Source organism: Anopheles gambiae, chromosome 2 (genome assembly GCF_943734735.2).
Source record: "Anopheles gambiae chromosome 2, idAnoGambNW_F1_1, whole genome shotgun sequence".
Taxonomy (NCBI): Eukaryota; Metazoa; Arthropoda; class Insecta; order Diptera; family Culicidae; genus Anopheles; species Anopheles gambiae.
Window position 1 is genome coordinate 114,812,985 of NC_064601.1, and position 271,754 is coordinate 115,084,738.

Here is a 271,754-nt window from a genome sequence, read left to right on the forward strand (position 1 = left end):
GTAATGCTTGCTTGTTTGGACTGTTTGGCGTCGAAAATTCCTTTTATCGCGTAACGACCCTCCTCGTGTATGCATAAGTAGGAACGTGCCTTTGTAATCACGGCGCGGATCTGCGAAATGGGTCAGGCCTTATCGGACGGGGCTCTCCTGTGTGCGATGGAGAGGACTGACGACATCTCTCTTAGGAGCATATGATGGCAGTATCGTCGGCGGTACCTTTCACATGCATTTCTCAATGAACCATATTGTTCAATACGTGTACACTTCCAGACGAGTGGAGTAATTAAATGTCAATTAGTTTCGAGAGGATCACCGCTTCACTCTCAAGTGCATAATTGTAGCACACGATCACCCCGGTGTAGCATAACAATGTCATTAAACTTGACTCCAGTGTGCGCTTGACGCATATGATCATCAACCCCCCGCGTAAGGTCGTCCTCGTTTCGGAGCCCTTTTGAGTAAGAGCAATTATTGTACGCCACTGATCAGCCCCAGCTCAGGAGGTCTCGCGCGAGCCCTACCGAGAGGTCCAGTAACCGCTCCACATGACCTTATGCTAAATCTGCTGTTTGCTGTACTACTGTGAAGATGCGCTACGAGTGAGGGCCATACTTGATCGAGTGGAGCCCTTCGACTGCTATCGGCCGCTATCTGTCGATACAGCTTTGGCACACACTCTTTGAAATGGCACACACTCGCACACGAGCGCCCGTTTTAGGAGAGTCGGTCCTGCTGTCAGCCCGTCAGCCGCCGCAACCGCAAAAGGCCAAGGCATGGGGACGCATTTTTCCAGCCAAACGCATCATTTGCGCGCATCATTGGCGACTCACGATTCGGGAAGTCCATACACACGTAACCGCGTTGGCGCGTTTCGTTCCGTTGCAGTTTGCGCCGCAGCAGCCGAACCCCGTAGCATAACTTTTTTTTGTGTTAGCATAAGATGAATAGTAATCATCCCACACACGGACAGTCGGTCGGACGGGCTGCGCTGTACGCCCAAAAACCGTTCCATATGGACAATGGGACACACGGCGGTGAGTATTGGAAGATGAGATTATATCATCGGATTTGGGGCCAGTGTCGCAAAAAAAACAGCAAGAGGAAGAAGAATTCACCTAAATGAGGTAGAAAATTGCGCACCCCGTGGACCCTGTCCCATCCGCACAAAGCGCCTATGCTAATGAGCTACATATATTTTTAAAATGTAACACATTAGTACGAGAGTGGGCTAGAAATGGTGAATAGAGAGGATGAAGGAAAGTGCCACAGGGTTCGGAAATAGCTCTGCACGCATTCTTGCCTTCTCAGGTGGGAACGGATCGCTCACCGGCACGACCTCTGGCGACTGCGTGCTACGACACTCCTCAAGAGGGCCCATTCCAGCACGCAACCTATCATTACTTAGCATAAAGTAAGACATAAAAGAAGCAACAACAAAAAAGAGCACACCTCCACTCCACCTCGGAACGTTTCAATTATTTTACGTAATTCAAGTTCATCGCGAAATTAATACCGCGTCCGAAATGTTTGTTTGCGGAGCGAAAACTGTTCGCGATCAGACGGTGGTGTGTGGCCAGAGCGCCACTTACGTGAGCTTTAGCAGTCAGAAGAACGAAGTCATTAAATTAGCATTGACCCTTTGCAGCGATGCTGTTCCCATCATGGCTGGCCGTAGTATTATGGGTATGTTTTATTGGCGAATATTAGCGATCGGTGTTGATCACAGCGCTAGCGAGACCGCACCTCTCATGTACGATCGAACTTTAGAACAGAGCTGCTATTGGTGCTCGTTGCATCGTGTTATTTCCGTTTGGTGCTTTTCTTACATTTGTACGTGTGCGAACGAACCGGTGGGTAAATAAAAAACATTGAGAAATCTTCAAGAAATATGTGTTGCATTCAGTGCAAAACTTCACGCGTTGTCTTCAACCGCTTCGAACACGTGGTGGCCTTGTATAAAAAGGTGGCTCGTATTTTTTATAGGTTACCTGCATTATAATCTATTCAAAGGCTGAACTGAAATATGTATTTCCTTATTTATTGCAATTGAGAAGTGTCGACATTGGATAGATTTTAAATTAAGTAAAAACCTTTCGTAAAAATTCTAACGGACAAATTATGTCAACGGTTTAACGGTCGATTTTTCATTTGGAATATTGTTAGTAATGCCATTTGTCATTGCATCATCTCTTTTTCTAATTTGAAATTATTACATAAAACTTAAATTAAAAAATAAAATCTTTACTTAAAAAGCCCTAATTTTGGAAATTTGAATTTCAAATTTTCTTTTTTCGTAAACAACAGAATGACAGCTCTGTTGTGAAGAAAATGCCAGATTCTGTCATGATGTACCATTTGACGTTTCATCCGTTTGGGGAAGGGAGAGTAAAGACAATATGCGCTCCATTTTCAATAAAGCAAGTAAATTATAAGACAAAATAATCCAATAATTAATCTTCTTCTTTTAACTTTCAAAAATCCAACAATTTCACTTCGAACCCGTGAAAAAATCAACGAATGAAATAGATCAAACAAGATGGCGTCAAGCCACATGCCGCTGTCGCACCTGCCGATGCACGAATGAAACAAAGCGTACACGTACGTGGTGTTGGTGGTTCTTGTGATTGTGGTGCAGTTTTCTTCTTTGGCGTGCGCACACATCCAAATAAGATCGCGGCCCCTACTCCCCGCTGTCCGTGCGTGCGTGTGGTTCGATGGAATATATCGCCCGGATCGTGAAGCAAGTGCACCTCCACCGTCCGACGACAACGACAACCACGAAAGCTCAGCATCCCCTGGTAAAACTACTGTGCAACTGAGAGTAGAAGGAATCCCCCCCGGATCAGGCGAATAGCAGCGAGTGGTCAGCAGACGGCCCAGCGATGGGCGGACAGAAGTTTCAGTACGACGAGAGTGGAGGAACTTTCTTCTACTTCATACTCTCGTTCCTGGCCCTGATCCTGGTGCCGACCACCTTCTACTTTTGGCCACGCAAGAAAAAGGAAGGTAAGCATCGAGGCGTCCTCCGAGAGGCGTTTTCTGTCCCCGGATCTTCTCGCAATCTGTTGATTGCTTACGGTACTAGTGCGTGCGTGCGTGCGTGCGTGTGCTGGCGCGGGCCCTACACGTCGTCGTCGTCGTCGCCGTCTCGGGGGTTTCGGTGAGCTGTCAAAAAACCGGGCCAACGCCAAATGTACAGTTACTTGACTTGTTTTCTTTTGCTTCGTTTCCGCTTGAACACACGTCCCTACCTGGCGGCGGGCCCCTGGCTGGCGGTCGCTTTCTCCTCCGGGCGAATGAGGGGGATAGGGGATAAGAAAGATGCACAAGAATGTTGTTGTGCTGGCAGCACTTTCTAATGGCGAAATCACGCGAAATGGGTTGGAATTTGCTTGTCTCGCCGCTGCTCGTCACGATGACGAGCCACGCCGAATCTTGGCTGAGTTGGCCATGAACAAAACATTTGTGTAAACAAGACCAAAATCCTTCGAGAAGAGAGCCTCGTGATGTGTGTAACGACATGGAAAAGATGAAAATATTGAATAGGAATATTTATTTTTTAGTCTTTAAATTCATTCTTGAATTTCAATGGAAACAAGTGAACATAATTGCTTTCGTCTAGAAAACCCCCAAAGGGTTACAATTTACCATACCGATTAAAGTATGCCACGCTTACGTGGTTCTCTGCCCGCGCTTCCATGTGCTTCCCCGTACCAATGGCAAACACAATTGAGCGTCACGCTGTGTTAGAGCTGCGACAAACTTAAAGTTGAAGTAATTTGCCTCCCAAGGTTCCGTTTCGCTAGTTCTACCACCGCGCACCGCGCCGCTCGATGTAACCTTATCGTTAAGCAAACGTAATTTTACATTACTTACCCATATTTTTTCTCGTATTTCTTCCCCATTCCCACCCACTTGCAGACCCCACCACAAAGCATGAACACTGTCAGTGTGCAGGATGCGTGCGGAAGCGCATCACGATGGAACATTCCGACCCGTACAAGGGCACCAAGGAGCTGCTGGTGAAGCTGTCGATCGTAGCCGGCTGGGCGCTGCTAGCCTTTCTCACCTACAAGGTGTCCCAGTTCGACTACGAAATGTCCAACTTTGATCCGTACGAGATACTGGGCGTCCCGCTAGGCTCGTCCCAGAAGGAGATCAAGAAAGCGTACCGCACCCTCTCGGTCATACTGCATCCGGACAAGGAGACGGGTGACGAGAAAGCGTTCATGAAGCTCACGAAAGCGTACCAAGCGCTGACGGACGATGAGGCGCGCAAAAACTGGGAAAAGTACGGCAATCCCGACGGCCCGGGTGCGACATCGTTCGGCATTGCGCTGCCGTCGTGGATCGTTGAGAAGGAAAACTCGGTTTGGGTGTTGGGATTGTACGGGTTGGTGTTTATGGTGGCGCTACCAATCGTAGTCGGCACGTGGTGGTACCGTTCGATTCGTTACAGCGGCGACAAGGTGCTGCTCGATACGACCAACATGTACTGGTACTTCTTCCACAAGACGCCGCACATGGCGGTGAAGCGCGTCATTATGATACTGGCGGCGAGCTTTGAGTTTGAGAAGCGGCACAACAATCAGGTGATCGAGCGACCGTCGGATAATGTGGAGGTTCCGGCACTGATACGGGAGCTGCCGTACCTGAACGAGAAGTGCAAGGAGCTGCCGTTCGCGAGGAGCTACTCGCTGAAGGCACGTGCGATACTACATGCGCATTTGTCGCGCATTCCGCTCAACCCGAACACGCTCGAGGTCGATCGTCAGCTGATCGTGCGCAAGTGCCCGTACCTGATACAGGAGATGGTGAGCTGCGTTAGCCACCTGATTATGTTGGCGTATGCGCGAAAGAGTAAGTGAAAACGATGGCACAATTCGATATTTAACTAACGTTCTGCTCCTTTAATTCCAGTCCAACGACTCCCATCGATTGAAACGATCGAAAACTGCATGAAACTGTCGCCGATGGTTATACAGGGGCTGCGCGAATCGGAACACCCGCTGATGCAGCTGCCGCACATGACGAAGGAGCTGCGCGCCCAGCTCGCCCGCAAGTACAACACGCGCAATCTGCAGCAGCTGGCGCAGCTGAAGCCGGACACGCGCCGAGCGGCGCTGCGCAGCCTGAACGACGAGCAGTACCACAACGCGGTGAAGGTGCTGGGCCAGATGCCGCTGATCGACTTCAGCATGAAGTGTGAGGTGGTGGACGATGAAAATTCGAACGTCGTAACGGCCGGTGCAATCGTGACGGTGACGGTGGAGCTGGTGCGCCGTAGCATGTCCGACCTGTTCGGTGACACCACCGCGAAGGAAAAGCAAGGAATCACGTACGTGCGCGGGGCTTGGGTCTAATTCGATCGTAGATGGCATTGATTGAACATTGTGTCTTTTTGTAGGGAAAGTAATGAAAACGGTGACGGTGATGGTGATGCGGACGGAGAGCTGGAAGCCGGAACCGACGATCAGAAGCCGGAAGGAAAGGTGAAAAAACAGTCCGGCTGGCATCCGAAACCCTCCAAGGGGCATAAGGGTAAGGCGAAGGCGGCCGTTAAACCCCACGCCCGGAAGCTGGCGGCGGCTGCAGCCGCTGCTGCCGCTGCTACGGCGGCTGCGGCTGCTGCTGCTGCGGCGGCGGCTACTGCAACGGCTAACCAGACCGCAGCTCAGTCGGCCACAGCTCCGGGTGAGAAAACAAAGGTGAGTTGTCATTGGAAGGCAAAGCGATAAGAGATAACAGCGAGCTGGGAGAATGAGTGCAAACCGTATTGACGTATTGTATTTTCCTTCATTTGCAGTCTGGCAAGAGCAGTGAAAGGAAAGCGCAAGAAGGAGATGATGAAGACTCCGCCGACGGGGACAGTGGTGCGGAAAGTGACAATGATGCCAGCGAGGCAGCGGCCGATGATGATGATGAGTGGGAAAAGTAAGCTTTATTGAGGTGTTTAGCTCCTTTTACAGACTATTTCAACATTTACCTTTTTGCTCAGGTTCCAGCAAAAGATTAACAAGCGGGAAAAGCTGGAAGGACGATCGAAGGTTTCCCATCCCGTTCACTGTCCACTGTTTCCTGAGGTAATTCACCAATGCTCTCCATCGTTTTCGAGCCAACAATTCTTAACGTTTGGGTTCGTTTTGCTCTCTACTTGCAGGAAAAGCATGAATACTGGTGGACGTACATCTGCGACCGGAAGTCGCACACGCTCCTAACCGTGCCGTACCACGTCACGAACCTGATCCACCGGGAGGAGGTGCAGCTGAAGTTTACCGCACCGAAGTGGGCCGGCATGTACGTGTTTACCGTCTGCCTGCGGTCCGACTCGTACATCGGCATGGACCAGCAGCTCGATCTGAAGCTGGACGTGAAGGATCCGGCCGCCATCCCGACCGAGCTGCCCCAGTGGGACATCAGCGAGTCGGAATCGGACCACAACGAGATGCAGGCGAATGATAGCGAATTCACCACCGACTCATCGGACGGCGAGGATGACGAGTCGCGAAGACGAACCGACTGAAGCAGCGGCAGCAGCAGCAGCTCTTGAGCAAATGGAATCGGGTAACGGGAGAGCTAAATGCAGTTCATATTCCTTCAGTTCTTGTTGCTGCATGGTGAGGGTGAGGGCGGAGAGTGTGCGACACCGGAAGACGCAAACACAGGGCATAATACTAGTAGGACACAGGCACAAGTGCACAGGGAAGAGTCGAGACAACAACATTCATCAATGGTTTTTTTGTGTTAGAAGAGACGTTAAATTAGTTAATTAAACCTGCTGATCCCGCTCCACCATCCTTTTTTCCTACTCCCAACCAGAAGAAACGTTTTATGATAGAAAAAAACATATAGACCACACACACACATCGACACAAAACACTCATACTTTCATCAAACACGCATTAACTCTGTGCTTCAGCAGCTAAAAGCCCGCGTAAAAGAACCTAGAAAGAGGGAACTGATTTAACAAAAACAATAGACACGACTAAACCACGCCGTGTATCTTACGGTGAAGGATAAAATAGAGGAATTGGGATGTGAGGTGTGTGAGGTTACAAGGTAGGAGTATTGGGAAGGATAAGACGGGCGAAGAAGATTGTTTATATTTGTGTTCCTGTGGAATAACGGTACGGTGAAATTATGAGCACCTTCATTGGGCAGTATAAAGAAAATGTCGAAATATAACAAACAAACAAAAACTGTGCAACAAATAGTAAAACGTATGTGTGTATTTTGTGATTTGTTTTTTAGAAAATTAAGTAAAATGATTTTAAAAAAACACGCCCAGTAGGTGGAATCGAACCACTTCGACGCTAATCGACTACAGATTTGAAGTCTGCACTCCGGACCACCGAAGTTCGACTGGGCAGGTGGCCGGCCGCTCAAGCATGTATATAAACCGCGCTGCAAATATTTCACTTCTAGCGATGGATAAGCAACACATAACTGTTGTAAGGCTTTGCGTTGATTTTCAAATTTTCCGTTAACACAAACCTTAGTGCTCTTGCTTGCAATTTTAATGTCATCATCCCAACGCACCACCACCACTCACCACAATCAAAATTCTTCTTTTATTTATTTTCACCATAATTTTCCTTAACAAATGATCACTTTGTAATTGACTGTGATAGAGAATGAGAAATGGAGCAAAACAATGCACACACTTACGTCGATTGTTCTTCTGCACGCATCGCACCGCTTCCATGCACCATGCAAACGAGGAAGGATGAAACGGCTGTAGTAAAACTAAATGCGATCTCGCAAACAGCACTCTCCATATACCTACACACTTGGCAGAGGCAGAGGTAGTGATCGATCGTTTTTGCTCTTCTCTTCTCATGTCCCTCCTCTCGTTGGTCTCCATCAAAGGTGTGTGCGTGTGTGTGTGTTAACTTCACTCCCGGGCAAAGAGGAACTTTAAGCAACGCGCAGCAACGGCCATTTTGATTTGAGACCATTTGTCAACTAAATAGTTTTTAAAAGTACAATAGTGTAAGATCGTTTGATTTCCATGGCTGCCGTAGCTCGAAGTATTGACGTTCTAAGGTTCCTGCAGAGGCGCCTGGTGGCCTGATGTCTTCTCGTACGAAATTTGATCACTTATCATATTGAAACAAACGATTATTACACGATGACGAACGATGATGATGATGAACGATGATGACTCGATTTGAACAGTGTGTGTCAGTAGATGGTTAGGGAGACTGGGGTTGTGACGCATCCGTTTGCACTTATTCCTCCTGTTCCTGTTCGGCCAGCATGGGATCGTCGGTGTCAACCAGTTTGCTGGAGATTTCGTCCTATACACGTGGATCGGAAACAGATAGATTAGATTGGGATGATTCTTTGAGTAAGTAGACTTCAAAATACACAGAGAGCTTGCAGTTAGGGACAACAATTTCATTCATTGGAGAAGCTTGGAAGTAAAACTCGGAATCTGTGATTGTAATCCATTAGTAGCTGAGAACGAGCATCATGCATTAAGAAGCCAGGTTGTGTTGTGTGTACTTTCTTTTTTCGTTACTCTAGTTCTAAAAAAAAACAACAGCTACACGAATTTCAATCGTAACTGAATGTCTGGACCTCTTTAGTAGCTTCCGGTTCGTTGTCGACTTCCTCCTCTTCGTCTTCCTCCTCCTCCTCTTCCGCCTCATCCATCTCGATCTGCTCCTGTGCATCTTCACTCTTGCCGGCCAGCGCTGCCGAGGCACGTCGAAGTTCCTGCTCCTCTGCGTCGGCCTCCATCTCTGCTGCGTCCTTTAGAAAGCACAACCGCACAACCGGACACACCGTAGAGAGGAGTACACCGTATTGGTTAGGTGGTTCGGAATGAACTTATCATTATCAGAAGAGCAACGATAAAGGCAATGGGGTAAGTAAAGCGTGAAAGGAAAAGTGGGTTAAAATTAAACACACACACCAAGAGATTATTAGGGAAGTAAGCTAAAGTGTGTAGAAATTCAGGGAAGATGTGTGATACACAGTGAAACAGATAAGCCTCGAGAGAGCGTAACCTCAGACAGGTGGTGGCGAGAAAGAACTGGAAGAGCTGTTTACACATAAAATTGGCTTAAGATATGTTGCGCACATTCCAAACGAACGGGGTCATATAAGTAAACAGCGACCATATTTAGAGTAGAATAAACAGTATGGCGAAGAAGAGATAGAGCGACGCAGTACAGAGCGAAGAGCGAAGAGGTTAAACATCGCGAAACATTCAACACGTTGTAACGTAGCATCATATTCCGTCAAACCTCATCTTCATCGGTGGACGGAGATTCATGTTCCAGGGACGCTTTCGATTCCCCAACGACCTGCTCCTGCTTCTTCTCTTCCTCATTTGCGCAGTCTACTCTCCTTGTCTTAGTGGGGTTTTCTATTTGACTGTCCATTTCTGACTCCGATGATTCATCCTCATCCGTTAGATCCTCCTGTTGCTCCTCTACTTCCATCTGTTCGACATTATTCTCGTCTTGCTCATTGTTCTTTGTTATCGATTGGTTCAATGCGATGTGCTGTTCATCAGCGGACACTGGTTCTTCGTTGACAACCTCTTCCTGAACATCATCTTCCTTGGGGTCTTTGAGCGGAGTCTCATCAACGACAGCAGAGTCTTCATCGGCTTTGTCTTCGAGATCTTCCTGGAGGTCAGCTGCTGGTTCTTGAGTGTCGCCTACGCTCGCTTCATGTTCCATGGAGGTCGTTTTTTCACCTTCAGTGGTTGCGTTTGAGTCGTTGGTGACTTGGGGAGCGTCATCGCTTTGTACCACGGACACTTCCTTTGTCTCGTTTTCCACAGTTTGCGGTTCATCTGGATCATCATTTGAGTCAATTACAGCTTCTGATTCATCATCCTGCTTCTCAGGAATGTCATCTTCTTTCAATTCCTCCGTCGTAACTGTTTCTGTCAGGTCCTTCAGGGCCTCTGTGACATCGTCAGCAGTACTTTCACTCACTTCCACGTCCTTCTTCTCTTCGTTCGTTTCAGTATCTTTCACCTCCTTTTCCGATTGCAACTCCTCCTCCCCAGCCTCTTCCGGTGGAGCCTTTGCCGCCTATTTTCAATTGAATGTAGGTGCACAGCAGGTATATATGGGTGTGTATGTGAGTTTTTGATGGATGAATTCAGCCAATTTTGGGGTGCAACATCAGTGGGTAAGGTGTGTGCAGGGATTTTGTAAAATGTTCGATGGAAGGGAAAAAAACGAAATGAAACGTGATTATTCATAATGGAAAGGGGTAAATGTAATAATGTGTTAAATGACATCAAATCTCTTACAAACGGCGTCACTGTATTAGTCATCATCAGCTGGCAATTTCACGCGCCATTTCGGATATTCATTAATTGCATGATTCAGCATCAATTGTTGCAATCAAGCGCCTACATTACATCGAGAAGCAAAGGATTGAATTAATCTCACTCTAGCAGAGAACCGAGCTCACACACAGATGGTCAACAAAAAGCTGATACGACTTATCTGAATGATAAGCTTCGCTATAATATAAGCTTGTGTGCAGTGTGTCGATAAATTAGTTAGACAATTCAACACAAAACACAAATGCATCATGCAGAGCACGGTAAATAGGAACAGTATTAGTCATCAGCCAAGATATCGATCGATTTTCCTTACTTTTATTTTAGACGCTAAAGCTAAAAAAGGTATAAATCTTTCGCTACGATGTATTTAGGGTGGTGGATGTATATGCCGCGCTGCTGGGGTGTTTTTTTTTGTATAATCGCTTGTAATCGCGGGGATAGGCTTTTGCTTTTATTTCCTGAACCTTGTTTTCACCTCTCTCGTAGTGCTATAATCGTGCTCTTGCTAATTTTAATATAGTATATGTATATAATGAGGCCGAGGCATAATATTCTACTCAACATCTAACGAAGCGCATTTGAATTAAATGGGGACAAAACTCGCAATAAAGTGCAACCCCTTTGCTTCTCGAAACAAAAAGGCGTTGGCTACACCTCTAAAAATGTGGATTCAATCCTAACTGTTCTCGCATCAAAGCGTTAATTACTTCCCCCCTTTGCTTTCTTTTGATTTCCGGCTTTAGTTCAGTTTTATATTGAGCTAACTAACTCTTCTTCTGGGGGTGGTGTGTGTTTGTATGTACCGCGTCTGGTGTACGTGTGATACGTTTCGTTTTCAGCTTTGTAATGTAGTTTTGTTTACCCTTTTTTTCGTTCGTTCCCCTACTATATCGTTTGTTTAACTCAGTATTCTACCATTTCCTTATCGCTGCTTAGCATACAGCATAATAACACGCATAAGATAAAGTTACGACTTTACGCGCAAAATAAGAGATAAATTAATTTTGTAGAGCGCACAGCTCATTTGAGAATGTTTTGTTTGAAAATTTTGACGAATGTAATATGTAAATCTATGTGCCAAACATTACTTTGTAATCGTGAGCTCTCACTGAATGAATTATTTCAAAAATAACGCCGCATCTTTTAGACCCCGCCCGCCCGCCCGCTTCACTCTTTCGACTGATTATCGATGTAAATCTATTTGCTAACAAGAAAAAGGCGGCACACAAATGAAAAGAGAGTAAAATTGCACACTAGTTTTGAGGTATAGGTCAGAGAGATTGATTAATGTTCGCGCTCCCCTCTGTTCTAACTAACCACTGCCACTAACTCTTGCCTATTTACGCACAAACGTTCTTCACAAGAGGCGCGCGCGCGCGCCTAACAGTTAGCATCGCCTACTACGTAGTGTTTCACCTTACTAATATACCGGGGGATACCGCGCGGGGTTATAGGGAATGGCTTCTATATTGGAGAGGGGGGAGGGGTCTTTTTTACTTGCGCTTCTCTGCCGCATACGATGCTGTCATCATTAGGCGGTTAAGCGCAATCGGAAGCACACGCACAGACTCCCGCCGTCCGTTTGCAAGAGCATGTGTGGAAACATGTCGAAATAATCCATCGTCACCATCGCACGCTGCTCTGCGGGTTTTTGCGGGTCGCGATAAGACTGGTAAAATAACTTTAATATATATACGGTGTGTATGTGTCTTTTCAACTACGGGTTAGCTTACCATCCCCATTTCATCGTGCGCATTGCATTGTGTGTGCTTATCGGTTACTTTGTTTGCGAAACAACCGCTAAACCCCACTTTCTGCTGGTATGCCCACAGACCAGAGAGAACGTGACGAAAGGTGTATAAGGCGGGCAACAGAGAGACTCTCTTGCATAAGGGACAGTTTTCTCGATGCCGTTGTCGCACAACAGCATTGCGAAACGGCTGATATCATTCAGGGCACAATTGTTTGTGACCCGGCAAGGCCACGCACGCAAAAAAAACAGGTGCGTCAATGCAAACAAACGCTAATGGAAGAACTTTTAACGCTTTTTTTGGCAAAAAAAGTTATTCAAATGATTTTAGTTCCCTCATGCAGGATCAAACAGGGATAAACAAAGAAAGTCCCACTACGAGAGTCACTCAATCGACAAACAAAACCCCCCTACCCTATTCTAATCCGATAACCTAAACGGAACCTTTTCCTCCTGACTTGACACAGGTTGGCCATTGCACGTGTTGCGCGCTGTGCCATTGCTACAGAACAATCTCTAATCCTTGTGCCCAGGAGGGACTGTTGCCGTTTCGCTCAGAAGCACTCGCGGGCTGACCTCTGCAGGAGCTTAGACGATTGCATCCGATGCGAAATCGATCAAACGTTAAATTACGGCGCGTTACTACTTCCCTCGGAATCTACCCGCGGAACCTTAAATCTACCAAACAATATATATGCGCGCACGCGACAGAGAACGGGAAAAGCTGGAAGAGTGTGGTGTTGTGTGTACTTTCATTGGATTAGAGTAGTGTGGCGTAGCAGCAGGATAGAGTTCGAGGTGTCACTCCATCAAGGTTATCAAGGTTACAACCGTGCAGAGTTGTGTGGAGGTTACCGTGTCGGCAGTGTTTGCTACGGCCATGGAGTTTACTACTCTCTCTCTTGTGAGGTGTATGTTGTTAGTCTCTTATCTTTACTGCATTGAGCCTTCCATTTGATGGCGGAAGGTATATATGTTATGGAAGTTGCTAAGCTTGGAAGTAATGTTAGTAATGCTGTATAGTACAACAAATCAAATGTAATGTTCATTATCAAATTGCCGTTCGATGACGCTTCATATTTTCATACCGCATATTCTTTTGGCGCCCTAACATTGGTAAAGCAACACACTAAAACGCAAATTGTTAGATAGGGCAACCAACACAAACACAGCACACAGCACACACGGGAGAGCACACAGGCAGCGCGAGCGCTCGCTCGGGGGTGTGGTTGGGCGTGTTAAATTTTTGCTGTTTTAATTTGATTTTCTGTGCAGAGCGACTCCTGCCACACGGCCCTGTCCTCATGGGCCAACGGCGGACCGCTGCGTTACTGTCCACGCCTCGTGCTAACTCAAACCTCGTTCGCGCCCTCGGCCTCCGCTCCATCACCGGCTCCAGCACCGTTGTTGTCTTCAGTCTTGTTTTCTTTGTTCTCGTCCTCGTCCTCGGCGGCCGCGGTGTTGGTGGCGTCGTCGTCGCCGGTGGCAGGTGGTGCTGTTGTCTCGTCGCCGTTTTTGTGCTCCGGCTCGGGTGCCGCCGGGGCCGCCAGCTTCAGGAACACCTCCAGATTGTCCACCTCGTTGGCCATGTCGAAGTCGTCGTAGTCACCGCAGTACTCGGTGTCGTTGAACAGCTGCGGGGGTAGGGCGTGCCGCGGGTTCGGATCACTGATCGTGCAGCCTTTGTGCTGGGCGTTCGTCTGCATAAAGTCCTTCTCGCCCTCCTGGCCCGGCTCTGTGATGTCGATCACCGTATACTCTATGTGCTTGCTGTCCATGATCATCGTGACCCGCTGTTGGCGCTTCTTCACCTGCAAAGGGGGTAGAAGAAGAGGAAGAAATGTTTCAGTAAACAGATAGGACGCATATTTCCAACATCAAGCTCAAATGCTGCGATGAATTTATTGCCTCTATTATATCCCGCTGAGAAATCTATCAGCATTCCACTCGCATTAGCCAAATCTTCATAAGGTAAACGCAAAAAAAAACACACAGGAACGGACATTAAAAATTGCCCTCCCGTTCAACATGTCTAGCCGCCGGTGTGTGCCTGAGGACGCAGGACAGGCGAGTGGCATGTTTGTTTGTATTTTGCATTGGCCAATCTACATAAGTACACTCATTAGTTCTGTCGTAAGCCAACGGTAGCAACGAAACTTGATACTTGCAGCCAACGATCTTCTCTAAACGCTATTTTCCCGGTTGTGATACCCCCGGTAGGAAAGAGAGTACACTGATCTCATGTACTAATATTTCACGCATGTAGTACGTGTCTCACGTGTCATCACAGAATGTCCATCGGACTTAAATCGTCTCGCCTCGTTCACGGACATTCAAGCAATTAATCAAGTGCGGAAGAAATAGCCACACCAACTGGTGGCAATGATGATGAACTCTTTGGCAAACGATTTTACGAAAAATGTCTTCAAATTCCGGTTTCAGAGTGATTTGAAGAGCCGAGAATAGATTTCCTAGAAGAGCTGTCTACACACAGGGAACAAAGATCTTTAAGATTTCCCATTAAATTAAGCACCACCTTTATGTCTGGAGTCGAACGTCTTTGTCCTTCTGTTTGGACGACATCTTGGGATATTCAAGATCTTCCTGGATTCCTTTGTTTTTGTCCCCTTTTAAACCCAACTAATGTTTTTGTTTACATGCCCACCAATTATCTTTGTGGACATTCCGACGACCTCATCTGATCGCCATGTGTGTGTTGTCACTACTACTCTAAGACACTACGACACTAAGTTGTAACATCACTGTGGTGCTAAAATTAGTACAAACAACAACCTCATGCTTGTGACTGTTTCTCTTCCAACGGACTTTCCAACTGTCACAAGCGCTTTTACGTTTCCGTTTGCACTTTCCACTAACCTATTTCCCTAAGTGCAGATGGCTGCAATACAGTCACCCAACCTGAAGACCTTGCCGGTTGACTTGTTGGTCATTTCGAATCACACGTTTGAGGTAAGTATTCCATAAAATAAATTGACAAGGTCCCAATGATGGTCCCCTACACAGCGCACATTACACTAACTAAGTGTTTCACCGCAAACCAATTTGACATGCAGCTCAAACATAAATAAACCAAGCGTGATGCTCCAGATAGATATCGACGTGATCTTCCACACGATCAACATCGTTCAATCGGCTCGCTCCAATCGACACGGGGGCGATCACCACATCATCCACCTTCTTCTCACTAGCTCAAGCTACAAAACCATCCTGCTGCACCATGCTGTAATGTGCAGATTTATGAGCATAATATTTTCATTCACCTATTAATCCTACACAGTTCCATCACTTCTGCTTTCCCTCCTTGCGAGTAGCATTTTCTTGCTACCATTACCTCCTCCATGCCAACAACACACACGTTAGGTTTTCAAGCGCAAGGAAATGCTATTTTTGCATATCATCTGACTCGGTTTTCCGCGGTTTTCTACCCATTCCTCCCACCTTCAGAGGGAAAAGGAGAGGGAACGGGCAAACATTTCATTCAATCATTTCCCATCACTCACAGCTGGTAATTGCTACACACGACGCGTATTCTTCCTCTTCCTGGCGGGTAAAACTCGGCAAAATACAGATACAGAGGAAGAGAGAGAGAGAGAGAGAGAGAGAGAAAGGAAGAGCACGATCGAGCATCATTGCACCAGGTTGGGGGAAAAGTTTAGGATTTCCCTCTGTGCTGTTTCATAATTTCTGCCCCGTTTGACGAACCTTTAGCGCGTGGCGCGGGAAGAAAATTCAACACGCTGGTGTCGGGTGTATGTGTGTGTATGTTTGCCAAATCACTAAAAATACAGGAGACAGTCCTCGCTAGCATGTCGTCGTGGTTTTCGTTCGACTGTAACATCAGAAGCGCGCACCCACAAGAAAGTATGGCTGATGCTGTATCGGTGCAAACAACAAACCCAACACACGAGCAGCCACAGTATGATCCTAGACGATCATAACACAAACAACATCGCTGTCCGGCATGAACTACATACATCTGTGTGTGTCTGTTTGGTGAGCGAAAGGGGAGGGCGATTATTTAATTCAACTCTGTGATGTGATGGCTTCGCTGTGACCGTCATCATCATCATCATATCGCCCCACGGGGCCATCGAGGATCGCGCGCGCAAAACACCACACGCAAAAGCAAGGGTGATAGATAAAATTAGATCTTCGATCTTCTTTTTTTGTTGAGGCGAGGACAGACACGATCCAAGAAGAAGCATCGTACTACAGAACGTCCACGGACTGAAACGGAAGTAGCGTGTCGTAAGAGGATAAACGAAAGAAGGAAGAGCGGATCTTCATCGGAGCGCAGATACCGATCGAGAACGAACTACACACACCACGACGGGTTCAAACTTGTTTGTTAATGTTATTTTGATCGCGATCGCGATCGTGATTCGGGACAGAGATAGATATCAACAACAACAACAGACATGCGTTGTGTACTTTTTCGTTAGAAGAACACCATTTGTGCAATGTTATTACCAGTGTCGCAAATATTTCCATTGTCACATCGTTCACTTTTAAATGGACCATAAACTCAACATCGGACACAGCCAAAACGGTTGATACAGCTGCACACACCACAATGCATTTCTTCATCCCCATTGTGGTGATTTATGGCCGTAAATATGGCCCCGTAACGGTCCGTTGAAGGTAAACCATTTAGTGGCCCAATTCTGCTAGAGAACACCCGCCAGTGGCATGACTAAATCCTTTGACGGACACATGCCACACTCGTTAAGCGTTTCTCACCCAGAACGCACTAACCGTCAATCGAGCAGCAAAATGGAGGTAAAATATGGACTCATTTTTTTCCTCATTCTACATCAAATTTGCAAACCAACTGACCTAACCAATTGTACCCTCTGTGCTTAGGTAGCGCATAAGACAGCTCTCATTTGGCGAGGCGAAACAACCCTGCCACAGCGCAAGTATTATCTCATCCGAGGCGTTGATATTTTTAAGAGCATGTTTCACGATCACACGACCACCACGATCTCTACCAGCCTTCCTATCCCCTTCCGGACGCACTTTTGCGGAAGTGAGGAAGACACAGTGTTGCTTTGAAGAATGAGGAAGCGAACTCGAACGCTTCACGCCGTCAGCCCTGACATTAAAGTGTGCGTCGAGAGCAATTATCTCGTCAGTTTTGTCGCACATTCGCACAATCTTCCCTCTCTCCCATCCATACAGAGTTACAAACACACATCAACGATCGTGTCACATTAACACGGCAAAAAAGCAGGGTGTGTGAGATTCGCACAACCATCTGGTGCGCCGTTGTGATGTGGTATTTAAAAGTCACTAATTGTAATCGAACTCGAAGCGTTGACAGTAACATCTCTTTTCTTGTTGATCCTGATGTTTGTGGAGGTGAGGGGAGTTTGATTGATCTTGGAATTAACCACATAGAACACAATTGAGAACTCCTAGAATCTCATTCTCAAAGGTTAAGTAACGCTTTCACCACAAGCATAACATGTGTAGTAGAACGAATTTCTCTTGTGTACTAACAACCAATGTCAAACCCGACAGACACTGCTACGAAGCATCCCCTTGGCTGTTCTTCTCACGGATCATAGACATCCGACACGGTCAGCGACCAAAGCCGCAATCAAGAAGATGATCATGGTGAAAGCAGCGACCACTATTTGTTAGGCTGCACAACTACCATACCATACGAACACCTGCCATTGTAATACATCATCCTGAGGTTGAGGAGCTCTTGTGGCCCATGCAACAACAGCATAGCACACTGCACAATGCATGCGATTCTGGTCGGGCGTTAAATAATGCTCATTTGTTTACATCATCTGAATGCGGCGATAGAAGAAGCAGCATAGAATATCAAAGCGTGTCTCTGCTGATCGTAATTCCTCCCGTCTCGATGGTGTAGCAGGTGTTTCGTGTCACGAAGATCACAGATCAAACCACAGGGGCGGGGATCGCACGTGTGCTGCCGATCAGGTGATGATCTTCAGCCGTACAAAACCACACAGGTGCGTCTGCTCTCACAAACTTTATGTAGACTTCGATATCCCCATCTCTCTCTCTCTTTCTCTCTCTCAATCTAATTCTCTCTACCTCTCTTACACACGTGAACTAGGGCATTGCACTTGAGATGCGAAATTCGATCGCGAAAGGGTCAATGGCCTTTCCGCGAAGAGGGGAGGGGGGTGGGGCTTTTCGATCATGGCCATCTTCATCTCGCGCACCCCCAAACGAACCCGACAGTGGCGTCAGTCTTCACGCCTCACGGTGTCACGTCACAGCATGCGCCAAAGATGTTGTGATGCCCCACGCCGCACTCAGTTTATTGAGGTTTTTAGGCATTGCGGAGACGCAGGAATGCGCGTTAGGGCGCCAGCTACAGTCGTCGCTCAGCTACGAATCAATCATTTTAACTGTACAATCAATTGTTGGACAATTGGTTTGTTGTGTTTAAACACACTTGCGATCGTGTTTCGCTTTCGCGGCGATCCGTGTCTTTCGGTGAGGATCTACGAGGATCGTTATTGACTGTAGCAGCAGGCCTGTTTATTACAAACAGCAGCATTTTCGTCTCGTTACATAAACCTACTCATTGTCAAAACAGTTCTTCTGTCGAAAATGTTTTCTCGTCTCTCGCAATAAATCTTAATCGTTATCATATCTTTCGCTAGGAAACAGTTTCTTCTCCTTTCAATCTATAAAGCCAACGAAGGAAGCGCGCAGCAAAAAAGCACAAAAGAATGCCGAAGAATTAACATGTCCCCAAACTAGCATTTCTATATCTGCGGTCTGCGGTTAATTGGGAAATGTACAAATTATTGTAGTCTTTGCTCGTGTTCGCGCTCGCCCGAAAAGCAAACACACCAACGACGACAATTAACGACAACGACTGATACCGATCGGAATGTGTCTCTAGCATGCTGCTTCAACGACGATTTTAAGACGTCCGACTCGGCAGAGAGCAAGGGAACCGCATAATGTTATTCGGGTTTTTTTCGCTACAATCACACGTTACAGTGCCAAGTGCGCAAACATGGGGTACAACACACCTTCTGGGTCTAGCTTAAACAAGATGTTTCCCCCTCCTTTCAAGAATAACTGCTCATTCTCGTGTGTGTGTTTGTGTGTGAGGTTCTGTTTTGGCTTCGCAAAAGGTCTGTGTGTTTAAATTTCGCCAACTTTCAAGGACACCTGTAGGTCTCATTCGCCTGCTTTTAATGGCTCACGATCACCGTTATCGACACATCCGTCAATGAGAACAGAGAGAATAGAGCTCTCCTTTCTTCTGTCTTGCCCTGATCACTGATCACCACTTTCCTTTTCAACAGAACCAACAGCAACAGCTCGAACGGTTGTGCTTCTCGCAAGGGGGATCGGGTGTCGAATGACTTTCTTTCCACCGTCGTCCGACTGATGCAATGCCGCCGTGTGTGTCTATTTATGTGCGAACTGTCCACCTCAAAGCAAGTGGCTCCGCCACCCGGTCACCTTACACCCGAACAGTGCTAGGTGAACACATTTCAATCTGCTCTTCGCAAGCATTTTAATGAATAACACACAAAACCGAAAATATTAACACCGGCCGCTTTCGTTCGGTTAACCCCCGGGACTGTGTTGAAGCCGGCTTCCCGGCGATCATCGGGCGTCTTTTGGCCGGTGGGCGAAGAAGCAGGGCAATTAAAATCAAATTATCTAATTTGCTCACAGTCTCTTTCGAAGTTTGCAAGACGCCACCCGGCGCACACACGTTGGCTCGAGACGAACATGCGTAAGATCGGTTCGGTTTGAGTGCATACAAATAGCACACACAGCCGTGCGCACACACATACGCGGTGAAGCCATAGGGTACAGAGTTTGTACGTGCGTCTCCTGAAAGCAAATAAAATTAGCTAACAAAATAAATCATAAAACACTACTTCTTTGTTGGTTTTAAATTAAATAGCACCCCGGTAACGGGCATACAAACGCACACACATCAAAAGCGACCAAAACGAAACAAGAGACTCTCCCTCTTTCGGCAACAATGTGTTACAATGTTTGCTGAGCGATTCGGTTTCCTAAGCATGTTAGATATGCAACGTTCATGCTGTCAACGAATTCGACGTGGGATGTGTATCGTAAAGCAGTCGTTTCGCACTGAACCATACTGAACACAGCTTAGCAGCATAGTCATTTGGCCAAATATAGAAGCGATCTGCTCGCACTGCCAAATCCGTTCCAATGCAACATAAAAGTGGTGGCACGTCGATTATAAAGGTTGAACGGATGCTCGAAAGACGTTCTCCTTGAACGATCAATCCACCCGTTTGGTTGATGGGGGTGGCCTTGACTGATTCTTTATTTGGAAACCACAAGGAGAGAGAGAGAGAGAAGAAACACTCGCATCTCTATTTCGTAACTCCGGGTCAGCGTGACAGCGTGATTTTTTGCCGCTTAGTGAATTCTCAAAGCTACAAAGATAAGCAAAAGTACAGTTTCGTCAGTTTGCAATGATTTCTTCCCACATAAAGAGTGTAACACAACACCTTTATAAAAACATCTAATCTACGGTTTCAAAATAAAACCATTTTTCAAACGTTTATCGTCTCAAAGTTACGAAGCATTTCCACCCTAAATGTTTTTGCAACACATTGCACGTAGTTGTCCATCTGGATCGTTCGCTTTCGCTGCAATATTTACTTTATTTCGTGCCTTTTAGTTGGCACATGTTACAGTCGCCATAAAACAATAAATACACTCAAGCTCAGCTCAGTGGATAGCGACAGCAGATGAACCATCGCCATTGAATGTGCTTTTGAAGATTGCATTAACGCTACTTCGTATGAGGCAGTGGACAAACGAAGTCTCTGAGTCAAACGGAGCTTAAATTCCGTACGAAATATAACGGTGTATTTTTCATAGCTACATCCCAAAAACGCATGAAAACAAATCCCCCTATTCCCTCTAATTGCCTTACAGTAAAGAATGCTTTTAACAAAAGCACTGCCACCGCACACATCAGACACATTATTCCTGCCGCAACCCTTCATTGCACACTGAATTCGATCAAGCTAAGTGAGCCGTAACGTACGGCTCGTGGACGGGAGATGCGTTCATGCTAGCTCTTCCCACCCAATCCCAGACCCAGTTCCGATCGTTCTATGCCGCACGGACCAGTCATTCCGCTTGAATAATGATAAGCCCGTCCACCTCACGATACGGTTCCATCCGTTCTCCGCCGTGCAAGCAATCAAGATCAGTCTACCAAAACCAAACTGGGCCCTCACCGGAAGAGGTGATCGCTTTTGGGGTGGTTTGGAGGGTTTTGCGCCACGACCCAACCGACACCACCGCGTGTACTGCACATTTATTGCACACTAATTAGATGCATTATGTACGCGCCACCGCTTGCCGCATCACCGCCACAATCGAATTGTGTTTTCCCCCGGAGTGCTGTCATTTATGCTCCCGGTGGGCACCATTCGGGCGCAACAATCGCTCGCTATTCGGCAGGCCATGACTGAATGACTAAAATATAAGAGAAGATAACATGGTAAAAAGTAGAACGAAACTGAGATCGGAAATTAATATGAATTTTGTTATTCCTTTTTCTGTTCCGTACGGTCCCGCCAGCCTGTAGATGGGAACATTCCAAACCCTAGTTCAGCTTATCTGAGATGTTGCCTGGGAAGAAACGAATCCAATACGCCTGTGAACTGCATAGTACGATCAGTAGAGCTGCGATTAACACGCAAACCGATCGCGCCATTAAAATTCAGCCAACGGGCAGCAGTGTGCTTGGCTTAAAAAAGCTTTACTATCACGGCCCATATATTCGATTGGCATTGCCTGCCGAGACATTTTCTACGTTCCAATCTTCGAGACAGAATGCAGCCAGTTAGAATACATATGGACCCATGCGGGCGTGTGTGTGTGTGTGTGTGTTGAAACTAACGGGAACACCATTTTTGCCAATTATTATTTTGTGCCAAACGAAGCGAACAGTGCGCGGCGCGGCATAACTCACACAGAGTGCAACGGCGGCAACCATGGGCAACCACAGGCCAACTTGAATCGGTTAGTTGAACTTTATTTAATGCGTCATCCTACACGCCTTTACCATACGACAGGAAGTGGCTGTAATGGAATAAGAGAAAATAAAGCGTAGCGTTGACTGTGTTTCATTTGGACATAAAACGCGCAGCTAAAATGAAATTATTTTCCTTTCCCTGTAGCACTAACCCTATTTGCTCTGCTGCCGTTTTGCACATCGGATAAATATTTCAATTGCAAATAAACATCCGCATGCTGGCGGTAGACACTCTCTTACACGGTTGAACTTCCGTCCTTCGAATGATCGTGTCTGCATCGATCGTGCCACTCTGCACCTGAAGTGGGTGAAAGAAGATCTTTCTAAATAAATATCGCACAGGGACAGGCAGCAAGTGAGCATACAGATGTTACATTTACAATGTAACGGAGCAGCAGCAGCTTCGTCTGCATAATTAATGCATGATAGCGTCACACTACTGCTCACCCATCTGCTTCCACGTTCAAGCTTATCGGCCACTTATTGAACACTTGAAATAAATGGATTCAAAAACAACCGCGCTAATGAGCTAATTGACTGGAGTGGTTCAAACCCCGTTTGATAAGAAAAATATCAATCCCATCCCTCACATTTCCTGTGCCATTCCAATGCACAGACAACAGAGATAGCTGCTACATTTGTAAGCCCTACCCTTGTCCTGCTGTGGTCTCGTTTTTACCCCTACCGCAAGCGCATTGGGGTGTGTCCGGGGAGTTCAACTTAAATGTGAATCACTGATTAAATTAAATCCAGCTCCGTGGATGCATCGGGCGTATCAAACCATGCGTGCGTTCTACCCATTCCTCCCTCTCTTATCGCTCTTGGAAGCATTTTTTAAGGTTTGTGTTTCAACTCACAACGACTTCTCTAGGGAATTAGTACAGAGCATTCTCGACGTCTTCGACTGCGCTATGAATCATAGGCTGTGGTCCCTTCCTAAACGATGGACGACAAATCGCCGATGCCAGTTGAAGCAAGCATTCCCTCGATACGTTACAGCGCTTTATGGAGCCGTTCCAGCAAATGTTTGTGTGCTTCAAACGCATGACGACAAAGACTCACACACCATACGATGACTGGGCCGGGCAGCTAATAGGGATGGGAACTGATGCATGACATCATCCATAGGCCACAACACACCATTTCTCCGGGCTGTATGTCGCCCGGAATGTGCTGTATGATTCCCCAATTTCTGATCTGAGTCTTTTTTCGATTCGAGGAACATCAAAGTTGGCTTCGAAATGCATTTTCATGTTGGAATGCCGTTGGAATCACGGACACCTCATGGGCTCTTTTGCACCTAGAGCAAAGAAGATACACCGCGCTGGGGAAGCAAGTTCAAGTACCGCTTCTTCTGACCATGTAGGGGTGGTTGGGCCGGTTTCTAATCGCGTACGAAGCAAACAAACGGAAGTTAATCAACTTGCGCCCTCCCGCTGCTGTTGCTTGTATCATTCTGTCTTTTCTTCTCTTTCCTTGTTAGTTGCTTTCTTTCTCTCTCTCTCTCTATTGGGACGGGAGATTTTTGCTCGCTTTTCGGCTTACCAAACACACAACACACGGCGTGTTGTATTTCTTTTTTCTATACGCGATTATTTATAACTGTTACACTACGGTCGCTAGAAACAGACAGAAACACATACATACACCGGGTGCCGATACACACTTGCTTGAACCATATAAAATTGAAGCATGCCCAGCTATCCCGGGCGCGGTCGGGTGGGATGCCGAGGGGTGGGTGTTGGTTCACTCCCCGTTCATGGCCATGGCCAAGAGAAAGAGTCGAGATCCCGTGTACTGCGCCTCCCCCTATTCGCGTATCCTTCTGCTCAGAGCACTTACCTCTTTGTTGCCGGACATTCCACTGATGTACACTTTGATAACCATTTTGATGTGATTTTCCTGTGGCTGCTGTGTGGAATTTGGATGTGTTGTGTCGTCGGCCGCACTGAGAAGGGGGATGCTGCTGCTGCTGTTGCTCGAGACGGTTCTTTCTTCGCTCACACACTCGGCACGTTCTTCTAATTTCTTCACCCACACTAAAGGACTCTGCTTTCTTTTCTTTTTCTGTCCGCTCGTCACAAGCGGAACGCGCACTTTGCCTTTTTTATTTCTACCTTCTCAAACTCGGATAACTCGCAACTCGCCAAAGTGCACGCACTGTAGTCGTGAACCGCTAGAGGGAAGGAAAAAAGAAGAATAAGCACACTGGCGACTGGGCACACAATCAAATCACTAACGACCACCTTCACCATCACCACCACCATCACCACCACCACCTGCTAAAATGGAATTTTGGAAAGATAAACTGCACCAGCCCGAGAAAGGGGTTGAACTGGCAGAGCTCCCTTTTTAGGGGATGATAAATATCGACAGAAAATATGAATGCTATCTTTCCAAGGACAACACACACACACACATACACACACTAGATCACGCACTCCACCGAAAGTGAGAGACGTTTGCGTCAAGGAACACTCCGGGAAGGTTGCTACGGAACACACGAAAGGATTTTTTTTGGGACAGAGAAACCAGTAGGCGTGAAGGGACGCACCCAAAAAGACAAGAAAAGTCCCTGAAATAATTGTTAAACACCCCTCGAAAGGTCGCTCCACACATACACACACGCACGCACTCTTCCGACCCGGTTCTACGAAACAGTGGGGGGGACGGGGACGAGACAAACGTTTTTGATAAAAATCTTCCGACGCCGAAGAAGAAACTGCAACAATAACGCCGCACCAAGGCTCTATCGGTTTCCTCTCGGACGGGATATCTATAGATTCTTCTCGATACACACACACCACGCCTCAATATGTGCGTTCCCTCACTGGGCGGTAGATCCCGCAAATCGGTATAGATACGCACCACAGAGTTGGATGCTTCGGGTGCTCTTGACTCGCTGCTACTTGCTTGGAAACTCGTCGCGGGCGGTTTTCTTGAATGCCGTCGTACCGGACCAAGTTCTGCAATCGAATGGAAAATCACCGAAGGGGCAAGCAAGGAACGGTAGAGGAAATGGCACGCAAAGGGATGACAGTCTTGACACGAGCCCCAACACGTCAACGCGCACGAAGCGCTTTCAAACTGACCGTTGGCTTTTTCCATCGCAAAACGCTTATAAAACATAATAAAAAGTGTAAATTTACTTGTTTTTATTTTGATTACTTCTCAAAATTGGATTTATTTTCTGCAGTTTCAAGAAATTATGTTTTGAAATTGCCTTTTTTCCTTCATTAAACGATGGTGCTACCAACAGCACAGCAGAAAAGGCCTTTTCACCGTGTAGACAGGCCTTCATTTGTTGACGTTTCGCAAAGTCGCATATAAACAAAGCAAATCTTGATCACATTCAGTGCAGTCGTTTCTCCGCTCTTTCCCGTGATGAAAATTGTACGCAGTATTTAAATTGTGTTCTGATATTCCTCATCCATCACACTCCTTGCCTCGTGATGCTTTCGTTTTTCCGCAAGAAAACCTCCGACGAGTTGCCCACCGGGGGATCCGCACCGTCGGCCGCGAAAGGCAATCCGTCAATCGGTGGAACAACAGCAAATGGTGAAGTGCCTCCACGACCGAGCCTGCAAGAGCTGGGCTACCGAAATGCGAACGATTTGCGTGAAACCATCTACGACTTTCTGCGCACAATACGCGACCCGGAAAAGCCCAGCACGCTGGAAGATCTGCACGTCGTGTACGAGGAGGGAATATTCGTGAACGAGCCGACGCCGGGCAACGTGAACGTGGTGCGGGTCGAGTTTAATCCGACCGTACCGCACTGTTCGCTGGCAACGCTGATAGGGCTGTGCATACGGGTGAAAATTGAGCGAAACATTACGCACAGCCTGAAGCTGGACATCTACATCAAGAAAGGTGCCCACGCGACGGAAGACGAAAGTAAGTAGCACGATTCCAGCAGTGAGTCCGGTGGAAGACACTCCCTTGTCTAATCTATCTATCCCCGCTTTCGGCTATTCTGCACGTATTTGTCGATATTTGCAGTTAACAAGCAGATCAATGATAAGGAACGAATAGCAGCGGCTATGGAGAATCCAAACCTCAGACAGTTGGTGGAGAACTGCATCAAAGATGAAGATTGAAAGACTGAACGCTATCGGTGCAATAAATCATTTTTTGTGGTCATGGAAGGTGTGTGCTCACGGGGTAAGCAGTTGAAGGTAATCGATTGTTGGTAAAATAAATAGTTTCCTATATAAGTACGAATTATCGGGCGCAGATCGTAATGTAATGGTTTCCTGTGATGTATCACGATCACGCAGATGTTTATACTCTTCTACTAATAATTCGATGGATTTTTTTAACCAGCTCCAGCAGCTGATAAGATAGAATGTCAACGACCTACGCTCTCTGAATTAGCATTTAAGCATGTGAGAGTTACACGATTCCCTTTCTATGAACAGCTGCATAAGGACATAGCAGCAAGAATCATAGCGTAAGTGACCGTTCACCGTTATTGTCCTCTAGGGCTACTGAGATGCTATATACTACATCCATATCCTACGGTCTCCTGGACAACAAATGATGACCATTTCTATATACGAACGTTATGTGTGTGAGTGTCAGAGGCCCCTAGCAGGCTATGGTTCGTAATGCTTAATTCGGCTCACGTTTGGCCATTTTCGATTCAACGTTCAAAGGTGAAACATCTTTCGGTGAAAGTGCTCTGGAAGCCACTTTTATTAAACGAATCTACTTCATAAGTAACTCTGGCGACTCATCTCTTGAGTGAATATTTTAACATCGTTTCGAAGCAGAATCATTCAAAGGTAAGCACAAAGTGGCAAAATATTCTTGCACAAAGATTGCACTCGATGAAACATTGTGTAACATCCTGCTTACCAACGTCGCACCGTTTTCAATGCAGCTAGTACAAAATGGTGGTTGGTATGGATGAATCAAAGGTCGGTGTCGACGAGGAGCAGCATTACGACGACATCAGCTCCGACGAATGCGACACGCCAGCGGGCGTGTTATCCTCCAAATTCGACAAAACGGACCTTTCGATTAACACCAATCCGCTGCCACATGGCAAGTACACTCTGATCGGGCTCGATATAGATACGACGGGTCGTAGACTTATCGATGAGATCGTACAGATCTCGGCATTCACACCGGAGAAAGAGTATGCGCAGTACATTATGCCGCTGATGAACCTGAACCCGGCTGCCCGTCAGCGCCACCAGGTTCGCGTGATTACGGTTGGATTTTTCCGCATGCTGAAAAGCATGCAGACCTACCGTGTCATGAAGACCAAGATGGAAGTTGCGGCTCTGAACGAGTTTCTCGACTGGCTGGAGGAGCGTCTTCGCGAGGACGAGGGATCCGAGGGCATTGTGCTGGTGTATCATGAGCAGCGCAAGTTTGTGCCGTACATGGTCATTGAGGCGCTGAAGAAGTACAAGCTGCTGGACCGCTTCTCTCAGTCGGTTAAGTCATTCGTGAATGGATTCAAATTGGCGGAGGAAAAGTGTACCAAGACCATCAAGTACTTGACGATTCGTCAGCTAGCGAAGTTAGTTTTGGACGAAAAGGCAGGATCCCGTGATGGATTTGAGGGAAATGCGGCGTACCGAGCAAGAATGGCGTTCGAAATTTCGAGATGCCTAGCAACCGGTAAGTGAAAAATGGCGGCGACGCCATTTTGTACAATCGTCATTAAAGATGGTTGCCATGGTTTCTAACTCTGGGCCTTCTCTGATTACAGCTGAACCGAAGTCCAATGCGGTAAATGTGCCTGCTTCATCGCCAACCGAGAGCGAGCCGAATGATTCAGCTACGTCTGAAGAGGTCACCAATTCCTCCTCCACCGCTGAGGATGCAGTGAAGGATGAAGGTGACAAGCCGTCGGAGGAGAATGCTGAACAATCGGATGACGATGCGCAGAAGCAGGACGAGAAGAAGGAAGAAGCTCCTGCTGCTTCTTTGAACAGCTCTGCATCTCGTCCCTTGACCGAAGAGGATCGTGAAAAGATGTGCGCAGTGTTGTGCGAATATGCTTCACCGATTTCCACTGAAATCTCCGAGCTTGACGAACAGGAGAAGATTCTTGTGCGCCAGAATTCACTGAGACCGGTATTTTTGCTCTATTTTAAGACGACAATCTACCATCGGTAAGAAATTCTTTAGCCTCGACGATCCTAGCTCAGACCTTCAACCATTGTTTTTACTTTTCCAGGGTTAAGGCTGTTACTTATAGACGAGTACTGGCGGAAACTGGCCACGATTACGAATCTTTGCGTCAAGTCTGGCAAGAGAAGAAGCGCGAAGGTCTGGAAGCGATCATCAACGAGATTGCAGAGTTGAAGGAAGACGAGCGCACGGAGCTGAACGAACTTCTTGATTGTCACTACGATCCGGACAAGCAGGCATTTAAGCCGATCGTCAAGCGTATGAAGCGTCGTCCTTCTCGAGGTGATCATAATTTCTCCATTCAACATTTGTTTAGATTTTATGGCACATACTAATATATTGTTTCCTTGTACAGCAGGACAACCATTCTTCTCCAACAAGAATGGCAACGTTCCACAGAACCAGAACGGAAATAACCAGATGGCCAAGGAAAACCGGAAACCATTCAATGGTTACCAGAATAACCAGAAGAATCATAACAACCACCACAATGGAAACAACAACAACAACAACAACAACATGGTCATTAAGCATCAGAACCAACAGAACCAGCAGCAACAACAGTACTACAACGGTCCGTCTTCCCCCGAATCTGGCATGCGTAACGGAGGATCTCCGGGAAAGCGTTTCTTCCAGCGCAACTCGCGTCGTCGTCGCGGAGGAAACGGCCAGAACCAGAATCAGAACGGTGGACAGAATCAGCAGCCGATGAAGAACCATAACGGTAATCATCATGCTTATTCGAATTCGAATCGCCACAATAACCAATTCCAGCAACCAATGCAGGGTCACGCTTAGGTGTGAGCCGGAGAAAGCTTGCGGGACATTTTAACGGTAGATATTTGATGATTGTTGCATAGATGCAGTAGATGCAGAAACATACCCGATTCAAAGAACATCGTTTTACGGATAATGGCAAGGAATACGAAACATTTTTAAACACGCTCAAATAGATTTAAGGATCATCACGATAGAAGTGGCCAACTCATTCGGTATAGTTGTCCTCGTATTTTAGAATCAGGTAGAAGCGCTGCTTCAGCAGCAAAATGTCTTAGCTCAGGATCATAGGGAAGGAGGACCGTTGGACCCGTTGAAAGTATGCGCGCACTTTCTAGGGATGTTTCCACGGTGTCATCCGGCCCACTTTTAGTCACCCAGAAGCTAGGACCGTTTGCTTGCATTTGTGTGGTGCAGAACCCCATTTTAATATTGTGTAAATTATTTTCACTACGTAGCAATCAATACCAATGTGAGGCTGCAAAACGTCTCTTTTAGCTGTGGTGGGTTTTAGCAGCTCAGAAATGAAATCAACGATTTATGTTATGATTGTAATTGATGGAAGGTGTACAACACCGGAGGGCCAGACCTCTGGAAGGTGATTGCGATTCCATGTTGATGCCAATATATGATGATTTTGTTGCATATTAATAGTTGTTGTTATGTTTTATTCAAATTTCAAAGATAATTTACTTTACATTACAGTTAGTGAGCATATTATCTACTACATAAACACATAGATCAAACTGGTTTACATAAATTCAAAAAGTTTGGATTAAAATCGCAGCAATTGGTTATGAAAAAATATGTGCATAACGTAAATATCAAGTAAATTGTTGCATTGCATATTTATAGACTCCTGTTACAATTTCGGAAAAATGAAAAATGTTAATTAATCAAAGAAGAAAAAACAAAGAAATTAAATCATTAGGTGGCACAACCACAAGTACATATTTTTATGGCATGAATATTCTACTACACTAACATATTTTATAGCAATTCTATTGATCGTCTTAGTATAGCGGAATTACCAGAACGGCACTATAGTTGTCTCTGTTTGGCACACGCAATCATTTTTCATCCCAGGGTTGCCATAGCAGTTTGGCGACGGTCACGTAGCATGCGAAGGATTTCGTTCGCACAGGATCACTTTTATTCTAACGTTTGAAGAAGACACATCTCAGTGCAAGCGCTCTGGTAGCTGCTTTTACCGAACGAACTAACTTTTCAAGTAACCTCAAAAACTTGTCTCTAACGACACCACGTGCTATCCGCGAGTTTCATTTCCCGTGCAAAGTTCCCCGATTTAGCTATCATTCGTGAACATTTCGTAGTGCCTCTACCCTCAGGTAAGACCATTCGAGGTTTACCAAGTTTTGTGCAAAGAACGTGCACAGTAATTTTCCTTCTGGTGAAACCTTCTCTTGTGTAGCTTGTACAAAATGGTGGTTGGTATGGATGAATCAAAGGTAGGACATGACGAGGAGCAGCATTACGAGGACAGCAGCTTCGACGAATGCGACACGCCAGCGGGCGTGTTATCCTCCAAGTTCGACAAAACGGACCTTTCGATTAACACCAATCCGCTGCCGCACGGCAAGTACACTCTGATCGGGCTCGATATAGATACGACGGGTCGTAGACTTATCGATGAGATCGTACAGATCTCGGCATTCACGCCGGAGAAAGAGTATGCGCAGTACATTATGCCGCTGATGAACCTGAACCCGGCTGCCCGTCAGCGCCACCAGGTTCGCGTGATTACGGTTGGATTTTTTCGCATGCTGAAAAGCATGCAGACCTACCGTGTCATGAAGACCAAGATGGAAGTTGCGGCTCTGAACGAGTTTCTTGACTGGCTGGAGGAGCGTCTTTGCGAGGACGAGGGATCTGAGGGCATTGTACTGGTGTATCATGAGCAGCGCAAGTTTGTGCCGTACATGGTCATTGAGGCGCTGAAGAAGTACAAGCTCCTGGACCGCTTCTCTCAGTCGGTTAAGTCATTTGTGAATGGGTTCAAATTGGCGGAGGAAAAGTGTACCAAGACCATCAAGTACTTGACGATTCGTCAGCTGGCAGAGATAGTTTTGGACGAAAAGGCAGGATCCCGTGATGGATTTGAGGGAAATGCAGCCTACCGAGCAAGAATGGCGTTCGAAATTTCGAGATGCCTAGCAACCGGTAAGTAACAAAATGGCGGCTGTGCCATTTTGTGCAATCCTCATTGAAGATGGTTGCCATGGTTTCTAACTCTGGATCTTCTCTGATTACAGCTGAACCGAAGTCCAATGCGGTAAATGTGCCTGCTTCATCGCCAACCGAGAGCGAGCCGAATGATTCAGCTACGTCTGAAGAGGTCACCAATTCCTCCTCCACCGCTGAGGATGCAGTGAAGGATGAAGGTGACAAGCCGTCGGAGGAGAATGCTGAACAATCGGATGACGATGCGCAGAAGCAGGACGAGAAGAAGGAAGAAGCTCCTGCTGCTTCTTTGAACAGCTCTGCATCTCGTCCCTTGACCGAAGAGGATCGTGAAAAGATGTGCGCAGTGTTGTGCGAATATGCTTCACCGATTTCCACTGAAATCTCCGAGCTTGACGAACAGGAGAAGATTCTTGTGCGCCAGAATTCACTGAGACCGGTATTTTTGCTCTATTTTAAGACGACAATCTACCATCGGTAAGAAACTATTGAGCCTCGACGAATTTAGCTGAGACCTTAAACCTATCATAAATGTGTTTACTTTTCCAGGGTTAAGGCTGTTACTTATAGACGAGTACTGGCAGAAACTGGCCACGATTACGAATCTTTGCGTCAAGTTTGGCAAGAGAAGAAGCGCGAAGGTCTGGAAGCGATCATCAACGAGATTGCAGAGTTGAAGGAAGACGAGCGCACGGAGCTGAACGAACTTCTTGATTGTCATTACGATCCGGACAAGCAGGCATTTAAGCCGATCGTCAAGCGTATGAAGCGTCGTCCTTCTCGAGGTGATCATAATTTCCTCATGCAACATTTCTTTACGTTTTATGGCACATAATAATACATTGTTTCCTTGTACAGCAGGACAACCATTCTTCTCCAACAAGAATGGCAACGTTCCACAGAACCAGAACGGAAATAACCAGATGGCCAAGGAAAACCGGAAACCATTCAATGGATACCAGAATAACCAGAAGAATCATAACAACCATCACAATGGAAACAACAACAACAACAACAACAACAATAACATGGTCAATAAGCATCAGAACCAACAGAACCAGCAGCAACAACAGTACTACAACGGTCCGTCTTCCCCCGAATCTGGCATGCGTAACGGAGGATCTCCGGGAAAGCGTTTCTTCCAGCGCAACTCGCGTCGTCGTCGCGGAGGAAACGGCCAGAACCAGAATCAGAACGGTGGACAGAATCAGCAGCCGATGAAGAACCATAACGGTAATCATCATGCTTATTCGAATTCGAATCGCCACAATAACCAATTCCAGCAACCAATGCAAGTTCACGCTTAGGCGTGAGCCGGAGAAAGCTTACGGGACATTTTAACGGTAGATATCTGATGATTGTTGCATAGATGCAGTAGATGCAGGAACATACCCGATTCAAAGAACATCATTTTACGGATAATGGCAAGGAATACGAAACATTTTTAAACACGCTCAAATAGATTTAAGGATCATCACGATAGAAGTAGCCAACTCATTTGGTATAGTTGTCCTCGTATTTTAGAATCAGGTAGAAGCGCTGCTTCAGCAGCAAAATGTCTTAGCTCAGGATCATAGGGAAGGATGGCCGTTGGACCCGTTGAAAGTATGCGCGCACTTTCTGGGGTAATTTCCAAGGCGTCATCCGGCCCACTTTTAGTCACCCAGAAGCTAGGACCGTTTGCTTGCATTTGTGTGGTGCAGAACCCCATTTTAATATTGTGTAAATTATTTTCACTACGTAGCAATCAATACCAATGTGAGGCTGCAAAGCGTCTCTTTTAGCTGTGGTGGGTTTTAGCAGCTCAGAAATGAAATCAACGATTTATGTTATGATTGTAATTGATGGAAGGTGTACAACACGGAAGGGCCAGACCTCTGGAAGGCGATGGCGGTTCCATGTTGATGCCAATATATGATGATTTTGTTGCATTGAATATTTGTTTGCTTGTTCTATTTCATTAGTGGGTTGAATTTGGAAAGAAATGTACGATATTCGGATGGAGTTATGGGTGTACAAAAGTAGTGTCTGTAGTTAGTGTACTAATTGTGATTAAGATTTTGAATTTTATTTCCCTTTTTGAGACAGAACATTTATCGCAGGCTGGACCTGGCTATCCAGCTACCCTCGCGTGTCTTTTGTACCAATTGGGCATTAACTATCCTGTCTAGTATGAGCTTGCTTGTGTGTCTGTGGCTCAATGTACGCGCTTTGGGGAGGAAGAAAACTGTTGGTACAATTATACTACTCATGCATCTAGTATCATGTAAATACACTCAAAACATCAATCAATCCATCAATAGTAGTTACTCCTTCATTAGTGCCTAGGAACGCACTGCACTACCGATGCAGCGCCGGAGAAAACATGTATCCTTGTGTTTGTGTCACTTGTCCTATATATATTCCCAAACTGCCCCCAACAATCGTGCTCAAAGCACGGTTAATACGGGGCAGCGGGGAGATGTGTTGCACAGTAGCAGTTTGAATTGTACAATTCATTTTATTGCAGCTTAATCAGGGATAAAACAAAAGTTAATGAAAAAAGAAAACAACAAAACAATATTTGCACGCACAATAACGGTTGACAATACAGGGCTATGACATATAAGACGACAAGTACAAAAAAAGTAATCACAATATGCATTATCTGCTCGCGCACAGCCTCTAGGAGACCGGGGCGAAGCGATGTGGGGTGTTGGGATGGGTTGGAGAGAAGGAATTTACTTTGAATTGCTTAACACAGCTTTTGGCCGGTGGTTGAACAAAGAAGTGGGAAGGTGCAACCAAAACGTTACATTTGAACTATATTAGTGATGTATTGGAAGAAAGAATACAGATTGGATCATTGAAACGCTTCCGGGAGGGGTGTGTGTGCGCACGGGTTGTCGTTTGTGTTTTTTGTGGTAAAAAAGGAACGTGCCCCCGAACGTGCGTTTTCCATGTGTTGTAAAATTGTCTAGAAGAGAAGCGGAGAGCGGGAAATGCGATGCGACATTCGTCCGGAACCGTACATACACCTCCAGCCACCACCGCGCAGTGTCGTTTGGGATGGGGGAGTGGAAACAGGCAGCAAATGCTCAGGTTCGGGGTTGTGCTTTTCATTGGCCGCTGAACGTGTGCTCCCTTCAGGATATCGACGGTGGTGCACCACCATCATTATTCGGACCCTGGGGTGGGGGGAAAGGGCACGAGTAATTAGAACGAGCACGAGAGGGGGAACCAGCGCCACCAGGAGCGCCAAATACTTACATCGTTCGATGGAGGCGGCAGCGACTTGTTCAGGTCGTTCGATCGTCGCATGGACGAGGGTCTCAGGACGTACATAACGGCCACAAAAATCAGTGCCATGACGATTAGGAAAAAGTTTGCGCCACCGGTTACATTCGGGAGACTGGGAACTGGTTGAAAGAGAGGGGTTTACATAGTTAATTATCAATTTAAGAAGTTATCATTTCCTCACTATACTTACGATCGGTGCATTCGTTATCGTTGCAGTACGACTGTCCTTGACGGAGCTGAAAATGATGCAACAACACAGGCTGTACTTTTAGATAATGCTTCACTAACGGCTAAACTCTACAATTGTATACATACCAGCGACATCAACCGTCTCATAGCGAGCTCATGGCTCCAGAAGCATTCGCACGCATCGAACTCGTCTGCCATTTTTGCTGCGCCTTTGCTTAGTTACTTTGAAATTCGTTCAACCGTTTGCAACTAACAAAACATCAACGTCAAAAACACTTCCAGGCCAACCGCGTGTCTATTCCTCCTCGTACACTGGACTGTTTAGAACTGGACAGATTATAAAACGGCTTCTTGTTCCTTGCTAGTAGTATCCCTAGAATGACACAAATGAAACAAAACATATTTTACATAAATCATTTTCATCTCTTTCGCTTGCAGGTCCGCGGCGCGATTACTTGGATTGGAGAAAACTGTTCTAACTAGCCACAAACTACCACTTTGCACAGTACCCGAAACAAAGCGCGTTAACGTGTGCCTCCCACAGCCACTCGTATTGGGCCGTTGGGAAAATGCAACACAGCAGCCGCGGGTTTTTTTCCACCCACTATTCCCCCCTCAGAGACCACCTGTGTATACGATTCCGTACCGAATTGTAAACACTTACGTGGTCTTCTCAGATTTGCGGCGGATGCGCTGTACGGGCGCTGGCGGCACACACAAGCTTCGCGCAAAACTTGTGTTGTGCTTGCTTTGCTGGTATTGGTTTTGTCACACCGATCGTACCGAGACAATAGAGACACCGCCAGTGGGTGCGAGAGAGTGTGCAGCACTGTGCAAATTTGATAAGCCTTTTTAGCGCGATCGGTGGCACGGGGCTGCTCGACCCACTCGACCCAAAAGGGCTACCAAAATAAAGGGAATCGTACCCGCACACACACACACACATACATAGATACACACCCTGGAAACACGGCCCACTTCGATGGGTGTGTGTTTTGGTGGTGGGTTTTGCTGCGCGATGCGATGCTGCAAGCAAGATTAGACTTCACTATAGCTTCACTTTAAAACCGCCGCCGTCACTTCTTTCTTGCGGGGTGATATCATCACTCGTCGACTGCGGAAACCGGATTGTACCGTATCCAGCGAGGCGGCCATACTGTGATCTCGAAGGGGGCTTTCTAAATGGGCACAATCACTACCAGTGCTAGATGCTCTCTTTCCTTTCCCTTCACAACATCCGTCCATCCAGCTGATACTTGGGGGGGATGAGGAGGGGCCCCCTCCCGCCACACTCATTGCGCCATTGGATTTTTCTTACACGCGACCTTCTCCTCACAAAACACCGTAAATATTTACGTTCTTAGATTTACCTCGGCTCGGTGGTGGTGGTGTTGGTGGTGGTGCATCGGAACTTGGCTGTGCGCAGGGAAAGAAATGAAGGTCCGCGGCCGTCGAGTCGAGTCGGTCGGGCGAAAGTTTTCACACCAACTGTTTTGCTAATGTGGCAATTTTGCAGCTGGTTGGCTGTGGCTGGTACGGAGAAGGAAAAAAACCCCACACACAACACACAAAAACACAGACAAGACACCCTTCGTTTGCTGCGTACCCCCCCTCTCTTCTATCCGCTAATGACAAAACATCAACAAACGCTGGCCTGCTGAGGCTGCGGTCATGCTCCTCTTGTCGCGGTGTTTGACAGTTTGATTTGACACCACTGTGAATGGATTTTCGAATTTCCGTGCTTTGGATGGTGTTAAATGGAACAGGAAAAGCAGTATTTTATGATATTTATTTTATTAAGTTTTCGAAAGCTGCAGCTGATCACAAAAAGATGCAAAAAGTTGTTGCATCCAAAGAGACACAAATAACCGGACACAATTGTAGAAGGACCGACCACTGTGCTTACGGTTCGCTTGCGTTGACAGCGGACGAAGTTCATTTGCTGCAGGGCTCGTCTACTGCTTTACTAACGCAAGGGACTTATTTCGAAATTGTTATACAGGCGGTCCCCGAGATACACGGTTAATGGGGACCGAAAACTGCCGCAAAATACCGCGTATCTCGAATTTCCGCGTAAGTCGAATCTCGTGATTTCCAGCTAAAATATTAGTAATGTTCGTGTAATTTTGCAAGTAGGGGGAGGTTATAGTTACTTTATGAATTAGTTGATATGATTCTTACTAAATATAACTGTTTTAAACCTTTTGAAATAGTTTTTAACATTTGATCAAAACGGAAATTATTTGGCAATTTAAAATTAATGTGTCAAATCAGTACAATTTGCTAAAAGAATTGTCAAATTTAGAAAACCGCGTATCTCCGAATCCGCGTATAAGAGGTACCGTGTATCTCGGGGACCGCCTGTACAAATTCATCTTCATTTAAAACACAACGGAATTCGCACACAGATTTTAAGTAACTTTCAAAGAATGCTATAAAAGCTTATCAAAAACATAAATAATATAAGAGGGATGTAACACATGTAATTCAAACTCCTCCCTTACACTTACACAGGGTTCACAAGTCGGCACGGCCGAACCGAACCAATGCTTTTCCGGCGATTCTCCGGCGCAGGATCGGTTTCGGCAGGGCGCAGGAACGCCACTATAAAAGGGCCACCGTGCCAGCCAGCCAGCCAGTCGCTAGTCGTCCTTGTGCATCCCGTTTCGGTGCAAGCAAAGCGAAGCGAGCTCGGTGTTGCAAGCAAACAGACCAGCTGCCAGGGAGCCGGAAGTTGGTGCTGGTTGGAAGGTGGCTGCAGCGGGGAAAGGGTGGGCCCAGTGGTAGTGAATGCCGTTGACGGTTACAAGTGTGTGCCCCCTGCTTACGTGCAAAGTACGCAGTGGTGTGGTTGTGAAAATAAAACAAAAGCACTAAGGCCAAGTTGGGTGGGTTTGGTAGTTCAAAATTACCTCCGGACACGTGGACGGTGTACAGTTTTTTTGTGCATAAATCAGTATGTAGCGGTGCAAAATGACTGCTGAACGATACGCTTGCAGCAGTGGATGAGTTGAGTGGTTTGGGGGCAAAAAGTGCAGCAAACTAGAACATGATCACATTTGAGGTGTGAAGCTACGTTTTCAAAGGGAAGGAAGCGTTTGGTAGAACGATCAACAGACAACAGGGCGGCACAAGTTGTTGCAGTGAAGTTTCAAAAGGAGCCGATATCTATATCCAACTGTTAGTAGACAGAGAGAGACAGTGAGACGGTGCACCCGTTGCGGTAAGCAAGCTGGATGTTCGAGCTAGATGATCCACGGGAGAAGCTGAGACTGCTGGAAACGCCAGTGAAGTGCACGGACAGCAGCAAGTCCGGATCAGGTGAGTAGTGTATATCTAAGTAAATTAAGCGTATTAAGTAAAACATCGCTACGCTTTCCAATCCCATCGCTGCTACTCCTTACGAGCTTTGCAAGCTCTGGTTCTAAGTGGTTCTTCTCCACGCCTCGTTGAACCCCGTACCGTTTTGAGTTCTATTGGTCCACCTCCTCGGCGCTGTGGTTGTTCCCGGAACTAATAAGTCGACTAATAGCCGGGAAATATTTCAATTACCGTTTCAACTCCCATTCCGGTGGGAAATTGGTGGGGAGTCCCAAAAAACACTTGAACTAATTTCCTCCCGCACGCTGTTTACTCGCGCACTTGCTTGCGCTTACCTGTTGCGTATTGGTCGACCGGGCTTCGCTTACCACACGACGGTGCAGCGAGTATCGAAAATGGTCAGCCAGGACGCAAGGATCGAATATCGCAGCAGGCCATCCAGCAGTTTGGTTGAGCAACCAACATAACGGATGCGGTTTTTGGATGATTTCTGGGATGGTGTGGAGAGGAGTGGCCTTTGTGCAATATTGTGAGCGTGCGGAATGCAACCAACGTCCCGGAAAAACGGGGCAAGCCCGAGTCCTGGGCCTGGCACCGAAGGAAATGAGCTATAAATCTGTGGTTATGATTGTTTTCCTTGCTAATCTAGCGGGTCGGGAGCGAATTTGCTGTTTGTAAGTGATTTGATGGAATGGATTCGTTCGGAGTGGGGGAGCGAAAGGGAACGTTAGTAGTTTAGTGTTACGAAAGTAAACTAGTGAGATGAATGGGGGGGTTGGTTGCTCGAATTGCTATCCACCCTCCTCCCCTTTACTGGTGGTGAAGGAAATTTGGAAAATTCAATAAGCTTTGTGGTTGGCGGAGTTATTTGATTTCTCTTTATTGGATTGGGTTTGCTGCTGTGATGGGAATTTAAGGAGCTGGTTTTTTGCACTGGCAGCATTTAAATTAAATGCGTCGGCTTTTTTTGCAGGGAATATTTCCAAGATGTTCTAAAAAAAGCTCAACACAAAGAGGGGAACTATTCTGCGGTTGAGGGTTTCTGTGGCTTTTCGTTCTTATGATGTTGTGAGCTGCAAAAATCCTTAAATCTTAAAAAAGGAGGATGAATGTTGCTACTATGGCCCTTCTTAACTTCTTTACCGACGGTCGGACTTATCCGATTAGTCTAGGATTTCTTCAAGTTCAACCGTTTCCTTCTTAGTATAATTCTTACAGTATTCTTCTCCTACAATGTATATAAAACACAATAAAGAAACAAGGTTTTTGTAACAAAAAAGCTCCCTCGAAAGCTGTCACGGCAAGATGGTGTCCTTAATAGGCCCGAAACTCCGTCACGCTTCCTTGCTAATGATGTTTGATTGGGAGAAATAACTATTCGAGCAAGATTCTCATGTTGCATTCACGTACCAATCAAACGTTTGGGTGATAATAAAAGAAATATATCATTTAAAAGATCTGAAACGAATGTACTTGTGAAAATTATTTCATTTAAGAAGCTACAATCTATTATAAGATGTGTACTGTACCTTACTAAGGCCTTCTTAAAAGCCTCTTCTAAGCCCTACCAGTACTGCAACACATACAACCACACATATATAACCGACCGGCATTCAGAAGAAGAAAAAACCCCGACTCGAAATCACATCTAACCACGATTCCTTTTCATCTTCAACGTAATCGCCCATTCACGAGCTTGCCCACAGCCGCCGTAGTAGTGGTGGTGGTGTTAGTAGTAGTAGAAGGGGAGGGGGTTAGAGAAACGGTCCGACCGACCGACCACCGACTTGCCAGCAAGCAGTCGGTGCGTTCGGAGTCGTTCTGCTTGCCGCAGTCTCGCGCAACTGTTCGTTCAAGCCGGTAGACGCAGAAACGGTGCTGCGAACCGAACGGGACTGAACAGGCAGTGTTTTTGGAGGTGTTTTTGGGTTTGATTTTGTTTGGCTATTATAATTTACTAAGATTGTGTAACATTGTAAGAAATAGTAGTGACATAATATACGGTGCTTAAGTTTAACAGTTGCAAACAGATCCAAACTTCTCTCACAGCGGCGTGTGATTTGAATGCGTGAACACGTGTGATCGACACTTTCAGCGCGGTTTCTAACGGTCATAAACGGGCCCCAAAAACGGTTCAAACCGCGTGGCATCAAAGCAGGCTGGATCCATTTAAAGCAAAGCTAGTTGCTTTCCCATCGGATGGCTGTGGCGCGAGTTGACGCGCGAAAAGACAATAAATCAGGGCGCAATGATTTAAATTTAAACCAACGTGTTACACGTGCGTGCTGTGCGCGTTAAACGCGTGTGCGCGCAATATCAGCGTAAAAGGCAAATCGAAGTGGCAAAGTGATTACAGCTAGAAGAAGCATCAACGAATATCTAATGAGCTCATTGATGGGGCTGGGGACAAGGGTTTGCAGTGATACCCGTAAATACTTGTCGAATTTCACACGATTCATTTGCAATGGCGCTATTTTTATAAAAAAAGCTTGTTTGTGTGCCATCATTTGTGCAAATAATTCAATGTTTTTTTAAGAACACAAATAACCCATTCCCCTCATTTTGGGTAAGAACTTTTGAAGGACAGCTTTCAATCGTTGGTTTGTTTGCGCTGCTCGCACGCTCTACAATTATTTAACTTTTTTATCCTCTTTTTGTGTGTGTGTGTGTGTGTTTGGAGCGACATCTCAGATCAGCTGTATGGACCAGTAAAGACGGCTAAAGAACCGGCTTGATTCGTAGTTTCTCTTTCCTGTCTTCTTTGCGTTCTTTGGTTTGCCCGGTGAAGGAATGTTATTGGGCTAACCTTAAACAGAAAGCGAAAACAGGCTTTTGGACCGGAATTGGACAGCATAACCTCCTACGCTGACAGCATGATGCTGTTCTGGTAGTTTGTTGTCCACAAACAAACAAACAGGTTTGTTTCTCAATTCCTGCTTCCCAACCGCCGACAGCACACTGTTGAGGCCTCGATTTGCATGTTGAGATTCATCCTCCCAATCCGCAAGGTGAAGGTTAATATTGTAATCATATCGAGGATCATTATTCTTCTGAGCTGAGGGATTTGTTTTGTGCGGAATGGAGAGGGGGAGCTGGCGTCATCCATTAAACCATTAAAGCGCGTGAGGGAGTTGTTTAGAAAGGCGCTAACCGTGGTGGACCGGGCCGGATTAAAAGCCAATCGTTAATCAATTTCGAAGCGGACAGATCAAAACACACACGAGGAGAGATTTGTTTCCGATTCGCAAAAATGTGCGCCATCCAAGGCCAACCGGAAGGGGGTGGGGGCGAGTAATGAAATGGCCACCCCGTCGGAACTTGGGCTCGGTGACCAGACGTGCAAAAGCGTGCGTAAAATTTATGTGTTCTACTTCGCTGCACATGCTCACAAGGCTAAGCATGTGTGGTGGTGGGGGGGATCAGTCAGTGAGATCAGAGTTTGGTTTGCTTTGGCGTCTAGACTGCACAAAGCTTCAATGGGTGTTAGAGGGGGAGTGGGGTGGCTTGGCTAGATCATTGGATTGCATTTAACCTGAATGGTAATGGAACGAACCAAGGCACAAGATTGGTACAGGTACAGCCCGCCGGAAACCTTGCGCATGAGATGGAACGGCCACAGGTGTAAAATAATTGCAATTTGTGGTGGTAAAACGAAAGGGAAAGGGTCATGCTAGATGGACAGTTCAAGGATCGGTGCTGCAGACTGTACAGTAATTGGAGGCGAATTGGAAGTATGTGTTCATTTTATTCCATTTAAAAGATGGATTTCAACATCACTTTCACTGTCATTGAACTTTAAAGAGAAGATATATTTTTTTAAATAATTTATTCCACCCCTCACAAACTGGTCACACACATACAATGTGTCCAACTCCAGCGACTGTGCAAATGTAATTAAAGTGTCAGTTTCAATCAGCAACTTTAGCATTAATTGACAAGAGCGCGTTGCAACATGCAACGTGTCTGTGTGTGTGTATATCCCCGCTTCGGTCGTTTGCATAGATCGCAGTAGGCCAAATCTGGGACAGAACTTCTAAATGACCAAATCCTCCTCCCCATGGGTTAGGATAAGCACAAGCAGAAGAAGAAGAAGAAAAAACACACATACATAACGCCACCGAAATGATCAACTCTAATTACATCCCCCACCGGTCAAGCGTGTCCATTAGTAGTGGTAGGAGGCTCGCTTCCCCGCTACTATTACCGTTTGCCAGGGCATAGGTAGACGACTTCTGCGTCTGGCCGTATGTGTCATACGCCAACCGTCTTACACACTATCGTTAAATAAACCATCGCCGCAAATCAAGTGTGTCGATTAAGTGCTACCACTCGCCCTCGAGATGGTTTCAGCGTGTCCCTTTTTTGTTGTTGTTATTCTTGTGATTTTAATTGAATTTCCGTTGGCACTGGTCAACGGCTACTAGACCGGCTTAACGAGAGAGAGAGCGAGCTTCAAGAGGTGTCAAGAGGAGCTTGTTCTGTCATCGACGGTTAGAAAAAGGGGAACCACTAATGGCTGTTTCGAACGTTTTGTTTTTAGTTTTGTGTTGTGTAATTTTTTTTAATATTTATGCAGTGAAACAAGAGTGAAAAAATCAGAAAGGAAGAAACAACAGTGATGAATAAGTGAGTGTAAGTGAATTTGGATTTAGTTAGGTTGTGGTTGTGTGTGACACAAACGATCGATAAAACACCACATCACATCACTGCAAGATGGGCATTAAAAAGGAAAGGAAAGGTAATTTTTTGCGTGAAAAACTTAGAAAATAAGTTGTGACCACTATGACCAGGTGCAGGGAATATGGCGTTTCCATAGTTCTAATAAGCCGTAGGCGAAACCTCTCGAAAAGTACATTGCGGTTTGGTTCAAGGGGTGTTGGATTATGAAGTAGTCACGCCACATTTTAACCACACGATTACATATAGCCCCCTTTTGACTTGTGCAATCATACGCAACGGCGAACGCTCTAGATGTGATACGATTTCGGTTGCCCTTAGTTACGGTTAGAATCACGAGAACCTTGTCAGTCAAACACGTTTAACACCGCCGGCAGCAGCAACAGCAGCAGCACAGAAAGAACGATTGAAATGTTTGGTATGAAATGATTCAGAGCTGTCCGTTACTTTAGGAGGAGATAAAAACGGTTGCATCTATGGCGCTGAGAATACTTTGTGAAAAAACCCCAACCTATTTATCATCTCAAATCAGAAAGTCAAGCAAAGCCAGTTTCTAAGCATGCCGTGCACCGCGCAGCGAGAGCTCCATAGCAACCAGCGGCTTAGAAGGATGACTTCTCCGGCAACGAGCGCGCTATTGGTCAGAAGAAACGTCAATTTCCCTAGACGATTATCTCAATCGCGGTTTGTCGCTTCCAGCTCGACCGAATTCTTTCATCTTCAGTGTCTCCCCCCAGCATCTTCGTTGCTCGTTGTGGGTGTAGAGAAAGTGGAAAGCCGGAAACTGAAAAAGACGACCCCGGCGTATCTTCTCCATCGCAAGAAATGAACCAGAAGAAGAAGAAACCTTCCCAGAGATAGAAGGGGGATACAGTCTTTGTAGGATTCTTGGAAAACGGTAAACAGTGACGGTGTGACAACGATACCGAAATGATACGCGCGGTGTCCTTTTCTGGCGTACAATTTTGCCCAACCCAAAGCTGATTGGTAAATAGATTTGCAAGACCGTACAAAGAAGGCAACCTCGAAGGATTCAAGCGGGCAAAGAGAGAGAGAGAGAGAGAGAGAGAGAGAGAGAGAGAGAGAGTCTGAAATCGAATTAGGAGTACTTAACATTTTCCACTTCACACAACCTCCCCGACCTCGACCAAGCGAAGAGGGTATTGGGTTGGGTTGGATGGCATCGGGACACATCAATGATGAAGATTTCCATCTTCTCCTCAACAACAAGTATGATGTGGTTGACTTTTATTTTAGGGACTTTGTTGTTGGTGGGCAAAAATGAGGGTTGGGATGGTTTCAAAGTGACATTTACATTTACCAGGGAAGGGGGAATTTACCTTCCCGCTGGGTGACGTCCTAGGAGACCTAGCGGCGGCGGCATATCGATATGTCGATATGGCGAGATAGGCGTATTATGTACGATACACGTCATAACAAATCAAATTTTCCCCGTGGAAGGGCCGGAAAAATCAATTTCTCTCACAACACCGTAAGCTCGGCTAGGCGCTGGCAAATGGTTCTTTAATGGAGCGAAATGAAGTGTCGGAAAGATGCGGAACCGAGGGATCTGGCCCAGGGTTCTGGCCCAGGGGTCGACAAAGAGTAGGATAAAACATCAAAAACATTAACAAACACTTTGTCAATTTTGGAGGACTTTGGAGCCGTGTTTGGCTCTCGGGCCCGGTCTCGGACTGCTTCGATTGCTGGAGTGCGTCCTCGTCCTCAGCGTCGTCGTCGTCATCGTCCGTTCGTTGTGAGGCAGGTCGGTCTATTATTAGTAGCTACTTCAAAATTTGAATACTCTCGCTCCCTCTCTCCCTCCTCTTTCGCGGGGGAGCGGTCTTTGGTTGGGGTGGACCTAGGACATACCCTCGATGTGATGTCGAAATGTCGAACGTATTTGAGATATTTACGTCCATGATGATGATGATGATGAGTCGCTCAAGTGCCTCTTCCGACATGTCATCGCAACGCTCTCTCTGTGTCCAGTCCGACCGGCCGAGAGTGAGTAGGTCAAAGTTGGCGTGTACTGCATTCACACACCTCTCCATTGCAAGTGAATGCCGGTCGCTGGGGTGATAAAAATCAATACCTTTTCGATGGTGTAATTAAGTTAGAAGCACAGTTTTACTTTTTGGTAATAATATCTTAAACTTTTTCTCTGCACTCCATCTTTCCAACAGATTCCATCGAAGGGGACGCACTGAAGGAGCTGAACGGTGGAGCGGAAAACGGCGTCGGCGGTGATAGTGAGGGAACCGCCCTGGCGATGACCACCATCGGCCAGATCAAGGCGAAGGGCCGGCCGGGTCTGCTGCCACGGAATGGGGCCGGCGGCGGTGGTGGTGGTGGCGGTGGTGAGCTGGACGATGGCGAAGAGCGCGAAACCTGGAGCGGGAAGGTGGACTTTCTGCTGTCCGTCATCGGGTTCGCCGTCGATCTGGCCAACGTGTGGCGCTTCCCGTACCTCTGCTACAAGAACGGTGGTGGTAAGTAATGTGGGTGGGTAGGGTGGTCCCTGTGTTGTACGGTATTCTGTACGCCAGCTTCCGTCGTTCGAAGGATGGAACGATAGCATCGTCGTCGTCGTCGCCGTCGTTTAATAGCTAATTACGGACGGTGAAATTTAATTTGGTTACGGTGACGGGCGGGAAAATTGAAATTGAAAAACCGAACGCAGCCCTCCTTTTACCGGGCGTATATGATGTGAACAAAAGAAGGAATTCGCATCTGTCGAGTGGCGCTGTATGGGTTTTGTGAAGCATAAAAATGCATAGTAATGTTAAATTACTGCATTAAAGTGTTTTGAGGTAGAATGAAGCTTCCCAGGCCGTTTCTATTGCATTCCATCGATGTAAGTTCGAACGCATAAGCTTCACCTCACCTTCTAACGAGTTTCGAGTTTCATGATTTCTTCGCTCGTTCCTACCAATAGAATAAATTCCAATTCCGTGTGCACGAAAAACCTGTTTCAAGCGCAGCTACAGCCCAACCCAGTCCCAGCCCAGTCCCAGCTGCCCATGCGAACGAATAAACTAACCAAGAATATGTTCTGCTGAAACACACCGTCCAGCAAACCGAAAGTCCAAGATGTCGGTGGACCCCACGAGATGAACAGATTAAAGGCGAATCATAAGCGAAGGGCGTGCAGCACGAAAGGGTACCCATTGGTCGTGGGGGGAGAAAAGCATAAATCATCGCAAAAAAAAAGGGATTGGCATCCGCGACCGTATCAACAAGCGAAACAAGCGAACGCACTTTCCGTGGTAGCGGTCCGTTCCTGGTGGTTCTTGTGTGGCCAGACGAGAAGACGGTACGACGAACCAGTTCAAGCGCTGAACTGAACCGTGACAAATGCCATCCCATCCAATCCCAATCGGTTAGTAAGTCATGTGCAATCGTAGTGGGCTGTGGTTGCCTGCTTGCATTCTAGGATGTTTAAACCCTTGGATGTAGTACCCACACAGAGAGCAGCGCGCTGAAGTTAGAAAGGAAGGTGGTAAAATGGATGTGACAGCACAGATTTACGCCACCTAATCGTCCAGCTGTGCTCCAGCTTCTCCTACTTCTACTGCCAAGCCGGAAGTCTGCCACTGATGACAGCTGAGGAACCGTGCCCCTCTGGACCTTGTTGGCCGGTCGGTCGTTTGGTTCGTTTTCTTTGCCTTTCCGGAGGCTTGGCGTTCATGAAGACGGGCACGATTCTACCAAGAATCGTTGCTCACGCTTTGGTCCTGAGTTCCGGACGAGCCTCTTTACTCTGGTTCATTCTGTTGCGCTCTTTCATTCTTTCTGCCAAAGACATGGAACGGAAATTTCCACTTTTCTGCCTTTTCTAACCGGGTTGGCCTGGGGAGAGAGAGGAAACGGGGGCAAAGTTTCACGCTAATGGCGTTGATGTCTTTATTCAACCGTACTCACTCAAGCGTGCATCCGTAGTATTACGTACCAGCTTCCACAAGAGCAGGGATTACGGAATGGCCTCCGATTGTTCACGATGATGATGATGGTGATGAGCGATAGAAGAGGAAGCCATCCTCACCATTTGGATGCGACTGCCACTACCGGGACGCAGGGGACTACGGAGTGGCGATGAATTATTACAGCTTTCAGCCCATGTCCGTATCCTTTTGTGGTTGACTTCCCGGCCACTTCTGCGAGCTGCGATGGGAACACTTTTCAAAACGGCCACTTGTTGCATGCGCTTTTCGATTCTCGATTCCGATGCCGGCGACGATTTCTAGGCGAGAGAAATGTGTCACTATGCTTTCTTATCTTACGCCTCTGTCTTTTCCTCCGGTTCGTGTGACAACATCGACACATTGACGTTGAGTGTGCGTGATTCCTGAGTGTGGTGTGTGTTTGAAGGGAATGGACAAAGAAAATTACCTCCGATTTCCCCGCTCAACCGGCGCTTTCTTTGCCTCAGTCTCTTATTGAGTTCCATTTTGCAGCGATTGCCATCCAACAGGTTGACTTCTTGAACTTTTGAGCGGAGAACTGTAGCTTAAAAAGGATGATGACTTACAAAGAATTTAAAAGTGTGTGCGTGCGTGTGTGTGAATATTCCTTTTTTGCCTTGTTGGAATTATGGTTCCGTGTTTTTCACACCCTGTTTGACGCCGTGTGACTCGTGGGAAATGGACCTGAAAGAGCTTACAAAACATCCTTCTACTGCTTCTTCTTCTTCTTCTTCCACCTGATGTTTAGTAGAACACAGTTGCTTTGTACAGTAGAGTAGGAACACAGTGCATTAGGACGTCCGCACCGTTAGCTAATGGAGTGGAAAGTGTTTCATCGATAGTATTAGCATTAAAATGGAAGGTTATTGTCGTGCGACTTTCGCTTCAAGAGCAGCGAGCGGTGGACTTGGCGGAGAGAGTGTTTGTTGCACAATTATATTGAGTTGCGCCTTTAAATGCGCCCTTTGTGAGGTGAAAAATAATGCTTCTCCCGTAACGGTCAGTTTGATTCACGCTATACGCCCGCGCATTATGCAATACGCACTACACGTGAAGCTTACATTTCGTTGCTAGGGCATTTTAGCGCCCTTCTAGCAAATGGGTTTACTTTATTTACCGTATTCAAAAAGCATTTAATCAAGAAAGGCCAAACATCATTACTCGACACACTCGGACTCGGAGGGATCGACACATTCCTGCGCCGCCTCACTGAAAAACAGATCCCCGAAGCAGAACGTTGGATAGCCCGCCTCGTTAACGCACACGTAGAACTGGCGGCAGGAGTAGGGGCTCGCCACGTACGCTCCGTCCGGCTGGCCCGTACAGATGCCACCGGTTGGTGGTGTGGACGGTTCCACCGTACACTCGACATTGTCCGCTTCGTCACAGTCCTGCAGCTCCTCGCTGAACCACAGTCCCGGTGGACAGAACGATGGTTCTCCGATCTCGTTCAGACAGGTGTAGAACAGCGAACAGCTATCCGGGCTTGGCACACGCACACCATCCTCCCGACCGGCGCATACTCCCGGCGTCGGTACGGTCGTGACCGTGTCAGCACATTCCGCCTCACCGATTGGGACACAGCGCAGCAGATTACTGTCGAACCAGTTGCCACCCGGGCATTGCACCGAGTACGGGTAGTTGTTCACGCACACGTAGTAACGGCTGCAGTCGAGCGGGTTCGGGACGTACGTGCCCTGCGGCACATCGTTACAGATACCTTCGATCGGTGAAGGCGTCGTCGTGAGTCCATTGGGACAGTCAACCTCCGTCGGGCTGGCACAGGTTTGGCGGGTCTCGTCGAACCACAATCCAGCGGGACAGATCTGCGGGAAGCCGACCTGATCGACGCAGATGTAGAACCGATTACAGAACACCGGATGCAGCACCTGGATCGAGTTGGACTGCCCAGTGCAGATGCCATCGGTGGGCAGTGGAGGCGGCAGCACGTCATGCACCTCACACTGCACGTTCTGCGTAAAGTCGCACAGCTGTCGGCGGTAGTCGAACCACTGATCGTTCGGGCAGATCATCGGGTAAGGGATGCCGTTCACACACTGGTAGTAGCGGTAGCAGAAGTCATCGTCCGGTATGAAGGAAAGGTCCTCCACGCCCGCACAGCGATCCCACGGCGAGGGAGCGATCGTGGTGGGCGACAGCGGACACTCCACATTCTCGGGTATGTCACAGATCTGTCGATTATCATCGTACCACAGCCCATCGGGACAGATCTGCGAGTAGCCGATCTCATCCACGCACAGGTAGTACTGGTTGCAGAAGTTCCAGTTGCGCGCAAAACGCCCATTCGGCACATCCTTGCAGATGTCGGGTGTGGCCACCGGCGGTCCAGGGACACCCGGGCGCAGGAAGCACGGCACGCGGCTCGGTATATCGCACATCTGACGCTCCTGATCGAACCACAGCCCGGCGCGGCAAATCATCGGGTACGGGACCGAGTTCTTACACTCAAAGTACCGATAGCAGTAGAACTCGTTGCGCAGCAGTCCACCCTCCGGCACGTCGTCGCACAGTTCGAACGGATCGGGCGTCGTAACGGGCGGCACCAGCGGACAGTACACTTGAGCCGGTGGACCACATCGTTGAGCCTGTGCATCGAACCAAAGCCCGTCCGGGCACATCAGCGAGTAGCCGATCTCGTTCACACAGATGTAGTACTGGTTGCAGGCTCGCGGGTTCAGCACCATCTCCCCATTCGCCGCATCATTGCAGATGCCGGGAGTGGCCGGAACTGATGGCGGAGCCGGGTTCACAATGCACCTCACATTCTCCTGATCATCGCAGCGCTGTTCCTCCTCGTTGAACCACTGCTCGCCGGGGCAGATGAGCGGATAGGGCCGTCCATCAATGCACTGGAAGTACCGGTAGCAGTAGTACTCATTGCGCACGAAGCTAAAGTTAGGCACAACATCACACTGTCCCCACGGGTGAGGCGCAATCGTGGTCGTCGTTGGGGGTCCAAGATTACAGGAAGTTTCCGCCACGGGCAGACACGTCTGCCGATCCTCGTCGAACCACATGCCCGGAGGGCAAACCTGCGGGAAACCGATCTGGTCCACGCAGATGTAGAACTGATTGCAGCTGAACGGATTCGGCACCTGGATCGAGTTGGACACACCGTTACAGATGCCGGCCGTTGGCGGTGGACGTGGTGGCGGCTCCGAGATGATACACTCAACCTCCTCCTGTGGACGACACTGCTGGCGACGATCGTCGAACCACTGCTCGCCTGGGCAGATCATTGGGAAGGGTGATCCGTTGACGCACTTGTAGTAACGGTAGCAGAAGGCTTCATCACGCACGTACGCATTGTTCGGGATGCCGATGCAGGGTGCGTACGGGTTCGGGGTAGTTGGAGGACGCTCTGGAGCAAGGCCACACTCAACCGTGCCCGCCTCCGAGCAGGTCTGTCCCTCCACATCGAACCAATAACCAGCGGGGCACACCAAACGCCAGCCGATCTCGTTCACGCAGATGTAGTACTGGTTGCAGTACTGTGGATTACCTTCCAATCGACCGTTTGGAGCTCCATTACAGATGCCAGCCGTCGGTGGTGGTCTCACTACGGGCGGTGGCGTAACGTCGCATTCGACATACATAGGCATATCACACACCTGACGCTCGCGATCGAACCAGAGATCACCTTCGCAGATCATCGGATACGGGACACCGTCGATGCACTGGTAGTAGCGATAGCAGAAGTTAGGATGACGCACAAGCCCAAATCCTTCGACACCGTTGCACATCATGTAGGGGTCTTCGGGCGGAGGAGTCGCTCCATGCGGACAGTCAACTTGAAGCGGCGAGCGACAGGATTGTGTATCCTCATCGAACCAAAGTCCCGTGGGACAGATCACCGGGATGCCGACCTGTTCCGAGCAGATGTAGTACTGGTTGCAGAAACGAGGGTGCAACACCAATCGCTCCCCGATCACATCATTACAGATACCGGGCGTTGGTTTGATCGTGGGCGGTGGTCCATCAACCTCACACTCAACCGTTTGGTAGTCGGCACAACGCTGCAGATTCTCATCGAACCACTGATCGGCGGGGCAGATGAGCGGGAACGGATAGCCATTGCGGCACTGGTAGTACTGGTAGCAGAAGAAGTCATCCTTGACGAACGATAGGTTGTCGACATCATTGCACGGGTTGTCCGGTCGCGGTGGTGGAATATCCGGCCCCAGCGTACAGTTCGTAAGCCCAGGCTGGGTGCACGTCTGCCTTTCCTCATCGAACCACATGTTCAGGGGACAGTACTTGGACCAACCGATCTGACCCACGCACACGTAGTACTTGTTACAGGCGGTCGGATTCGGGCGCAGCACATTGTTGGGCGCATCGTTACAGATGCCGGGCGTTGGAGGCGTCGGCAGCCCTGGTCTCAGCTCACACTCCACATTTTCCGGCTCGTCACAGATATCCCGCTCGGCATCAAACCACAGCCCCTCGGGACAGGTCATCGGGTAAGGGAACCCATTCACACACTGGTAGTACCGGTAGCAGGCATACTCGCTCGGTACCAGCCCAAAGTCCGGCTCGTCACGACACCGGGCCGCTCCGGGGCGTCCATGCGGGCAGCTAATATCAGCCGGATCACCACAAATCTGGCGCGTCTGATCGAACCACAGCCCCGGCGGACACATGATCGGGAATCCAATCTCACCGACGCACAGGTAGTACTCGTTACAGAACAGCGGATGCAGCACGAACTGGTTATCCGGGGCACCATTGCAAATGCCGGGCGTTGGCGTAACGGTCGGAGGGCGATCCTCCAGCTCACACGTCACGTTGGCCGGATTATCACACACCTGACGCTCCTCGTCGAACCATTGGTCGTCGGGACAGCGCAACGGGTAGGGATTGCCATCGATGCACTGGTAGAAGCGGTAGCAGAAGAACCGATCACGCACCAGCCCGAAGTTGTCTACGTCCTCACAGCGACCCTGTTGCCCGCTGGCAACCGATACGGTGGCCAACAGGAGTACGGCAATACTGCACAGAACTGGAATGACAAGACAGTGAGTCCAGTTGCACCAATAGTGTGACTCGAGCCAAGTAAGACTTACCTTTAGCACCCATTCTGTCTTCAGGATGAGTTTCTTCCGAATATCGCTAGCCTTCCGTGCACTAGCGATTACTGGAGTGTCATCCTGCACTGGGCCCGCTTAAATACTGACCAGATAACTTGGAGTTATCATGGAACCCCTTTTTTCTGCCGGACGTAATTTGACCGGTACTGTAGATACCGATAGGATATGATGATGGGAGGGTCTTCCCTACGCGTGCGACCTTGAACGGTACCTGGAAGGTTGGGGTGCAGTTCCACCTGCAGACGCACAAAAATGCACCAGTATCTGGGAAGAAGTTGGCAACTAGTATCAGTTCTCTCCCGGCATTACATAAGGCCTGTCCGACCTTTTTGCACATCGTTTGATGTAATTGGCAAATTGGTCAAGCAGCAAGAAGAAGACACCCGAAGCGCAAACCGTTTTGGCCACACAAAACGGATGGTCATAAAGATACCGGAATCGACGGGCCCTGCATCGGGAGGGTGGCTATCGGGATTCGGTAAAGATGGATTTATATGACCGTTTCACTCTTTGTGCGGCGCGGAACTGCTTTAAAGATTCTATCGATTTGTGGTTAGGATTATCTTTATGGCGCAACCCAATAGACAAGCGCTGGACCGCTAGAATGGCCTGTGAAGTCATCGATAAGCGGGAGTGTGAATCTACCTTTGGGGCCCGATTTAAACTACGTCACGTTGCACACACACACACAGTGGAGCGATTTTCTTGTCTTTTTTCTTACCCCACTAAGAATTCGAACGGCTGGATACTTTACTTGACCACTTTCACCACTTCCGTGGCAGTTTGTTTATAATCCTACACTATTCCGGGAAATAGTGTCGAATATTACATCTCTTGCTACTGTTCCGGTTGCCATGGCAACGCGCGTACGCGCCTAAGTCTCTTTATACGAGCCTCTCCTCCCAAGACGAGGTTGTACGATAATCTCCAGCGACAGTGGGGGCCAGTTGGCAGAAGGTTAGCCTAGGTTACGGCATTACTCCGGGCCGGGCCGAGCCTGCCTGGACCAATCCCTTTATAAATTGTCCCCATTTCTCGCTCTGGCTCTGGCTGAGGAAACGCGGCGTAAAGGGCGAAACGATGCTGAAAGTCGGAAGATGACATTAAGTCCCCGTTATTAACTCTCCACCTTTCTTCTCGCACTTTCGCTCCCCGGGTTCTTGGTTTGGCATGGCAGGCGCTGTAAGGGTGTGGTACAATATTGTTCCCGAGCGAGTGCCCGCCGGTCGTATGAATCCTTCGCCCGGATTAAGTCAATAAAATGGGAGAAAGGAAATAATAATGCTATTATGGCCATCGTCATAGCACCACTTTTCTTGTGAAATCCGCGTCCTGTGAAATGGATGGGAGTGGGTGGGTGGATGGATGGGTGGGTTTTGGATCTGAGTTCCCACGGCAGAACACTCCACCTCCACTGGGAATTTATTGTTCAAGCATCTTCATTTTATTGCTGCGTTTCCTTGTTCGGCTCTTCGGCAGGTGCCTTCCTCATACCGTACGGCATAATGCTGGTGGTGGGTGGCATCCCCCTATTCTACATGGAGCTGGCGCTCGGCCAGTTCAACCGGAAGGGTGCCATCACCTGCTGGGGCCGGCTGGTGCCACTGTTCAAGGGCATCGGGTACGCGGTCGTGCTGATTGCGTTCTACGTCGATTTCTACTACAACGTGATCATCGCTTGGTCGTTGCGCTTCTTCTTCGCCTCCTTCACGGACAGCTTGCCGTGGACGCACTGCTCCAACGCCTGGAACACGGTCGAGTGTAAGCCGTTCGGGTACATCAACAGCACGGCGGCGACGGTGGTGAATCGGACCGGTGTGCTGGCGGCTAACGTTACCGGCACGGTTAGCACCATCAACGATACCAAGTTTGCATCGGCCGCCTCCGAGTACTTCAAGTAAGTGGGCTGATGAAAAGTGATTCACAAAACAGTCTCCCCTCTGTTCTAATACTAATACTCACTCCTTTCAACAGTCGCTACATTCTCGAGCTGGACAAGAGCGAAGGCATTCACGATCTCGGCGCGATCAAGTGGGATATGGCACTATGTCTGCTGGCCGTGTATCTCATCTGCTATTTCTCACTCTGGAAAGGCATCAGCACATCGGGGAAGGTGGTCTGGTTTACGGCCCTGTTCCCGTACGCCGTGCTGCTGATTCTGCTCGTCCGCGGCATCACACTGCCCGGTTCGGCCGAGGGCATTCTGTACTACCTACGGCCCAACTTTGACGTCATCTACAATGCGGAAGTGTGGGTTGATGCGGCGACGCAGGTGTTCTTCTCGCTCGGTCCTGGCTTTGGAGTGCTGCTGGCGTACGCTTCGTACAACAAGTATCACAACAATGTGTACAAGTGAGTTTTGTGAGGAACGCGCGTGTGTGAGTTGGGTGATGTCACTTAAGGTCTTTTTCCGCCTTCCAGGGACGCTCTGCTGACTAGTTTGATCAACTCGGCCACTAGTTTCATTGCTGGGTTTGTAATCTTCTCCGTGCTTGGCTACATGGCACACGCGAGCGGCCAAAGCATCCAGGATGTGGCAACCGAAGGGCCGGGGCTTGTGTTTGTTGTGTACCCGGCAGCGATCGCCACCATGCCGGGAAGCATCTTTTGGGCGCTGATATTCTTCATGATGCTGCTAACGCTTGGACTGGATAGCTCGGTAAGTGGTGTAGAGGAGCTCAGAAGGACATAGAACTTCACAATATCACGTTTTCTGTACGATCTTCTAGTTTGGCGGATCAGAAGCGATCATCACAGCGTTGAGTGACGAATTTCCCAAGATCGGCCGCAATCGAGAGATCTTTGTGGCGGTCCTGTTCTCGCTGTACTTTGTCGTCGGTTTGGCTAGCTGTACGCAGGGTGGATTCTACTTCTTCCAGCTGCTGGATCGCTATGCGGCGGGGTACTCCATCCTTATAGCTGTATTTTTTGAAGCGATCGCTGTGTCGTGGATTTATGGTAAACTTGGAAACGATCCTATTGCTATATTTATCTGAAATTGGTTAATATTTACACGCCTTTCCATACCCTTCCCTAGGCACGGAGCGGTTCTGCAATGACATCAAGGACATGATTGGCTTTGCACCCGGCATCTACTGGCGCGTTTGCTGGAAGTTTGTCGCACCACTGTTTCTGCTGTTCATCATCATCTACGGGCTGATCGGGCACGAGCCGCTCAGCTACGAGGACTACGTGTATCCGTCCTGGGCCAACGTGCTTGGCTGGTGTATAGCCGGATCGTCCATGATCATGATACCGCTGATGGCAAGCTACAAGCTGATCGTGACGCCGGGAAGCTTGCGACAGGTAAGAGACGCGTGCAATATCCCAAAAGCCACACTCTCATGACTCCATTCTTGATTGCAGCGCTTCAAGATCCTGACCACACCCTGGCGCGATCAGCAAATGGCCGTCAATGGGGTTTCGATCGAGCCGGCCCAAGTGCGCCTAACGCACTCCGACGAAGGAGAGGAGGTTTGAGTGCGCACCCGTTTCTATGCACCACGGTTCAACATTTACTTCGTGTGAAAGCGACGTTAATCATTCCCATTGCTCCCATTCCCCCTGTGTGTTTGTATATCCTCTCCGTTACGAAGTGTGTGCGTGGGCTATAGTTTTCTGTTTTGACGTTGAATCCAGCAGCAGCCCTTCCAACCTTCCCCAGCTATAGATTAATAAGTGTTATCTGCTGCGTAAGGTAGAAAGATAACGCCTAGGATTAAGTAGAACGTACTCTTGTGCAAGATGCTTTTTTGTGGTTTACACCAAACTAGGTGTAGAGAAACACCAAGCATAATCACCCCAAAACCACATCACATCGCGCTCTCTCTCTCCCTCTCTTAATTACTTGCTCTCTTTCGCTCGCACATCGAGTGGAAACTACAACATAATGCTGTATAGGATAATATGATACGGGGTAGTAAGACGGCTTACATCCGCACCTAGATTGCTGCACCTCCTGTACATAAGCAGCAACTCTAAAGCACATACACACACGTTGAAATGCGGGACAATTTGCAAAGACGGCAACGATCGGGATGGTCATCACTGTGGGGGGAACGGTTTGTACCTTCAAAACGGTAACACCGGACACCCTTCTCACAGTTGGTTGACGCTTCTGATTGACACTTAGCTTTGAGCAATCGTATGTAAATCGGCTTCTGTGCATCTATATGCATCATTACGCCGGGGAAAAAAACTATCTTCCTTTTTATTATGTAGATTTTTCGATGTAAAAAATGCCGTTTTACACCAGTGATTTGTTTGTTGTTCTCATTTTTAATAACAATTTTAACTACAATTGCTTAAAGTTTGTTGCAGCCACAAAGCATCATTGTTGATTGAGATTGAATGCCAAACATGTATAATCATCTTTATATCAAGTTACACGAATGATAGAACATTTATAAACCGAAACTATCTAAAAAGGACAGTCCGGTCCTCGACAGTACGAGCTCGGAGGCCATTGAAGCGACCCCGCAGCATACACTTTCTTGCCAACCATTACTTGTAAACGCCTGTCGTTAGCGATAAGATTCAAAATTAGATAAAAAGGCACGCACACGCGGCACGGGTAGCAAACCTCCCAAAAACGGGCATCGGTAGCTTCCACCTTCGAACTTGCGAGATGAGCTTTCACACAGCCATAAAGCTCATCTTGCATGCAGGTGGTTGAGCTTTTGTCCTTGTCGGACGGGGTTGCTACGCGCCGCTAGGGGTTGCAATTTTAAATTGACCGTTGGATGTGGTTACTAGGGTGACCAGACGACAGTAACTGTCACTTAAAGAAAGAGCTTAGTCGGAAGTAGATGAACACGGGGCAAGAGTAACGCGCAAGCTTTCCAAAAAGCTTGATATAAGAAGTGTAAGCAAATAGAATTGTTCAGATATTCAAACAAACAAAATAGGTAAAAGACATCGCACAATAAAACTGCTTTTTGCTGGATAGCTTTTAACATTCCTACGACCCCTACGAAGCAGTATAGTCATGTGTTAGCGAAGAAAAAAACAAACCACAAAAACACCAACGACTTATTCGTGCTGTCCTTGCTAGTTCCCAGGCCGTGGGTAGGTTGGCGCACGCTTCCCCACACAGCCATTGGGGAAGCGTGCCTGCAGGGTGGCCAGATGTTTTCGGGCTCCAATCTCCCGCGGACTGGGAAACAGAACCAGGGCACGAGGTACGAAATGTGTTCCCCATTTTTTGTGAGCGCTTGAGCTTAAAAATGAAATTTAAAACAAGCAAAACAGTCACAACGAACAGTCGCATAGGAAAAGAGGAGAGAGTGAAAAAACAAAACGTAATTGTAGCGTCGTAGGACAGGATGACAGGACGAATCGAATTTAGTATTACCATCTCTCCGCTACCACCCCGTTTGCCTGGACTCTTTAGCTGGGCAAATGGTTTTTTATTTGATAAGCTTTAACAAACAAAGCCAAGCAAACAGGAATCCAACTGTACATGAGTGAAATAGTTTAAGGGATAGTGGGGCGGTGGATTAAAACGAAAAAGCAAAAGCTTGAGTGAGATCAGCAAACAAAAAAGGGGGTGAAAAGGAACAAATGCGACATCGTTTCCACGTTATATTCTGCTTGCATGTTACGGGCTCATTGTGCTGCCGGGGCACAGTGGAGCATAAATTCAATCTGTAAATTAGTTAATTCCGACGTTCCGCGCTCTGCTCTGTAGCGTGGTGTGTTTTTTTTTTAAATTTTATTACAAAATACCCTTCACCATCCCTGTGACTTCCTGCCACTGCGGCCAATTGGTTAATCAGAATCGTTTGAGTTCAATCAATAAACTTTTATTTGACAGTAACTTGATGGGATGGGTGTTGCGATAAATTAATTAAAAATTGCAGGTAGGACACCATTATGTTTCGGATGAGTTTTTTTCTTCTTCTGAGTTTCTGAAGGGAGTCATTACGAGAAGTGTTTTTTTTTGTATTTTCATATATGTTATTGTTTTTCTTTTATTGTATATTTCAGCATAAAAGTATACGCATCGTACGCAGGTTCAAAATACGTCAAAGACATTGAATTCTCTCCAACTCTGTGTGTCTCTTTCATTTTTTTTTGCATTTTTTTCTACCAAACCGCCATTAGCAGGGGTTCCTTTTTCAGGGAATTCCCTCTTCCAGTTCCCTTCGCTTTCCCTGCGCCAAGCGTGCAAAGCGCACTTTTTTCTATTATATATCCTTCTCACAGCAGAAACCAGCAACAACAACAACGCCATTCCACCCGGCCAAGCCAATGCGAAAGCGCCAATGCCAAACAGTGCAACAAACGTGGGGGATGGTGCTTACCAACCCTCACCCTTAATTCCCCCCTGCTACCCCCCTTTTGCCTTGACCCCTTCAGTATCAAAACGCAGCAATTTTGGTCAAATTGAATTTTCGATTCCAACCACCATCGTCATCATCATCGCCCTCCCCCTTTAGCTTTCGTACTTGGTTTGTTGCGATTTACGCTTAAATTCTGATTTGTTTACGACTGCATTCTTGTTTGTTTTTTTCTTCTTCAGAAACATCAAATACACTGTAGCCAATCAAAAAGGGAGAGGAGGGAGTGTTGTTTTGCGTTTGTTTTCTTTCTCCTTTCTGCTTATTTGTTCTGATTTTTTGTTCCGTTTTGGATTTTGTATGTTTTTATTTTCTACTATTTATGTGTATATGTATAGCCAAGGTAAATGCGTAAAAAAACTAGTCTTCTTTCACTGCGCTCACACACTGCCCCCAAAATACAAACAACAGTTGCTCCATTCAAATTTCACGCACACACACCCGCTCGGCGCCGCCACTGCCACGCACAAAAACACACGTAAATTCGTCAAACTGAAGCCCCGCGCAATTATATACTGGTACTAATACGGGTTTTGGTTACGGTTTTTGTAAACGGCAAATACTGTGTATGTTCTGTTTTTCTTCTCTGTTTTTTTCAAAAAGCGTGCCCCCAAAATTTAACGGTGAAACCGATTTACAACATACAGCAAACCTTTTCTGCCTTTTCGCCAGCTTGGTGGCCATAATTCCCAATTAGTTTGCCCATCATTTGTGCTTAACCTACGCGGACCGCTACCAAACAGCGCCCGCTCTTCCCCGTTCTATCAGCGCAACGGCTTTTTTCGTTTCTCATGTATCGTTGTGGTGAGATTATTGAGAGCTCCTGCAAACTTCAAACCCTGGCAACCTGCCAAAACGTTTACTGTACCGAGCAGGAGTGCCGCTTCAGATAGTATTTGGCGGAGTTGGCCCGGGCCGGATTGGTCGCACCGGTGTAGCTCGGCAGCGACTTCCGGCGGCGTCGCACGGCCGGGCTTAGATTGTACTCGATGTTGGCCTGGCGCAGCAGCTGCTTGAAGACGGTCAGGATGCCCTCGTTGTTTTTGGCCGAACATTCCGCATAGCCGCAGCCCCACTCGAGCAGGGCCCGGGACCGGGCGACCTTGAACGGTATCTGCCGGTCCTCCTCCGGTACGTCCGCCTTGTTGCCGACGATCACGATCGGTACGCGGGTGCCTCGCACGGAGATGATCTGATGCGTGAGTAAGAGGGTAAGTAAAACCACATGAACACAGAAACACATCTAAAAACCAGCTCAATACCAACCTGTTCCCGCAATCGTTCCACCTCGTTCCAGGTCTCCTCGTCGTCCACCGCGTACACCAGTATGAACGCACCGCTCGTGTTGATCGACAGGGCGCGCATCGCCGGGAACTGGTACGATCCGGACGTGTCCAGGATGTCCAGCGTCAGGCTCGACCCGTCCGGCAGCTCGTACTCGCCGCGGTGCATCTCTTCGATCGTCTGCTTGTACCGGGACAGATACTTCTCGTACAGGAACTGGGAGATGATGGAGGATTTGCCCACGCGCGCCGCACCCATCATCGTGACCCGGTGCCGTTCCTTCTTTACCGTGGCCGGTGGGGAGGCCGGCACGGCTCCCTCACACCCGAACAGATCGTCATCCGCTGCGGTGCAGACGGCGGCCGAGGAAGAGGAGGAGGAAGAGGAGGAGGTGGACGTACCGACGCCGCTCTTGGAAGAGCGGCTAGAGACGATCGAAGGTATTCGTAGCCGGTGACAGGTACCCGGCATTGCGTCGAGCAGCGCAATCGTGTCACTGGGTGGGCGCACTGGGGTGCGCTTTTGGGGCGTGCGAAAAAAGAAACTCCTTACTCTGCTCCCTAAGTAAAAAAGGTGAAAGAAGTGGGTGGAAAAGAATTGTTTAAAAGTATATTACTCCGTGAAATATGGGTAAATTTCGGGAATTTGTGACAGCTCCGCTCTGAGGTAGTTTATTGCCGCTTTGGATGAAAGATACCCTACAACTGTCATTGAGCACCGAACAGGAATATCTCTTGCACCGAATCACCATAGCAACGGCTCTTCTCGACTGGCAATAAGAAAGGGAAGTCCTACCCAGACACGGACGCACCTGTTCCATTTGTTGTCGGTTCTCTTGTGCAGAGACTTCTTTTATATGAAGCAAACAGCAGCAAAACCTGATACTGCACCGTCACAGTTGAGGGATTGTGAGCGAGAAACCTCACATTACCAATGGTAACAACACAAGACGCCACCGCCTACCTTGGGAAGCAACCGCGACGAAAACCTCCCGGCCAACTTCAATCAGATATTCAAATCAACGTACAAGCGAAAAGACGCTCTGCCGCTTTGAAGACTGCAGTGTCCCTTTGGTCTCGCTTTGTTCCGCACAGATCTGTCTCACAGATCTGTTGTGAGGTTGACGACTGAAGACGGATTTATTTTTAGCAGCTTTAGCACCCTCAAACCTCAAGCACGTGACGGAAATAGCAGACCGGCAGACGAAGGACAGGTGAAATACAACCACTTGAGAGGTTTTGGCCCGGAAATCTTAGCATCCTTGCAAATGGGGAGCATCCTACGAACTTCTCCGCGAACGGTATTGTGTTACGCTGCAAAGCTCTGTGAGAAACAAATTACAATTAAAGAGAAGTTTCCACACAGGGCGTGGAAGATGGTTCTTGCAAACAAGGGGAAAGAACAAGAGGAGGTTCCAGAGAACTTTGGTCGGCCTTTGTAGAGTTTATTCATGCGAAACCCGAACCTTGTTCCCAATAAATGGTTCAAGGTTTTGGAAAATCCATCCCCCACTCCCAGCATTAGCGCCTGTATGGCACAGTTGTTCACGGGCCAACGTTTTTCACCTGCGCCAAGGATGCTGTCCTACCGTCTAACTATGCAAAAGTACACACACAATTCAAACCAATCGGAACGGACACGGCTGCTATGCGAAAAATCGGCATTCCGAGTTAATGGAATGGAATGGACGCAATTCCCCACAACAGAGCCCGGCTGTGAAGGTCGGACGAGCGGATCCACAAGCTGGAGCAACCGGCGGGAGAAAGCTTCAGCATGCCCTCTCCTCATTGATCCCAGCACCTTTCCCCGTGTTGGAAAAGCGTGCAAGCTGATGGATTTGTCTGTTTTTTGTTTGTTGGCAGAAAATTTGGCAGAGCCTATGCTGCTGTAATTTTTCTGTGCTGCTGATGACATGAAGCCGGTTGCCGGGCCTGCCGGTCGTTTGAAGTCATACCGGTCGGTCCGTCGGTCGGTCGGCCGGGCGAGATGAAGGGAAATGTGTCAAAATTTGCGTAGGTTTGGTACGAGAGGTTAACAGCTTTAAACAGCCGGTATCAGCAAAAAAAAAAAAACAACGAGCTGATAGACAGAGCTCTTTTGGGTACCTTTTCCTCCTCGTCTTCACTCATACTCGAAGGATAAAGATAATGGACTAATGGTTCGGTGGTGTCCAACTGCGAGCATCAGCAACATTGACAGGCTCGGAAAACCTGCGGCAAGCTTGACACATCGAACGGAGCCTTTACGTGGCCTCGTACACCCTTTGCAGCAGCCGTTGCGCCGTTGCCGTGTGAAATGATGGTCTTTTGGCATTTATTTTTTGCCGAAAAGCAACAGGTTGCCGCAGCCGTTTCATCTTCCTTTTTGTCGTTTTCCCCAAAGGAACGGCTCATTTTGTGCGACGGCGGGGGAAGCGAACGAACAAAACCGTACCGCCCCCGCAGACGCTTTTCTGGGACGTTCGGGGGAGTAGAAAATCCGATTAATCTGTTCCACTTATACAATTTTGATCGGCGACCGCCTGGGATTCAAGCCGGTCGTGCAAAGTCGTGCTATCATCTCGCTTTTTTCCCTTAATAGCAATACGGAGTAGAATGTTCCAACGGAATGTCCTGAGGGGTTGACGAACTGGGGATACTATGCGCGAGGAGGAGAAGTTTTCTTCCATCAAATCAATCCAATTGTTCTGTTTTATGAAGCACACTGTACACTCTATCTAGAACAGTAGCGCAAAAGGGGTTACATTGTAAGGACAATATCGTTTCGTGTGAAGTTTGCATTGCCCTGGAGCTGTTCCTTTTCCGATGCGCAAAACATAAACATCTACAACTGTCTGTTCTGTTTGAGAACCCAACGGGTTCAGAGTGAACGGTACTTGTTTTGCAGATTGATTCTTTTTAACCCTTTCCATTTCTGTTGAAACTGTTGTAGTTCATATTGCATACCTTCAGGCGTGTTCTCACAGCGCACGATACAGTTCCCCTCAAAGTATGCAACACGCATAGCACAACCAGCTACTTCTAAGCGCTGACTGGTATGACTTGTTTTGACGATTTCACTGCCTCCCTCCACAACAATAACAATAAAAAAACCAATTAATGGTATTGACACACACATTTTCTGTTGAATCGGCAAGGCTCGCTAGCCAAACCCCGAATACCTGGCACTGCTGCTGCCCGTTTCTTGCGATGGTGTGCCCGTACAATACTGTTAAAAAGTTTGCAGTATGCACAGCAGGCGAACACAACAAAGCATGGCACGGTGGCAGAACATAGGGGAAAAAAGCTCACCGATCGCCAATCGTAGTAGGCACGTTCGGAACACAGGCGAGATGTGGGCTGAGGCAAAACCGCATTCAACGCATTCGCACTCACAGCCCCTTCTCGAGCCGTATCTTCCACTCCAAACTCCGATTTGCCAATCAATAAACAAGTGGCACCTCTCGATAAGCCACTGTCCACGTGCGGACGTCCCGGGGAGCTGCGGACCAAGGACACGCAAGGTGAGATGAGCGTGCGTGTGTGTGTATGTGTGTGGGCGAGGTTCCGCCCGACCGATCGTGAAGGACGTGACTTTTGAACGGTAAACACGCGCGCTCGCGCCATCCGCGCACAACTGTGCCGCAATTGGCAATTCGTTGCAACACGATGGGGAAGGCATGACACAGAACTCCTCACCCAGCGAGACACTGTGTCAGTGTGCAATCAACAGCTCAGCTTCCGGTGCGTTCCATCATCAGCTCACGAACACGGTCTGCCCCCTCAAGACGCTTCCAAGAAGCCCCTGGGACGCTGGGAGGAGGTAAAGGAGCAAAAAATTGGAGCCACACACGACCGACGGAAGCGACCAGAAGTGAACAATTGTGCTTGTGAAGAGGGGTGCTATGGGTGGGGCACATTTCTCAGTACGTGCCGCACCGTGCTGGCTCCTGGAAAATGGAAGCTTATCAATAATAAGTGCGATGATAATACGATCCCGCAACTTGACCACAGTCAGGACCGTTTTTTCCGGCTCTTTCCGCTGAACCTCCCACTGCTTCGGCATCCGGCGCAGCGGAATGGGGATGGAAAATAATATCGAGTTCAAACACGTGTCGCTGCATTATACGCTCCCGACCGCAGAATGCATGACGTGAATGAAGGAAAATCTATCACTTACCACCACTTGCACCGTTGCATTATTTTTTCATTTCCAAACCACTCAATATTCCACTCGCACCAGACCCGACCGACGGGCAGATCACACCAGCAAACAGATAAGCACCACCGTATTATGATAATAAAAATATTGAGTAGTAAAAAAGCTCTCGTTCTCTCTCTCTCTCGTTCGCACGTCGACTGTACTTAAAGTGCCACCAGCAGTAGTAGAACCTGTTGCATCAACTTCCGGTCGAAACCGGTGGAGGTGTAGCAGAAGCAGCTGCAACAGCACCACCACCAGCAGCAGCAGATGGGCTGCATAATTTAAGCTGATTAAATTTCAAACCACGACACACCAGCGATATGGTGGCCGGCATACTCTTCCGCATTGTAAAACTGCGCCGTAGTGTATGCAGAGGATGCGGTTTAATGTTCCCCGGTGCCGCTGGGGTGACAGATGTATTGGTCCATACGGGCAACGCTTAACAATAGCGAGTTATCGATGAGACCTTATCCATTCCAGCGCGTGTTTCGCTCGTGGCGAATCAAACGCTCCATTGACGCTAATGCACTTCTGTATTTTACACTAATTAACGATTGTATCGCTTTCGGGCGATGATGTGGTGTCTTGGGGGGGGGGGGGGTTTGCAATGATCACACGATGACACGAAGGTCGACATTCAGCCTGGAAAGAGTAAATTGCATTCAATGGTGCTGTACATTGGTGGCTTTGAAACGTAATCTTATAAAAAACGATTAAAAACTCCCAAAAAGAGATAGCTATCGTGATAAGCGCCTAACAGTATGCAATTTGTTTGAAAAGCTAACAGTTTAACTTCTACTGCAGAGACAAATCAATGCAAATTGCATACTTTAAGGCGCTTTGAGCAAACTTCACTGCTCGTCACCATCAGACGGTGTAAAAGCATCTTCAAAACCATTGCAAACCATTTTCCTATAAACTTCCTTCCTAGAGCAGTGTGGTTTTGAGCGACTGATAGTTCCGCAAAATTGGTTGCTCCAACTTATTCCCAGGAAGTTGTAATATTCACAAGAAATACCATACTTTGGCACGCTGTATCAGCGACAAATTCCTCGGTTGGCTTCCGTTATGATGCGCTGTCGGCTTCCATACCTGTCACATGCCTTCAGGGAACGGAAAGTCATCGATGAAACCGACCAGAAATTGCACACGATCACTCATTTAGCATGCACACACAAACCTCATGCTTCCCTTCTTCCCCATAGGGGTTCACATTGGCATGAAATGGAGTAGCCAAGCACAATTTATTATGTATGTCATAGTACTCCGCATAGCTCGGCATTGGGAGACTGGGCAAGTTGTACAAGCTGAGTGGTTCCCGCTGAGCTAAACACTTTCGCATAAACTGGACCACATCCCGAGAATGATACGGGAAGGAGTAGGTTACCGCTTAGCCCCATTTAGGAAGAACGCTGCCAACCACCGCCAGTGCCGAGAACGGTGAAACGAGTAACATGCCCCCCCTCTTCTCAAATGGTGTTTGAGATTCATGAGGTCAGACAAAAGCTTCGCCCTGTTTTGGAACAGAAAACACCAAAGCGTATGTTGTGTTCATACGATCACAGGAGGCTGGTTTGTTTCGGCTCACAATCGGTTTGCCTCAGACGCAGCCACATCACTCACTGTCCGCAGCCACATACAGCGCAACAAGGGTACAAGGGTTTGCAATCAGTGCGCGGTTGCGCTTGCGAAATGGAACAGATTCCTTCACGAAGCAGGTCATGCCGAGAAGATGAGGCAACCTGCTCGACTAAACTAGGCCAGCGCGTCGGGACGCTGGGTTAATGCGAATTCCATCACACTATGGACACGATGGACTGTGCTTCCCTTCTCCCCGCAGCACTCAGCAAGTTACTGTCCAAAAGTGCGGGCCTGTAGCAGTGGAAGCACCACTGTGCAGCGTCAGCTCGCTTACGATACACCAACAGAACGTGTATGATTAGGCTAGATTAGATTTCAACGAATCGAAGCGGGGCACGACCACGACGGGACGGAAGTGACAAAGCTGGACGGAGCCCGGTGCGACAAACGGGAAGGGGTGTATAAAATGGCGATGAAAGTGATGCCATCGTCACAATTTCGCTCGTAATGACACGGGACGACGCAACGGGGGAGTGGGGAGACAGTGGGGCGGAAGCGATATCGTGTATCGTTGTCGTTGTCGTCGTCGTCGTCTGCCATCGGAACATGTTGTTATCGACGATAAGCGATTTTATTCGATAACACTCCTCGCTGTGCAAATAAAAGGGAAGTGAAGAAATGGCCAACCAGTTTGTGGGGTTTGTGTGCAGGGAAAGAGAATCGGGCAAGCGGTTGTGGTGGTTTGGAAATGATCAACTCTCTCCTCGTGCCCATCCATCACAGGCAGCTATCGTCGCCGGCGGCTCTAGAGGGAAGACATAGTAGGCTAGTGCAAGCCATAGAATGCTCCTTTCACACACACTCTCTCTCGCTCTCTCTCTCACGCACACCCATAAGCAAAGCACAGCAGAGTGTCCTCCGCGCGATTGTTTATTTATCACAATCAATAGTACTATAAACATGATTAATTCCGCGCCAAGCTGTTGCGATTGAATTTTTGTGCACCAGCCGGTGCGTACGTACGTATGCAAGAAGAAAGAAACCTACACACACACACACACACATAAGACCCGGCATCATCATCATCATCATCATCATTGCCATCACATCCAAAGTGATTAAAATAAAACGGAAATTGATACTTTGATGGAGACGCATGGTACGTCAGCCGTGCTTGGTGCTCCGATCGGCGCTTCAAGATGGAGCCAACAGTTAATAATTATCCGGTCGGACTCGATTGCTCTTGGAGGGTTGACGGCTCCGCTATTTAAACACAAAAGTTTCTTCATAAAACTGTCAAGAGGTGGCAATTGAAAGAAAATATCGATTGATTCAGAAAAAAACTCTGAGAGAGAGAAAATGGCGAGAAGTGCCACGTCGAGCTATTAATTTGTGCACTTTTTGAAATATTTCAATAATTTCAATGGTTTCGCAAAGCTCGCAGTGCACATTCAATTGGCAATAAATGAGCATTCTTTCGCTCGTCCTTCTCGCTAGTGCAGGAGGAAACAAATAAATAAAAAAAATACAACCTCCCCGGCAGCTGGTAAAAAAGGAAAGATTTTCTCCCGGGAACGGGAAGAGGATGAGTTTGTTATTTCCCTTCTTTTTGTGTATTTCCTTTGCTTTCCTTTCCTTTCGAAGCGTAACAGAATACTTACGGGATAATGGCACACACACAAGAAGGGCAGGAAAAACGCTGATAGAGCGTACACCGGCCGTGTCTATCGTATTTCTGCTGGGTAAGCGACACATCTGTCCCGGTTTGATGATGAAGTCCTTTTACCGCTTTCTATTATACTTGCAAAAATGAAGGTACCTTGGAAAATGGAAACCTTTTTTTTTGTTGAAAGATATCGGTTCCTTTTTTGCTATTGTTTGTACAATCCATAAGTCTTTTTTTTAGTAGGGATCGTCTTCAAATTGATTGAGGTTTGGGTCCTGTAAGGGTCGGTAATTTATGACACCTGTGCACGCACACACACACGAGGAGTTTGACAAACGATTTATTTTTCACACGTGTCAATTAATCCAACAAACTCAATATGTCTTGTTGGTGGGTTTTGGGTGCACTTTATCTATTTTTTTCTGTTACATCCGTAAAAAAAGCTTTAGGTCGTCACAAAAGGCAGCAATTCTTCTTTATCCTATTAGTGGAAATTCCCACAAGAAAACGAACCGATTCCTCTAGGTTGTAAAATAAACTCTTGTGATTTTAAGGACGCTTAAACCTTTTAAAACAAGTTTTTAATAGATTTTTTTTACGGTCCAACTCTCCAAAGTGTGAACGACCTCACCGATTGGCGGTTGGCCAAACTGGCTCACCGAGTTGTAACTTTTTACTGTTTTAAAGCACTTTACCCACTCTCCGTCATGTGGATTGACTTCACACAAAAAAGAGCAAAACGGCGGGAATATCCGGCACCAGTTCCTGGATTCCCAGTATCTGGACCTCTTCCAGGATGTACGTGCCTCCATGCGCTCACTGGACGGGAAAGAACCAACGTAACGTTCCTATTTGCTTCAAGAATCAACACACAAAGACACAACCATCACGGGACCGCAACGACTGGGCAGCGGAACTGTCTGTGCCTTCGACCGACGGCGACACCGGGACGGCACAATCCCTTTTCCTGGAAGTTCAGTTCAACCCACTTTCCTGCTTTCCTCCTTTCTCTCTCTTTTTGTAAATCAAAAAAACAAAAACAAACACACGAACCCAGCGTTCATTGGCCGCAGTTGGCTCGGTTTACCAGCCCAGCGTGCGAAGAAGGTTCCAGAAGCAAAACACCTTCTGAGGTGAACCTTTTCAAAACGGCCCGATGTACCTCGTAGCTACGGGCCCCACATTAACTGGCGGTAAGTTTTTCAACCGAAAATTCTAATTTACTCGCCGGGCTCTCTCTGGGATAGGGTTTGGGACGAGCCCCCGTTTCTCTTTTTTAATTATTAGCAATGATCGTCCGGCATGAAAGCGTTTTGCAGCGTGGTGATAAGATAAGCATAATTAAGTAAGCAAACGTTTGATTCAATTTCAATTTTGTTCTTCGCTTCTGCTAGCTAAGCAAGCTACCAAACACTTTCCCAAAGTGTGTTTAGGAGGTGGAAAAAGCTGTTCATATAGCATTCATCGGGATGGTCTCGGATAGGGAGAATCGGAGAAGCTCCTAGAACATTCTAGGGTTAGTGGATACAACTTTCGAAAACCTTGAGTACACGTTTCGGGAAATTTGACCCTCCCCAAAGCTCAAACCCTCCCCCTTTTTGTGCTGCAGTGTCCGTTTGACCCTCGTGTAAACATACACACACACAGCATGTGGTGGTGGTTCAAGTAAGCACATGAGGATGGGTTTGTATCAAACGGAGCTCAGATTTCAAGATGATAATAAGGTGTTTAGTTATCACATCTGTCCACCCAACAAAAAATCATCTTCCAAGTAACGACCGAGCAAGTAATCAAACCGAAAGCTAAACTGTTTACACCCAATGTTCGTGGAATTGCGGATGACTCCACTCATGGTGACCCCTCCCCCCTCTCTCTCTCTCTCTCTGTCGTACATCCAGCCCCAGTCAACCGAGCTGCTAATGGATCAGATTTTACCACCTTCCAGGAAATTAAGTAAGCTCGGTTAACTTCCCATCCTGCATGTGCGCGCGCGTATACGTGTATGTTGCGAACGGTAAAACTTTTCCCATCTGCCATTTTGCAGTAAGAAAAACGACAGCCAAAAGAATGTCACACAACAATTTTACAAGTGTGTACAGAAGGAGCAAGAATTTTACATGTCAACGTGATCTTTTTTTCTACACACCGCCAAGCAATTGCTTGGACTCAGAATGCTGATGCTTCTTTTCTTCTCGACGATCCATATTCCATTCCAGACAACAACAAAAAGGAAAAGAAGTTACCCCCAGAAACGGTTTAAGTGTGTGCGTGTGCCTGACGCACGTTCCGCCGTTGTCGCTGAAAGCGGTTTTCGGTTTTCCGCAGAAAAATGGAAATATTTTTCCTTCGAATGCCTGCCAACCGATCGTCATCGCATTTAGAAAACGGGACCCCCCCGACGGTGGCTCAACGGTAAAAGCAATTTTCATCAAACAAACCAGGCACAGATGCACGGTGGTACACCTTTCGGGCAGCATTAAAAGCGGCAGCACGCTCTTCCAGGAAAATGTTTCCGAGCTCAGCTTTTTTTTTTCAGGCGGCTACAGTCTGTATAATTAACACAGAATCTTTGCCATTATCACCTGCCCGGTGTGTGTGTGTGTGTTTTGTTTTCCTTTTATCTTTGTTCGTTTGGTTGCATTTGATGATGGGTGAGGGATGAAAAATCATCCAAAAAAATTTGCAATAAAAATCAGCAAACGCCACGCCCAGCAGCTGGGCTCTCTATACGAGGTTGCCTTTTGCTCATGAAATTTCTCCCACAAATTGCAATTAGTTGTACAAAGCTGACGAATAGAATCAGCTAGGGATGGTAACAGGAAATCAAACGCATATCACGGCATATTTAGCCGGAAATGGCGAAAATGGCGAACGAAGTTTAATTAATTTCTTGCCCCAATATCACATCACCGGATGGTACCAGTTGGCTCTACATTGTGCAACCGGTAAGCATCGATCAAGAAGAGGAGAAGGAAGCGCAAAGCTTTCGATACTACTCGTTAAAAAAAATGAGTATTTGGTAATTGGTTTGATATTAAAAAATAAAGTAATAACCAGGAAGAGAATTTCATCAAATTGGTTTGAAATATAACAAAAAAAGAACAAAAATCAAACCACAAAAAGACCAAAATACCAAAAACATAAGTAAATTGAACACAGCCATCAGTCGAGCCGGGGAATATCAATATCATAAGCTTATTAAGTTACCATAGCGACCGAAAAAAAATGGAACCTCACAGACGCCGGAAAGGTATGCAATTTGCATGACAAAATTAGCTTGCCGTAATGAACTCATTTTAGGCAATTTCAAATAAAATAGGCCCCATTCTAGCAACCTATTACTACTTCCTACACAGACGAAATTTTAAAAATATCTCCAATTCTTTCTCATATATGCGCAATAAGCAACACCCAACTAACGATTACCCATATCAGCAATATAACTAACGACAAACGTCAGCATACGGATATAAAAGGACCTCCATCCAACGAGAGGAAGTCCCCAATAATTTAGCAACATGATACACATCAAACGTACTTGCGAGATGCTGTCCGGCTAGCGGCTGCGTCCTCCAAATGTCTGCTCTGCTGCTCGCTGGCTTCACCGGGCGGAGAAGATGATGATTATGGTAATAATAATTTCACGATGCAATCATAAAAAACGCACCCTGTGACGTTCTCGGTTGATTAGGGTGCGATCGTACACGAGTGCCGGGCGAACGGGCGGACGGGACGGATGGTGAATGGGTGGTGTATTGTTCTTCTCTTCTATTTCCTTTACTGTTCGTTTATCACTTTGGGGTTGTAGTTTTTTCCCCCTGTCGGTATATACCGACAAAAGATGTTTTTTTTTATGGTTCGGTCGTGTTTTTTTGTTGGCCTTCTTCCACCAACTGTACGGCTAATTAATGCCAAACTTCACGGGTAGTGTTGCGAACGACCACAGGCTGAATTAAATGCACACAAACACAGACACACACATACATAGACAACGGCTGTACACACATTCAGTATGCGGGTGGTCAGCAGTTAATCAGCAGCCAACATCAAACGGCTTCCTTTAGCGGGATATTCAAATAACGCACCCAAGGATACGCTTTCCTTCACTTTGAAGTGAATGTTATGGGTGTAATGAAAGCCCGCACAGCCACGCACAGCACTGACTGAATAAAATCACTGTAAAGGTTTTATTGTACTCGACGATAAGATAAGCGGCCACACGTTATGGCGCTGATTTATTTTACTTTATCTTTAACACTTTCGTTGGTTAGAAAATTTGCACTTTAACTTACAACACTTTGATGGCACAATTTTGTTTCTTTTCACTTGTTTTTTGTTTCGTTTTCAAAAATACCACAAAAAATACGATTTTCAACTCGATCAAAGCGCAACGAACTTTGAATGAAGAAAAATGCCACAACGGACTGTTTACCGTTTGCTCAACCGATGGAAGGACGATAACGAATGATAGCAGCCAGCGGTGCTACTATCCCATTTATATGCCTTACCGATCTGTTTCAACCCGATACCTAACGAATGGGGGGTTTTCCTCTCCCGAGCATCAGTAAGAGAGCGATAAAGAGACAGAGAGAGCGTAGTTGAGCAATCGGAAAAGCGTTTTTCCCGAAGTGCAAAAGCTCCGACGCTTCCGAACACGATTGGATGGCGTCCCGGCAGATCTAATGATGGTGGAGATATCGTTGCCTGGGTTTTCCCGGCATCTACTAGCACCAACTGGTAGCATATACATATAAACGAGCGAGTATTATAATAATATAGAAATTTAACAACAGCTCAATATGTTCATTTCGACCACTAATTTCATTTTCCTGGATCATTTCTAATCCCTCCAGGATGAAAAGAGGCCCCTTTTGTGGTCTGCATAATTCCAAAAAATGCTCCTTATTATTTGCAGATCTCATCCGGTGTTCCTTGAACCAGATTTGTACAGTGGTACGATCAAACGGAAAAGAGAAGCCCGGCCAAAACGTGATACGAGCTCCGAAAGGGTCCTTTCGGACCGAAGGGGAAAGTTGAGCAAACCATCCGTGCTAAAAGCTTCTCGTGTTTTTTTTAAGAGAGAGGACACGCTCAGAAGTCTTTTCATACAGGCGAGACTATGCCAGACGGGTAATGATGGCATAGGTCGGGGTGTATTTTCCCTCTCGACCAACAGCCTTGTAGTAGAGCGTAGCGTAAAAGTTAGAGGTTCAAGCCGATACTGGGAACTGATTAAAATACAAACACACCTTCTGCGGAATTCAAATAGTCCAAGCTGCTTTTCTTTGTAAATTGAAGTCCACTCAAATTTAGGCTATATTTTACATTCGTTCTATATCTTCTTTATCTCGTTAACATACTAGTTCAGTAAGCTACATCATTTGCATAGTTTGAGGCGCATTCAATCAATGGAATGCATACTTTAAGGCGTTTTATAGACAGGACTTCAACCAATACACCAAAAGAATATATAAAAAGGTACGATTTTATGATATTTTTGATTACTTTCTCCAATACCGTTGAAGCCTGTATCTCCGTCAGTTCAAAGCTCTGTCGACAGTCGACACACCTTAACGTACAACCGGTATCATTTGCGTACGCACGGTAGAGCAGCTTCCAAAAGAAAAAAAAACAGAGAAAGAGAGAGAGAGAGAGAGAGAAACACTATCGTGTATCTGTGAGAGTGAGAGCGCGTTCGAGAATACCATAGACTTGCTCAAGGCTCCCAAAGTCCTGCAAATGGCTTTTAATCATCGAGAAACGATCTCATTGTATGTTGAGCTGGTGTCAAGGACAGCATTTCCTTTCCCGATCCCTCTCCTATCCACTTACTGCAGAGTAGTGAGAAGAAGAGTTTGGAGCAAACTTTTTCTCGTAACGACCGCAACGAACGCTGTGGCAATTGGGGACCGTTACGGCCGTTTGTCTGGGCCGTTGGTCTAAGCCGTGCAACAGGTTAAATGTGCGGTTGAGGTGAACAAGGGGTGTGCAATTGGTTGAAAATTACAACAGAAACCGCTACAAGATGGCATTTCATGAACGATGGACACTGTCCGACCTCATTCTAGCCCAATCTACTGAGAAGCACATTTGAATCTGGATACATTTGATCGAGAATTGGAAAATGTCAGTATTGTTTCTTGCTCCAAAGCACAATCTTTGTTTTTGCACAAATGCTCTATTTTGGCATCCTGTCCATGCCAGTACCGGGAATCAAAACAACACCCATTTGCAGACAAAACGAGAGTGACTGTCCGACCCCCCTCCCCCCCAAGACCATCGCAAAAGGTCACCGAGATCACGGACAGCAGCGCACCCCGAAAGGAAAATACTTGAGAATCGTAATTCGTACTTTCCACCGAAAGCACAACAACATTGCCGGATCGCTCCCCTGGGTTCGATACGTGCCGCTGCTGAGAAGTTGAGTGAATATTTTCCTCTTTGATGGGTTTGCGAGGATTTGTTTTCCGTGTATTTTCTGTCCCCGGTGCTACTTCGCTATAATATCACAACACAAGCGGGCTCGGGGCTTGGGTGAAGCGGGCAGCAAATGTCAAGTGAAATTAAAGCTCATTGCCTTTCATTGCGCTTCAGCCAAAATTAATCCGCCCGAATGTCTCCGTCGGAAAAATGGCAGGCAGAACAAATCGGGGTACTCGAGGAAATTGTACGTTGAAAAGAATTTCTTGCAACTGTTGTATTAAGTAGGAAATCGAACAATCAGCCATGATTGTAATGCTGCCATTATTGTGAATGTATGTGTCTGGGGAGTCGATAGACATAATTGTTATCCGGAACGTGCCAAATGTAGCAAAAGAAGCAATGTTTTTTCACCACAAACATGTAACAACCATTTCTCATAAAGCAATTGTGAAGGCAACGCGTTGAGAACAAGCAACTCAAGCTTCAGTGGCTAGACAACGAACCTTACAGCGCATCACGCACAGCTCTCAGTTTAATGATGGTTTAATAATTGAAAATGTAACTTACCTAACGTTCGCTTCCAATCGCGATCTCCAGAAGCCATCCAAAAGATACCTTAATTAAGCTAAGCACCAGCAGCGAATAATGCCGAAGGACCTTCACCGCTCGTTCAATATGCCAGCTTATCATCAGCCGCTCGTACAAATGCGTATCATTTGGGAGTGGAATTGCATGCTCCAAACTGCTAGGCTGCGAGACTCATCAAACTCCGGAACGGTAATCCGATAATCCCGAACCGATGCCCGGGAGAGGCAACTTTCAATAGGATAGCAACAGCCGGTTTCGAGCTCAAACACCGGACGAAAAATATGAAACGAATCAATAAACATTGGTGGAATGATAAAAAAAGGCAAAAAAAGAATGATAAATGAAATGAAAAGGTGAAAAAAATGCAAAAAATACGAATTCGACCCCGCGTTAGAATGAATAGAATGCAAAAGAGAGTCGAAAAAGAAGCAAAACACACACACAGCTGAATAAGATCAGGTTTTTATCCCTTTTCCGCTTTGATTGCAATGTTTGTGGGTCTTTTCGATTTTTTTTGTGGTTTGTTTTACACATATCCCGGTGGCGATTGCATTCCACTGCCGAAAACTGCATTTGATTGCATTTGCAGCCGGCCAGTGAACCTGTGCGGATGTGCTGAAATTTGGTTACGCGCTGTAAAAAACCGTATTCTGTGTTCCCAGTGTAAAATTACATTTCAATTACGTTCCTCTATTCAGTTTTAACAAATCCATAGCAACCTACAATCTCCATTCCATTAGTGCACTACGCGAGCTTACCGAAACCCCCGACACCCGTTACCATGGTGAGCAGCGTGTGGTTGGTGCCGGTGCTCGTGTTCGGTGTACATTACGCTGCCGCTTGGGGAACGACCAATTATAATTTCGATGCGGACATCTCCTTCCTCATCTACGATTGGTGAGTGCAGTTTTGTTCGATTGCTCCCGAAATGGTTCACGGTTGCAGAGTCGGTTTTTTTGTTTGCAGGACGCAAAGCAAGTTCGCGCAGCAAACCACCACCGAGACGAACTTTGCCACGTTCGGGTGTAAGCCGGCGGAACCGTTTGTGGTCGTGGTGCACGGCTGGACGGAGGGCTGCAGCAACACCCAGTGGGTGCGGGACACGCTCAACAACTTCATCATCCACCGGAAGGGGTGCATTCTCTGCCTGGACTACAGTGTCATTGCCGATGGGAACGATTACTTTACCGTCGCCAAGCTGATGGAACCGATCGCACGGACGCTCGAGAAGAAGCTGCGCCAGCTGTTTACGTTTGGCATTGCGCCGGCAAGCGGGATGGTGTACGGGTTCAGTCTTGGAGCGCATGTCGCGTTCCAGGCCGGGCGCAATCTTGCCCCCCAAAAGCTGGGTCGCATTGATGGTGAGTTGGTGATGCAAACGCGAGCGTGGTTACAGCAAAGAGTTACCACTTTTTCCTTTCATCTTACCCATTCAGCTTGCGATCCGGTGGGTATTGCTTTCGACAAGAATGACACGTACACGGCACTGCGCGTAACGGATTCGGCCACCGAGGTGCAGTGTATACACACGAGCAGCGATATTGGGACGACTCGGCGCGACTGCCACAAGGACTGGATCATGGGCTACTGCGGTTGGGTGCAGTTCGCTGCCGGGCTGAAAACATCACACGAGCTGTGTCCGATCTTTTACAATGCGGCGTTCTGGTTCGACTTTAAGGCGGTGTACAATCCGTACGTGTGTCCTACGTCGCGTGCCGTCAGCTCGTGGCCAGCCGGGTTCAAGATGGGCTACTTTATGCCGCAGGGAACGTAAGACAAACGCGAATTTGGGAACATGCTTGGAGAGGGCTTAATGGTTATGTTTTTAATTTCTTCCGCAGCACACTGATGGGAGACCTGTTCTCGAAGACGATGGCAAAAAATCCTTACAATTGAAATTCGATGACAGCGCTTGCAATATAGGGGGGAGTTCTCAATAATGAATCAGTGTACTAAAGCACTGGCTTCGAATTTTATGACAAATAAATCAACCCTCATAAGGATAAATGCATCAAAAAGATATTAAGTAATGTAAAACACATAAATTTAGATTGTGGTCGTTTTGTTTCTTTTCCTCCTGGTAGCTGGTACTCCAAAACGCCTAAAGATATGCAAAATGGTGTTTGTACGATCGCATCATCGAGGAGCTCATAGCATAACGCCTAAATACATGCAATTTGCATCACTACTCTCCCATTTCATAGACTATACTTGATTCAGTAAGTGTTTTTCTCTCTCACTAGAACCTTTTCGTCATCAAACTTCACCTCTAATTAATTCGTCGATCGAAAACGGCCAAACAACGCCATCGTGTGAGTTCCTGGTGGCACAACTTTTAATTAAGTTCCACTTCCAAAACAGTCCCAACAGTCGACAACGGCCACAGGCAAAAACATACCGGAAAACGTGCCCGGAACCAAACAAACACACACACACACATATAGCACACGTGTGATAGCGTCGACAACGTCATTGATAGTGTAATTTTGGATACGCTGTCAGTGCATGGCAGTGTGTTCGGCACCCAGCTCCATGAAAGGTTGTCGACGTCAACGGTAGCTCTAGCACGTGCGCGCTAGCCCGAGCACACGGCGTCACATGAGTGATGGCGTCACATGTCCTGCGTGAGATCATTGTCACACAGACACAGACGGTACAACACGGGCAAAATCAGGATCTACGCAGTGATTCCGTATCGGGCAGGGAGGGGGGTTCGTTAGCCTTCACACTATGCTGTTTGATTAATCCCGAGATGTTTAACCGCTTTGTGTGTGAGTGTGTGTGTCGTCACATTTGCACCTGCTTGCGCTGGGTATGAGATGGGTGTAATAAATTTCTCCTCACGTTGAAACTTCGCAGAAAAGTCTTCCCCGAAAGAAAAAGAAATCACAATCGAAATAAATCAGCTTCATCCTTCTACAACATCCTCTTCTTCCACGAACTACCCTACTATGGGCGCTCTGTATGGCTAAATCGCGTTTGTGTACACGTTTCCCTGTACCCGAGAGCCGGGGCACGCGACACGGATGCTTCTGTGCCGCGGTTTTTTCACTCCCGTTTAACCCCCACATCCTTTCGCGTGCTACGAATTATATTTCTTTTTTCCCCCCATTTTGCCCCCAACCCTTTGTAAGGCCGGGGAGGCGACAGGGAGGAGCAGGACTTGCAATTGATAGGTCTCATCGGTGTACTTAAGGCATGGCAACGTGAACAACGCGCACTTTACAATGTTCAACCCGTGACCGGAATCGTGATTCAATTCGAAAGAAGAAAAAACCAGTTTGGACATCTGTCGTGCTTCTTCGAAGGAAGAGAAGATGTGCTTTGATTACATCTGCGCACATCTTTGTAATACATTTTCAAAAATGTATTTAAAGACACAACGAGTCGGTAGAAAAAAGGGGAAAAAAGGATACAACGAAATCAATAAACTCTTGCCCGAACCGAAACCACGACGTCCAAAGACGTCCCCGCTATTTACAGCACACAGCGTCCGAAATAGTCCACAGCCCTCACTCCTCACCATAAGATTGGTTCTCCACGGTAACCGGCCGGATGTACCGGCCGGATTCCACCACCACCATGTAGGTCCAGGGTCCAATGTTTGCCCGGGAACCTGCTACATTCAATCAACAGGTACGGAAGACCAGCACAGAAGGTCGACTGGCACGGACAAATGCGTCGCAGGAAGTGTGTCCCGCCGGGCAGAGTCGAACCTCGCAACCGGATATTGGTTTTCGAGATCCGATTTGGGCGTTCGTTCATTCATTCATCAAAATAAACATCCCTCCGGGGAGGGAGAGGGATATTATTGTTCTAGAACATCATAAAAAAGGGACAAAAACGTCGGTGAAATTGGCATGGCAATTCAACCACGAATGAGATTTGTTGTTCTAATCAGGAAGTAAATTGAAGCTGATTGTAACGATTGAATTTCAAAGGAAGAATTCAATTCAGTTGTAAAGTAAACATGTTTATACATAAAAAATCAAAGTCATCCTCATAAGCTTCAATCCTTAAGTTTACACAATTCCAACCCCCGGACCAATCATTTCTCGCCCGTCCACTTTCGCTTCCCATTCGCATATCTTCCGCCCGCAGCCTTGAGCTACTTTCACTCAAGGTTGAGGCTCGCACGGCGCGTTTCGTGACGGATTGAAATTGGATTCAAGGTTACGCCGGCGTGGGGAGTTGGCTGGTTGTGAAATGATACCGGAAACAGGTCCAGCCTGTCCACCGCTCCTTAACCGCTTAACCACGACCCGAATCAGTTTTGATTGTCACTGTCAAACCAGAAGAAACTGCCTGGAGAATGCAATGGGAATCAAGTACTGGAATAATAAGCGATTTTTGGCAAAACTCCCAGAGGGAATTATTTGTAGAAAAAGACAATCAAATGATGAAATGATGCGCTTGGTGAGCTTTTGGTAGAAAGTCACGCTCTAAAAGCCACAAAGCCACTTCAAATGCAATATGCACTAACAGCTAACACAGCTCTACGGAGGCATCCACAACAAAGTTCCAGTGGGGTAGGTTTGCAATCCGTTTATACTATTTGTTGAACCCTTTAAGGCACATTGAAGCAAATCATCGGCGTTTACCTGTAGAACACGCCTCCTCACAAAGGGTTGATCGGGAATTGCTGCATGTGCCGTCTGGCAGCTCCACATCGAAGCAGGCGACGAACCTTACAAAATCGGGAAGGGAGTGAATACCTACTTCGAAAAATCGTTCGGTCAGTCAGTCAAGCTCCAACCCGCCCCACCACATCAAGCCCACCGACTGCATAACGTGGTTAAGTAATCGACACGCGAATGCAGCACAAAGGGGGTGAGGGGCGCCCGAAGTATATCTCATGTGTTCACCTGTTGTTGTGAGCTATTGAGAAAACAAAACCGCGCAAAAGCCGGCATCATGCCGTTTGGTCAGCAGGGAGTTTCGAAAATCGAACCCACCCTTCACACACAGAGAGAGCGAGAGGGAGAGAATACAAGCAAGCCAATCCTAAGTGTGTCGTGAACGATTCGCTTGTACCGCTTTAAAACGAGTGCTAAGTATGCGCGGCCTCCTCCTGGGTAAGCTTCAGCGAGCGAGTTGCAGGGAAGGGATTAATTTTATTTATCTTCTGTACCCCTGTAGCCGGTCTGGCTCGGTGCTTTTTCTAGACGTTGTGAGCGAAGGAGAAAGAAAGAGACATTGGAGAAGAAGAGATAGAAAAAGGCGGCGGCTACTCAGATCGGTGCCATGGGTGACGCGCTGTGCCGCCTGCCAGGAGGTGGTAGGTGCGTTCTGTTCACTTTCAGTTTCAACCGTGCCGTCAGTCCGATACGTTCGCTTTCAGTAACCAATTGAAGGAAAAGGTTTGTTGTTTATTTGTTTGTTATTAAAGTGCAGTGTTCTAATCATTGTGATTAGTGAAGTCTACTACATATCCTTGTTTTACAGTGCGAAATTAGCAGAAAGAAACATGATTGTTCGATCAGGTGCTGTTTTATCGCTGCTTGGAGCGTTCCTGGCTGTTAGTGGAGCTCCCTACGGTGGTGGCCACGATGATGGCGAGTTTCGGGACAAAAAGTACGACGAACAGTTGAAACAGGTCTCCAAAGTGGGCAATACCTATGTAAGTGGTGGAAATTCAATTGCATTACATAAGTTAATTGAGCTCTACGAATCCCCCATAGGTGGCCGCACTGGAAATTTACGACAACCCGCCCGATCAGGACAATGCCCGAAAGGAGGTGGACAACTTCCCTTCCAACATCTACAGCAAGTACGACAATCTGCAGCACAAAGTGAAGAGCTTTTTCGATGTAAGTTCCAAGTAGATTCCAACTGGAAGTGGTGGGAATTAAAGCTTCTCCATTCTAACCGTTCATAGGCTGAGCCCATCATTGATAACATACGAGAATCGGACAAGTATGGTAACACGGGCGATCAGTTTTACTTCATCACGAAACCGTTGGTGGAAACGACCGCCAAGGTGAACATGTTCATCAACTCGGTGATAGCGGTAAGTGTACATTGGAGAACTGTGGTGCATGTGGTTTTGTGATTTTTGCACTCGCCTTTAAACGTTACGTTTTGCAGGCGCCCAAGAAGCTGCTCGGTGGCTTCAAGAAACAGGCCAACGATAAGCTGAACGATGTCGGTGCGGCATTGGTTGGATTGTAGTGTTATAAAAAAGAGGAGTGTTTTCTGGTCGAAGAGGACTGTTTTTTGTGTAAGGAATAGACAAAAAAGGTTGTATATACAAGGTAGTCTTAAGATGCTTAAAGATAGTTTGTTAGTTTAGGTTTCGTTCACGTCCTTCTATTACCGTGATATGCAAATTGCCATCATTTAATGTTCGGGTAGCTACAGCCCCAAGTCACTTATTTCAGCTAGATTTGAAGCATCCAAAACTAAGACATATGAAACTGTCCAATAAATTGTGCCTAAAAGCTTACCTACTCTGGCCTTTCCAACAACCGAAGTTCACCATAAACCATGTACGACCCGAAAACAAACCCCAAAAGCATTGAAAAACTGCATCTGACTCACATCGTTCACGCGGCGGCCACAAATCGAGGCCACCAAAAAGATGCACTACGCCCCTCTTCGCCCACTCCCACTCCGACATTGCACAAAGCCGGCACATGGTCATCGTCGTGCAATTCGCCACCATCATCATCATCATCATCATCATGAACAGCCCCTGCCTGCACAATGCGATGATGGAAAACCCAAACAACCATCTGCAGCCATCCCCGCCTCGCTACACAGTCGCGCATATTGTCGATGCGCATACAAATTCGACCGTTGAGTGTGTTGCGTTCCAGCCGTTAGATAATCGGACACGCGAGCCCCTTCTACTGCCCCGCTACTGCCTTGGGCATCTCTGTCGAACGCACTGCTGCTCTCCGCGGCTCAATTTGCTCCGTTAGCTAATATTTGTGGGTCTGCCTGCTTGTTTTTTTTTTTTGGGTGTTGTTGTGTGAAGATTTTGGAAGACCGATCGGAGGAGGTGGAAATTTTGGGCACACAACAACAACAACAGCAACAATGCGGTACGAGATGATGGACGAGCTCTCCATCGGCTGCTTTAGTTGTCTCAGTTCGATTGGGCAGACAAGATCAGCGAGAGTGTGTCTCATTGGAGCGACATCTGGTTAGTGAACGGCTAGTGGACGTTACTGTTCGGATTTTTAGTATTTGTACAGCGAATCATTTAAGGAAGTAAATTCCAACATGGTCCTTTGTCGGCTAATCAACACTGTGTGTGCAGTGATCTTCATCTTGTCGGTCGTAAATCAGCTCCAATGTCGGCCCCTGCCCGATCATCCCGCAGACGGCGATGCGGAGGCCAAAATCCAAGCTGACCGTGAGCTGCTCAATACAGTGACCTACGTCGGCAACAACAAGGTAAGCGTCTCGAGAACGGAGCGAACTGTGGCTACTACGATGTTTCTGAATACGGTTTTACAAACGCCTTCAGGTGTACGGCCTACTCTCCAATGAGCAACCGCCGATGCGTGAAGCAAAGCTCGAGAAGGAGGACTTTGACTCAAGCTTCCTCACCAAGCTGGACAACGTGCAGAAGAAGTTCGTCACCAAGGGCAATGTAAGTGGAGTAGTGTGATGTACTAAGAAGAAAATCTAATGTATGTACCTTCTTCAATGTACCTTCTTCCAGGTCCCAGCGCTGGTGGATCAAACGCATCCCAAGGATTATTACGGCAATGACGTCAAAGATGAAGCCATTCGCCGCGGTTTCGTCGGAATAGTCGAACAGTTGTCCAACGTTTTCAACGCGATCGTTGAGGTAAGGAACGCACCGATTCTGCTAAAAGTAGAAGCAGGATAAAACAATCTAATTTCCCTCTAATGCTTTTTTTTACAGAAAGTCCCCAAGGGAGCAGTCACAAACCTGAACAAGAGTGTCCTGAACCGTCTCAACCAGATCGGTGCCGTGCTGGTCGGGCTTGAGGATGCGAAAAAGAAGTAGAGTCGTGGTACGCACACCACGTGTATGGTTTCATGTTTTTAATTAATTTATTCGTTTCTGTAAATACTTAAACTTCTACCATCATGCTATGGATGCGGAGAGTCGGTTTTTGGAATGTGTTTCTTTCCTTCTATCTATGCAATGCCCTATGACGGCAGTCGTTATACGAGAATGTGTGTCCCCCCTTGACCCTTTACTTTCTTTCCTTTCCCCCCTTCGTTTCGTTTTGTGCTTGTGAAAGGTAGTTTTGGTAGTTTTGGTAGTCGGCAGTAGCGCGGAATGACGGTGGCCAAGGATAGAGCCGCTTAAAACTAATCTCGGAGTGTATAAATAAAACTGTGCAGTATTTCTACGTTCTACGTACTACAAGTCACCATCCTAAACCATCCGTTCTCTACGATTTGTTTTGTTTTCCTTCTCTACTCTCCTCTACTAACTATAATTGGTTTCCATTTTGGTCGCCTATCTCTTCTACTTCAGCATTTTTTTTTTTTGTTCGTCCATTTTCGTGAGTGTTTGTTTAGTGAGTTTACTTTCGTCGTCGTCTGTGTTGTTTTGTTTTTTTTTGGCACAATCATTTCACATATACACACACACAGCAACTCCGGCGTGTATATGCGTCAAGGATCACACGTGCATCCTTCATCTTCCACGTGCACGCACGTACACATTCACAACCACATGTTGTCAATGTCCCTCTCTCTCTCTCTCTTTCTCTCTCTCTCTCTCTTTCTCTCTCTCTCTTTCTCTCTCTCCCGCCAGGGACCACCAGCGTGAGTATTGTTGTTTTTCTAGTCGAGTGTGATGCGATTTTGTTTAAATAAAAAAAAAGCTACTGAAGCTAGGTTCGACACGTGGTCCACCGCGAAGCCGAAACCCACCCTCAGCCATACAGTCAGTCGTCCATGTAGGTCGCGCTGGTGCCATTGCGGTTGAGCGTCGTATCAACGGTGGGTGAGTAGGATTTGTACGTTTTGGAGGAACGTTTGTGTTTGACGGTGCAGAACAGCAGCATGGATGATATTAGACCGAATAGCTGGCGAATGATAAAAAGCGGAAAATGAGCATACGATCGAAGTTTGCCAAGAAATAAGTTTGCCATCCCTACCTGAAGGAAGCCTATCACCAGTACAACCGTTCCCACTATATGAAGCCGCTGTACGAACCACATCTGAAGAATCTGACCACAGCTCTTATCCCACAGCAGGGCCGGATTGCCAGCTCTAGAAACAGAAAGGAATCATTACTTAAGTAACTCTTGGTGGCCATTCCGCACCGCCATTCCGACATACTTCCGACAGTCAACGTTCGCTAGCTCATCGCCGGAACCCTCCGAAAACAGGGAGTTGTACTGGGAACGGCAGCAGGACTGTGGTACCCAACGCTCGCCCGGCCACGCACTGATGTCGTACCAATCTTCGTACGACGAAACACCACAGCATTGTAGCTGAAGTGAGAAGAAGAAAATCATTGAAGAATACATTTAATCCCGAGGAATTGGAGACCGCGCTTCGCACAACACTTACATCCACCTGAAGATTGTCCCAAATCGATGCAACCGACGGTGTGAGGAATCCGCCCCGGTCCGACACATTGTAGTGCTTCTCGATGCCGTACTTCAGCTCCTGGGTTAGCATGCGGCCAATGCCTCCGCGGAACACAAACGCCAGCGAACCCAGCAGGAACTCACTGAGGAACAGTAGCACAACCAGCGTAAAGTACTGCAACGAAGTAGCAGGAGAGAGAGTGAGAGAGTTACAATAATATTCTAATTTATTCTCTTTTTTAAGGATTTAACTACTTACAATCACCAGGAAGCATCGTGACTGGAACCAAGAACCGCAGCAACCGAAGAACGCGATCACGAAACTGATCACACCGACCGTTATGAACATACAGTCCGCACTCAGTACGGCATGGTCCGGCAGCAGCGTGGCATACCCGGGGAAGGCAAAGTGGAGCCAAACGCCTATCGCCAGGAATCCGCTACCACAGAGCTGTGTTCGGAAAAAATATCGGAAATATCGATTAAATATTATGAAACACAAGAATTAATGCTGCACGTACCCATATGAGAATGTTGAAGGAACAAAACGTCCGCCTTATGCACGTGTAGCCCGTACTGCCCATCGTTCTGTAAAAGCATTGATGAAAAGGGAAATGTTAAAAGCATGTCCATTCTGTGTTCATCCACCACCACCAGCACCTTCCCAGAATTCTAGAACAAAGCTTATTTAAACACATTCTCGTTCACCAATGGGAGGATGTTGTCCAATAAATCACAATTCAAATGCGGTACATTTCGCGTCCCAACCGCGGGAGATTGGGAGAGCAAAATTATTTACTTTAATCAGAACCCATCCCGGTGTGTGTGTATGTGTGTGGGTTGCACAGCATTTGATTTCCCCAAACTATTTCACCGTGAACAGCCCTTGACTGTCAACTGAAGTGCTTCCTCGACAATGAGCGAAGGGTTTTTTGTGTTGTGTGTAGCGGATGTGTTCATTATGTTCCGTCATTTGCATACCGACGATACTGATGAGCCGCAGACACTGGGGGAGAGAAGAGGGAAACGGGTGGTACAGGTAGCAGAAAGCAACCAACCCCATGGGAAGTCACACAAAGTCGCTACAAAACGGATACAAAAAGGTTTTAAAACGCTTTTTTCTCCATCCACCTTCCATGGGGCGAGCTGCACTCTCCTGTGGGACCCTTTTAAGAGCTTTTTTTCCTTTCTTTCTTCTTTTACAAAAGCGAACAAAGACGGCGCACCAAACACCAAACGAACGCAATTGTCAAGCTTGTCTCTCTCTCTCTGCCTCTCTTGTAAAGGAAGCGCAAAGCCCAAGTCCCAACTTATGAGTTATGATGCTTTCGCTCAGCAACAATGGGCGGCTCAACATTAGCGCCCAATTATGCAGCACCGCCGTCTGGGTAGGCTGCGTGTAGGCTTAAATAAAAAGGGCCAATATCGGCCCGTAGGCTTTGCTGGCTGTGTGTGTATAAAATATCATCATCTCGGGGGCTTAACATTTCGACTTATGTTAAAACGCGCTTCCGTTTTGAATATTGATTTTTGTTGTGATGGAGGGGGGGGGGACTAAGGGAAGCTGCTTGCTGCCCGCCCCTCTTTTTTATGATAATTGTTATTGATACCCCCGACCCTCCCAGCGGCTCGGCTCCCCGGTAAATGCTAAACGGTAACCTGGCGGTTACCGAAAGCTGATTAGAGAGATTGGATACATTAGTTTAATTAATTGTGAAAGGTTTATTTTAATCTGCCCATTTTAATTCATTTCCGGTGTTGCACACACGGTGTTGGTTGCTTGAAGTGCTAAACGAAGAGAGAAAAAGTTTCAGAGCCTGCTTTTGCGCTCCTTATGATATTAGATTTGAACGCACGCCGGTTGTTATGCATGGTATCCACTCTATCGATGTTACTATTCAAACAAACACATCACATTCCATCTAAAACTCATACTGTACAAGACACCAGGCAATGGAATGTTAATAACATGTTATCATCAAACATTCATTGCTCTATCGGCTTGCGATCGTACTTCAGCATACTTTTGATGAAAATTTAACTCAACACATTGCTCCATCGATCGACACTCCCGTATAATTATTTCATTCATTTTATTCTTCTGTCCATACAATCCGAAACCGATCTTCGATTAAATACCTTTCTCATTCATTTACTTTCGCAGCAACAACAAACCACCACCACCCTTTTCCACTAATTGCTTCACTGCGTCAAATTCAACTGTACCGTTCCTCTCTCCTCTTCCCTTTCTCCCTTTCACTACAAAACAGTGGCCTTCTTCCAACGGAGCAAAGCCAACTGGGCGCATTTCTTCACCCAAACACACGTTGGTCGGTAAGCAGCGTGCGTTCGGTGGTTGCCACCGCAACAACCACGATGCGTGCCGCATATTAGCACTCGTTTGTAATTAGTAATTAGCCGGACCCAATAGCTCCCATCGTAGGATGGATGGCGATGGGTTACCAACCCACTTCTAATTGACCGCGAACCGGGTGGTCGCCGGTTTCGGTTTCGGTTTCGGAAGGGATTTCGGATGAAAGTGAAACGAGCCTTCGCGCTGGTGTTGGCGGTGCTGTGGTTTAGGAGTAGCAAACAAAGGTCCATCCCACTCCATTTCACTTCAGAAGAGAAGGGTTAGATGGTTTGTTGGCCCTTTTTTCTGGTATTAAAAGCTGCACTTTTCCACCAAATGCTTAGCGCAATTATAGGGCTGCCCCAAAACGAAGGGGGAGGTGGAAAGATCAATCAAGGAGAAATGCCCGCAACAAATTAGCGGTTATTGCAAAAGAAGAGAAATAAAAAATCAACACATCACCAAATACAGCTTTATCGAAAGGGGAGGGGTGGAAAAACGGGCATTAAAATGGTAATTCGCAGCGCCGTTGCGTTTGATGATATGCAATTTGTACCGAGGCTTTCAATTAGCATAATTTCAGGCGCTTTGTTCATCGGCACAGTGTGGGCTTTCGATACGTCGGGATTAATATTGACCCCGTTTCGGGGGGAAATGAATTTCATTTTTGCATTACGCAGGAATAACACATTTTTGCACCACGGAAGCACTACAATCTCTCATTGCCCGATTGCCACCAAAGGAACGGAACGAACCCAATAGGGGACATTTTGTTCTACAACGCACCTTCGGCAGCAGTTTCCCACGGCTGGAAATGATGTGGAGCAATCTAGTAACCCTCGGAATGCTTTCCGTGCATGAATAAAACATTCTCGATTCAGCCCGGCACACTTGGATGAAAGAATATTATGCAGGAAATGATCGCCCTCTAAACTCGGCCGTGTTTTACATAATGTTGATCATGCGTGAGCATCATCCAAACCCAAAACCCACGAACACGAACCAGCAAACAAGAAGTGTTGATGACCTTAAGCCAACAGGTAACAGGTAACGTTTAAAGAATTTAAATTATTTGCTGTTGTTTCCCCTCTGGCGGGTTCTCTTAAATGGGTATGTCTGGCTGAAAAGAAATTTACATTTTTTGGCAAGCAAGCTGTTTATGCTCCTCATCAGTGCTAAAAACGGTACAGCTCCACAATTACAAGCGAGTTTTGAAGTAAATGCCATATAACGTGCGAATGTCTTCAACTGGACAGCTTTGTATCACCACACCAAAAGAAGCCATTTCATTTCCACGCGGAGCGGCCGAGTGGCAACACCAGTTCACACAATTAAACTACCCCTTTCTTCCATGTTTCCCCCCAAAAAAGATACAGTTACAGTGTGTGTGCCGGCCTCAGTTCGGTCAAAGGCCCGGACACAAGAACCCCGTTGGAAAGCTCCACCATCCGTAGCGAATGATCGTCAAGAAATGTACGATCGTCGGAACGAACCGCGCGCGCTCGCGCGCCGTTGACCGATGTCTTGGCATCTAGGAGAAGAACAAGACAAAGACCCCAAGTGTAGATAATCTACTTTATCACGCGCGCTCGTGCAATTGCGTGACCGTGGGTGGTGCTGAGTGGTGGTGGACCGAAAGGAAGGGGAAAGGCACCAATTTTGGGACACCCAACGGTTTGGGACACTCCGTTTTTTTTCATACAGACGAATGGAAGAGGAATGGATCTTACGGAAGGCCAAAATGGAAGATTGATTGATCAACGAAGGCCGAAGCGGGAATGGAAAGGCGAACAGAACCGGGTCTTGTGGGATGTCCAGTAGTAGTTTGATGACTTGCTGCTAGATGGATCGTTTTGATCTGAACGGAAGGAAGGTAATTAATTTCACAAGCTTGTTTTTTTGATTAATTCTGTAGTGATGTTGCAAAAAACAGTTCAATTTAAGAACGCAATCTAGAGAATGTTTTGTAGAATTACCACTACTATCAAAATCAATCATTGTCTGATTCATGCATGCTGATTTATAGACCATTTTCCAGCTCTAATTGAAGGGTGTTTAGTGCGGCACAGAATCTGCATTATGTCATCACGTACGCGCGCTCTCCATCGGTCAGCGGGGCTAGAATGGGTCATCTCGTGTTGTAATGGAACCAACACCGACGGCTAGGCCGTGTCCGGTCACACCATGTTGCACCGTTTGTATGTGCTAGTTAGTTAGTGAGTGGCCCTTTTTGCTTTGGCAATAACCATAAATTCCAACGACGGAAATGCATATTTGCACTCGTTGTAGCGTGTAGTACACATACACACTGACCTGACCCACATGCCAATGGCCTTGTGCATTAGCACCACAACCAACATCGACTGACGGGTACTATTTTGTGTAGAAACCGCCCAAAAATTATATGTTTCCAATGATTACTTTCGGAAGAGAGCGCAAAGCCCCCAACATTTAAAACTCGTTAATAACAATTCCGACGATCGCTTCTGTCACTAACTTCCCCAGCAATAGATCCGTAACCGTAACGCGTGCCAGTTCCATCTGCCCACACACACACACACACCGGTAACAATCCCTCATACAAGACAAACATTTCTCCTGACACAGTTTCCGCTACTTGTATCGTATTCCGCTACCGTTTTACCAACTGGAAACTGGCCACAATTACCGGTGTCGTTGATAAGACCCCATCGCCACACCGATGGAGCACATTAAGAGCCGCAGCTAACAGACAAGATGTACACAAATTAAACCCAGAGCTGTGTCCAGAGCTTGCTCGAGGTAACCTTGGAGCGGTGTTGAAGCGACCTGGGCCACGTTGAGATGATCTCAATTTATAACCCCGAAAGGAATTAGTGGATGTAGAGGCTTTACTGTTTTTGTTTATGATTTATATAAGTAAGAGCATCTTGGTGTGCTGGAATTAGCTGCCCTTTTATCAGTAGCACTACAGACTTTAACATCTGAATTATTAAAATAGCCAAGAGCAACGGTTTACGGGCCAAAACGAAATGGACGAGCATTCCGTTTTATCTACTTTTCACCTACAGGCGACCGCGTCCATCATCGTTAAATGTCATAGTGAAGCATCTTAACCCTACACAAACGAACACCCACCCAATGAAATGAACCGGGTGCTAGAGGCCCCGAGTAAGATGGTCATGTTTGTTCCGCATTTTTCCTTCCTCTCTCCAGCAGACGACCCCAGCAAGCAGATACGAGCTACGAGCAATGAGGATTATAGCTCAACAATGGAGTAAAAAGACAAACATTCCTTCTTTGCTTTCTTCCCCGTTTCCTATGCTCCTCTTCCTTCTTCTTCTTCACTTCCTCCACGACAGATATTTCCCCCGTGTGTAAACGCAAAGCCATCTTAGACGCAAAGTCTCCATTACACACACTCACCTGAGAAAGAGGTACAGAGAAATGCCCGGCACGGGATGCGCGCAATGACCAAGTAAAACCAAACACGGACACACACACACACCAAAGAAGAAGCAGCGAACCAACTAGCAAACCACAAATGGGCAAATGTGCTGGCCCGTTTGGCCTCTTTTCCGGCTTCGTCCCCCCAGTCACTGGTCTCCCCTTTTTGCCGGCAGAACCTCGGTATCGATCGGGCGGGCAGCGAAAGGTTTTCGGTTTCAGTCGGGTGGGGTGGGAGCGCAAAAAGGGCCTCAGTTCACGACAGTTGGACAGTTGATCCAGTTCTCACCTTTTACGATTTGGGTCAGCTAGATCGTTCGTTCGGGGCGCTTCTTCCGAGGCGCTTGAGAAACAACTCCATGGTCCGAGATTCTGTGGCTGTGATAACATTAAATTCGTACTTTACGTTCAGCAGAGGGTTGGAATGAAAAGACAATAAAATGTAATAAAACCCAGACTCACCGATTGGGATCTCTAAGCCCGAGGAGGTTCACCAATATTCGGACCAACCCCGGAGAAGGGAAGCGAAAGGGCTTCTATCTTCAACTACTATGTCCAGTAGCCCTCTTCCCATGGATGCATTAGCATGAGAGTTTAAAAAGCCATTTTCACGCCAGGGGAGTGTCTGTTGTTTTCACACACACACACACACACACACACACACACACACACACACACACACACACACACACGCACACAGGAAAGAAAAATCAACACCGCTCGGACAACACACAGCGCTTGTAGCATGGGAAAACATTTCCACTGGCCTGGCATGTTGGTTTTTAGAAAGAGCACAAACAACGGTCTGCGACAGAACACAACGTGACGAGAAAATTAAACGTAATCATCTGTACTGCCACCCCGTCAACTTCTACGCACACTACGCACCGTTGTCAGGGTAACGATGCAATCCAGGTCAAAGCTCACCTGTCCTGTTCTAACAGAGCGCCAACGCTTAGGCGGTGGTCTCTACATGCGACCAAATTGAATAATTTTATAGACCGCTTGCGCTCTAATCTCTCTGATGACCGTACATAAAAAACGCGACGCAACCTTAGCTCGATTAACTCATAAATTAATACTTTCCCAGCGGGTTTGGCGGGATGTGAAATCTGCAGTCATAAAAGGAAGCATCCCATTTCAATAAACGAAACAAAAATGTGCCAATGTGAAGTGGATGTGTGAAGCGTGTTGGTGCCGTAAGACACACAGCTCCCTCTGCGGTAGGGGGAATTTTATAACATCAATTTCAGTGGCAGGAATTTACACCACCTCGAGAGTGGAGGAGCATGGGAACAATCGGTGCTCGACACGTTCTTTCACTTCAGTGGGAATTCTTTTCACCACCGTGCACGATTATGATGTCTTCAAACCCGACTCGACTTCGGCTGCTTTTCGTTCCGCAAGTGCACATAAATAAATAAATGCTTCAACCGACAATGCACCGGCAACGACGAGCGACGCACAACCGGAGGCGCAACGGATGCGTAATTCTTGCGCGCATGTTTTCCACTTGCGCTCATCTCATCGGATCGATCGTGTGGATGCGTTGTAAAGCGTGGCACCGTAGTACGTAATCGTTTGTTTTTAGGTTTTTACTTTCCACGCAACGGCTGATCGACGTGTTGAAGGGATTTTTTTGTGTTTTCCCTCACTCACTCTCTTTTCGCTTGTATGGGGAGCACATTTTCGCACGAGAAAAGCCATGCCATGTTTTCCTCCATCCGAAAGTGATAGTAGAATATGGTGAAGATTCACACATTTGCCCGATGATCCCGTGCATTGCTTCTCCCCAAGAGATTCGTGTTGATCGTATTGACGTAAACGATCATCTTCTTCTCCTTCTTTTTTTGGGGGGAATGAAAGTAAAAATCAGGCCACCCCAAATCGCTGTGAGACGAGCGAGTCCGAGACCGAGAAAAAAAGAGTAATGAGTTCTCATTTCACACCACCAGTTCGGGATTACGCAAGAAAACTTATCTTCCCAGCCCCGCTCATGAAAGTCAAACATGGGCCCCACACAGTAAATGTGGCAGAAAAATTGCGTGCCAAATTGTCATTAATAATTTACCCACTTTCATCCAGCCTGGGCAACCACCAGCAGCATTTTACATCATAATGTGAAGCCATGGCACTTGGTCATTGCAGGGGCAGATTAATTTTCTCCACCCCAACTGACCGCCGACCGGCGTAGATCAAGCGACTGATGATGGCTATTAATAATTTCCAACGCTTTGGCGCCATGGAAAACGGGCAAAATGGTTCCCACATCAGCACGTTCCCTTTCGCGCATACCCTGCATCATCGATGGTTCGATTAATTTTCATTGAATCAGTGCTTTTCTTGCCCTTTCTTTTCAAGCATTTCCAGCATAAACTCTGTGTGCAGTGGAATTAAGTTTTTCACTCTACCCGTGTGTTTAGGTTTTCATTAGTTTAGTTAGTTAAAGTTGGCAGCAACTTCATTGCGCAATCGCAGTTTCGTGCGCTTTCGACACGAGCAACGGGATTTTTTGGGGGTGATACATTTGGCATGTATTTGATGTTTGATTTCATTGTGCCAGCCCACAGTTGAATGTCCAAAACCAGCCACAACATAATGCGCCGTTGCGCAAGTAACGCCGTTCCGATGCGGAAATTAATCATCGATGAGCATTTATTGCTCCCGCCTTTTGCGTAAACAATCGATACACGAGCGAGAGTGAAAGAGAGGTGGAAGCGTTGCAGGGCTACTGCAGTGTATTGTTTTTTTGGTCAGCATTTGCTGCCCACCTTTCATTAAAACGACTTGCTGAGAGCGGAAGTACCTTTCAAGCAGTATAAACTGCAAGCCAACCTTTTACATTTAAAGGTGTAGAAGCATGACCGCGCTTCACGATCGACACTGTTTGATTGTGTCTAACACGCTGTGCAGGGCGTGCAGGCGGCGGGGGTCGGGTGTGACCTAAATTGTGTCCGGCCAGTGCATTCCACTATCTCTTTCCCTTTCTCTCCTGCTGGACGAGCCATCTGCTTCCGATCTTGCGAGAGGGCCAATTTCCGCAACATTAACACCCACCGCGTGACGGCAACGATGAAGCAGCACGTTAGAAGGGCAGACGAATGCCACTCTCCGTGTCCAGAGCTCCATCATTCGCACCATTTCATTCCATTTTCACACGATTGGTAACCTTTTCTTCTTTCATGTAATGTTGGTTGTGCTTTTGTATGAATAGGAATAGGAAATAACAACGCTGCAATAATCTACTCTCAATTCACCTCTTATTGGCTTATAATTGCATCTTCCGTGTACTGCTATGTTAGTGACATTGATAAAGGCAAGAGACTCAAATGCGCATCCCTCAGCTACTGATCGAATCTCTATCGGGAAAGTGACCAATTTCAATGAAATCAGCCATTTTCAGCTTATCTTATGTGTTACTTATACTAAGAATGGTTATATTCATTATTAAATAATGAGCAACAATCACAAGCATAAAGAAAGAAAGACCCCATTAAAATCTCTTGCCACAGAGAGCGCAGCAGCAGCCCCTGCCAAAACAAAACGCATTACAAATCTCTCTGTATTATTGCAACACACAAAACAGTCTGTCGATCACGTTTCGTTTCTTTTTAATCACACTCACTTCTACTGCCCACACCCCCAAATCTCTTTCTCTCCCCCCCCCCCCTTTCAACCTAATGCTAACGCGAATTAAAAGCAAACACAAAGGGCGGCACGTCCGTCCATCCAGACTTTACTTACTGATGACGATTACTTCTATCGTTTGTTTGTTGTTGTTATACACCAAAACACACACACTCACAGCGAAACAAAACGCATGCACACACTCGCCCGAAATGCTCGCCTGCTAGATCAACCAGCAAGAGCAAAGGGCAAGCACAACAACAACAGCAACTGTGCTGCTAACCGTTTGTCCAGCACTGTACACACGCCGATCGCGTTCTATCCCGCGCAAACGCACGATTTCGGCGCGCACGGCATATTTCACCATCGTCACGACGCGGGACCGACCTTCCCTGCCTCCTGTGGCGCTGCAGCTGGCCCCAACATCTATATTTCTGGCCCGCTGGCAGACGCGAAAACCTCAATGAGGCGACAATTACCATAATAATTCAGAACAATTTACTCGAATCAATCCATTCGCGCGAATGGCGCGCAAAGCCAGAACGAGCGCACGCCGCAGCAACAGCATGAACACGACGGCGACGACGACTGGGATGTGTTTTTTTTTGCGCTGGATCTGGAACCTCAGAAAAATACAATGAAGTAACAGATTCGCAGCCTCCTCCTGGCTGATCGCAGCTGCGCATTCGCGATCGTTCTTGCTCTGGGTGTGCGCTTGCCCGACGACAAACAGGCTTTTGTATTCTGTTCTTTTATTTATGATGATCACACACCATCCAGGCAGGTATGATTTGGTGTGATAACCGTGCATTACCATAATCCTCTCCCCTGCTGCCCCCAGCTCAGTGTAGGACGGATGGAACCAATTTCATGCTGCGCGGCGAAGCTGCAGTTTTACAGTGAAGTGGCAAGGCAAAGTGGCAGCAGCAGCAACGAAAAAACACTCATTCACACGAAACAGCGGCACGATCCGGTGTGCTTTGCTTATCAAGGGGTCCCCCCCCCCCCGTGCCCGAACATGGGTCTCAGGGTCAATCTGACCCTTAGCATTAGTAGCATCACCGGGGAGTGTACGTGTGTGTGTTTGTAGTCTATTGCAACAGGGAAGAAGAGGATTATGCAAAAAAAAAAACCACACACACACACACACACAGAATCCATAACATCCCATCAACGGTAACCCACGAATAAAAAAACAACCCATTTGGCTGATGATTTGCGGGCAACCTTCTTTTTTTTTGGGGGGGAGAGAGATGCCCCAACCACTGTCGTTTTGTGTGGTTACGGCGATAGGAAATAGTTCGTTTAGCAGAATATATTGGCAATAAAAAATCTCGCACACAAACTGAAGGGGGAACCTTGCTGAAGGGGAATAGCGGTTTGATAGTCACAGACAGACAGGAAAGAGAATAAAACTCGGATCAGATTTTTATGGTCGTTTTTTTTTGTTGTTGAGGAAGATAGCGTGTGAGATGAGCAAACGATTTTATCGTTCGTGGAATTTGGGATGCTTTAGTTTGATTACCTATAGTGAAAATTGTTCTTTTTGGGGAATTGTAAGGTGCAAAAAAATGCACGTTTGTTAGATTGACTCAGTTCTATAGAAAGCAAAAATTATGTTGGTGCCGTGACCAGGATCCAAGAAGCTTTGCTCGCGATAAAAACGTTACAGTGTTCAGTTTTTCGCCCATTTTTCATTGAATCAATCAGCCAGTAAAGCAAATTCGATCAAATAGGAACGATTGTTGTACTTGTCTAGCTAAAATTCTTGTTTTTTTACTCCATTTTCAACATAATATTGATCAGTAATGCGTGCAATATTGCAACATGATCTTGCAAGATAAAAACAGTCACCATTTTATGTCATTTTTGACGATCACTTTGACGAACGAGTTTGGAACACTGGCTCTGTTGAATGTGTTTTGAGCTAAATCTCGCCTACTTTGTATCCCACCGACTGTTTCTGAAATCTCCATGGAGATTCACTCCCACTCCGCTCAGCACAAGCTTTATTATCAAGATGTGCTTCTAATTTTGCAATCAAAAACAATCAAACTAATGATCAACGGTCAACTCTCTCTCTCTCCATCCCACTCTATCCAACCCAACAACCCCACATACACGCACACAAACCGGTTAAAGAGCATACGCACAGTATACAAAAAAGTGTTGGGGCTTTGGAATAGAAATAAAAGAATCGAAATGGGGGAAAACGACCTTATCAGCTGGGCGGCAGAGTATCGGAAGTTTTATCTTGCAACAAACCCTGTTGTACACTGTAGCTGTGTTTGCGATGAGTAGGAAATGAATTTTCTCCGAAATATTCTTGCTTGCTTATCCGTTTCTTTTTTTTACATGTTTTCCCATGATAAACATTCCAACGAGCGGTACAATAGTGTAGCTTATCGGTCATATTTATTCTATCGTACCGTGTTTGATCGTTGTCTCTCTGACTCACCACACATAACGCCGACCCGTACTATTTGCCCCGTTCGTGTTGACTTTCATGTTTGCTGCATGTTATGGCGGGTGTTGATTTGATTGATTTCTCCCTCAAATTTTACAACCATCCAAACGGTTGTGTTTGTAGGCTGTTTCCGCAACGTGCAAAGAATTCGGCCAAAATAACCAACACTTCACATCGCACGTCTATAACATATGTAGTATGTCATGATCACGGGGCAGAAGCGTCACTGAGGGTGATTTATGAGCGGCACATTTTCGCATACTTTCACCCCTTTTGGTTTGTGTGTGTGTGTTTTATGAAATCATCCATTTTTTATCTCTGTTGTGATACAACCGGAACCGATAAAAAGGGGTGGAAACTCAATCTCCCAGTGCGATCTTGCGAGTGTGTATGAGAGAGCATGATCAACTGATATTGCAGCACTACACTGCCAAACGCCAATCTCTTCACGCCGTTTGTGACAACCAAATGGTCGCACATTCAAATGGTGAACCGTTTCGTTATCGACCATTTATATTCTGCAAAGAAAGCGAAAACAAATGAGCGGCACACAACCGTCACAAATACCCATGTTTTGTTGGGCGGCTTTCTTCAGTGCGCCATTGCCGGGGCTTTCCTTTTGCTTTTCGAGGTGCGTTTTTGTCAGTACCGCGGTAAGGTAAGGTGTCGCCCGCCGACCAGCCACACACACACACACACACACACAACCACACACAAAGGCAGCCAAAATAAACAAACAAAACGCACAAAAAGCACCCGCATCATTCAGCACCGGTAGCGTCTTTTGTTAAGTGTGTTTGTGTCTGTGTGCCTCTTAAGTCGCTAGATTTGCATAAAACCGTCGGAAGGAAAAGGCACACACGGCAATGGTCATTATTATTTCACTCCAACATACGAACCAAAACTGCGATTTTCTCTTTCCGCCTTCCGAGTTTTAGCTGGGCAGCTATTTTGGAGGAAGGAAGTGAGAAAGGGGCCCGCAAATGGGGCAATCATCAAGAGTGGTGCACAATAACAAACTGCTTCAAAATGATGATGCTGGCCTGCGCCTCTGAATTCAGCATTGCGGAAATAACATGAAAGTGAAAGAAATAATGGCAGAAAAGACAAACAGCACAACAAGACTGGAAGAGACAAATACAGATTGATCCATCATTTAAAACACTCCACAAACACTGGGAAGTAAGAGGAAAATAGGGAAATTGGTTTTGAAGCGATCGATGCTGTGACTGTTATAATGGTTTTTGTCGCTGTTTTTGGAGTCACTTGCCGCGCCTAAGGGATGGCCGAACAGCGTTTACCCATGTTTGGTGCTACTCCAAAAACTCCCTTCTTTTTCGAGGGGATGATATCATTTTGGTAATGAGAAACCATCAACGCAGGATGTTAATTGCTTGATGTTTGAGATGTGTTTGTGACAAAGAAGGGATCGTGGAATAGATGACTTCAAGCTTTTGAGCTTTTGAAGATCATTCCAGAGTGAACTTAGGTGTGCGTTCTTTTCACCCCTAAATATGTGTCATGGTTGTAGATTTAGATGTTAGATACAGGGGTTTCCAGGAGTTATCATAGCTATGGGACACTTCCTTGACTCCTTCTTAAGTGAATTGAACTTAAGGTAATGGGAAATGAACACCGTAGCAACCTTGTTTGCCAAATCCAATAGGAATCCAAGGTGCCTGTTTAAAACAGATTACCATAGAGTCCAATGCAGATCATATGAAGTTCACTTCCTATAAGAAAAAGTCAAGGAAGTGTCCCACAACTATGAGAACCCCTGGAAAACCCTGTAATGCTTGCCAAAAAAATAAATGTTCCGAAATTCATTTAAAATTCTATTTTACTTCCCGCATGCGACGCAATTCCCATTCAATGTTTGTGTGTCTTCACTTACCACTCCAAGGGTATGCTGGTTAGACACGGAGGTTAGCTGAGGTTAGACACGGAGAACACCTCAAAAAGTGCGAATGATAAAAGCCAATTGCACCCAAGCTGGAATTGTCCGCCACCCAGATCGCAACAAACACAATCCGAATGCCGACAACTGGCACTGACTCTCCGTCGCCACAAGCAGCTATTCAAACCGACACGGACACACCTCTTCTAACACCTCAAACACACATGCACCTGTGTACGAGTATGAACAGAACGGAATAGAGTGTGAGAGAGAGAGAAACATAGAATGCAATCCAGGAAACCATTAGACATGCAAACGGACGGCTTAAAAACTGTCCAGCTAGTAGCTGCGGCTGAATCACTTTTAATCGATACACACACACCGTCACCGTACACCCGTTCCTCCGCCTTTTGCATACACAACGATCGTACAGTGATGCTCGGACCCGGCGCATTCACACACTAATGTCACGCTGCTGCTGCTGTTGCTGCCGTTGCTTTTTTGCGCATTTAATAATTAGTGTGCTTGTACGTGGTGGTTTGAATTTTGATTCTCGATTTTCACACACGTTCAGAGCCACTTTTCCCCATATAGAACAAATGAAACACAAATGACAATTCTCAAACTGCACGTGCATTCAAAACAGCAAAACCGTTAGGCAAATGGTGGCCACCGCACTGCCGGAACTACACGCAAATCCTTTCTATTCTGTACGCAAACAACAAATCGGCAACCGGTCGTTTTGCTGTAGCATCAAAAACTAGCAACAGCAAGCAACTTAAATTCATCTCTCACCGGGCCTGTGCCTAATTGTGATTCCTGGTCACGTACTTGCCCGTACACGTACAACCCGTCCCACACACACACACACACACACACACACACACACACACACACACACAGACACACACACACTGCCGTCACCGTCACAAAATAGGTTGGGATTGTTTTGGGACACTTTTATTTTGCTTTTGATTTGTGCACGCTTTCTTGCTCACCTTAGGGGGGAAAAACCAATACGGCCAAACACGGAAAAGCAAACCAAGCTCCAAGCTCGTGTAAACCAGGGCCACAAACACGCGCGCGTACACACAGAGACACGGACACGAACACACACCGAACGAGTGTCTCACGCGGTACGAAGCACACGCATGCTTCCACGGGAACGGTTCGACGTGAAATGCGCTAGTGAATCGGTGATCTTGCCTAGACGGCTGGTGGTGCTGCCAAGAGGTGTCGGATGATCGTCGGATTCATCCGTTCATTCATTCCTACGTTCATCGTCTCTAATAGTGTTCATTTGAAGTGAACGGCGGTGTAAGTGTGATATTCTCAGTATTAGAGATCGTTGGAATTGGAATCGTTTTTAATAAAAATAAATTATTGAGTAGTTATTTAAAAGGTAGTTTACACAAATATTCAATAGAAATTACAAAGAGATACTGCATTGCAAGAAATGTGTAAATTTCTGCAAATCCCCTTTTGTCATTTTTTGTAGAGCACTGTATGCTGTACTGATGACATGAGATTGCATACTTTTAGGCTCATTTCATCTTTCCCTCCATAGCCATGGACACCATTAAAGCAGCACTTGTTTTTAAACGCAATTTATTTTTTAAGTAAACTTATTCCCAAATCTGAAATTTAACGATCTTTTATCCTCTCTCTCTCTCTCTCTCTTTCTCTCTCTCTTCCATTTTATTATTCATTTTTTCGCTTACTTTTACGCTTTCCACCGAGCAATTTCGATACAACCCGGCGTACCAGAAGCACTCCTCCGATCAACCCAATCACCAGCAACCCAACCACATCGAGCAACGCGAAGCTAACCCACGGAAGATCCAACCCGGCCGATCGCAGCTGTGGTGCCCCCTTGTACCGCATCACATACTCTATCCAGTACACGGACTCCTCCAGCGCCGGCACTGGCCGATCGCGGAAGATCTGCGAAACCTTGTCCACGTTCCTCTTGTAGCTCGGATTGTACAGCACCTCCTCCAGCGCCCAGCGGAACGATTCCTCCGTAATGTTGGGAAAGTACAGCTTCACCGCGTACCCGCCCAGCGTGGCCTTGTTCATGTTCAGGTGCTGATCGCAGTAGATCGGTATACCGACCATCGGCACCGCCCGATGCACACCTTCCTGCGTGCCCAACAGCCCACCGTGCGTAATAAACACCTTCACATTGCGATGGCCCAGTATGTCGCTCTGGGGCAACCAGCTGCGCACGAGCACGTTCGGGGGCAGGTTGCGAATGCGCTCATCCTCAAACTTCCACACGACCCGTTGCTTCAGCGCACCGAACACCTTCAGTATGATGGACAGCTTCTCCGGTGGCATGTCCGCTGAGCGGAGGTTTGTGCCGAGACTGAAATAGATCACCCCATCCGTTGCGCCGTCGATGAACGTTTGCAGATCGTCCGGAAGACGTTTGGGCGGTTTGATGTGTAAACCACCGACCTGCACCAAGCCGGGCACTTTGGCACGGGTCGACGTAAGGGGTGGATAGCTGTTGAGCAGAATGACCGACACTTGACGTTCGAGATCGCTCAGCCGGGGCAGTGGACCGGGCAGAAATGAGAAATGCTTGTCCGCCATCGCTTGCTGCTCGGGAAGATAGTACCAGGAGCGAAGCAGGAGCTCGTACGAACTGACGAAGGAGTTGTAAGCCCGTTCATAGAGTGACATGTGGTCGGTGAAGGGTAGAAACTCGTGCGGAACGTGTGACCAGGCGTTCATCAAACCCATCATTGGGCCCATGTACTGTGCGAACCCGAACGTACCTGTGTGTTTGGGGTTTTGTGGTAAAGGAACATTAAACATTGTTTCTACACTGTCACACGATCATAGCTCACCTATGGACACGATCGGCACTTTATACTTGTGTGCCAGCATCAGGTACGCTTCCTGATAGAACTGTTCCGCAAGCAGTAGATCGAACTGCGTCTTATCGTTGCGCAGAAACTCCATCACATTGTCCCGAGTGAACGCATACTCGGCCGTTTGAAGGCCCAGCGGATACAGAAAGTCCATCAGCATCTGGTGCACCGAGATGTCGGTAAGATCGTACAGCGAGTCCACCTTAACCGATTTGCCCCAAAAGTCGTAGATCGGGGAGATCACAATCTCGGTAAGGTTTGGGTGTGCACTTTTCCTCGGATAGTTGGTGATGACGGTCACCTCATGGCCCCGATCGAGTAGCTCCTCCAGGATGCTACTGATCATCATCCAGTGGCTACGCCCCGGGAACACATTCACGGAAAGGATCCGTGCTCCAAGCGTCGTAGGAAGGGCGGTGGCAGCAACAAGACATACCAGCGGGAGAAGATGCTAATGTTTGCAGAAAAATTGAAGAAAAAAACACGACAAAACCATCAATCAAAAATCGCACAAAAAAGCACTCTAATGTACTGGCAGTGGCGGATCTAACGGTAGGCGAACTAGGCGGTCGCCTGGGGCCCCGCCGATTTAGGGTAGATCGCCATTCTATAATATGCCGTATGGACAGAGTACTAGCGACAAGGGCCCCCGGAAGGATGGCCGATGGGGCCCCGAGGCTGGCGAATAATTTGCACCCCCCCCCCCCTCAGCAAAAATTTCAGGGCCTGTGACTGATGATCGAAGGGGGCCACGACGCTATTTCAAGTTTATTGTTCAATCTCCCAACTGCAAGTTTAGTGCCGCTACCACACACAGCGGGCCTCAACTCGTCTCTCCGCCTAGGGCCCCCGATACCCTTGATCCGCCACTGTGTACTGGTGGTCTCAAGTTTAATTATTAATGCACTGCGAGGGCACAATTCGCATACAAAACAGCAAAACATAATGCCGAGTCATGCCGTGTTACGATCACAAGTGGCTCTATCAGATGAGGCATGATGACAAGCACAAAAGCCAGCTTGATTTGTTTGATTATGATTGCAGCTTAGAATCACGCGATGTAGTAGCAAGTAAATATACAGTTTTAACACAAAATAACTACTATATTATGAAACAATTTTTCGAATACAGTAATGTTGATTCTTAAACTAACTTTCGTACCATTTTAGGGAGCAATTAGTACCCTCACTTCCAGACGCGGAACGAACCTTTACACAGACAGATCACAGCAAGTCACACGATCGTCTGCTGATACGATGTGACTCCAGTGAGAACTCAACTACAACTGAGCGTCGTTAGCGCACGCTACACTCTCACCGCCACGGTCAATGTCGAGCTAGACCTTGTTAGCCTTAGACGCACGCCTAGAAGCAGTCTTATCAAGTCAACCGAACTGTGCTGACCGTTCCGCATGTTGAAAGGGCACTTTCCCGGCTCACCTCAAGTGGACGATTAAGAGATGTTGGGAACATCAATGACAATGTCTGACAGATGCGGTAGTCCCCCGATTGAAGCACCAGAACAGAGTCCGCTCATCACAGCAAAGTAGGCTTAGGCTTATTGAAAATTATCGCATCTAATCACCACATCGTCACGCAAGATACGCAGAGAATGCGCAAATACAAGATGGCAACATATTGGATAGAACTAGATGAAACTCTAATTGACATATCGTTGGCGTGTGTGTTCTATTTTTTGGAGCGAAACACACACACTCCGAAACGCTGGAGCAATTTTAGTGTAGGAAATGAATGACAATAATTACCTAATTTTGGCACAAAGTCTCTATAAAAATAAACAAAAAATAATAATAATTACCTAACCTTTCGCAACGTTCCAGTTGGCCGGACAGGCCGGGACGATTATGTGGGACGCCCGTAGAACGATTGTATTTATAGAGTTATCTCATAATCGCAGTAGCCCGATTCTAAAATCTGATTACGATGACCACACCACACCGAGTACGGCTGCTTACTGTTTGCGTAATGTGAACGCGTTTGCTGTAAAGGATTATCATTTATGAGAAACAGCGTCATGTAACAATCACAAATCCCCAATACCTACCTGAAACGCTTGCCAAGAAACAAACTTTCGGATAAGCAGCAGTAGACGATCGTTGTTCTTTTTGGTTGTAACGATATCATATATTTTCCTCTTCTGTACAGAGTAGATTTGTTTTTCGTGTTTTGTTTTCTTCTTCATGCTTCACTTTTCCACATTGCATTCCCAGCCCGCCCACATGTTGCACCTATACCTTTTCCCGGCATTATACGCTTGTTTTGTTACTGTTGTAATCCCCATATTATTCTAAACACGCCACTACTGAATCCCTGCCACTTCCTAATATAGCCATTTGAATTAGTCGTCTACCACCACCGTTGCCCACAGCAACGGCTGCTTTACTGACGCGGCCTACCAGACCAACAGCATCAGCCCGATTTCACCACAGTATGCCACGCACGCGATTTTTGCTGCCCCATTTCGCTTGTCTCTGTGTAAGTGCTTGTCCCTTCTCTCTTCTCAAGTCCTTCCGTTTCCTCTATTTTTCTCTTGGTTTTTTTGTTCATTGATCGCGTATAATATCGTTTTGTGTTGCGTATGGGTTTTTCGAGATAAATTACACTGACAAATTGATTTCTTTGTTTTTTTTTTAATATCTTGATGTATATATACGTGTTTTTTGCTTCAGATTTTTGTATATATATAAGGTTTTCTTTTGTTTTGTTTGTTGTATATATGTATATGTATAGTCTCTGTGAACGTTTCATCAACAATCTGACTGGAGAGCGAACGAACATTGTAATCGCCGCACACAGCGGTGGCGTGCGTGCGATTTTCGAGAGAAAAAAAAACACAAAAAACGCACATGATGATGAAGTAATGCAATTCTATGCTACCTAAAACACCACGAACTTTACAACAGCCCTTCTTCGACGGCTGGAGGTCTTTGCTTCCTCCACTCTGTTGAATGACTAAACGCTGAATTCGTTTACTACGTAAGTATGTACACCGACAATGAAATCTAAACGCTTTTGACGCTAACGAACGTTTCCTTATCTGTGTTTTATATACGGGGAGGGAAGATTTTGTCGAATTTTGTTCATTTTTCGACTTCCGATAAATGTGTGTGTGTGTGTTTCTTTTGTATTAATGTTCTCGTTCATATATTGTTTTTTTTATTATTACCATTTCGTAGCAGAAACGACAAGGACGCTCAGAGAATGAAGGACATAACAATGGATAACTTGTGTGGTAGCTAACAAATGATATTGCATTGTTAACAACAGATGAAAGATTAGATCCTTCCTGAACAAGCCGGTGAAAAGAGGTGAAAAAAACGATACAACAACGTGTGCCAAATGATATGTGTCTGCCAATATATGGGCTAATCGCTTCATAAGCTTTCGATTGATCGTGAAACAAATTCCTAACGTGTTAGATAATATCATGCACAACAAACATTCCGTTCTCCATCACAAGTCTATTATACATAGCTCCATTTGCTTCATCGAATGTGTGTGTATGTGGCTTTTGTGTTCATAGTTCTAACTAATTCATGTACGGTTGATTATTTGTTCGAAGTGTTGAAAGTGTTGGTGTTTCCTTTAATGAATGTACACTATTGTAAAGTAAAATTTAAACAACCCCTTTTGCCCTGCTACACACATAAGCTTTCAATCACAATTTGATGGTAAGAACGATCCTTACCGCAACAATCCAACCTAATCCACAGAAAAGCGAAAATTAAGCATCGCACCAACTTAAGATGAAGAAAAAAAAACTCTCCTAACTCTAAGCGTTTCGTTTTGTTAGTTTACTTTAACTATTGCTTTTTTGTTGACGTTTTTCTTCTTCTTCTTCTTCTCGATCTGCACACAACGATGGGGTAAGTGAGTGTGTGTGATAAGTGTTGGAGGGATGTTGTACCGTCAAGGAGGAAGTAACAACAAACCGAGGCGAAAGCGAGAGAGTGAGAGTGACAGAGAGAGTGAGAGTGACAGAGAGAGAGAGAGAGAGAGAGAGAGAGAGAGAGAGAGAGAGAGAGAGAGACAGTAAGATAAATAACAACAATTAATAACAAACCCTAAATCCCAGCATCCTTTGAAATCATTCCCGACGGGTTTCCATGGTAATGAAGAAAATCTTTCCCTACCAACCGTCCAGGAAGCAGGCTAGGCGGACGCATTGTGTGTAGTGTTGTACACTTCTAGTATTGCTTCAGTATGTTTGCGCCATTCGGAACCAAATTCGGCTAAACAAATCTCAAACGACCTCATTTCGCTTTGCCTCATTTGCAAATACGACCTCGTTTCCTTCGTTTGCTCTCGCTCTCTCTCTTTCCCAATAATCGCGAGAGCCTTTTTTTTGTGTGGATAAATAATAGAACAAGAAATGAACAAGTCGGTCGTCCTCCCTTCCCATCTTGTTTACTTTCATTGAATTAGAAGAAAGGGGAAGGAGAAGAGTGGAAGGTGGTGGATTGAAGAACTCGTTTCGGGAAAAGGAAATAGGTCGCTGAGATTGTAAGCGACCGGGGAGAAAAAAAGGAAATGTCCCCGGAAGTGTGCACACTCCAAAACACAAAGCCATCGAAATCCGTCTCTCGCACAACACGCGTTCAACACACACACACACACAAACACATAAGATTGGACACTTCGTATGTATGGAAGAAATGTAACATTTCTCTAACGCGGGTTCTCTCGCTCAAACGAAAAAGTATACAAAACAGTCCCACAAAAAGCAATCGAGGGTAAGTTTCGATGGGGAAAAAGTATAATGACTACATTAGGAACGACATTTTCCATTTTTTTCTCTTCATCCCACTAACAGAACCAATTCATTTGCAGGCTTTCTTCTTTCTTTCCTTATCAAAACGCAAAACTTTACGCCTAATTGCTCGTCTAAACACCAACGGTCGACGAGAGTGTTCATCGGGCTGCCTATTATGGTGCATATCAATCAAATGGCGATGACGGTAATTGGTGACTCCTACACACGGATGATAGAGAAAGAATAAGGGTAACAGAATACAGCAAAAAAAAATTCGTTTCAAAATCACTCTTTTTCCCCCACAGGGTTGTAGTGATGCTGGTTGTAGTGATTTGCGGTTTCTTCCATTCATTGCATTCCCTAGATCCTCCACAGCTGCTGTCGATTGCAGAGTTTGAATGAGCCAAAGCGCACCGTTGGGAATAGATCGAACAGAAAACGCTCAATTAATATGCTCAACACGCCAGTCAGTCAGATTTCGCAAATCTAAATCAATACAGGGTTTTTTAGGGGTTCTCATAGTTGTGGGACACTTCTTTGACACTTTCTTGTGAGAAGTGTATGATGAAAATTGGACTCTATGGTATCCTTTTTTGACAGATTCCTTGAAAATTCCTATTAGATTTGTTCAACAAGGGTGCTGTAGAGTACAATTCTCATTAGATTAAGTTCATTTAACACAAGAAGGAGTCAATAAAGTGTCACACAGCTATGAGAACTCCTGGAAAACCCTGTACATCAATACAAGAGTATACAGACACAAGCCTTAAGCAAACACAAGCGTACAGTCATTTAAAGGTAATTTTCGATTTCCTTTCGCACACCAGCAGCTTCAAAAAGCGTGTGAAAAAAGGACATCTAAAATTGGGGTGGCACAGCGCTGGGGGATATCTCTACGCTACGATTAGCGCCAATAAGAGAGCATAAGCCATAGCTGATAAAACCGATGCTAATCAAATGATGGTGCTTATACCACTCCCTCTACAAACTGATTCATTTATGCACCCCGAAATTTCCCAATGAATGCTTTAACCCAGTTCCGCACCGTCCGACACGCTGCTCTCGTCGTTATAGGCCGTTTAGAGTATGGAAAGATGGGTTTGGTGTTGTTTTTTCTAACCTGGTGTGTGCGAGTGTTTGGTTTGTTTGCTTAGCAGCGTTTTAGCCTGCCGCAAGGATATACACGCGCGCTTCGGAACGCAGCCGTTTCCCTCATTTTTGGCGAGTGTGTGTGTGGGAGTGCATATTTACCCAACCAGATTCGTGTGGGCGCGTTGGCGATGGTACACAGCAACACGGTGGTAATGGCACTCGGCGAAAATAGATGATTCGCTAATGACGACGAGCCAAGTGAGGTGGAGGGAATGAATGGCAACAACAACAACAAAAGCCACGAGACACTTTACATACACCGGTTAGGAGAAACGACATAAAAATGGAATTTATATCGTGATCGTTGTTGTTCCCCCATCTCGCTCCTATAACGCGGCTTTAGATATTCGCCAATTGAAAGGGTGAAGGGGTATTATGCGGGAAAAGCTTGCGTGGAATGAAAAATCCTTTGGAAGGCCCCATCATTAACAAGAGATGCGTTGCTGTTATCAAAATTATCTTAAGACAACTTTAACGACAGTGTGAGGGGAGAGCACTAACAGTGTGGGGCATACGGGGAAATTAAAAGATTAGAAGCGAAACAAAATAACGATTAAATGGAGAGAATGATAATTAAAGCGAATATAAAATACAACAAAAGCTGACTATCACATTAGTAATATTAGACGATAAGAATAAACATATAGTAATTCTGGCTCGAAAAGAAAAACAATGATCTGTACAAACAAAAAAAAACGACAAAGAAAATACTTCCAAATGTAACACACAAATTATAACACACTATGGACCCTAGTAGCAGTTCCACTATCTTCCACTGCCCGTTCAACCGCACTTATTTGGTATATATAGTAACAAAATCGCACCACAACATATACGTACACTATCTATAATCACCGACGACCCCCCGACGGTGGCTAGCCAGTTTAACATGTTCGCACCTTTCTATACAGGACCGTGTACGCGGAGGGAAAACAGGACATGAAGGGACATGTGGGAAGGTGTGTGTGAGCGTCAAAGAATATCCTACTGGCAGGCCTGCAATACTGTGTGTGAGCGGAGTGCTTCATGACAATGGAAAGGAAATGAGTTAAAGGAATATAGCTTACTTCACATACATTCCACACACTCAACGCATTTCTTCCCTTACCCACAAAACTAAATGGGGAAAACAGACAGGTGTCCTAGCGGTAGGCCCGACAAACGAATGGACGACAATCTAAACTTGACTAACTTGTATACTGCCGTGGTTCTTCATATCCAGCACGGTGGTTTTGATCGTGTTGCCTCCATTGCTGCTGGCACTGCTGTTGTTGATCGTGGTTGAGGCGTGCAGCTGCTGTTGCTGCAGCAACTCACTGCCAGAATCGAACGATTCCCCAATATCGAGTGACTGCTTGCCGCCGATTCCACCGTTGGCCGTGCTCGTTACGATCGCCCCGTCCACACTGTCCCCGTTCGCCGTACCGCACGCTGGACCCGATCCCATCAGGATGCTTCCATTCGAGAGGACGACAACGGTTGCGGGCTGGCCTCCACCGACCCCACCGGACGCTGCAATTAGAAAGCGGAATAATGCACATTGCACACAGCATCACACAGGGTCAGATTACTCACCCGCCCCCCTTGGGGTTGGCAGCACATAACTTACCACTTAATTTCTCCTTCGAGTTGATCTTCTTCGCCGATGACATTAGCGCCTTCGCTTCCTCGACCAGCGACGTGCCGCCGACGCTGATGCCAGTGGCTGCTGCCGCACCGCTACTATTCACCGGAAGCGTCACACCGCCCCCGGAACCGGTGGAAACGAGCACCACGGGCGTTGTGCCGCTGCCGCCCTCCTTATCCCTATCCTTATCCTTATCCTTCTCCTTGTCTTTGTCCTTCTCCTTGTCCTTATCCTTTTCCGGCTTCAGCTTCTTGAATCCACCCAGCACCTTATGCGTTTTGGAGTCCTTCGGTTTGCCCGGGGTGCCGCTCGCTGTGGACGACCCAGTGCCTGCCCCAGCAATTGTACCCTTCGTGCTGCCGTCCGTCGACGGTAGCCCGCTCTCGCAATCTTCGTTGATGCTGGTCAGATGCTGGTGTCCGGGCGCACCGTTCTCCTCCTTCGTTGGCCCCTGTATTGGAATATCGTCTGCAAGCCCGGGAAAAACCGGGGGTCGATCGAAGCAAAGGTCGGGCACGAGAATTATCGTCGGCAGCGTCATCGTCGAGCGCGCAGCGTGTGAATTACAAGGAGTAAAGTAAAACCAGCGTCGGAAAATTAATTAAACTTTATCGTACCCAACCTGCACACGTACGGATCGTGTGAGACCCATCCGTGTAACATGGAAGAGAGAGAGAGAGGGAGAGTCTGGGACAGAAAGGGAGACGAAAGGGAGAAGAAAATGCGAGTTGGAAACATACTTCCATGAAATCCAGTGCGCAAAGGACACTAAACGATTACTTATCGTGCAGTGGAGCGGTACACTGAGATGCCGAGGCGTGGAGAAGAAGTAAATCGTGGGCTCCATGGAAGTGCGGAAGGAGAGGAATTGCTTTATGAAACGGATGATAAACACAACAAGAACCGTACAGAATATCATCATCATCCTGGACGATCATACTGCATAACTTGACGATTTGTTTGCCTTTCATTTTATGTTATCTTTCTTAAGCTATTCTTTATGTTTCAATTAAATACTTCGACAAACTCCGTCCGTCGTTGGCAGCTGTGAGATAGGTCAGAGGGACATTTCATGAGCCATGAGCCTCCAGCCTACAGACCTAGCAGAGAAGAGCTTGCTGTTCGTAGAAGTCCGTTACGCATTGAATCAAACTCATAAACAGAGCCACACAGTTTTATAGAGTTTGTGCAATGGGGCCGTGTAATCAATCGTTTCGTTTCTGCATGTGTACCCTGTCCCATCGTAATTGACCATCTTGTTGCATTATTTTAATAGAAGGGGAGGAGTTATAATTAATTAATTAATTTATATAAATTTTATATAAATAAAATTGAATATCCCTATTTAATATTTGTAGTATTGAAAAACATTATAATAAATAGCAAAGAGTGTAAAACAGGTAATATCTAGTGTATTAACAAAGACATTGATACAAGCGGCACATTGCCTACTTGCAGGGGCAACACACGCTATGGGGACAACAGTTCATCAGATGAGCAGGCTGAGAGAGATGGGATTTTTTAAACAAAAAGTAACGCTATGTAACTAGTTACATTCCCATAACTGATCGTTACTGAACTACTTTACTGAAATAAAAGAAAATAAATAGTTACTTAAATCAACGTGTAACTAGTTACAGAAATAACCGGTTGTAGAAACGAATGAACTAAAAAAAAAAGGTAAACCCAGATGATTAATCGCATCTCGCTCTAGTGTACACACAATATAGCCACGTGCACAAAAAGCTCCCCCAGGGTAAATCGTGTGGTGCAAAAAGTTGGGCACGTTATTTGTTAAAAATATACCTCAAAACGACACCCACCCACCCATTCCCAGCGGTTACGTTTTGTGGCACAAATTGTGAAATAAGTACAAAAGAATGTAAAAAACAATATTTCACAAAACGAAACAATACAGCAGCAGTGGCAACAACATAAATGTGATTTAAAAATACAAATGTTTTACCATAAACACACACACACTTACACACGCACACAAACGAAAGTCACGTTGGACAAAGAGGAGAAAAAAGGAGGACAACAAAATAAGATTTATCGAGAAATAAAATCGTTTGATGTTCTGAACCAGAAATAACAACAAAACACAAAAAAACACATGAGATGATATTTATAACGCATCAAAAAATCACACGACTGCAAAAAGTCGCGACTTTCTCGTCCCTCTTTGCTCTTTGGCAGTGCTTTTGGCGGTACCAAATATTGACAATATACATAAACCGTATTTTGCCAAAACCGAATAATCCTCAGTATTTGCGCGATTCGCGCCATGAGGGTGGGGGAAAGTATGGTGTGCGCAACAGGCGCAATGTGGTATGTAAAATAGGGAAACCGCACACGTGACGTGATACATGTGTGCTGGAAGCGATCTGAGGAGAGGCTGTGTGGCAATAGCGGCACATGTCGGTGGATAAAATCAACACGAGAGAAATAATCTTAAGCAGAATTTGATGTTCCACAAGCGACAAAATCGAACAGATGAGGAATATAGCAATATTCAAATCATAAGAGGCTGATGATGATGGTTGCGTGAACAAGTGCCACACGCACACACTCACACATTTTGGTGCACTTTAACTAAGCTCTGTGCTTTATGCATAACCTTTTCGACTCTTTTCCGAGACTGTGTGAACACGCGTTTATACGGTGCAGTAGAGGTAAGTGCATGTCTGATGTCCTTCCATCACTTTGTTACAACAGTAGGCGGACGTCCGGGTGCAACAGCAGTTCGCAGTGATACGTATAATACATAAGCAATTGATTTTGGCACACATACAAAGGAGAGGTGTAGTTTAAACGCTTTCCCGCGTGTGTGAATAAAATAAGCATTACAAACTACACGAACCGATTGTGGCAAGACGCCCTTTCAAATAGATATGATCCAATTGGATCAATTAAAAACAATAAGGAAGATAACACGGCAACTGCACTGTGTGAAGCAGAAAAGAAAAGAGAAAAAGTGACAAAAACCAAACACTCAATTGGCAAAAGAGCAGAAAAGAGGCACGCGCTCACACACACACACATACGGAGCAGTGGTTTGCAGCAGAAGCAGAAGATTTTTGGAAGAAGGTAGAAGTAGTCGTCATTGGCTTGCCTGTTTCCAGCTGTTTCGTTACAGGAGAGATGATGTCGTTCTAGCTCCTGTTGATCGGCGGCACTTTGTGGCAAACGGCGTTGTTTCTGTGGCATCGGTGGCATTCTGTGGGATTGGCGGTTGCTATGGCTGTTGTCTTAAAGCGTTAAGTTCGATTATTAGCTAACTACGATTGCAGGTAATAGTAGGCAAGGCTAGCTGCCAGCTCCAGTAGCGCGTACGTCGCATTCATAGCAGTGGTTCAATTGAGGTTGTGGCCCCTCATAATAAGCTCTCTCTCTGTATATGTAATGTGCACGTTTCGGCGCTGGCGAGATTCGGTGTCGGTGGTCCCCGTGTCCTTAGTACAGCCCAGGAATGGTGGACGGTTGTATGAGATGGATCGTTGCCGGCCGCCCATTCACTATCAACGCTGCCAACTCGTCCGAATCCGAGTCCTGCAGGCTGCTCTCGAACTCCTCGTACAACCGGGCACCGGCACTGGCCCGTGCCTCCGATCGATTTACCGGTGATTGGTTCTTGCTCGACAGGAACTTCTTGCGTCTCAGCGATGCCGGCGAGACGCTGGCGTTGGAATTCACGTCCTCCACCTTGCCCGTTCCCAGCAGCAGCTTGTGCTTGGGTGAATCGGCCGGACTTGAGTGACGTGTGGAGCCTCCGGACCGTTTCGGTGAGTCTGCCTCCTCCTCGATGCTGGTCTGCTTCGTACCACCGGCACCGGTTCCATTAGCATTCGCTGCCGCACCGGTCGGAGCGTTCGTTTTCCAGCCCCAGTTTTTCCATTTTCGTGATGATTCCTTCTTTTTCGTTTCGGTCCGTGGACTGTTTGTGTCAGGATCGACGGTACCATCCGGTCCAATATTAACTGCAATTTGCGTGCCTGTACCACCACCACCAGCAGCGCTACAAACTGCCGTTCCAGCGCCTCCTGCGTCGTTTCCTACGTCGGCGTCAATCATCGCCAGCTTGCTCATCATTTCCTGTTGCGTGGACTGCAGCGCATTCACAAACTCCACCTCCAGATCGTCTGTAGACCATCGTGTCACCAGCAGCAGCCACAGCAAAAACCCCGCGTGATGAGCGCCAATTGGAAATTCGTACCACAAATTGCGATTTTCAATACACAAGGTTCGATCGGGAGAGAGAGAGAGAGTTTTTGGGTTTCGTTCACGAGTTCGAACAGAGAGAAGAGATTAAGAAGAAAAATTAGAGGAAAAGAAGAAAAGAAAATATGATATCTCGGTTACATTCAACCAGTATCAGTCGCGGTTTCTGCGAGACAGCCGAAAATAGTCCACAGCGCAGAACCGCTCAGCTCAAAAGCAAACCTGAGGATGGGCGAATCTGGGTAGTGCATTGGTTAATACTTTGCGTCAGAACGCAAGAGTGAAGTTAAGTACAAGATAGAGCAAGAAAGGGAGAGAGAGTGTGCGAAAAGGATAAGGAAAACCGTAGCCAAGTTTTATTCAAAATACATACAGCGAAAGTCGTCAGTCAAAAGCAACAGGATTAAGGGGAAAATTCCTTCATTTTAAAACAGGTTAGACATAAAGCTTGTTAAAAGCTTGAAAAACTAACTTCAAAATAACGGGGTTTTATTGGAAATAATGTAGAAATTATTAACAAAAGCAAGCGATAAAGATAATAAGATAATGCCTTTGAAGACGAGAAGGATTATCAGACGTCCTGGTGGATTTATTAGTTTTACAAAGGTTATCATTCCTTTTTTAGAGTTTAATCGATCTGTCTTCTGGATCGTTTTACATGCAATTTCATTCTTGTAACGAGGCAAGGAAGAAGAATTTGCGGAAGCTTTCTCTAGTAAAACATTCGCTGCCAACATTCGCAAGCTGTTGTATGCGAGGATGATGATGTTTGAGGCATAATGTTCGCAATGAGGGGGGTGTAGTTCAAAGAATGATAAAAAAAAACATAATTTAAAATGAACTCAATGAAACTGTACATAACATAACCATGAGACACAAACTGACTACCCAAAAGCAATCGTTTGCTCGTCTCTCTGAGCTGTCATGCACAGTTCCTCTGTGACGAATAAAGTCACCCGCAAAGGCATCCCACTTCCGTCCAGCCAGCCAGTTCTATTTGCAGGGATACTTGCGTAACACATCCGCTGCCGCAAGTAGGATGGTCAGCTCCACGGTCATACATTTTTCACAAACTAACGCCTTCGTGCCAGAGCTCAACTATTAGAAAAATCCTCTCTGACCGCCTGGACACGGGGGGAATCTCGTTCAGAAAGGAAGAATACAGTCCCATGGACTCAACTAAAACCACAATCCGAACGTTTGTCGATTATTCAACATCGGATACACTTTCTCTTGCGCAGCATGTGCTTGTGGATTTCCTCCCCTCCAACCTACTGTCGATAACGAGCCAAGTGTGTTGAAATATTGTACCGTTTTACGTTTGTACACCTCTGTTAATGATCACTGGGCAAAATCCTCTCCACCCACATGCCTCTGGCTGCGTCTTTTTTCTTTGCGTAATCATTCACCACGCTTCAAAACAAGCGGAAAGGACGTAGAGGCTGGATCACGTTTGCCAGCATGCCATGACATGACATGTGAGCCAAATAATGCTCCAATTTCTCTTTTCCTCTAACGAAAGAGAGAGAGCGAGAGAGAATGATGTGATGATGCTATCCATTTATGTTTAACTCGTCTCGGTTACGGATTTTAATTGTCCATAGTATTTTCCTCGTGCTTTATTTTAAACAATCAGCCGGTGGAAAAGGTTCCAAGCACTCCAAGAATGTATAGGCACGGCAGTTTGGTTGGCGTAGTTATGCACGTTGTGCAAAGCGGCAGATAAATGCATAAGCTTGTTCTGAGAGCCACACGAGACAGGATAAAAATACTATCACTGCTATCATTAAATAAAACAGATTGTTTTTGCTTTTCAATAATCTTTTCAGAACGAAACTCGGACCAACCCACGTCAAAATCTATTGGCCAATTTGTTGATGCCCGTGTGATGCACATTTGCAAGGATTTGCAAGAAACATTGCATAACGTAAGGCGTTTTACTGTGCTTAGTTATCCAATTGGCAAGTATGCAATTTGTATAACAAATTTCCATGTGCAAGGAGTTCCTGTGCTTTTGATTGTGTGCCTTCTTTAAACTTCTGTCCCTCTACTTTAAGAACCATGTGCAAGGAGTTCATGTGCTTTTGATTGTGTTATGGTGTGTTGTTAATTATTAAATACCACTCTTTCCAGCTTTATTGGCCCGCTTTTTCCAGTATTAATAAGGAAATATGTCACCGAATTCATCACCAGACCCGACTCCAGAGACCGGGGAATCGACAATGGAGCTCGCAGGCTCACAACAAAAAGGACCAACCTAACAATAGAAACCGTTGTACAGTTTACATCACGCATACGCACCCAAAAACCGTCTAGCCAAAGCTAATTTTTGGAAACGTCGGAACGATCCTTTAAAGCCGATTTACAATGGGCAAACAAACAGGGCTGAGCTGACTTTCTGCCATGTCTGACAAGCTAATTAATATGGAAGGAATGGTTCTTCCGGGGTGGCCTTTCACCCGTTTCGTGCTATTGTTACTGCTCCGAAATACATACAACTACATCGAAACAGAACTCAAGTTACATGGTCCAAACGGCTCAGCTCAAATTTCAACACAAAGCTTTGTCCTCAAACCTGAATGTCTTGGTAATTAATGATTGGTGGTGTGGAACTGTTGAAGTCAACTGTATGTCAACCGTAAAGGAAACATTTTACACACAGACAGGCGTAGTTCGCCGTAGATAGTTTCTATATACACTGAAACACATCGTCAGGAAGGACAACAGAGATGGTGGTCCTTAGCATGCACAGCACAGCCCAAAAGCAGCTCTAATTCACATCAAGAAACACATCAGGATATGATAGATACAGTGGGAATTAATGGTTCCAGCAGGAATATAATGTGATTTCGCAACACACGCACACGCACACACACATAGAACAGACAGTTTGAGGGACAGATACATCGAAGGGAGATTTAAAACTTTCTTTGAAAATGACAAGGGCCCCGGTCGTTTGGTAGGGAGGAATTTCAAAGCACACCGAAACACCGGTGACATGAAAACAACATTCAGTTATTAGCCGCAAAACTTACTTTCCACTTTTTTTCGTGGCACTCTCTATCAGCACCTATCGCAGCGCCGCGTCCTGTTGCAGCAGCTCAGACGAGGTTCAGTTAGCCTTCGAAGCTTCGCTTTGCCAATGAAGGAAGCCCCACCATCAACAGGAGCATGATGAGTTCGTTTCTAGACACCTACAGTTCCTAACCGTGTGGATGTGGTTCGAACTGCCCGAGTGTGTGAGTGTGGAGAAAGTTGATAGAACATTTTACTGGAAATTTATTTCACACTTGAGCAAAGAAAATTATCTGCTTTCAAAAGAGATCAGGGATCGGAAAGAAGATCGGGGGTAAAAACTTAACGATCGAGACGATCGCTAAGGAACGAATCCAACCATCGAACTTTTCGTAATTTGGTTCGCATTTTCGAACGTTCATTTGGCAGGACCGATTGGCAGGAGTCATTCACTAGCTGGAGAAGGATGCTTTCCACCAACAAACGCGCTTGCTCCAGTTCGTACACCTTTATCGTTGCGTGGGGCACAAAATTCTCTTCTAACAATGGAACGAAAATGAGAGAGAAAGAAACATGCCGGCATTGAATGAAATCACAAAACGTGGGATACGTTCAAATGTCAATAACGAAACCACAAAATAAGATACATTACATTGCGTGGCGCTATCACATCCGAAAGAGCACGCCGGTTTTACTTTACCAGAAGGCAGCAAAAATGGCAAAGCATCAAACAAACAAACAAACACAACCGATTTGCGAATAAAGTACACCCACCCACCAAGCAGTATCATCCGAGACGCTCCCACACACCATTCGTTTAAGGTCGCGTTGTCTCAAACAACTGATGTTATGTTTTTCTACCATTTTAGCCAATAATTACCACCCCGAGCCACGGCACGAGCCACGGGGCGAGCATGGTGATGGTTTATCTGTTACCCTGGCGTGCTGTGCAAGAAGAAACTGGTTCAATTCTTCCGCTTTTTGTGTTTGTTGTTCGTTCGATACTCCTTATCGTTTCCCATTCCGCTTCCGTTTCTCAGAAACGCATCAACGTGGCACAATGATTATGTGGGACGACGATGAGATGCCTTATCGCGTACGAATGCGGGCGCTAGCGGGAGAAAAAGGGAACCAGCCGCATGTCGATTGCGATACCGAATCTCGGTCCCAGCGCAACAAATCTTGTGCGTGTTTGGTAGAAAAAACACAAGCGAAAGACAATCATCCATCCACCGCCCAGCATACCGAACGGAAAGGGAGCCGGCGGCAACGAGGATCGGGTGTGTAACGATTCGCCTGTTTTCTGCCCACACACTTGCTCTCTTAAACGGAGTGATTGAGAGACGATCCAGGCGAGCGACCGCGAGGCACGAGCGCAAAGCAAATTAGCTACATCGTTCTAGAAGCCAACACCACCTACACATGCGGGGTGGGTGGGTGAAAGACGGACCCTTTCTCTTCTGGGGGATCCGTCGTTAACCGGTTGCTTCATGCCGAACCAAAAGCGCACCAGTTGACAGTCGGCATCACATGCGGTCGGTCTGATTACGTTGATTTGAGACATCGACACTGATCCTTTGATGGACATAGAGAGAGAGAGAGAATCATTAAGCTAATTGTCGACTTTTCTTCTGTCAAGCTCATTCCCCACTGATTGGCCCGTCATCCCGGGGGAAAAAGGAAACTCGAAACTTTTTAGCGATACGCTTGCGTTTTGTGGCTGCACATAAAAGACACACGCAAATTAATTTATTGTAAATCAATTTGCCTATCAATATTAGATTGTGGATAGCTTTCCGATTTTAGAAACAACATGTCGTCACACCACCGGAAAGGACCATGATGTTACACCAGCTGTTACGAGGAACATTAAAACCCTGCAACCAAGCGATAACCATGGGGAATGGAAATTAATAACCATTTGAATATAGGAGAGCACAGTTTCTGCCAATTCTGCAAACTAATGATAATTTCATTAAACAACAACTAATTCCGTTCCACCGTTCCAAAACGAATCGAAAGGAAAGCGAATTAAGGTAAGGGACACGTATGCTTTGTTTACTTTACCGATGAAATGCATGAGAGGAGCAAGGCTAGAGGGTACGGTAATGTAGGAATGGAACGAAATTTCATTTAAAAAAAATCAATAGAAAAAGGAAAACAGCAAACAATTTTGCAAAGAACAACACATTGAACAACGAAAAAGCGGTAAAAGCGATCGGGTAAAATTGGGGCCGTTCCCTTGCCAAAGCGAACGAGAAAGGAAACGGCACTGAACGTAGGCTGCGCGCTGCTGCACGGTAGTTAGAGGTATGTGGACAAGACAGAAAGGAATATGAATTAAGGCCACATCTTCGGCGGCGTTTTGGGTGAGAGACTAATGGATGTAGAGTGACGATTCGAAATGGGCTGACTCATACAAATTTCCTCCAAACACCCCTTTTCACTTTGAAAAGTACATCATCAATTGTACCCCAAATCGTCACTCGTACAAACGCGCCGGCTCCGCCATGGGGCCGCTACCACAACGGGCGGAAACGCGGATGTGATGAAGAGCCACATAGGATGAAGTTTGACGGATGGGATATCTGATTGGCGTAAAAGCGGTGATCACCAGAAGGGACGGGGACACCGAACCACCTACCTGGTAGCTTCTTCGTCCGGAAGGAAGCGTTCGTAATCATCGATTTCGAGACCGTCACCGTGGTCGTGGCAGGCGTCAGTGCAACACTAATACCCATCGGACCGTCACTGGGTTGACCTGGTGAGAAAGGGAGAAAAGGAGCGATACCAGGTTACAAATACAATTTCCACACATTAATCACGTTTGAACCTACCGGAAGGATTCGCATGCAACGAGTTGCGTATCGCATTCGTCACCAGTATCACCTCGGGAAGCATTTCGTAGCACGCGCGACTGTGCAGATCCGTCACCGCCTCGATCGCGGCCGACGCAAACTCGTTAAACATGGCGAAGTAGTTGGCATGCGCCAGCTCCACCAGGAACTGCGAGTTCACGGCGATCCGGGGCGGTGGCCGGACGACGTGCGACGGCGCTGCCATCGCCATCGGCTGCTGGGGTGAGATCGGATCATTGCCGTACGACGAGCGGTGCATGTGGCCGCCCGGTAGCTTCGGAAAGCCTTGGTTCACCAGCAGCGAGGTCGTTTTGCACAGATGGTAGAGGGCCGGTTTGTGGATCTGATTGAGCTGCTGGTTGTACGTAAACAGCAGGGCCGTCATCACCTTGAGCCGGTTCTGCGCGTTGATCGATTCAATTGAGGGTAGCGGACCCCAGTTGATGTCCTTATTGCTGTTCTCTTCCCACCGCCGTAAATCACTTGGCTGTAGACTTTTCTCCTGTAAGAAGAGCGAGACGATTGTATTGTAAGCTCCTGACGGTATTTGCAGGTGGAAGTTCGTATTCTTACCTCATGATAGACGGATGTCTGTGCGAGGACAGGCATTCGAAATGACACCACCTTTGGACTGCCGTCATCCGAGCTGACCTCAATGTTGTAAATGCAGATCAGTAGCGTTTCGATCGATCGACAGCCCTTCTTGTCGCCCAGTGCTACCGAGTTTAAATACAGATAGATCAGCATCGGCACAAACTGCAACGTGAAACGGCGCAGTTCGGCCTCATTCGAGCGATAGAAATTGCACAGCTGATTGCAGATGGGATGAATAAGCTGGAAATTCCGAACGAAACGAAACACACCGCATTAGCTTCATACCGATCTTCATCATATGTACAGTGGCGCAGCAACCCTTCCCTACTTACGTCCTTATACTTCGTCCGCTCGTTCAGGATGGTGTAGAGTGCCTTCGAGATTTCGAAGTCATTCTCGTGCTGGGCGGCGAACGTTCGCAGTTCCGATTCCTGCAGCGAGCTGTAGTCGGAGATCCAATCGGCTATGATCGCTTCTGCCATCGCCCGTTTCTTCTAGCGTCGCTTTCGCCGCACACTATAAGGAACACGTCTCGATTCCTGCGGGCCACCTGCACAGAGGACAGCTCTGCAAAGCTCTGTTTGCTCTACCGAATAGATCCGGCGCTGACGGCTCACGTGCTACGTTCTCGTATTGCGGCACATCCGGAGGCAATCCGTGCGTCAAACGGGATCGACGCCAACGTCACACGTGCAAAACGCTGCTTTCAGCAAACAATAAGATCCCGTTTTATTCTATCACAGCTTTTTTTTTCAACACTACTGCTTATATTGTTGCGTCTTAGATGATCTCGAACAGTTCACTGCGGCAAATCATAGCTTGAATAGTATTTACACTGCAATGGAAATGGGCGAATGATATGGTATGAGTGCAAGAAGCTCTAAGCGACATATATCGTCCTCTTATTCAACGAAACAACTGTTAAAAGATCTTCTAGGACGTCTGCCGGAGCAACTAGCTTGTTTGTGCAAATATATGGCAAATCAATTCGCTCGAACAACAGACCAACTGGATTGTTTAATCGTCTCTCTTTACCACGAATTACTCTAAACTGTAGCCAATTTCAAGCAAATCACTTTCTCGCTGCTGCTACTATTCGCCCGAAAGGAAAGACGAGGTAGTAAAGCTATTAACCCGTGCATTCCGTCCAACCATCCAGACCAACAATACCGCTGTTCCGGACGATGTTTACCATTTGCCTTCCAGCATCAATCGGCACGTTTTACGATAAGAGTTTTCTTGCGGGACTTTGTACAACCTGCAATCGTCTCTATAAACTTGCAAACGTGCTGTACGATACACGAGAGTGGCTCAATCCTTCCCTGGCTATTAGCGTTTTTTTATTGTGCTTTTCACTGCTCCTTTTCCTTCGTGAAAACAAGGATGTAGAGCAGCAGATAGCACTGGACTGTGGGCGAATCCTTCACGCGAAACTTCCCGCTCGGGTCAAGCCAAGCCGTGGCTCTCTATTAAGCTGGCTGGCCCATCTGAAAAGGATGGTGAAAATTTATGAGCTACCCAACGCAAGAAGAACTACCCAGTCCCGGTGCATGGAAGAGAGCATGGATACAGTATTTTATCAGAAATCGATTTCAATCCACTTATCGAGCTCAATCTTTCAGTCCGTAAAGATGGGCTTTTACGCGAATGGACAGACACCCATTATGGAGGACTCCCTCTTCGGCAGAAGCAACAGTGGTCGGGCTGCCTTTCCAAGACTTTCCTTCCTTTAATGGACAGACAGCCACCGCCGAGTTGCTTTTCTTCCCAGCCAAGCAACATTTTTATGGATGATGTTGCATGCGAGCGTGCCTGGGGGCTGCGTTTTCCCAGTGGATAGGGAGGTAGACCAAAGTTCTGGAAAGTGACGAAGTGACGAACACAGTCGAGTAGAGTACATCCGAGCAGTTGATTGACGAAAACTGATTCGGAGTGTCATAATCAATCGTTGCGAAATGAGATTTGGCCATACGTGGAGGGTTGTTTCGGGAACCTTTCTTCATCTTATCACCAAGTACTGATCATGCTGGGAAATAGATACACATCATTAATAGTTGTCTGCCTTAATTCCTCCTAAATTCATGTTTACAACCATACAGTAATTAATACATCACACTAAATTATTCCCATCCCAATTTACATACCGTCTGGGTCGGTCGCTTAATATTCCATCCTCTAACTCATGCAACTGATTATGATGATGGAAAACAGCAAAACTCAGCTCTTTTGCAATAAAACTTTGCTTCAACAACAGCTCTGCTCAATTTCAAACCGATTGAACCCAACCAAAACTAACCCTCGGGACATCGTTAGACAACCATCCTCCACCAGGGTTTGGGGGAAACGTTAACCGGAGCAAAGTTTATCCTCAGCCGAACATTTATCTTTCGCTACCAGCTCGTGCCCAAAACCGGAGACTACGCTACGAAACAAAACACCCAATTATTACTTTCCCACGAGTGCCGCCACCAACCCCACGGCAACCACAACAGACGTTGGTGGCGGTCCAATTGCACCGTGACCAAGAACCCGCAACATTGTTCTACCGTACTCCAGCACCGTGGCTTCTTGGATTAGACACGGAGAAAGGAACTGGAAAACAAACAAGCAACAAAGCACACTGTGAAAACAGGGAAACAACACCCGCTGTATTGCACTTAACACAGAACTTTCTTTTCCTGACATTGTTACTACAGGCGAGGACGACGACGACGACGACGATGGGGGAAAACTTTGCACGCCCAACATGCTGCTTTGTGTAAGCGTAGTGCTTAAAACCAACAAAAACACCCTGCCAGTAGTCACACCAACTTTTGAGATTTGGTTAAAGCACAAACGTCAGTACGACCAGTAAAACATGTAGTAGTCCGCACAGCCTTTGCGAAGCTTTCCGATCATCGTTTGGCCAACTTCAATAATGACATTTACGTCACACTTTTCCTGCTAGCAATCAATCGCGCGGTCTCGCGACAGCAGGCAAATGCATAAGTTTGCCACTGTGCTCGTTCGCCCATCCACCATAATTAACCATCAGCAGCAGCAGCCGCAGCAACTACACAGCACACAGGCGTCATCATCAAGCGACGGTTGTCTTTACGCGAACCTTTACGTAACGCATTAAGCGCGCGACGATAGTGGCAGTTAGACGATAAAGTCATTCTGGGATGGAGTTGATGGGGGTTACAACAACCACAAAAAACCGGGTCAACTGAAGTATCGAATATGGCTACAACACCAGAGTACTGGAGGCCCGTTGTCGTCTATCATCAACCATATCAACCGTGGAAGGAGAAAAGATAGGGGCACATCACCCCCACATGCATTAGCGATGAGTACGATGACAAGAGAGCATGCCAACAGGTGTACTTGCTGCTGTAGCGTGCATCGTGGCCTACTGCAATAGATGCCATTCAACAACTACAACAAAAAACCTCTCCATGTAAAGTGGTCACCACACAAAAGTTCCACGGCAGTGGGGTTATTAAGGTAAGGGACAAAAAATGTATTTTAACCCCGGCATACATATTTCCCTACCGGTTTCGGACATCGCTAACAGCTTGCCTTGCTTCGGAAAGAGTTCCATTAAAAACTAAAATGAGCGTAAAATCCCGGAAGAGCTCCAGGCAATTACGCCAGCCCTTGTACGACCATTTGACCACCCGTTTGTACCTGTACCTGCACCCACCCGCTCTTGCAGTCCCATCAGTGTCGAGATGTCAACGGGGTGCCACAACACTCGGTCGACTTTTGATACTTAATTATACCGCGTTGATCCAATTAAACCATCACTGCCTTTCCCCTTTCCGGGTTGAGAGCGTTGATTATTGTCAGCGGAATGTGCAAACCACCAAAAGGTTCCGTATTCTTTTTATTATTTTATATCCATCAGTTCCAATTTCGTGTCGAACGTACCAAGGGGCAGGTGCGTTGGATTGGGGATAAGTAGTTTACAAGAACCATACTATAGGGTGGATGCATGACAAGAAGCATCAGGGACTAGAGGAAGTTTCAACCAGGCTCAACTGTCCGTCTGTTTGAAATGGTGCCAAAAATAGCAGACCGATCCAATTGATTTTGAAATATCCGTTTGTTTTTTTCCTGCCAGGGGAATTTATATTGATGCGAATTGGAAAATCTATTATAGCTTCACAGAACAAATTCCAACTAGGTGTCTGTTTTTGATTCAAATAGCAATTAAAAACACATCATTACAAAACGGTGCGTCGAACACATGTTTTGCCACAAAATGACTGTGGCAATGACTGTTATTAGCCCCGTAAACACACGATAACGATGAACAATTACATACCCTAAGCTATGGAATGTCTTATCAACCGAACCGCCCGAGCATTTGTGCGACTCATTGTTCAACTGAATGTGAACGCTCCATAACACCCGAAAAATACGCTAAATTTGAAATAAAAATACCTTTTCTTCTTTTCTGTCTGTATTCGTCACTAAGGAAAAGAAGAATATAGTGCAAAGCAGTTGGAATTTGTCTCTCTATCAAAAGGGTCTCCATAAATTCCTTTTCGTTCGGCTAAGTTTGCCCAGAACGTGCCGAAACAGATAAGCAATCAAACAAACGAACCAACCATTTAAAAGATAAGCGATCAAACCAAACCACATCACATCACATCTTGTACCTTAACCTTTGCTTAAGCACGGTATTCAATTTGAAAGCAGCTAATCCGTCGATTTAACATTGGATTCGCCAGAAAAGCCCAATTGCCCCAAATACAAGGTTTTTCGTTATGCTTGTTCATCAGAATTGAATCTGCTTTCCTTAAAACAATTACCAAGCTCTTCAGGGAAACATGTTCACAACGAGCCTAATAGTAAAATTCTTCAAATCAAATCAATATGAAGCTAATTAATCGGAAGCTTTTTCCCACTATCGAAAGAAAAACTCACACGGTGGAGGGAGAAGGAAACTAAACACCTCCCACGGGTGGAATTTAGTTGTTACTTAATCGAATCGATATGCAAAATTGGATACAATTTCTTCCATCGTCTCTCCGCGTGCCCCTCGCAAGGAAATGGACAGGTCTCGTCCACCCACCAGCAAAAAGCTGGGGAAAAGGAACGCTCCAGGAAGCAAAAGGTGACCTTTACCGCATGGGAGTGTCCATAGGACGCCTAGAGACTTAGGCGGGACGACGCGAATGCGATAATAACTGGCCCCAAATGTACTCCCTCCCAGTGCCACCCCGGTTTTGCATTCGTGCATCGATTGATTGGGGTCAAGGTTCTCTCGGTGTTCAGCACCACGGGTCGGTTGGTGGGAGGTGGCTGCTGTTCTACCCACGCATTTCAAGGCCACTTAAAGGCGTGGGCGGCATTAATGGAGAATAAATCAGCTGGGTCGTCTTCATCTTGACGGAGGCTCTCTTTATCAGCCAAGTACTTGCCATCTCCTTATCAGCCTGCTTGTCGTGCTGCAAATGAGAACGTTAACGAGTCTGTTAAGCTTTACTGCACACACACATACACAGTTTATCTTTCGTACAAGAAAGGTGGCCTACGTTTCTCCTACCACTGCCTGCCAATTACGGGGAAAACATGGGTTTTCGCGTACACTTGGGAAAATGCTTTAAAAAATGTGGCTCTTGTCGGGGGTTTGCTTTTCACCAACACACACAATCCACGGGCTCAATTCTTCACACATCAAAGTAAACTTTGCGCTGACGATGACGAACGCGGACTGTTGATGATATCATTCGATTTCCCTGCCTCCCTCGACATCTCTGTCACGCCAACACGATCTCGTCGTTCCCGTCGTCGCCTCAAAAACGGTTCGTTCACTTCACAACAATCAGCAGACGACGGGTCCCCGGGTTGGCCGGGTTGGGGTGGAAAACTTCACCCTCAACTCGCCAGGGAAGTTGTGAACGTGATTTTGACGTAACACTTCGGGTGCTGATTCGCTCGCTTCAAGGATGTGGCCACCAACATCACACTGCCTTCTTCGACCGTCGAAAGGATACACCTTGCCCTCTCACATGCACACCGTGTCACAATCACACACATTAACTAGGGCGGACACCTTCACAACACACAGCCCGCTTATCATCAGTACACGGTGATGCATCGGAACTTGAGCCATCACACACGGCGCTTTCCACACTGCTGTTGGGCACACAATCGACCGCTCGGTCCACGTTGCGCCACGCCACATTCACAAACGCACCCCACCTCCTCCCACCACACAGACACACCGAATTACCTTCCAAAAACGCCTTCTCCTTCCGTGGTCAAGCAAGAGGCATCGCCAGATCACAAGACAGCGCGACCGACGGTACCGACCGAGTTGGGCTTTTTCCACTTCCCGACACACAGTATACACACATACGGCGCGCACCGTTGCGTGTGGAACCCGTACAACACTTCGACACTGGCACGGGTGAAACTTGGCCGGGAACACGTCCGCCCTGCTACGATAAAAACCACACACCGCGCAACGAGAAGGGGATTATTAGCGAAAAATCGAACCACTTGCTTGTTTCCTTGCTTTCCCCGTCAATTCTTGGTGCATTTTTCTTGGCCCCGCACACTGTGCGGCGCAATGTTTGCTGGCCGCTGGGCATGAAACGTGACAGTTGTGAGCAGAAATCCTCGAAAGGGCTAACATTTGTAAATTTGGGACCGGATCGTTTTGCTTAAAATTATCTTATTAAATTGCATTTAATTTTGATCGATTAGCGACTTATTTTCACTCGGAAATGTTTTTTTTTTCGTTCCTGAAAATTTCCCGCACCAAAAATAATTTGCCTTTTGAAACGTTTGACCACTGGGAACGCACACTGTGTCAAGCCAAACTTGTCAAGCGGACGCTTGTGTTGAGGCTGTCATACACTGGGGGAAAAACATAAGCAAATTCTTGTTTTTCCATCGCTGATAGTGCTATCGAAAATTCGCGATTTTCAGGAGGGAAAAATCGACATTTCGCTAGACTAACACCATCAACCGGAAGATGTCTCGCCAAAGCACACGCCTCGACACGAAGAAAGTGGTAAGCGTTTGACACCAGGCCTGCCGGATAGCAGCAAAAAAGCAAACCCCGTGAACATCTCCGTGTGTGTACAATCCATGCCGCATCGTCATCCATACCAACTAGCTCTCTCAATAATCCTACGCCCCCCTTCCGATTGCATATTTCTTCTGCTGCAAACCCGTTTTTTACGAGTTCCGAAAACAAACTACTCTGCCCCCTTTCCAAACATCTTCGTTCTCTGATTTCTGAAACCGCCTTATCTTCGTCTTTCTGTTTTTCTTTCCTCAGTGAGGAGTTGTGAATCCCCCCGGGTGTAAAGCATAGGCGTTTTGTGTGTTGCGTATCCGTCGGGTAGCGTCGTCTCGTCATTCCTCGTACCGCGTGTAACGACGCCCGAAAAAGTGTGCACTGAGTGTGTGGGGTTGTTCAATGTTTTGCCGTTTTTGTTGCGCTTCCGAAACGTGTTTCCCTATCGCGGCCTAGGCATTGTACTCAAAGACGCGTTTGACTACAACGACGACGAGTCGACGAGCGAGCAGTACGGCGGCGGTTTACGGTGCATCTATCAGCGAGGAATAAGTTACAGCACAGCTCGTAGCAAACTATGATAACCATGAATAACACAGCGACAGCCAACACGCTGGGTGGAATCACATTCTCCGACCTGACCGGAGCCACCACAGCAACCGGACAGGGCACGGGAGGCCTACAGCTGGTACAGCTCAGCCAAGTCATGCCCGACCAAAACTCGCAGCAACTGTTTATGCAGAGTCTACAGCAGCAGCTCACTGGAGGCGCTCCCGCCATACAGGTCATACCGCTCGGGGCGCTCCCGCAGCAGACGTTGTCCCTAGCGCAGGGGCCACATCCCGGCGCCACCCTGCAGGCAGCACCGCAGCAGCAACAATTCGTGCAGTACACGCTGGACGGGCAAACGTTACTCTACCAAGCGCTGCCAACGCCCGAAACGGCCTACCAGAGCGTGAATCTACCGATCGTGCAGCTTCCGGCAACCCAAACGCTAGGTACCGCGGGCACCGTACCGACCTACGGCAACATATCCAGCCTACAGGGTGGCCCGATCACCTTCACACAGATTCCCACCGTCACGCAGGCCATTCCACAGCATCACCATCATCAGCAGCATCTACAGCAGCAGCAGCACCATCTGCAAACGGCCGCGACGCTCGATGCGAGCGCATTTCAGAACATCGTAACGGGGCCGGTCACACTAACGCCCACCGCTACCGTGGTGCCGGTTTCGCAGCCCCAACAACTCCCACTAAGCGGTCCCGTGACGACCGTTACGATTGGCCAACCTCCCCAGCAGCAGATCGGTATCGGTGTGGCGAACCTCCCGAGTAGCAACAGCAGTAGTAATACTACACCCACGACAGTAGTCAACAGTCCGGCCATAGTGACACCGCCCGAATGTACGGTGCTGGCAACGACATCGGGCGGCGGCGGCAGCGGCTCCGGGCTGGAAATGGAGCAAGAACCCCTGTACGTAAATGCGAAACAGTACAAGCGCATACTGAAGCGCCGACAGGCGCGGGCCAAGCTGGAGGCGATGGGCAAGATACCGAAGCAGCGACCAAAGTACTTGCACGAATCGCGGCACCGACACGCGATGAATCGGGTCCGGGGTGAAGGCGGACGGTTCCACTCGAAGTAAGCGAAGGGAGATACAACGCGACAGGCCATTAATGAGATTTCGGCGATCCAAATTCTCTCCTATGGAATAATAGAATAATTTTAAGTAGGATCGCAAAAGACCCCGTAGGAAATACACAGTTTTAAGGTTTAAGTGCTACGAACGAATCGTAAAACGCAATAAAAACACGATAACATAGTTCACTCGAAAGCACCTTTCTTCTTTCTCGGTCTGCTGGCTTTCCCCGTGGGCCGGAGCTGTGCGGCGCTGTGGTTTGTTTTCGGAACTCCTTCCCATCATTTCCCCTTTTTCCTTTCCTTTCCTTGCATCTTTTCACTCACGACTCACCTGCTCTGTTCGCGTTTGCAGAACTCGGAGCTGCTCACTCTGACGTACGGGGCGCTCGTGTCCCAGATGCTGCGTGACTTCGAGAATGTCGATGACGTGAACAAGCAGCTCGATCGGATCGGCTTCAACATGGGCATGCGGTTGATCGAGGACTTTCTGTCGCGCACCGGCTCCGGCCGGTGTTTGGATATGCGCGAAACGGCCGACAAAATACAGCTCGCCTTCCGGATGTACCTGAACGTGCAGCCGACCATCTCGAACTGGGCCGCTTCGGCGGACGAATTTTCCCTCATCTTCGACACGAACCCACTGACCGAGTTTGTGGAGCTGCCGGCCGACTATCAGCAGCTACGGTACAGCTCGATCCTTTGCGGCTGCATCCGGGGGGCTCTGGAGATGGTGCAGCTCGAAGTGCAGTGTTGGTTCAGCCAGGACCAGCTGAAGGGCGATGCAACGACGGAGATACGGGTGAAGTTTGTTCGACGGCTGGAGGATGCGGTACCGGCAGGAGAAGATTAATCATTTTCGAGCGGAAAGACGTTTTTCATCGCATTCCGTGCGGTTATGCTGCGCGTTCTAAAATCACTTGATATTCTCTGTTAAGCAAATAAAAACCACACGAATCCCAGGTGACGGTGTTTCAGTTTTCAACGCTTCGGAAAGAAGGCAAAAAGAAATGGTTCGTACAATTGTTTAAAACACATCCTGTTTGATCTCTATTTCGTAATGAGTTGGTGCTGTGTACTGGCTTGTGTGCTTTTGTGCACCACACGCGGCCTCTATTTGTTCGCTGTTGTTTCCTTGGCATTTTTGCTTTGGTTGCTAGATTGCACTGCTCTGCTCTGATTGTTAAAGACAACGTGACACAGCGTGGCACGTGGTTCACGTGTCTTTACAGCAACAAACTGACTAGGTAATAATAGTAAAAAAGCATATTAAATTATAATTACAATTAAATATCGGCCTTCCCCTTACATCACACCACATTCTTCGTCCTGCGATATGTACTCACAATAAAGAAGAGAAAAAAAAAACATCTGTACTAACACAATAAAGTCAATAAGCTTAGCGAACAATACAATACAAACATCTACCTGCTTGTCGAAATAAAGATCAATATAAATTTAATCAAACTCAACAAACTAGTGGCTAATCTTGCCCTTAACTTCCTATACTCGTTCCTGCAAACAATTGATTGCACTTATCTTGTTTTTGGTATTTTGTTTCGCGTTCATATTTGGCACTAATAAAAAGAATGCAATAGCAAGGTAGTGCAGTAGTGGATAGAAATAGTTACAGAATAGGTACGTCAGCAGAAATCCACAAGGAATAGGACAGCAGTAAGTCTAAAATACTAACGTAGCGTTTAACAGATAGGAACAGATAAACAAACCGTAACAGTAACTTCCCCTTTTTCTCAGATTGCACCCACAGTCGATGAATCAAATGCGAAATCTATCAGGCGTTCGTTTGTTTGCTTGTTTGGAGAAAGCATTATTACGTAAATTACGGTACCGTTACAGTACGTTTGGAAACTAGAATGATTACAGTTACGTTACGTAGCGATATAGAAGGTAAAGATAATTAGTTCCGCGTGAAGAAGGTGTAGGAAAATCGTTGGGATAAAAGCTAGCAATAGCAACAAGTAGCGGCCCATTAACAAGCCGTGAGCATTTTCAACACACTTCTCCCAAAAGCGAAACGTTTTTTTCTGTCTCCATCCATCGTGTCGCAGTTTAAGCATATGACACTTTTAAAATAATAAAAAAGACACACGCGACAATACGTTCTCTTCTATAACAACACATAGATCTGTCCCTTTTTAGCTATCCGTCCTTTGAGGACAGTGTATTCTCTCCTTTCTCCTGTTTGCTCTTACTTTTTATCACTAACAACACACTCACCCACACACACGATTGGACTGTTAATTCGCGATTAGATGTTTTTGTACTGCGTTTGTTTTTGCTGTTGATGTTGCATCGAAAGTGAATCGTTTCACAAGCACCTCACTCAGTTCATAATGGCATTGGCACTGCTGTTGTGGCACTGTATCAAGCTGGAGTGTGTGCTCAGTACCTTTTTGAGCGCTTCCAGCGTTTTCAGGCAGATAACCACACAGCAACCCTTGGAGTGTCCATCCCGCGGACCGGCACAGGAACAGTTTTGTAAGCTTTTCAGCATGTTGGTGAGGGGTTCCAGTTGATCGGTCAGCTTCGAACCGATACCACCAACCGAACTGCCATCATCGCTTGTTGCCGATGCTTTACAGCAAGACGATTGCAATGGTGGTGGTTTTATGGGTTGAACTTGCTGCTGCTGCTGTTGCGATTGCAATCCAAGTAAGCTTACATTATCAGAAACGGTCGATTCTGTAGGGATGGCTGCAATCGGCAGCAGTGCTGGATGCTGTCGGTCGTGAGATTGTGACATGTTTTGCAGCAGCGAGGAAGGAGTGTTACACCCGGAAGTTGCTGCCGCTGTCGCCCGACAAGGATTCTCGGGACCACAGCCCCCGATGCAGCCCTGCATCGGGTCACACTGACAGTTGACGCAGCGACAAATATCGGCATCGGCCGTTATGTCCTTCAGCGTTTTCGTCGATCCATCCAATACCGCAACTGGCGTATTGAGCAACATGTTGCTGTTCCGTTCGTTCAAAAGCTCGCTACTACCATCAGCAGCATCATCACAACGTTCACCAGCATCCGGTTCTATCGCATCGGGAGACGAATTCATCTTCGGCAAGAACTCTCCGGCAAACAGTTCGTTGATCAACTTTTCCGTCTCTTCTTGCTCTTCCTGTTTTACACCGCCCGCCCGCTGCTCGCTGTTCTGTATCGCACGATCGATCTGTACGGTGGCGTTTGCACTTTCCAGCAGATTTTCGTCGAAATAATTTTCAATCGTAAAGACTTGCGAAGGCCCTTCGGTGGAAAGATCACCTGCAAGCACGGGACCGCCGGTTGATGTAACGACGTTTGATGCTTCCGTTGAGGGAAGATAGTCGGCCACGTTGACGTTAAATGATAGGTCCACGTACGACGGTACATTCGTAGGCAGTGCCACACACGCGGACGTTACAGGATCGAGCGCGGCCAGTGGTTTTGTTTGCAGCATCGAAATGTCGATCCACTGGGGATTTAGCTCTTCCTCCGCGGCCAGTGCCAGTTCCAGTGCTTTCGATTCGTGGAAATCGTTCGTCGTGACGAAGTTAAAGCCTTCCTCCGGCGGGACATCAGGCGCGGTGGGAGCGACCGGAAGCACATCAGCCTGTTGTTCCGTCGCGCCTTGATCGTACAACTCATGAAGATCAGTCCCTTCATCGATCGCTTGTACACCAGTTGCATCATTTTCATCCTCAATAAGCACAATGTCAAAGTCTGTCTCCTGTTCGCTCGTCGGCGATGAGCGAACTTTCTTCACCTTGCCAGACTTGGAGGATTTCTTCCTCTAAAACATGACGGAAAGTAAATTAGAACAAAAATGCTCCCTCCCATTTCTACGAAACCATTCCCACCCCTTACCGGTTTCTCGTGAGTTTTCGAGTGTGTTTTCAAGCTGTGCGGTGTGCTGAACGTTTTGTTACAATCGTTGATTTTGCAGGCAAACGGTCGCTCGCCAGAATGCGTCCGGATGTGCGTCTTCAGATGATGCGATGCGGTAAACGCTTTGCCACATTTATCCTCCTTACATCTACACAAGGCGAAGCAACGGAAAACAATAACAGAACAACATCTACGCTTGAGATTGTTTTCACAAAACAACAAAACAACCACGATGGTGGTACATACTTGTACGGTCGCTCTTGAGTGTGAACACGCGAATGTTTCTTCAGATCGCTCAGCGTGGTGAATACCTTCTGGCAGACGGCACAGTTGAACGTTTCGCCGTTGTGCAGCCGCTCGTGCGCCCGCAACCGGTACCGGGTGTTGAAAGCTTTCCGGCAGCTGCTCTCGCCGCAGATGTACGGTTTCACCTTCGTGTGGACGCGGATGTGGATCTTCTGGCTGTAGGACGTCAGGAAGGCTTTGGTGCAGCCCTCCTCGGTGCACTTAAACTTGTATTCACCTGAACGGAAAACCGGTAAAGCGGAATTAGTATTGCATTTGTTTGGTCAACACGTTACACGCGCGCGTGATATAAGCATACCAAGATTTTACTTATCCTATTATCCCATCGTTTGCCAAAAAGGGTTGTGATTTCAATGAGCTTATATATTAATTGGCAATTTACATTAAGGATTCCCCTTACTTACCTCTGTGCGTTTTCATGTGTGTCCTTAGGTTGCCTACCGTGCTGTAGCTTCGATTGCAGCTCCCATAGTTACACCGATATCGGGCCAGTATTTGATTGTCCGGACCCTAGAACGAGGTACACAGTACACCATACAATAACACGTTACAAACGCTTGCCACATCAACTAGCTACGTTTCTCTAATTACAACAGGTATAGAGAGAGTGGAAGGAAAACAATTTGTTTACATAAACTTGTGAATTATGCTACGACAATTACTTGTGTGTATATAATAAAACTATCTAACCAAATACCATTACAACTGTACGTTCTACACCCTTACGCTTTAGTCTTTCACCTATTTAACTACATGTTTGATACCTTGTTCTATGTTTCGATTTTTTGTTTAATAAATATGTAATACAATCTAAACTCTTCTGGTTTTATCTTTTTCTGTTTCTCACAACCTGTTTCATAGTTTCATGTATTTTTTTGTTTTACATCACTAAATGTGTACCTCGATCGTGATAGTGGCATGCGATGGCTCTCCGTCTTCGTATAGAGTATTGTTTTCTTTATTACTGAATAGGAGGGAACGAATTGGAAAACGGAATTCATCAGCATCAGAATCAAAGTTCGATACATATACACGTCGTTATAGAGAATAAATAAGTGTTGCGAAATTTGCGCTTGCGATGTTTGAGGCATAATGAGGCATATTATGAAGAGAAGTAGTAGCAGTTGCCACAAAAAAACGAATTTGAGAATGGTAAATGATGGAAATTGTTTACACAAGCAACAGGTGTGCAGCATGTGGGTAAAAGGACAACATTCAGCTATTAGGTTACGGAGACAGGGCGGAAATAGGGATTCTAGCATAGTTTCCAGCAATGACAAACAACTACAAAACATGCTACAAAACGCTCTACCATTCAACATTTAGCAAACAACATTGCGGGGAGAAAAACGAATGAAAATGAAACAAACGCACTCTTTCTCTCGCACTCTCACTCTCACTCTGTATGAAGCTATTATTAATTATAGAGAAGAAAAAGGGCCTTCGTCCGGTTAGAAATCGTAAACATGTTTTTATGCTCAATAGGATGAAGCAATAGTACGTTTTGTATCGCTGTTTCCCTCTTGACACTGAAGTCGAATGTCGAGATGGATGAGGGCATTGATGGGGATGATGATCCTACGAAGGGGATGGATCCGAGGGGAACATGTTTTCATGTTTCCAACAAATCGTCATGGTGCTATTTTTATACCCGCCACCACCACCACCACCACCACCACAACACTACACGGCATGGCCTTGCTGGTGTGTTTAGATGGCAGGCAAGTCGCAGACCAATGGGCAAAGCAGAACAAGCCAAAGAGAGACACATTAAGTGCGATATTAACACTTCATTTGTAGTGCGGTGGCGGCAAATGGACACAGCAAAAAGAGACACTGTATGAGCTGCTGGTTGTCCGGTACTGAAGGGAAGGAACCCAATTAAATAAAGGTCACTTGTTCGCTTGCTGCTCCCTCTACTATTCCATGCGCTTTGCTCTCATCAACAGGTGATCATCGTGCGATCAGCGCTTCTTCTAAAATCCCAACGAAAAGGGTAACGGGGATTTACTCGTCTCGTGCGATGTTTGTGCATTCGCGCGCTCGAACTGATTCGCAAACAAACCATCCCCGAAAAAAACCCCAACCGAAACGCTAGAAGCGGCCAGCCAATGCACCTGCAATGATAATGTAAACAGATACAGAGTGGTTTCGTTGTTTTGTTGGTAGCAAAACAGTGAAAATAAGAGTACATTCTCTTGTACGTATGTCGGCACACGCAGGCTTGCCACCGTCGTAGGAGAAAATTCAAACCAATTTGCATCGCCCACACGACCGTTGACCGACACGGCGTACACGGCGAGGGCAGTTTTCGTCCGGGCGCGTGACGCTGCTTTAAATATATATAATCGTTCCTTTTTGGCCGTTTTGTGGTTGCAATAATCGCGCTTGCGATTTATTCTTTCCCACTTGCAGGCGACAGTGGCTGTCCGAGGCGAACAACCAACCATCCAACCAACATCCCACCGGCACTAATGTGGTAAGGATGCTTCAGGGTAGCTTTCCACCCATCCGGACCCTCGGAAAAAATACAACCAACCCTCTTGTTGTTCCAATTAGTTAGCCCACGCCGTTTCGTCTGGTCGGGCACACGACGAAAAAACCACCGACCGATCAGTGTGGCCAAAACAATCGAGACTGATCACAGCTCGCACACAACTGGCGCACGCGGCAAGAAGAGGCCGGGAGAGAGAGAGGCACCACCGCGGGAGAAAGATCCCACGACAAAGTAGGAAGTTCTATTAATAAATATTTTGGAAGCGGCGTAGCGGCGTCGTCCGAAAGCCACTGGGACGGTTTTGAAATCGGGCAAGGAGGAGGAGGCAGGAGGCGTTGCTTGCCGGGACCGTGGGAAAAAAAACCACCACAACCAAGCGGACAACTCTCACTAATTCCATCCGATGGTGCTGATGTTGCCCCGGACTGCCCGCGGAATGGAATGTGGGTCATAAAAATTCATTCCCATCGTTTTTGGGAAGATTTCCGAGCGATTCAAAGGAAGGTTCTTTGGCTAATCCTATTATGGTGTTCGGGACATGCTTCGGATCACCATAAAACTGTATCCTATTGAATGAATAGATTAGGGGTGACACAAAAGAAAACGAATTGTATTAGCGGAATACGTGCAGTGGCGTTTGCTGATAAGAAAGAGTGCAGTGTAGGAAGAAAGAATGGGAAAGTTTGCAAGAGACAAAAGGATTAGGCACTACTCCACTACGAGGAGGCAAAGAGGGTGCACAAAAGAGCATTAACAGAACGGTGCTACACATGAATGATTAAAGGGAAAGTAGAAGAACAATTATGCTTGTCTGCTATGTACCATCCTCCGTCCTCATCCAGCTCATCGTCAATCTTTTCAAACTCAACCAGAATACTATTATCATTGATGTCGCAGAATGAGTTGCCTTCGCTGCCACTACTACTGTGCTGCTCGTCGGACTGATGCTGCTGGTGCTGCTGCTGCTGCTGTTGCTGGCATTCCGCCGCTCCATCTGGCTGCTGCCCACCGTCCACGACGATCGGAGCGAGCCCATCATCCGATGCTGGGGCCACGATCGCACCCATCATGTCCAGCGGTACGAGATCGAACGGATTGAGCTGATTTTCCTCCGCGAGCGTTTGAAAGTGCTGCGGAACCTGCTCGTGTATCGCACGTTCTAGAGCTTCGATGTAGAACTGGCTGCTGAGTGCGAAATTCATCATGCCGTCGTTTCGGAGGTGGAAAAACTCCAAATTGTACCGCGCACTCTACACACGTTTCCACACTTCACCGAACCGCGAGGGGGGCGACTGATTTTTATCTAAATCCCGTTCGCGGAAACACTGCGCGAAGAATTCTCACAACACTTTCCGAAACTTTTATTTTCACACTTTTCCGTCGTCGGTCTTGTCGGGACGATTTTTCTTTATTTTTATTTTAGCCCCCCTCTCCTATTGACATTCGTTTGACATTTGAACGGACTGTGCGACTGTTGTGGTGCTTCGGGCAGGTGTCGCTGTTGTAAGGTTCTGCAACTTGTCAATGCGCCGGATTGTTTGTGTTTTTTTTATGCGTGTGCGTGAAAAAATACGTAAACAGCGCACATTCGTTTCGAAGTTTTTCTACCAAAAAGTGTTAGTTTTAATATTTATTCATCTAATTAAGCATTCTGAGTAAGTACGAGAACGAACGGTTGATAACTTCTTGAGTTGAAAGTAACATGCATGACCGTAGCCTCGACCTACTGAGTTTTCATTTCAGTGCATCGTGCTTACGGCGCGCGTTTTTTGTTATTATCAAGAACTGTGCAACATTAAATATGCTACTTTATTACCTTCATATCACAGTCGTAGTTTTCCCCCCCGAACCAGAATCTCCCAGTATTATTAACGGTGAAAAATGCTTGCCATACGCGTACTTCCCATCCCTTTATCAGCTGTTTCACTGCGCCCTGTCCCGGGGGGTTGACCTCGTCAAACGGCGCATAACAACTTGTCCATCACAGCATACCACCCAGAGTCTAACTCGGGCTCGAGTTCGTTATGCTGCCGAACGGGAGAGGTGTCAGCATAATTCAATTACAGCGTGACACCCGGGAGACACCCGGCAAACCGTCCTAATCACTATCACTGCTTCCGTCTGTTTGCGGAGCAATCATGCGTTAAATTATTCTAGTCGATAGCCTCAAATTAAGACGGGGGTTAATTGGTTCGCTTGAATGCCATTCGCTCTTCCCGCTGGTCGGAACCGATAACCTCCGCAGCCGGCAATGCTTATCACGGAATCGGTTTCCAAAAGTGGTAAAAAAGCACTGTTGGCCGCCATATCCACCGACACTGCACTGCCTCCGAATATGTTTGAACAGTTTAACAACACAGCATTTAAGCACTTGGCTGTTAGCTGCTATCGGTGCTCATATATTTATCAGTTCTTATCTGAAGCGTCGTGCCCCGTTTCGTTTGCCTTGCCTTATCCTTGATCAAACTCGGAACGATAGGAAGTCTATTTTAAAAGAAGCTACTAGCCAAAGCGGCCACTGGGTAAATGTTTTCATCAAACCTTTTTTAAAGCTAGAAAATATCCCATTTAATGAACGAATTGGAAACACCATCCCTTAAGAAGCTCTCTGGCGCGTGCCAGTTGCCACATGAACGGGCGCGACAAAAGTGGTCATAGAACGGGGTGAAGTAAGTGGCCGCCATCATCGCGTACACCATCGCTTAAAAAAACAAACACACTTCGCGTATCGCAAACTGTACACAACACAAACCATCCGCGGGAATGCACGCGACCTCCCGCCCGTCACAGCCTACTACTGGCGCCCGACCACGCTTGCCGGATCCTCGTGTTATCTACATGCGGAGCTAAACTACCCCTAGATCGATCAGTCGCTACCATTCCCTCCGTACGATAGGACGCGCAGTCGGGACCCTTTTGCCTGAGAGCTGTGTTGTGTTTGCGCGCTTTCGAGAGACAGAGAGACCAATATTCCGGTTCAAACTCACCCTTCAGCGGTTATTGAAAACTTGCTGAAACCGGCATCCTAGTGAAAGTATTTCCCCCTTTTCCGTAGTACCGATCCCGTGTGTGTATCTTTTGTTGTGTTTTGTTAAACATTATTCAATTGGTGAGTGGCTTTTAAAAGAAGGCATTGTGTATGGGTGGTGTGTTACGGTGATCACATAATAATACACAATCGTCAATCTTTTCATTCCCGTCCCTTCCCTTGTGCTGTCCTGACTGAAACGGGGGATGGATGATGATCGGCAGATTCGGCAGAAGCATGGCTAGCAAAATGAAGAAAGAGAAAGTTGCGATCATTGGAAGGTAAGTGAACGATACGATGGTAGTATAATTTAGACAAGAAAATACTAGATTTCACGCTTAGGAAGTAATATCGATCAGTGAGGATCAGCTTAAATTGCTGTCCATTTAAATGAAAAATATTGTAGCCTCGCTCTACTAACAACGAATAGAGGACAGGTCATGTATCATTCATTTGATTACATTTATGGACCTTCTATCATATTTCAAATATTTGCACAACACTTAAGAATGCACTCCAATCATTAGGAGAGAGGTCACCGCATTAAGAGACTGTTGATGATCGCATCATTATTACAGCCAATCGATGATTTAAGGTCGATTGCAGTGCAAATTCTGTTTTCTAGGACACATAATCAAACCGCCGAAGGGCACACTGGATGCTCACTGGCATCCACCTCTTTCAAACAGATTGCGATTACAGCGGCTCATTAAACTCATTCTAACGGCTAGATGCATGTTTTCGCGCTGCATTGGACGAGCAGAGCGATAGAGCAAATGACAGAACAGAACAGCCACAAACAATCACCGTGTTTGCTCACTAGCACTGACCTAGCACTGACATTGAGTAATAACCGTTGGTGTGCCCTTCTTCCGCAGCGGTCTTATAGGACGTTCCTGGGCGATGCTGTTTGCCGGCGTCGGCTATCAGGTGACGATTTACGATATCATCCCCGAGATCGTGGAGAAAGCGCTGAAGGAAACGAAGCTGGAGCTGGAAAGCGTTGAAAAGCAGGGAACCATTCGTGGTACGCTGAGCGCGGCCGAACAGTTTGCCTGCATTCGTGGTACGGACAATCTGAAGGATGCCGTGACGGATGCCATCTACGTGCAGGAATGTGTCCCCGAGCGGCTGGACATTAAGAAGAAGCTGTACGGGGAGTTGGATGGGTTGGTTGGACCGAACACGATCCTGGCCAGCTCGACGAGCACGTTTATGCCGTCGCTGTTCAGCGAAGATTTGAAGCATCGGGCACAGGTACGAAATGTCTATCATAACTCCACTTTTTTGTAATACAAATAACGATTTCTTCCTCCCATCGATCGAATAGGTCCTGGTAGCTCATCCAGTTAACCCACCGTACTACGTGCCGCTGGTTGAGATCGTTCCGGCCCCGTGGACCAAACCGGAGTACACCACGAAAGCACGCGAACTGATGACGGAAATCGGCCAGAAGCCGGTCACGCTATCGCGCCAAATCGAAGGCTTTGCGCTGAATCGCATTCAGTACGCGATCCTGAACGAAACCTGGCGCCTCGTGGCGGACGGTATACTTAGCGTGAAGGACATCGATGTGGTGATGTCGGAGGGATTGGGCATGCGGTACGCTTTCCTCGGTCCGCTCGAAACGGCACACCTGAATGCGGAAGGCATGCTTAACTATTGCGATCGTTACTGCAACACGATCTACGCGGTCAGCGAAACGATGGGCCCGACGCCGCGCATGGAGGGCAAGGTGGCAGAGCAGGTGGCCAAGGAGATGGAGGAGATGGTACCGATCGATAAGCTGCCGGAGAGACGGGCGTGGCGCGATGCCTGCTTGACGAAGCTGGCACAGCTGAAGAAGACAATTTAAGCTTAAACGAATGCTTTTATAATTTTGACCTTTTCTTATGCATAGAAAGTATGCAGCAATAAAACAAATTTTAATTTAATCCAACATTCTGAGCTTCTTTTGAGAATGATTCAATATGGGGAAATATTGTTTCGAATGCTGTGACTATCAGCTCTCTCATCTTCGACTTTAAAATCTGTTTTTAGATCATCTTGATGGTACTATGAAGCTGAACGAACATCTGCAGATCATTGGCACTAACGTTATACTGGTACCGTACGAGAGTAAGCATGTTGAGAAGTAAGTAAAAACGAAATGTACGATCAAATATCTTTTGTATATACACGTCTAATTCGACCGTCCATTCGAAAGATATCACCAGTGGATGAAGAGCGAAGAGCTGCAGGAGCTAACCGCATCCGAACCACTCACCCTAGAAGAGGAGTACCAAATGCAGGCGAGCTGGCGTAATGATGAGGACAGTAAGGATTGCAATAACGACAACAAAAAAAGACTCACTTACCACTTACAAACCGATTCCGTTCCCCATTTCAGAATGCACCTTTCTCATTCTCGATCGTCAGCGGTACGAAGATACAAAGGACGAAATCGGCGCACTGATCGGTGACACGAACATCTTCATCCAATCCCACCCCGAAGCAGAGGACGATCAGTCACAGACCGATCGGTTGGCGGGTGAAATTGAAATTATGATCGCCGAACCGGCGGCACGGGGGAAACGGTACGGCTGGGAAGCTACACTGCTGATGCTGCTTTTCGGGGTGGAACGGTTGCAGCTACAGCACTACCTAGCGATCACAAAGGACACAAACGCGAAAGCGATGCGCATGTTCGAGCGGATGCAATTTCGAGAAACCAAGCGTACTGCCATCTTTCACGAGGTTAGCTTCGAAAGACCTGTTCAGGATGATTGGATAAGTTGGATGAAAAATCAGGCAGGATCGTACACGATCATACCCTACCCGGGCTAGGGGCAGAAGTACGGTTTAACGTTTCGGTTTAAACATGGTTCCAACTTACACGGCCATTGTTTGCTTGGTAGCAAAAGAGTTGTTGTTTTATTCTTGTTACGCACGGTCGTCCGTCTCTCGGCTTCTCTTCGGTCTGTTGCTTTTCGCACGACCGTCCTTCTGCACAGAATAGTGCATCATCCTGTACTACGGATTTGTTCTAATATTTAGCTATTTTTGGCAAATTATTGTAGTTCCTTTTCGTTACCGTTTGTCGTTCCTACATGCGCCACTTTCGAAATATAACTCTCACTTACTTAGTGCTAGGTATTACACGCTACTACTATTACGACGCTCGCTTCCGAACAGCTTCAAAAGTGTTGTATATACGCACACGATGTTTTACTCGTAATCCGTCCGCTCTCTACTTCCGGGCTTCAATCAATGTGGTAGTTTTGTGTAAATGTTTGTGAGAGGGGGCAGTGCATTGATTTCATTGTTGCTCAGTTACTCAGTTGCCAGTTCGTTTCGATGCATATTTCGATCCGATTTTTTTAGTGTTGCTTGTTTGTGTGATTATTGTAGTTCGTTCCTTCCTCCTTTCGCTTACATTCTCACCTCCGTTTGGGTTTACAATTCTTCGTCAATAAAACAAAGTTATTTGAGCAGAGTATCGTGTGACATGATCTTCATTTGTGTGTTTGGGTTTTTGCTTCTTTATGTGTGTGTTTTCAGTTTCTTCTGTGATGAAATGTCGTAGTTTGTGTAAAAAAATACGAAAGAAAAATACGTTTAAAACCGACACAGAACACTAAAACAGTTAACTGGCAGTTTTCTCTCTAGAGCTGCCCTGAGAGCGATTCGCCACCTGGGCATAATAGGAACCACACACGACGGTTAATCTACTACACACACACAAGACACGCAATATTGGCCAATTGCATGTTAAAGTCTGCGGTTCCAGCAGCTTGTGCTAGATTCGAACTGAGGTTTGAGTGTTTGTTGCGTGGCGTTGCGCAGCTCTTCGTTCGTCGATACGCATATCTCACCACTCATCTTTGCTTCAATTTAATTTTGCCTATCTAATGCCGCTTACGAAATCTGTAAGCAAAATGTACTTCTAAATCTTAGTTTTACTTCCGGCTCTGTTTTTTTCAGACAGTAGAAATTGCATTACCTTAGCTTAGCTGTTTGTTTCTTTTTAGTTTCGTTATATCGTTTCAATTTTACGCCGTCTGTCTTCTCCTGCACGGGTTTTCATTGTTATACTAGCGTGTTACGACCGTTTAATAAACACACACCTACATTTTAGTGCGAAAACGATTGACTCTTCTGCCCCTTACGGAAACGAAACTGTGTACCGTGTGTGTGCTATCCACAACAAATTAATTCTTTAATAATCTTATTTTGTTCTTGCTCTAAACGGGTTTTAGCAAAAAAGAAAATGCGTGCATTTTGCGTCAACGTGTGTGTATCTAGTTTGTGCATAGACACCCCTCCGTGTGCAGTGAAGCAGAAACAAACACAGAGTGATATATACAGAGACAGGGAGGGAGGTATAAAAACGATTCGGGAAGGAAATGTAAATTCGCAAAACTTATTTGCCCTGCTATTAAAACATAGTTCTACGTAGTCAATTTGGCTGAGTATTTCTCAGCGATCGATGCAGCTGCTTGTTGCGCTTATTTTTAATATTTAGTTCTGTGTTCTGTGTCAATAAATAGATCGCATTGGTGCGTGATTAAAGTGTCTGCTTGGCTTTATGTGCATTCCTTAGCTAGTATCGACCTCTCTCTCTCTCTCTTTCGCTCTCATTTAGTCCATAACTCAAAACTAGCGAATAAACGATATGAAAATAAATACCATCCAGAGGTCTTTCGGTGCTTATCATTCCCATTACGAAGCACTTTTTACAGCTTTTACAGGCTCTCTTACACACACACACACACACAACATAACCAAAGCTTACGATGGAGCTGCGTTGCAGCTACAGTCTAGAAATGAGAAACCAGATCTATGGTGATAGTAGTATGTAGGTTGATATAATGGTTGGCCCAAGCCAAAGCCAACGTGTTAGCCTATAAGCTGCGCATATGTGTTACTGTGGTAGTGTGCTACTCGGCATTTGTTCGCTAACCGAAGAAGAAACCGAACGGTGTCTCTACCTCTATATCGAATTTGAGGCCCTGCTGGTTGTCTTTCTCAAGTAAAACCAGCTGATTTCCAGTGGTGCCACGTGACATCGGGTCGGAAGTTTGATCGTTCCGCCACTATCTGATGTATGCTCAGTTGGCGATGCTGGCCAGCTTTTCGTTGCTTCTTACAATAGCGTCCCATCGGACGAAGGATCCTGTGCACTGTATTACCTACCCGTAAAGATATTCTTTGGGTTGGTTCCGCCGCGCTTGCGTATTAGTCGGGCCGATACTGCAAAACGAGAGTGACGAAACATAAGAAACTTTGCCTTTGGTCGAAATCCAACCGAAATGAACTCACTTGAATTGTCCTGCGGGCTGAGCGGCCGCTCCAGCACGTTCTGTATCGCCGCGATCCATTCGTCCCGGTCCTGCTCGCTGTGCGACGACATGTTGTACACCCGCTCGGGCGTGAAGAGCGTAAAACTGTAGCCCTGATCTTTGGCACCGGGCGGCGCCCCTATCCGGACGCTGTACCCGTCCAGCTGGTTGCCGAGAAAGATTTCCCCCTTCGGGTGCGCATCGAGCTGATCGTCGTGGTACATGAGCTTGCGATCGTCGAGCGTGAACCAGCGCCGCTTGTAGCTGTCGGTCGCCCGCGGTCCTGTCTTCAGCAGCCAGCCTTCGCGCGTGAAATCGTGCGTCAGCAGATCGACCAGATCGCTCTCGGAGGCGCTCGGGTACGCGATCTGCAACCGGTGCAGCTTGGCGCACCGTATCGCCATGTACCAGTTGTTGATCACCTCCGGATCGTCGTGGTACACGTAGATGTGCCGCGTGGTACCCTCCTTCATGAACGTGAGCTGCAGCGAGTTGGGATTGCCAATTTTCGACGGTGCGTACACCACGTTCAGCTCCGATATTCGCAGTATGGCCTTTGGTTCGCGCTTTTCCTTCACGTAGTACCGCAGCGTGTCGTGCAGCCCGGACAGCACGAACTTGCGGGGCTGGTAGCGGCTGTCCTCCTTGCCGCGCTTCATCAGGAACCCTTCCATCCGGCCGGACGTGTAGCTGGGGCGTTCGATCATGCAGAATTCTAGCCGCTCGTACTTTGCCCTTATCCATTGCTCGATCAGTATCCTAAAACAAGAAAGTTTGTTTGTCATTAAGGTGGCGGAACTTCTCCTTTATCGCGTGGTATTATTTACTGTGGATCGTTTTCTTTCGGTCTCCGATAGCAAGCCGGCACACGGTTCTCGTACTTCAGTCTGGCCGACTTATTGCCCACATCGATCATGCGCTGGATCTGGCTGTCCTCCCATTTGTCCAGCTTGAGATGCTTCACTTTCGATATGTGCGCACCCATGCTGCGATGGACCGCACAGCACCGGGTGCACAGGAAGATGCCGATGTTGTATGAGGCCCATTCTAGATCTGATCGGAAAAAAGAGCGTACGAAGGGCACAACGTTAATAAGTATTTAAAAGTCAATTAATTAACACGCTGAATCCGATCCTCTGTTGCCGATGTCTTGCGCTCATAAATCATTCAACGCAGCCCACTATGATGTAGCTAAACCCACTCTCATTGCGTGTTGGCAGAACAACAAACAAACACAAATATTCGAGACGTTGTTTCATGCCGTCTATGCGTAATGTTCTCGCGCTGCGGACTGACATTTACTGCACCCCCAGCCGACTTCGACCTACTCGACGACGATGCACGTTAGTACATCGTGGGCTTGTTTATCGAAAATTTAACCTTTCTTCATAATCCTCATCATCATGCATTTGAACACAGGCAAGCGAACGCGTCTGTTGTAGTGATGGGTAAATAAATTTTTTTTCCGGAGTCGGATTGATCCGACTCCGGCACCCCTCGGAGTCGGACTCGGAGTTGCTCCGGACTGTGTAGCGGGGGGGGGGGGGGGGGTGTGGGTACGGGAAAACCCTCGGACTCATCGACTCCGAGTCCGGATCACTCCGGATCACTCCGGATCACTCCGGATCAGTCCGGATCAGTCCGGATCACTCCGGATCAGTCCGGATCAGTCCGGATCAGTCCGGATCAGTCCGGATCAGTCCGGATCACTCCGGATCACTCCGGATTACTCCGGATCAGTCCGGATCACTCCGGATCACTCCGGATCACTCCGGATCCGGAATGGCTGTCCATTATCGTTTAGACAATTCTTGATGAGTTCATTGACTTTCAAGTCGTACATCTAATATGTACGAAAACTGATCCGGACTGATCCGGAGTAATCCGGACTGATCCGGAGTAATCCGGAGTGATCCGGAGTAATCCGGAGTGATCCGGAGTAATCCGGAGTGATCCGGAGTAATCCGCAGTGATCCGGAGTAATCCGCAGTGATCCGGAGTAATCCGGAGTGATCCGGAGTAATCCGGAGTGATCCGGAGTAATCCGGAGTGATCCGGAGTGATCCGGAGTAATCCGGAGTGATCCGGAGTAATCCGGACTGATCCGGAGTAATCCGGAGTGATCCGGAGTAATCCGGAGTGATCCGGAGTGATCCGGAGTGATCCGGAGTGATCCGGAGTAATCCGGACTGATCCGGACTGATCCGGACTGATCCGGACTGATCCGGAGTCAAATCCAATTATGATCCGGAGCCGGAGTCATATTTTGCGCACCGGAGTCGGAGTTGATCCATGACTCCGCTCCGGATTACCCATCACTAGTCTGTTGGCAGCAGAAAGATGTTTTCTATTTATTATCTATACTGACGGGAGGAACAACAACCCGCGTGGCGATGGGGGGGGATGTTTTGTAGTAAGAATTTGGTTCGGTAAAAATCAAAACAAACCCTATGACGCAACCATGACCAACACCTGTGCCCTCTGTCTACCTTCTTGTATCTGTCTTTACGTTGCCCTATGAGCAGGGTTTGGGTTGCATTTTACTAAATGAATTATTTTTTCATCTATAAATTAAGATAGATTGAAAAATATGTAAACTGTTACTAACTCCAAACATGGGTAAATCACAACAAATGTAGAAAGCTCCCCTGCAACGGAAAAGGGAAGGTTCGCTAAATGTGAATGAAAGCAACAGCGCACCAGGATGCAAGGCGGGAACACGCAAAGAAGAGCATCGTAACGAATAATAATAATAACAAACCCATCGTCCGTCTTCGACGCTTTTCTGGAGTGCATTAACCTTGTGGCTGCGTGCTATGGGCAGTTATGCTTTTTTTGTTACTCATTCTTCCCGTGTGTTCTTCCTTCGTTTCCCAACAACGCAGTAACCAGCGGCAACAGCAACAACAACACAAAAAATACCACACACAGAGAAAGAGAAAACGAGAGAGAGAAAGAGAGAAAGAGCGAGTAAGCAAGTGAACCCCGGTGAGCAAGTGAGCAAGTGAGAATTGTTTACGCTCGATCGCCCAACTCCTCCAGACACGTTTTCTTTTTCTATTGCGTTTTGCTTTCAGCGACCCCCCATTTCTCATCATACCCTTTCCCCATTCCTACATAATAAATAAAGCAGTGCCGGTTAATAAATGCATCGGTGTGTGGGTCGAAAAGGTGACCGGGTGGTGGTGTTTTGCTGCTTCCTTCTCATGCCTTACACATGCTCTCACTGGGGAGGCGCCATTCTCACTTCCTTTCACTTCCAGGCGCATTCTACGCATTAGGTGGCGCACCAACGTACGTTATCAGGCGGTACACGTGCAGGGAACGTGAGCGAACGGAACAACTCCGGATGAATGTGCGCGGGCAGGGGTAGCAGCAGGTGCAGCGTGTGACACCCAGCGTTCCAGTGGGACAGGAAAATCGTAGCAAAACAGACCCACTCACACATAGAGGCACGCTTCACGCGCCTCACGCTCTACCGATATCTCCTAATCAGAGGAGAGGCTGCAACAAAACATCACAACGGCATGGCAATCGCGGTGGGCCATGTAACGCTTTTCTCTTTTACTATGCACTTCTACGGGGGGGTTGTTGCGCAGGAAAAGAAGGCAGAGGAGGGTAACAAAACATAGGGTGTCCCCACGCTTAGAAGCGAAAGCATCTCACGCACGGGTCTGGCCTGCGTAAAGAGATTGGTGTTGTTTATGGCGTTGGTCGGACGGTATGATGTGTGTGTGTGCGAGGAATGGGAAGCGAAAGAGAGACCGAGATAGCCAATGATAGGACGGGGGGGGGGGGGGGGGGGAGAGAAGAGGTGGAGTGTATATGATTGGATGAGTCATTATTTTGCTATTTGCGTTTCTACACGGCTGCTGCTGCCAACATCGCATATAAACACACACAAACACACACGCACACATACAGTTGGTCAAGGAGAAAACTATGCAACGCATTCAGCCGCACCACCTATTAAGCCTGTTCCCGCCCTGAATACTTCCTGCTATTAAACTATGCTGAACACCGCAAACACACATATACACGCACACAGAGCTCGAGACAGACCTACAGGATGTGGAATCCCCCCCCCCCCCCCTCCATCCCTTTTCCTACGCACTACATACTTTTCGAATCACAATCCGCACAAATGCTGTTCCCGTCCTGTTGCAGCAGGCGATGAAGAATTTTCTCGTTCTGGTCAGCCATGTCTCTGTGATGATGATGATGATGATGGTGTTGCTCTGTTATTGTTGGTTGCTGCTGCCTGGTTGCCCCCGGCTGCGAGGAGGAGCTGCTGTTTTTGCCGTCGTTGCTAAATTAAAAACAATCATCCACACACGCACAAACACAGACACACACTTGGTACACTTTATACACGCTCTGTGCACTTGCTGCGACAGTGCCCCCGGACGACACGCATCCAACTTGTGGCGAGCAACTTCCTCACTCCCCGGACGGGAGGACTTTTCTTTCACTTTCTGATTCCTTTTTTCTAATGCGTCGCAACACCAGACTTTACTATTCACACACCCTTTTCGTAACACTGTGGCTGGAAATTCCGACTTATTTTTTTTTCTTCACGAAACCACCACCACGACCAGCGACGGGATGACGACCACGACCACGACGACGACGACCGACCACGACGGCACACACTATCGCTGCAGTGGGGGGAGTTGGTTGTTCACAATAACAAATTCTTCACGGGCGACCAAACTGGTGCGGCGCCATTTTTTATGCATTTTTGGGGCGAACGTTCTTTACACTCGCTTGCATACACACTGTCTGGTGGTGAAGTGCTTGACGAAAATCAGGTTCACTTGCGTTTGGCGTGGTTAAATTGAGTCGAAAGTTGCACAAATTTCAGAGCGATTTATTATTTACGCGCATTTTCTGCTGCAAAATAAGCACCTAAATAAGGAATGCGACGGGTTGGCTCATTTTGTACGGTTTGACACGAACGCGCAATGTACGTCAAGCAGGGAAAGCGTGCACACTGGTCGTCAACAGTTTGATCACCCTATAATTGAAAAAACAAACAAAACTGTTTCTTTTTTTACTTTTGGTTCATTTTTGGGTTAAAAATTAAGCGAAAAATAAATCCAATGAATTATATTGCCATTTAATACAAACTTAAGAAAAGAATGCCACTTTTTCCAGAAAACAGTCGCGCATGTTTTATCGCCATCATTTTAGATCACATTCGTTTGATCTGACATGTCGATTCAAAATCAAAACAAATCATGACCAAATGCTCACCATCCAATGTACCACGCACATTCTTAAGATTTTTTCCTATTTATTATTCGTTACTTAACTTCCTCCACACTCTCTCTTCCGCGATGCACAGTGCTACAATGAACGCACGTCTCGTTTCCTCTGACCGCTGTTATGTACAAACGAGACCCAAATCAGCACCGTCTCCCCCTTCTGCAGGCGGACCACATTACATAATCCAGCGATTTCGGCCCGCTACCCGGCTGCTGCTACTCGATTCCTCCATTCTAGATGACGATTTCGGTGTTGCCCAGCTCCTCGTCCGAGGGCAGTACAATCTGGGCCGGGTCGACAAAGTCCTTGCTGATCGGTTCCAGTCCGGCCGCCTCGCGACGTCTCAGCTCGAGGTACGCTTCACGCTGGGCCCAATCCTGCAGCTGTGGATCCGGCACGTACGCCCAGTAGGCCGAGCCCAGCACCAGGCACAGTGTGACGGTGAAGAAGAACGACGCGTTCATGGCGCTGCGGTCGTTCGTTTCATCCTTCCGGTCGAAGCCATAGCTCACCCAGTTGCGCCCGGTGCCGACCGATGAGGCAGCCGCCCCACTGCTCGATGCGGCCGCCTTCTTCGACACGTCGAGCGTGGCAGCGTCGCGGTTTTTCTGCGAGGACGAAATCAGCCGGGCACTGCGTAGCGAGTGGTTCACCAGGTTGCGCACCAGTGGCGCGTTAGATAGTCGCACTAGGCTGGACATTTTGCTGCTGGCCGGCAATCTTCCGGAGTGTAACTTTCCGGACCGAAGGAAAACAACTTTTGCAGTGAACGATTTCGTTTTGTTTTTTTTCTCTTCTCCTCAGTGTCGTTTTGACACATGACAGCAGGGCGAATGTGATCTAAACTTGGCAGGTGATTTAACCCTTCATATTCCTTGCTAATATGGAATGGTGTAAATTTTAGACCGACAAAAAGAACCAATTCAATTCTTTCTTTTCTTCGGCGATGAAAGAAAGCAATCCCTTTCGCTTACATGACATAATTTTTAGATTTAATAAAGATAACGATACTTTATCCATTGTTTCATAGATTGACTAAACTTAGGCATAACGTAAAGCGCAAGATAAAAATTATACGTGTGTACTTTATCCGGCGAGTCACCCAGGGCAACCAAAATGCACCAAAACATTGCTCCGTCGTGTTCCTTTTCCGTTCGATGGTCGCAGCTCCGAACCGGGTGCTGAAAGATCGTTCCAACGGGTTGGATTGCTCCCTATGTACAACATCCAACGCGATTGCACAATTACCGACCGTTCGTCCCTGTTCCGCGTTGTCATTCGCTTCATTGCAGCGTTGGGGCAGGCATGGTCATTAGCGGTGGCTGCTGCTGCTGGAGCTGTTGCGGCGGAGCGCCCGACACGGGAGCGTTAGTGAACTGCAGCCCTCTGAGCGCTTCCGGCTGAATCGTTGCACTGACCGTTATCGGCGGCATGCCGGGCAGGGAGATGGGTGTCGTAACGGCGTTGCTTTGGAATAGTGTGGATGCGGCCGGAACCGAACCACCAGCACCCGCCGGTTGGTGGTGGGCGGGCGATTGGGACGGATCCGGGATCGGCTGCACCTGAGGGTACGTGGAGTACATCTGTACTGGAGGTTGCGAGCCCCAGGGTTGCTGTGGTTGCTGCTGCTGGCTCTGCAGAAAGTCAATCGTGGTGGACATGGCGTAGCTGTTGGCGCTCGGTGCCACGGCAGTGCTACCGCTGGTGGGGGCAGCAGTCGAGCCATACATTTGGTAGAAATCACTGGCCAGTGTCGAAGGAGGTGGCACAGTGCTAGCCATCGAGTAGGGATTGGCGCCCGTCGTTGGTAGTAGCGAGGGAACGGACGATGTTGGATAGGAAAGGTTCGCCATCGGTACCTGCTGTGGACCAGGTTCACCGTTCGATGAAGGATTTTGAACTAAAATAAGAATATAACATTTCAAATAGTAAGAATCCTTGAATATTCAACGTTTAATCACAGCTACCTTGTTCAGCGGAACCGGCCGGGGGTGTATAGATGGCAGGACCGACGTGAATCGGTGGTGATGCTACTTCTCCCGGCTGACCGGCATTATTGTTGTACGCCGGTTGCGTCGGTGTCGTTTGCGTTTCCACATTATTGTTCACCTGATCCGTTTGGCCCGTCGCTGTGGATAGAGTAGCGAACTGGTTGGCCAGATCGCCTACCACCGCCGGGGTTGTCGTTGCCGTCATGGCTGTCATCGTGTTGGTGGGCTGTGAAACCGTAAGCAGATCATGGGCCGCATTGCTAGCCGGTGTAGCGAACGTATTTGCTAGCGGGGGCACCATCGGTATGAAGGGCATGGAGCGGTTCGCATTCGTCGTGTCCACCGTCGAGCCCGCCATCGTATTCTGCGTCGCTGTCGTCGCGCTCGGGAACATGGCCGTACTGGCCACCGGAACAACCGGCACGGACTGTGCTCCACCATTCAGCGGCACCTTTGCATCAGCCGGCATCATGCGAATCGGTATCCGGTGCAGATACCCATATCCAATGCCACAGCCGAGGCTTCCTTCACCACCCCACTTCGAGTTGGGCGTAATCGTCACCTCCCGGCACCGGTCGAGATCCGTATTGTACACGTACATCTTCAGCGGGCGACCTTCGTGCGATTCGATCAGCGTAAACAGATCCTCGCTCTCGTGCAGTATCGAATCGGCACCGATAATGTAATCCGTGAACGGGATCAACCCAGCTTCCTCGGCCGGGGACGACGGATGCACCTCCAGTATGTGCCACACGTTCTCGTTGGCACCCTCGAACGAGCAAAAGCGTATGCTAACCCCGAGCAGCCCCTGCCCGCCCCAGGTACTGCTGGGCGTAATGTCCACCAGCCGGATGTTCTGCGTCTTGCTGCTGTACACCGTCATCTGGATCTCCCGGTCAATGTTTGCCTTCAGCAGCTCCTTCAGCGTATCGTTGTCCTGGTCCAGCCGAGTGTTTCCGATGGCGAGTATAAAGTCGAAAAATGCTTCCAGCCCCGCCGTCTTGCCCGGTGAGTTGTCTTGCACCTGTGCAAACAAAAAAAGTGACCGTCAACAATTAAGCCCGCATCAACAAACCAGAGCTTTCCACAAGGCCGACCCGCATTTGCAGCGGGAAGGGGGGAAATGCGCTGGATCGAAATTGAACACGTCATCTGTCGGCTTGGCGCACCTACTACAGTGGCCCGAAACTTACCCGCAAAACATGGTATCCCTCGGTTCCGCCTCCCGGTACGGCAATGCTGTGCGATAGGCCCATGTCGTTTACCTAGCAGAGCAGTTTTATCTTGCAATTCGATCAATTATCCACTTTTGTACAGCCAACGATGCGAAAGCCCAGCCGTAGGGAAGGAAAACTTTTTTTATCTCTTTTTGCTTGGCTGCAACAAACATTTGACACTGTCATAATAATCCGCTGGCTTTTGGACGGAAAACTGGGAACGCGATCCCACAGTGCGGCTGTACAAACCTTGTGACGGATGTGACAGCTGACGCAAGTTGACAGTGCGCTTGTGGGTGAAGGGGAGGAGGGAGTTGCAGGAGAACCAAATAATAACAAACGTTTATAAATAAACATTCCGTCGCGGGGGAAAAATCGTGATCGCGAGGTTTTTCTTACTTCCGACCGACCGAAGATCGTGCAAACGGGAAAGCTCGTGCGGGAATCGTCATTCTTTGTCCGTCGGTTGCGTCGTGAGTGTGGTGAAAATTTCGTACAGCACGGCTGGTGTTCTGGCACGCACCCGTTCGAGGTTCTCTGGAATTGCGATCAATTTCAAAGTGTTTTTGGTTGATTTTCAAATCTAGCTCACAAATTTCATTTTAAAAGTGGCACTGTAAGGATACGTTTTATTCCTTTTTAAACCCTTCCTGTGTTGTGTGTAATAGCCGTTTCGGTGTGTGCGTGTGTGTAGAAAAGTTACAAAAGTGTCGGCCCAAGGTAGTGCTGGTGCCGCGTGCCGTAAGCGGCGTACGCGGTCCATAAACCGGGAAGGTACGGCAAAAATGACTAAAGAATCGGAAGACCTGGAGCGGGAAAAGGAAACCCTCCGGGAGCGTGCCATGATGCGGGTGTACTACGCCGCCAAGGAGGGCTTCTGTACGCAACTGTTGGCCTTGCTCAGTGAGATAAAGGATGAGGAAGAACGACGCGCCATCGTGAATCAGGTGAGCTCTCCATAACCATCCCATTGGATCGACTAGAAAGTCATTCTTTTCCCACACACAGAAACAGAACAGAAAGCACGAAAATCCTCGCCCTTCTTTTAGCGCAGCGTAAAATAGAAGCGGCTACAGCACCACTTTAGGCAAAAACGCTTTACGCTCTCGTCATTTTGGCAAACGACCATACGCGAGCGAAGCCGCACTGCCCCGAACCGCCCACACCTGCAGCCCTCGTGCCGATCATCGACGCACGGGTCCGATCGGCGCACCGTTAATGAACTATAAAATTGTTCGCCAAGACACACACTTTTGCATCACACAGCAACACCGTTGTGTTTTGCGGGTGGAAGCAAGCGAGCGTGTGAGCGAGCGAGCTATTGCGGTGTCATCTCGTAATTTCTGCTTCTAATTTGGTCACATGCAAAACCACACAGACAGCTGCAGAACACCACGCGCTGCTGCAAAGGAAGGGAGCGGGTGAGATACGTCAACCATCCATCGGTTCCCTGCTCCTGCCTGCGCGAGTAAAACTGCTGCTACGCATCGGAAAACCCATGCTCGCGTCACCAGCTCGTTGCGCCTTGTAGTGTGCGCCGCCGGTCGCGTAGTGTGAAGCAAAGCACAACCCCAAACAAATTCGACCGACTTCCGAGCACACATACAACACATGGGACTTCGTTTCTGCAAACATTGCTGTTCTTTTTGGGAGTGGGAGATGTGTGTTTGTATGTTTGTTTCACGGTCAAGGATAGGTTACGGATTACAAGTTCTTAATGCAAATTCAGGGATCCGAATCAAATTGGCCAACACTGCATGCGTGTACCGATCGCTGAATGATCGCTCTTCTAATGAAATGAAAACATGTTATGATGAGCCGACAAAAATGCGTTGTGCAAACAGCTCCTTCTACTTTCGCGCAAACACGCCAACACAAAGACGCAAATGGGCGTGCGGGTGGCGACACAAAGACGCAAATTGCGCGTTTTAATTTAAAACCGATGCGTGTGTTGTTTTAATTTTGCAATAAAGTTTATATCCATTGGGAAAGGCAAACCGCAATGTAAACTGATACACACAAGCCATTTGTTTTAAACATTGGGTGCAGATCCTTTTTTTTACTGGTCTTTTGCATGTATTTTGACACGAACCACGTCCACGCCATTTTGACTTCCGTATACATGGTCGTTAAAATGCTGTGCTATTTTCAAATCGCTTGCACACCAAGAGCACCAAGAAAGAAGCGAAAAAGGAGAAACTAAACCTTAACGAGCTCAATGCCCCGAAACAAAGGCTTCTGGAAGGGCGTCTGCAAAGTTTCAAACTCGGAATCGAGTCCATCACGAATGAAATCCCGATTTAAAGACACTTTAAATAACTTGATACAATGATTGAAATATGTAGAAGAAATCGTTATAAAAAGTGAGTGCAATTTGTTGCAATTAATCAGAAAACCCCGCAGAAACAGCGCTGCCGAGCGCCGGATGGAGACGCCCGGTTTGTTGTAGAACAGCGTGCGGTATTGCGTTCTATTTTGCGCAAAATGGATCACGAAATGTGCTCGTTTTGGACATAAAGAAATGCTCAATTTAAGCATATTATAGCGCGTTAGTATTTTTTTCATAATAATGTGTAATACGCGACGAATGTTGCATTGGTATGGCATTTCGCTTCGCAATCGCACCAACACACCCCAAACAACGCGCCGACATCACGCCGTTTGTTGTTGCGTTTTTTTTTGCTACCTTTTTTACTACAGCTCTATTTTTCCGGATCGTATTCTAAAAATAGTCCCACGCCACGATCATGTGTAAGAGTGGGGCGTTTCCTTTATCGCTGGCTCGTGGTACGAACAGGAAGGGGGAAAGGGACTGAAGGATAAGTTCTTCTGCCGTAGTGCGGCATGAGAAAAACGTCCTTCCATCCACTATAAAGCCGACAGCATCAGGTCAATGACGTGTAGGAGCAATCTTGGTCGCCATTAGAGCATGAGTATCGCATTCCCCGATATAATTGGATGGAAAAGAGCTCATCACAGGGTGCTACTCAGCATCATCTTCGTCTTGGTAAATCGCGCAAAAAATCTACTACACAATAGCTTTCGATGTGGTTGTGGCATGTGTTTTTGTTTTCGGTTTCATTGTTGATTCACCGAACCAAAACGGGACACGCATTTGCGATGCGAAATTTTCAAAAACAAAATGCAAAATTAAATACGATCGTGATCGTCGCAGCATTTCTTCTTCCGCCTCATTGTGTTGGGTCCGTTTTTGAGAGCTTAAAACAGTCCATGATTTAATTTCTCTTGCAATGTAATAAAACTAACCGAGGGAGTCCGAGGCCATCCTACTAGACGTGTTACAAATCGCAGACCGATGACGCACCGGCGGTAAGCGTCGCAGGGAGACGAAATGTTTTGAATTGGTGCGAATTCGCAAATGACTCAACGTCAGCCACTTGAAACGCAATAATAATGCGCCACCGTTGGAGATTAAAGCGCATCAAGCCGCGAATCAGACGCCTCTCCTACGTATTGTGAGGAAGTGGGATGAGACTTTTCGGTATTCCTTCCTCACCAAAAACTCCCAATTTAGAATGGTTTCATGTTCCCGAGCTTGACCCGATTCCGTTTGTTCATCGCTTTTAATAGCCCTTGACACATCGTTTGAGTAACCACGGGTAATTTCTCTTTCTTTGCCTCTTTTTAGGAATTCTACGAAGACGATCACCAGGTGTATACGCCACTGATTGTGGCGACGCTGAACGGCCACCTGGAGGTGGTGCACATCCTGCTCGAGCTGGCCGAACCGGACCTCGAGAAGGAGGGCTGCGTGAAGGTGCACGGCGAGCTGACCGATGGTGCCACCGCCCTGTGGGTAGCGGCCGGCGTTGGCCGCCGTAACATCGTCAAGATGCTGCTCCAGCACGGTGCGCAGGTCGATCACTGTACGAAGAAGGGCTCGACACCGCTGCGGGCCGCTTGCTTCGAGGGACGGTTGGATGTGATCCAGTATTTGATCGAGCACGGGGCGAACGTTTGTACGGCGAACATGTACAACAATACGTGTGTGATGATTGCGGCGTACAAGAACTACACCGATGTGCTGCAGTATCTGCTCGAGAAGGGAGCGAAGGTGAACGAGCAGGCTCAGTGCGGTGCATCGGCCCTTTACTATGCGGCCGAATGTGGCCACGTGGAGGTGTGCGAGATACTGCTGGACAATGGGGCGGTACTGTCGAGGAACACGTTCGGGTTGACGCCGGCACTGGCAGCTGCCGAGCGAACGCGCGAGTCGGTGGTACAGGTGTTTCTGCAGCGTCCCGGGCTGCTCACCAAGTTGGAGCGTATCGAGGTGATGGAGCTGCTCGGTGCGTCGTACGCGAACGATAAGGATAACTACAGCTTGGTGAAAGCCTTCCACTATCTGCTTTCGGCAATGGAGCTTAGGTTTGTTGGTGCTAAAATGAAAATGTAAATGCACAAAATACTTACGCTAAACAATCTTGTTTTCTTGCAGATACGAAGATCCGGACAACATCATCCGCAAGCCATTCTTTGAGCCCGTTCCCGCCTACGAGCACTGGGTCGAGTGTCAGACGCTGCAGGATCTGCTCGCCATCCGCTACAATCACAACTCGCTGCACATGGAATCGCTTACGATCCGTGAGCGCATTCTCGGCCAAAATCCGGAGGTAGCACACGCCATCGTCTTCCGCGGTGCAATCTGTGCCGACAATGGACGGTTCGATCGGTGTGAAAGCCTCTGGCTGCATGCGCTTCGTCTGCGCCAACAGAACGGGCTGCAGGTGCAGCGCGATCTGCTCCGCTTCGTGCAACTGTTCTCGCAAGAGTATTCGATCAACGAAACGATACGATTCGACAGTGTGATCGCGGTGCTCGGTGCGTGTGTCGATGAGCTGCGGTACAATCAGCAAAAGATGGCCAACCCTGGTCCGCGGGAAGATCTGGAAGCGGTGGCAGATAATTATGAGATGAATATCGTGACGGTGCTGTACCTGATTACGATCATTACGAAGCTGCTGCGCAAGGAGCAGTTCGTGCGGACGGAGGAGCAGACGCTGCAGATGTACCAGATGGTGTACCAGCTGAACTTGATGATGGTGCGCTTGAGGGATGACCAAACGTTGCTGCATCTAGCGGTGAACGGTGTTACGCCGGTGGATGACTTTCACACTGATGACGTTTGCAGGTACGAATGGTTGCTGGAGTTGGTGAGAGAGAAAGTGGTGCTTAGTGTTATCCTTTCTTTGAAATAGATTCCCCTGTGCGGACACTGTTAGGCTGCTGCTGAAATGTGGTGCTTCTGTCGATGTGGTCGACAATGATCGAAATACGCCTTTACACACGCTAACTTCAACTGTGAGTAACTGGAACCGTGAGCAGGATTTAATTGAATCGCATCTAATGATGACTTTGCTATGTTTTAGCTACAATCGGCTGTGCTGCGTATGCCGGACGCGAATGTAAAAACGGTAGTGAAAGAAATCACGGAAATGTTAATAGAAGCTGGCATTCATCTCGATGCGGTTAACGCGGACGGGTTGAAAGCATCGCAAGTGTGTGTGCAAAGTGAGTGTTCCCGTCATAATTAGGTATCGATATTGTTTACTAAACAGCTGTCTCTTCCCTTTAGGCTGTGTTGCCGCGTTCATCAAAAGCTACGAAACACGTGCCATCAATCTGCGCTGCCTTGCGGCACGAGTGATTGCGCAGCATCGGATCCCGTACCGGAAGCTAATACCACGCCAGCTGGAAGCCTTTGTACAGCTGCACTGTACACCGAAAAGCTAGAAGCTAGAGATGTTTCAATTACAATGCAACTTTGGTTGGTCTGATGATCGGCCCCCAGAGGCGCATGACAAGCCAGCCAGCGGAGCGTGATATAATCAAAATGTAATCCACCCCAGCCCCCGTTCTACGCAATGGTTTTGGGGCTCCGTCTAACGTACATCTGTTTGAATGGATATGTATTAAATTTTCAGAAGATTTAATAAAAACTAATGCCCAATAATGTATACAAAACGTGTGTGTTGCGTAGCGACTAAACTGGATGAAGTACTAGGCGTCTCCTTCACGAAAAGGAAAGGGTTGTTTAAAAGGTCCATATTTGCTTTCAATGTAAGGAAATATTTGAAATAGTTCACAGCAATTCAACGATATTGTGTGAATAATTTACTACCGCAGCGGGCAAATCGAAAACGTACACCGGTTACGTGTTAAACCGTTTGCAGTGCACGTTACCCTTATTGTCGAAGGTAAAGTTAGTTTTCCCTGTAGATTCTACAAAGCGGACCACCTGCAACTACGGACAGCACACAAAAAATGGTCCTTTTTGTTTTATATGCTACCAAAATTTTACCCACTCGTCCACGCCGAAAGAAGGAGTATGTTGGAAAAGGTCAGAAGTAACTACTGGCTGACCCGGAAAAGTGTTCCGACAAAACAATGCACAATGGGAAGTTGTTTTGTTTTTTGGTCGCAACTGCTTCGTTAACGACCTGGTCAGCAGGTGTGCTGGTACTGACCGAACCTATCCTAACGTCGATGCTAACGTTCGACCCGAGCTTCGTAAAAGGGTACAACTTTTTCCGTTAAGCCCGAAGCTCAACACGGCAAAGCAGCTTGATTATGTTCGAGTTTCTGGCTAAAAGTGGCCCTGGCCCTCGCCTGGCTGGTGGGGGATGGTTTTCGTCGTTAGCTACCTCATGCCCAAATCCCCCGCACGCTCTGCATCCCTTCCGATCAATCCGTTCGACCGCTCGCACCCTTATGAATAATAAACAGTGGAAAATGAGGACGGTGGACGAAGGAAAGTACTCATTGCCCACCGTTTTCCCCCGCTTACAACAGTTGTGTGGTTACTCAGGCGTGTAGATACTCACCACGAAACCATGTACGAAGGATGTTTCGTCCTTTTTTCACCTTGCGCTCCTTCCCTCCGTACGGAGTGTTCGAGGGAGACACGAAAAACGCAAATGGCATTTGCGTGCTACACAGCAGCAGCAGCAAGACCAGCTGGAAAAAGCTTTGGACACAAAATGGACAGGAAATGCGTCCTTCGTCCACCACTTTACCATGTCCCCTGTGCCCATCATCATTAACGACCCGCTCAGGTTCATCCTTTCCTCCCTGTGCCAGGTGGTTCGTTTTCCGAAATGCAACCGTCCGCAAAACAAACGCACTAATACATACACGTACATCCATACGCCACGGGTCAATATAATAATCGTCATCCGAGCGGAAAACTGCATTTTGCTCTATTAATTCCTGGCCCGGAGTCCACATTTTTTGTTCTTCCTTTCATTCTCTCTATCTCTCCCTCTTTCGCTTTGCCTTGCTTCCGGAGTGTCGTTTTTTATTCTTCCCATCCGTTCGACCAACCTTTCATTTGATTGTGTACGGTCCGGGGGTGGGGTGTGTTTGTTTGTGTGCACTCCCACACTCCTACTAAAAAGAGAAAGGCAAAATTAAAAAAAAAGAGGGAAAACACACTCACACACGATTTATAAATATTTGAGCTTCGGCACAAAGGAAGCAGCTGGCGGGGAGGTTGGCAGCGCAATAGAAAAGAGCATCGGTACGCGATTGATGTAAAAACAAAAGCGCAATGGAAAAGCGCTGGTCCAGGCGGAGAATAGGATGCACCACCACTTCAGCGATGCACTACGCGTAGTGAAGCGAATGCTGCAGGCCATATGGTTTCCACGGGGAGTGTGTTTTTTCCTCCTTCCTTTGAACTATTGCTGTTAGTTTGCACCGCACTTGTAGATTTGAAATAACTGGAATGCGAGGGAGAATTTTTAATCATACCATTTTATCCGAAATGAAGCAAATTAATTATTTCTCTACGATAGAATCCAAGCTGCAAATGAAAGAGCTTCGATGTTTTGTTCGATTGATGAATTGTTGATTAAATTTTGAATTGATTTTTTCCCATTTGAAATATTTATACCGTTGAATTTAAAAAATCTAATATGAAAATGCAATAAAAGGGTTATTTAATCAGAAAAACTGTACAAAAATCGTTAAAAATGGTGTGCAACATTACGAATAGCTTCTTCGCACGGAATGATAATTTTGCTTTAGAGAAACCATTACCCTCATTACTGTTGATAGCTTCCATCACCGCTGCGGTGCGGAATAATACAAAAACAAATTACATTTCCCCATCACTCCTGTCCTATGTGACGGGTCAGGAGTATTCCCGGCTCAAACACACACCTGACGACATATCGCTTTTCCATCATTATCGTAGTCCACGCCGCAAGACAGCAAGCAAACGCACATCGATCCGTTAGCTTGCGGTGGAATGGCCCAGGATCGATCCAAACCTTCCCCCCCTCTTACCCGGAAGGATGTACGTGGATTCGTATGTCCTTCACTAAATAGAGCGTGGACATATGGACAGTCAGGACAACTCTATAGAGACAAATACAAAGAGAGAGAGAGAGAGAGAGAGAGAAAGGGAAGGAAAAATACGCCGTCAACCCCTAATCAGCAGCTGGAATCGGATTTATCGACAACAGTGGCACACATCGCCCAGCGGCACACGCCCTTTGGGACACGTCTCGATGTGTCTCCAGCGGTGACTATCTGCTTTCCCGCGTCGCCAGCGCCTGCCCTGTCACCCCGGGAAAGGGTGTCGTTCCATCGCGATAGAGGTGACATTTTAATGACCCGTTGGAATTCAATTTTTCTACCACAGGACGGGACACACACACAAAAGGACAAACACTTGTAGCTACAATAAAAAAAAGTAGAACTGGAATGAGAGAAGGGTAATGGGTATTAAATTTAACGAGAAAAGTTAGATTATTATGACGTCGGTGTGACGTTGTTTGACTGATTGACCGTGTTGGACGGCGTGTGCGTACTTTACTTTAGCTTTACTCACACTATTTTCGTCGGTCGATCCACCTCCGTAATTCAGAAGTTTTCAGTTCCTCTCTCGGTTCATTTCTACTGTCCAATGCATGCTCTGGGAGGGGTAGAAACTAATGTCTTATTTACCACATCGACCGCTACAAAACGCGTCTCGGTGCACATTGATTACACATCGGAACCGATGTTTCAATCAAGCCCGCCTGAGGAGCCGTATTGACGTATCTAGACAGCCATGACCTGTTACAAAATCGGGGAAACCAAACATTTCTATTTACGTCCACGCGAAACGCGTCACACGATGTGATGGTTTCGTTCTTCAGGTAAATATTTAAAAAAGTAAAAACTTGTGCTTCTGGAGAGTCCGGTCCAATACCGGTACGTAAAGAAAGAAAGTTTATTTATTGCTAAAAACATCTCCGATCCAAAGATTAGCATTCATTTTTAAATGCTTTGCTTCACTTATCAGTCCACTAATACGGCCTGAGTGAGAGAGAGAGAGAGAGAACAAAACACTTAAAGCAGGGGCGTTCAACCAAAAGGGCAATCATAAATTCTCATTTCTGCAATCTGAAAAATTGGAATTTACACTATCGCTGTTACTTTTTCTATATTTTCAGTCTACAAGTGTATTGAAATATATTATTCAATGTCGTAGTCAAAAGCATCCCCATGGTGTGTTGTAGACCCCTGACAAGCAAGCAAGAGAGCCAAGTGCTCCAACCGAGAGGAACACGGCCTGATGCACGGACCAACACTGCTCGCCATCTGCCAGCTGCTCTCAGAGCACTCTCGCGAGCCCAACGGACACCGCGAGACCGTTTTTGTTATTAGACGTGGGGTTGCGAACGCAAACAAACCACGTTGCCGCGCTCGGTGCACATCATCCACGGCACGATCCGTCCTAATGGCGCAGAGCCATCGAAACCGGCATCGAACGTAAACGTTGCTGGAGCGCGCGTGTTTGTCGTAGCCGCTTTAGAAGCAAAAACAACAAAAAATAGACCTTCTTGCGTGTGATAGACCCTCCACCATACGGTCTTAGTAATCCACCCGTCGTCGTGGATCTCTCGCGACGAGTGTCTGTTCCAGTTACGAGTATCCAGATGGTGCTCAACACGTGATTACAGTGTAGTGGACGCGACCAAACGTGGATCAAACTGTGGCTGACCGGACCAGACAACAGAACGGTGCAGAGGGCGGAGACGCACTTTAGAGTGGAGCACCAAATTTAGACCCTGGATTGATAACGACCGCGAAAGGTGATAACGATCGGCGCGAATTATCGCGCTTCCCTTTTTCTCGGCTGGCAGGGTCGAGGACGCACCACCATCATCGTGCTTAATTAGAGTGTGTGAACGAATTAGATTAATTTGTTTTTAACCACTGGCCGGCGTAGTGGTGTGCGATTGTGAAACTGGTGTCACTGAGATGGAGCATCACATTCCGGCGAGGACTTGCCAGTGCAACGACGAGTGTTGGTGTTTTGTGAGTGTACAGTTTGCTTAAACAAAGTTGTGATACAGATAAGTGATCAACATATTGTGGTAATGGAAGAAAATACAAATTAAAAAACCACCATTCACCACCATCGCCATCATCATTCGAGTGTAATCAGCAGGGCAACAAACGAAAGTGACTGTGCTTAGGCTTGGCTGGTTGGATTTGCTGATGTAGTCACATAAAGCAACGAAAGCAAAAGAGCGACAACAAAAAATAGACCACGACCACGAGTGGACGACGATACATCCCGCTGATAACGAGCGAACTTAATGAAATGGTCACCGCCGCTCCTGCTGACGGGTTTAACGTTCGGTTTTAGCGACGACAGAAGGTAGATCTCAACCGCAGGAGGGACGGGGTGAACCCCGGGTGAAAAGGGATATCACAAAAGCTCCCAGGGCGTACTGTGGTAGTAGTGGTGGTAGTGGCCCAGAAACGGAAACACTGGATCAATCCATCTAGCAGGCGACGTCGGCAGCAACGAACCAGTAACTGAGTGACACGTACTCACAGCTCTTTCCCGCGATATCCTTAAAACGACGAGGTAGGAGAGACGGGGGGAAAAAACGGACAGTCACCACCAACACCCGCAGGTGAGTCCCAGTGGTGTGTGCTGCCATTAGTACGTGTCCGTGTGGTTTTGTTTTGAATGACAGGAATCAATTCGCACCCGGCGACAGTAGCTCTTGCCTTGCCCCTGTGTTGGACAGTTACTATCGCGCTTTTCCTTTTGTTTCATCACACAACAGATACCGAACAAAAGATACAGGTTGCATTTATGGCGTTGAGGTAGATCATTTTCTCTATCCAGGACGATGGAATGATGAAATATGAGCGGATTATTCCGTTTTAATGGGAGGGAATCTTTCTCGATCAACCCACTCGATTCTAGGCTTTTTGCGATCTAGCGTGCACTGACTGCACGTTACCATGGACAATTGGAAGCTTTTATCAATGTCCCTTTTATTGGATTTTAGCAGAAAAAGTAGAATTATTCAACAATTTCACTCTAATCGTTACTTTGTACTGGAAAAATCGATTCCATTTCAAGGTCCCACATCACCGAGCTTAAGTTTGTTTTATGTAACCGTACTAAATGCATCCACATGATATCGCTCTTGCGATAACAACTGCTACGAGTGCAACACAGCAAATGCATTTGCACTTTAAACAGCAGCTTTCAACAAACAAAACTAACGTGAACTCATTTGTACTAAGCGATTGAAACAATCGCATCGCTGTTACCCAAACCAAGAACGACCGTTTAGACGTCGTCGTTTTGTTCAACGCCGGCCTCGTACCTCCGCTCACTGGTTCCTGCCGTCTTCAAGATGGCCATTTTTGGGGGGAATGCACGTGAGTGGAATTGTAAAGTACCCACCGACTTACCCCATCCAACCGTACCCGGTAATTCACTCAAGGGGTATTTCCGAATCGCCCACATGCGCTAGACGTGCTTACTACCGTTTTGCTCCCCACTCTTCTCCAAGCCAATCGCGAGCAGAACGCGTCGCAAAAATCGTGAAACGTGCGCACCCCCTTCCCCACCAGCAGCAGATAGAAAACACACGACGCGTACACCAGAACCATTCAAGGACAAACCTCAGCAGGCCATGATGATGTATTGATAACGAATGTTTGCGCGCGCTAACACTAATGTATGTCGCAGCCGGTGTCGTCCTGGCTACGGGTTTATGTTTTGGCTGTGCGCTAATCGCTCCCAGTAATTTGCAATTGTTGAAGTCTTTCTCTCTCTCTCTCTCTCTCTCGCTCTTTATTTCTGCTCAAATACTGCTCAATGTAGCGCGTTTCGGTACTTTCTTTGTTTGCCCAAAGGCGCTGATGGCGTTATCGTCACCTGAAATCAAATGATTCTTGCTACCTTTTTGCCTTTTGCTTCCACATTTTCTTTACCTTGGCACACATATTGGGGTTAATGGATGATGGAGTGAGTCGCATATTTGTATTTTCGGACAGCAGGACGAGAATTTCAATTATCACTGGAGTCGCTTTATTAGCGTGAAGAAATGAGGAATTTGTGCTTCGACTGAAGAGTTAATCCGATAACACGTAGCTAGATGGTTGAGATGTGACGTCATCAGTTTTGAAGTGGAATTGCCCAGAACGGCTAGTAACTGTGTTCTTGACATTGGATTTTACACCACTCTAATGGGTCGAGACAGTCGGGACAGTCAAGTTCTACATCGCTTAATTCTATTCAAAGCTAACCTCAACAAACACTCCCATATCCAACGTCGACCCGTGTACCGAGGTGTGTAGTAATCTGATAAAAAAAACTGACCCACAAATATTTGGCAAAGATAAATAACGTCTTGTGGCTTTGGCTACCCTTAAGCCAGGCCCTCAAAGCTGGGTGTGTCCGACAAATCTGAGCTCGAATCAGATTTTATTGAACACTAAAAGAACACTAGACCGTATCGTTCGTCTGCTAATTCCTTTCGCTTTTATGACACTAGCCCTCTGTATAATTACAATCGTAACGCACCGTGAATCTGATTAGTCGCGAGTTCAATTATTATTCGCACAACACATCCACACACACACACACACACACACAAACCCCCATGATCCAAAATAGTGACGGAAGGTTTCGAATATCCTGGCATGCATGTCGGACCCAACCCCAGGCAAACTCGGCGGCGGTGTGTACCTCGTATAATCCTAATTACTCATTAGCCGAGACGAGCCAGCGGACGACCACGCAATGTACACCAACCAGGAGTTCCCATTTTCGGTGCGGTTTTCGCTCGAAACATTGAATCACACACTAGCCGGCGAGTGTGTCCCATCATTTCCGATGACACGCAACTGCCACAGGACATAACCGAAGTACCGAGTCGGGTTAAATAGTTTAACTACACACACAAACCGAGACCTCGCCGACGCTCGCCGCAATGTGTGGTTATTCCGTTCCGAGCGCTAAATTATCGCTCCTAATCCCAAATCTAGACCATAATCCGGCATTATCTTGCCACGCCAATAAACATCATCCTCTTCCTCCGCGTGTGCACACGGTCGAATGCCCACCGGGCTCGTGGACCTCTCGTTAGACATGCATTGTTGTAGCCTCCTCCCCATCATCCTCAGCACGCCGTGATAAATGTTTGTGTCCATGTGTGCTTCCGAAATGTGCCTCCTTGTGTGCCTCCATCCTTTCCCAAAAACTAATCGGTAAACAGGCGATCTAAAATCAAATCGAATGAATAGAGTACGGAACTCGTAAATCACGGCGATACAACTCACAGGACCACCGAGTGGAAGGAAGAAAATCAATCGAAATTACCCGTAAATAGTGGACAGGATACCGTTTTTCGGAAAACTGTCCCTGCTTGGAAACTCAATTAATGGGGCCGATTTTCGGAGTTGTTGTACGTTTGGTGAGCTGGAGCTCTTCTTCTTCTGGTTAGTGCTGGGCTTTTTGGGTCTAATTTTCCGTTCATCGAACTGTACGAATACGAGAAAATGGCGAAATTAGGAGGTCTATTAGGAGGTTGTGTTTTGATTGCTCGTTTGTGTATTGGCCAGACTGTCACTGGCTACTGAGATGCGTTTCACCAAATTCCGTTTCGTTTTAATCCACCATACATCGCTCCAACTTACGCTTCAACCCAACGGCCCATCCGTTCTCGATCGAATATTCATAGCCTACTACCGTTGTTGGCCTGCCACAGAACAGTTCGTTCAGTCAGTCCTTTTCCCCCGGTTCACCAAACCAAAAACGACGATCGATTGGGAATGAAGCAATGAATTACATTAATTGCCGCGTTCGGTTCGCTGCACCGTAGGAGGAAATCAAAAGCCACTACAACTGACCAGCAAAGGGGAGTGGAATTCGTTACATCCAATCCATCATTTAACCGCAAACGACAGCTCCAAGAATGATGGCAAATGTGTGAAGCGATTTTTCCGTGTCCTGGTCCCTTTGCTTATCGAGCGGAATCCGCGAATGCAATAAATTGCACACGGATGGGCTTCTGGTCAGCGACAGAACATAAAAACTGCGTCTTCCCTGTGGAGGCTTGTGAAGGAATACGGGGAGGCTCTTTCAATTATTCACCGCTTTCACTACCGCGATTGACAGTGCTTGCTGCGTTGTAGTGAAGGTTAGAAATGGAGGACAAGGACAGACGGTTGGAAAGGGAGACACACACATACTTTCATTAAATTAATGTACCGTTTCGTTAGAGAGGATGGGCTGGAGTTAAAATTAAAATAACATTCCATCGCGCCTGTCCCTTGTGTGTGAATAGTATTCTCTCTAGAGTGTTTTATCATTGCATTTGTGCGATTTTGTTTGCGGAAATGTATTAAAATGTTGCGAAAATTAAAGTCCTTACCCTTACGCGGTGAAAGAATTCCAAACAAATGTGTTGAAATGTCCCCATTCCCTTGGGGAAGTGTTGAAGGCGAACCCGAAACATCGTTTAGTGGCTCCATATGGTGTCCGGGATTTTTTATGTTCGTGCGTGCCAGCCCACGGTTGGTGACCTTCGGCGGAGGATGTGAATAAATTCAACCCATTTCTTTAACCCACCCCCCGTCCGAGGTGGACTACGAAATGCAACGAAAAATGCAACGATGATGGCTGTGGAATAGGAGCGCACTATAAATTCTGCCACCGCGAGTAGAACCACCGTCGCAAGGCCAGCTTTATGCAAATTGACTTCCGGATTTCGTGGCTGCAGCGGTTCGTTTCCCCCCCCCTACCTTCCACAGGGTGGAAGGTTACACGTGCACGAACCTTGGCAAAACGGTAGAAAGCTATTTCACAACGGTGCAAGCATAAGGGCTCGCTTGCTAATGAATTTTACGGGAGTTTTCCAGTTGCCACTGGAGGAAATGGTACAAACACGTCACTTCAATACGTCACTGCGATGTGACTCTGATAACGCGCGTTGCAAAATCGCAGCAAGCGCTCCGGTTTTGTCTTTCCTGCACGATCACGATCGATCTGTCAAACCGGCTGAACCGAAGCGTACGTACGTGTGCGTCATAGGTCCTGTTCAGGCCATTCAAGTAAACCCATCGAGCTGCGACTCGCTTATCAGCTTCATCATAGAGAACCATTTCTAACATCTCTTTCTCTCTCTCTCTCTCTCTCTCTCTCTCTCCTTCTCTTCTCTCTAGATTTCCGTAGGCGTAATACACCAAGGGACGTGCAGTCCGTACTAGAGGTTCATTTGCAACGCTACCGTGAACGTAAAAAGATGATTATATTCCTCTACCTGATACTGGTGCTGGCCTGGGCGCTACTCATCATCATACTGAAATGCAAGAAGGCACGCGCCAAACGGCTGGCCGAGCAGGAGGAGATGGCACAACCGGTGCACGTGGTACAGATCGGCTCCAACCTGTACGACATTATGTCACTGCACCGGGACAACTACAGCGGTGTGTACAGCTGCCTCGAGCATGGTACGATTGCGCAACACCGCCAGCGTGCCTCTGCCAGCGTCACCCACTCGAATGCGGCCTTCGTCGGTGACGATGGTTCCATCTATCCAGGAAACGGGATGGGTAAGTAATGCCCGCTGCGCCCCGCCCAGAATCAACCCCTCATTGCTTACCGTTTCCTTCACAGTCGCCCTGGAACCACCACCATCGTACGAGGAAGTGATACGGCTTCCGGCCTACTATCCCAAGGTGGAAACGTTCGTGCCGGAAATGGTCGTTCCACCGTCGACGGGACCGCGTCCCCACACGGTCGCCACCCAACCGCCGCCGGTTCCGCTGCATCAAGCGCGCGGCAACACAATGGAATCTAGCACGGTGGCAACGATTTCCCCGTCGGCTGGGACAGGAACGCCAGCTGGGACGCAAGAACAACCGCAGACGGACCAGACGGTCGATGCCAATGGGAATCGTATCAAAGGTGTCTCGTACACCGGAACTACCGTCACGATACAGACTGCAAACTCGTAACCAGGAAGTAGGGAAAGAGAGAGAAAGCGACAGTTAGAATTCAATAAGTGCCTGTGAGTGCGTTGGTGATGAAGAGAGTGCACCAAGGATTGCACAACACCAAGCTCCGCACCGAGCGTGTGTGTGTGTTTGCTGCGGCACAAATGGGGGGGTTGCGTTCGACTGAGACAGGCCACACACACACAAACACAGACAGGACACAAACAAAGATTAGTGCATATCTCAAACATACCCCCTTCTTCTTTTAGTGGCATAGTTTTTGGGTTTAACTTGTAATTACAACGTTCACGGCTTTACTCGTCTTTGGCGCGCCACAGTCACACGCACAAACGAAAATGCATGCGTACCACCACTAAGGACATTATTTATTGGTAGACGTTTGTTTGTAACCTAAGTTTTAGACGCCCTCGCGCAAAGAGTTTTCATTCCGGAAAGGGGAGACTTGAGTCGTTGGGGGAAAATAAATATAAACAATACGAATTACTTAATAATGCTCCGTCTTTCTCAATACGTTTGTAGTGGATTTTGAAGAGAAAGCCTTCTCAACCGGTTTTACGTTAAAAACCAAACATTTTGCCTCTTTATTTCGAACACCTTTTGCTAACAAATTCGCAAATTTACGCTTCCCAACAACTTTACATACACACATGGCACAATACGGTTAGTAGAATGAAGAGTAAAATACAACAGAACGTTTACGCTTTCCCTCCCAACGCGAACATGAACACACCTACGCCACTAAGGTCACATTTTCCGTCTACTGAACTTACCGACTATCATAAATAACATCCTTTGCCTTAACCGACTCCACACGGTTGAAATCCCTATGTACAGCAATTTACATAATTTGTTCGCAGTGCGCGGAAAAATCGATCCAAAACAACAACCTCGGTACTACGCCCCACTCACAGGCTGGTCGTTGCTTGCAGCTTAAAGTACCGACTACGACTCTCCACCTCCTGGTGTGGGCTACGCCTTCGCTCGTCCACCGCGTAACAGCTTGCCATCGATGGTAGATGCCGATGTTCACCCTTAAACCGTATCAGACCCCACACGAACGCTACCAGACTGGTGATGATAATGATCGTCCCGAGGCCCTCGAGCAGCACGCGCCCACCGTGTACGGAGGGTAGCCGAGCGACTTCCGCTTCGGCCGCCAGCTGTAGCTGCCGAAAGTCGGGATCGTCGCGAATGTGGTTCGACAGTACGCCAACACTTTCATCGCCATCATCGTCCACGTTGTCATCGTTGTCATCATCACTGTCACCGTCCGCATCGCTGTTGTTGTCGCTGTAGTCGAGCGGATCCGGCACGCGATGATCGATACGATCACTTCCCTGGTTGGTTTGGTCGGGTGTGTCTTCTTCGTCATCTTCACTGTTGCCTTTGAGTAGCTCATCCCGATCGGAATCATGCCGGAAGTCGGAAGAAATGCGATCAAAGTCCGAAATGTCCGACTCGTTCGTCTGACGGGTGCTGATTTGCAGCTCCTTCTTTATCGACTTTCGCTTCACTGTGTTGATGTGGGGCCGGGGCAGAGTGGCCACTTGGCACACGCCGAGATATTCGTCCTTGGAGATGTCCTCCTTCATGATGAGGCAAAATTTGTAACTGAAACAATAAAAAAATAGACATTCATTAATTTTGATAACATTTTAGAGTAACAATCGATTGAGATATCGTACCTAGCATTACTCTGCAAATCGTACGCCCCTAGCAGCTTGGCATTGTATGTATATTCCAATGCTGTCACAGGTTCTTCCGGTTTCACTATACACGAGACCTACCAACAAAAACAGAAAAAAGACAAACATTAGAATTGAGCTCCAAATCAACCCATCACTCCTCTCTCCAACTTACCTCCGAGTTGTACAGTATCGTCTCAGGATCATCGGTGTGAAAGACGTACACAAACCGACAGGAATAATCATCCGTGCCCAGAAGCCAACTCAAGTAGATGTCACTTTCGTCTGTAAAATTGACCTCACGCAATCGGACCTCCGATCCAACGTCTCGCACATACGACGCGTTGTTCTTTAGCTTCAGCATTACCTCAATCGTCTGGAACGTATCATGATCGGTCTGCTGTTTGTTTCCACCCTCGCCACAGGTAAGCGTGTCCGGTGCGAGTTGCAGTAGATCAGCACCCTCCAGATACGGCGGTGTGGCACAGATTGCTCCGAGAATACCTTGCGAAGCAGGACGAGTACCGGCCAGCCAGTGGAGGAATGGTTTCATCGTACAATCACACACAAGTGGATTACTTTCCAGTGAGAGACTGTGCAGCTGAGTCGCATTGACCAATGCGTCTTCCGCGATCAGCGAGATATCGTTACCATCCAGCCGGAGTTCCTTCAGGGCAGGTAGCGGAGCAACAACGTCCGCCGTCAGTGCGCGCAGGAAGTTGTGCGTAAGGTCGAGAATGATAAGCCGCGGCAGATGCTTGAGAGATGCATCCGAAATGGTAACGATGCCATTATGGCCCAGATCGAGCATCTGCAGCGAGGCTAGGCCCGAAAACGCATGATCTTCCAGTACATCGATCTGATTGCTGCGCAGCGAAAGCATCTGCAGGTATGGGTATGTCTCCAGCGCACCATTGTGAATGCTGGAGATGGAGTTTTTGTCCAGGTACAGGATCTCCAGCCCGCGTATCCGAGGCAGCGTAGTGTTGTTCAAAGGTCCTCGTATTCGATTCGAATGTAGATGCAGCTCCTTGAGACTGAAGCAAGAGGCGAGCGCTTTAAGGCTTTCGGGTGACTCTCCCAGCTGATTGCCGTTTAGCTTGAGGTGGAGCAGATTCTTCAGCGGCACCAGGCTCTTTGGAGCGATCAGTGAGATCTGATTGCTGCTCAGCTCTAGGTAGGAGAGTTTGGGCACTGCCAAGAAATCACCATTCTGGAGCGCTTTGATCTTGTTGAACGAAAGGTCCAAGCGATCGAGTTGCCCAACCGCTCCGAGGGACTGCATCGGGACACTTTCGAGAGCATTGTTGGGTAGTCCGAGCGCTTGCAGTGGCGTCCGAATGCCGGCAAATGCCTGCCGGTGTACTCGCTTTATCGCCCCAGACGAGATCACTAACCCCTGCAGGGAGACGTTTTGAAAGATGTTTGCATCACTGATGCTAGTCACGTTTTTGAGCGTACAGTCCAGCAGTGACACTTCGTACGGGGATCGTCGTAAGCTGTCCGCTATCACCTCCAGCCCGTGCAGATCCCCGCTACAACGCAGCGTGTGCGGTAGGTCGCAGCTACACTCTAGATTAGTACCTTCGGTAACATTCGGACAGCGCCAGTCGCCCAGATCGCGGGTGCGCGGTTGTAGCGCACCTTCAAAGCGCTTACCATACGCCGTCTTCCGATCGTACGTCGGTTTGTTGACAAACTTCCTTGCGGTCCAGGCCGTTCCGAACGCATCCTGCGCATTCTGGGCCATATCGTCTTTTGTTCGATTGCTACTTCTAATGGTGGTGGAGTCAGGTGTAATGGTGGTGGTAGTAGGATTACTGTTAAAACTAGAAGAAAGGCGAGGAGTCCCCGACAATGGTCTTTGGTAGGCGTACGGTGCTGACGCTGCAGGTTGACTAGCGGACGTAAGATTGTTGCTGGATGGCGTTCCTCCTCCAGCGATACCTGCCGTCTCGGCGCCATATCCTATGGCAACCAGCTGTCCAACGACTAGACATGTGTAGAGTAACTGAAATCTGCAACGAAACGATATAGGGGATGAACAAAAAACAGACGTTCGTTAGTTTATGTACAAAAAATGGATTCTTAAAAGTAGACATCATTCTTCTTAATGCAGGCACAACACCACCAACAAACGTCAAATGTCTAGTTCATTGTCATAAATTAACTTTTGCATCACAGCCACCTTCGATGTCTTCCCGCCGTTCTCCCCAGTGGGCTGCTTTTTTATCAACAACCGGTTGTACTACTGATGCACTTTGATCTCTCTCAGTCGATTAGCGCCCTCCACTCCATTCAAACGTGTTTCATAACAAACGCCACCTCGAGAGAGCTCTAATTCCATCGCTACGATCACTGGGATGGCGGGAGGAATTCTAGCTAAGGCATTTGCGAGACTTCTGAGGAAGCCACTCGCACGGCGCTGATCGTTAACGAGGTCAATCAGTCTCGCTGTGTACTTCGAAGACGGTGAATCGGCTAACGCGCGTGCAGTTAAAATACACCGCAACCTAATCATGATGCGTGGAATACGTCACAACTTCAGATCAGCGTCTGCTATCAGTTTTGTGGTGCTAATTTTGTTTACACTCTACCACACTGGTGAGGGAAAGGTGTACGAAAAGTGTACGCTGGCCAGAACGCTTGATCGGCAGAAGATCTCCTCGCGGACGCTGATATCCAATTGTGAGGCCTGAATTCCACTGTGGAGTGAAGAAGTCACTAACTAAAGGGCTATCTTTCCGTACAGGGGTCTGTCTGGTGATGGCCGAGAGTGGTGCTGATACCAGCAAGGTGACAAAACTCCCAAATGATTCCGCCAACTATGGTATCTTTCAGGTAGGGCTGTTTAAGAAAACTTCCAAAAGCAGATGTTGTATAGTGTCACTTGTTTGCAGATCAATAGCAAAACCTGGTGCCGGGAGGGTCGAAAGGGAGGCCACTGCGACAAGAAGTGCGAAGGTGAGTGTTACGCTACCATCAGTAGCTCCGAACGCGTCTAATAAATCACCCAAAAAGGATGACACACATGTGGAATCCAACTCATTAGGGTTCTAATAGGCGGAAATAGTTACACACTGATCGCTGCTATTTCAGGCACGTGTTAGCGTCAAATTGTACGATACACAGTCACATAATTCACGCCATATCATGTGTTATTATCTCTGCAAATTCCGGTGTCGAAAGGTGTTCGAACTCTATCGACACATTTCCACGACCTGTCCACCCTTTTAATTTGCTTTGCTTTCTATTCCCTTCTTTGCTCTGCTACCACTATTTTGCTAGACTTTCTGAACGACGATCTCACGGACGATATCGAGTGTGCGAAGCAGATCTACAATGACAGTGGGTTTGCCGCTTGGAAAGGATGGGTTAACCGCTGCAAGCAAAAGACGCTGCCCGATCTGTCGTCCTGCTGGAACTAGGAACTTCTATAACACACACTTTACATGACATTATTGGTAATAAAACTATTTGATTTCATCCCACCAAAACACACAAACGTTGCTAAACACGTTGCTTCCTACACGTGCCAGATGATATCGGCTGTACTGTTGTGTATGTCGCGGCACTTTTGGACATGCCGATAGCACCCGTTGTTTGATATCACACAGCCCTATCTCTACAGGTGCCAAAAAGGGGTACCCCTTCACAAGCCACTTGTCTCACCGGGCACAACTTTGTTACCATGTCCAAGACATTAACTAATTGTATTTGCACGATCGTCATTGCCATTGTCCGGGCAGCCTAACATCGAAGCCTAAACATCGAATGTCGCACTTTACTCCAATAATTACCAACACAACCCCAAGCTGTAGAGTTGCTTTTCGCATTATCCGATAGCGGCAATGCTTGCCCATTAACTTGTTATTGTTTACATTTTTACAGACTCTTCACTCTTTCACACACTCACTGGGTGGGTGCATCCGACCGATTACTGGCTGGGATTTTCCCGCACACGCTAATATAAACACGAAACAGTATCAGTACAGGGTAGACAGTACGAAGAAATTGAGCGTTGCATGTATGTAAAAACAACGTTTTAGAGATGCAGCACAACACAAATACAGAAACAAATTGACGATCGTACGCCGTAATCTAGTTCGCAACAAGATAAGCATCTTTGCCTTAATGATCTTTGTAAAAGTAGGAACATCGCCTCCATTAGCTGTAATGTAATGGGAAGCTCACCATCAACAAACAGTGAGTTTTTAAGTTTATTATTAAAAATTCTAAGTAATGTATATGATAACTTGCTTTCAACATTACATTTCACAGCCGTCAATCTTCCCAGAATTGGGTTCTCCAACAAACTGCTGCCACATTACCCCTCTAGGTGGATTGAAAATGATAGTGAAGATTCACACTGCTGTAACCACTACCACCTCAACTACAGCGCCACTCTGTACAGGTTACTCCCTCGGGGGAGGTACGTTCCAGAAAGGCACACAACGAGGAAGCATGTTGGTGCCGACTCTACGCGCCTAAACGTCGAGCTCGCGCGCACGTTAGATCTGACGTCGTTCCACAACCACACTCCCGCTCTCAAAAAGAACAAAAAAAAAAACACGATCCAGATTGTTCAAACACCCTCTTATACCTGTGTGTAGTTCCCACTCGAAAACGCGGGCCGCTGTCACTGTCAAGTGTACAGCCGTGTGTGCGTGTGTGGCTATTACAATATAAAACGCCTGTCTGCGCAACACGGTTCGCGCAAGTAGCTACGGGCCCGGGTACTAGTGACAAACCGGAAATCACGCATCGTTGCGCGTACCGTTCGGTGTACGCAGTGGCCGAACAGAACGGAATCACTTGATTGACGGCGACACCAGTGTCCAGATTTAGGTGTTGAGCGAAGTGAGTGTGACGGTTAAGATTGCAGGAGATTCTATCGCTTCTTTTAAAGGGAAAAAGTTTTACGTGGGATTTTTTTTTGAATTTAACTACAATCCTCCTAGTGGTTAAGCAAATATCGATTGTACACGATACTCGCTCTGGATTTACAAACAAAACCCACCCTCGATACCGAGCCACAAATACAGTCAAAAACAAACCCACCTGAAAAGGTCAACTCGTCAGCACAGCTGTTCGCAGCCAGACCTGTTCGGTGAAGGTCTTCCAGAGCCGGCAAAACGACGGGGTTGTTGTTTTAAGCTTTGTTTTTAACCAACGATGCAGCAACAGCTTGTGATGTCACCGAAAACACACCACGCTTTCCTGAGTGCTGTCAGTTTCGTTTCGGTGATTGTGTCTGGTGGAAGGAATTGCTTGACACTGGACTTTTTCGTGGGGTTTTAGCCGAAGTAGAGTGCTATCCTTTCGTGTGATCTACCACCAACAGTTTCTACTAATTTGTGTTTCTTCGTTTCCAGACTGCCCAAAAACTCAACGATGGCAGCCAAGCGTGTTTCTGTGCGTCAGACACTCTCGTGGGCTATCGTTAGCCTGTGCCTTCTGGGCCTGCCGAGCCTGATCGATGCAAAGATCTACACAAAGTGTGAGCTTGCCAAGCAGCTGACCGCGAACGGGATTAGCCGGACGTATCAGGGGCACTGGGTCTGTCTGGCGATCGCTGTCAGCGGGCTGGATACCACCAAAACCACGATGCTGCCCAACCTGACCGCCAACTATGGAATCTTCCAGATCAACAGCAAGGAGTGGTGCCGCGTAGGCTACAAGGGTGGCAAATGTAACATGAAGTGTGAAGGTAACAGTGTGCCATCAGTCGCTTTTCCATGCGGAATCTCATCATTGAATTACTATTTTCCTTCCATTGCAGATCTTGTAACGGATGACATTACCAATGCAATTAAGTGTTCCAAAATCATTCAACAACAGAACGGCTTCAACGAGTGGGTTATGTGGCAGAAGAAGTGCAAGGGCAAAGAGCTGCCAGACATCGCCAACTGTGCGGCAATTGGGTAGGGTGTGGTATAGGCAACGAATAAGCGAACAAACGGGAAATATCCAGTAAACTATTACAACACGCACCTTTACAACCGAACCATCCAAGTGAAACTTAAACCACAATTTGTAAACAATAAAATGAAGGTAGATTCAGTGTATTAAATTATACAATACATATGGTTTGTGTTTCTCCATTCATGCTGTTTTGATAGTCGAACTGACATGAGTTTGAAATAATTAAATCCGACCGATCAGCGATCTATTAGGCTAATTAAATACCCATAACGCTCGTTGCGGTTCTCCTGTGGCTCATTTATACTACTTCCTAGTCGATTAATATGCGATTTCCTCTCCTAAAAACGCGCACAGCATCATCGTTTTATGGTTTTACGACACAACCGGTGAACTTGTTGCGCTAAAACTATTGATCTTCCACCGATTTATACACTCTCGGGGAGAATTGATGAACCAGATCGTCATCTCCAAGTAAACTTTCGTAGTCGGTGGTCTTTTGGCAGTGTACACGAATTTGTCTTCCCTCTTTTCCCGGTCCGCTGAACTACAATTAAACGACAGTTCGACGGGCGGCATGCAAATTTTCGCTGCGGCCTAACAAGTCGTAAAACCTTCATGCACCTTCAGCCGGACGAACGAGACGAATGGGGGGGAAATAAATCGTACCCGGGAAGACTTTCAGCTAATACCGGGAGTTTTGTTTTCGACCGACCGACGGTTTTGGCCACAAACTTTGCAACAAACTAGAGCTGAGGGGGTCGTAAAACTGTAATGTGAATTCATTTGAATACATATGAATACATTTTAGCTTGCGCTGGGCAGGTTTGGTGGATGAAGGGAAGCCGTTGCCGTTTTAAAGCGAACACGGAAAGTAAATGCACTTTACCGATAGTTGATGGTTGGTCTTAATCCTGACGGCATGATGTACACACACTTTTGGAGATGCAAATTTACCTGCAAGGAAAGAAGAAAAAGTTGTTTTAAAAATATTGCAAGACCAGCATGACATAAAAATATTATAGGGTTGTTCGTAACAGCCTACGGTTTGACTACTTCTTGTAGCTTTTCTTGTTCTGGTTGCTCAACTGTGTGCCAGTTCAACATGAAAGTAAATCACTCCATACTGATCTGATTTGGAAACCATCATACTAGCCCACACTCTGTCTAACAGGAACACCCGGTTGCGCGGTTCATAAAACTGGCGATCGGGGCACGATCACGATTCCTGCCCCACCACCCGTCCTGCATGCAGCATTGCTTCGTCCTAATCCGTGGTGGCTATCGGTTTCTTTGCTCTATTTGCTGCTCACTCCACCATTGCCACCCAATAAGCAGTCCACCGAGGTTGGTCGCCTACAGGCCTGAGAATCGACCGATCGTTGCTGGCGTTGATCCTCGAGGTGGTCCCGCCAGCATGGGCAGTCGTTTAAAGTATCATCGGGAGGCAAAACTCCCGCCGCGAGGAGGCCAATTGTTTAACGAACCGCTACCGAACGAACTACACAGCCCATGCAGGGTGGAGTGGAACATAAAATCGCAGCGCTCAGAAGCTGCTCACGATCACGACCGGCGAAAAGAAAGATGTCAAAACAAATGTCATTTGTCTCCTGTGCGGCGGATTGAATGGCGCACTGTCGCGCAAAAGGTTGAAAGATCACTCGAAGTGGAAAGGGGGATTTGGGCTGATTGGTGAATATTCTACATCACGACAAATTAGTCATTCTGCTGTTATGAAACCATTTCTGTTGCGCGGTTGAATGGTGAAAGATTGGAGGCTTAGCGAAAAATCCCCTAGAATTAATTGTTAAATAACTTTCTTTATAAACCATCTCGAGAACTCATTTACTTAAAATGAATCATACCAGCATTTCAGAAAGATATATGATACTATTTTAAGCCACCCATACCTTTGCGGGTGTAAGCCTTATCTTGGGTAAACCGCAAAACAGGCAAGCTATGCAAAGAATCAAATAATCAAAAGCAACTCTTCACACAAGCGGCGACCGTCAAGTTTTGCTACAAAATTCAGTCACAGCAAACACGTCGGCCAACACAGCGGCCCGACGACCACCGACCAAACAATAAACTTCCTCGCTCACCGACAACGTGGCCGGGGACATAACATACGTCTCCAAACGGTTTAGACATCCCGCTCATAACGTTCTTAACCGTTTCCCTACTCAAGGTTGGTGGACAAACATCCGGCGGAAAGCGGATACCCTTTAGGGGAGCAGCGCGGCGTACACGGTGTCCGTACGTGTTGCTAGAACTGCTGGCGCGGTAAACCATAGCGTTCCGTGCTGAGTGGTTGGGAATACACTCCCAAACACATTGCAACATCATAGCACCGTTATTAAAATCACGGAGCATAAAAAAGCAGGTTTGCTCTTACAGGGTTTTCAATGATATTATTGACGTGTTCAGCGAGTTGTAGATTCGTTCGGGCATATAATTGACACTTTCAGCGAGATATTGAATTGTTCGGAAGGCGGCGTTGACAAGTTCGGCGATACTATAGAGCTGTCACTTTCGTACCCCTTGGACTGCAGCTTGGATCATTCTCATCAGAAGGTAAACAAACGGTTTTCGTAAAAATATGTTTGTTTTAACTAATTCATGTATTAAACAGCTTGGGGAATGATTATTAGCTACTTTTAGGACTTCTAAGAATGAAAAATTGAACCTTGCGGCACAGTGTGTAAACAAAACAAATGACAGCACTACAGAATCGCTGAACATGTCAACGCCTGCTTACGAACAATTCAATATCTCGCTGAAAGTGTCAATTATATGCCCGAACGAATCAACAACTCGCTGAACGTGTCAATAATATCATTGAAAACCCTGTATCGTGTTTCCGGAACGAGCCCGGATGTAGTGGGATAGAAGTGAACGTGTTCTAAATCGTTATCAAGAGGTGGTTCCAGCTGAGCTAAGCACACTGCGAGAGGAGTAAACGAGGTCAGACAGAGAAATTAGACTTAAAGAAAAACGCAGACAACATTACGAAACAAAAGACCTCTGGGCAAGATATAAAGAACCGATTAATAAAGATTAATCATGTTTAACAAATCATCCAGCCAATTTCAATCATTGCTAACCCATGGTGATGAGTGTTACAAACGCGTATTAATATTCTCCCTCTACCAGCGACGATAAAACTATTTTATGACCTCATCATCGAACAATCATTTCCGCCCGCAAATGACTGATTTCATTCACACTCGAGCTAAATTGGGTCCATAGCTAGAATTGGCCGGACCATGCCGGAGTGTTGTTGACTCATTAAGCTACCGGATGCGAGCCAAGAGGTCCAGTCCAGCGCCATTCCGTCACCCGATCACCCTCGTTCCTCTACAATAAAGCTCGTTGTTCTAAAACGTGTCTGTGGAGCAGGATCGTTCGTATTAGGATTATTATAAACAGGCAAGAGCTTGGACCCTCTGAATGAGACGGTGGTTACCATTTCGGTGTTACGAGCAGTATTAAAGTAACACGCATACGCATTGCCATTGCCGAAGTAGAAAGAAAGGAAGTAGCGATTAACTCGAGTCACTTTGGTTAGTTCTCGCATGATGTAATCGAGTAACGCCACTAAGCCATATCGCCAAGTCCCACATCTAGCGCACCGAATTTCACACCAAAAAGCAAGACAATTGACTTCAACCTTCTAAGGGCATCCTGGAGCCTAAAAATAAACATCCGAAAAAAGTACGAATGACATCAACGACCAAACAAGCACCGAGACAGCCAGACGTGCGCCCCGTGAATGACTTCCGACAATCCGGATGAATATTATTGTGTGTCTGTTTCCTCGTTTTGTTCTTGCGATCGTTCTCCGTTCACCCGCAGCATAACCTTTGCAGTGGTGGTGGCGCAACGTGCAAAGAACAATTCCCGAAAGCAAGCAAAACTCACGAAGCCAGAAGAACGCAAGGCACCGGAGGTTCATTTCGTATGCATGAGCCAATGTTCTGCCAGTGTGTGCCTTTTTTTGGCTCCAGCCTGTACAAAAGAAGACACACACAACACAACACATTATGCTTCGGCACAGATAATGGGAAGCGCAAAAGGCACGGCACGTAGTAGCTCTTGGTGTCCGATGTACTGTGCCCTTTTTTGACTTACTGTACCCGTCGTATGTGGGATCCATCATTTTGGAACACAAAACGAAATGGGGGTTTAATTTGAATAATTCTGCTCGATCCGGCAGAAAGGTACGGTGTGGTTATGCTATAAGTAATACATAAATTTACGTTATCCTCAATTTGCTTGGCAAGCTCTTAAAGCCACTTAAATTAATATCATTTTTCATTTTCTATTCCAACCCTTCTAAACATCACCTCAAAGAAGCAAACTAGATCGACATCGAGTCTTAGTTACGGCTCTACGCCCCCTTGGAAATATTAAACATTCACCAAAGTCCCCAACCATCAACAACATCAACAACAATAACACTAGCTAAGCTACCATTTCCCCAGGCTCAACAAATTTCGGACAGATTTCTGGGGACGGGACACTACAGCACGGAGCAGAATAATCCACTGACAGCGAAAGGCGAATAATAGTTTCGTGGACCAGTTTTGTTTTTGACAAATCCGTAACGATCGTTTCCCGCTTTTGCGTGTGTCGTTGTTTCTGTGTCCCAGTGCTTAGCAAACGACAAAATCCGAAAAAAACAACAACACAGAAGTGCCAATCTGTCGCTGCCTGCTCCTCGCTAAAGCCAAAGATGAATATTTATGAGCACGACACAGCGTTTATCGATTAATGACCACCGGGTGAACGGAATTTTTGAAAAGGCTGCTCTCCGTTTGGACTTTTCTTCCGGATCGTGATTGGATTTATCGTACCAGCCACCAGCCGCCGCCGCCACCCTCGTCCTGTGCGGTAAGTACATTATCCAACACAGATGTTGATTGCCGCTGGTCGTTTTGCGTGTAATGGAGCTTTACATCTCTTTACCCTAGCGCGCGCTCCAGTACTTCATAACACAAATGTCACCAACAAACAGTTTCTTGGAACGAATTAAAAAAGAGCTTTCTTTCGTGGCATGTGTTTACCATGCCGCCCCACGTGAACGTGAGTTCTACCGTTTGGTCTGGCTTCCCCAAAAAGCGGGGAGTCATTTTCCAAACCATTATTTGATCAACTCTTGACTCTTGCGCACATAATACCGACGCTTCTTGGAGCGAAACAACACCCGTTTGGGACTTGGGGCCTTGCCCCCCACACCCCAGATAACCGTTCATGTAAATATATTCCGGCCTAGGCCCCCCGACAGCAGAGAGGTGCATCTTGCATGTGGGCCACTGCCAGCCGATCGAGCAGATGGGCATGGATGGTGCGGAAAACAAACCTGCAGCTTTCCATCCATTCTCAAAACCTTCATCGTTCGGCTCGTTTGTGGGTTTTGTATTTACCTTCCCACACCCGAACAGGGTCTCTCTCTCTCTCTCTCTCTCTCTCTCTCTCTGTGCCGGAAAGGTTCGCAGAGCAGTTGGGAGGTCCACCGTGCGCATTGGATAGTGGTGTCATACCCTTGTTTGCTTTACACTCTGACCTGCCGATAATGCTCTCCAAGAAACCTGGCAAACGTATGCAAGAGGAATGCATAATTAACGTTTGTTAGTACGGGCTTGCAGTGGTGCAGATGGGGAAGCAGCGTATAGCCTTTAGGCCACAGGTTTTTCTAACACAACTCGAGTCGTGAACACACAAAGCTCCCTTTAAGAGCTAGTTCCGGCGTAGCGACCGGCGTGCAGTGCTCTAAATAAGCTCCATCCAGTGAACGTTTCACACGTTAAGATCTCGACTCTTGAGCAGGCGTGCTACTTCCGGTGGAGGCTTTAAATCTCCTTTAGTTTGCTTTATCGAAAGCATTGAAAGCCGTCGCTACTTCCTACTTAAAATTGGAGCAATGTCTCGATCCCGATCAAGATCCTGCCAGTGTACGATCATCAGTTGTTCTCCGTTAATAAGCCACAGCTTCAACGGCTCCTTCTCGCATGTTCCTTTGCAAATGCAGCTTATTGTAGCATTGTGCCCAACCCCATTAAGACCCACGCGCTGGGTGCAAATTTCGTTGACCTCCGAACGGACGGCAGCGCCGGGACTTTAGCCGATTGGGTTGCGCTTAACTTTCTACCACCTGGATTCGTCGTTTCCGTTGCTTTATGCTACACTTTCATGCGCACAATTGTAATTCTCGCTGTCACGCGTTTTACTTTCCTTTTGCCCTACCACCGCCGCGGAAGGAGATCCAAGACATTGGACAATGTCAATATACAATTCCATGCACATTGGGTACAGTACTACTCCTACGCACACCGCGCTCCGGTTCGCCCCGAAGTACGTGACAACGGGTGGCTTTTGAATGAATCGAGGGCAAAGCCTTCGAGAAACCACTTCACTTCATTGGAACTAACTTCGGCGAGTGGGGGGAATTTGCAGGGAAGCTGGTAGAGGAGGACAACACGACAACTAGGCGCCCCCGGGAAAGGCACAGTCGAAGCCTTAAAGCCTACACAAAACCGACGCTCCCTTGGGTAGCAGCAGCAGCAGCAGCAGAAGAGAAGACGTCACGGTCCTGGTTTTGCTACAGAGCTCTCGGGCATTACAAAAAAAGCTACACACAATTGATGTTATATCGGCTCGTTATGAACTCCGACACAGTCAGAGGATGTCCCGCTGTACCTCCCACGGGTATGTCTGGTTGTGGGGGGTTCGTCGCCTTGCAACCACCGTCCGACATCCAGCGGAAGCAACAATAACGATGGGCCCTGCCTTCGCTCGCTTGAACGCTTTGTTGGGGTGTTAATTCCATTAGCATAAGGAAGTTGTTCTTTCCAGCCAGCACGGACAGCCTCATCTCGGGCAGTATCGTGCAGTACAATGACAATGGTGGAAAAATAGGGGTGACACGTTACGGATAAACTAATGAATCAAACTAATCTTGGCGAAGGTTTCATCCAATCACAAAGAGCGTAAGTCATTCATAAAGAGAGTTGTGTTATTCTACCACCGTTTGGAGCTTAGCTCGGTTAAAAGGTGGTCTCGCCATCAAGATCGAACGCTCCAAACGGTTTTACAATGTAACAAGATAAAGACGCCCGTCTCCAAGGGCGTTAGAAACCTGCATCGACTGCAGTTCCAGTGCACCAGCGTGCATCGCTCGCAAACACAACGCGACGTTGGGGAAGGTAAAGCAAACACACACGGCCAATGCAGGAGAATCGTGTAAATAAAGCGCTCCCAGTGTTCTCTTTTAGTGAGGAACGCTTTCCCCCTCCTTTTGACCTGTGTGGAATGAGCAATGGTATCGGTGGGTGGTAGACGCTTTCAGCAGAAAGAAATCAGATGCCCTCTTTCGCAGCTATATGTGAAACAAGAGGAAATTGACACCTCTCCGTTTAGAGCTTCTTGTTTAGAGCGACTTATTCAAGAACGTAAACCGTCGTCACGTGTAACACACACGATGGACATTTAAGAGGCTGCTATATTTGTAGCATGTAAATATTAAAAGCAAACAGCACGTTAAGTTGAGAGTAAGCAAAGGCACAAATGTCATAATGATTTTAATAATCGATGACTTTTTCATTTCGAAAAAAAAGAGGAGAGTGTCTAACAATATAAATACCGTCTCGCGAGCGGCTGTCGCTGCGAATTGCAAAGAAACCAACTCTACACAACCGTGGGTGTCGATTAATGACAAGCACGACGAGCACAGAAAAGGCACCAAGTCACATACACCACACCACACAAGCCATTTTAAGACTGAATCCGCAATCAGCAATCGTTTGTCAGGCTCGATCCATCAGACCCACCAAACACACAATATGCACGAGAGACGGCAACAACAAGCAGGCCCAAAACAGAATCTCAACTTCGACGCGGCGCCTACGCGAAATAAGCAAATGAATCCCCTGGCGACGACGAAGCTTATTACGCGGTGCTCTAACGCGCAGTAAAATACCTGCCCACAGCAAACGCACAGGGAACTGGCAACCTACAACAACATCAACAACAAGCACCACACCACTTCAGACTTCATTTAAACACCACACCAGCAACAAGCAAACTGGCTCGACGGGTTGAGCAAAACTCACCCAGGAACGCGCTGCCAAACGGAGACGCTGTGCTTCGTCATGTGCTGCTCGTTGCTGATCATCTCATGATCATCTCGCCCGGGCATTTGTGTGTGTGTGGCGATCGATATTTTGAAGTCATAATTTCTCGTAATAACCATCCGAATGGACAATTTACAGCCATGATCGATCGAGCCGCTGTGGTGCAAAACAACATACGAAGCATCACTCTCCTGCCACAACCGTCACCGCTTGGCGAATCTTCATGCGCACTTTAGCTCGTAAGTTGCTGTTAATTTATACCCCTCTTCAGCCCAATTGCCACACGGGGTTCGATTGAGTTACCACACGACAGTTCAAACGGGCCGGGAGGCGAAGACACTCCTCCCCTCTCCGAGCGATCATTGTTGTTTGATGCACAATAAAATGAGATAAAATATTAATCTCGCTAATCACATTCTGGAACACATCAAGATCGGCACTATGATGCTTCTTTTTAGCGAAACTCATTTCTTCTCCTCATGTCATCATGCTTCGTAAAAAGACGCATCTGTGCGGCTGTGCAGGTGACACGTTGCGGTGCCAAAAAACAACAAACGATTGACAAGAAATCAAATCATCAACCGGAAAACGGATAACACAAAATGCAGCGCAACGCACACAAAAAATGCACCCTAATAAAAACAAAGGACATCAACTGCTCTCAAGTGACGAACCGGGCGGAAATAGTACGGGCTAGCCGGTTTAAAAAAAAGAACACAATTTTAACGATAATTAGGGTTCTTGGGACGCATCGTCAAAAAAAGCACTCTAACGATCGTGCAATCGGGCCCAATAAAGGAAACCGTTTTTCCGTCGATTTCGAAGCAAAAACAAAATAATGAATTGTCCCACGAAAGAAAAAAAACCGCACAGCAAGAAGGAAAAAACACAGATTGTATCGGAAATCGGGCCCGGTCAGTGTCCGAAACGGGCGGAACATGATCCATGGATACTGTGCTGCCAAACGATCTGCCCTTTTTTGTGGTTTCATCATCGAAAGTGATGCCGGTGTGACAACAACACAATCAGGGGAGAAGACGAAAGCGACCGAAAAGGCGCAAAAACTCGCTCCAACGACAAACGCGGGGCAACGAATCGGAACTTGTGGCACTTTTTCGTTGCATCGCTCTGTTATGACAAAAAAGCAAAAAACAAAGCATTCTACATGCCCTTTCATGTGTCTTAGAACTGTCCGTGAGACACATGGGGTCATCACTGAAACGGAAAGAATCTTCGAACCCGATGGAAAGGAACACAGCCCCCAACACAATCTAATTCAAGTTCGTTTTCAGGGGAAACATTTATTCATGCTTGAAATTCTGCTACTAAGCGCACACGGAAGGAAAATTATTATTGTGCTTTGTTGAGCAGAAAAACGAGACACCGGAGGGAGCATGGTAATGAGATGGTCAGAGGAGTTTCAAACAATACACCGCCACTTCCGGCACGACAAATTCCGGCGTCGAACGCTGACGAACGGATGTGGCTTTTTTTGTTTGTTTGATGTGTATTTAAATTAAGTTAAATATACCACAACGCATACACAGATACAACCAACGCGAACAGAACTAAATTAATCAATCAAAGGGCGAGTCTGTTCCTATTTTGTGACAGAGCAAGATTTATTAACTGAAATAAAACTGCCAACGATTGGCTCTGAATACGAGCGCTTTCTCTGCCGAATCGAACGATGAGAAAGATTCAAAATAGTAATATAAATTCACTTTTATTATGCTTCTCTGCGCCAACACCGCAATTTTATTGCCGAAATGTGAATAAATCTTCCAAAATAGTATGCACACAGGAATATAAAAAAAAAACATATCAGCATAAAGTTTCACATAAAACGCACGAGGGGTTCAAAAACGCGCCCTTCACCCTTTACTAACAACGCACAAAACGGCCAAAGTTCGACACACGCTGCCGGCTCACGTAACATATCGGATTTCATTCACACCGTGTCTCGGGTAAGCCGACGCCGCAGCAGCAGCAGCAGCGCAGGAAAAAGTCGGAATGACAAAACACAGCCCAAGCGTGTGCGTAGGTCGCCGAAACGCCTTTTACGCCACCCGGCGTTTCTTTGGCGTTCGTTTGCGCTGCAGCAGGGCAACAGAAGAAGGTAATGAATCCCCCCATGCTTCTTCGTTGCTGAGACTGAGCCGAAAGTGCTTGCCTTTTTTCTTCTTCTTCCCACTTCCCCACTGATCCAATCGGTCCGACTTGCCGCCTTTCGCCTTTCAACCGAAAGCCGCCGTTTTCCCATCGACATCGCAATAAATCAATCCGTCAAAGACACGCGGAGCCATAGTTCCGATGTTTGAGAAGAAGCGTTCCCGCAAACGGTAGATTTAGCTCACACAACAGAAGAAGAAATGGAATTGACTCGCACCAACAGTGGACTACGTGTCCATGCTGCGTGATGTGATTAATTTTTACGACTTTTCAAACACTTTCCCCTAATAGTGCAGAGGGCGCACGCGCCGACGGTTTTTGATGGGCGGCTGAACTCATCTTCTTCGGCTAATTGTGTTGCGAGATAATCGCCTCAAGGCCGGCAAAGAAGCTGACAGTTACATCAAGTCAAACACACGGCAGTCAAGGCAGTGATGTACAGTGTGTATGTACAAGTACTTCACGTTTGAATGGAATCAAAAAATGACTTATTAACGTTACCTTTCCCGGTTGGTAACGTAGTCGAACGGTCTAATGCACTGAAGTTGGGCAATTCCTTGTCACGCGTAAGTTCAACTCTCTCTCACTTGATGGAAAGGATATCCGATCCCTTCCGAAATATGCTTCATCATTCATGTAGCTGCATGTCCTGCAAAACAACCTTCTAAACCCCCAACATCTTCAATATTTCAAACTCAACGTGTGCACCTGTACCTGCACACATCAGCTGCTGTTCAGAGGGGAACAGTCAACGGAAGAAATAAGCTCATTCATTATTTATTCTGGAACCAACAATCGCCAACATAGCAGATGAATGCACGGTTCCAGCTAATTGCTTAACCTACATCGAACACTGACACACAACCTTCAATAATGTGATTGAATCCCATCCACATCTGCCTCAATGACAAAGCAGCCGGAAACAGATTAACTTCTTGTTGCATTTCATTTCATCCTCTCCAAAACTTTTGAGTGCATCTCGGAGGAACATCTGAATGCAAAGCAACGGAAAGCAAAACAAACTGCGTGCAAAGATGCACTCTGTGCGCTTTCACACACTCACAGACACACACTTCCACTAGTGGTTTAAATGCAAATGTCATCGCAAAACGTGCTTGATGGAAGATTGGCGGCAGTCTGTGATTGATCTGCACAATGCACAATAAAGCGGGACATGCGCTGCTGCTGCAGGCTAAGAAAATTCGTGTGCCAATTTCAATTGGCCGATGTATCGAATCGCACACGTGTGAGCCAAACACGTTGCCGAGCGACAACAAACAAACCGAATGGTGTGCGGCGACGGTCGACGATCGGCTGATCGTGCTGATTAATTCAACAGGGGAAAGGGCGAAAGATTTGCGGTCAGAAGCCGGTCGCTAGTAGCAGTCGTCCAGGACGGTAGGACGTTGTTCTTTGTTGTGGCGGGGCGCCATCACTCGTCACTTCCCTGAGACATGACGTTTTCTCGAGCTTTTGAAAGATATTGGAGAACAAACGAAGGAAAAGAAAACATGTTGCGCTTCTGCTACAGACGGCTACAGCCTAATTGTTTAAAATAATTTTGAGAAAAAAATATTTAAAATCATAATATAGGTTAAATCTTGAATATCTTTAACAACTCGTCCAGAAAACATCACCAACTCCAATGCACTGTAGTAGTCTTAAAGACTTCAAAGTCCAATCCGTAAACTCCTCCTACCTTGACTTTCACCTAACGAACCTCCAAGCCAACTGCATTCGTGAACAATGAAACATCACTCAACGTTGCGCATTCCCTGTCCACTGTCAAGACCTCCAACGGACGCCTACAGGACAGTAGCACCCGGTTACAGCCGGACACTGACGACAATTTGATGGAATGCAGGCCGACACACACACACACAAACACACCGCCAACGCCGAGACTGATGCAGCAGCAGTTGCAGCAGCAGCAGCAGCAGCAGCATCATGAGCAGCTGCTGCTGCGTAGCACAATCGCTCAATCTGCATCAATAAAATAAAAATAAACGAATCGTGTGCGCACCGGGGTCGAGGTTTCAAAGTGTCGAACTTTTCCGTGACGCAAAAAGCCGTGTACGAGCCAACGGGCCTGCTTGCGATCTTGCGCGTCTGCAAAATATCTCGACCAACATACAAGCGACAGACATCGAGAGTTGTCCTCAATTATGACGGTTGCGTTGGTGTCTCGAACAGGCCACATGGACAACGCACCGGGGAGTTACTGCACATGGTGGGCAAATTAAAATGTAGCGACCTAACGTATGACTCCCACACGCTATGTGTGTCTGTTTTTTAGTGCGTGTTTGTGATGTTTGTGGGCGATCGAGTTGAACCAGTTTGGGAAAATTAACATGGCCACAAAGACTGCCAAAGTTTTTGCACACAATTCTGCTACTAGCATGATGAATAGCCGCACCAGCGCGTTAGGTTTCGTGGCGTAGGGGACCAGGCCTCGAGTGAGCTTAATTGACTTCGTTAGATGCTGCGAGGGGATGTTGCGTGTTTTAGCGATTAATTCGAAGCTTAGGAATCATTCACAACGCTGCCGACAAAGTAATTTGGCATATTAACGACAACGTGCCAAAACGTTCGCCGGCGATCCGACGACCTGACACCTCCGAATAATTACATGTTAATTAATTTGTTTATGGATTTGTCATAGTCAAGCGACATATTTTGCAATACAGAATGACTTCTGTAAATTTCTACTTCGCAAACATTATTCTGCACAGTTTGAGAAATTCAGCTGTTGAGCTGCTCTTCGCAAAAGTGTGCTTAACTTGTTGCGCGGACAGTTAACAACTTGTCGGCACTAACCCATTAAGCTCATTTACGTAAACGTAATAGCCGATGGCGCTCTACATATGGCAAGATATTATGCAGAAAAAGTGGCTGAAGGTCGACTCCATCATTCGACTGTGAAGGGGGAACTGTCGTTAAATAACAAACCCATGGTATGGCATAGTATATACACACTATCACTCTGAACACTTTGGAAACAAACATAACCAAACTTGTTTACCTACATTGAAGAGAGAGAGAAACAAGCCAAACCACCATATACAGAAAGCTGCTATGCAGAAAAGCTCCGTGCATTCTTCCTTTCTAATTTAATTTTCGTAAGTCTAATGTCTCGTAAAACAAAAACTAACCCATCGAACATGTCCATAAAAGAATGAGTCGTTAGATCGCTACATTAGGATGCAATCAATCAACCTGCTACTACTCCACAATTTGTCTGATTTGAGCATCCGAGATATAAGTCCACACACACACACACACACTCACATCCGAATCGTTATCTAATCAAGCAGCATCGTTTACATCGAGACTTGCCAACAATCGCTACCAAAATGCTTCCAAAATAGCCGTCCGACCTATCGATGCCATTCAAGGTATTGACTGGCAATAACCGGCAAAACCTTGCCCATAAACTATCGTAAAATCTGTGGAAAAAAACAACACAGACTGCCGGCGAGCTTAAACAGAAGGTTAAGCTACCCTTCTGAAACCAGGGCAGACCACCCCGGTTCAGTTCCAATTTCAGTGCCATATTAATAGCGTTTACACCTCCGCGAACAGTCCGAACACCTCCTCAACTCGACTCTGCCCCTCTCCTCCATCGCACAGATTGCGTAAGCTTTTCCATTTTACTGATACGGTTTTTTCGTTGCTTCTTATGTTCTAATCGCTATCGACTTCTTCCCCAATTCTTTACATCCTTTCCGCACTGGAGGACTAAAAATTATTAATGCTCGTCTCTCTATCGCGCCGGTATCTTTGGGATCCACGAAATCCCGAGAGAATCGCTCGCTGTGCGCGTCAAGGTGAGGCATTGAAATTCCGTTTTCTTCACATTCCTCTGCCAAAGCGCGAAACACACGCTTTTTTGCCACTCGATGAGAGCGATAAATCTAACATGATCCTAAAGTTACAGAACAACAGACCAGCATCCTCTATATTCAAGGCTGTTTAGGAGAGATTAGGCTCATCCACATTGCACCTTTGCCGCTAATTTCTTCTGCATATCGTAGCAGCGCGAGGATCGATTAAAAACGATAATGAGTATCATAAATTGTGCTTCTTCCAACAAGTGTGCACGCACGCCGCTCCTTCTTCTCATTTGCATCTTGTTTGGTCCGGTTTCCTTGCTGCTCCCGCGATCGTTCCTTTGCGTTTTTGGGCTTATCAACAAACGCCAATAGAAACCTTTTTCTTATGAAACGACAGATATTAATGACAACGCCTGCCCAAAAATGGACACCATTACGACGACTGTGACCGGCGATACGACCAGCGAAGAACTGGAACACAGTAACCGCGGCACGCTTTGCCAGTTTCATTAAAGTCACATTATAGATCACAAATACCAGATCGGGAGATGGATAAGAGTGATCGCATCTCAACCCTGTTTCTGTGGATTCCGCCCGCCCCTGTTTTCCCCCAATTCCATAACCATACGCAGTCAAATATTGAAACTAGCTCTAAACATGGACATTGGCACATAAATATTTTTGATCGCATTGTTTATTCGGAACGGAACGCTTTCTACATACAACACACCCCCGGATAGGCTTAAATGTGAAAGCGATTGTACAAAAGATCCAGGATCATCGCTGGCCATTGCAGTCTTTTACGCTGCTTTGGGGACAATTTTGTCCTCCTAATTTCGGTCATAAATATATTCTCACCTAACTGTAACACATAAATCTTGCCTCACTTATGGTAAACGTACGCAAACGAACCTCTGGTGGCATGAAGGTGACACATTTTTTGTCACCAAATGGCTATTGAAATTAACGACTATTACCACTCTTCATAGGATGGCACACATATTAACAAAGTATCAGCAAGCTATCAAGGGGGGAAAAAGCAACACAAGAGACCAGAAGAAGTGCAATTACATTTTATGATTTGAATCTAGTGATCGCTTTGATAAGCTGCTAGCTAGCTATCTAGCTTAAACTCTGCCACAATGAAAACCCCATAACGAACTGGTTCAATAAATTCTGGTAAACAGTCCACCACTATTGCGGTGGTAGCACACCTCAATGTTTTTGCCATAAATATAGATAATCACTAAATTTATGTTCATTTGTGCACCAGGTTCGGAGTAAATCGGGATGGAGCGATATTTCTTCGTTCCAAAACGCAGTACGCAGTTAGGGAAGCTAAACGACTTAAACTCTATTCCACCATTTATCACCGATTCGAAGCGTGCTGCTTCTGCAGCAACGCGGTTTCTTTCCTCTCGATCAAATATTTTCCATTCAAATAAACGCTTTAGTGCGCCGCGGCAGGGCGTAACACATAGGTAGGTACCTGAGCAGTAGGTCCGCCACCATACTTGGTAAACAATTGGCCAACGTAACCCGAAGGCCCTTATGCCACAGAGCATACGCATGCTGGCGGCTTTGCTTTGCTGCTCTGTTCACCTTCCAATGCTTGCTCCAGAAGATTACGCAGCGAAGGAGGGAAGGTGAGTATCTATCGAGTCAGTGTCGCCACTCGCTAAACGTAGTTAGCGTAGCGGTAAGCTTCCTGGCGTGAGCAGTAGTGCCCATTGATCTCAAATCTTTCCTACTTCAGCCGGTGGCACAGTTCTCCAAGGTGGACAATTCCATTAGAGTTCTGCTATGGAGTTGAATGTTAAATCTCTTGAACCTTGTCTTTGAGAGTGAGAGCTCTCAGCTCCAAGCGCCTTAGAGAAGAGATCGGAATAGATCCTAAACCTCTATATAGGGACAAGTTAATCCACGGTGCATGTCAACCCCGCGCGTAAGTGGGACGAAAGTGAAAAGGGTTTTAGGTGATCGACGGGTCCCGGGTCTGTGCGAGTGCAGTGTGCGTACGTGACGCTGCCAATGCGTGGCGCATGATGCATGTAAGATCTTATCGTCTACCGAATCGAAAGAGAAGTCAAGTTAAAAAAGGTTCAAAACACAGTCATCGCAAAGGTCCGTCGTGGTGCCGCCTCCCCAGGGAGGATCAGAATATGCAGTTGCTGTTCGTAGCGTAGCACAACCCTGGCTCACACACACACTCCCAACCATTGGGGGGGAGTCAGAAAATGTAGGTCTTGCCGTTGGGGCTTGCTAAACTTTTTTACTCCACCCGCCGCATGTTCCCAGTGCCGTGCCCAGCGGGTGATCTGGAAGGGAGGCTTTTAGCATCACAGCACCACAAGACGACAACGGCTCCACCAGCAGCAAAGGCAGTCGACATTGCGACAAAGCTAGCGGGAACCGCGGCAGTACGCACAGCTTGATCTATTGTTTGGGGAAATTTACATCCACACTCAGGAATGCAGAAACGTTGTAAGACTCAGCGCGACTCAGCGATGTTATGCGCGCGTCTGCGGGTACGTATTTAGCTACAGCAGCTCCACACACAATAAACTGACCCCCGCACGGGTCAGATTAGATTGTGGTGAAGCTTCACCAGAAAAGGAAATCACCAGATTCCACTATCACTCTGGCGATGTCGTCCTCCGCCTGCAAAAACATACCGTTCATACTGTGGGCAACCGTAATGTTTGGATGAAGATTACCAGCGGCTACAGCGACCATCCGATCAGAGCCAATCGGATTTAGACGTAAGACCCGTACCTCCCCGAAACTAAACCAGTCAGCCGGCCATTGGGGACCCGCAAACATCGCTCCAACATATTAGTCGGCAGCCGGTAATGATATACCGAAAACTTGAAACCAACCGCTTCTACTTCTGCAGCTCCATCCCGCTACGATCGTTAACTTTGCTACTCTTGAGTTCCAAAGAGATCGTACTGTCCCCCCGCAACCAACCAAAGCCGGCGCTTTCAAATAGACATCGCGACGGTGAACGCCTCTGACATGGGCCAGGAGAAACTTATGATGAAATCGTGTTTCAACCCGCAGTCGCACGAATTTCGCCCACGCGCGCCTCCGGCAGATATAAATTTGTTGACTATTGGCAGTACGCGCGCGCTGTCCGTGCCGCTTGATGCTGAACCGTCGGGTCCGATGATGGGGGACACTATAGTCATCATCATTTTCGTCATTATCATCGCTTAGCCGACGCCGAGTCATACGAATGGGCCGGGTAAAGACCGTCTAATATGGTAAGGGAAATCGTTCTTTTGCAATAATTCATTCTCGTGCCACAAAACTCACGGGGTTTGCAAGACATATTGATGAAGCTCATCATAATGAAACATGATTTGGTGATGGATTGGTACAAGCGCATAGAATGTACGATCGTTTCCACAATTCTTCAAAGCATTTCTATCTCTATCGACGAGCATGCAGGGACAGTTTATTTTCCGCCCCCAACGCATACATCACGTACATTAGCGGATGCATCACTGCACCCTTTTGAAATGAATTTCGTCTTTGAACTCTTGCATGAATAAAAAAAAACCGAGACGAATACAGAATCTCTCACTGTCTAGACATAACATCCCGCACACCGCAAAGTTACGATCGGACTCGCGTCAAAATGTGGGCTATCCTGAGGAACACATCTGGTACCGCTTTCCAATAGACCTGCCACTTCACTTTCCCCCGAAAAGCCGTCCCTGTGGTTGCTTCCCTCAGTCTCATAACTTTGTACTATTTTATTGCACACGTCGAGACGCACAAGATGCGATAGTTTACGATCGATTCCTGTCCCGTATGTGTGTGTGCGGGATCGGGTAAAATGGGTAAATGGACCTACCGCTATGCACAGTTCGATCGACTTGAAAGAGGCGAAGATTTATGTACTACCATACACATAGGTCATTTGGAATGCATTATCGGGGGTTTAAGGGTTATAGGGAGTGATTCTACTATGCAATTTAATAGAGGTGATAGAATTCCGATCAACGTTGGACGTAAAGTGTGATGGAAGTTTCCAAGTAGAAACTGTTGAAGTTCATTGCGTTGAACATATTTTACAGCTTTATATTCACCTCCAATTGAATTCTGCATATTCAACTGTCTCCAATAAATATCTACGCATACGATCTTAATCCTCTGATGCTTGGGATGGGAATTCCAAGAATTAATTCCAACTGCTTCAGAACTAACCTCACAGCAGCAGCACATTTCACCCGGTTGGTGCTCCAACAAAACAAAGTGATCCTTATTTACAAACAATCGTTCTGCAGGCAAAGCCCTTTCTTCCCCAACCCCAACACGCACACATACTTTGTTTCTGTTTCCGCCTCTCCCGATATCAAGTGTGTAATAATTGGTGGCTCTGTTGGCTGCTGCTGCTCCAGAACCCAACACCGCAACGGGTCGTATAAAAGTGGGAGCGCCCCTTAAATGGAAAGCCACTAACCACATATATGTGTGTGTGGAAGAAGGTGGTGGTGGCAGGAGGGCAGCATAATTCCGACATACAGCACTTTGCTTGGCAAAAAACACGGCTACGATAGCAACAGTAGAGAGTGCCATGTCAGCATCCTCCATCTTCGGAACCATAACATGGTTTTTGAATAATGTGTCCCCTCCCCGGTGTGAGTGTTTCATCTCCCGAAAATAAAAGCCAACCTTCGCCAGCTTCGCACCGAAACGGACTTCCCGTAGCGATGATCACCCAACGCCACAAGAAGAGATCGCGCGCGCGCGCTCTCGTCCCAGCAGCTGGGTGTGGTGGAGTGTTGAATTGATTCTCTTCTTTTTTTGCATTTTGATTGTCACATCACTGATCTCGCATTGGCCGCTCCCAGCCGATTTACAATGTAGTTTTAAGCGTTTTATTTCATCCACACTCTATCGAAAACAGACCATCCGACCAGGGGGAAGGGGAACCTGTGACCTGTTGTTGTTCGACGCGCGTCTCTAGAGAAGCACACACACGTCAAGCAGCAGAATGACATTTGTCACGCCGTAATGGTACCGCGGACAGGCTCGATCCTCTCGGTTAACCTTTCCGATCTTCTGGACACCAGGGAGGAGCCTGTTTCCAAGCCTGCGAGACCATCATGCTTCCCCGAATATCAATGCATGCACACACACACACACCATCATCACCTCTCACACTGGGTGTTTATGTTGCGCTTCAGAATTCAGCTTCAGCACGGGGAATAATTCGTAACACGAAGAAGAAACCTACAATCTTCGTTCCTAGAACCTACCCCCCGAAGTGGATATTCTTTTATGGAAAAGGCAGACGCGATTGGTGTAACGAGAAATTTGAATACAATGCTTGCGCTCCGTGTAACAGAGCAGAGAAACAAGGGTGAGCAGTCCATATGTATTGTTGGTGACAAATTCGTATGAGCTCAGCCCGGCGATACAACACACCACCACACCACGCACCAAGGGAAAATAGTTCTGGAGTCTAGGCTCTAGGGACAGCACTCCGCCACAACGCTCGTTTCCACGGCGGCAAAAGGGTAACGACTTATTTGAATAACAATAAAACCGCTCAGCGGAACGCGAACGCTCATTCAGAACGGAAACTGCGCGCCGTCCACTGGCTGTGTGCTGTGTGTTGAATAACGCGATCTGGTTCCAGCATGTACCACACACCCCGAAAAAAAGGGGGAGCAATTGCAATTAACAACAATGGGATCCAATGCTGCTGCTGCTGCACTCGAGCATGATTTGGAGCATGTGAAGTAGAGCTTTGCAGATGAATCTATGCTCGAGCACAATGTGTACCATGCACACACCCTTTTTTCGTTTAACTTGCTGAGAAACACGTTTAACCATAGAACTGTTCATTTTGACTGGCATTCTTACTTAACTCAGGCCTGAAATAGGCAATAACTTTACATTGTAACCTGTATTGTGACACCTTCCATATGAATAGTTTCACTGATAACGCTCCTTTGCTAGAAGGTGGAAACACAAATGGAATGTAAATTTTACCCATTTCCAAACGATCCGTATCCGGAAACAACCATTCGATTAGACTCGAACGGCAAAGAGACGGTTGCATTCCAACGAGGCGTTCGAGACCGTGGTGACATACATCGTAAAAGGGGTGATGTGCTAGAAATATGTATCAAACGACCGCCGGAGCGTGTTGTGACCAATGTTTCTAATCAAATTCGAATAAGCTCCAATTAGAAACGGACCCCAACCACCAAACCACCAGCTGCAGCGTAAAGTCATTTTCTTAAAATGAAAAATAAATTACCACATCTCGTTCAGCCAACCTCTTGCGTAGCGTAGAACCCGCGGGAACCCGAAACTAATGAAAGCAATAAATTGACACCCGCGATAACACACACACACACACACATATTCTCGACACCGGGTCGAGACACACAAAAAAAGGGCCGACGATAAAGAAAAAAGCCATGCACCAAGACGAAATGGAAAGAAGGCTACTTTCCGTTGGCAGACAGAGGGCGCAGTGTGAGTAAGCCCTCCAACGGTTGAAGGAAGTGATGACAATGCAGCGTGACGAAGCCGTTCTACGGTGGTAAAGCTGCACGATGCACTTTCCTTTACGCGATGCAAACGAACTCTCTCGGCTGAGTCAAGCGTTTAAGCGTTCGACTTAAAGTGGACGAAACTAATGCGACAGACGCTTGGGAAGTGGGTTGTATCGGCACGATGACAGGCGCGAATGAAGTTTGCTCAAGATCATATGGCAAGAGCATATAATGCTTCTCAAGAAAAAGGCCAATAACTTAAATGGAAACCGTTACAAATTATTAAAAATGATTCTGAACATGAAAGCTACAAGCTTCTTTAAAAACTCATAAAATTCTTCGTTTCTTTCAAACGGGACAGTAGCTGAACGACCTCTTGAAAATGGCCGCAATGACACACCGGAGCACTCCACACAGCCCACGGAACAAGCAGCTACCAGAAATACTCGCGACCGTATCGGAAATGCTCGATCTGGTAAGCTGACAAATCCCTAACGAGGCACCGAAACGGAGGCAGCCAACAACGTCTGGATAATCTTACACTTGATCGATTCCTCTCGCCCTCAATCCGGTTTGAATTGCCCCAGACGTGGGCTGCTGTATTGTAATTCAGCTGCACCGTGTTAAATCTGGAGCGACTGTTCTCTGGACCGCAGCCCCAAGAGAACTCTCAAACCCCTGCGCAATCGATCATCATGCCAAACGCCGGAGCCAGAAAACCATTAGAATGCGTAAGAATTCCGAAATACGCTCATGCAACTATCTCTGCCAAAAAACCCTCATAGTGGCACGTAAAAAAAGAAGCTGAACGTAAAAAAGCAACTATTGCTATTATATTTCTGCTTTCCCTTCCTGAGATTAAACTAGCTGAAGGGAACTTCCGCCCTCCAGAGTAAGATGTCCACATCCTGCGACGTGTGCGATGACGACGCCACCACTCCGCATGTTTGTGGTTTTATCAAACTGGGTGTCATTTCCCGCGAGTTAGGAAGAGGAAAGAAAATGAAAAAAACCCTCCCCATGATAACTGAGAAGATTTATTTCGTTTCCGATTACGATTCTAACCACCAAATGCTCACGCAGCAGCAGATTGCCCGCGCACCGAAGGGAAAGCTTATGGCATGGAGCCGCATGATCAAAGCGATTGGATGGGTTTTTGGGGTATGATTAATTGTTTTCAGGATAGTGCCGATAGGTGTGTGCGTGTGTCCGCCACTTGCCAGTGTTATGGAACGTTACGTCCTCGTTGGCGGAAAAGAGCCACGGAAGAAGATATGACTTCGGTGATAGCAGCAGACAGCAGACGGCAAACGATCAACGATCGCGTCCTCTTGTCAGCGCTAGACATCATCCCGTAGACAACTTACTTAAACCGGTAGCTGTTTCCTTAAGGCATGGGTCGAACATTCTTTTATTTTCGCCGAGAGATAAACGGATAACAGCGAGCTGCAACAGGTTTCGGAAAATACGCTTCACAGCCTACACACAAACAGCTCTATAGGTGTCATGAATTGATGCCCTGTAGGCAACAATTAGCAAGTGAGTGTAGAAACGACATACCTAAGCGTTGTGTATAGGACCCACTGCTCTAAAGAGGTTCGTGCCAGGGATTTATTACAACCAATTAATCTTCACGGTAACAAGCGTTGTTACTTCTCTGCACAAAAGTCTTGTACGTTTCGTCTGCCTGGGAGATATTTCCGCGAGCTCTCGTGATTCACCAAAAGAAAGCATCTTCCAAGTCGCGATCGTTGCCAGGGGTTCCAATATAATTATCATTTAAATATAAAAAAAGTCCCACGCTCAATTTAGCTGAAGCTGAATACGATACGAGTACGACAATTATATAAAAATTCTCCCAGTAATGGGTCGTGAATGTTAAGTAAAAAGCCCACCCCAAGATATACACCGCCCACTGACTTGTGGTTCCAACCGTCTTGACTCACTTTCTTGCGAAACGCGCCGCCAACATGCGTGGGGGTCGGTCGGTACTCGGTCGGTGGTGTACACGGTGTCGTTCGCCGACCGCCACTCAAGCAAACGCAATCTGGAAAGAGATATCCTCTCCCACGCAATGCAACCTCTCCCAGACACTGTCCTCCAAGTGAGTGTGTGTGTGTGTTCGAACTAACGTCGTCATCGTCAAAGGGAAAGGACATACTTTGTAGTCTGCGGTGGTTCACTCCTTATAGGAAGAGGGACAAGATGAATTTTATGAAAAGTTTTGATCTGCTTACCTGTATTGGAACTGCATTTTGCGTTCGATGAAGGCGTTGACAATTGGGGTGGGGGGTTTGAGAACTATCGGTGGTACCTCATTCGTGCTGCGAATTGTTTCTTCTTTTCGTGCCTTAATACACACTCCAAGTAACTTCTACCGCGCCTCAGCGAAAGAAAGTGATCCAAATATCCACCGTTTTTTTCACACCGCACCTTCACCAACTCGTGGATGACAATTTTGAACAACGCCTACTGCCTTGCACGCTTTACGCTCCACAAAGGCCCTACTACCAAACGACATGCCCCATAGGGAGAATGTGAGAAGATAAGCCACCGTTGCCCGTGGTAACAACGGACGCACACACTGCGGAGGTCGCGGTTTTGGCCGTTATAATTGGAGCCGAGAAGTTGTCGTGGGCACACTTGAGCACAGAAAACCGGTAAAACAACAAAACAGCACCAGGGCGAGCGCGCGTGCTGCTGGTAGGTAGGTACACGCCAAATTCACAGCACCGACAGCAACGAAAATGTATGCTCCACTCCGAAACCGAACCGCCTAAACGAGATCTCTTTCTAAACACAAGCACAGGTCGCGAATGCTGAGGATGGGGAGTAGGGCGCAACAAATAGGTTTTGCAGGCTTTAAATTCCACCCAACGCTTGGTGGTGGTTCGACCACTTTTCACAAACTATTCGTGTACGGGCTGACACAATCGGGGCACTCTGGTGGAAACTGCGATTCTAGGCGCACACAAACACACTGTATGATCATAGCCTTCTAGGGACGTTTTCTAACTTCTTTATCTTTACGAAGGCCACCGCAAAGGTGAGCTGCCGTTGGCATTTGGTTCGTGTTAGGACGATCGCTTGAAGTTTGTCGTTGCGTCTCTTTGTGAACTTATTGCAACGTGATCCATCGATCCGTCCATTTTTCTAAATATATTTTCACTACACACTATGCAAGTGATGCTTCTCCGCTAAATGTAACCAATTCAGCAATATCCCACACGGGTGACACAACACGATAATGCGCACCGCATACACGCGTGGCTGTTTACTTTCGCTTTGAGCGCGCGTGCGTCTTCGCCCCGTTCACTCGATCGACTGTGATCCGCGGCATGATCCGCGGCTCGTCGTAGCCCTTCCAGGTGACTGTGTGTGTGTTTGTGTGTATGCGCTTTTGTTTTGTATCGCTCTCTCGCTCGCAACCGGCTCGATCACGCACTCTCTCTTTCTCGCTCTCCCATACGCATTCTCTCCGTACGTTTGTTTAGCTTCTTTACCTTTGCTCGTTTTTACGCAAACAAACCCCCCTCCCGTCCATGCCGCTTTTTTCTTACTTCTTCCACTCTCACACACACACACACAGGCATACGATGTGTGTTTCCTTTTTGGTTTGCATTCTACCTACACGATCGTCCTACACAGTACCGCGCATCGTTTTCCGTCCTTTACCCTGGTGGTCTCTCTTTCCGTTCGTAATCCATCACGTTTACCTCAACATTTCCGCCGTGTGTGTGTTTTTTTTCTTCTCTCCTTCCTTACTTCACTTACCTTACTTATCCTTCCTGCTTACATATTCCCGACAATCCCACCCCGCTTTTGTCTGTTTTGTGGTAATTCTTCCTTTTTCATTGTTATGCCCATGCTGCTACTGCTGTAGCGGCCGACAGCGGTCTTTCTTCCCCCCGCTCGGCCACGTGTTGAGACCGGAGAACCGGTTGATCGCCGATCCCAGGCTGTTGTAACGGCTAGTTCGGGGAGGTTTTTTATTTCCGAAAATGTACGTGCGAGCGCCTTTTTTACGGTTGCCTAACTTTGGTGGGAAACCGGAAACGACATTTCTATTATACGTATCGTAAGGACCTAGGGTGATATGTAACTTAAAAAGGGATCCGAAAAAGGATAGAGGAATTTGTAATTAAATGACACAATTAAAAACACACCAGAATGTGCCACATTTCTAAGCATGGAATTGTATTGTGTTTTAAAAAGAAAACTTTATTCGTTATGTATAATTCTTACTTCCTCCACATCAAACCATCGATCCTTCAACATCCATTCCACCGGCCGATTCATCCGCCGGTGGATTGACCAGTGCGGCCGGAATATTTAGCGTCTTACCCGGGCACAGCGCCTCATACTGATGCTTTAGACTCTCCAGCTCAAAGTTACAGGTGGCCAGGGCGGTCCGCAATTCGCACAGCAGCACCATATCCGATCGCAGCTCATTGAACGCCACACAAATATCTTCTACCGGGGGTGGATTCGGGTCCACCTTGAACTCCTGCAGTGCCTGCTCGAGCGCCTTCGCTTTCTTCTGGCCAACGTTGGCGGGCAGTTTCATCTTTTGCGATCTCAACGACACACCCGTGCCACGCAGATCCGTAAACTTAATGCCAGCGCTCTCCACTGCGCTTACCACCGAATCCACCTTGGACGTGCGTGGCTGCTGTTGGATCTTTTTCTTGTTCAGCTTTTTGTCCTGCTTTTTGTGCGATGTGTTCTGGGTACCTTGGGGCTGCGTTTGGCTATGATGCTGCTGCTGCTCCTTCTGATGGTGTTCCGTCTGTTGCTGGTCGGCCTGCGAGATGAGCTTCTGCAGATCTTGCGTCTTGCGCTCGCGCTCCTTCTTGCGTGCTTCGATCTTCTTCAGCTCGTTCAGCAACTGTTGCTCCTCCTCCACCTGCTTCGATGTGCGGTCGAACAGCTTCTTCAGCTGCTCCTTTCGGCGCCGCTCGTGCTCCGCATCGAACACGTACACCTTCTTTTCGACACCGCCCTGCCCGTTGGCGTTGCGTACTTTGTTCAATATGCCCACCACCTCGTAGTAGCGCTCCTTCAGATCTTCCACCGATTTGATGCCATAGTTTGCCCGCTCCCAACGGTCACACATGATGATGAACCGAACGTCGAACCGTTTGGCCAGATCGAACAGATGGTCCGTCTGCTGTTTGGTCCACTTCGTTGTCTTGAGATGTGCATTGTAATCGTTCAGCGTGTAGGTGGGAATGTCCAGCTGCTTGTTAAACCGGGCGAATGGATACTCCTTCGGCTCGTCCGTCACGCGCTTCCAGTGGTGAAAGACGGCCCCATCAGTACGGGCCGGATTAACGAACGGTGCCCACTCCCAGCGGCGCACCTTTTTCATGCCCAATCGGGCCTTCGTCTTCTTGTAGCCGGAAACGGTATCCGTTGGCAGAAGCGGTGGTGCATCTTTGTTGTCATTGTACAGCAGAGCAAACACCTCCCGGTGCATACCTTCAGGACGTTTGGCCACAATTTTCCTACAAACAACGAAGCGGATGAGTAAATCTACACCCAAAACCCGTACCCAGGGATGACTTCTAGCCTACCTTTCGACAGTGCGTTTCTTGGAGTTGAGCAGTGCTTCCTTCGTTAACTCCGGCGTCACCGGACGCTCCAGCTCAAGAATATCCCGCACATCAGCCATGATGTGAGAAAATGTTTAGAAATCTAATAAAATTTACAATAAATATCGTTCACTTTACAATGTTTTGTTTGTTTTTTCCACAACTGGGGGAGAGCGTCCATTATTTGACGTTTCTTTTCCGAATCCTCTAGTTCGATCAAGAGCTATAAACGCACTGTAAAAGCACCAATACGTTCCACCGTTTGTCGCGTGGATGACAACATTTGAAACCAACACTTGATTAATTTTTGAATTTGCATTTCAACGCATAACAATTTAGAATAAAGCTAGTCGCACCACTATCATTGAGAGTTTTTATTTATTAACGAATTATTTTAATCCCTGCCAACCTTACACATAGCATGTGTAACTAGTTTTAACATTATCCTACACCATCGTATCAACTTACAGTTTCTTCTCTACATTATCGAACATTATCGAAGTCGAATTATTGCTCACTATTGACTAACTCAAACCATTGTCTCATGGCATCGCTCAGTACCATCGGCAGCTGACCCAAATCCCTCACAATTACGTAGTACGGGAAGGGGAACACGTCCAGGTACGATTGCATGACGATCTGCGAACTGTCCTCTGTGAACAACGGCACGCGAACATCCATGATTGAATGCTGGTAAAAAAAAAAACAGAGAAAAAGATCATTTCATTAGCTAATTCTAGATGCAAGACATAAATTTCCTTCACTCCTCCCTACCTTATTATCGGGATTATCGATGATGATGTACACGATAAAGATCCTCTGCAGTCTGGCCAGCTTCACAGCATTCTTCACCTCCTTCTCTCCCTCGCTGTATATGTTCCGACCATCGCTCAGCACCAGCAGCAAATGCTCAAACACTCCATTCTCCGACGCCGATGCGTCCTCCGTGCTAAACGTTCGCACAAACTTTAGCAGCTCCGCAATGCGACTCTGATTCTGTGCAAAGTTCAGCGCACTAATCAGCTTCGGTCCATCGAACTGATCCGAGTGCTTTAGCAATATGCGTGGCTTCTCGCCGAACGACATCACGTTCAGCCGACCACTCTCAAGCAGTGACAACGCTTGCGACACCAACGATATCGCTTGCAGTGTGAGGTCCTTGGAATTGTTGTGATCCATCGACTTCGAGTCGTCGATCGCGATCGTAATCTTGTAGTCTCGCTGGGCCGGTTTCGTCCTGCGCAACCAGATCTTATCCTTGCGGAACTGCGACGCAATGTAGGGGATGATTTTCTTCATGTTTATCCGCCGTCCCGTTCGATAGTCTCCCTTCAGCCGGGTGCATTTGGTCGGTTCCAGAATCAGTCGCAGCTGTTCACAAAGATCACGCGCGCTGGGCAACATTTTGTGCGATATTTGCTGCCACTGTTCGAACGCTTCGTGGTCAACCGAACCGTCCTGCAGTACGGACGTTTGCATTTCCGTTTCCACCATCTTGCGCATTTCCAGCAGCTCGCTTGTGGTAGGATCGTCCGGCAGCGTTATATCGTGAAGAATTTCGAATCTGTAAATGAATAAAAAAAATGGAAATGGATCAGTACAAACGGTATTACCTTGTACAAATGCTGTAATACTTACATCGTATGCGCCACTGTGTCGTCACCTCGTGCTACCGTTGCCGTGGGAACTATTTCACCCTCCACCTCCACCTTTGTTTCGGTTTCCATCTTTTCCTTCAGCGCTTGCTGATCCTGTTTGGCCGGTTTGTCCTTTTTGTTTTCATTCTTCTCACTTTCCAGCAGTTCCCTTTCCTCGAGGTCCTCTTCCTGCGGTTCATCGTCCTCTTCCTCCATCAGCTGATCGGCACACTCCTCTTCCTCGTCCTTCTTTTCCTCCTCCTCCTCCTTCTCTTTCTCCTGATGCTGAACCTGCTTAGACTGTTCTTCCGTTGCGTTATCCATCGTGGTTTTGTCATCGCTCTTGGCATCCTTTACGTGCTGGAACTCATCATCGATATTCTCCTCCTCATTTGCATCTTCCTCCTTCTCTGCGTCCTCCTCCGGACGCTCTTCCCGGTTCATCTGTTCGACCGTTTTCAAGCGCTTCTTTTCCGCCTGATCAGGATCACCCAGCGAACGATCCTCATCGGTGTGACCCTGTTTGCGGCGTTGCTCCTTCTGCTGCTGCTCTTGCTGCTGTTCCTTGCGGGTTCGTGTTTGCTTCGATTCCGCAATACCTCGATGGCCCTTATCCGATTGCTCGTTCTCGGCCTGCCCCGTACCTTTCTTGTCTTCGCCCGTATCCTGTTCGTCTAGCTCGTGCTCCTGTTTCGCTTCCGGCTTATCGTTGGCCACCTGATCGCTCGATCCCTTGTTCTCAGCATCCGGCATCGCCTCGACGCGATCCTCCTCCGTACGCTTATCGTGCGATTCATGGTGCTTTTCGTCTTCTTCTGCACGCTTCGATTGCTCCTCATCTTTCTTCTCTTCCTCTTCCTGCCCATCAGCTTGCTCGTCCTTCTTTTCTTCCTCCCCTGGGACTTGCTGATCGGCGTTCTCCTTGTTAGGATCTTCCTCCGGCACAGGAGGATCATCTTCCGCAAGCTTATTGCCAGCATCCGGATCAGTTGGATCTTCTTCCTCATCCGAAGAATCGACACCATTGTCGTTTGCAGGATTGTCCTGTTTATTCTCCTCCTCATCCTTGCCTTCCTCTTCCTCATTTCCCTCCTGCTCGCCTTCTGCGTTCTCTTTCATTGCGTCAATATCGAACGGATTTTCCTGCTCCTGATCGTCGCCGTCTTTCTGCTTTTCATTTCCATCCAAATTAAAGTCATCGTCTAAATCAAGCTCCTCCGGCTCCGGTGGTTCCTCCAGCTCGTTGTGATAAGGATTCTCATGCTCTTCCTCATCCTGACCATCCTGATCGTCCATGTCGTTGATGTCTTTAGGGCGCTTCTGTTTTTTATCATCCGTCGTCGGAGCTTCATCAATAGCATCCATTCCATCGTCCTGCTGATTTTCGTCGCCCTTCTGCTGCTTATCTTTTTCCGCGCCAAGATCATTATGTCGTTCATCCTTTTCGTTCGTCCCGGTTCCGTCCTCCTCCTCCATGCTGTTATCATTTTCCTCCTCTTCAGGTTTTTCTTCATCATCTCCCCATATCTGATCGTCCAGCTTTTCTGCCCCTTCTTCAGTTTCACCCATCTGCTTATCGATGTCCTCGTCTTCGTCCTTTTCTTCCTCCGAGTCCGAACCCTCCGGCCGTTCCATATCCTGCAGCTTTGAATCGAAATCTTCACTCATATCGATTCCCTTCTCCTCCTTGTTATCCTTATCTTCCTCTTCCTTCTCCTTTTCCGTGCCCGGCTTTCGAGCGTCATCGAGCTGATCTTCGCTCTCAATCTTGTGCGACGCATCCTTTTCACCTTCTCCATCTTCGAAGCCAAACTTTTCACCCTTATCACCATCATTGTTCTGATCGCCCTCCTGTTCCTGAGCTTCCTCGCCCAGCAGATCCTTCGGCACACAGAAACCCTTCGTTGCCAGCTCAATGAAGACGGTAAGCATGACGGAAAGCATTTTGGTGCATATCTTGTGCGCACCCAGCTGCTGTATCAGATAATACTCGACTAGCAGGTTGTACTGCTCCAGAATCGGTATCAAACGGGTGAGCTTTAGGATCAGCGTGCGCAATCGTGCACTCGCGGTGGATGTTAGTTCCCCAGCCGTTTCCTCTAGCTGCGCCAACAATCCGTGCAGCTTGCCTACCACCTTCGATATGTTGAGCGTCTTAAGATCACTCAACAGATCAGCATTGATCTTTTGCTTCAGATGTTGTTCCTGCAGATTGTAGCCCGATTCATCCTCCTCTTCATCGTCGCCACCTTCAGCATTATTTCCATCGTCTGCTTGTCCATTTGTTGCTTCCTCATTCTTATCCGCGGGTTCGGGAACAATCTCAGAATATTTCTTGTAGATCGTTTGCATCGCTATCAGCAAGGAGTGGATGATGTTTTCGATTTCATTATTCACGCTATCTTCATCGTACGAACCATCGAGCATGTTGCTATCTTCAGCAGATCGTGACGCCATGACATCTTTCTCGTACTGTTCAAAGCGCTGCAGCAATTCAACAACAGAATTGCCGTACACTGAGTAGTTTTCTTCCATTTCAACACTACCCGCGAACTTGAACGCATCCTTCAGCGAAACCAGCTTCTCTCGCACATCGGCTAGCATCTGTTCGAACTGCACAACACGATTACGCATACAGTAAGCATCACCCACAGTCTTTTCCAGCTCTACATTCAACTCCACTGTCTGTTTGAGCGCATCTTGCGTCAGTTTCGCAATCCTTCCGAACTCCGCCGAATCACGATAGTAACATCCATCCGACAGGCCAGTTGGACCGTTGCCTTCCAGCAACTGCAGCTCATCGTCGGCTTGCTTTGGCGCAGCAGCAAGTAGCAGTTTGAATTGTTCCAGCACTAAGCGTGCGTCCAAAGCGCAACGTCCCACAACGTCCAACCGCAGGCGATATTCTCCGAAACGTAGTCCACAGTCATCGTTCGACGATTCTTCCTCGAGACAGGTGTTTAGCTGATATAGGTTGGCTATAAGCTCTCGCAACTCGAACACATTACCAACCATTTCTGACAATGCTTTTCGCTGATTCTGTACCGCCAGGAACATGTCGATCGAGAAACCCTTGATGCGATCCACATTGATAGGACCGGCTATATCGGCATCGGGTTGTAGCATCACCTTCGACAGCAGCTTAATCTTAAACACACACTTGGCGTAGTACAGATTGAGCTTATCGTTCAGGAACACGATGTGTTGGTCTACCTTACGGTACCTCGAACCATGCGTCAGCAACTCCAAACTGAATGGTTTAATTGTTGGATCAACCGGATCAGACCCACCGATTGCCGACTCAACCAATCCCGTCCTGTAGCTCAGTCCAAGCACGGTGAGCGTTTTGTAAAAGTCCGACAGTGCTTTCCGCTTCTGGTTCAGGATCTGCTTGGCCTGGGACTTTTGCTTCGGCCGTGGCTGGGTACGATCCACCTCGAGGCCTCGCAAATACTCGATTGTTTCAATCTGCTCGTGCATAAACGTGTCCAGACCGTACACCAATCCCGGGAACGGTGCGTGCAGGATCGCTTCGCGACAAACGTTGCGGGCCGTCGTGAAGAATCGATCAATCTTCTGGAACAGCTGCACCGAACCTTGCTGACTGCCACCGCTACTGTTCAGCGCTCCGTTCCCTTCGTCCGCTTTGTTTACCGAAAACCGCTCCATCAGCTTCCGCGGAGCCATGAAACTCTTCACGTCGACCATGTAGTACGTCACCTTCGCCTCAGACCGCAACACCTTCACCTTCTGCTCATCGGCATCGTTGATTTCCCGTGCCGGATCTTTGGGACAAAATATGGGCGCTACTCGGGTTGAGATTTCCGTCTCGAACTCCTTCAGGAACTTGTGCAACTGTCGGTGCACACGGGCAATGTTGTTGCGCATGCTGAAGTACGACAGATCCTTGTTGAACGATTCGATCTTAACAAAGTCCTTCAGTTTCTTCTCAATCGGAACCCGCTTGGTGCGTATGTGCTCTTCGATTTCTTCCGCAAACTGGCCAAAGTACATGTGAATGTTGTACAGTGCTGCTATCAGAGTGTCCCGCTTGGCTTTGTCACACCCGAACTGCTCTTCGCTGAGATAGTGCAGGTACTGCTCGAACGACTTCATCACACGAAGCCGCAATCCGTACTCCGCATAGTTGGACGATTCCATGAACTGCTTCAGGACCTTTATAACATCCTCGATCGTTACTCCGTATTCCTCCTCCTCCTCCACCTCCTCGTTCATTTCCTCTTCGTCCAGCAGTTCCTGTTCGCCGTAGCACTTTTCTACCTTGTTGTAGTCGAGCAGATGGCTCAGCTTACCCTTTCGCTTTGCTCCCACCTGCAGATACTCGTGCAGAAGGTTGTACATGAAAAACCAGTAACGGTACGCCTTGGAACGGACACGATCCAACGTTCGCGACAGACACTCGCGCCAGTATTGCAGCTCCATACGCATCCAGCGGTGAATGTACTCCACCACCTCCCGCTCCAGATCGCGCATGTTATTTGCTCGATGGGCGACCCCATTCCATTCGTCCATCTTTTGCCGCAGCAATTGCAGCCCTGTGCTGAACCGAACAATGGGAGCAGTCGATGGAAGGCTCAGAATACGCTTCATAATCAACAGAATGTCGTTCAGCACGGCATGGTCCGGCCATTCCTGCAGTAACTCCTGCACACGTGCTTCGACGGTTTGCAACACCTTCACGCACTGCAGCACCTCCGGGATGTTGGCGTCGGTGTAGAAATTGTATTTGGTCGCATGATAGGTTCCACCTTTAGTTTTGTGCTCTATCTGGCTCACTTCCATCTGATCGTCATAACGCTCCTGCAGCAACCCGACCGCCAAACTCAGCGCACCGTATGCAATCTCGTCGAACTCGCTGCCGATGGTGGGTTCATACTTGTGTGCGATTTGGTTGAAAATTTCCAGCTTCGTTTCGAACGGTTTCACAAAATCCATCGACACGTTTTCACCCTCATTTGCCGACGTTACGCCCGGATGGTAATAGTACGATCGGGTATGCTTTCCCATCAGCAAAATGAAGCTCTCGCATATCAACGCATAATCCTCATCGCCTATCGTGTCAGCCGGTTTCTCCTTGCGTGCCGGCGCTTTAATGATTTGTTCCAGCGTATCGTTCTGTATGAACTCGGCAAAGTCTTCGTCGACGTAGTTGGGGAACATTTCACTGATCTCCCGTTGCGCTACGACGTCCTCGCTTTCCTCGTCACAGTGCGACTTGGTAAGGTACAAGCTGTCCTCCTCTTCCTGTCGCTTCCGGCGCAGATGCTCCTGCTTCTGCCACACCTGATTGCAGACGTTCACGATACGATCGAGCTCGGCAAACGATCGCTCACCGACGATCCGCTCGACGGTGATCCTGTTCAGCACCTCCTGCAGACGGGCTTTCAAGAGCCGGAAGTATGACTGCTCCGGCTGTGATAGCTTCTCCATCACTGAGTAGATGTTCACCTTATGGCGATCGTCGAACAGCTCGAGCGGCTTCGCGCAAGGGAACTGTATGAACTTGGCCAACATCTTTCGCAGCGCACGGCCATCGTTCAGATCGTAGAACGCTCCATTTGGTTTCTGCTCTATTGTCACTCGCTTAGCAGATAGACAGTGCCGCATCCCGTTCAATCCGTATCTAAACGTAGCGATTGCGTTGCACAGCGGAGCTATAAAGTCTCGGTAATAGGCAGCGTAACGCTTCAAGGTATGATGCTCGAACTGAAGTGCAATATCGTTCCACAGATCGATTTGCGAAACTAGCTCGGATACCTTCAGCAGGAAGGCTTGTGTATGATTTCGATTATTCAACACATTGTGCATATCCACGACATAGTCCAGACACTGGACCGTTGACTTCACGAGCGCCCCAATCGTAGCAGGATGGCAGCAGGATAGAAGGAAATTGTTCACATCCCTTACCAGCTCGGCATACAGCACTTCATTTTCCGGGCGTAGCGCTACCTTGCGAGTTAAATGCTGCTCCTTGCCCTTTAATCGTTCCATCTCGGCAAGGAACAGCCGACGGTAGTGTTCACCAAGCTGCCGATAGTTCATCGTCACTGCCATACAATCGTACGTGCGAACAAGCGATTCCAACAGTTCGATGTCTTCTTGTAGATAGCGTTTCTTCACACGGTTCTTTTCCACTGGATCCAACAACGGCATGAATACGTACAAATTCATCTCCAACGCTCCGGTAAGCGTACGTATTAACGAACCCATCTGCCAGTCACGATCACGATCCGCTCCTTCGTCCTTCTGTTCGTTGACTTGGTCTCGATATTGGCGTAAAAGTTGCGCAATCGCAAGGAAGTCCTTCACAAATGCATGTGAATCATCTTTCACTACCTCACTTTGTTGCACAATGTAATCGAGTTCCTTTAACAGTTTTCCAGCGACAGTGGTAGCTAGCTGTAGGTTGCTGCTTTCCGCTCGATAATCCTTCGAAAGCACGCGCGTGTTGCTCCACAAAATCGTAGCTATCGTGCTCAGTGTAGTGCGCCAGTCGGGTAGCTCTCCCAGTCCTGTTACTCGGAATCCACACGATCCTTTGCCTACGAGAATTGCCAGACAGTTCATCGTCAGCAGTGCACCACGGAAGCTGCTTGTAGCCGTGTCTGCCGCATCCATCTCATGGTTGTTGTGATGCATTGCGTACACCTCCTCACTGTCAACGTTGTGGCAAACGCTGCGTTGTATGCTCAGCGAACTTAACTCGAGCCGTTCCAGCGTACTGCACACCTCATGCCAGTACGTGCTGAGACTGCGGTACAGCTGGGGCGGTACACTTGTGAGCAGTTGCTCGAACGGAACTTCATCGATCAAATCCAACATCGAACTAAGCGCATGCATTGCCAATCGATGTTCTTCATCCGTTTGTGCTTTGATCGCACTCAGTGCATCGATTCCTAGGGAGCGTATGTTCAGCACAAAGTCCATCCGTATCTTATCCTGTTGTTTTCGGGCACGGGACGCCAACAGCACTTTGTACACAAAGTATTCTAGCAGCGGCAAGCGTTCCAACTCGTACCTGGCCGCGGAGGGAAGACATTCTTGCTGTGGGAACGATTTTGTATTCTGCTCAAACGAACAAATCGCATCGATGACATGCTGCAAATCTTGCTCCTTAGTTTCTTCGCCCCTAGTTCCGTTGTGGGATGCGATCAATTTGTAGTATCTCTTCAGTGCTTCCGCATTCCGGCCATCGATCAGGGGCATGTCGCAAGTATTCGAATGGTCTTCCTCCTCTTCATCAACCCAAGCACAATTACGACGATTAAACATCTTGGCCAGCAGCGAACGCTTCAGATCAACCGTCTTTACATCATTCAGCAAAGTCACACGGCGCTGGAACTCCTCGTACGTGTGGCGTTTGTTCAGGTTGGGAATCAATCTTAGCTCATCAGCCAACCCCGTCAGCTTGATAAACTTATCAACCTGTTCGGCACTGTACAGCGGTAGATACTCGAGGAATCGCTTTCCATATGCCTTCCGAACCTTTAGCAAAGGATGGGTCAGCTCAGTAATGGATTGGCGAAGCACTTTACGCACATCGCTTCCATTCTCCGCCGGGCCGTGTTCTAGCAAGCTGAGACAGTGTTTTTCAACCCATTGGAAATGCAGCGTAAGATTATCCATCAATCCAGCCTTCAGCTCCTTGTTCTCGTACATCTTGCGGTGTGACAGATCGATTAATCGATTCAACCATTGATTGGACAGGATCAATCGAACGTACAGCTCGTCACTCATCGACGTGTCGTGCAACGTTTTCACAACCATCGTGCGATAGTTGGTAAGAAAATCGTACAACATGAGCAACAGTCCATTACCAATTCCATCGTTGATCAGCTTATCGTGGACGGCCTTCGAGTAGGACAGTAGATCGATCTGGCTTAGCTTTGTAACCGAGTCTATGACGACTGGCGAAAGGATTGTATTGAGCAGAAGCTCGCTGCTAATCATCCGCGGGTCCAGCTCGCTGCTAGCTGCCAGATAATCGCGCAGTCTAGGGAATAGATTACGATTCCAGGGTAAATCTTCCGTCGTTGCTGATGCTGCTGCTGCTGCTTGCGGTATCTGCTGCACTATTCCACATAGAATTTCATTCAACTCCACGACTAAATCCAGCACCTTGTCCATTGTCAGCTCTTCCTTCGATGATTTGACGCCATTTTCTTTAGGCTCGCTTTTACAGATGATCTCGCTCTCCGGTCCCATTGCCTGAGGTGTAAATTTAATACCAGATGGTGCTGCGTCCCAAATTCGTTTGCGTTTTCCTTCCTCAACTTCCTCATCCATTCCAGTTATGTCCACTTGTATGCTATTTCCATTGGCGATTGGACGTGTAGAGTTCTTCTGTTCTATTGAGTCCTTTTTCATTTGAACTGCTTCGCCGATCGCTCTTCTTAGATAGGCTGCTCGCATTTCAATATCAGCACCAGTGCTGATTTCGTACAAAAAGTAAAGCAGGAACTTTAACGATCCTTTGTCTATCTTGTCTGCTCCAATAGACGCGAAGCGATTCGAAATGTCCGCCAGCACACGCACACCATCCAGGCCTTCCGCGAAACCACGAAGCAGCGCCAGGAACGGTTCGGCTTGCAGCTTAATGCGGGCCAGCTTCGTGAGACCTCCGGCAGAAAGGGTAACATTTTCAAACCGCACCGTGCTTCTTCTCACCACAACCGATTCGATCACCCTTTCGATCGTTTCCTTCAGCGCGTTCCGATAGAAGTCCAATCCAAACCCGAGAAGGTCCACATTTGAAGTGCGTACGTACACGTCCATCGCACTCAGCTTCAGACAGTCAGCGCTCCGTTGCATGCCCTGCTTCTGTAGATTCTGCGCCAGTAGTTGAGCGAAACGCACCAGATGAGCCACCCCGAACGGACTGAACTGTTCGGCCTGGCCGGAGCTGCCTCGTAGTTCCTTGTGGATCGACAGACAGGCCTCGATCAGGTAAGGTTCGTAGATGCCGCTAGCAAACACCAGCCGTCTTAGATCGTCCTCTTCGTACACATCCCGGCTTGCGAATGCCAGCTCAATGCAACGATTTCTCATCGCACGCGAGATTTCTCCATTCTTCGGATCCAAGGTGAGGAACGCTTGGAAGTTGTGATGCCGCTGAACCACCTCCGTTGCCATCTCGTCATCTCCGGCAGCGTCCGTCTTGACGGTACCTTTCTCCGAAATCATCAGCGTACCGTTTGGCTCGAACACGGGATTCAACCGATCGAGCACGGCGGACGAGCACAGGTTCACGTGCTCCAGGCAAATGTGTTGTCCGGTGCGAAGACATTTCACCACCTTCGAATCAACCCACTCGAAATGGCCGCCTGTGTTGAGCGTTTGAACCTGGCGGGAGAGATACTCCAACTTTTCCAGCACTTTCGACATACCGCCGAGACGATTGATTGGGACGTTCGATCCTCCGTGCTGGCCGAGCACACTGATGGCATTCTGGAGTGCATTTAAACGCTTGCGAAACAGTACCATCTCCCCAGTTTGCAGCGGGCTGGTAATGTTCCCAGTGAATGCTAAAATAGACAAACATATAATTAATGCTTTTGTCACGTGACTCCACTATGTGCTTTCCACTTACCGGCAGCTCCTTCACTCAGCTTCTCGTACTTCTCCCAGCATTCTAGCAGCGTTAAGACAGCTCCTCCCTTGGCCAGCCCAGCCGTACGCTCCTGCAACAGCAATTCACGCACTCTCTTCCTCAATGTACCCTCCACAAGTGTGGCCATATCCTCCAGATGACGGTTGAAATCGAACTGCTGAAAACTTCCCGTCACCGTGTCGTCGATCGTGTCCACCTGATAGAACGTATCGGCCAGCGTAGAATGGAGAGCGATCAGCTTCGTTTTACCACAATCACTCGGACCACACAGGATGATCGGTTTCTCCAGCTGCACACACTCTGCTACACTTTTCAGCAGCTCCAGCTGACTGGCAAGCACCAGCGTCGAGGTACCACCGGCCGCCGTTGTCGATTGCTGTTTGACCGCAACCAAAGGAAGCTCTCCTGCATCTTCCATTGCCGCACCCTTCTGCAGCACAATGTCGGCGAGATACAGCTTATCATCCGTCCAGTAAAGGCCAATGTCTTGTGATATCCGCTCCAGCTCATCCCCATCGCAATGGAAAATGTCCGAAAATGCGGTCACAATGTAGCGTTTGTCTAATTCTGCCCGCATCCTCTGGTAGTACACTAGTTTCATCTTTTCGAACAGTACTACCAGCAGCTGATGTTTCAAGCTTCCCCTCAAGTCCTGTCTATGCTGTGGCACTACAAATCCACAGCGCTCACTGAAGAACAGCTCGCACCAGCGAAGAATATCACGAAGATTTGCCTCGAATGGACCACCTTTGTAGCCGAATTCCAAGTTCGCCAAGCCGGTCTCCAAACGTTCCGAGAACAGAACCATCCGCTCCGCAAGGTCGAACTTTAATCCTTCGTTGTGGTCCTGTGTCCGCTGTTCGAAGTAACTGACGGCCGACGATTGCAAGGCCTTATCCGAACCTTCACATTCCATCAACCGCTGACCAAGCGCATTGAACTGCTGCTTATATTTACCCTCAACGACGTGTAGCAGATCTCGACGTTCGAGTTTTCTGAGATAAACCTTCGTGAAACGGTTCAGAAAAGATTGCGGCAAACCCTTACGACCTCCACCTTGGCGGAGTGGATTCTGTGCCGCAAAGATGCGTGTCCGCTTGCCCAGATGGAACGTTTTGTTCAGCTCCGCAATGTACACCTCGCCACGATGATCTAGGATGGCGTTCAACCCTTCCAGCACACTTTGCGGAGCCAGGTTCAGCTCGTCCAGCAGTATCCAGGTGTTGCGCTGCGCCTTCAATGCAGCTAGCAATGGTCCATCGCGCCACACAAACGAACCCAGCGTCGGTCGGGAGTTGCTGTCGCCTTCCGCACCTTCCGATACCTCGAGCGATCTATCGTCCGCGGGCAGATCGGTACCGAACAGATCGGCCAGATCCGTATGCTCGCACAGATTGATACGCACGACATCGTAACCAATCTCTCGGGCAAGACTTTCCACTAGCGACGTTTTACCGACTCCTGGGGGACCTTCCAGCAAAATGGCTTTATCGAGACTCAGAGCAGACAGCAAGCGGAACAGATTGCGCTGCGTGGTAGGCGCGGTGAACATGAACTCCGTACTGCGCCGATTGGGCTGATGCTCGCTTGGGTCCAGCTCGATGTAAAACGGATGAATGCCGAAGCGACTTTCCGTTGCGGTGATCACAGATAGCCCACCCGAACTTGTCGCCTGCTGATCATAGTCAACCATGTTTATCTTGCCGTCCCACTGAAGCAGCTCCTTCATAAGCGCCATCAACGCGCGTCGCATCTGCCGTCGGATGGACACAATTTCATCGTACGTCTCGTATGGCAGCATTTCCAGCGAGTCAAGGAACACCGTCTCCAGGCCATAAATCAGAGCCTCCGGTAGTCCCACCCGACCAGCATTCTTTGCAACGAATCCAACCCACGCCAGCACGTCACGAATACTAAAGTTGAGCTTTTCGATCGATTGCTTCAACTGTTGCACCTCTTTCACGATCACGCGTGCGATCGGTGTCATTGATTCGCTTGCGACTGGGAACGCCACACTGCTCGCCATCACCAGGCGACGCAGTGTGTTCTCCGCTATGCGCGTCAAATCATCCTCCGAATCCGTTGCCCGGCACCAAATCTCCGTCAGTCGGTTACGCAGGGCGGGTGAGAGTTCCTTCTTTCCGAAGTCACCACCAGGGTTCATCGTAGCCAGAAACTGGAACCCTTTCGTTGCCGTAATTACAAACCCATCGTTGGCCTGCTTGCCCTCTGGCGTTGTACCGTCCGCAATGGTACCCGTTGCTACGCCGCCCTTCTCTGCCAGTAGCAGTGTGCGCTCGGGTTCTAGCACACAATTCAAGCGCTCCAGTACGGAATCTTCTGCGAGCGAAATTTCATCGGCAAGGAAAAAGCCTCCCTCCTGCATGGATTGTACCAGGGGACCATCGGACCATTCGAACAGCTGATGTTTCTTCTGCCCGGCCGGCTGCACGCCATCCTCATCCATCGCGTCGATCTGATCGGACCGATACGGACGCAACCCTCCCAGAAAGTCAGCTCCCTCCGTATGCATGTGGCAGTTTAGAATGCGGAGTGTTCTACACTGCAACGATGCCAACAGCTGGCAAACGGTCGTTTTTCCACACCCAGTTGGACCGACGAGCAGTACTGGCTCGTTAAACTGCAACGCTTTCGCCGTCAGTACCGCCATTCGACGCATGTCAAACGTCCACACGATTCCTTCCGTACCGGGTCGGTTTTCTTCCAGGGGAGCGGACTCCCGCAATCGCTCCAAAATAAAGCGCGTCACTTTCGACGTTTGTTTGGACAGCCTAAACAGAGCGTCTTCCTCGACCCGCTTGCGGAAGTGGGTGAACAGTGCTTCACGGATGATCTCCGTCTCGTACGAGCTGCGTACCTTCGAGGAAAGCACCAGATAGCCCTCGTCGATAAGATGTTGGTTCCAATCGTAGCCTCTTTCATCGATCAGCGTTATATCGGCGTACGTGTACCGGTTGCCCCAGCGGAACAGATCGCGCAGCGTAAAGTTCTGCTTGGACGTTGTGCTACGGCGGTTTAGCTGCAGGTCCGACATTACCTTCACCATTTTCACGGCATACGATCGTGGTATGCGACAGCGCTTCTCCAGGATTACCTCCAGCTCCGGTTTAGGAATGTCCGAGAAGTGCAGCTCGATGAAGCGATTTTTGAACGCACGCGAAAGCATCTTACGGCCACCGTACAACCCTGGCGGGTTTTGTGTGGCAAAGAGCATAAAGTTAGGATGCGCCTTTACCACCACCTGCGTCTCTGGGATGAACAGCTCGCGATTATCGTCCAGCACGCGGTTCAGCGCTTCCAGGATGTCGCTTGGTGCGAGATTAAGCTCATCCAGAATGATCCAGTATCCGTTGCGCATTGCCTCCACCAGCACACCCTCCTTGAACGTCAGCTTGCCGGTCACGTCGGCCACGTACGTACCGATGTACTCCTGCAGATCCGTGTGCTCGTGATTGTTGATACGCAGGCACACGTTACCGCTCCGTTTGGCAATGTACTCGATCAAGCTCGTTTTACCGGCGGACGTTGGGCCTTGCAGCAGCACTGGCAGCCTTCCGATCGAGATGATTCGTGCCAGATCGCGCAGATTGTCACGCACACTGTCCGTCAGGATGTAGCTCGTGCACTCCTGTACCTCTCGGGGACCCTGCTCAATCCAGTAGCCTTCGAAATCGAGCTGTTTCTCCGCATTCTCCTTCGGGCGCGGTATTGGTGCGAGTTTTTTCAGCACCACTCCGGTACTATCCTTCGGTAGAAGCGTCTGCCGAATGTACGCCAGTACGGTGGCGTGCGATTTCAGGTCCAGCTGGGTGAGGAAACTGATACAGAACGCTTCGTACAGGTTGCGTTCGATCGAACCGCACAGATTCTTCCCACTGATCGATAGCGCACGGCACAGTGTACGCAGCGAAAATACGGGCCTATTACCGAGACCATCGTTCAGCTCCAGCTGTGCCATCGCACGCAGCCGCCGGTAAAGCTTCACCGTGTTCATGATGCGTCCCTTCTGTATGCCCGTCGTGGAAAGGTAATCGTTCACGAGAATGAGCAAATCGTTCTCGGCCAACAGCTCGTCCACGTAGTATTCGGTGAAGCGGTTACGAATGCCCACCGGCAGGTCCTTCTTGCCCACGTCCGTGCTGGGATTCATGCAGGCGAAAATGCGAAAGTTCGGGTGTCGCTTCACGGGCGTGTAGTCTCCCCGCTCGAGCAGTACGATCGATCCATCCGGCTCGAGGATCGTCGACAGACACTCGAGCGTTTCCGTTGAGGCAAGGTTAATCTCATCCAGCAGCACCCAGTCCCCGTTCCGAATGCAGTTTACCAACGAACCGGGTATAAAGGCGAACGATACGTTGATCTAAAACAAATCAATTACAATAAAAAGAGCTCTCCACATAGGCATGCCTCTAATATACTTACCGAATTCTTCAACTGTGCATCCAACTTTCGTAGCTTTCCCTGCAAGATGTTCCATTTTTCACGCACATTTTCCTCTTTCCTGTCCATCGCAACGGTCTGCTTCTGGCTGCCGCCCTGCACTGTCTTCTTCAGCGATGCTTTTTCCGCTATTTTCAGCATCAGCTTCACGAGCACATCGTACTCTCCGCTGCCATAGCACATGGCCACGTTCGAAAGAAACTTTTCATTCTTCTGCGCGTTAAACGAACGCCGGAATAGGCTTTCAAACTCGTAGCGCAACGGTGTCACCACAAAGCCCAGATCGACCGGTTTGTATCCGCCCACCAGATCCGACACATCGGACTGATTGTTCATATTCACCACCACCAGCTTGTGGTGCGTTTGGTAGGCCAGATACTGTACCGAGCTCGTCTTTCCCACGCCCGTTTCACCCACCAGCAGTATCGGTTCGTTCTGTGACACGGCCACAGCAATCCGTTCCAGCAGACATGCCGCCGGTCGCGTGAAGGAAAAGGTCGGTGCCGGCTCATTGTATCCCGCACGGTGTTGCATCGTTTTCACCCGCGACGATGCATTGCGATCAAGCTTCTGGCGCTTGTTGAGGAAGTCATGCTCAAACTGATCCGATGCATTGGCATTGTTTTCATCGTTGGCTTCAGCCGGTAGCGAGCGCTTCAGCACGACTCTTCCGACACGAATTTCACTGCCTATGCTCACCTCAACCGCCGGCTTGTACTCTTCGCAGAGATGATCGCAACGGCTCGGAAGGATACCAATTTTCCCACCGATTCCTTTGACGAGCTTCGTCCGAACCGGACCATGCGGCACGTGTGAGCAGAACAGATCGACCGCGTTCTGAAACACAAAGTAGGCGCACTCGGCACTGGTCGCAGAAAACGACGGATCCGATCGACGACAAAGCTTAATCAGATCGCGCGTCGACACTAGGCGACGGTTGGATCCGGACGAAAAATGCATTACAGCTAGCTTTTCGCTATGCTCCTGCTGGAAACGGGGTAATGCGTCGTCCCCTCCAATGGATTGGTCCAGTTCGCCGCCCCCCTGCAGATGGGGCTGCTCCAGCAACGCCAACTGTTCTGCAGTGAAGTTCTGATTATCATCATCCGAATGGCAGCCGCTGGAAAACGTCAGATAAATGTCCACAATTCGCGTTGCCACCGTGCGTAACTTCGGGTAATGAATGCATATGATATCGCACAGCTCCTTCCTCGACAGTGGCACTATCGTAACGGTGCAAAGGTATTTCTCCAGCAAACTATACGTGTTGCTGTGAGCCTGCGATGCATTCGATTTAGCGCCGGAGCGCAACGTAACAAACAGCTGAAAGCCGGGCATCACATGCAGACAGTCACGGAATCCTGGCACGCTTAGATACCCGTTCTCGAGCAAATTCGTCAGCACAGTACACACGTCCTGGGTGGCGGAATCTAAATCCTCCAACAGCAACCAATACCCATACATGACGGCCTGCGTAAGTACGCCCGGTTGCCACACAAACTCGCCCGGCGTGTCTGTGCAGCGGTACTGACCGAGCAGGATTTTACTGTCCGTCTGATCGCCAAGCTGAACACGAAGGAATCCACTTTTCGGTGCCTCCTTCTTCAGTGTCTCAACATCGATCTCGATTGTTCCATTGCCGTCCAGCTCGGCTTCCTTGGAACCGTTGCTATGCTTACGCTTTTTAGACAGCTCTTCCTTTAGCGCCTGCCGTTTACGCCGCTCGGCACCTTTCGGGGCTATTCTTCCGGTGGCTTTGGCAAGATACTCTACCAGCGATGTCTTACCACTTCCGACCGGTCCCGACAGGCAGATGGCTTTGCCCGATGACACACCGAGGGCAAGATTGCGTAGATTAAGCTTCGTAGAATTCACACTAACCACCAGCTCCGACTCGGACTCTGCCGTGCGTTGGTAAAACTGAACATTATCTTTGTCGAAAATGGGCAGCAAAACATCGCCCACATTGGTCACGACATTGCTCTCGTACTGCCAAACGATTTTACCCGCACTGCTGGCAGAATCGTCCGTTTCGTTGATCTCTTCAATCTGACAATAGATGGACTCGTTCATGCGATCACTCTCCTCCAGCATCACCTTCACCGGTATTCCATCGTCCAGTGTGTTCAGTTCGGTCTGGGACATGCCGGCCACCATCACCATTATTCGGTTGAGGTAGTACCTTTTTCGGGGACAATCTTTGCTCTCGTACTGTTCGAAAAATTCCGACCAATTCCATGCCGCACCGTAGTAAACTCGATCAGCCATCAAATATCTGTAGCATGCCTGTATCACCTCCAAGCTCGTGTCCTCCGGTTGATTGGTCTTTTGTTGCTGCTGTTTGCGTTGTTTCTCCTTCGGTTTGTAATCACTATCATCCACATCGCGAACGAATGGGGATGGATTTTTACGGAAAAATTGCGTCGAATACCTAGAAGGAGAACAGAGATCATAAATTTTCAATAAAATCCGAATCATATAATATGCAGTGCACACTTACCTCAACACATCCGGACAGAGCAATATCAACTTCGACAGGGCAATGCATTTCCTACGGTATATATGGTGGCCTGCTTCTTGCGTCGATGTTTTCTTCACGCCATTCGCGTCTTCTTCCCGTTCGAACACGTTCGTGACGATGAGCAACAGTATGCTGCGGAACCGACGGCCGACTTCCTCTGTGTAGCGTGGATTTTCTAACAAATCACCCAGCACGGCACAGATATCGTCCATTTGTATGGAATTCAGCTTCTAATCGAAACAAAAACGAATTATTGCCGCGAACATTCACATACAATGGGGAAACATTACACGTGCTGTGCACCCTACCGTGGGCAGCCACACTTACCCTTAACCTAGAAAATGGGTCCAACTCCTTGCACTGCATTTTCTCCCGCAAATGCCTCACATGGTGCAAAACCTTATCGCAATCAATCTCCATCGTGTCTAAACAGTAAACCCAACACAACGAAATACACTGAAAATACTGCGAAAGTGGAAAAAAGGCTGTAGTTTTGGAACTGCGAGCACACTGCACAACTTCGCCGACCGCTACTGAGACCGAAACATGTGCTTCTTGTCAAAAACCGCACCGCACGCGTGCACGAGTTTGTAAATAAATGAAGAAACGTCATGTAAAGTGCGTTTGTTTTGATTATTAGCCTGTAGCTGTGTGCGTGAAAGGGCACTTTTCCAGGGCTGCATTGAGGCTGCCGCAAATTATTCCATTTACCGGCAACACAAACAGAGCGCTTGGTGACGAAATTTCTCTTGGTAGCACTTCGTAAAATGTTCTACTTCGGGGAAAAATTCCACTTGCACTTGTTTGAAGCACGAAAACCAGTACAAAGCAGCCGAAAAAAGCCACCATGAAAGCCACGGATAATCGGGTTGACAGTTTGAAGGGTGACGTTTATACTGCTGCGTACTGTACTCGATAAAACATCAATCATCGCCAGCTTTTTCCTAGCTTCACACGGCCACTGTTTTGTCTTTGCTGCGGAAAAACATCAATTTTTTGGGATTTGGAGCAAGTGCCCGTGCTCCTGTCCTGGTGTACAAGTTTAAGTTCGTGCCCCTTGCAGTGAATAGCCCTTCAGTTTGTTCAGTAATGTCCAACTTCCCGTAAAACGCAGCAGCTTCGCGTAGTGCAGTAGTAGCAGCGAGACCACAGCAGCATCCAACGACAACAGCAGGAAAACATCCAACCATCGGTGTTGCAAGGAACGGTGTGTCCCAGATCCCGGATGCTGGTTGTTAGTGAACAAGCCCAATTCCACCCTTTGTTTCGTGTGATGAAGAAGAGCTCGAGCCTGATGTGGTATCGCTAGAGCGCCAAAGTGCATTGTGCAACGCGGAAGATTTCCTTGGATCCAGTTCCTCCTCCCCCTAAGAAGGAAAGCTGAAACTCTACCAGGAAAGCGTACGAGGTAAGCAATGGGTGGTGAAAAATATCCTTCCAAAGGGGATTTCCCAGTCCAAACACATCAATCTGGCGATGCAGTTTAGAGCAAACAGGGAAAAGATCAGCAAACACCATATTCCGGATGTCTGTGCTGGGTTGATGCGGTGCGGTAAGCAAAGATCCTTAGCTATGTGTGTGCAAAATAAGGGCAATCTTCTCTATTTGGGAGTTGCGCCAGGATGCCCATTCTCCAATACGGTATCTGGAACCGCTCCAGAAAAGAAGTATCCACCATCGGCACAGGACACGGCAAAAGAGGGCAAGAGAGAGAGCGAGAGAGAGTGAGAGGCAAAGGGAAGACGGAAGGGCTCCGGGGTGTAGTAAATGGTTATGGTTATTGATACTGCCTTTTTGCGCGCCTCAGATTTGACGGTATCTGTGTGTGTAGCTGTGTGCCTGCGTGCGTACGTGCGTACACCCTCCACACAGTCGAAGGGCTCTCCGGTTTGCCCCGAAAGGCAATAATAATAATAGTAAATTTTAATGCTTTTTCATATTCACTTTTATGCGCGTTCACGGCGAAATTGCGAATAAAAAGAGAATTATGTGCCGAAGAGCAGCGGCAGGCTCCGGTGCTCTCAGGGCTCCGGTGCGGCATGGTGGCTTGCCTCGCTCGGACGTTAAGTAGGCGTAGAAGACGGGGGTAGAGATAGCTAGGGAAATGTGTAACAATTGTTCCGTCCCGAGCGCCGTGACGGTACCACTAATTTGATGCTAGGCAAGTAGAACCGCCGCACGTAATAATATCGCACAGGTTTTAACGCTTCCCAACAAAACCCAATTTTCATCCCGCGGTGTGGTGTGCTGAATTAACGTACTCCTCCCGCCTTGTCCACCCCCTGTCGAACCATTGGACCGTTGTTAATTTGCCTCTTCACCTCTTCCACAGCGCTCGCTCCCACCCGATGCTGGGCAAGTATGGCGAGGCGAGTTCCGGCTCGATGAAAAACCTGGAAAATGGACTGCGGGACCGCGTGCTCTACCATCAGAATATGCTGAGCATGAACCTGACGACCGAGTTTTACCACACTCCATTCCTTACGGCCGGCAGTGGTAGCAACGTTGAAACAGCTGCAATCGTAGTAGGCGCTCCCGCGCTGGCACAGTCGCAAAAGATGCTCAACAGTCTCGCATCCCCCTCTGGATTAGCCTCCTCCTCCTCTTCCAGCACCTCGCAACAGCACGCCACTAATGGAGCAGCGCCGTCACAGACAGTCCCAAACAGTGTGTCCGCAGCGCAGCAGTATCAGTGTCAACTCTGCCAGAAGTGTTTCATCTCGAGCGCGTTACTAGTGCAACATATGAAAACGCACGACAATAATGGGTTTATTGCGGGGCGTGAGACCGGCAGCTACGGGCAACAGCAGCAGCAGCAATCGGTATCGTCGGCCTCTTCCCCCGTGACGGCAGTGGCATCGAGCAGCAAAACTAGTCCGCCAGTCGCAACGCAGCACATCATCAAGAGCGAGTACATCGGTGGAACCGTAACGAACCAGTATGCGTACGGTATGGCCAAGCAGTTCGAGTGTCACATCTGCCACAAGTCCTTCATGACGATGGTGAACCTGAACCTGCACATGAAGATACACGAAAGTGCAATAAAGCCGCTCGCAGCGACTCACATGTACGCGGGCCAGGCAGGCCTTGCCGGCAACTTGATTGCCGGATCGACCGCGGGCTACCATCACGGCGGGCAGCATCACAGTCAGCTGTCGCAGCATCTCGCGGTTCAAAGTGCCAGCGGCAGTGCGGACGGGCTGTGCCAGATATGCCACAAAACGTTCAGCACGGCGGACCAGTTCGCGGCGCACATGAAGATCCACGAGAATGAGTTTAAAAATCGTGCGCTTTATCATTCCGGTAGTGCGAACGATGGTGGCGAGGGAGCACCGGCACCCACCAGTAATGGGGCTGGTGTCGGAGACCATTTCTACACCGCGTCACAGCCGCCACACCACCATCTGGGTCATGCACCGCCGCATCTCGATGCTAGCAAGGGCCATCGCTGCCCGATTTGTCACAAAATGTCCAACAACATCATCGAGCACATCAAACAGCACGAGGGTCAGCTGCAGGGCACGTCCGATGGGTCGGGTGCGGGGTATCATCCTACGAACGAAGATTCCCAATCGTCGCTGGAAGAAGACAGCGACGGTGGCGGTGGTGGTGGCGCTGGCGGGGACGAGAGCCTGCGAAAGCACGAGTGCTTGATATGCCACAAAAAGTTCTCCAGCTCGGGCAACCTGGCGATACACATACGGGTGCATTCGGGCGAAAAGCCGTTCCGGTGCAGCGTGTGCGGCAAGGGCTTCATCCAGTCGAACAATCTGGCGACGCACATGAAGACGCACACGGGCGAAAAGCCGTACGCGTGCACCATCTGCGGCAAGAACTTTAGCCAGTCGAACAACCTGAAGACGCACATCCGGACGCACACGGGCGAAAAGCCGTACGCGTGTACGATCTGCGGCAAGCGCTTCAACCAGAAGAACAACCTGACCACGCACATGCGCACACACCAGCTGGTGTGCATGGTGTGCGGGGTGCAGTTCATGCATCCGATCGATCTGGCGACCCACATGAAGTTCCACAACGACGAAAAACCCTACATCTGCTCGGTGTGCAACAAGGTCTACCTGAACCTGGACGAGCTGACCGAGCACATGAAGAAGACGCACAACCAGGTAAAGCCGTACCGGTGCCACATCTGCGACAAAACCTTTACCCAATCGAACAACCTGAAGACCCACATCAAGACGCACATCTTTCAGGATCCGTACAAGTGTCAGGTGTGCTCGCGCTCCTTCCAGAAGGAGGATGACTTCTCGCAGCACATGCTGGTCCACACGGCCGACAAGCCGTACGAGTGTACGTACTGCGGCAAGCGGTTCATTCAGTCGAACAACCTGAAAACGCACGTGCGCACGCACACGGGCGAAAAGCCGTACCGGTGCACGATCTGCGCGAAGCACTTTAACCAGAAGAACAATCTCAACACGCACATGCGCATCCACACGGGGGAGAAACCGTTCGAGTGTACCATCTGCGACAAGCGCTTTAATCAGTCGAACAATTTGAACAAACACATTAAAACACACGGCCAGGAGAAGGATCAGCAGCAGCAGCAGTCCCAGCAGCAGCAACAGCAGCAGCAGCAGCAGAACCAACAACAACAACAGCAGGTCCACCAACAACAGCAGCAGCAACATGCGAGTTGACGAGAATTGGCAGCTTAAGACGGTTTTACACTGTGTTTAAATCATACATCACCACTCCTCCCGTCCGTGTGACTCATTCTCTCTGGAGGGCGGGCATTATGTCTGTATGTAAGGCGCAACGGTTGTGCCAATAGTGCCATAAGATACGGACAGGAACAACCCAGCATGCTGTGCCGTCCCTCGTAGAAAGGGGGCTGATAACCTCGCTTGCCCCTGTGTTTTAGTGACAGTAACGAGACCGGCCATATCGTGAGCCCCATGCTACTACTCCTAACTGCTCTCCCTACTCGCGATGTTGACCATCCCTTATTCCCTTGTGTTTGTCCGTTTTGTTCCTCCGTCATCGTCATCGTCGTCGTCCTTGTGTATTGTATGTTGGTTCTATTGTGTATCCTATTTTGATGAATGGTTTTTCTTCGGTTTCGTTTTAAATGCAGCTATAAAGTGTTATATTTTACATTGTTTAAACAGTTATCCGTCTGTGGGTTTACATTTTTTCACGTACGCACCCAGCAGCGTACGCGCAACAGCAGCGTGACCGTGTGAACGCGTAGGGAAATGTAAAAAAAATAAAACTAACTCCACAAACACATGTGAAGCGGGTTTTGTAAATAAAAACCAACAAACAATAATCGAACGTTTCTTTCACTCGTTGTGGTCGTGTTGAGGTCCATTCGCATTAGGTGAAGTGATTTCTGAGTAATTATTTTATTACTGCGTCGAATTGTGAGCGCCAAAACGGATGGTGCCCGTGCTGTGTGTGTTTGTGTGTAAAGTGAGACTAGTTAAATCGAATCGTGGAAAAATGGAATCCACGACACGTGTTACACGAGTGGTGCATATTATCAAGCTAAATCTAAAAAAACCGTACATTATTGCATTCGATACCTTCTCCGCCCTCCCTTCGCATTTATATAGCCACTTTTATGGTGCTTACTTGCTTTAGCTTCTACTTAGCTGTTTCGGAGAATAGAAATGGAGTACCACCAGCAAAAGGGGTTGCAGCGGACAACATACTACATTAAAACGATGTTCATCTCGAACGGATACTCATCAGTAGCGGTTTTGGATTGTCGGAATAGTTGCGCATGCTGCCAGGATTTGCCACCGGAAAGGCGTGCCTGTAGGGTAAATTTGCCACACTCGCACAGTGAAGAAAGAGCCTGTGACTGTGAACCTAAAAGGAGCGAAGAATACATGGTTACGGATTGATTTCTTCGTGATAAAATGGAACTATTTTGGTGATCGATTCCGTACCATCACTTTTTATGTAGTACAGCTCCACCTTTGCTCCTTCGTACGTTTCCTGACCAAACCGCAGCTCGATCTGCTTCACGCGCAGTCCTTGCACAGAAAAGTCAAAGTTCCACTCGATTGTAGCTTCATCGATTCCCTCTAAAAGAAAGCAGAATAATGACAACATTAATGTTTTCAAATCGCACTCTCTTTTCGCCGTTCGCTCTCACCTGTCCTTGCGAGGTAAACCATTTTCCAATCGAGTTCTTCTTTGCGGAAGATATTTCGACTCACGTACTGCCGACTTTCCCAACCGTTTGATTTTTCCGTGATCCTTTCATTCACACGATTGCTAGCACCTGTGCAAGACATTAAACAAATGACAATTAAAACAAAACTCTTCCCCGCATGGCCTACTTGCACCCAGCATACCTTTCAGAAACCGTTCGTAGCAGTCCGTTGCGCAGCAGTATCGAATGTTGAACTGCTTTGCCTGCACCTCCTCCTCCGTTGGAATGAACATGTAGCGCGTGTTGGTCTGCTGTTCACCGCGCTGTAACCGCCACTCGAGACTGCCCGAGCTGCGACCCTCCCGTTCGGCAGCCGTCGGTACCCGGCCCGCATTCGCCAGCAGCTCCAAACACTCGTCGATCGTACGCTTCCGCAACAGGGACATCTGCTCGGGGGTGCAGTTCAACCCGGCGCGTCGCTTCGTCCGCAGTTTCGCGATAGCATCCAGCAGCGCATGCTCACTGCACGCACCGCCCTGTCTCCTTCGCTGCAGCAGCCTCTGATGATCGTTCGTGTAGCGCCAGGTAACGTCCTGCACATCGTCCCGCGCAAACCCGAACACGTACGTAATTTCCTTCCTCCAGCCGTGCTCGTACATCAGCGGCGCATCGAGCACATTCTCGCACGGATCCACGTGGATCCAGCGTTGCCTTCGCTCGGACCAAACCTCCGTCCAGACGTGATCGCCCGTGGAAAACACGTACCGCGCATCGTACCCAAGGCAGCGGCACAGGAATGTAAAGCAGTTCGCCCACTCGCCACACCGTCCGCGGCGTGTTTGGAGCAGCTTTTCCACATCGTTGTAGCGATAAAAGTGTCGCAGCTGCCCGCAACACTGGTACACCTCGACGCGCACCCCATCCTCAACGGTGCTGCGTACGAGCTGCGTCTTCTCGTTGCCGCACACCGTACAGGGCAGCGCGTTTACCCAGGTGAAAAATTCCGCCCGAAACCAAGCGGTTAGCTCCTCCAGCAGGAGATCCTTTTCACTGGGCTCCTTGCTCTGGTCGGTCGCTTCACTGGTGGCTAGTAGCCGTTGCCACTGGGTGAGCTTACTTTTCGCCTTCGCCGTCAGTGTATCGATCGGAATGAGACTCGTCCCGCTGGCTAGCAGCAGTTCGTCCTCGTACTGCATTACCTGATCGGAGAGCAGCTCGAGCTGACGAAGCAACGTATTGTTGCCGGGAATGACCTTCGGGAATTCGATCCGTGCCAGAAACGGTCGACTAGACTTAATCACGCAAAGTGCTTCTGTTCGTTGCTGTCCGGCAGTGGCATTACTGCCAGACGGTTGCAGCACCATTTTACTCTTCTCCGTCGCCGCTTCCTGGGGAATGTTGGTGGTGGAGGTCGTCGTAACAGCAGCAGAAGCAGTACTACTATTACTCTCTGTACACGTGACACTGCCGATCGGTGTGATGTCCTTCTCCTTGGGCGGGTTTTTGACGAGCTCTTTCCGCTCGTATAGAAACTCGCGATACCGTCGCACGTTTGCCAGCAGCACGTTCGATGGCACCGTGAGCGTTCCGTTCGATTCGACGAATCCGATCGCTAGCATCAACTGCTTCATACCCTCCACCGACAGCAGCTTCTCCCTGATCGAGGGATTATCTATCCGCACCGTGCGGTACTTGGCGTTCTGCGGCTCGCGTATGATGTTGTCCAACAGGCGCAAAAGTGTTTCAGCTGCGACCACGTACGCTTCCTTCGGGTTGCTTTCGAGAGCCAACACGAGCGCTTGATTAAGTGTCGCCATTATTGCTGCCGGCCGCTGTGTCGTTTGTGTTGCGATTCGCAATCTTTGGTATTGTTTTCGTTTTTGCTGCTACAATTGATACGCCAATAGATAACGTACCACTCACACTCTCAGTGCAGCCAGACAACGTGGGGGTGGCGAGATCTTATCGTGGACAGAAAAAAAGAGTCACATTAGAATCGAAACAGAGAGAAAGGTCATAAAACTCTTCCACTTTTACACACACGCACTCACATCTAACACGAGGACAACGCCGACCGTGATAAGTGCCGCTTCGAGCTTTACAATCACTGGAAAACACTTTTCTTTTGGCGAGACAAATTAAATTTGCCGATGATTAGGCGTTTCGAGCCGTATCAATTGCCTTTGCCGAGCAGAAAGAAAACACAACCCGTCACTGACAGCTGGTATTTGGATTGCCGAAAAAAATGTCGAGGGGGTACGTGTCGCGCCAGCCTGTACCGCAAATATGAACCACGCAGACACGTTGAATCCGGAAAATCGGCGTTTTAGAACTAGTAATCTCTATTTTACTGCTACTTGAGTACGGTTTGGCTGGAAAAAGTAGGGCTTTGGAGGCGATTTTACGTTGTTTACAGCCCAGTGGCCCTTCGTTTGTTTATGAATGGCTTCTGCAGCAGCCCTGACGCCACGCTGTCAAGCAGCTGTCAAACGGGCCGTCGATGTGGAATATGACATTTCGCAAATGATTGTTATTTCCCGCCTCCCCCCCACATTTGGCCTTGGTTAGTTCAGTCGCGAATAAAGAGACACAACACTAAATACTCAACGTTACGCAAATCTCTAAATCTTTGGCCCCGTGTGCAGCTGGCCGCTGCGGAGTAAAGTGTGCTTTTGGGTAAATTCACGTGCGTCCTTGTTTTCCGTGCACCGTTTGCAATGTCGGTGAAAATTGTGGCCAACGCCAAGCGTATGCTACTGTCGAAAAACCTGGCGCAATCTCAGCGAACCCCTCTGCTGTAAGTACTGCACGCGCGAGACACCCTCCCACACATGATAAGCAATTAGGCGATGAGTCGTAGGAAATAGATTTCCTTAACTGCGTCATTCTTTCCACTTTCGCACCTACCAGATACTCAACGTACAGGGGGATTTTCGATTTCACACCAATAACGAAAACGCGACGTGAATTTACCCAGAAGAAGCTTGTAGGGTGAGTACCCCGTGGTGGTGGTGGCGAAGGGGGGATGGTGCGAACCTTGAACTTCCCGCACGCGTGCTTCCTTCCTGGCAGCCATACAGAACCTTGGAAGGGTTTCAAGATCATGTCGCTCGTGTGTCATCTTGTTTGTTTGCTTTGCTTCGCTATTTGCAGGTACTCTATGCATCAGCTCTACTCCGTAGTTGCCGACGTTGAAAAATACAACACATTTGTGCCATTTTGTAAAAAATCCTTCGTGTACGACCGGAAACCGGGCTCCCTGAAGGCGGACCTTATTATCGGCTTTCCACCGCTGAACGAAAGCTACACCTCGAACGTACAGCTCATCAAGCCCTCGCTCGTCAGGGCAGAGTGTGTTGATGGACGCCTGTTCAACTACCTGTTGACCGCGTGGCAGTTCAGCCCGGGGTTGAAGGACATACCGCAATCGTGCGTGATCGATTTCATGGTATCGTTCGAGTTCAAATCGTTGCTACATTCGCAACTGTCGAACCTGTTCTTCGACCAGCTGGTAAAGCAGATGGAATACGCGTTCATACAGGAAGCTGAACAGCGGTTCGGTCCACCGGCCATCAAGAGCCACGTGCTGGTATCCAACCAATCCTGACCCAAGCAACGCGACACGAATGGCAAAGAGCGTAAGACTTAGGTAGGAAATTAGGTAACACAACTGATCGGAGTCGGATTTGCGGGATATGATGTAAAAAAGCACGCGCTCTTGTTGTGCCTGCTCGTGGACAGTATTTCCCCCATACCTTAACCCACGATTGACGACCAACGACAAGCGACGGACTGCAGGAGGATTTAAAGGACAGAGGACATACATATATTTTTGTTTTCGTTTTTGTTCCCTTAAAACAAATAGCTTTATTAGGTAGCGCGAACGAACGATTGCACACGACACGAATGGGACAACTTGTTCAGAATTGATTGGAGGCAAAGCATTTTTGATATTAATTATTATTTTGCAGGATGTGAATGATTGCCATGTAAATATTCATCAGATCAGATCCCCCACCAACAATTAACATTACATATTTATTTTGATCCCTCTCTCTCTGCCGAGTGGCAGAGACACCAAAAGGCTAAGGAGTGAATCCTGTTCCCTCCCCGTTTTCCAATATCAAATATGTTTGTAGCTGAATTTGTACAGATTATTTAAGAGCAAGTGATATTCAGAAAAAATACGCTTCACATTCAAAGATAATACGCTTAGGTGTAGATTGATGTGTTCGAATACGTCCGAAATAGTGTCTCGGCTATAGATTCTAAATTGTCCATTGAGGTGTAAGAATAGGACACGTTGTTGAAGGACTCCTTTGCGTGTCACTAGACATTTCGTAAACAGTTGTATCTTTACGGTCTCCAACAGTTTAATCTATTTCGTCTCGGTTTAAAGTTTAACTGGCATGCGCCAGTTAGAAGCAAGCAAAAGGAGCTATGAAATGTAGACGAATAATTTAATTTGTCTCATGAATATAAAACACCTGTCTCTCCACACTGTGCATGTCTAACGCCCGCTGCATAATGACGAATTCTGAGGAAACATTCTCAGCCAAAATTCCAAGGCAGACGCACACAATCCACCTTAGAATTAAACACGCCCAGCTGAATTGCTGCCGGTGATTGCCGTTGGTGTACAACGAAGGTACAAGGATTTATGGAAATTCTAATTGAAGGCAATCTTTTCCAAATAATCCAATACCGCGTGTGATCATGAACTGAGAGAGCTTCAAACGTCCTTAAGGAACGTTTCTCACCCCAAATGGGTGACGAATCGTAAATCATTTACCATTCGGTTAAGCACCTTTCCATCCATTGACGACGACGTGGGATACGCCCAACGGCTACACTGGCCCCTCCACGGGTCTGTGTGACGCGCTACGTTCTGATATCGTCCTGGCAAAGTGTGGGGGCAGTCTTTCAATCAATAACCATAAAACATGACCGTCATCGTTTTCCTTCCTTTTTTTTGGTACGCGATCCTTGAATGAGAACCAGGTTGTGAAGGACCATCGGTTCCTTACACTTTAGATAGGCTCGTTCAAGGATTACCATATTCTTCGCCCATGCATACATACTAACCTTTTGGTACATTCCACTCCAATTGGACTGAACGGGAGTTGGGTATCTTAAAGGAAGAAATAAAAAAAAAACAAGCTGAAAAAATGTGCCACCCACCCACACTCAGTGTGGATGGGGAAGGCCAAACTTGCTCCTGTAAATCGAGTGGTTCAAAGATCAAGGTCGACCGCATGCATTTGCATGCGAAATCTAGCTTTATGCAAATGTTTACCCACCGGTCACCTTACCTGATTAGAGCGGGGGCTTATTGGCACACTGGCAACCGGACATGAGCTTTCCTTTTTCGGAGCACTTTTCTTCGGTCCTTAAATATTTCCGCAGTAATTTGCAATTAGCTCAGAAGGTGGGCATCTCTATCGCTATCAGCTGGCTGGGTAAAGAAAATTAAATAATGAAACAAGACCGTGAAAAATGAAGCAATTAACGGACTGGAAAGCGCCCTCTTGACCCTTCTGAACGGAAAAAAAATCCACCCCAAGCTCATAAATGTTTGAAATTATGGCTTGGACATAAACTCATGAGTAAATATGCAAACATTTCAATTACAATTTCTCCGGGCCAATTTTAGTGCCTCGAGCCCAATAGGGAAAGATGTATTTTATCTAACGAAGTGTAGTTTAGGGCTTTTCCGGTTTTATTTTTCACTAGGCTCTTTTGCTTTCCCTCCCTCCTTTCATTGCCCGCATCGATTTACACTACTGAGACTGAGGTTTGACCACATACGCTGGCCGGACTGTGGCGGATTGCGTGTGAAACGTTCATTAGGATCGTAAAAACAAAACGTGCTGTTTGTGCGCGCGCGACCCTTTCCCCAGTGGGGGGGGGGGATGATAGCAATTGGGCGAACGGATGGGGGAATGGGGGAAAAGGATCATTGATTAGCCGCAAAGGAGCAAGCAGCACTTACTACCAGCGCCTTCAAGCGGCGAGCTGTCGGCCGGTCATTAACGACTTCGTTACCTTCGTTAGGCAGAGATTGTTGTTTCTATCACCTTTTTTTCTTCTTCTTCCTCTGGTAGGCTTCGGGTGTGCTTTAGTTTATGAATTTCAAGAAGGACGCTGATTTGTGTGGGGGAGCAGGATACGTGCAACACTGCGGCTACTATTTATTCTTCACCCAGGGCGTCGCAGGCAGCATGTTTATAAATATAATCCAGCAGAGCTCCACTTTCAAGGCCGACTGTGTGAAGTCCGCGTGGTTAATTATGGCATCCGCACACCACAGCTGGAATGTGGCATCAGATGAAGCAGGCTGTGCGCAGCGAGTATGTGTGTGTGTGTGCTTGCGTCTCAGCATTGTGAAGTTGTCGTTTTCATAACCATTACGGATTGTTTCATAATGCAGGACAATATGTTGCGTTGTTTTTTTTAATGTCCGACGATTCTGGCAGCGCCTCGTTGGGTTTATTACACTTTTATACAGCACACTTCACAGGGATGTTCAGTTTGCAGGAATTCCTGTTACAGCTGTCCGCACTGCGATATGACTACCGGCAACTTCGGCTTATTGTTCGGTCCCGTCGGAACATTCTCAATCTTCCGCATAATCAGCAGTCCATCCAGCACGCGCCCAAACACGACGTGCTTGTAGTCCAGGAAGTTACACTTTGAGCAGGTGATGAAAAACTGGCATCCGTTCGTGTCCTTCCCACTGTTGGCCATCGAAAGCAGCCCGGGTGCGTCGTGCTTCAGCAGAAAATGTTCGTCCGGGAAGGTGGGAGTGCCGTAAATGCTCATAACGCCCGTTCCATCGCCCTGAGCGGGAGTAAAACCCCACCAAGAAAGAAAGCAAAAATGCCATTAACAAGAGTACAACACAACCGATAGCGCAAGTGACCGCTTACATTCACGAAATCTCCTCCCTGTATCATAAAGTCTTTGATGACTCGGTGGAAGCTCGAACCCTTGTACCCGATCGGGACGCCATCCTTTTTGTACTCCCCGGTACAGAACTGCCGGAAGTTTTCGCACGTTTTGGGCACCACGTCCGCGTACAGTTCAAACACCATGCGGCCAATTTCCTGTCCAAATTAAAAGTAAAATGTTGTACTCGGTCACTGTCTTCCAGCTTGCGACCCTTGCACCTACCGCTGTTCCGACCGTAATATCCATAAACACCACGGGATTGTTGGGATTGCGTAGCTGTCCTTGCATCTGCGTCCAGGTAGGCATTTTTATTCGATGGGATTGATTAATACGATAAAAACTATTTGCGTTCAATTATACCGCGAGCAGAGTGTTGGCGTCTTCAAGCACGTTGCTCAATGAAGTATCGAACAGGTATCGACCTCGGGTATGCAACAGTCCAAAGTAGTGGGTAAAGTATTGCGGCGGCAACAGTTCACTCGTCTTTGCACTCCTGTCCACCGGCGCGTGCAGCGTTCGTTAAACCAAACTCCAAACTACGAAATGATTCCATGGAGTGCAAACAAAACTGTATTTACCGACAAAACGAGATTTGAAGCGGCCTCCAGGCAGTGTGGCCAGATTATTTTGGCGGTTTTCGGTAGGCGCATCAAAATTTTATCGGTAGTTTTCGGTAGGTTAAAACTCGAAACTTAACTCGAGTTGAAAGAAGTGACAGCGAAAGAAGTGTTAAGCGTGATTGGGGGAGGGGGGGGAGGGGGACGGGGTACTAATGCGCAAAATTAAAGTTCCATTTCAAATGAATATGCATCCTTTACTTAGGATATGGATTAGATTTGGTTCAGCGGTTACACAAATGTCTTACTGAAGTGTTGATCTGAAAATGGTACTAGGAATTCTAAACCAAAGAATAACTAAGATGCTCATTCTTTTTTCTCAGTGGTGGCAAATTTTTATTCTTGTGGCTCCACGCGACCGCTTAGGGCCACTGCAGTGCTCCAGTGGATACGTTTTTATCGTACGTGCTGTAATTTGATTTTCGCTGGATTATTTAGATTGATTTGATTGTTTGGCTGAGTTTCATCGTTCAATGATTACAAAAAATTGAGATTTTTTCCTTCAAACCCAAATATATATACATCGGTATTTCTGGTCACTTTGCCCACAGGGCAAGGCGAGCTTTTGGCGGCCACCGTCGCAAAACCGTCGCAAAACGTCAAAACCGGCGTCGCATGTACTGCAAACCGACGTCGCTAGCGAGCGAAACTCGCAACGATTTCGAGGCGCTGGCGACGGTCGTTTTTGACGTTTTGCGACGGTTGTTGACCTTTCGAGTGAGCTTTTGCCCTGCGGTCCAGTGTGGCCAGATTATATTGGGAGATTTCGGCAGGAGCACTGTTGAGAACGCAACCGTTTAACCGTCTTGTGTACGACCAAAAAACTTTGCGTAATCGTACAACCGCCTACCCGGGTAGGCCATACGATTTGTATGGAAGAATGCTGTTTTTTGTGATTAAAAGAGTATGGCTGGTATTATTTAATCCGTTCGTAGCGGGAACGTACGGCGCTTACATGAAATTCTAGGGATGGCAACACATTTCTTGCGCCCGGTCCTACAACGTCGCGGTGAATAACTGTAGCAACGATCTAGTACGTTAGGAAAATGAGTGTCGGGACGTACGCCGCCGCTACGAACGGATTCAATAATACCAGCCTATATCTTTTGAATTTGTAGTAAGATTGGAATGAAAACTGTCTTATAGGTTCATAATAATGTTTTATAACATATCGTTGTAAAATTAGAATTTTAAAAATCCTATCAATATTTTTTTTAATCAAAAATGTGCAGTAACTCCAACACCCCAACCGGCCCCAAATAGCCAGAATTGCTTAAGCAGCTCATTTTGGCACGCTAAAGATCGCTGCTCTAATTCGCCTTTTGCAGTAGATAAACAGCATCAAAGTTCTATGTGGGTCTTTCAAACAGCGCCTAAGCAGCTTCCTTATGCCACGATGCCAGGGATTATTTTTCTTTGTGTTTTATTTTCAAGCAAGCGTCATCGATGAAATAAACAACAAAATTTGTTTGGTTTAAACACATATGTATATTTTTAAATCTTTTGTATTGATAAATTACACAAATTTTTACACAATTTACTGATAATTCACAATCGCTTCACTCAATATTCATTCTTCATGTAACGAATCTAACTTGTGCAGCAGCAATGAGATTATTGCCGGCGTCCGTCTTTGACACTTTGACAAGAGCCACCTTGAACCGATGTCATGCATTAAAAAGCTATAAAGTTCCACCAAGTTCAGTACCCTTTCTTAACAAGCCTTCAAGTTCCATCATGAACCCTACGCATAGTGCTAATCAGCCGCAAAGTTCCAAAGAGTACCATGTGCCTGTTAAAAAGCTCCATAGTTCCGCAAAGTACCGTCTATCTCTTAATCAGCCACAAAGTACGACATCGGAACGATTTTTCGTTAAACAGCCGTAAATCAGCTATAAAGTACGAGCTGGCTATTTGGGGCCTTGCCGCATGTTTTAAGTGGATGCTTATGTCTTTTTCTTTTCTTTCAAATGTTGTATTACAGTTGTGTACAGTTAAATTTTATTGCATGATGTGTAACAATATTTTGAAATTAACACTGAAATCATCTCTTTTAAAATGATACCAACCACTACAGGCAAACGAAATATAATTGGCTGAAAGTTAACACATACATTCATACTTTTGTCATAGTGTTACTGCCGAATAGGAATGGGTGTTTTGGAGTGCACCAATGGCACCCACGGCTCCAGAGCCAGATCTACACCAACAGCTCCAGAGCCGGTTCCGCACCAACAGCTCCGGAGCCGGCTCCGTACCAACAGCCCGGAGCCGGCGGCGAATCAATGGCTCCAGAGCCGGCGATGAATCAAAGGCTCCGGACCAACGGCTCTGGACTAACGTTTCAATAGTTTTATGTTTTTATACTTAAATGTTTTTATACTTAAATATTTTATTACACTCATACAACATACAAAATAAATAAGATACACAATACACAATACACTTTAAAATAACAAGTGCGGTGGCCGCGCACCAGCCGCACCGAGCGCCCCTGCCGAGAGCTCCTGCTCGATCGGCTCGCAAACACACTCTAACTGTGCGCTCGGCGCACACTATCAGTGACGGAATCGCAACCCCGTATGCAAGCGGAGTAAGTAAACGCTACACTGTTCTTAGGGAAGAACGGAACTAACTTTATTCATTCATATCAGCGTAGCCGTTCTACGCCGCTATCTTACTCTAGCGATGCCTAATCCTAATTTTCCTAATCCTAGTTTCCTTATGCCCTATGTCCTTATCATGAATACCCCCACCCTTATTTTAATGTGGCTTCTATGCCCACGCACTTTACGCGCGCATCCTAATTACTAACACTACTTAAACTACTAATCGCACAAGCTGTCCTAATCTATAAAGTGGGCGTGGCCTTCCTATCTAATCCTATGCTATAGTTCATCCTACTTCCGAATTCATCCTAGTTCTAGTCTTAATCCTAATTAGTTCATTTCTATTTTTAGACCTTGTTCATTTCTGTCGGCGACATCCTCCCCCCCGTAAGCGCTCGTAGAGGGTTACAACAAAAAAGGAGCCGACTGAACTTACTTTTCTTCTTTTTCGTTACGTACGTCTAGCTTAGCAACTTTTGCGGCAGGTCTTTTTACCATCGTGGTTCCTACACGCATTACTACCGCTCTCACTTGCCCATCCTTTGCCGTATCAACATCTACTACTCTTCCCTTTATCCACCTACCGCTAACCTGTTCGTTCGGAAATGTCACAATATCTCCTATTTTTAGTGGTTCTGCTTTGTTTAACCATTTCCCGCGCGATATCAATTGAGGTAGGTATTCCTTCACCCATCTCAACCAATAATTTTGAGCCGCTAGTCTGGATTTTTTCCAAATAGACCTCGATGCCTCGGCTTCAACAATGTCTAAAAGAGAAGGTGCGGCCTCTCCGGAATAACCAATTAGGAAGTGGCTTGGTGTTAGAGGTTCATCATCCTCGTGTTCAATAGGGATGTGCGTTAGCGGTCTATTGTTAATGATAAATTCTATCTCTATCAACAAAGATCTCAACGCTACTTCGGGCAAGGAATCTTTTGTTAACGGGAAAAGACTTTTTACCTCTTGCACCATTCTTTCCCAAGCCCCTCCAAAATGTGGTGCTGCCGGTGGATTAAAATGCCAGTAAATTCCTTCCGTTGCACACCTTTGCTGAATTTGTGCCATTTCTCTACAAGCACCAACAAAATTAGTACCATTGTCGCAATATATATGGGCAATTTTTCCCCTTCGATGCTGCATATTTTTTAGAATCATTATAAATGTGTTAGAACTAAGATCGTTGGCAAGCTCTAAATGTACAGCTCGGGTTGTTAGGCATGTAAACAATGCTCCCCATCTTTTTTCAGATCGTCGACCAATCGTAACAGTAAGTGGCCCAAAATAATCCACTCCTGTATGCGTGAATGGTTTAAAATATGCGGCTGTTCTACAAAGTGGCAACGCTGCCATTTGAGGCGCTTGTGGCTTGGCCTTATCATTTTTACATTTTTGGCAGATAGCTGATACCCTTTTCAATACGGCTCTAAGATCGACTACCCAGAATCTCTGGCGTATGGCGGCAATTACTGTTTCGGTTTTTTTATGTTGATATTTTTCATGGTAAAATCGTACGATGAGCATGGTTATATAGTGAGATTTAGGTAATAAAATTGGATATTTTGTATCTGAACTTAAAATTTCGACTTTATCTAGCCTTCCATTTGCTCTCATAATGTTGTTTTCATCTATGATAGGGCAGAGATTTTTTATATTGCTATTTTTCGATATTGGTAATTTCATGCTAAGGGCTGTTACCTCCTCTTCAAATCCTTCCCATTGTGCTTTCCTAATTAATAGATTTTCAGCCATGTCTAAAATGGGCTTATCTATTATTTTTGGACTTTCTTTATTTTTTGATTTAAGTCGTTTTAAATATGTTAGCCCTATTGCCAATGCTTTCATCAATCTTTTCCAGCTGGAGCACCAATTGACATTTATGACTTCCCAGTCTATTTTTTCCGTTGTGCTAATTGCGTTAAGGTAAATCGATTGCATTTCTTCTACAGTTTCTGACTCGAGATCGAGTTTTGGAATTTCCTGATCTTGCAAAAACTTCGGTCCTGTTAGCCAAATGGATTGCCGCGATGATTGTTTGGTGGCTTCATCGGCCGGATTATCTTTTGAACAAACCCAGTTCCATTGTGCGGCTGAAGTTTTACTTAATATTTCTCCTACTCTTGCAGCTACGAATTGTGTGTACCTTTTTGGTTCTGCAGCAGCTATCCATGCCATTACTGTTTTAGAATCAGTCCAGTAGAACGTGTCGTTAATGTGTACCCTGAGCTCTTTTAAAATTGTATCGGCTAATCTTACTCCGAGAACTGCACCTTGCAGCTCCAAACAGGGAATTGATAAAGGCTTTATCGGCGCAACGCGAGATTTCGCTGCTATAGGAGAGACTTCAATGCCATTTGAACTAATTGTTCTCATATAAACGATGGCTGCAAAAGCTTTGTCGGACGCATCGACAAAAACGTGAATTTCCCGCCGAGTTATGCTGTGATTTGTTTGGGAATAACATCTTTTAATATTGATTTTTTCAACTATTTTCATGCTCTTAACCCAAGCGTTCCATTGATTAATTATAACAATTGGAAGCTTGTCATCCCAATTATGCCCTAATCTCCACATTTCCTGCATTATTAATTTGGCTTCTATAAGGTGGTTTGCTAATAATCCTAATGGATCGTATATTTTCATTATTACTGACAAAACTTCACGCTTTGTTGTAAATTCGTTGGCCATATTAAGAAATTTAAGTATATATTTGAAACAATCGCCTTCTGTATCCCACCATTGGCCTAATATTTTTGGGTAAGTTTGATCCTTTTCAGTGATTTTTAATAAACTGCTTTCACTTACACGCTCTGCTGCCAAGTTATTTAATAAGCCCTTTGAATTTGATATAAAATTTCTAATAAAAAAGTTTGCTTCGTCGTGAATGGTAATTACTTCGCTTACTCTTTCTAGAGCTGCTTCTTCTGTATCAAAACTGTCAAGGTAATCATCGACGTAGTGATTTTGAATAATTGCTGTGACAGCTTCGGGGTGAATATTTATAAATTGCTTAGCATTTTCATTTTTTACGTATTGAGCGCACGCTGGTGAGCAGGTAGCTCCAAATATCATTACATTCATTTTTAATGTTTTTGGAATACTAGTAGGACTTTCTCTATACAAGAAAAGCTGTGCGGATTGATCTTGCTGTCTTATTTTAACCTGGTGGAACATTTCTTTTATGTCCCCTGAAACCCCTACACTTCCTTCGCGAAAACGAACAAGAATTCCGAAAAGAGATGCAACTGCATCGGGACCTGTTAGTAACTGCGAATTTAATGAAATTCCTGCGTTTTTCGCGGCAGCATCGAAAACTAATCTTGGTTTTGGTTTGGGCTTATTATAATTTATCACTGCGAAATGGGGAATATAATTTATTTTGTTACCGAGCAATTGATGATGATTATCCTTCACAACTTCAGCATAACCCTTTTCACAATATGATGCAATTTCTGCATGATACCATTCCTTCAGCGCACTATCCTTTTCTAATTTTCGTTCAAGACCTTGTAAGCGTCTCAAGGCTTGTTCATAGCTTTCTGGTAAAACAACTTTATCATCCTTCCAAAGCAAACCTATTTCGTAACCAAGATTTACCTTTTTCATTGTACTTTTCATAAGCGTATTAGCTCTTTCTTCTGATTTTGAGATCAATTTATCCGATCCCGGTTTGACCCCAAATTCTTCTGTTGAGAAATAGTCTCTCATAAGTTTATGCAAGGACATTTTTTGCTCGTTGTTCTCTATGACGGTAAAGAGCTCATGTTTTTCAGCCATGTTTTTTTCTGTGTATTGTGTTTGAATTTCATTGTTTTCACCAAATAGCACCCACCCCAAATTTGTCTCATTAGCTATCGGTTCTCCTGGTTTGCCTGCGCGACTTTGTCGTGCATATATCAAATGTGCGTGAGGTAGCCCAAGTAATACTGTTGGCCTACCATTTTCAAAACTCGCTAACGTTATATCTTCGAGATGTTTGTATCGTGTTTTAATTTGTTCTGCGTTGACTGATTGAGCTGGCAGACGCATTTCTTGCACTGTTCGTAACCCGTTTAGATCTAGGAATTTTCCTTCGACATTTTTAATTTTAACACTTATCACTTCACTTTCGGGCTCCTCTTGACGTACCCCGTTTGTCCACGACAATGATAAAGGTAGCTTAGGACCCGTGGCCTTTAACGCTTCCTTCGTTTGCTTGAGAATCAAGCTAGCCGATGAACCCGTATCGATGAATGCAAATGTATTCAATTGTTTCGCGTTATGTTTAAGTGTTATGGGCAATATTTGAAATAGACATTGTTTGTGATTATGGACATTTAATCTTTCAACGGTATGCGTATTTGGCCGAAAATTATGAAGAAGAGTATGATGTTTTTTGTGGCAATTATTTTCTCTGCACTGTGGTGGAAGGTAGCAAGTTCGCGATTCATGATTTGTTTGGTTACAGCAATTTGCACATATTCTACCTTGCTTTATGACATTCCAACGCTCATTAACATGCATGTATTGAAATCTACGACAGTCAATTAATTTATGACCAAGGCCACAAATGAAACATTTTGCTCTTTGCCTTTGGACAGGCTCTTGAATTACGCGTTGTTGGGGCTGTGCATATGAGCAAGACGGTTGGTCTGCTTCCTTTGCTCCCTTCGCCTTTAATAAGATTGCCAATTGCTCCTGGGGTCTGAGCCATGCCGCAAGGTCGCCTAAAGTTCTAACCCTTTTTTCACTTAAAGTGTATTGATACCATTTTCGCATTAGTTCGACCGGTAGTTTTCCCACTAAGTTTTCTATGAGCATAGTGTCTTGCAAATAATCTGCTCGACCCAACGTGGTCATACTTCCTATCATATTGTCGATTGCATGCATAAAGGTAAGAAAAGTTTTAGGGTTATCCATGTTTGGGTTATCTATGCTCATGAGGTCTTTAACGAGCGTTTGGTAAATTATATTTGGGTTGCCATATTCATTTTCAAGGCGCTCCATGATGGCTTCTATGTTAGCTTCATCGAAAAGCATTCCGCTGACACTTTCAGCTGCCTCCCCTTTCAAACTTTTCTGTAAGGCTCTTAGAATTTCTAAGGCTGAAAAATCTTCCTCGCGTTTAAATTTATCAAACACAGTTTTAAATCGCGTCCAGGTTCTGAAGTTGCCATCAAATTCTGGCAAGTCCATTGTCTGGGGCCTAGGAGGACTTGCGGTTCGTTCCTTTAAAACTTGCACCATGCTCCTGATAAACTCCATTAAATCCGGGCTCGGTTCGGCTTTCGGTATATTTGCGATAGGATTTGTTGTGACATTTTCCTCCTCCTCTTCACCTAAGCTGAAATCTTCCATCTCTTGGGCTTGACGCAATAATTCCGCGTTTTCTTTTTTTAACCGTTCAACTTCTTCCCTTTCGTACGCTCGTTTTTTCTCTAGTTCTTCTTTCTCCCTTTTAACCCGCACTAATTCTTCGTTCTCCCTTTTAAGTTCCGCAATAACATTATATAATTCTGACGGGTCTACGTCGGACCCCTTAGTAGACTTAGATCTAGTTAAAACGTTTGTAGTACTCACAACCTTTTTCGCCGTTTTGCTGGTCTGCATCTCGTCGCTCTGCTGTTGCTGTTGTTGTGACTGCTGCAGCTGCATCCTTTGCTGCTGCTGCAGTTGTATATGTTGCTGTTGTTGCGCCTGCTGCTGTTGTTGCGGCTGTTGCTGCGGCTGCTGTTGTGGCAGCTGCGGGGGCAGCGGCGGCTGGGGCTGCGGCTGCGGCTGCGACTGCTGTTGAGGCATGCTGCCTCGCCTTGCTGTTCACTGCTTCACTTTTTTTTTTTTTTTTTTTTTTTTTTTTTTTTTTTTTTTTAATCACACTCCGTCACTGCTTCGCTGCTACACTGCTACACTGCTTACTGCTGCACTGCTTCACTGCTTCACTGCTTCACTGCTACACTGCGGCTTCAGTTTTTTTTTTTTTTTTTTTTTTTAAATCACTCTCCGTCACTGCTTCGCTGCTACACTGCTACACTGCTCACTGCTGCACTGCTGCACTGCTTCACTGCTACACTGCGTTTTTTTTTTTTTTTTTTTTTTTTTTTTTTTTTTTTTTTTTTTAATCACTCTCCGTCACTGCGTCGCTGCTACACTGGTTCCTGGTTCTGTCCAAATCGATGGACACACACTGCTCCGTCAAACTTTTCACCAATTTTCCTCCTCTGCTCGCACGCCACTAGCACTTTCCGTATCTTCGATACAAAGCGTTTCTTTATTCACTGCACTTTTACACACTTCTGCTGCTGCTTCTTTTATCGTCCTAGCTCGGTCCGAGCTGCTGCACTGCTTCACTGCTACACTGCGGCTTCAGTTTTTGTTTTAATCACTCTCCGTCACTTCGCTGCTCACCGGTTCCTGGTTCTGTCCAAATCGATGGACACACACTGCTCCGTGAAACTTTTCACCAATTTCCTCCTCTGCTCGCACGCCACTAGCACTTTCCCTTTCACTGCTTCTCCTTGCGTCCTAGAGCTCGGTCCGAGCTTTTAAGCGAGAGATTTCGTCCCCTCCGTCCTGGCCTGCCCTGGCTTGGGCTTTCGTGGGGACAGTCCGTCCGTCCTGGCCTGCCCTGGCTTGGGCTTTCGTGGGGACAGTCCGTCCGTCCTGGCCTGCCCTGGCTTGGGCTTTCGCGGGGACAGTCCGTCCTGGCCTGCCCTGGCTTGGGCTTTCGTGGGGACAGTCCGTCCGTCCTGGCCTGCCCTGGCTTGGGCTTTCGTGGGGACAGTCCGTCCGTCCTGGCCTGCCCTGGCTTGGGCTTTCGTGGGAACAGTCCGTCCGTCCTGGCCTGCCCTGGCTTGGGCTTTCGTGGGGACAGTCCGTCCGTCCTGGCCTGCCCTGGCTTGGGCTTTCGCGGGGACAGTCCGTCCTGGCCTGCCCTGGCTTGGGCTTTCGTGGGGACAGTCCGTCCGTCCTGGCCTGCCCTGGCTTGGGCTTTCGTGGGGACAGTCCGTCCGTCCTGGCCTGCCCTGGCTTGGGCTTTCGTGGGGACAGTCCGTCCTGACCTGCCCTGGCTTGGGCTTTCGCGGGGACAGTCCGTCCCTCCTGGCCTGCCCTGGCTTGGGCTTTCGCGGGGACAGTCCGTCCGTCCTGGCCTGCCCTGGCTTGGGCTTTCGTGGGGACAGTCCGTCCGTCCTGGCCTGCCCTGGCTTGGGCTTTCGCGGGGACAGTCCGTCCGTCCTGGCCTGCCCTGGCTTGGGCTTTCGTGGGGACAGTCCGTCCGTCCTGGCCTGCCCTGGCTTGGGCTTTCGTGGGGACAGTCCGTCCGTCCTGGTCTGCCCTGGCTTGGGCTTTCGTGGGGACAGTCCGTCCGTCCTGGCCTGCCCTGGCTTGGGCTTTCGTGGGGACAGTCCGTCCGTCCTGGCCTGCCCTGGCTTGGGCTTTCGCGGGGACAGTCCGTCCGTCCTGGCCTGCCCTGGCTTGGGCTTTCGTGGGGACAGTCCGTCCTGACCTGCCCTGGCTTGGGCTTTCGTGGGGACAGTCCGTCCGTCCTGGCCTGCCCTGGCTTGGGCTTTCGTGGGGACAGTCCGTCCGTCCTGGCCTGCCCTGGCTTGGGCTTTCGGGGGAATCGTCGTTCCTGGCTGTACCCCGTCCGGGTTTTCGAGGGAATCGTCCTTCCTGGCCTGCCCTGGCTTGGGCTTTCGAGGGAAATCGTCCTTCCTGGGTGTACCCCGACCGGGTTTTCGAGTGAATCGTCCTTCCTGGATCCTCTACTCTGAGTTCCTGTGTAGGTTTACTTCCTCTCTGGAGCCACCATATCCTTAACCGGGCAATAATCCCAATAGAAGGTCTGCAGTGACGGAATCGCAACCCCGTATGCAAGCGGAGTAAGTAAACGCTACACTGTTCTTAGGGAAGAACGGAACTAACTTTATTCATTCATATCAGCGTAGCCGTTCTACGCCGCTATCTTACTCTAGCGATGCCTAATCCTAATTTTCCTAATCCTAGTTTCCTTATGCCCTATGTCCTTATCATGAATACCCCCACCCTTATTTTAATGTGGCTTCTATGCCCACGCACTTTACGCGCGCATCCTAATTACTAACACTACTTAAACTACTAATCGCACAAGCTGTCCTAATCTATAAAGTGGGCGTGGCCTTCCTATCTAATCCTATGCTATAGTTCATCCTACTTCCGAATTCATCCTAGTTCTAGTCTTAATCCTAATTAGTTCATTTCTATTTTTAGACCTTGTTCATTTCTGTCGGCGACACTAAGCCTTGCGCTGCTTAGTGTGTGCGACAGTGTGTGTGACACACTGTCGTCCCCCTGAACGTTGACCGGTGGCAGCGCAACTGCCACGGCAAGTCCAGGGGTCGGCACGGCTGCCCACAACAAATAGAGACGGCATTGTATGATAGCGTATAAAACGAATCTATCATCTCGCAAGTGTAGAATATAACACCCGATGTGATTGTGTGATAGTTGAACAATGTTCAAAACCTATCGATTTTTTTATAGATTCCTTTCAACATTATTTACTCAGCTAATTATGGATATGTTTTAAAAAATATTTAAAATGATTGTTTTGGTGCAATCTGTAAAAACCGGCTCCGGAGCCGTGAACGTGGAGTAGTAGGTGCGGAGCCGACTCCGGAGCAGCTGGGGCGGAGTCAGCTTCGGAGCCGTGGGTGCAGAGCCGGCTCGGTTGGATTGGAGTGGAGGAGGTTCCGAAGTTGTCTGGAGCCGGTCGGAGCCAGTTTTTAATAAAACAGATTTTTGTGTTTCGGACTGGTGCACAATTGAGGATACTAAAGGATACACGCGGCTCTTCTGTATCAATCACTATATTCTAATATAAATAATATACAGTAGAACGTCGATTATTCGGCGGCGGATTAACCGGCGGGCGGCTTACCCGGCGCTCTAACACCACTCGAACACGACATCGAACATGAAAAATGTATGGGATTTGACATGTTTGTCTTGTTTGTTTGTGTCTGACAGTGCACCTCCATATGATTATATGGGTTTGATATATATATGATTATATGTCGGATGTCGTGTTCGATTGCTGCTAGAGCGCCGCCATAACCGTGCGCATAAATGTGACAGCTGTTCAAACGTACAGTGAACATTTGCTGCGATTGTCAAGTGGGCAACCAGTTTTTTGTGCAGCTCTGTAGTGTCTAGTGGTGTTTTCGAAATTTATTTTTCTTCATGAACAGTTGTTCATGAACAACAACCTATAGTTATTGATTAAAACAATATTCTACTAACGATTTATCGCTTGATTCAATGTGAATTAATCATAAAACTAGTGGATTATTTAATTTTTATATGAATTTGACATTTCTTATACCATTATCCGCGCAAATCGATTAACCGGCAAACGCCCGGTCCCGAGCTGCCCGGATAATCGACGTTCCACTGTATATGCTACAAGACTGTTGTGTGTGTCGGGTCGCAGCCTATGATCGAGTGCGAACCCTCGGTAGCCCAATCGCTCCCGAAGCCCTTAACGGCCATTCGGACGTCGGATGCTGTCAGTTCCACGACAGCATCGAGTCGCGGTTACACTGCACTGTTTCTGTACACAACACAGATGAGTATATTTTATAGATCGTGAACATATATGTTTATACAACAAGCAAAACAATTTAAAAATGTATATAACTTTTGAAAGAAACGTAAGTAAAACTTAGAAAAAGACTATTCATCCACTTAAAACATGCGGCAAGGCCGGTTGAGGTGTTGGAGTTAGGCTCGTGTCTGCGCTCCATCGGATGCGATTTTATCGGAAGGCCTGTCAAAATTATATATAAGATTTGACAGATAACGTCGGACGTGCGATTTCGTCGTACGACGGAATCAAAAATTTTTGATTTCGTCGGACGCCGCATCCGATTTTATCTGTCAAACTAAATGTGTGTTGTTTTGTAGGAACAATCTCAACATAATTTTTATTAATCGTTTTATTATTAAAATCATCCCAATAATCGCAATATTATACGAAAAAGCGTTTGACAGCACGTGCGATAAAATCGCATGCGATGGAGCACAGACACGTGCCTTACTGCACATTTTTGATAAAAAAAAAATATTGATAGGATTTTTAAAATTCTAATTTTACAACGATATGTTATAAAACATTATTATGAACCTATAACGCCAGGACTCCACAGAGCATAACACGGAGCGCAACATAACAACTGACAGCTGACAAACGCTTGACAAAACGCTTGGGAAAGGAGGTAAATCGTTTCATTAACTGTCGGTCATCGCAGTAGGTTGGTAGCATTTCAACGAGAAATGAGCGGCCTACTAAGGATATTCAAAACATGGTACCGGCAATAAAGCGTTTTCTGAAGCGTTTGGCAGCTGTCAGTTGTTATGTTGCGCTCCGTGTTATGCTCTGTGGAGTCCTGGCGTAAGACAGTTTTCATTCAAATCTTACAACAAATTCAAAAGATATACTCTTTAATTGAGCCGGTCTCGTAGTACAGTCGTCAACTCGTACGACTTAACAACATGCCCGTCATGGGTTCAATCCCCAAATAGACCGTGCCGCCATACGTAGGACTGACTATCCTGCTATGGGGGGAAATCAATTAGTCACTGAAAGCCAAGCCCATAAGTGGTACAGGCAGGCCTTGACCGACAACGGTTGTTGAGCCAAAGAAGAAGAAGAAGAAGATACTCTTTTAATCACAAAAAACAGCATTCTTCCATACAAATTGTATGGCCTACCCGGGTAGGCGGTTGTACGATTACGTAAAGTTTTTTGGTCGTACACAAGACGGTTAAACGGTTGCGTTCTCAACAGTGCTCCTGCCGAAATCTCCCAATATAATCTGGCCACACTGGACCGCAGGGCAAAAGCTCACTCGAAAGGTCAACAACCGTCGCAAAACGTCAAAAACGACCGTCGCCAGCGCCTCGAAATCGTTGCGAGTTTCGCTCGCTGGCGACGTCGGTTTGCAGTACATGCGACGCCGGTTTTGACGTTTTGCGACGGTTTTGCGACGGTGGCCGCCAAAAAGATCGCCTGACCTGCGGACCAGTGTGGCCAGATTATATTGGCAGATTTGGGCAGGAGCACTGAACGCAACAATTTAAATTTAATCAATTATTTTAATGATTATCCTGCTAGCAAAGAGAATGAAAAAGTGTGCGACTTTCAGACGAGGGGCATGTAGAAGCAGGGGGAGAGCGTGTTTTGGTTTCCACACAGTTTTTGCACTCACACAATTACACATGTGTGAATGTGTGCGTTCACTTTCAGCCTGCGCGCTCAGTTTGGTTTTCTCGCAGCGGCATGGTGGTATCGGTGTCTCTCTCGCACTAGTGCAGCTTGTTCGGGAAGAAACGGAAAGGGAGGGGTATGAGGAAAATACAATGAAACAGCTCGAGCGAGCGTTCTTTTCAGTGAGAGCGCCTCGTGTATTTTAAAGGCATGCAAGAGAGCGCCGGTCTGGTGGTACAGTCGTCAACTCGAACGACTTAATAACATGCCCGTCGTGGGTTCAAGCCCCGAATAGACCGACCCCCCATAGGTGGGACTGACTATCCTGCTATGGTACCAATAAGTCACTGAAAACCAAGCCCACTTCACTAGGGGGTACAGGCAGGCCTTGACCGGTAGCGACTGTTGTGCCAAATGAAGAAGAAGAATGAGCAAGAGAGAGCATTCTCCCTGTAGTAGCGCTCCATCCGCCATTCATTAATTATCAACCCAAAACAACGGACTTCGGATCCGATCTTGGGCCGGACCCCCACCGTGTGTTTCTACCTTCCCCTCGCCTGAAAATTTCATTCTCTTTGTCTGTCGGGTAAGCTTTAACCGCCGACAGCGAGATTCAAATTCAAATTTAAATGACTTTCTTTGACGAGAAATTTTCGGTATCCACGCAACTGACATTTTCTACTTATTATGAACATTAAATTTTAACGGATAAAAAGTGCCAGGCAAACAAACGTGCATCAGCGCGTTAAGTAACAAATGTGGTTAACAATCCTTGAAATAGCATCCCAAGCGCCACAGAGTAAGCTGAAACGACTGAAAAATCAAATATCTGTGATTTTCGGTAGGATAAATGGAAAATCGGTAGTTTTAGGGTGGTCATCTGTGAATCGGTAGGCATATAAAAAATCGGTAAGAATACAGATAAATCGGTATTTCTGGTCACTCTGGCTCCAGGTGTGTTCGGACGAGAGCTTTGACAGATGGGATTTGACAAAAACGATTCCCATCCGAGAAGGTTGACGTTTGCGGACCTGATCCGAGAACCTTTTTTATTTCACATTTGGAAGTCATTCGAAAACCTATTTTTATTCGGTTTTATGAAATTGTGTATTTTTTAATCACTTTCTTCAAATAATGTCACTTTTCAAAGTGCAAAAAACATAAAATGGAAATAAAATCCACCAAATATTTCACCATGATAAATCCATTCTTCATGACCGAGAGGTCTCCCACCGTGGTTGTCGCGGACCAATCAGCGATCGCCAACGAAACACGACAGGGAGGTCACTAACACTGAGCAAGCTAGCAAAGATCTTGCCGAACCTTTGCTTGGAGAAGACGTTCGATTTAATTCATCAATTTCTTCGAGTAAGTCAACCGTGTTTTTCGGAGTCGGCCGCAAAAGCCACGTAGAGTTTCCGACTCCAACAGTGGCCCTTTTGCCGCAGTACACGCCATTAACGCGCAACTTTCCTCCATTTGTGTAACATAGAGAGCGGCAAGGCGGAGAATCAATCATGAGCTGCCGGTTGCTGCTGGTTTGTCTGTGTGCCCTGGTGGCGGTGGCGTTTGCCGGTGAAGCCGACGTGCTGGATCTGACCGATAGCGATTTTTCGACCCGCGTCGCGGAGACGGAAACCACCCTTGTGATGTTCTACGCACCATGGTAAGTTGGGCGGAAGTGGCTTTTTCTTTAAATTCCTTTTCCATCGCTTGCTTTGTTTGCACCAGAATGAGAGAGGGTGTGTATGGGTGTGACAGAGACAGCGCTATCTAGAAAGTTCCGGATTGGAAGTTGGTTTTGTTTCACCCAAGCACACACATACACACACCTCCATGAATACCGGTGCCAATAACCTTTTTTGAGTCAGCAGTTTCATCTCCATGGTTGCCCTTCTTGGCTTGCTCTCTGCAATTCCATTCTAGGTGCGGACACTGCAAAAAGCTCAAGCCGGAATATGCCAAGGCAGCGGAGCTGCTACGTGGCGAAGATCCTCCGATCGCGCTGGCCAAGGTCGACTGTACCGAGGGCGGTAAGGACACGTGTAACAAGTTCAGCGTCAGCGGCTATCCCACCCTGAAGGTGTTCAAGAACGGCGAGGTGTCGCAGGAGTACAACGGCCCGCGCGAAGCGACCGGCATTGCCAAGTACATGAAATCGATCGTCGGACCGGCCTCGAAGGATCTGCTGACGGTGGAAGCGTTCGAAGCGTTCCTGAAGGTGCAGGAAACGTCCGTGGTCGGGTTCTTCCAGAAGGAGTCGGAGCTGAAGGGTGTCTTCCTGAAGTACGCGGACAGCCAGCGCGAGCGGCTACGCTTCGGTCACAGCAGTGCGCCGGCCGTACTGGAGAAGCAGGGCGAAACCGATGCCATATTCCTGTTCCGTGCCCGCCAGCTGGCCAACAAGTTTGAGCCGGACTTTGTCAAGTTCGAGGGAACCACCAAGCAGGAGCTGGCCGACTTCGTGAAGGCCAACTTCCACGGGCTGGCCGGAGTGCGTTCGCGCGACACTACGAGCGACTTCAAGAACCCGCTGGTGGTCGTGTACTACGCGGTGGACTACGTGAAGAACCCGAAGGGCACCAACTACTGGCGCAACCGTGTGCTGAAGGTGGCGAAGGAGTTCGTCGGACGCGTCAACTTTGCCGTGAGCGCCAAGGATGACTTCCAGCACGAGCTGAACGAGTACGGGTACGATTACACCGGCGACAAGCCGCTGGTGCTGGCCCGCGACGCCAAGAACCAGAAGTTCATTATGAAGGACGAATTCTCGGTGGAGAATCTGCAGGCGTTCGCGACCGAGCTGGAGGAGGGCTCGCTGGAACCGTACGTCAAGTCGGAACCGGTGCCGGAAAGCAACGACGGACCGGTGAAGGTTGCCGTGGCCAAGAACTTTGACGAGGTGGTCGTGAACAACGGTGTCGACACGCTGGTCGAGTTCTACGCACCGTGGTGCGGACACTGCAAGAAGCTCACCCCGACGCTGGAGGAGCTGGGCACCAAGCTGAAGGATGAGGCCGTTTCGATCGTGAAGATGGATGCCACCGCCAACGATGTGCCGCCCCAGTTTGAGGTGCGCGGCTTCCCGACCCTCTACTGGTTGCCGAAGGACGCCAAGAGCTCCCCGGCCCGTTACGAGGGTGGCCGCGAGGTGGACGACTTCGTGAAGTACATTGCCAAGCACGCGACGAGCGAGCTGAAGGGCTTCGACCGTGCCGGCGGCGCGAAGAAGACCGAGCTGTAATCTCCTTACCTCTTCATCCTGCCCCCTTCATTTCCCTACCGGCAGCCATCGTACGTGTACGTGGTGGTGTAGGCATTCCAAAAGGCTGCTTAGGTGCAATGCCGTTTCTTCAGATCTGTCAGCCCTCTTTCCATCCCCGGTGCACTTTACCGTTCAGGCTTAGGAGGAGGGATGTCATTTTCATTTTCCCTTTAAAATGTGTGGCTAGCCACCCAGAACAACCAGAAATGTAAGATTACGAAAGCAAGAGAGAGATGGAACGCACCTGCGATACAAAAGAACAAAACCGAAGGTCGTCCTCTTTGACCCTGATGGCATCTTCTAGCTCTTAGCCACCGTGCTTATCGAATACTAGGGTGCTTTGGTGGTTGCCCCTATCAACAGAGCGCGAACCACATGCATGCACATGGGCAGGCAGCGAATGCGCGAGGACGAACTGCATTTAATAGAACAAAAATCTGTTTTCTAGATTTATTTTTTGTCTCGGGTGACGGCGTCGCTTGAGCAAGACAGCAGAAGGAAAAGAAGGGGACCGATAAGATAAGTCGTCCTATCGCTGAACGTGTAAACCTTCGCTTGTTGTGCGGTGCATACAAAGAACGCGAGGAGGAACATGCTTTCTCTTTTGTACGCACTACTTTTTCCACGTCCTTTCTTACTTTCTTCGAATCATTGCGTATTGTGAAAGAGCATTTTTTTAAATAAACGAAAGTGAAAATGATCTATTAACATTAAACCGAGTGTTGCGTTTTGAGTTTACATGATTTCAAATGCAGCCGGATGTTGATTTGTGATTAGAATGCGATGAATTACGTTGCTTTCTAGCTCGTGAAAGGTCAGTAGAGACGAAATGTCCAATGGGGTTTTACAACAATTTCACTAAAAGCATGCTGTGCCGGCCACGTAAACCGTTGCGTCACGCCATATATTTCCCTCGGAGGGTGAAATTTATGGCACTGTCATCTATGTGGCAAGCGAAACAAGCAGGTTCAACATTCAAAAGGGGGACAGCAACAAGTGCTTAAACTAGCAGGAAGTGAGCGCTTTAGTGCGCGCACTGGTATACAACAATGTGACACCAATTTGCAATTGCTTACAAAACATGCCGCGGCGTGAATACGAAACAGCTTACAATCGTCTGCATTTTTTTTAACTGCTTTTCAGCAGCAATTTCCGCTGAGTTCATGTTTTGTTTATTGGTTTTACATTTTTTGAATTATACACTTAACACGCCTTTACCTTACCGCTCCTCTGCCACTGGCCGCTGACCGAACAGTGAGCCAAATAGCTCATCTTTTGCCTCATCCGTCCATTCGTAGTCGGGAACCGGGGCCATGAAGTTAACCAGCTTTTTGTGTACCACATATCTGCAAATTGGGACGATTAATGCATGAGTCGGGAAAAACTCCTCCCCAAATCACTCCCTTCCCACCACTTACCGTATTTTCCGACCCTTGGACGCTTTCGTGTCGACCGTTTTCTTCATCTTGTTGCGAAGTTTCTGCAGCTCCGCCAGCTTGCTGGCAATCTCCTGCGGGCTGTCGGTGGTGCTGGTTTTGTACTCAATCAATTCCCGCAGCATCTGGTGGTAAAAGTCCGAGTCGTCGAAAATTTCCCCATCATAAACCGAGGACGGTGTTTGTTCTTCCCCTGCATCCCGGCCATCCTCCCGATCGGTGGGTTGTGTTGGACCCGCTGCCTCCGATGGAACCTCCCGCCCGAGCAACGTATAACCGCCGCGATACAGTTGCGTCTTACGCACCAGCTCCTCCCGATTGATAAGACTGTCCTCGATTTTCTTCAACACGGACTGCGACTGCATTGGGTTGCTTCGCATCTTGGATGCGATCGTTGTCCGATCGTGCCACTTCATCAGCACACTGTTCCGATACTCCTCCATATCCTTGCACCTGCCAGCAAGCATCGCTTCGTATCCGTCCAGTGCGATCCGTTTCGATTTGGACGACTTGGAACCTAGTGCAGTCCGTTTTGAACCACTCTTGAGCAGATCCTTCGTCTCAGCGAACCGACCCATCAGAAGTTCCTGCAGTTCGAGCATTCGATCCATTGCCTCCGTTACGGTCGCTACCGCTTGCTGTGCCTTGTCTCGAAATTCTTCATTTTGTGAGCGCAGCTTTTCGCACGCTTCCGGCGGTGGCAGACCGTTCGAAGCGAGCAAGCAGGGCTGCACCTTGATGCGCATTTCCAGCAAGCGTTCCCATATTTTCAGCTGATTCTGGACCGCTAAACCTTTGTTGATTGCATCCTGGCGGTTTTCTTCCTTGAGCAGGGTGAGCTCCGGTTGCTTGGATGCTTGCTGCTTGCTTCTTGCCGTGCGCGCTGATGATGATTGTTCGTCTTCGTCCGAGGACTCTTCGTAATTATCTCCGCCCGATTCGTCCTCACCATCATCATCGTCATCGTAGTTGTCTCCGGCATCGTCATCATCATCATCCTCGCTATCATCGTCCTCTCGGGGTGGCTTTAGGAGCACAAGTGATTTAGGTTTGCTTTTCCGCACGCTACTATCATCGTCTTCCTCATCATCATCATCATCGCCACCGAGATCGTCCGAATCATCCCCAGCTCCGTCAGACTCTTCTTCATCATCCTCACCGAAGGTTTCACTCCGCGAGGACACTGCTCCCTTGTACTTCCGGTCAAACTCTTCCAGGAATCGAACGTTTCGCTTGCGGAACTCACTCAATGCGGCATCGCGACCCGCATCATCCGGCGTTTCATCAAACTCGCTGAACTTTGGCGCTGTCTCATCGCCCGACTCGTCCGAATGGTCCTCCGGGGCGAAAAGCTTGTTCAGCTTATCCGAAAGGGTCGCCGGCTTTTTCTTCATCCTGGCCGCGGGTGGAAAATTGGCGTAGAATCACGTTTTTTTGGGGGCGGGCCGGGTCGTGCTGCGTGCCTGCGTACGAGCAAAAACATGTGCACATGTGTTTGTTTTGAATTGGGAAGTTTGACGTTTGTCCCATACACACGCACACACAAGCGCACATGCACACAGAGCGCTTCAGCTGTCAAACGAACGCCGTTCGCAAATGAAGGACGGATTATTCTATTTTCCTAATTAAAAATACAGAAATGCGCTTTTCTATTTGATATGGTGTCCAAAAAATAATTGAAATTCGTTAGTTTTTTCTTTATCCAATAGATGGAAAGTAATCTTTCTTTACTTTCCACAATTGATCGCCATGTCTGTTGATCGACAGTCTGTTTACGTTGTTTCACACACTACCACTACCACCACCACCACAACACAAGGGTTGGTTTCACCCCCCTTTGCGGGGTAGCAGGGTTGAAAAGGGGAAGGTGGTGTAAATCCTGAAAGAAGACAAAGTTGGCATCGTAATCGGAGAGTATTTCATGAAGTTGGCACATATTGTGTAAAGAGCTCCTAGAGTGAGAGTGCATCATGTCAGATGAAGAGTTCTTCCGTGAAATAAGGGAAACAATGATCGACGATACGCGCAAAATGTTGGAAAATGCTGGCTCATCGAGTGGCAGGAAGGGATTAGCGAAAGATAGCAGTAAAAGTACCACCACCTCCACCACCCCGCGGAAAGTGGAGAGCGCGTCGAACGGAGAAACGGAAAGCGGTACGGCGAAAGCAGTGTTGAGCGAACCACTTAACGCACTGGACGGTAAATCGAAGCACGTAAAACCATCTTCGACCTCGGCACACTTACCCCATACGAGGGCGGAGAAGACGTCGGACAGGAGCGGTAAGAAAAGGGAACCCAAGTGGAATCTGGCGGAAATGAATCAAGGTTCCGAAATGGGGGATACCAACACTACTACTACAGCGTATGCAGAATCGACTGATAAAGCGACGATGGAGCTGGTCACTCTGCAGCTTGAGCCCAGTGGCGAGCGGAAGAAGCCACCGGTGGCGGCTCCAAACAATGCAGCAGTGAGCAGTGATGCGGCCGAGTCTGATGACGATGATTCACCTCCACCAGTCGGGGTGCCGGAGGAGGCAACGGACAAGGACCGGACGAAAGCTAGAAAGTTGAAAAAGGAGATGAAGCGCAAGGTAAAGGAAGCGACCAAGCTACAGGAGCTGAATAAGAAGAAGCAGGGCAAGGATGGCCCAGGCAAGGATCAGTTATCGCAGCTAACAAGACAGATCCAATCGATACAGGCACAGATAGAGAATTTGAAGAAGGCAGCCAGACTGGATAACGCAGCAGGTGCAGGCAGGCCGGATAAAACAAGAGAGAATCCACTGAAGGCAACACGATCCGTATCGGAATCGAGCAGCAGAAAGGAAACGAAACGAAAGGATAAGCCACAACCCGCAACAAGTACGAGCAATGCATTCACGAACGTAGCGGTGATCGGAGGCGATGAGTTGCCACCGGAGCATCGACTGCTCGTTCAGTTGTTTATGCTTAGCTCCAACCAGCGGAAAAAGTTCCTCGAGCGGCAGGGAATGGAGCTCGGGCTGCTTACTCCCCATCCGCACAAGAAGCACGTTGTGTTAGTCAACAAGGACATTCAGCATGTTGCCGAAGGGTTAGCTACGCAGGCCAGACAGTATCTGGCCGAATGTAGAGAAGCTGCACTGCCGGCAGCACCGGCAAAGCAACATAAAGACTCATCCCTCCAGGGAGCCACTGCCAACTCCAGCCACGACAGTAGCAACTTCAAACCGAAACGATATAGCAGAGGAACGTACGAGGAGCAGGTCACTTACCTGCTGAATGATGGCAATGTGCGCTCGGAGGAGGACTACGACCCGCGCCTTATCCTTCTAGACATCCGGGACAAAGCGAAGGAAATCATTCAGGAACGGTTGGACACGTTCGTGCAAGGGTTGGTGACACTGAACGTCGGCTACGTCATCGAGGGCTTTGTGCGCATCAACGCTCGCAACAATATGCAATCGTTCGTGGATGATGCATCGCAGGTGGGCAACGTTTACATCAATTCCATTCTGCTGCGCCGCTGCGCCATGGAAGGTGATCGAGTGCGGGTGTTTGTGATGCCTAAGGCACCGTCGGATGATTCCGCCACCAGTCCAAATGCAAATGGAAACGATGAGTCGGCGGAAGAGGACGCCACGCAGCAGGCTGGGGGGAAAACTACGCAAAACAGTGTCGGCTTCGTAATGGCCATTTTGGAGAAGCGGCACAACCGGCAGTGCGTTGGCAAGTTCCTTGCAGCGGCACCGGGCAAGAAACATTACCGCGTGTTCATGCCAAGAGACATGCGCATACCACCGGTGCGTGTGTTTAAGCAGGACTGGCCAAATGCACTGCTGAGCACAAACATCGTCAAGCTGAAGGACGATAAGGAGGAGAAGGAAGATCGCAAGGTGTCGCAAACGGGCGACGTGGATGTAACGGACGTCCTGTATCAAGCGGAAATCATCGAGTGGCAGGATGAGGTCCCGATCGGCACGATACTGAAATCGATCGGCAAGTGTGGCGTGCTAGAGGTGGAAAATGAATCCATCCTCGTCGAGCACAACCTGGACGTGACGCCGTACGGGGAAGCCATTCTGGCACAGCTGCCGGCCGTACCGTACTGCATACCGCAGGAGGAACTCGAGCGGCGGGAAGATCTGCGCGGGGAGTGCATCTTCACGATCGATCCGGCGACGGCACGCGATCTGGACGATGCGCTGAGCTGCAAGCAGCTCGAGAATGGCAATTATCAAATCGGAGTCCACATATCGGACGTAACGTACTTCCTGCGGGAAAGCTCTCCGCTGGACGAGCTGGTGAAGCTGAGGGCCACCTCCATCTACATGGTGGACACGGTGTACCACATGCTGCCGAAGCAGCTGTGCAACACCTGTTCTCTACTGCCCGGAGAAGATAAGCTGGCCTTTTCCGTGTTCTGGGAGATGCAGCCCGATGGGACGGTGCTGAGTACGCGCTTCGCTCGCACCGTCATCAACTCGTGCTCGCAGCTCTCCTACGAACACGCGCAGCTAATGCTGGACAATCCGAGCTGTGAGGTGGAGGAGGATCAGTTCCCGGAAATTATGCACGGCTACAACGCCAAGCAGCTGTGCAAGATTGTCAATACGCTGCAATCGATCGCGGTGCAGCTGCGTCAGCGACGCATGGACGATGGGTGTTTGAAGATTAATCAGCCCAAACTCACCTTCCGCCTCGATCCTGCCACCGGTCGACCGATCGAGTACGGTGTGTACAAGGTGCGCCCGAGCAATGAGATGATTGAAGATTTCATGCTGCTTGCCAACACTTCCGTTGCGAATGCGATCTACAAGGCATTCCCGGAAATTTCGCTACTGCGCGCCCACAGCCCGCCGGCCGAGAACATGATGAAGAATCTCGTCCGCACGCTGTCCCTGCATGGGCACGCCCTGTCGTACGCCAGCCCGAAGGACATACGGGAGTGTATGGAAACGATCATCACTACGTCGGAGAACCCGGACGCTACCCGGAGCGTGCTGAGTGTGCTGCTCGCCAAACCGATGATCCGGGCACAGTACTACTGCTCGCTGTATGCGACCACGCCCGAGCACTTTATGCATTACGCGTTGGCCATACCGATGTACACGCACTTCACCAGCCCCATCCGACGGTATGCCGATTGTCTGGTGCATCGAGTGCTGGCCGCCGCGCTAGCGATCGATGTGCAGCCGAAACGGTCGCCCGAGGAGCTGCAGTGTCTGGCCATGATTTGCAACGAGAAAAAGTACAACGCCAAGTGTGCGGGCGAGGCCAGTTCGCTGCTGTACTTCCGCCACTGGTTGGAGGCTGTGGGAGAGTACGAAACGGAGGCTGCCGTTATGGGATATGCCGCCCATCATATCGAGCTGGTGCTGATACACTCCGGCATTGTGCTGAAGGCTGCCACTAAGGTAAGAGGGGTTCGATTGGATGAAACGGGTATGGAATGTGCACTAACGCTTACTTCCACTTCTAGAAACTGTCCACCGTTGCCACGGTCGTCTATAAACCGACCGAACCGGTCGCGAGCTGCATGTTGATTCCGAACGATACCTCCATACCACCGGTCGAGTTGACCATCTTTACCAAGGTTCGTGTCACGGTAAAGGTCATAAAGGATACGATCATCGTAAGTTCAGTTCTTCCCATCGCAACGCAGGAACAATCCGCTTCACAAACCGTGGCACAAACTGTTGAGCAATCGGTGACTGATTTAAGCGAGGAAATGAAATCCGCTCGCATCTACTAGAACGATCTTAAGTGTTTGCATTTGCATCACAGCATAGAACGTAACGTTTCCCCCCTGTGCAACGGATACTCTTCTTTTTTGTCAATTTTTCGCGTAGTTTTACTTTAATTTAACGTACCATTGTGTTTATAAAAACGCGCATTTGGACACCATTTTAGGGAGTTTACCAGCCCTACGAGACGCACAAATAATTGTGTAAAGTAAATGTTTTTTAGATGTAAGCTTGCAATCAGAGCCGCGGTTACTTTGTACAGACGATGTACTCTGTACGACTTAATAGTAAGACTGCTGTCCGAGTTCACACTACTCATGTGATCCTTGCAACACGTTTGGATCACTTATCGGCGGCTTTGGGTACAAAACGTAACGCGTCGCAAATAGCCGTATCGATGAGTCAGAAAAAGGTTTTAGAGTAAAAAAAAGAAAAAAAAATCAAATATTTTAATAATAACGTATCTGCACGCAGATACCACAAACCCCGATGAGCGCTGTGCCTACGTCAAAAGGGTAGAATTATTGAGAACATATTTATGAGAACGTTGCGACTGCTGCAATTAAATGCATGCAATGCAAGCAAAAGTTAAACAAAGACGATAAAAAACTGCAACTTCAAAACGTTCGGGAAACATTTACTATCGGAAACGATATCCGTGCCAAACGGTTCGAGCTGTTGGTGAACTCAACTAAGCACTGAAAACAGTTTGACTTTTGCTTCAGCCACGCTGGATGGCAGGGCAGGCTGCGCGCTTGTGTGCGTGTGTATCGTTCCGTATGAATGGGCAAGCAAAAGCCACCACTACCATTAGAAAACGTCCGCAAAAGAGAGTAAAAAAGTAACAGCAGCAACAAGAAAGGGAGTGTGTGCAACCCTTAGCGCAGCACTGGGCTAGAAAACGACACGAAAAGGTACACAGAGTGGACTGCTGTCGCTGAGCAAATGCACCAATAGTAACGTTACGCAGCGTTAAATCGGCACGGATTTATCGTACGGTATTGTAACAGGCTGGTGAAGCTGTAGAGTAGAGGCAGATGTGTTAAAAAGTGTATTTGCGTACGCGAATGGCCTGTGAAGGTGGAAAAGAAATTACGAGAAACATTTCCCATTTCGTATTTACACGATCATGTGTGTGTGGTGTGTGTATGTGTCTGTGTGTGTGTGGTAGTGTCTGTGCGTAATTCTCGGGGTGGTGTTGCAAAGTAGGCGACGCGATGTGAAAGCTGCTACTGCCTTTGCGGAACCGAACTGAACAGGCACGCAAAAACAGGAAGAAAGTTAGAAATTGCGCTTATCCAAACTGATGTCCTGCACACGGTTAAGGGTGGGCGCGATATGGGAAGAGGGGTTTGAGGAGAACGGAACGGAAGTAACCCCCTCCATCCGGGGGTGCATTTGTTATTGGAGGGAGGGTGGTTGGTCGTGCGAGGGTAGTGTGAGGTGCAGCTAAATGGAAAGATTGCTGCCTGGTTTAAACTAAAGTCAAACTGGAGCTGCCTCCAATGGGTGGTGATTTTAAATTCAAAGAGTGCCAGAAAGCTAGTTTTAGGCTGGCTTAAGCTGTACCACACAAAAATAGTGAAGAAATCTGATCATCCGTCAGTCTCCTCCCAGAAGAAGAGGTTGCGTTGCATTCCATTCGTTGTGGCAGTGGGTAAATACTGAACGGAGGCTGCCTCGGCAGATGTGTGGTGGAGACGAAGATGATGAGAGCGTAGGATGTGCTGGTGGTGGTGGTGGTGGCTGCAAGTCATCACGATCACGACGAACGGAAACAAATGAACGTGAGAAGGTCCCTGAATTTCTACATCAACAGAACGGAAATTGATTTGTGGCGAGCACAGCAACATCAAAGGGCATGATGGGTGACTTTGTTGCTCAAACACAAGAACGGAAGTTTGCCGCTAGTCGCATTGGGAATCCCAGTTGGAAGCAAAAAGTAGGAAGAGATGGAGACAACTGAAAGAGCACAAAAAGTAGTGATTGATTGTGCATACATACTATCCAGCTGTAGCTACACGATAGTACGACACAAATCAGAGTGAACCAGAATGATTGTCTGTGTGTATGTTTTTGCCCCAACTGCGGGCCGCTAAGTGCTATTAGTAATGGTTCCTTGGAGGGGTGGAAGCGTCTAGAAGCAGAAACACACAGTGTCGATTGCCACAAAGTAACAATTGGAATGTATAAGGAACGTAAGGAACCCCAAAACAAGGCAAGTGAATAACACTAAATGGTGCGGCAGGCGCAGCTGGCCGATGAAAGCGAGCATTGACTCAACGCAGCATAAAACTCCACATCTGCGATACATTCCATGTGCCTGTTTGCGTATGTGTGTGTGTTTTGGTGTGTGTGAATGTGTATCTGTGGAATGTGCTGTTTGATGAATCTCGGCCTAGGCATTAACAGCATCGCCTGCTGCACCCCAGCACCAGCGCTCCCCTGACAACACAGAGAGACGGACGGAAGTGTCTTTTGTGCGTGTGACAGTTACCTAGATACACAAAGAACCCAGAGAAGCAGAGTAGAAGCAAAGCAAAGGGGTGTATTTTTTAAGCAAAAGGTAAAATAAGCGAAGAAAATGCCGACAAAGCGAGAGCATAACAAAAACAACCACAACGCGACAACGACAACGGCTTCGGCGGTGAAGACGACGACGTTTTTCAAGGACAACAGTGAATGCGCGCGTGAACTGCCTGGGAGGGACCGGTTGTGTGTGTGTCTGTGTCTTTCGTAGAACGGATCTCGCTACTTTCATTCATTCCTTTCCGGAGCGAACGAAGTAGTGTATGAACGTGTCTGTGTTTGTGCTAGTGCGCGGTGTAAAAGTTGTATTTCGTTTGTTTTCAATGGGGATGCGCGAGGTGGAAATAGTAATTTTACGCAATGATTTCATTTTCTTTCTAAATTCACCCCCCCCCCCCCCCTTTGATGCAGATTTTTTGTTTGATTGAGTGTTTGCACTGAATCAGCAGCCAGATTGATTGTAACTAAAACAGCTTACATCCTGTAAGTGTGCTTCAAAGCGTCTGTGTGTGTGCTTGTTGTTTGCATTCTGTTTGTGTGTCTGTGTGTGTGTGCCCCTTGTGGTGTGGGCTGTGTTTGTTTTATACAATTGAAACCAATCGAAAATTTAGTTCAAATTCCTATTAATACATGTCTGTACCGATCGATTTGAAAGTGTGGCACTCCGCTTTGGTTTAATGCGAAGGTAAGTGGGTCACTTTTTAATGTTCGAACACAACTTTGACGGTGGTGCTTCAAGCATGTCATGTTTGTTCTAGTTGCAATAAGCCAAATTATCACTGCTTCCAACTGGTATTTTCTGTTTTTCTAATGCTCCGAGATGCAACCCACATGTTCTTCTTCTTTGGCTCAACAACCGTTGTCGGTCAAGGCCTGCCTGTACCACTAGTGGGATTTGGCTTTCAGTGATTAATTGATTTCCCCCCATAGCAGGATAGTCAATCCTACGTATGGCGGCACGGTCTATTTGGGGATCGAACCCATGACGGGCATGTTGTTAAGTCGTACGAGTTGACGACTGTACTACGAGACCGGCTCAACCCACATGTTAGATATACGAAATTATGAGATGACTCATCCAGGAATGTTTCATGACTCATGAAAGGCAGTTATGCTTCGATCCATCATTCAGAACAATCCAGTGTTTGTGAAGAATGTGATCGTTTTAGAATGAAAAAATCCCATTTTTTATAGTTCTGTGAAGACGAAATAGCTAGCAAACATTAATTCACTATACAAATGCTATTCACCTGCTAAGAGACCTTTCTTGCGGCACCCTCCGCTTAACGGTACGCAAACGCAAGCGACCGCCGTTTATTGCCGCAACGTGTTGAGAAACGTCAAGTGTGTCTGCTCTTGTTGGTGCGTACACTTCCGCCTACTCCGTCTTGATTGCAAGGCTGCTATAAAGATTCTCTTTGCGTTCCTTCAATTAAACGGGCCTTTTTTGTTGTTTTCGGTTAGTGCACCAACACAAACCAAAGGAGCCGACGAGATCGATCAATAATCCACTTATCGTGTGGCAGTCACTGACTCGCCCCATGAACGCAACTGATCGCTTGGAGCGCCGGCGGCAATCGCCATAACTGGTTCACCTTCTCGCGGTCCACCCCATTACTACTATGGCCGGTGGAGGTTAAAGTTTTTTGACCGAACGTGCAGTAGCAGTTCCTTCTTCCGGGCGCTAAAGTGTCCACACTGGACTAAACCAGACCGAACGGTGTATATCTCATGCGACTTTATCGCATATCAGATAAATCACCTCGAGTCCTGGACCCCATTTTCGTCCTCTACCTTCTACGCTTTTGAACTAATAAAGCGTTTGTGGGAGGATGGAATTGCGTCATGATAGTGCGACAAAAAGCGACTTCCAACACGAAGAGCAAGGCAGTGTTGATGTACACTAGAATGAATCGCGTCGGACGTACAGCAGAATGTAGAAAAGACACATAGACACTAAATGCATCCCGACGTGTGCATTCACACCGGGGGCGTCATACTGCAGCAGGGGGAAAGGGTGGACGATTTGCTTCATTATCTACTCGTCCAGTGAGCAGCACGTACGTAGCAGCGCGCAAATATCAAGGGTAGAGGAGACAGTGCAGTTGCAGTGCAAAAGGAAGTAGTGTGTAGTAGTCGACGAGCAGCTACCGGCACATGGTGTGATGGTGTAGTGGTGGGGAACCGGCGTCACAGTCATTCCGGCGTCATCCACATCATCATCATCATCAGCAGCATGCTTGAAGCTTGGCTTGGCGTTGAAGGTAATTTCATTTTTGCACAAGAACGTGGAACGTTTATGTCGTCTGACGAGAGGAATTTCCATCTCAGTGAGCTGAGCGGTGGCGGACTGACTGGGTTGCTGGGGAAACCGATGAAAAATGGCTCTCTTGTCGCCGGTTGTCTGTTATTCTGTACGTGCAAGTAGAGCGTTGCAAAAGTTGGATTGTTCCTTGGAACTTGTCTTGTTTTTGGGGGTTTGAGCACTTGGTTTTTATGAAAAGTGAACGTGCCCAGCGGAAAGAGTTGTACATGCACTTCCGACTTCAATTTTCTACGAATCATCTATGATGGGGCTTCTGCCTGAAAAGCCGATAAGCGGGACAGCTTACGTCATTGGAGCTTTTGTAGTCTTTGTTTGTGACATTCTCACCCGTCACCGTGGGACATGCAACAAGTATCTGATAGCGCGGTGGCTTGTTTTTTTTTCTTTCGATTTTTCGTTTGTCATCAATAGAAATATAAACGCTCTAGACATTTGCTTCGCTGCGATCACCAATACTGCTGTGCGCCAAACGGTAGTGTGGAAACACAAACCGACACAAACAGTAGGTTGTGATGAAGGCTTAAGTAGTGTTGTGCCCGTATCTTATCGGTGTGCAGCAGCATTCCTGGCTGGTTTAGTCGAGTCAGTGGTCAGTTCAGTGGATGTTGATGGAGTAGAGCAAGTAGAATCGGTAAAACGCCTGAAGGCTTTGCTCAAGCGGATGATAATTCAATTATGCCAGGTCCTTTCTGACACTTTGGTCTTGTCCAGCGCAATTACAACATGTTTAGTTCGGATAAATATTGCCTAGTGGGTTTTATAAATTGGCAAAAATTGAATGAATCCCTACCCTGCCCTGTGACATTGCTGCTGCTGCTACTGTCCTGGACAGGATCCCCTGAAAGTGTTGAACACAGCAACAAAAAAGAGGGAGTCCACTAACGCCCCTTCACACGGACATAATATACACCGTAACACACAACCGAGTAGGGTGCGGTTGATTGCATGTTCTTCGATCATGTTATATGTGCTGTTGATGTTTTTGTATGGATGTGTGTGTGTATATGCTTTAATTTTCCCCCGACTTTTGCTTCTTCCGATTCTCTCTCCCTCTCTCTCTGTCTTCCTTTGGTCATGCTTTTTGCAACGTGACCAAAAAACGCAACACCTCATAACACTGCTGCTGAGCAAGCTCCAACGGTAGAATGCCAAGAAGAAGTGAAATTTGACGTAGGAGAAGAAAAAAAACTACCCACCGGATGGATGGATGAGGCAGGGGCCAGGAAGGGAGGGTTGGTGAAAGTACGTTCGTTTTCGCTGTCTGGAGCGCCCCGGAGCTGTTCACACAATTGCGCATTAGATGGCGGCGCCAATGCAGCACGCCAAGCACATTAGAAGCATAATTGTTGTTGTGCTGAAGCTAGGAGTGAGTAGTAGTAAGAGAGATCATTTATCTACCATCCCTTAAAATGACTCCATTTTGGCCATGGTTTGTTTGCATTAGTCATCCTTCCCTTCCCAAAATGCACATTTCGCAATGCAGTGACACTAGCGCGGCTCGCCACTACATAGAAAAGGGAAGGGGCTGATAAGAAGCTTGTGGTTAAATCGGTTTCGAAATGCGCTTGGATTTGGTGATAAATATCACCTCAAAACACACAAACCCAAGCCGATACAGATGGTGGTGGTGGTGGTGGTGGTGGTAGTTGTGTCCGTTTACTAATGCCAATGACGTACGCTTGGAGGTCTCCTGCTCCTCTACGCAGGCGGTAAAGGCCAATAATCCCGTCGTCAGGGGGATTGGATTTTTGTAATTAGATAGTCGCCTGCTTCGACCTGCCTCCAGCAAAGGATGGTAGGAAGTTGGTGGAACATTGGGAAGGAGGTGTGCTGCAAGGTAACTTCAGGGACAAACCACACACACATAAACACACTCAAAGAGGCGCATGGAGTTTCGGGAGTGGGAGTTCTCTGGCCAATAAATAATTATGCATTGCCCGAGGTCCACGCTAGCGGATTATTGGGAATGGTTTGGGCCAACAACGTGCAGCTCTGGTCACACGGCAGGAGGTGGTATCTGCTAATCGAGAAGGGGGTTTCGGTCAACCTTTTGGTGGGGGTTGGGAGTGTTTGAATACCGAGGACACTGTTATACCACTGTTTTGGAACGATCGGATAACTCGGTTATTGCTCGGTTGGGGAAAGACACCTGATAGTGTTCGGTTTCGATGGATTAAATAGAGCTCGCGTGGAAAGCTGACTGGCTGGCTGGCGCCCTTGTTGGTTGTTCTTTTGGGTTCGACGGGTTTATTGAATTGTATCCTGTTAAACGAATCGGCAAAGGTAAACCTTCTTTCTGACATTTATGATGTCTTATCTTCAACCACATCTTCAAGCAAGAGTTTAGTTCATGTTTCCATTCGCCTTTTTTTTGCATCTCTCTCAAACAGGCAAACTGTGGCGAGAAATAAGGTCAGTAGATATAAATGATCTCCCAGCATTTTTCTTTCTTATTCGGACCAACATTATTGTGCATTGTCTGGCATCGTTGTGTGTGTTTTGCACGACTGCGGGCGGACGGACGGAGTGCATTATTTGGCGAAGCGAAACAGAAACAGGTCGGATGAACAGGGGTTTGCTGGAAAAAATGGAAAAAAGCAAAATTCCACTTGATCCCTTTGCACACGACGACGACGACGGGGGGGGGGGGGGGGGGGGGGTTTGGTCTCGTCTGGAGAAGATGTGGATTTTCGCAAGGCGCCAGCGCCAGAGTGAATGCAAATTAAATTATCAGCTACGATCGTAAAAATCGGTCCATGAAACATTGTTTACTGGTTCAGTCGAAGTGGAGACGGAGAACTCGAGAACGGTTTATCTGTTATTTATAGAAGCTTTAAAGTTGAAGCTATGCCTTTTTTTTGTAGATCTTGTTGCTGTCTTGTTGTGAGTCAGAATCCTTTGGCCGTATATTCTTCAACATTCTAGGGAAGATGATCACCAATCGCGATCAAACATCTGTTGTTGTTTGCCATCTTTTTGCAGCTCCTCTTTCCAATTTACATAGAACCCCTCCCTGGTTGGGCAGCCTTTGTTTTTTTGCTGGACAAATGCAGTTTTTTTGAGCTACTTCTTACAGCACGCTAGCCAAGTGGTCACATGTGTGTACCACTCCCACTCTGGCCCTTTCGTTTTTTTTGCATGTTCTAGCTAGGAGAAAGACGTAAAAAAAAATGCCACGCGAATCCACTCCTCCCTTTCCCGCTTTGCCTGAAGTCCTGCTTCAACGGTGGGTGATGGTAAAAGCAGCAAATTAAATTATCCTTTGTCGACTCGGCTGTGGCCCATCGTTTGTCGCGTAACATGCAGCTCAAACTGCTGTGTTCTGTGTTCTCTGTGTGTGTGTGTGTTTACCAGCCTGACGCCAAGGACAGCGAATTCGCTCAGCGACAGTCAGTCATCGACTGTGATGCGTACCGTAAGGAGGAAGATTGTTTTACCTTCGGTGCTCAGACAAGAACCTTAGTTTTGCTTTCTTGCTACAGTTTGAAAAGTTACTTCTAGAAAATACACACAGAATCCAAAGTGTCGCAAGGCAAGTCATTTACTGCAAGTGTGTACAAAAGTGTTCGCTTCTAGATAAGCTTTGCGAATATCACCTTAAAACGTAAAGTGTATGTGTCTCTCTATAAAGCAGAGAAATAACGAGTTTGAGCACACAACAAAAAAGCGTACGAACTCAAACAAAGCTAAAGAGACCAAGGCAAGGTTTGCTCTTCCACCCACACAGTGGTGCCGTTTGGTGATAACGGAGCTATCTTTGCGCGAAGATAACCGCTTACTGCGTCTGGTGTTGTGTGGCGTTTGATGTTAATTGTCGCAAGGGTGTGGACTCAGCTTCGTGCCTTAGTAGCTCCGTTTGTTGTGTCCAGCATTCCGATCACCTGGCGGACTTGGTGTGCAGCAACGTGTGTATTGGATAAGTCAAATCACGTCCAGTCTAGATGTGTGTAGGAAACAGGAACAGGAAGTGGCTTTCCGTGTGAGTTTGCGTTTTGTTTGAAAACACATCAAAGGAAGGGGAGAACGTTCATCAGTGTTCTACTGATCTACATTCTTCAAGACAAAACAACAACAACTCGAAGAAGAATCGTGTGTCCTCCGTCCCTGTGCATACGCAAGTTCTATCGCGTTTGCACCTTCTGATCTTCGTACAGCAAGACGATCGTTTCAGCCTTCGCCGAAGAAAACCAGACAAACGGGTTTTTTGTGTACCCCCCTTTGCGTATCGAAGTATGCTGTGGAAATGCTGTCAGTGTGCAGTTTTTGCTACTATGTTAATTGTTTGTTTACGATCTGCTGCTGCTGCTGTGACCCTGTGTGGTCTCTCCGGCAGCGAAGGGAAGTGTTTACGTGAAGGATTTCATATAAGATATCGGCAATTCATGATCGTTGTGTGATGCGTAAAACGATCTTCGATCTTCGTACTCGTGGCATTTATTAGCCCTAGCTGCTGTATAGTACAAGTACAAGATTTATGGTTTATGGATGTGAAATGTTTGTTAGGAATTCTGCTGATTGGAGGACACAGCAGCAGCTCACTTTGAGCAATAAATATTGAGTTTTTTTGTGTGTCTTGAGCCTGAGAAACACGATCGCCGCACATCAAGATGGCAAGCATTTTTTTCTATGGTATTTCTTTCGCCAATCCACCCCGTGTTATCTCCAACCAGCTTTGCGAATTTTATATTTACAATGATAATGGTCTAGGCTTTCATGCGGGAACTTTTTTATCGTTTCCTCCGGCTCCCCGTAAGCGGAACAGCGAAATAGATCGAACTGGAGAAAATAGAAGAAGAAATGGGGAAAAAGTAAAATCCGCCAACACCAGTAGCGCGCATAGCCGCCGATTGCTCAACGAACCGTGGTCGTGGTGCGGATTTCGTACCAAGCGTGATGGTGGTGGGTAGTACCGTTCGATGCTATTATATGGCACATACAGGCTGGCACATGGTGTAGGGGCTTTGCTGCTGCATCGAACTGCTTCAGCACACCTACGGGGGAGGGCTTTGACTCCGAAATCTGAGCTGTCCGATGCGCCTGGCGCGCAGAAGGAATTCATGCAGTGTGTGTTGTATGTACACTAATGGCAGGCTGGCTGCACACGAGTTCAAAGTCAAAGTGTAGCGGTGGTTCGCGTTCTGCAGAACAGCTCGTACACTTAGTAAGCTGTGGAGGTCGATTGCATGCATTCATTGCGCTTCTGGAGGGGGCAGTGGGAAACGATGTCGTGGCTTACCTCGTTATGAAACTGAAACTGAGAATTGTGCAAAGGTTTAAGAAACCGCCTGCACGTGCATTGAACTGCTCAATGGTGTCCAACAATGTGGTCTCAAAGCCTTTCTGCGGAAAGTCTTGACCTGCAAATGGTTTACATGAAAGAATTTTGTGTAATTCAAACTTTTTTTCTAAATCAATATTTTGAATTGATTGGAAAACTAAAACTATGTGAAACTTTTCCAATTAAATCAAAATAACCACTTCCGTGCTACTTACACAGCATACGTTTCCACTTCACTCACAACCTCATTCTAATGTCGTTCTATTTTCCCCAATTTATCACCTTCCCAAATGCAGTTAATTGAGCCCCTCTAACCAACCGGCACAACCACCTGACGCAGGCTGAACTCTTAAAAAATCACGCAACGTAAGGTACACTGTTGCCTTCGCAGCCATCGCCGCCTACTGCTAAGTCGTGTTCACCTACCTAAATGCTGTAAACACGTCCTGAGATACACCCTGCTGATTGTTGACTAGGATCAACAGTATCATCATCATCATCATCAGCATCACCTTCCACACCGTCACCGTTTGCAATTGCTTCGTAAAAAGGACATATTGCGTGTGTTGTGTGTTCTGTGTGCGTGCCACTCTGCTGCAGCTTTGGCATGCTGTGTAACAACAACGACGACCCGATGAAGAAGTAGTAGTATCCGTATTTGGGGTTTCATTTTTCAGTTTTCACGATCGTGTTGTGTTTTTTCTTAGTTTTGTTTGCAAAGACATTCGTTTTTGTGAGTTTCTGTTACTGCGTTTTTGTATTTATATTTTGTGTTTATTAGTGTTTAATGGTATAGTTTATTCTGCAGTAGAAAGATTGCTTTCAATCCAAAACTACCCGTAAGAGAGCGAGGGAGAGATAAAGAGATCACGTAATAGAAATTGAACAAGGATAGCAAAGTTCAAACAAATTTGCATCGTGTATACTAATCCGTTTGTATAAGTGTATTGTGTAAAGTGTATTGAACGTACGTGCAAAGTGCTCGTGTTTGTGTGTGAGTGTGCGTGTTTTATTTTAATTTATTACGACACCAGATTTCATCTGGTACCGAGGACACACTTTGTACCCACTTCGGAGCAGGAGGGCTAAGTAAACCCACAACAAAGAGAGAGAGAGAGGATACTCTAGGAAAGGCCAGAGCCAGACAACACGTCAAAAGTAAGTTGGTTCAGTACTCTTTTTGCAAAACAGATTTGCATACGGGGTACCTACGTGTATGGTGTAACTGCGTGTTGTCCAACACGACATAACTTAATTATTAGCCTACCTTCTTGGGGAACCATTTCTCCGGACGAAACCACTGTGTGTGTGTGTGTTTCCGGTCAACTGCTTTCGATGACCGTAGTTAGTTGGCTTCACTAGAATATGTATAACCCTTCGAAAGAAGCGACGGGGTTAAGTAAGTGTACAGGTTGAAATCAATCCAAAAATTGGCTTTATTCAAAAGGAAATCAGTGGAAAATTACACCTGTTGACCTATGCGAGGATTTTCAATATGTTGGTATTAATTTTGTTCTCTTCGATTATTGCTCCCCCTCTTGACAGTGAGGAAAACCGACACACAAATGAACGTAGCTGGCATACGTCGCAACATCAAGAACCTCGCCCACAACTACTCCGATGCGCAGGTGAAGGTGCGGGAAGCCACCTCGAACGACCCATGGGGCCCTTCGTCCACGATCATGGCGGAGATTGCCGACCTCACGTACAACGTGGTGGCCTTCTCCGAAATCATGCAGATGATCTGGAAGCGCATGAACGACCATGGAAAAAACTGGCGACACGTGTACAAGGCACTGGTAAGCTAGGCACTGGTAACCGCTACCTACTGCACCGACTCGAAAAGGAACTTGATACTAACGGTCCGTTCTTCTCTTTCTTTGCCTCTCCCTTTTTATGATGTCGCGCATGCAGCTACTGCTGGAGTACCTCATCAAAACGGGCACGGAGAAGGTGGCGCAACAGTGCAAGGAAAATATCTACGCCATCCAAACGCTGAAGGAATTCCAGTACATGGAGGAGGGCAAGGATCAGGGCATGCACGTGCGCGAAAAGGCGAAACAGCTCGTATCGCTGCTAAAAGATGACGAGCGGCTGAAGAACGAGCGGGCCCGTGCCCTGAAGGCGAAGGAACGTTTCGCCCGAACGGCCAGCGGGTTCGGTAGCGATGGTTCGATCGATGGCCCAACGCAGCGTGACCCAAGGGTAAGGGGGGAGGGGGAGGGGGGAATACGACTACTGATTGGTGGGAAAATCCGCTCACTCACCACGCGTTTCTTTTTCGTTTCCAGCCACCGAACTGGGGCGAAGGTGAACCGATTGCGGGGGCAGCAACGAGCGGTGTCGGCAAGCCGGTGTCTGAGATTGAGTTTGTGCGACCGCAGACGGTCGGCGAGGAAGAATTGCAGCTGCAGCTAGCGATGGCTATGTCGCGCGAGGAAGCGGAACAGGAGGAGCAAAAGCGCCGCAGCGACGATGTTCGATTGCAGTTGGCACTCAGCCAAAGCGAGCAGGACTTCAAGTAGGTGGACTAGGGGTGGAAAAAATCGGCTTACGGATTTGGCAGAAAAAAGACGCATCATTGGTTCATTTGTTTTTTCTTTTAACAGGAAAGACGGCGATCCCCCAGCAGGAAGTAGCGCGTTGGTGGATTTGTTGGACATTTCTTTCGGAGCGGCGTCCATAAGCAGCCCGTCGCAGCAACCGCTCGCCGGCCCCTCCGGTACCAGTGGTACGATCGATCCCTGGGGAATGCCCGTTGCCGGTGGATCCCGACCGACGGTAGGCGTAAAAAGATACACCTGTTTGGTGGCAACATAACTAATACCCTTCGATTTTCCCATCTCCAGACGACGGATCCCTGGTCGCGAACGTCATCTCCGCCGGCGGTAGTAGATCCGTGGCTAAACACTGCCTCGGCCCTACCTACGGCGGGACCATCCACCTCGAAACCTCCGCTGCTTGGAGCGGACACGTGGCAACCGCGCACACAATCGCCCTCGGTAACGTCTGGTTCGTCGGTTGAGGGATGGTTGCAAAATGGTGCAGGTGCGGGTGCCGCTGCCGCCGGACCGATGATGATGAACGGTGCCGGAGCTTCAAATGGAAATCTGGACCCGTGGTACAGCAAAACGAATGCTGTCCCTATTGGAGCTACTGCGGTATGTTTAAAGCTGAATTTTGGGTTATAATGCCTTTCTAAAATGCGCCATTCTTTTCGCTTTTAGCCTCCCCTGGGCGTTGCGTCTGGCGATCCTTGGCAAGCGAATAAACGATCCACGCCCGTGCCTACTGCTGCTGCTGCTGCCAGTGGTGATCCGTGGCAGGCAAACGCATCTGCTGTTAAGCTAGATCCGTGGGCTCCAGTTAGCAATAACTCAGCCACGGGAAGTGTTGGAGATTTGGAAGCTACCTTTGGCGCAGCTGGTGGAGTAAGTCTTCTAGCTACACAATAGCGCTAACGAATTGGAGTGACACTTATGAAATTTTGTTGTCTTGCTTCTATTTCTAGCCTCTGATGAATCGACCCTCACCCGTTGGTGCTATCACTTCACCGGTGTCCGATTTGGACGAGTTTGACATTATTACCAAGCGGGCGGCAAGCAACAACAGTAGCGGCAGCACCACCAACAACAATAATAACCACAATGCCGCTAGCAACAATCTGAATAACAACAGTTGTAAGTGGCAGCTCCCCAGTGCAGGGGGTGAATTAACAATCCAATTGCTAACGTTTCCATTTTCCCGCCCCTACAACAACACATCAGCACTGCTACTCGGGGACCTAGATCCACTGTCATCCTCCGGCACGAACTCAAGCTCACCCAGCATGGGCGCGTCGACGGCCGCAAAGAAGACACCGCAATCGTTCCTCGGCGAAAACTCGGCCCTCGTAAACCTGGACAATCTAATCAAACCAATGCCGAGCGGTGGCAGTGTGGCAGCAGCGGCCACATCGTCCGCGGCATACAATCCGTTCGGCGAAACCGGCGGTGCCGGTGCACCCGTACAGAAGAACCTATTCCAACAGAATCAACCTCAGGTGAGTGTCCTAGACGGTTGGCACGTATCATACGGATGGTGTTTAATCTGTAATCCGCTCCTCGTTTCAGGTTCCGTCCATCAATCAATTGAAACAGTCCCCGTTCCCAGTAACGCTTAATCAGGACCCGTGGGCTCCGGTTGCAAACATGACCACAGCGCAAGTGAGTATCCACGGAAACACGCACAAAGCGTTAGTCTTGAGTTTTAGGTTTAAAAAATGGGGAAGTAATGACAAAACAGACGAAGAAGCGACATGTGTTTACGTGTAATGTTACTGCTACTAACATTGCATTTGTCTCGCATTGAAAATGTGCGCATATAGTGTGGTTTTCTTTTGTTAAATCAAACTAATCGCAAGCTAGGCTCGTAAACGCATGGGAATGGAGAAGGACATACTGTGCGAATTAGCTATAATTTCGTTTTCTTTCCTTGTCGCGCCCTGCGACTATGCTTACGGTGCATATACTGGAACGTGATCACTCATTACACTCCAACAAAGCCAACTGTTGATGAGGACGAAACGGAATACTTTCCGTACCCAACGGTTGATGTGAATGCAAACAGTGAGCTTTCATCAGCCTCTTACGCACGTGCGGCTACCGATTACCAACAGCAACAGCAATACCAACAACATCAGCCACAAAATTGGCCACCTCCAACGGCTCACTTGGAACACATCGACTGTCGTCTCAACGATACCGGTGTTACCATCGAGGATGACATTTTCAACACCAACTACGCAATGGCACCTTCCGCAGCGCCGGG

The 271,754-nt window shown here is 47.5% G+C and overlaps 38 protein-coding genes, 2 long non-coding RNA genes and 1 other non-coding gene across 115 annotated transcripts in view; 22 read left to right on the plus strand and 19 right to left on the minus strand.

Moving 5' to 3' along the window:
• Positions 1–2,547: 2,547 nt before the first annotated feature.
• LOC1269820 (translocation protein SEC63 homolog) lies at positions 2,548–7,219 on the plus strand. Its single transcript, XM_308470.5, has 7 exons — positions 2,548–3,006; positions 3,922–4,860; positions 4,921–5,338; positions 5,408–5,708; positions 5,807–5,934; positions 5,999–6,083; positions 6,161–7,219. The coding sequence occupies exons 1-7, from the start codon at positions 2,883–2,885 to the stop codon at positions 6,521–6,523; spliced, it is 2,358 nt and encodes a 785-aa protein (XP_308470.4). The 5' UTR covers positions 2,548–2,882; the 3' UTR covers positions 6,524–7,219.
• Positions 7,220–7,281: 62 nt separating this feature from the next.
• Positions 7,282–7,368, minus strand: Trnastop-uca (transfer RNA opal suppressor (anticodon UCA)). Its single transcript has one exon. It is a non-coding gene; the product is annotated as a tRNA-Sec (tRNA).
• Positions 7,369–7,557: 189 nt separating this feature from the next.
• LOC3290356 (glutamic acid-rich protein) lies at positions 7,558–25,296 on the minus strand. 10 transcript variants are annotated; one of them, XM_061643942.1, is made up of 6 exons: positions 24,824–25,296; positions 23,980–24,313; positions 13,427–13,879; positions 9,255–10,055; positions 8,584–8,757; positions 7,558–8,300 (listed from the first exon to the last, which is right to left on the minus strand). In XM_061643942.1, exons 2-6 carry the CDS (start codon positions 24,022–24,024, stop codon positions 8,232–8,234), a joined length of 1,542 nt encoding a protein of 513 aa, XP_061499926.1. In that variant the 5' UTR covers positions 24,025–24,313; positions 24,824–25,296; the 3' UTR covers positions 7,558–8,231. The 10 variants fall into 10 exon arrangements, with proteins under 10 accessions (XP_061499926.1, XP_061499925.1, XP_061499924.1 ...); XM_061643941.1 differs by having other exon boundaries at positions 24,759–25,296; XM_061643940.1 differs by having other exon boundaries at positions 24,692–25,296.
• Positions 25,297–25,442: 146 nt separating this feature from the next.
• Positions 25,443–26,361, plus strand: LOC1269818 (MIP18 family protein galla-1). The gene is made up of 2 exons (XM_308468.5): positions 25,443–26,034; positions 26,140–26,361. The coding sequence occupies exons 1-2, from the start codon at positions 25,590–25,592 to the stop codon at positions 26,235–26,237; spliced, it is 543 nt and encodes a 180-aa protein (XP_308468.3). The 5' UTR covers positions 25,443–25,589; the 3' UTR covers positions 26,238–26,361.
• A 237-nt stretch (positions 26,362–26,598) lies between these two features.
• LOC5667105 (maternal protein exuperantia) lies at positions 26,599–29,715 on the plus strand. Of its 2 annotated transcripts, none has more exons than XM_061643936.1 (5): positions 26,599–26,924; positions 27,023–27,771; positions 27,863–28,268; positions 28,334–28,569; positions 28,643–29,715. In XM_061643936.1, exons 2-5 carry the CDS (start codon positions 27,033–27,035, stop codon positions 29,083–29,085), a joined length of 1,824 nt encoding a protein of 607 aa, XP_061499920.1. In that variant the 5' UTR covers positions 26,599–26,924; positions 27,023–27,032; the 3' UTR covers positions 29,086–29,715. The 2 variants fall into 2 exon arrangements, with proteins under 2 accessions (XP_061499920.1, XP_061499921.1); XM_061643937.1 differs by having other exon boundaries at positions 26,616–26,924; positions 28,646–29,715.
• A 394-nt stretch (positions 29,716–30,109) lies between these two features.
• LOC1269817 (maternal protein exuperantia) lies at positions 30,110–33,202 on the plus strand. Of its 2 annotated transcripts, none has more exons than XM_308467.5 (5): positions 30,110–30,413; positions 30,497–31,245; positions 31,338–31,743; positions 31,816–32,051; positions 32,125–33,202. In XM_308467.5, exons 2-5 carry the CDS (start codon positions 30,507–30,509, stop codon positions 32,571–32,573), a joined length of 1,830 nt encoding a protein of 609 aa, XP_308467.5. In that variant the 5' UTR covers positions 30,110–30,413; positions 30,497–30,506; the 3' UTR covers positions 32,574–33,202. The 2 variants fall into 2 exon arrangements, with proteins under 2 accessions (XP_308467.5, XP_061499919.1); XM_061643935.1 differs by having other exon boundaries at positions 30,113–30,413; positions 32,128–33,202.
• A 98-nt stretch (positions 33,203–33,300) lies between these two features.
• On the minus strand, positions 33,301–36,440 carry LOC4576605 (small integral membrane protein 14). Of its 5 annotated transcripts, none has more exons than XM_001238801.2 (5): positions 36,105–36,440; positions 34,861–35,107; positions 34,736–34,781; positions 34,516–34,664; positions 33,301–34,433 (listed from the first exon to the last, which is right to left on the minus strand). In XM_001238801.2, exons 2-5 carry the CDS (start codon positions 34,930–34,932, stop codon positions 34,392–34,394), a joined length of 309 nt encoding a protein of 102 aa, XP_001238802.1. In that variant the 5' UTR covers positions 34,933–35,107; positions 36,105–36,440; the 3' UTR covers positions 33,301–34,391. The 5 variants fall into 5 exon arrangements, with proteins under 5 accessions (XP_001238802.1, XP_061499933.1, XP_061499934.1 ...); XM_061643949.1 differs by having other exon boundaries at positions 35,399–36,373; XM_061643950.1 differs by having other exon boundaries at positions 35,695–36,362.
• Positions 36,441–37,395: 955 nt separating this feature from the next.
• Positions 37,396–56,820, plus strand: LOC1269812 (sodium-dependent dopamine transporter). 5 transcript variants are annotated; one of them, XM_061643281.1, is made up of 9 exons: positions 39,839–39,973; positions 42,596–42,793; positions 44,919–45,224; positions 53,288–53,705; positions 53,783–54,160; positions 54,230–54,467; positions 54,538–54,766; positions 54,846–55,114; positions 55,175–56,820. In XM_061643281.1, exons 2-9 carry the CDS (start codon positions 42,769–42,771, stop codon positions 55,286–55,288), a joined length of 1,977 nt encoding a protein of 658 aa, XP_061499265.1. In that variant the 5' UTR covers positions 39,839–39,973; positions 42,596–42,768; the 3' UTR covers positions 55,289–56,820. The 5 variants fall into 5 exon arrangements, with proteins under 5 accessions (XP_061499264.1, XP_061499265.1, XP_061499268.1 ...); XM_061643284.1 differs by having other exon boundaries at positions 39,850–39,973; positions 42,632–42,793; XM_061643282.1 differs by having other exon boundaries at positions 39,851–39,983.
• LOC133391231 (uncharacterized) lies at positions 45,231–47,996 on the plus strand. Its single transcript, XR_009764700.1, has 2 exons — positions 45,231–45,589; positions 45,671–47,996. It is a non-coding gene; the product is annotated as an uncharacterized LOC133391231 (long non-coding RNA).
• LOC4576606 (uncharacterized) lies at positions 47,755–51,873 on the minus strand. The gene is made up of 2 exons (XM_001237082.3): positions 51,785–51,873; positions 47,755–51,720 (listed from the first exon to the last, which is right to left on the minus strand). Exons 1-2 carry the CDS (start codon positions 51,795–51,797, stop codon positions 47,855–47,857), a joined length of 3,879 nt encoding a protein of 1,292 aa, XP_001237083.3. The 5' UTR covers positions 51,798–51,873; the 3' UTR covers positions 47,755–47,854.
• Positions 56,821–57,685: 865 nt separating the features above from the next.
• Positions 57,686–71,012, minus strand: LOC3290360 (ras-related protein Rap-2b). Of its 2 annotated transcripts, XM_061646576.1 has the most exons (3): positions 70,401–71,012; positions 59,416–59,993; positions 57,688–59,341 (listed from the first exon to the last, which is right to left on the minus strand). In XM_061646576.1, exons 2-3 carry the CDS (start codon positions 59,902–59,904, stop codon positions 59,009–59,011), a joined length of 822 nt encoding a protein of 273 aa, XP_061502560.1. In that variant the 5' UTR covers positions 59,905–59,993; positions 70,401–71,012; the 3' UTR covers positions 57,688–59,008. The 2 variants fall into 2 exon arrangements, with proteins under 2 accessions (XP_564861.2, XP_061502560.1); XM_564861.3 differs by lacking the exon at positions 70,401–71,012 and having other exon boundaries at positions 57,686–59,341; positions 59,416–59,992.
• A 3,411-nt stretch (positions 71,013–74,423) lies between these two features.
• Positions 74,424–75,825, plus strand: LOC1269811 (uncharacterized). Its single transcript, XM_308461.5, has 4 exons — positions 74,424–74,770; positions 74,840–75,234; positions 75,310–75,643; positions 75,715–75,825. Exons 1-4 carry the CDS (start codon positions 74,655–74,657, stop codon positions 75,767–75,769), a joined length of 900 nt encoding a protein of 299 aa, XP_308461.5. The 5' UTR covers positions 74,424–74,654; the 3' UTR covers positions 75,770–75,825.
• A 2,928-nt stretch (positions 75,826–78,753) lies between these two features.
• On the plus strand, positions 78,754–80,318 carry LOC3290361 (uncharacterized). The gene is made up of 6 exons (XM_564859.3): positions 78,754–78,948; positions 79,013–79,233; positions 79,319–79,493; positions 79,555–79,683; positions 79,752–79,883; positions 79,961–80,318. The coding sequence occupies exons 3-6, from the start codon at positions 79,341–79,343 to the stop codon at positions 80,042–80,044; spliced, it is 498 nt and encodes a 165-aa protein (XP_564859.2). The 5' UTR covers positions 78,754–78,948; positions 79,013–79,233; positions 79,319–79,340; the 3' UTR covers positions 80,045–80,318.
• A 408-nt stretch (positions 80,319–80,726) lies between these two features.
• LOC5667127 (uncharacterized) lies at positions 80,727–81,865 on the plus strand. The gene is made up of 4 exons (XM_001687896.2): positions 80,727–81,274; positions 81,348–81,473; positions 81,546–81,674; positions 81,753–81,865. Exons 1-4 carry the CDS (start codon positions 81,101–81,103, stop codon positions 81,855–81,857), a joined length of 534 nt encoding a protein of 177 aa, XP_001687948.2. The 5' UTR covers positions 80,727–81,100; the 3' UTR covers positions 81,858–81,865.
• Positions 81,866–81,880: 15 nt separating this feature from the next.
• On the minus strand, positions 81,881–98,367 carry LOC1269810 (tetraspanin-9). Of its 3 annotated transcripts, XM_001687895.2 has the most exons (8): positions 98,172–98,367; positions 97,171–97,403; positions 83,925–83,991; positions 83,663–83,854; positions 83,384–83,578; positions 83,150–83,304; positions 82,966–83,080; positions 81,881–82,893 (listed from the first exon to the last, which is right to left on the minus strand). In XM_001687895.2, the coding sequence occupies exons 3-8, from the start codon at positions 83,985–83,987 to the stop codon at positions 82,753–82,755; spliced, it is 861 nt and encodes a 286-aa protein (XP_001687947.1). In that variant the 5' UTR covers positions 83,988–83,991; positions 97,171–97,403; positions 98,172–98,367; the 3' UTR covers positions 81,881–82,752. The 3 variants fall into 3 exon arrangements, with proteins under 3 accessions (XP_001687947.1, XP_061500532.1, XP_308460.4); XM_061644548.1 differs by lacking the exon at positions 97,171–97,403; XM_308460.5 differs by lacking the exons at positions 97,171–97,403; positions 98,172–98,367 and adding an exon at positions 92,927–93,096.
• Positions 98,368–98,770: 403 nt separating this feature from the next.
• On the minus strand, positions 98,771–101,373 carry LOC1269809 (UDP-glycosyltransferase UGT5). The gene is made up of 3 exons (XM_308459.5): positions 101,214–101,373; positions 100,029–100,503; positions 98,771–99,956 (listed from the first exon to the last, which is right to left on the minus strand). The coding sequence occupies exons 1-3, from the start codon at positions 101,214–101,216 to the stop codon at positions 98,875–98,877; spliced, it is 1,560 nt and encodes a 519-aa protein (XP_308459.5). The 5' UTR covers positions 101,217–101,373; the 3' UTR covers positions 98,771–98,874.
• Positions 101,374–103,219: 1,846 nt separating this feature from the next.
• On the minus strand, positions 103,220–124,884 carry LOC1269808 (hyccin). 2 transcript variants are annotated; one of them, XM_061651556.1, is made up of 8 exons: positions 124,519–124,851; positions 118,625–119,127; positions 118,272–118,532; positions 117,678–118,200; positions 117,485–117,601; positions 111,075–111,746; positions 107,587–108,075; positions 106,525–107,489 (listed from the first exon to the last, which is right to left on the minus strand). In XM_061651556.1, the coding sequence occupies exons 2-8, from the start codon at positions 118,772–118,774 to the stop codon at positions 107,155–107,157; spliced, it is 2,547 nt and encodes an 848-aa protein (XP_061507540.1). In that variant the 5' UTR covers positions 118,775–119,127; positions 124,519–124,851; the 3' UTR covers positions 106,525–107,154. The 2 variants fall into 2 exon arrangements, with proteins under 2 accessions (XP_308458.5, XP_061507540.1); XM_308458.5 differs by lacking the exon at positions 111,075–111,746 and having other exon boundaries at positions 103,220–107,489; positions 107,587–108,072; positions 124,519–124,884.
• Positions 124,885–125,097: 213 nt separating this feature from the next.
• On the plus strand, positions 125,098–127,916 carry LOC11175977 (trafficking protein particle complex subunit 3). Its single transcript, XM_003435693.2, has 2 exons — positions 125,098–125,304; positions 127,310–127,916. Exons 1-2 carry the CDS (start codon positions 125,266–125,268, stop codon positions 127,805–127,807), a joined length of 537 nt encoding a protein of 178 aa, XP_003435741.1. The 5' UTR covers positions 125,098–125,265; the 3' UTR covers positions 127,808–127,916.
• LOC1269806 (nuclear transcription factor Y subunit alpha) lies at positions 125,575–127,150 on the plus strand. The gene has a single exon (XM_001687894.2). It carries the CDS (start codon positions 125,891–125,893, stop codon positions 126,959–126,961), a length of 1,071 nt encoding a protein of 356 aa, XP_001687946.2. The 5' UTR covers positions 125,575–125,890; the 3' UTR covers positions 126,962–127,150.
• Positions 127,917–127,977: 61 nt separating the features above from the next.
• On the minus strand, positions 127,978–135,091 carry LOC1269805 (zinc finger and BTB domain-containing protein 24). 2 transcript variants are annotated; one of them, XM_061651551.1, is made up of 6 exons: positions 134,459–135,091; positions 132,040–132,103; positions 131,544–131,649; positions 131,080–131,356; positions 130,813–130,981; positions 127,978–130,738 (listed from the first exon to the last, which is right to left on the minus strand). In XM_061651551.1, exons 1-6 carry the CDS (start codon positions 134,839–134,841, stop codon positions 129,299–129,301), a joined length of 2,439 nt encoding a protein of 812 aa, XP_061507535.1. In that variant the 5' UTR covers positions 134,842–135,091; the 3' UTR covers positions 127,978–129,298. The 2 variants fall into 2 exon arrangements, with proteins under 2 accessions (XP_061507535.1, XP_061507536.1); XM_061651552.1 differs by lacking the exon at positions 132,040–132,103 and having other exon boundaries at positions 134,459–135,090.
• A 53-nt stretch (positions 135,092–135,144) lies between these two features.
• Positions 135,145–139,799, plus strand: LOC1269804 (alpha/beta-tubulin-N-acetyltransferase 9). Its single transcript, XM_308453.5, has 4 exons — positions 135,145–135,291; positions 138,705–138,798; positions 138,871–138,980; positions 139,054–139,799. Exons 2-4 carry the CDS (start codon positions 138,722–138,724, stop codon positions 139,488–139,490), a joined length of 624 nt encoding a protein of 207 aa, XP_308453.4. The 5' UTR covers positions 135,145–135,291; positions 138,705–138,721; the 3' UTR covers positions 139,491–139,799.
• LOC11175486 (lambda-crystallin homolog) lies at positions 135,287–138,603 on the plus strand. Its single transcript, XM_061651578.1, has 4 exons — positions 135,287–136,745; positions 136,889–136,945; positions 137,543–137,921; positions 137,995–138,603. The coding sequence occupies exons 2-4, from the start codon at positions 136,902–136,904 to the stop codon at positions 138,517–138,519; spliced, it is 948 nt and encodes a 315-aa protein (XP_061507562.1). The 5' UTR covers positions 135,287–136,745; positions 136,889–136,901; the 3' UTR covers positions 138,520–138,603.
• On the minus strand, positions 139,550–146,930 carry LOC1269802 (arf-GAP with dual PH domain-containing protein 1). Its single transcript, XM_308452.5, has 4 exons — positions 146,107–146,930; positions 142,813–143,038; positions 141,966–142,744; positions 139,550–141,896 (listed from the first exon to the last, which is right to left on the minus strand). The coding sequence occupies exons 1-4, from the start codon at positions 146,186–146,188 to the stop codon at positions 141,832–141,834; spliced, it is 1,152 nt and encodes a 383-aa protein (XP_308452.4). The 5' UTR covers positions 146,189–146,930; the 3' UTR covers positions 139,550–141,831.
• Positions 146,931–147,261: 331 nt separating this feature from the next.
• On the minus strand, positions 147,262–148,108 carry LOC5667146 (NADH dehydrogenase [ubiquinone] 1 beta subcomplex subunit 11, mitochondrial). The gene has a single exon (XM_001687893.2). The coding sequence runs from the start codon at positions 147,952–147,954 to the stop codon at positions 147,487–147,489; it is 468 nt and encodes a 155-aa protein (XP_001687945.2). The 5' UTR covers positions 147,955–148,108; the 3' UTR covers positions 147,262–147,486.
• Positions 148,109–148,223: 115 nt separating this feature from the next.
• LOC1269800 (Golgi reassembly-stacking protein 2) lies at positions 148,224–150,848 on the minus strand. The gene is made up of 4 exons (XM_308450.5): positions 150,711–150,848; positions 150,438–150,621; positions 149,221–150,268; positions 148,224–149,153 (listed from the first exon to the last, which is right to left on the minus strand). Exons 2-4 carry the CDS (start codon positions 150,498–150,500, stop codon positions 148,537–148,539), a joined length of 1,728 nt encoding a protein of 575 aa, XP_308450.5. The 5' UTR covers positions 150,501–150,621; positions 150,711–150,848; the 3' UTR covers positions 148,224–148,536.
• Positions 150,849–150,893: 45 nt separating this feature from the next.
• LOC1269799 (protein fem-1 homolog B) lies at positions 150,894–156,446 on the plus strand. The gene is made up of 6 exons (XM_061651555.1): positions 150,894–151,408; positions 154,111–154,850; positions 154,921–155,613; positions 155,681–155,783; positions 155,852–155,993; positions 156,058–156,446. Exons 1-6 carry the CDS (start codon positions 151,247–151,249, stop codon positions 156,213–156,215), a joined length of 1,998 nt encoding a protein of 665 aa, XP_061507539.1. The 5' UTR covers positions 150,894–151,246; the 3' UTR covers positions 156,216–156,446.
• Positions 156,447–159,496: 3,050 nt separating this feature from the next.
• LOC5667141 (uncharacterized) lies at positions 159,497–167,239 on the plus strand. Of its 2 annotated transcripts, XM_061651579.1 has the most exons (4): positions 159,497–159,628; positions 159,926–161,401; positions 165,957–166,346; positions 166,411–167,239. In XM_061651579.1, exons 3-4 carry the CDS (start codon positions 166,037–166,039, stop codon positions 166,749–166,751), a joined length of 651 nt encoding a protein of 216 aa, XP_061507563.1. In that variant the 5' UTR covers positions 159,497–159,628; positions 159,926–161,401; positions 165,957–166,036; the 3' UTR covers positions 166,752–167,239. The 2 variants fall into 2 exon arrangements, with proteins under 2 accessions (XP_061507563.1, XP_001687944.2); XM_001687892.2 differs by lacking the exons at positions 159,497–159,628; positions 159,926–161,401 and adding an exon at positions 165,786–165,804.
• Positions 163,142–165,647, minus strand: LOC133392196 (uncharacterized). Its single transcript, XR_009765527.1, has 2 exons — positions 164,113–165,647; positions 163,142–164,013 (listed from the first exon to the last, which is right to left on the minus strand). It is a non-coding gene; the product is annotated as an uncharacterized LOC133392196 (long non-coding RNA).
• A 62-nt stretch (positions 167,240–167,301) lies between the features above and the next one.
• On the minus strand, positions 167,302–198,357 carry LOC1269797 (uncharacterized). 2 transcript variants are annotated; one of them, XM_061651506.1, is made up of 5 exons: positions 196,963–197,196; positions 175,248–175,315; positions 168,612–170,454; positions 168,437–168,534; positions 167,302–168,362 (listed from the first exon to the last, which is right to left on the minus strand). In XM_061651506.1, exons 1-5 carry the CDS (start codon positions 197,173–197,175, stop codon positions 167,657–167,659), a joined length of 2,928 nt encoding a protein of 975 aa, XP_061507490.1. In that variant the 5' UTR covers positions 197,176–197,196; the 3' UTR covers positions 167,302–167,656. The 2 variants fall into 2 exon arrangements, with proteins under 2 accessions (XP_061507490.1, XP_061507489.1); XM_061651505.1 differs by lacking the exons at positions 175,248–175,315; positions 196,963–197,196 and adding an exon at positions 197,254–198,357.
• Positions 169,912–171,933, plus strand: LOC1269798 (lysozyme c-1). The gene is made up of 4 exons (XM_308448.4): positions 169,912–171,124; positions 171,189–171,277; positions 171,337–171,400; positions 171,725–171,933. Exons 1-4 carry the CDS (start codon positions 170,956–170,958, stop codon positions 171,862–171,864), a joined length of 462 nt encoding a protein of 153 aa, XP_308448.3. The 5' UTR covers positions 169,912–170,955; the 3' UTR covers positions 171,865–171,933.
• Positions 172,333–174,521, plus strand: LOC1269796 (lysozyme c-1-like). Of its 3 annotated transcripts, XM_308446.5 has the most exons (4): positions 172,333–172,642; positions 172,718–173,296; positions 173,812–174,146; positions 174,219–174,521. In XM_308446.5, the coding sequence occupies exons 3-4, from the start codon at positions 173,831–173,833 to the stop codon at positions 174,362–174,364; spliced, it is 462 nt and encodes a 153-aa protein (XP_308446.4). In that variant the 5' UTR covers positions 172,333–172,642; positions 172,718–173,296; positions 173,812–173,830; the 3' UTR covers positions 174,365–174,521. The 3 variants fall into 3 exon arrangements, with proteins under 3 accessions (XP_308446.4, XP_061507566.1, XP_061507567.1); XM_061651582.1 differs by having other exon boundaries at positions 172,430–172,642; positions 173,812–174,521; XM_061651583.1 differs by lacking the exon at positions 172,333–172,642 and having other exon boundaries at positions 172,871–173,742.
• An 859-nt stretch (positions 198,358–199,216) lies between the features above and the next one.
• On the minus strand, positions 199,217–200,806 carry LOC1269795 (DNA methyltransferase 1-associated protein 1). The gene is made up of 2 exons (XM_308445.5): positions 200,593–200,806; positions 199,217–200,523 (listed from the first exon to the last, which is right to left on the minus strand). Exons 1-2 carry the CDS (start codon positions 200,688–200,690, stop codon positions 199,272–199,274), a joined length of 1,350 nt encoding a protein of 449 aa, XP_308445.5. The 5' UTR covers positions 200,691–200,806; the 3' UTR covers positions 199,217–199,271.
• Positions 200,807–200,969: 163 nt separating this feature from the next.
• On the minus strand, positions 200,970–219,703 carry LOC1269794 (midasin). Its single transcript, XM_061648281.1, has 7 exons — positions 219,188–219,703; positions 218,840–219,090; positions 216,322–218,770; positions 211,858–216,259; positions 202,249–211,792; positions 201,385–202,174; positions 200,970–201,300 (listed from the first exon to the last, which is right to left on the minus strand). Exons 1-7 carry the CDS (start codon positions 219,278–219,280, stop codon positions 201,118–201,120), a joined length of 17,712 nt encoding a protein of 5,903 aa, XP_061504265.1. The 5' UTR covers positions 219,281–219,703; the 3' UTR covers positions 200,970–201,117.
• Positions 219,704–219,758: 55 nt separating this feature from the next.
• LOC1269793 (zinc finger protein 271) lies at positions 219,759–224,153 on the plus strand. The gene is made up of 2 exons (XM_061648283.1): positions 219,759–220,268; positions 221,193–224,153. Exon 2 carries the CDS (start codon positions 221,209–221,211, stop codon positions 223,519–223,521), a length of 2,313 nt encoding a protein of 770 aa, XP_061504267.1. The 5' UTR covers positions 219,759–220,268; positions 221,193–221,208; the 3' UTR covers positions 223,522–224,153.
• A 47-nt stretch (positions 224,154–224,200) lies between these two features.
• On the minus strand, positions 224,201–227,454 carry LOC1269792 (peptide-N(4)-(N-acetyl-beta-glucosaminyl)asparagine amidase). Its single transcript, XM_061648284.1, has 5 exons — positions 227,039–227,454; positions 225,190–226,948; positions 224,988–225,116; positions 224,779–224,916; positions 224,201–224,698 (listed from the first exon to the last, which is right to left on the minus strand). Exons 2-5 carry the CDS (start codon positions 226,802–226,804, stop codon positions 224,538–224,540), a joined length of 2,043 nt encoding a protein of 680 aa, XP_061504268.1. The 5' UTR covers positions 226,805–226,948; positions 227,039–227,454; the 3' UTR covers positions 224,201–224,537.
• Positions 227,455–227,479: 25 nt separating this feature from the next.
• Positions 227,480–229,194, plus strand: LOC1269791 (coenzyme Q-binding protein COQ10, mitochondrial). The gene is made up of 3 exons (XM_308441.5): positions 227,480–227,784; positions 227,898–227,978; positions 228,141–229,194. Exons 1-3 carry the CDS (start codon positions 227,705–227,707, stop codon positions 228,592–228,594), a joined length of 615 nt encoding a protein of 204 aa, XP_308441.4. The 5' UTR covers positions 227,480–227,704; the 3' UTR covers positions 228,595–229,194.
• Positions 229,195–230,688: 1,494 nt separating this feature from the next.
• LOC1269790 (peptidyl-prolyl cis-trans isomerase H) lies at positions 230,689–232,553 on the minus strand. Of its 2 annotated transcripts, XM_061648285.1 has the most exons (4): positions 232,299–232,553; positions 232,161–232,226; positions 231,917–232,093; positions 230,689–231,827 (listed from the first exon to the last, which is right to left on the minus strand). In XM_061648285.1, the coding sequence occupies exons 2-4, from the start codon at positions 232,224–232,226 to the stop codon at positions 231,534–231,536; spliced, it is 537 nt and encodes a 178-aa protein (XP_061504269.1). In that variant the 5' UTR covers positions 232,299–232,553; the 3' UTR covers positions 230,689–231,533. The 2 variants fall into 2 exon arrangements, with proteins under 2 accessions (XP_061504269.1, XP_308440.2); XM_308440.4 differs by having other exon boundaries at positions 232,161–232,551.
• Positions 232,554–247,596: 15,043 nt separating this feature from the next.
• Positions 247,597–250,365, plus strand: LOC1269789 (protein disulfide-isomerase A3). The gene is made up of 3 exons (XM_564835.4): positions 247,597–247,753; positions 247,878–248,051; positions 248,312–250,365. Exons 2-3 carry the CDS (start codon positions 247,903–247,905, stop codon positions 249,627–249,629), a joined length of 1,467 nt encoding a protein of 488 aa, XP_564835.3. The 5' UTR covers positions 247,597–247,753; positions 247,878–247,902; the 3' UTR covers positions 249,630–250,365.
• LOC1269788 (protein Aatf) lies at positions 250,199–252,602 on the minus strand. Its single transcript, XM_308438.5, has 2 exons — positions 251,069–252,602; positions 250,199–250,996 (listed from the first exon to the last, which is right to left on the minus strand). Exons 1-2 carry the CDS (start codon positions 252,478–252,480, stop codon positions 250,870–250,872), a joined length of 1,539 nt encoding a protein of 512 aa, XP_308438.5. The 5' UTR covers positions 252,481–252,602; the 3' UTR covers positions 250,199–250,869.
• Positions 252,603–253,056: 454 nt separating this feature from the next.
• On the plus strand, positions 253,057–257,300 carry LOC1269787 (DIS3-like exonuclease 2). The gene is made up of 2 exons (XM_061651491.1): positions 253,057–256,482; positions 256,548–257,300. The coding sequence occupies exons 1-2, from the start codon at positions 253,057–253,059 to the stop codon at positions 256,818–256,820; spliced, it is 3,699 nt and encodes a 1,232-aa protein (XP_061507475.1). The 3' UTR covers positions 256,821–257,300.
• Positions 257,301–257,576: 276 nt separating this feature from the next.
• The window catches only part of LOC1269786 (epsin-1), an 18,105-nt gene continuing 3,927 nt past the window's right edge, over positions 257,577–271,754 (plus strand). For 2 of the 46 annotated variants that reach the window (XM_061651544.1, XM_061651529.1), the window contains exons 1-11: positions 257,577–257,726; positions 267,242–268,103; positions 268,491–268,744; positions 268,860–269,150; positions 269,237–269,466; positions 269,555–269,726; positions 269,795–270,106; positions 270,173–270,376; positions 270,457–270,625; positions 270,713–270,987; positions 271,058–271,150. In XM_061651544.1, the coding sequence (XP_061507528.1) occupies position 268,103; positions 268,491–268,744; positions 268,860–269,150; positions 269,237–269,466; positions 269,555–269,726; positions 269,795–270,106; positions 270,173–270,376; positions 270,457–270,625; positions 270,713–270,987; positions 271,058–271,150 (2,001 nt within the window). In that variant the 5' untranslated portion in view covers positions 257,577–257,726; positions 267,242–268,102. Of the gene's footprint in view, positions 257,893–257,912; positions 258,093–258,178; positions 258,470–258,512; positions 259,379–259,752; positions 260,027–261,374; positions 261,606–265,390; positions 265,647–267,241; positions 268,104–268,490; positions 268,745–268,859; positions 269,151–269,236; positions 269,467–269,554; positions 269,727–269,794; positions 270,107–270,172; positions 270,377–270,456; positions 270,626–270,712; positions 270,988–271,057; positions 271,151–271,488 lie in introns of those variants that run through there. The other 44 variants (XM_061651508.1, XM_061651509.1, XM_061651507.1 and 41 more) reach the window with 44 other exon arrangements.

Excerpts from the sequence above, each read along its gene's own strand:
- LOC1269820 (XM_308470.5), top strand. The coding sequence starts at position 2,883 with ATGGGCGGACAGAAGTTTCAGTACGACGAGAGTGGAGGAACTTTCTTC. Across the intron at positions 5,339-5,407 it reads AAGGAAAAGCAAGGAATCAC|GGAAAGTAATGAAAACGGTG; the intron begins GTACGTGCGCGG and ends GTCTTTTTGTAG. Across the intron at positions 6,084-6,160 it reads ACTGTCCACTGTTTCCTGAG|GAAAAGCATGAATACTGGTG; the intron begins GTAATTCACCAA and ends CTCTACTTGCAG.
- LOC3290356 (XM_061643942.1), bottom strand. The coding sequence starts at position 24,024 with ATGGTTATCAAAGTGTACATCAGTGGAATGTCCGGCAACAAAGAG. Across the intron at positions 8,758-9,254 it reads CGTCCACCGATGAAGATGAG|GACGCAGCAGAGATGGAGGC; the intron begins GTTTGACGGAAT and ends TGCTTTCTAAAG. Across the intron at positions 8,301-8,583 it reads AACCGGAAGCTACTAAAGAG|GACGAAATCTCCAGCAAACT; the intron begins GTCCAGACATTC and ends CCACGTGTATAG.
- LOC1269818 (XM_308468.5), top strand. The coding sequence starts at position 25,590 with ATGCTTTCGTTTTTCCGCAAGAAAACCTCCGACGAGTTGCCCACCGGG. Across the intron at positions 26,035-26,139 it reads CCACGCGACGGAAGACGAAA|TTAACAAGCAGATCAATGAT; the intron begins GTAAGTAGCACG and ends CGATATTTGCAG.
- LOC5667105 (XM_061643936.1), top strand. The coding sequence starts at position 27,033 with ATGGTGGTTGGTATGGATGAATCAAAGGTCGGTGTCGACGAGGAGCAG. Across the intron at positions 27,772-27,862 it reads TTCGAGATGCCTAGCAACCG|CTGAACCGAAGTCCAATGCG; the intron begins GTAAGTGAAAAA and ends CTCTGATTACAG. Across the intron at positions 28,570-28,642 it reads GAAGCGTCGTCCTTCTCGAG|CAGGACAACCATTCTTCTCC; the intron begins GTGATCATAATT and ends TTCCTTGTACAG.
- LOC1269817 (XM_308467.5), top strand. The coding sequence starts at position 30,507 with ATGGTGGTTGGTATGGATGAATCAAAGGTAGGACATGACGAGGAGCAG. Across the intron at positions 31,744-31,815 it reads AAGACGACAATCTACCATCG|GGTTAAGGCTGTTACTTATA; the intron begins GTAAGAAACTAT and ends TTACTTTTCCAG. Across the intron at positions 32,052-32,124 it reads GAAGCGTCGTCCTTCTCGAG|CAGGACAACCATTCTTCTCC; the intron begins GTGATCATAATT and ends TTCCTTGTACAG.
- LOC4576605 (XM_061643948.1), bottom strand. The coding sequence starts at position 34,932 with ATGGCAGACGAGTTCGATGCGTGCGAATGCTTCTGGAGCCATGAGCTC. Across the intron at positions 34,782-34,860 it reads TGAGACGGTTGATGTCGCTG|CTCCGTCAAGGACAGTCGTA; the intron begins GTATGTATACAA and ends CATCATTTTCAG. Across the intron at positions 34,665-34,735 it reads CGATAACGAATGCACCGATC|TTCCCAGTCTCCCGAATGTA; the intron begins GTAAGTATAGTG and ends TCTTTCAACCAG.
- LOC1269812 (XM_061643280.1), top strand. The coding sequence starts at position 37,971 with ATGTTCGAGCTAGATGATCCACGGGAGAAGCTGAGACTGCTGGAAACG. Across the intron at positions 54,161-54,229 it reads TATCACAACAATGTGTACAA|GGACGCTCTGCTGACTAGTT; the intron begins GTGAGTTTTGTG and ends TCCGCCTTCCAG. Across the intron at positions 55,115-55,174 it reads CGCCGGGAAGCTTGCGACAG|CGCTTCAAGATCCTGACCAC; the intron begins GTAAGAGACGCG and ends TCTTGATTGCAG.
- LOC3290360 (XM_564861.3), bottom strand. The coding sequence starts at position 59,904 with ATGCCGGGTACCTGTCACCGGCTACGAATACCTTCGATCGTCTCTAGC. Across the intron at positions 59,342-59,415 it reads TGGAACGATTGCGGGAACAG|ATCATCTCCGTGCGAGGCAC; the intron begins GTTGGTATTGAG and ends CTCACGCATCAG.
- LOC1269811 (XM_308461.5), top strand. The coding sequence starts at position 74,655 with ATGGTGAGCAGCGTGTGGTTGGTGCCGGTGCTCGTGTTCGGTGTACAT. Across the intron at positions 74,771-74,839 it reads TCCTTCCTCATCTACGATTG|GACGCAAAGCAAGTTCGCGC; the intron begins GTGAGTGCAGTT and ends TTTTGTTTGCAG. Across the intron at positions 75,235-75,309 it reads AAAGCTGGGTCGCATTGATG|CTTGCGATCCGGTGGGTATT; the intron begins GTGAGTTGGTGA and ends TTACCCATTCAG.
- LOC3290361 (XM_564859.3), top strand. The coding sequence starts at position 79,341 with ATGATTGTTCGATCAGGTGCTGTTTTATCGCTGCTTGGAGCGTTCCTG. Across the intron at positions 79,494-79,554 it reads CCAAAGTGGGCAATACCTAT|GTGGCCGCACTGGAAATTTA; the intron begins GTAAGTGGTGGA and ends AATCCCCCATAG. Across the intron at positions 79,884-79,960 it reads TCATCAACTCGGTGATAGCG|GCGCCCAAGAAGCTGCTCGG; the intron begins GTAAGTGTACAT and ends TACGTTTTGCAG.
- LOC5667127 (XM_001687896.2), top strand. The coding sequence starts at position 81,101 with ATGGTCCTTTGTCGGCTAATCAACACTGTGTGTGCAGTGATCTTCATC. Across the intron at positions 81,275-81,347 it reads CCTACGTCGGCAACAACAAG|GTGTACGGCCTACTCTCCAA; the intron begins GTAAGCGTCTCG and ends AAACGCCTTCAG. Across the intron at positions 81,675-81,752 it reads TTTTCAACGCGATCGTTGAG|AAAGTCCCCAAGGGAGCAGT; the intron begins GTAAGGAACGCA and ends TTTTTTTTACAG.
- LOC1269810 (XM_061644548.1), bottom strand. The coding sequence starts at position 83,987 with ATGGGCAGTACGGGCTACACGTGCATAAGGCGGACGTTTTGTTCCTTC. Across the intron at positions 83,855-83,924 it reads CCTTCAACATTCTCATATGG|CTCTGTGGTAGCGGATTCCT; the intron begins GTACGTGCAGCA and ends TTCCGAACACAG. Across the intron at positions 83,081-83,149 it reads GCGAACGTTGACTGTCGGAA|AGCTGGCAATCCGGCCCTGC; the intron begins GTATGTCGGAAT and ends TTCTGTTTCTAG.
- LOC1269809 (XM_308459.5), bottom strand. Across the intron at positions 99,957-100,028 it reads AGTGCCGATCGTGTCCATAG|GTACGTTCGGGTTCGCACAG; the intron begins GTGAGCTATGAT and ends CCAAACACACAG.
- LOC1269808 (XM_061651556.1), bottom strand. The coding sequence starts at position 118,774 with ATGGCAGAAGCGATCATAGCCGATTGGATCTCCGACTACAGCTCGCTG. Across the intron at positions 111,747-117,484 it reads CCGGACGAAGAAGCTACCAG|ACGATCTGGAGGTGGAGTTT; the intron begins GTAGGTGGTTCG and ends GATGGTCTACAG. Across the intron at positions 107,490-107,586 it reads CTCGAAGGAGAAATTAAGTG|CGTCCGGTGGGGTCGGTGGA; the intron begins GTAAGTTATGTG and ends TTCTAATTGCAG.
- LOC11175977 (XM_003435693.2), top strand. The coding sequence starts at position 125,266 with ATGTCTCGCCAAAGCACACGCCTCGACACGAAGAAAGTG. Across the intron at positions 125,305-127,309 it reads GCCTCGACACGAAGAAAGTG|AACTCGGAGCTGCTCACTCT; the intron begins GTAAGCGTTTGA and ends TCGCGTTTGCAG.
- LOC1269806 (XM_001687894.2), top strand. The coding sequence starts at position 125,891 with ATGATAACCATGAATAACACAGCGACAGCCAACACGCTGGGTGGAATC.
- LOC1269805 (XM_061651551.1), bottom strand. The coding sequence starts at position 134,841 with ATGATGAATTTCGCACTCAGCAGCCAGTTCTACATCGAAGCTCTAGAA. Across the intron at positions 131,357-131,543 it reads ACACATGAAAACGCACAGAG|GTGAATACAAGTTTAAGTGC; the intron begins GTAAGTAAGGGG and ends TTTTCCGTTCAG. Across the intron at positions 130,982-131,079 it reads ACTCAAGAGCGACCGTACAA|ATGTAAGGAGGATAAATGTG; the intron begins GTATGTACCACC and ends CGCCTTGTGTAG.
- LOC11175486 (XM_061651578.1), top strand. The coding sequence starts at position 136,902 with ATGGCTAGCAAAATGAAGAAAGAGAAAGTTGCGATCATTGGAAG. Across the intron at positions 136,946-137,542 it reads AAAGTTGCGATCATTGGAAG|CGGTCTTATAGGACGTTCCT; the intron begins GTAAGTGAACGA and ends CTTCTTCCGCAG. Across the intron at positions 137,922-137,994 it reads ATTTGAAGCATCGGGCACAG|GTCCTGGTAGCTCATCCAGT; the intron begins GTACGAAATGTC and ends TCGATCGAATAG.
- LOC1269804 (XM_308453.5), top strand. The coding sequence starts at position 138,722 with ATGAAGCTGAACGAACATCTGCAGATCATTGGCACTAACGTTATACTG. Across the intron at positions 138,799-138,870 it reads GAGAGTAAGCATGTTGAGAA|ATATCACCAGTGGATGAAGA; the intron begins GTAAGTAAAAAC and ends TCCATTCGAAAG. Across the intron at positions 138,981-139,053 it reads CTGGCGTAATGATGAGGACA|AATGCACCTTTCTCATTCTC; the intron begins GTAAGGATTGCA and ends TCCCCATTTCAG.
- LOC1269802 (XM_308452.5), bottom strand. The coding sequence starts at position 146,188 with ATGGCTGACCAGAACGAGAAAATTCTTCATCGCCTGCTGCAACAGGAC. Across the intron at positions 143,039-146,106 it reads TGCGGATTGTGATTCGAAAA|ATCTAGAATGGGCCTCATAC; the intron begins GTATGTAGTGCG and ends TTTTCCGATCAG. Across the intron at positions 141,897-141,965 it reads CAGCCCGCAGGACAATTCAA|TATCGGCCCGACTAATACGC; the intron begins GTGAGTTCATTT and ends CTCGTTTTGCAG.
- LOC5667146 (XM_001687893.2), bottom strand. The coding sequence starts at position 147,954 with ATGTCCAGCCTAGTGCGACTATCTAACGCGCCACTGGTGCGCAACCTG.
- LOC1269800 (XM_308450.5), bottom strand. The coding sequence starts at position 150,500 with ATGGGCCTATCGCACAGCATTGCCGTACCGGGAGGCGGAACCGAGGGA. Across the intron at positions 150,269-150,437 it reads AGGGATACCATGTTTTGCGG|GTGCAAGACAACTCACCGGG; the intron begins GTAAGTTTCGGG and ends TTGTTTGCACAG. Across the intron at positions 149,154-149,220 it reads GGCCGGTTCCGCTGAACAAG|TTCAAAATCCTTCATCGAAC; the intron begins GTAGCTGTGATT and ends TTCTTATTTTAG.
- LOC1269799 (XM_061651555.1), top strand. The coding sequence starts at position 151,247 with ATGACTAAAGAATCGGAAGACCTGGAGCGGGAAAAGGAAACCCTCCGG. Across the intron at positions 151,409-154,110 it reads GACGCGCCATCGTGAATCAG|GAATTCTACGAAGACGATCA; the intron begins GTGAGCTCTCCA and ends GCCTCTTTTTAG. Across the intron at positions 154,851-154,920 it reads CTTTCGGCAATGGAGCTTAG|ATACGAAGATCCGGACAACA; the intron begins GTTTGTTGGTGC and ends GTTTTCTTGCAG.
- LOC5667141 (XM_061651579.1), top strand. The coding sequence starts at position 166,037 with ATGATTATATTCCTCTACCTGATACTGGTGCTGGCCTGGGCGCTACTC. Across the intron at positions 166,347-166,410 it reads CTATCCAGGAAACGGGATGG|TCGCCCTGGAACCACCACCA; the intron begins GTAAGTAATGCC and ends TTTCCTTCACAG.
- LOC1269798 (XM_308448.4), top strand. The coding sequence starts at position 170,956 with ATGATGCGTGGAATACGTCACAACTTCAGATCAGCGTCTGCTATCAGT. Across the intron at positions 171,125-171,188 it reads GCGGACGCTGATATCCAATT|GGGTCTGTCTGGTGATGGCC; the intron begins GTGAGGCCTGAA and ends CTTTCCGTACAG. Across the intron at positions 171,401-171,724 it reads CTGCGACAAGAAGTGCGAAG|ACTTTCTGAACGACGATCTC; the intron begins GTGAGTGTTACG and ends CTATTTTGCTAG.
- LOC1269796 (XM_061651582.1), top strand. The coding sequence starts at position 173,831 with ATGGCAGCCAAGCGTGTTTCTGTGCGTCAGACACTCTCGTGGGCTATC.
- LOC1269797 (XM_061651506.1), bottom strand. The coding sequence starts at position 197,175 with ATGTCCTTTCCCTTTGACGATGACGACGTTAGTTCGAACACACACACA. Across the intron at positions 175,316-196,962 it reads GCGGCGCGTTTCGCAAGAAA|GTAAATTTGCATCTCCAAAA; the intron begins GTGAGTCAAGAC and ends CTTTCCTTGCAG. Across the intron at positions 168,535-168,611 it reads CGATACTGTACAACTCGGAG|GTCTCGTGTATAGTGAAACC; the intron begins GTAAGTTGGAGA and ends TTTTGTTGGTAG.
- LOC1269795 (XM_308445.5), bottom strand. The coding sequence starts at position 200,690 with ATGGCTGATGTGCGGGATATTCTTGAGCTGGAGCGTCCGGTGACGCCG. Across the intron at positions 200,524-200,592 it reads AAGAAACGCACTGTCGAAAG|GAAAATTGTGGCCAAACGTC; the intron begins GTAGGCTAGAAG and ends CGTTGTTTGTAG.
- LOC1269794 (XM_061648281.1), bottom strand. The coding sequence starts at position 219,280 with ATGGAGATTGATTGCGATAAGGTTTTGCACCATGTGAGGCATTTGCGG. Across the intron at positions 219,091-219,187 it reads ACCCATTTTCTAGGTTAAGG|AAGCTGAATTCCATACAAAT; the intron begins GTAAGTGTGGCT and ends TGTTTCGATTAG. Across the intron at positions 211,793-211,857 it reads GCTGAGTGAAGGAGCTGCCG|CATTCACTGGGAACATTACC; the intron begins GTAAGTGGAAAG and ends TGTCTATTTTAG.
- LOC1269793 (XM_061648283.1), top strand. The coding sequence starts at position 221,209 with ATGCTGGGCAAGTATGGCGAGGCGAGTTCCGGCTCGATGAAAAACCTG.
- LOC1269792 (XM_061648284.1), bottom strand. The coding sequence starts at position 226,804 with ATGGCGACACTTAATCAAGCGCTCGTGTTGGCTCTCGAAAGCAACCCG. Across the intron at positions 225,117-225,189 it reads CTACGAACGGTTTCTGAAAG|GTGCTAGCAATCGTGTGAAT; the intron begins GTATGCTGGGTG and ends TGTCTTGCACAG. Across the intron at positions 224,699-224,778 it reads GTACTACATAAAAAGTGATG|GTTCACAGTCACAGGCTCTT; the intron begins GTACGGAATCGA and ends CGCTCCTTTTAG.
- LOC1269791 (XM_308441.5), top strand. The coding sequence starts at position 227,705 with ATGTCGGTGAAAATTGTGGCCAACGCCAAGCGTATGCTACTGTCGAAA. Across the intron at positions 227,785-227,897 it reads TCTCAGCGAACCCCTCTGCT|ATACTCAACGTACAGGGGGA; the intron begins GTAAGTACTGCA and ends CGCACCTACCAG. Across the intron at positions 227,979-228,140 it reads ACCCAGAAGAAGCTTGTAGG|GTACTCTATGCATCAGCTCT; the intron begins GTGAGTACCCCG and ends CGCTATTTGCAG.
- LOC1269790 (XM_308440.4), bottom strand. The coding sequence starts at position 232,244 with ATGCCTACCTGGACGCAGATGCAAGGACAGCTACGCAATCCCAACAAT. Across the intron at positions 232,094-232,160 it reads ATATTACGGTCGGAACAGCG|GAAATTGGCCGCATGGTGTT; the intron begins GTAGGTGCAAGG and ends TAATTTGGACAG. Across the intron at positions 231,828-231,916 it reads AGGGAGGAGATTTCGTGAAT|GGCGATGGAACGGGCGTTAT; the intron begins GTAAGCGGTCAC and ends ACTCCCGCTCAG.
- LOC1269789 (XM_564835.4), top strand. The coding sequence starts at position 247,903 with ATGAGCTGCCGGTTGCTGCTGGTTTGTCTGTGTGCCCTGGTGGCGGTG. Across the intron at positions 248,052-248,311 it reads GTGATGTTCTACGCACCATG|GTGCGGACACTGCAAAAAGC; the intron begins GTAAGTTGGGCG and ends ATTCCATTCTAG.
- LOC1269788 (XM_308438.5), bottom strand. The coding sequence starts at position 252,480 with ATGAAGAAAAAGCCGGCGACCCTTTCGGATAAGCTGAACAAGCTTTTC. Across the intron at positions 250,997-251,068 it reads TCCAAGGGTCGGAAAATACG|ATATGTGGTACACAAAAAGC; the intron begins GTAAGTGGTGGG and ends CCCAATTTGCAG.
- LOC1269787 (XM_061651491.1), top strand. The coding sequence starts at position 253,057 with ATGTCAGATGAAGAGTTCTTCCGTGAAATAAGGGAAACAATGATCGAC. Across the intron at positions 256,483-256,547 it reads TGCTGAAGGCTGCCACTAAG|AAACTGTCCACCGTTGCCAC; the intron begins GTAAGAGGGGTT and ends TTCCACTTCTAG.